We start from the raw sequence: 281,367 nt of genomic DNA, 5'->3' as shown, positions 1-281,367 counted from the left end.
TGTTAATTGGATTGGTCTTAAATCTCAACCACATCCACTAGTGATAGTGTGACACATAACCACTCTGTACCTTTTATCTTTTTCATAATATTTGTAATTAAAGAGCACATGCGAGTTAGTGGAGGAAAGCTCAAACAATTGCATTTGGTTTGGATGTGATATGTTTTGGATAAGTCTAATATAAAATGGTGGGGTTAACACCCTAATTTGTAATCATTGAGGTGTTAGTTGAGGTCTTTGGTGTGTTTTTAAGTGCTCCTTGGTTCAAGCTCCTATAATATATAGATTTTTATATTCTCGATTCTATAGTTGTGATTCATAATTTATGTGACGAATCTTTTTCCAATGGGAACCAACTTGGTTCTTGTGTTTTTCTTTATAAAAAACTTGTATTATTAATATATTTGTATGCGCATCCGGATTTGGATGATTATTTAACGCATGTGCTGGACTTTGTAGTAGTTGTTGAGGTTTGTGAAGCTCTTATAATCCGTTCGGAGATATGTGCTTTTGCAAGTGGTTGTTTTATATCACAATCCATCCATCTTTTGTAGTTAGAATGCTGATGATGATCTGTTTCTGACTTTGTGGGCACGCTTATAAGAAATTGAAAGTGCATGAGAAAATCATATTTGATTATAAAATTTTAATGATACGTCGTATGAATTTTGATGACAAGCATGTGATATGGTCCATCTTCTGTTATAATCTTTTTGTAAGGTAAAAATCAAAGCATGAAACGACAAGTCAGCATGAAAAAGCACACATAAATTGCAAAAAGAGACACAACAAACTTGCTCATGGCTCATATTAGGAGCATTGTTGTATACTATTGAATGAGCCAAATAATTTTTCAAAAGACAAATCTCTTATTGTTTCGGTCAAAAGAAAAACTGGGAAAAAAAAAATCATTTAACACTGCTCGTTGGAAGAAAAAATAGTAATAATTAAAAAAATATATATGGCATCTTATATAAGAGCATCACTAGTGGGAGGGTGTATTTTAGGGGGTGTCAAGCCACTTTTACATCGCCTTTACACCTCCGGGGGTGTAAATCCGTTTTTTGCTCTAATGGGAAACGATGTAAATCCAAAGATGCATATTCGATTTGTTTGTGATAATTCATTTTGTGTTTTAACTTTTTTAAATTAATTTTGTGTGTGTTAGATTTATTTTATTTTTCCAAATAAATGGACCTAAAAAAATTTAAATTTGGAGAACATATGATTTTACCTAAAAACTAACATAAAAATATCTATGTAGAAATTTATAATTTATTTTAAACATTTTAAGGTATTTTTTCTAATATTTCAGACCATTGGAAGTGCAATGCAAATTGCATGAAATCTAGGCCTTCCATTTTTAATTCCACTCCATCTCATCCATTCATCGTAGAGCTGTTGGGGATTGCAGCGCACCACTTGGTGTGTTGACATCAAGCGGGGCCCTCGACATAATTTTGTATGGCATCTGAAGAGGGATTCCAACCTTCTCTTTCCCTTTCTCCTGTGAGTCCCGCCTTATGTTAAAAAAGATGTACATGTGCATTTAGTGGTTGGGGATTGCAGCGCACCACTTGGTGTGTTGACATCAAGCGGGGCCCTCGACATAATTTTGTATGGCATCTGAAGAGGGATTCCAACCTTCTCTTTCCCTTTCTCCTGTGAGTCCCGCCTTATGTTAAAAAAGATGTACATGTGCATTTAATTTTGCATCTCCACAGCTGTGATGCATTTTTACAACCATTTACACCTGCCCATTGAAGGTGATTCCGGCAACAAAGAGTGTATAATTAGCATACACTTGGCTTTCCACCCCCCACCCCCAATTGGAGATGCTCTAACTGGTGAATGGAACGCCCGGTCTCATAATGTTTGTTATGTGATTAGTTACTGCAAGAATTAGATTAAATACATCCGTTGTATGCAAGAATTTGTAAGCCCCCGTTGGTTTTTCTGATAACTATTAACCACATCTAAGGTCATATGCCGATTCACTTGGGGCATGTTTACTAATCAAGAATCGGAGTAACACATGAATTAGAGTAATGAGAAATCGAGGTAAGCATAAATCGAGTTAACCAAGAATTAGAATCATAATAACCATGAATCAGTAGTGCCATGGGGTAAAAGACCCTTGTAAGTAATAACCACATCCAAGGCCATTACCGAATCACTTGCTTCAAGAAAAGAAACAATCGTAACATAATGCCTCGTTCCTTTTACCATAGATAATAAATAATAAATAACTGTTCAATTAAAATTCCGTGTGAAAACAGGATTGTCCACCTTTCATGAAGGAGTTTTAATTGACACTCAAAAAAAATGGAGGATGTTTAATACTAAGAATTACTTGGATAGATATATGAAAAGAGTCGCAAATGTTTCGTAGGAGACTAGAAAGAAAAGAAGAAAATCTGTCACTAAACGTAGCCTGGAAGAGAACCACTAGAAGCAAATTATAAAAGCAGGTTACAAATAGTCTTAAACAGATCAGATTTTAGAGAATAAACTTATAAGAGTATTTATCAAGCTACTGGGTGTTCAATTTTAATCAGGCCTAGCTCTCTTGTTGTTGCATGAAGGGCATTTGTACTGCTTAATCTGTTTTGCTCTTGCAGGGGTTATCTTCACGCACTTCATATGGAACCATGTCTCACAGAAGTCACAAAAAATCCAGGGTTCATCTAATGAGGATGGCCCGCCTCCACCACATGCCCCGCATGTCTCTTCACGTTCATCTTCCTCCTCTTCGTCCAAGCCCTCGTCTTCGTCCTTTGGCTGCACCACTTCTGAATGTCTTCCCTGAGATTCTGATCCTCGCTGCTTTTTTGTGACAAAAATAAGTAAATCAAATTGTTGCCATCAAATATTAGAATTGAACTCATTTAAAATCCAGGGTGACTGGTAACTCCACTGAGCCACAAACAGATTCAGATTTTAATGATGAAAAAATACCACCAAAAATTGAATCTTCACGTTTCAAATGCAGGACAATGCCTCTTTCATTTGAGGTGACATATCAATAGAACCCATTATGTGCAAATTCCATGTAATCTTTTGCATTGCCAAGATTTACCCATTTTATGTAATTTTCTTGAAACAAAAGTACGCATGGAAAGTAATTTTTACCGCTTTGGAGTTCGACTTGGATTTGTTGCTACCATGATTTGAAGATGACTTCTCTTTTACTTGTTTTTTTGCAGTACCAGTCACAACTTCAAATATTGTTGGAAGTTCATTAATCATATTAAAAAGTCGCTTCCTGCAACAAAAGAAAAACAACAATATATTTAACAGAAGCCCACAACCTCATGTTTACCAATGTGAACACAAAAAATGAACTTTACTGACAACCATGCAGCGTCTGATCAAGATAAACTCTACAGATTGGTTGCAACTTACCTGTCAGCCTTATCGAACCCAAATCTGGCACCAAAGTAGAAGGCAACAGAAACTAGCCATGCATCGCTATGAACAGCAACCAAAGATAGCCAGTCTTTTTCTTGCATACCATCTCTAGCAAAGTTGATACCAAGTGCAGGCTCTGGCAGTTCTGGAGGCACTTCTTCAGCAGGTAGGTTGACTTCCCATTGCTCACTAGGATATCCATATAAGGAAAGATTCTCCTTCTCTGTAAGAAGAAAATAGCTCATAAAGACTGCTTGAAACAGACAGCAAAAACATAGCCACAAATAGGAAGTGACACCAAAAAATGACAACTGACTGGGAAACCCTTTTTTTATTATTTTTTGGCCAGAACTGGGAGCCCCTATTAGATACAGCTTTAATTGTCAAACAGCTCTGAACATCAAAGTATCACAGAGCAAGCTTTGAAAAGATTTTATGAGGCCTTGAATTTATATGAAGGTTCAACCATTCAAAGAAAATAATTATCATTGATTCTGAGAAACCATTAAATTCATTAAAACAATAATGCACAAACATTATATCATAATAACAACAATGATCATCATTGTCATCTTGACTTCATAACAACCTTGTCCAGGATGCAACATCGCTAAACAAAAAATAGATTATTCTCCTTTGACTACAGCTCTAAAGAAAATTATATAATTCATAACACAACACAAGCAAACATGCAACATTGCATTTAGACAAACCTGGGACACACAGCATGCACAAAAGACAATTAGCTTTTCTTCTTGATTCTCAAAATCATATTACATAGCTGTTTCCCAGTATAGATTATTTCATCATTTAGAATGAACTCAATAACACCATGATTTAATCACAATTTTCAAAAACAAATAATCGACCAAAGAAATTCTTACTAAGCTATGGTCATTTTTAGCTTCTTGTTTTTTCTTTTTGTCTTTTGTCGATAAGTGACTTCACAAGCAGCTCCATTAACTTATTTGAACAGAGGCTCCTATATAGAACCTTGAACATGCTCATAACACAAGAGTGCAAACAGCTATTGTCGATGACCAATATATTAGATTCCTGAAAGAATGTAATGACAACCTAGTTGAACATGCTCATAACACAAGAGTGCAAACAGCTATTGTCGATGACCAATATATTAGATTCCTGAAAGAATGTAATGACAACCTAGTTAAGTTCCAAATTTGTTACAGACCTCTCATTTACAGCCCCAAAGGAATAATTTATACATAGCACACAAGCTATTCTAAAAGTGGAAGCCAAGTTTATGAAATAAACTTATAAAGCATACAGGACTTACCAGGATCGCACATCTGAAAGAACTTTTCAACATCTGCAACAAAAATCTAAAACATCAGCAACAACTAAAGCTCCAACAAACTTTTCAAAATCACCTCAAAAATAAAACTAGAGTGGCACGACAAAAAACTAAAACACATACAATTTACTTATGTCATGGCTCTCCATTCAACTGATCTCAATATGTTAATCTAGTACAACAGTATTCAAATCTAGGTCTTTACATTTATCTATTTTGTATCCCTAAGTTTTCTTCACATCAAAATAGAGGTTCTTTAAATCAAAAATAAAAAGAGTAAAGTGGACATATTCATTCATTCCTTGATTCATGAGAAAAAGAGTAACATATAATCAAACTCAAAATTCCCAATATTAAGTTCTTCTTTTTTAAAACAGCTAATGGCAAATTATCCTCCAAATAATTAAGGAACAAATATCAACTCCAGTTTAGAAACCTTCCATTTTCACACTAACTAAAAAGCACTGTCATTGAATTTTCTCAGTTTACAAAAAATGGGGCCAAAGCACTACGAAAATAAATCATTTCCCTTCTGCTCCTCAATCTGCTCTAAACAGAGATTGCATGAACAACAAAACAATTAAAGACAGGCCCCTTTTGCAGCTTTCTCGCAGAAGCTAAAGATTAATCAAATAAAACCACTTTTCCCCATTCCAAAACAAAGAAAAACATCTAATTGAGAAACATTTTCTTCGGTATACCTTCATTTACTCCCAAAACAAAGACATGAAAGAATTTCCAACGTAATAATGGAATTAAACACTAAATACATGGTAGTGAAACTAAATTAGTGAGAAAACAAAACATAAAACACGAACTCGTCAGAAATTTTCTTCCAAATCACAAACGAATATAACAACCCTACATGAAGTATCATTTTAGCTTCTCTTCTCATGTAATTCATCTGAAAACCAAACACCAAAGCTATAAAACAACTTAGAATTCCAAAATCAAAAGAATTTTTTATACAAACCTCAACGTGCTCAAAAACCAAAAACGCAGAATAAATATGAAAGCAAAGGGCATAATTCCATTCATAAATGAACTTTAAGCACTCAATTTACCAATTTTCTACCATTTCTCTTCTTTAGTTTTCTCAGAAACCAAACAGAAAAGAGAAATGAGCCGAACCCTATTCAGAAGGGGAACAAGGGTGAATTCCCTACCATTTCCTACTGGTAAACAAAACACATTATTCCGAACCCAAAACAACATTAACCGCTAATATTCATAATTTACTGTCCTTTTTCTTTCTAGATTTTCTCTGAATCCAAACCCAGAAGCTAAAACCAGTAAGGTACGTAAATATCCAATTCAAACTCAATTCAACAAAGAAACAAAGCGACGACCAAAACACAAGACCAATTTCCAAATCTCAAATCAATATAAGCCCACTAATCAGTGAAAAAACACCAAATTCCTTTCTGAGCTTCCTCAAAAACCAAAGTAACCTAAATTAGTAACAAATGAAGAAAAAAAAACAAAAAAGAAAAAGACAGAGAAAAAGACCAGAAGTGAGAGCCTTGATCATGCCAGCTCGGCGGCCCTTAAAATCTCTGAAAACCTCCTCGACTGTGCGAGGATTGTAGAGTGCGGCATCAGCTCCCTTCATTGCTCTCTCTCTCTCTCTGTGTCAGAGAAAACCAAGTCAAAAACTCAATGAGAGAGAGGGAGAGTATACGAAGGTGTTAAAAGAGGAATTACAATTTTGGTCCTGGGGTTCGTTTTAATTTTAATCTTTATTCCCTCTTGATATTTGCAGTTAGATCCTTATATAGTTCTATATTTACCTTTTATCTTTTTTTTCGAGAACTCATTCTGAAATTTGAATCTCCTAACAAAATAGAGACACTACCGAACCAGCTAATGACCAATGATCACTTAACAAAATAAAACTCTCTCTTAAACGGATTCGGATCAAAATCTGATCCATTAACAACTACTAATGAGTGTCCGAGTGACTATACTATCTTAGTATTCTATAATTTCTCCATTTACTGACCATATTACTAATCACTTCTCTCCGTCAGATATACACTAATAGGGCCCACCTCTATTAGAGAGGTGGTCAACAAGTTCAATAAATATAGTATAAATAATATTATTGATGAGTACCCATTATCTACCCCTACCTGGCAATTAGGTTATGGGGTTAATCCATGAACGACACCGTGACATGGTTTTCCTTGGCAAACAGAGATTTTTTTTAAAAGTAAAAACTTCTGTAATAACAATATTAAAATTTAAAAATAAGAGTGGGAGAAAATGGGAGTGGAAATAATTTAATTAAAGAAAAAGACTAACAGTTGTCATGAAGGTAATTGGTAGTTCATATGGAAAGAATGTGATTGACCACCTAGCAGTTATATGATACTGCTACTTGCAGCCTTGCAGGCAGGATGTAGTTGCATGCATGAACTGTGTTCTGCTAGAGCGCATCATCAAGGTTCATTTTAAAGCCATGAAGGAACCTTAAATAATTAATCAGATCAATTATTATTTTTAATTTCCTTTCTGGCATTATTTGCTTGGAAATCCGGAACTAGCACTTTTACTTTGAGCAATCAATAGAATTTTCAAAACCAAGGTTAGTTTTCTGCACAAACATAATTTTTCATCACTTACAGAAACTTTTAAATCCAAGGTCAATTGTCTGCACAAATACGCAGATTATTCATCACACCCAAGAGTAATTATGTTCTTGTCACCATGTATCAGTTAACCATAGTCCATCAGGAATGCTTGTGTTTGCCCAAAAACTAAATATAAAGGTTAACAACTAGAAAAAGGAAACTTCAACAGAGACGAGGATGACTTCCCGAAGGAATTCGAAACGTAACTGAGCCGAGGATGACTTCCCGAGGGAATTCAAAAGGAAACTTCAACAGAGCCAAGGATGACTTCCCGAAGGAACAATAGAAAGGAACTTTAACAGAGCCAAGGATGACTTCCCGAGGGAACATAGCAGTCGTATTCTCCAACTGAACACTGAACACTGACTGCTATGGTGATTGTTCACCGGAGGAGGGAAATATGGTGCTGGTTCCCACCACCACGCACATCAACAAAGGGAACTTGCATGGTCCCACCAATGTGAGAGGGGTAGCCAGAGAACCTGAAATCTTGCCGTGGAAAGATATTATCACTGTTGGAAGTGCTTGTGACTTCAGAGCAAGAAGTAGTGGAAGCGCCATCTCTATAGTTGTCAGGCTCATTAACTTCGGATTCGGACATATTTCTGGTCAAATGTAGCTGAGCTGAGCCTGAAACATCCACTCTATGGTTTGTGGTATTAGGCTTGGAATCTTGGACCTTCTTCATGTTGAGAAAGCGCCCACCAGATCCTCTAGCCCTCTTTAATGCATGAACATGCCGAGATTCGTGAAGATAGGGCTGCACATATTTCAGAATGGCCTTAGAGAAAATGCTTTTGTCAGTCAAAAAAAGTACAAGTCTCCTTAACATAAAGCCCTGCACAGAGACATTTACAAATCAATAAAAAAAACTTCACATACCTTACGAATTTTGATGAGTTTGTTCTGAGCTTCAAGCTTGGCACGATATTGTCTCCTCCTTAGGATTGCACGATACTGTTTTGCATTTACATAAATGGGTTCATCTTCTGTAAGATCAAGAGGCAAGGGAACCCTAGCAGGAGTAATCCCCATCACCTGGGGATGATGAATCTGGAGACATTTAAATGATGAATATCTCATAAAATGGAAACAGAAGAGGCACATTCTTATGCAAAAACCACCAGATGTGGTCTATTTTTATAAATCTTCAGGTCATGGTTCGATTAAAGGGCAAAAGAATCAGAATCTATATCAAACCCACTAAATTGTAGAATCCACAAGGTAGAACCACAGAAGAGATATAATATAATATCTTATAAAACTTTTGTATTTTGATCCCAACAATAATAGGTCTTCAAGATTCCTCACTCATTTTGCATCTATGCCTTGAAGGTTGAACTTCATAAAGAACTGGTCTAGGGTTAATAAATAGGCAAGAAGAAACTTTATTACTATAAATAATTATTAATAAAGGAGAATAGAAAAGAATAAGAGCAAAGGAGATGCAAAGCAAAATAGAATCAAAATTTATAAGATGGCAAAAAAACACATTAGCAAACCTACTTTAAGAATATCAAACTATCTGTTGTACATTGACTTTAAACAATTTGCAAGAAAAGATGCCTAGGAAGGTGCTACATGGCTAAAAAGATTTAGGGTCTAAACCTTGAAAATTCTTATGATGAGTTGATAATGAAGACAGGCATATAGCCTTAGCACTGTGAAAAGAGAATGAACAGTTTGAAGTGCAACATGCATGAACACTGTCCTACATAAGATTCCAAAATTTCCTTTATGCTCATTTTGACAGTATTGAGGTTGCAACTGTCATAATGAAGAAGATTTAATTAATGCATCCTCAAAGCTGGACCTAATGTTGTAGCATCTGCAGAATAATTGGAAAAAACAGCCATTTAAAACTTCCTCCAAGAATGATTTTCATGTTTTGCAAATCCTGCAAATTGAAAGAATCTATTATATGTGCTTTCTGGGTGAAGGCATGCCCTTCATGATTACTTCTATTAACAACATCAAAACATACTTTAATGCCAAAGGCACCATATATTGTTCAAGATTTTGCGCAATCACATTGAAGGAAATGACAAAGCCTCATTTTACTACTCAGAATTTTCAAGTTCTAATATAATTTGAACTCTATTGATATAATTTGAAGTGGAAAATATTGAAAAGCATAATTTTTAGGTTCCCAACATACTATGAAAGCAAGCTAACACAAATTAGAAAATAGGTTCTATTAGTATTCACTTTCAAGCACTCACCGTAGCTTGTGGCCCACAAGCAGCAGCAAGTACGCTACCAAAGTATGGTTCAGCATAGTGGAATGGAATGTGACCCTGAATGTAATCAGAAAAAGTATAAGATTCCCAGCTTTCGGCAAGACAAAACACAAGCAGATCTCAACTTACCATTGGGTGGCTAAAATCAAGTTGTGACGGGAAGACAAAGCCCTGACTTGCCATTGACGAGAGTGATTTCAGGTGACCACCAACAGGCTTCCCTTGTCTTTCATTATATCCTGCATGAACAAGACTAACCAAATTAGATATTGTTCATGCGTCATAACAAAGGAAATCAATGTGAAGATCCCATTACTTTATTGGGGGAAGTTCTCTGATAAGTACAGTAGTAAGCCAACTCAGACCACATTGATACAAGTTTTGGCAAATGGAATAAGGAGCATAATATTAATCTCCAGATCATTGTTGCTGAACATTACTCCAAGTGGTACATAAATGCAGAATCGATTATCTCTTTCACAATTATTCTGTTTCTTGTCAAACAAAAAAAAAAGCACTAATAACCCCATATATACAGAACATATCTACATATAAGGAACAAAAAATCCATAGAAGCATCAATGAGAAGCCAGTTTCCACAAGCATAGGTTTGAAGGGAGGTAAAAGGCAAAATAAGGGAACGAAAACATAGAGATAAACCAACCTGATTGTGCTGAAACTATGCCTTCCCCACATGGGTTGCCTTCTTTCATACTATCCACTTCAGAATGAGATTGACCAGTTGATTGAGTTGATGACGAATCTTGATCATGAAAGTGAATTCCAGACTGCTTTCTGTTATGACAATTTTGTAGAGGCACACCCATCTTGAAGATTAAACTTTTGGAGGTAGACTGTTGGACGTGTGTTTCAGTAGAATTCTCCCATGATGACGATCCAACAATGAATGGAAATGTCGAATGTGCAGAACCAATATCAGAGTTTTGCTTATACAAATTCTGCATTGTCTAAAACAATGATTCAGGTTGTCTACAAATTGTGGCGTTGAAACTTTATAGATCTTCAAATATGTTAAAAGAGAAAAAAACCTGAACTTTTACTTAAATTGTCCACTCATCAGCAACCAGGAATGCAAACTGCGACAATGCTACTACATTCAAGTCATAAAGAACGTTGGTAAATTAACTTTTCATATGCACTGCAAATTGCAATACCGAAATTAAGAAATCAATTTAAGAGGAAAGAACAATATAACATCACTTGAGTGAACTACGGTACTGATAGTAAACATAATGCATAACAGAAGATATATCACATCCACTGTACCCAAAAGGGCACACCAACAAGAGTTGATGCAGCAGATATACGAGTATACTATACGGCATGCCACATACACAGGATCCTAAGTGGTGGATATAAAACTCCAGTAAGAACCATAGGTGGAGGGAAAACTATCTAGGGGGTGATAAAAAGATATTCAAACATATCTGGGACCAAATAGGATTCAGATCAACTTATCCTCAGCATTGCATATCAGCAAGGCAGACCTCCATCCCTTCCATCAGTTAGAATTCGATACAAGGACCAAGCTATAATCTCGGTCACTGGGTGTAGTGATGATTTCTAATCCATATATAGTACTAATTTGGATATTGATAAAATGCAGAAACCCAAAACACATGCAAACAGCCTTCTTTCCCTCAATCCTAATATCAACAAAACATTGAAGTACTTAAAAGGCATGGAAGACAGCTCCAATCCAATCACTAGATATACACAGTGCTACTGTTTTCTATATCAAGGGGGAAAAGACAAGCATATATTATGCTCCACAACAAAAATACCAAATTAGGTAATCAACTATGAATTTTGTTAAATATCAGAATGTGTAAAGCAAATGAATATTAATTTAGTTTTTTTTTTTAACATATACTTCAATTATGAAATGAAAAAAAAAACACAAAAGAAGGAAAAGGCAGGGCTGAAAATGTTGAATAAACTCTCACACAAAAAAACTCCATACTTTATCAGAAAGCCCATTCTCAAATTGGAAACCATTTTAAACATGCAATACCAAGAATTAAAATCCCAAACAAGGAAAAAATAATGACAATTGAGCCCAAGAACAATAACTCCTCCCAAATCAGCAAAACATATGGCTCTGAAGTCTTACCCAAAATAATTATCAAAACCAAAAACAAAACAAAAGTCATACCCAAAATAAGAAACCCATCATCTCAAACCAAAAAAAAAAACACTAGAAAACCAACCTCACCATCTTAAGCTCCACATGCAAACAAACCACAGGCTCGCTACCAAGCAGAAAAATTTGAAAACAGAATTCACTTATTTTTTAAGAAAAAAGATATATTTACCAATGAAGTTCAGACAAACTAAAAGGAAAGAAAGAAAAATAAAACAAACCCAGGTCAAGAAAAAAAGGCATGAAATTTAAGCAAAAAGAGTGAGTGAGTAGTGAGAGAAGGGACACCTTTGGGATAATATGGTAAAGTGATTGGAATTAAGAAATGGGTTTTGTTGTAAGCTCTGAATTGTGCATGTCTTCTTCTTCCTTAAACCCACAAAGCAGACTCTCTCTCTCTCTATCTCTCTGTCTCTCTCTCTCAAAAACTTACTCTCATTTGGTTTGGCTTATTTGGTGCAAAGGCTCCATCTTTCATTTCCTTAAACGACAGATTTCCTTGCATTAAACGCACTCACAAAGTCACCATTCAATCTCTTCTCACCCCACCACCTCACCTCCCTCCTTTCACCACCTTCCCATCTTCCTCTCTCTCCTCTCTCTCTCTCTCATATAAACTAATATTGTTCTACGTGTCATTTAATTTAACTTGTGCTTATTTATTGCCAACATTTTCTTTGGATAAATTTTTCTCGTTTGGTACTTCGTCTCTTTCCTTCGCAGTTCGCTTTTTGTCGTCTTCTGCTCCTCAAAAAATAAATAAATACTCCGAATTTTCATTTTCATACAAAAAGAAATTCATTCATACCCAGAAAAACAAAAATTAAATTAAAAATAAAACCAAATAAATAAATAAAATACATAAATACGTACGAATTCACTACTTGGCCAGGTAGACGACTAGCCGCCCTTGAATCTTCAGCTGGTTCTGAACCACGCGCTACTGGTGCGCGTGGAAGCTAGGCCAGATTCTTAGTCAACGACGGGACTTCTTCGCATGTCCAAATGCTCCGGCTATCAAGGAACCGTTGGATCACGTAACGCCTGCTGTCCCCACCATCCAACGGTCATCTCTTCCTCATAATTCTCATGTGTTAGAGAATCCCATCGCCGTCCTTCTGGTAACATGTTTCCTACCATGCCTAGTGTTACCGTGCTGGGAACAGTTGCTTAATAGTCATATGCTTGGGTTAAAATTGTAGTAGTAAGTCATTGCAGAGTGATAGCATCGGTCGCCTTTGGTTATGTGGCATATTTCCAGCATTAAAGGTGTGTTTGGATGAGGGAAATAAACTTGGAATTTTTATAAAAGTCTGAATTTCTAAATTGAAATGAACCAATTCCTGTATTTGGATAAAAAAAAACATAGAAATTTAGAAATTCCGCGTGAACAAAAACATGGAATTTGGAGGTTATAAATCCCAATAGAAATTTCTATCTAAAGGTCGTCATTTTTCAAATTCCAAGAGAAATTGAGTTTTTTAGAAAGGTAACTTTACAAATAAAGGTTAAATTCCGTATTTTAAATTCGTCACCCAAGCAAGAAACTTTACAAAATCTAAAACATTAATTTTTGTCATTTTAAATTCCATTATTTATAAATTCCTTTGTATTTTAAATTTTCCTCATCCAAACGCACCATAAATGATTGCGATTTGATTCGCTTGTCAATTTAAAGTGGAAAATGTGTCGATCCGACAATATATTTGTGATTTTAAACAAACAAGAATCATATTAAGGAAGAACTCTCCAAGACGAAGAGGAGGGCTGGGGTCGGATCATAATCAACATCAACTCTTTTTTTTCCAAAGTTAGGAAAGTGGGAGGTGGTTTTTTCACACACTGTTCCAAGGTGTTATGGGGATTTGAACATGAGACCACATTAATTTGTAAGTCAAAGTCTTTTTCAACTGGATTAAATCTCGTTGGCCAAATTCAACATGTTAGACAGCATATATCCAATTGAAACTCTCGCTACCTAATTGTGATGAGTTTGAAAGAGATCTTCCTTTCCCTTAGGTAAATAATTTATCTTCCTTTTTCTTAGGTAAATAATTAATGTTCCATTTATACACGGATGCATCTCCGAGACTTCCAATTCATAATTGGACGGTATTCCTAAAGTTGGTCAAAAGAAAAAGAAAATGTCACACGGAGATTAATACGCGTTTGGAAAGAGAGTGGAGAAATGTTTTTGGGTTTTTCCATCACCTTTAAAAAAAGGCATTAAAAGCTAAAGCACTCGATCAAAGATAAGGCAGCTCCCAACACTTGCCCCTCCACATGGCATTTAATACATTAGTGCCATCTGCCATGGCTTCCATTGTTAAATAAACTAAAACCGGTGTCAATTTAGTTTAGTTTCCTAATTGAGGGTCGCAATTAAAAACAACTCACATAGCCTTCCAAAATCCCCAAGAGTTATTGTTTTAATATTTGGCTTGTAATGTTTGAATTAGAACCAAGCTTCAATTTTCAAGACACAAAAGTTTAGAGTTCTTTGCCTTGATATGACAAATTAAGTAACGATAATACTTCAAAATTCGCTAATTGATGTTTTGTAGTAACACAAAAAAACTCAATTAAAAATGATTATCCTACGTATGGTTTCTTCAACAATGCAATGTAGCACTTATAAATAAGTATACGTTTCTATTTCATGACTTTCTAGTCGAGACTATGAAACTTGAAATGACTAAATCTAGTATAAAAACTGAAACCTAGGATTTTTATTTAAATCCCTTGAATTGTGACAGTTTAGAAAATTTTAATCTAGTTACAAGTAGAGGCTGACAACATAATCTCCGACTTGTATTTCTCTTCCCCCTTCACTAATATTTAAATCTAACACTTCACTTACATGAAAACTACACTTTAATTAAACTTAAATCAAGATCAAAGAAATTGTATAGACTAGAGTGCAGTACTAATTGGTAGCCAGAGCATTAGAGCATTAGATTATATTATATTATATTAAACTTAATTATCACATGAGAAAATAAGAAGAAAAATAATGGAAGGGCAGAGATCAGCACCATTCTTTCGGGACCAAAATTCCCATCTTACAAGCGACAAACCCACCCAACCTAGGAACAAGGGCATTGTTGTCATTTAACGTATTAATTAGTTAATATACTTTTTTTTTCTGCCTTCATTGTAGGAAGATAATTGCATTTTATATAAGCTGAACATGGTCTTACCTTCCATTGATATATATTTATTTCCACTATAATGACAAGCATCATCTCCAAAAACATATTTAATTGAGGGTTATTCAAGTCAAAAGATTACTAATTTTAGTATTTTACACCTCATTTTTCCTTGTGGCACTCTGAGTCATATACCCAATAGAGAGAAAATCATAATAAAAAATTCTCCATCTGATGCATCAAGTAATTTTTAATTCTTATAAAACAAGTACTTATCAGTTAACGGGGTCTATCCTAGCAAAAAAGGATTTTAACTTGCAGACTAGTGATTTCATGTTCGAACCTCTATAGTACATTGGTAGTCCTTGTAGTTTAAACTATTATATGTATTCCGAAATAAAACGCTAATTAATCAGTTAAATTTTTATTTCAATAATGTTATTCAAATAAACAAAAGAGAGTTTATGAATAATAGAAAATTCATTAGTTTAATGATAAACGCCAGGGAATCTAACATAAACCAACCATTATAAAATATTGTCTGCCCCCAAAAAGAGAAGATAAAATACAGAGATTAATCAACTTCCTAAAACAGAAATTCATTTTAAATTAGGGCTTATGGGTTACGGCCATCCGTCATTTGGACAACTAATCAACACGTCGCATGTTGATTCTTTGTGAATATGAATTTTAGCAGTAATCAAATCATTTGATTATTGGAATATTATTGTTGTTCCTTATCATTTCCAATCGCTTTAGGTTGATAGGGGACCTCGTAAATATATAAATTATGTACGATGAAACCGGGCAAGTCAAAAGGAGCCGAGGTCTACTGAGGGGAAAGGCGGCAAAGGCCAAGAGAATGAGTAATTCCACCAATGATTGTGCAAAATTTTTGGAGCAAATTGCTTTTAACGGCACAATTAGAATTGAGAAAGACATGAAAAAAGATGTGGATGAGAAGGCAAGAGATGAAGCATTTGCAAAAGAAATGGAGTATGCACACAAACAAGACATAAACAAGAAGGATCGGGAAACCATGGCCATGAATACGAGCCATATGTCCCATGAAACAAAGTCATTTTGGAAGCTATAACAATTGGATGTTATGAGAAGAAGGTTTTTTCATGATGATGGACCTAACAACACCAATTGATTAAATGATGAAAACCATTAGGTTGTATTGAGAAGCGTTGGCATTTAGTAATTAGTTGTATTGCTTGTCTTTTATTTAAATATCGACACGTGGCAACCGAGAATATTATCTGAAATTTGAGATGTGAATTTTATAATAAATATTGACACGTGGCAACCGAAAATCTTATCCAAATTAATTGTTTAAGTAAAATCTTTATAAATAAAAAATGTAAATAGTATTTGTCCTTTGTCATGGCAATGGATGGAAACACAACAAGCCTTTTGCAATGACTGACACTATTCATGTGAATAGTAACAGCCCTTGCCTCCCCTTATTATTTGCCATGACAAATGGGTGGAATATATTTTGAGAGAAAGTGACAAAAATTATTAGCTATTGCCAAAAACCAAAAATAAAATAAAATAAAGTTATATCACATCGCGTTTGTTTTTTTGATTATGTGCTAATTGATTCCATCCAAGAAAAATTAGTATCTTAATCACATTTGATATTGCGAGTGAAAGATACAAGAATTGAGAATTTGGTAGTGATGGTGGCTTCCTGATTGGGTCTCAAATGACATGACAAAATTATCCCATAATTATATATATTTTTTAATTGATTCTTGTTAGTTTTTAGTAGACAGCTCAAGAAAGTAAGAAACATGGAGGGAGAAACTTCCTTGGCACTTGGAAGGAGGTGGATTGGTGGTGTTCTCCATAACCTATAAGGACCAAGAGTTAGTTTGTAAAAATGTTTTTATTTTATTTGTAGTTCGTTGATATGAATTAGAAAGCGATACGTAATTAGATTGATTAAGTATCTCCCAGTTGCATACAATTGGATGCCCTAATTTTTCTTTTACCAATTCCATTTGCATTGTTGTTTCTCTTTATGTTCATCCTCACGTAATTTATCACATGAAGAGAGATACAGAATGACAAAACAATACAATCAGAATAATTAACTCTCCATACGTATTAGAAGTTTCCATTACCTCTAAAGACATTGTGTAAGCATTGAAGATAGGATGTTTTCTTCCATATAATCGAAATTAAGTGATAAATTTATATATTCTCCAAAGATGCATCAAATATTTGAAAAATCCAAATTAATCTGGATTGGATTGAGCAAGAAACATAAATCTATATCTATCTTCAAAAATATCCATTAGCAAAACAATCAGTAGCGACAAGTCCAGTGACACAGGCTTGACCCCTTATATAGGCCAGGAGGATCCAATCCAGTTTCATTGTCCAATGAGATTTGCTCAACCCAGCACAAAGGCCTCCCAAATTCCAACCCAAAATAAAAATTCTCACCAAACTGTATATCACATTTTCTAATTGGGTAGGTGTGGTCCAATAATGCGTGGCCCATATAGTTTTTTTTGGTTCATTCATTAGGAAGGCACTAATTAAATCCACTTTCTTTCTTTTGGGCTGCTATATGCTTGTCACAAATTAATACAGAGCCCTGACAGACTGTTTTTTGGTTAATAAAATAAAATAAAAATACAAGGGTTTTTTATTATTATTTATTATTACTTAAATAGAAGTGATATTGGGGGAGGGGGAAATCGAATCCAGGACTTCGGATGGAGGCGAGTGCAAAGGTAAATGCTCTGAACCACTTGAACTACATGACCCTTACATCAAAATACAAGTTTTGTGAATGCAAAAAGCAAAAAGTTCACTTGTTGTTTGTGCTTTTTAGGACTGGTTTTGTGCTACCACTCTGCATTGTGTTTTATGATCTCACCTTCACACAATGCAAGAAAAGCATATATATGATCCTGCAATATTGTTTCCATTTAAATATACAAAGTGTTGCCCACAAAGCACAAACACATAAAGTTATTAGGCCTGCATAAAATACATATAAATATATCTATCTCCCACCACAAACAATCCAAAACTTGGGTTACAAGGGGACAGAAAGGCACTCTACAATAGGCTTAGTTGGAAAACTACTTTACCCTGCATCATATTATACTCCGAGTCTAGCCTCTTTTGTGAAGGAACAATAGGGACTTTCCACATCGGAAGAGGAACACGGTTGGTTTGTTGTCACCCTAAAGAAAAGCACAACACAATAATGGAGCTTTCTCTGCACTCAATGCCATAGGCTTCTAGACTTCAACTCCACAAATTTGCATGTTACGAATCATTTCATTTGGGGTGCATAAACTTATTGGTATGTATATAATAATATTATTCGGACTACATTTAGTAACTAATACACGAGATCTATTTTAACAAAAAAACAGTAATAAAATTGACGGCAATGACGAAAGTGAATTACAAGAAAAAGTTCGAGAAATATAGAGTTCAAAAAATCAATTAATGGATTAAAAGTAAGACTCATATAATAGTTCATGGATTGTTGATATAATTGCTCCATTTTTATTGTAAGTTTGAGTACATGTGCTTCTGGTTGCTAATTTGAGAATTTTAATCATTTTTTGGGTTGCGCATATTCTCTCCAGATCAATTCAGCTTGTTGTTGCGTTTGGTCATTGAAGAAGTTATATCCATATTCAGCACCTTAGTTTCTTTGTATTTGCTTTTATTTATCTTATCAATAAAATATTATCGTTCTTTTTATAATAATAAAAAAAAGACACAATTTCCCAAATGGAGCTTAGAATTTGTATGGTTGAATTGTATGCTTCTCGGAAATGAGAAGTCCTTTTTGGATGGCATGGTATGCATGTGGGAAATTTGTTCTTCAGTTATACTTGTTGAAGGTTAAAGTTATGAGAGCATGCATGATATCGTGAGCACACATAATTGAGATGTGAATCATTAAAGGGCAACAAGGGAACATGCATGTCGTTTTGGGGGGGCTCCTACACAACATCATAACGTCCCAGCATTGCTTCATCCTGCATGTGGCCTAATTAATGAAGACCATGAATGATTTTTGTTTATGTACACCACGTATGTCGGGATGAGTGACATACAAACATAACACGTGTTGCAAAATCTAAATTACGATAAAACATGTAATGCAGGTCATGTTAAACTGGACAATACACGTCACTCATCTTGTTACGTGACTAGAAAGTTTCTATCCAAAATTTTCTCCACCATATGAGGCTCGAGCAAGATGAGAAAATAAATTAAGAAAAAAGTTGGGTTTCATAAACTTTTTTTGTCTGAATTTTTCTTTTTAACGTTACGTCATATATTCGCCTTAATAGAGAAGAAAATTAAAAGAAGAATATTAAATTAGCTTAGGCCTTTTTTCTCAAAAAAAAAATCCAAATTAGCTTAAGCCTTAAGACAGGTAGACAGGACCAATGGGCTCCCCCCAACATGTGATAAGGTAAACTTGAACCTTTTCTTTTCTTTTCTTTTCTTTTCTTTTCTTTTCTTTTCTTTCTCTAAATAAATAAATAAAAATGGTTGATTAAGAAAGTGTTAGGCTCACGTGACATTGTGGTTGTAATTTGCGAGTTGTGAGACTGAATCTTGCAAAATTATAGCATGGATTCTCTATCCGTACTGCTTTTCTATAAGCGTGCTCACTATTGACCAACACAGATTCAAATTTGCTTGTCGTTGAACTTTGGTCGTTAAGCACTTCCTTTTGATCATCTGCTTTTTTCAAGAAGATACCAATTTTTGTTGGCAAGTAAAGAATTGATCTCTATGTACTAAACAATATCACTTTTGACATAAATTAGATTCTGAATTGACATCCTACTGTGTGTTTTGATGCCCTATTTAGAGATCGTATGTTTAAAAAAAATCAATCAAATTGAAAATTGTTTAGTCGTCAAAATGTTAGCAAAATGGGCAAACTAATCAAATAACGGTGTGCTTGATTATGGGTTTAACATCGATAAACTTAAAATCAACAATGTGTTCCAGTTTGGACCTTAACTCGAACCAAACCGCACCACACCCACCCACCCATACAATTCCTTTACATGGTCTAAAAATGAGTAATTGTTTCATTGCAAATCAATCCACTGTTGCAAAACATTCCATGCCATCCCATCTCATGTCATGGCTAAATTTATTCTTGTCATAATTGCTAGATATTTGCGAGTTATATGCTCACGAGCATTAACTTTTCAAATGAATGCTCTCACGTAAATTGCATACAAACCTCGCATACTCCAAGAATTGAAAAGGTCTAATAATAATGTCTCCCTCTATCAATAGGGTCTCGTTTAATAACCATTTCAATTTTAGTTTATAATTTTCATTTTTTATGCTATAGTATAGAGGAAAAAGAGGGAGAATGGAAGTGAGAATGGGAGTGGAGATGAGATTGAGAGGGAAAATGAGAGGAGATGATGGGAGGGAGGAGTAACAAAAACTAAAACTAAAAACGGAAATCTATTTCAAATTGTTTTCCCCTTCAAGATTTTGTTTTCACTTTTGTTACTCATCACTCTTATCATCTCGCTCAATCTCATTCTCACTCTCATTTTTCTCTAACTAAAATTGAAATGATTATTAAACGAGCCCTCAATTAACGATCTCATATTCAAGTTTATATGGCATTTTGACAGTGTGTATTAGACTATCATTTGTATTTATTAAAAAAAAAAAAAACAGTATCCCGAAAAAGATGAGTAGGAAATGTTGCAAAAGTGATAAAACTCGTGGACAAGGGTCAGAGCACTAGCGTCTGGTTTCTACCTTTTTCGCTCGTTTAGGGTGGCGCTGGGGGCGCACGCATGACGCAGACACACACAATGGCCCACGCCCACACTCACAGGGCCAGCCGGGCTACATTAATTACTATAATAATAATATTAATAATTTTCATTCTATTATTGTTATTATTATTTTTATTATTATTGTTATTATTGCAGCTTAAGCCCTCACCACCAGTTTTGCAATTTGCCATTGCCCAAATCTCAATGTACCCAAGACCCCCCCAGTATCAAGCAAACAGATACTCATTCTCTTTTTTGTATTTATTTATTTAATTTAATATTTGTTTTATAGCAACAAATCACAGTTTGCCAATTTTACCATTTTGGACATCATAGTTTCAATTTTATTATACATTTTAAAGTTCGAGTAATCTAGAAACATGTACAAATTCGGTCAAATTCAGTCCAATTTTTAGCATGAGATTTGACAGAACAACAAAATTACAAGGATTTTAACAAAGTTTTTAAAGCGTTCTTAAATTGTTCAAATTTAAACTTATATATAGATAAAATTTAGAAAATTAAAACTAGGGTGACTAAAGTGATGCATAGACGAAAATGACTTTTGCCTTTGTTTTACACGAAAAGACCCAAAAATGAAAGGGAATGGGGTTTTGTTTTGTAGGTAATAGGTATAAACTTTACAAGTCATTCGGACCCAAAAGAAAACACACCCTTGCAAATCGCCACTATCACACACACCCTTCCTTGGCCTCTCTCCTTCATTAACGGTCAGCTCCTCAACCTCTCTCTCTCTCTCTCTCTCTCTCTCTCTCTCTCTCTCTGTGTTCAGTGTACCAACCAGAGCCCATAAGCTATTGCCATTTTTCCATGTGGAGGTTCTCTGGGATTGAATTCACTGAAGAACGAGATCTTCAGCTTGTTGCTTATTGGGTTGGCTGTGATTGTTCAGTGGGGCTAGCTTGGCACTTGGCAGAGGCTCTCTGATCCAAATTCTTGTTCTATTTATTTATTTATCGATTGGGAATCGGAGATGCTTACTTGTATACCCTGCTCCAAGCAGCTCAATAATGGATCTCTCCACCGCCAACAAGACGAAGACGATGCCGTGGCTGGGACTCCTAGAACCAAGCAAGCCATCAAAGCTCTCACTGCTCAGGTAATCTCGTAACTCATAAGTTTTTAAAACTTCTGTTTGGTTTCACAGAAAATGTAGAGAGAAAAAAAAAAAGGATTTCAATATTGCTTTGTTGAGCCTAATTGACATTTGGGTGATGAGGTAATTTTTTCTCTAATTCTCCCTTCATTTTCTCAGGAACCAAACAGAGAGTAATGTTTGTGTTCTGTTCTCAATCTTTGTAAATAAAACAGTGGAAGTGTAAAAGATTTAATTCAGCTGAAACTTCACAGTTTTGTGAACAAAACAATGGAATAAATAAGAACCAGATTTTATTTTTCCTGCATTTTCTAAGAACTAGTTATCTTTTTCAGATCAAGGACATGGCATTGAAGGCCTCGGGAGCCTACAAAAACTGCAAGCCATGTTCACGGTCCTGCAATGACAACCGGAACCGGAACTATGCTGAATCCGATACCAACTCGGAGTCGGCGAGGTTCCACTACTCGTACCGGAGAACAATGGGGAGCTCGAATTCGACACCCAGGCTATGGGGGAAGGAGATGGACAATAGACTTAAAGCCCTATCCAGCGGGGAAGGGACGCCGGCGTCAGTGAGTGGACGGACGGAGTCTATTGTTTTAATGGAGGAAGATGAGCCTAAAGAATGGGTGGCACAAGTGGAGCCTGGTGTGATCATCACTTTTGTTTCTTTGCCCCAAGGAGGAAATGATCTCAAGCGTATTCGGTTCAGGTACTTTCTCTTGTTTGAAGTTTGATATGATGGTGAAGATTCTGATTTTGGTGGAGTGTGAATGTGAATGTGTGACCACATGCTTTTGCTATGGTGCTGCCGTCTGAACCACTGTATCTTTTTGTCCTTTGTGTTTTGATCTTTTTCTGTTTGTTCTTGATCTGGAAGTATAGCTTCTGATTCTTTGAATGTGACTACTTGTTTTTAGTATGGGAATGTTGATTGGGGTTGGTCTATCGTCACATTGTCCTTCGTAGTTGGACTTTTAACAATATAATGAGAGTGTGGGATTGTAGCAGGTAAGTTGCATGTGAACTGTCATTTCTCACACTCATTTGTGTGGTAGGTGGCCCTAGATTAAGAACCAGCTGATACTCTTCAAAGGCTTGAGCTGTCAAAGAGTTTTATTTTGTTTTTAGGATCTTAACATTCTACTATATTCCCAAGACCTGACGTCCTCATCATCGGCCCACCCTGTTGACACTTATCTGGTGGTACTCTCTCCTTTCATGGGTAGCTTTACTCATGGTGTATTCAATGACTTAACATCACGCCAAACATAATACCAGTGTATATTAATCCATTCTATGAGATCGTTCCGTGCTAACTCGAGTGTTGGATGTGGTGTCAAGGAGAGAAAGACTTCATTGATGAGACTTTAGAATTGTAACACACTTTGTATGGGTCTTAAATATGGGGGAGGCCTACATCTCTATAGCTTTGTTTAATTTCCATTAAGTTTTGCTAGGTGATTACAAAGTGGTTAAAAGCAACTCATATGAATATCTCGCCTTTATAAAGAAATAGACGTACAGTAGCTCCACGCTATGTGAACTTATGTCCTGTACAGATATACTATTAACTGTTTGTTAGGTCACAAGTAAGAGTTCTAAATCAGCAAAAGAGTAGTCCCAGTCTTGAATCAATGTCCTCTCATTATATGTTTTATGTTAGTCTTGTTCCGCAGTCATAATCAGCAGGATTTGGTGCTTATCCCAAAGTTCTGTTTGCTTGAGTGAACTCTTATTCACCCTGTGATATATGCCCTACTTGTTTATCTTGTTCTTGTTGATCATGTTGTGAATATACTAAATCTACTAATCACTGTCTTGTAAATTTGATCAGTCGTGAAATGTTTAACAAATGGCAAGCTCAAAGGTGGTGGGCAGAAAATTATGACAAGGTCATGGAACTGTACAATGTCCAAAGGTTCAATCACCAAGCAGTCCCACTTCCAACTCCACCTAGATCTGAAGACGAGGTTAGCTCATCCCCAATGTAATTATGCAAATATTTTCTTGTTGTTGGTAACCTAAGGGAAGTAAAGGTCAAATAAATTTTATTTATCAAGTATTCATTATTGATTCTAGAAGGATCAACCAGGGAACTTCATCTGTCGTAATTTGGGCATGAGGTTGAGACATTTTTTATCACCAGCCAAGGTTGTAATATGGAACATTTTGTTATCTGTTGTATTTCAGATCAATTTAGTTATAATATGTTGGCTACCTCCATCCCTTTGCTTCTCACTAAGTTACTTTGATTCATGAATTACTTTGCTAACTTAACAACATCAACTTTGGTGATCAATTTTGTATGATTGGAATCACATTCTAGCATTGATGATGTACATTTCTAATGTTTAAAAGTACTTTTTTTTCTTCCCCCTCTTCCAGAGCTCAAAGGTTGAATCTGCTAGGGACAGTCCTGTGACTCCCCCCTTGAGCAAAGAGTGCTTGCCGCGCAACTTCCACAGACCAATGGGAATGGGGCACTCTTCATCCGATTCACTTGACCACCATCCAATGCAATCCCGTCCTTACTGTGACACCAGTGGTCTAGCTTCAACACCTAAACTTTCCAGCATAAGTGGGGTGAATGAATCATCATCAATAGATGGTTCTGTAAGGACTAGTTCAGAGGCAGATCGCTCAGGAGAGCTTTCAGTTAGCAACGCTAGTGATATGGAGACTGAGTGGGTTGAACAGGATGAACCAGGAGTGTACATCACTATAAGAGCATTGCCAGGTGGCACTAGGGAGCTTAGACGTGTCCGGTTCAGGTAACTAGGTTTCTATATTGTGAATAGTTAAGTTTTGAGTTGATTATTGCCAAGTTTTATTTTGTACTCCCTTGCTTGTGGCATTAGTGATTGTTTTGTTCTCCACTGCTGTCTGAAATAGTGAGAACATAGACCGGGTCAGTACATTTGGTAGTTTTCTTTTTTACATTCCGGTGAAGTGTGGATTGTGACACCATTTCCTATGGATGGTATCACATGCAAACCAAAGCCTTCCTGTTCTTTTACTGTTTTTTTTTTTGTTTGACTTGCAAAGTTGGACCTTAATTCCACAATGAAGTGAGGCTTTTCAAGTGTACCAATTTATCTTTTGCACTGGTCAAATTGGCTTGAATATGAAACTTATTTTCTGTATCTTTTGCTTATGCAGCCGGGAAAAGTTTGGCGAAATGCATGCGAGATTGTGGTGGGAAGAGAATAGGGCAAGGATTCAAGAGCAGTACTTATGACTTGGAAGTTAGCACATCTTTCAGATGGTGGTGGCTCATGGAAATTGCATTTCCTCTTGAAAATTACATTAAACAGCTGTATGTTCTTAGGCTCAATCTCCTCAACAAAGCTTTCATTTATCGACTGTGCCCTGGTTATTAACTGAGGTGAAATATATCTCTGTGAATTCTAGAATTTCTTTTTTCAATTTCGGGTGGATAATGTTGTTGGTTTCATGGGAATTTGGTAAATGGGTGCATAAAATGGGGATAATGTGAAATGTTTACAAGAATGAAATTAGATCTATAATGGACATATACTTTTCATTTTACTCAAAATGTAGACTGCTCTCAGTTTCTTAATCTGAAATGCAATGTTCTTGGTTGGTAAAAAGTTTTCATATTTTGTGCTCCTATCAACAGGCTATTATATTTGCTTGAAATTAGTGTGTGGCTTTCTTGAAGAGTTGTCATTCACTTTCCCCCTCCTAAAAGCAAAATGAAGTTTCTTCCTTTATCACCCTCTAAGCATCATAAATTGATGGGTTTATAATTCCATAAACATGTAGATAAATAAATTGATTTTAGGCCAGATAAATAAATAAACATTAGTGCAAACAGAAAGGCCGAATGCTCATTTTAGTCCTGGGACTTTCACCTCCCAAGCGATGGATTTCATTCAATCAATAGGAAGGATAGCAACATAGCGTCGACATATAAACTGTGGCCTCGTTATAATCTTATAATCTTCCCGGAGAAAACCACATGGGACAAAACCGGGGTAGTCTTTAAAGTTCCTGGGAATTTCTCAAATTCTGTTTTAAAATTTGCCAAACATGTTACTCTGACCATATGGGACTTTCAAATTCCACATACCCCAAATCCCACCTAAAAGTCCCTCAAAAATTCTGGCAAAAAAAAAAAAAAACACGTGCGAGATGTGACGACCCTGGTCTAGCAATATACCAATCACACAGCGACAGATGTCCGTCTGTTCATATAAATTCATTCATTCTTTTCTTACTTGATTTCCCCTCCAGTCTGAAATTTCGAATTTCGTTGCTGCCATGGACCCAAACTAAGGCGGAGAGAAGAAACGGAAAAGAAAGAGAAATAGCCTGAAAGAAATGGCAGGGGCTCTGGCTGTGGTACCATGGGAGCAGTGGCGGAGTGCCATTAGAATTTAGAAAGAGAGAGAGAGAGAGCATTGGGAGGTCCACTTCCTCCTCTGGCTACCTCCACTCCACCACGTGTCCTGATCTCGTGCCTCTGGATCCAAGTACAAAAAGCGATGGCCATTTGAAAGATGTATCTCGATTCTCTTCCAACTCAGACGTTGTCCTCACCGTCTGTTTCACTGGCAAGATTCTGGTGAGTCTACGATGTCTATCTCAAGATTACCTTCTCATCTTGTTGATTTAATTTGCTCTTCGAAATTTTCTTTCAACTGTTTATTTGCGTTTGGTTGTTGTTGCTGAGAAAACCAAGGGAAAGCGAATCGAACTAGTAGTACTGTTGACGCTCAAAAATGGTTCAACACTTTTTAGCCCAACTTAGTGATGAGGTATGATGGATGATGGGTGAAGGTGATGACCTTCAGCATGTATGTGAAGATTTGGGCAAGCGATAAATATACAAAAGACAAGATATACGTGGTTCACCCTTAATGAATGAGCTATGTCCACGGAGAAGTATATTCTCATTATTATAACAATGTGTATTTACATTTGTACAAGGAGCTGCGCCCAAATATAAAGAGAGAAAAGGAGAAGCCCATGACTCAATATAAAGCCCAGCCTAGGGGGATCCATTCCTAAGTGAGGAGTGGTCTTCTTTTATAGGTGAGAGGGAATCTTCACTTCTTGCAATATTTCAATGTGGGACTCTTTGCCTTGCTTAGAATTGCTTCTAGTTGCTTGGTTAAATATGGTATAAACAGAAGCCCCCCAAGTTCTCGAGTAAGGAGGTACTTCTTGGTTGGGGACTTGTAATTTTCAGTGCATTGACCGAGCAACACCTTAGTCTTCTTCCAAGCCGTATAGTGTGGTGTGGATGGTGCTGAATGCATCGCTCGCGTCAAAATGATGATGACGGGGTGCCGAAGGCTTCGCTTCTGCCTAATGATGACAGGGTGTCGAAGGCTTTGCTTCTGCCTAATGATGACAGGGTGCCTGATCGGTGCATAATTACATATCATTTTGTATCCTTCCAACTTATGATTTGGTTATGTTTTTGAGTTAAACTTGTGCTTTTAATAAGTTTTGTGTTTGTTTCAGTGTAATAAGCTTGAGACTCATTAAATGCATTTTGGAGATAAGTTAGCTCATCGGTGTCTGCAGATCAGTCAACTTCACGAATTGGACTGTACTTGCTCAAGAAGAACCAGATGATGAGCCATACATCATTGGAAAGATGCGGAAGTCTAGTTTCTGGAGAATTTTACGGTTCATGATTCCAAGTCTTCTATAGAAAGTTATACAAGTTTTGGCAACTTAAGGTCAAATTCGGCAGCATCTGCGTTACTGGGCCGAATATCACATTTGAAGGGCTTTCTGATTTTGCCTTGAGCTGGGCTGCATATGCTTGGAAAGATAATTCAAAGGGTTTGAAGATCCAGATTTTTCCAAATTTTGTAGGAGGGAAGATCAAGCCCAAAACAAGCCCACAAGCTGACTGCAATGAAGTCAATTCCAGTCAATTTTCGGCAGTCAACTTGCAAGGCCCAAAACGTACACTTGTACTACTCATATGGGAATACATTCTTCATAAAAGTTGTTCCCATGGGTGTCTATTATGACATATCCAAATTTGAGCCCCATTGGATACATATTGAAACCTCAGGCCTTCCTACACCAAGCCTGGTTCAGAAGAATCATTTTTTCCAGCAACCAAAAGAAAACCCACATGAGTTGGCAGCAAAAGGCAGCCACAATTGAATACCTTTGAAAACCCATGTGAAGAAAGCTTCAAGAGCAGCAAAAGAAGTATGAGATGGAATTGATTCCAACCACACTAACATAGACAAGATGAAGTGAGAGTTATGAGTTGTATTAAAAGAGGAATGGTGGTGTTGGAATTCATCATGATGTTCCTCCCTCTTAGCCCTATAAATAGAGAAGTCTTCTAGCTTCAAAACAAACCCCAAGGGGGGGAGCTCTCAAACACTTCTCTAGAGATCCCCTCCCTTCTCTCCCTCAAATTCTCTTAGTTTCTCTTTTTAGTTTTCAATTGTTGTAATGAAATCTTTGTGCTGAAATTTTCCTTAAGTTTTTCTTAGTTCCACTTTACTTTTCATTGTTATGTAAATTCTTTCTTTAGTTTCAAGTTTGATTAGTTTCCAAGTTTCAATTATGGTTTTTGTTCTTATTCATTATGCTTATAAGTTAATATGCTAGTTTGAATGATTGATCACCATTTAGGCTTGCATGTTAGCTATCTTGGTTTGAATTAAGAGTAGACACCATGTTTTAATTCGATTTGAACTATGAATAGGAAGAGTATGTATGGACATTCGACAACAGGGATTAGATACATACTTGGTTGTTTAAAATGTTCTTCTATGCTTAATGGATTCCTAATGCTTAGTTTAGGTTAGACAACAGATGATCAAATTAGGGAATTAGGAATACAAGGTTAGGACCGGACACCATGGCTTAATCATACTTTAGCTAGAATCAATCCGTTAATCTAATTGAACTTGGGAACTTATCTGCTTGAGTTATTTTCTTTTCTTTCTTTTTTTTGTTTTATTTATATTCTTTCTTGTTTTTCTGTTTTGTGTAGGAAAACTGAATTGGATTATTCAATCACCAATCCCTGTGGAATCGACCTTGCACTTACACATGTTATACTACCGAACGGATCGTGCACTTGCGAGTATCATAAGTTGAGGATGCAGCTGAATCCATTTTGGTGCAGCTAAATCAACGCAACAATGCCGAAAGCTTCGCTCGTGTCAAAATGATGACTGGGTGTCGAAGGCATCGCTCGCGCCTAATGATGATGACTGGGTGCCGAAGGCATCGCTCATGCCTAATGATGATGACAGGGTGTCGAAGGCTTCGCTTCTGCCTAATGATGATAGGGTGCCGAAGGCATCGCTTCTGCCTAATGATGACAGGGTGCCGAAGGCTTCGCTCGTGTCAAAATGATGACGGGGTGTTGAAGGCATCGCTTGCGCCTAATGATGATGACGGGGTGCCGAAGGCTTAGCTTCCGCCTAATGATGATGACAGGGTGCCGAAGGCTTCGCTTCTGCCTAATAATGACAGGGTGCCGAAGGCATCGCTCGCGCCTAATGATGACAGGGTGCCGAAGGCTTCGCTCGTGTCAAAATGATGACGGGGTGCCGAAGGCATCGCTCGCGCCTAATGATGATGACAGGGTGCTGTTGTGTAGATACAGCTGCACCAAAATGGATTAAGCTGCATCCTCAACTTGTGATACTCGCAAGTGCACGAACCGTTGGTAGTTTAGAGTATGTAAGTGCGAGGTCGATTCCACAGGGATTGGTGATTGAATGATCCAATTTAGTTTCCCTACACAAAACAGAAATGAAAAAGAAAGGAAATAAATAAAACAAGGAAGAAAGAAAATAACTAACTCAAGTAGATAAGTTCCCAAGTTCAATTAGATTAACGGATTGATTCTAGCTAATGTATGATTAAGCCATGGTGTTTGGTCATAACCTTGTGTTCCTAATTCCCTAATTTGATCATTTGTTGTCTAACCTAAAATTAAGCATTAGGAACCCATTAAGCATAGAAGAACATTTTAAACAACCAAGCATGTATCTAATCCCTGTTGTCGAATGTCCATACATACTCTTCCTATTCATAGTTCAATTCGAATTAAAGCATGGTGTCTACTCTTAATTCAAACCAAGATAGCTAACATGCAAGCCTAAATGGTGATCAATCATTCAAACTAGCATATTAACTTATAAGCATAATGAATAAGAACAAAAATCATAATTGAAACTTGGAAACTAATCAAACTTGAAACTAAAGAAAAGAATTTACATAACAATAAAAATTAAGTAGAACTTGGAAAAACTTAAGGAGAATTTCAGCACAAAGATCTCATTATAACAATTGAAAACTAGAAAGAGAAACTAAGAGAATTTGAGGGAGAGAAGGGAAGGGAGCTCTAGAGAAGTGTTTGAGAGCTCCCCCCCTTGGGGTGTGTTTACAAGCTTGGGAAACCTCACTATATATAGGCCTAAGGAAGCTGAAAATCTGAATTAAGTATGGCTAATGCATACAACACTTTGTTTTATAAAATCTGAAATGGTTGATGCACTTCACTAATGCATACAACACTTCCATTATAAAATCTGAAATGGTTGATGCACTTCACTAATAAATCCCACCAGCAGCCCTAGCTCATCTTCATGTCACCATGACCAAGCTTCCAACCAGAAATAATAGCTCATCCTGAGGTCAGCATGACCAGCAACTTCAAGGGCTTACGAATTGGGCTTCCCTTAAGCAAATTAAGACTTTAAGCACTCAAACTTGAAGTTCAGAATGTCTTCTTTCCAGCCATATATCATTTGGGCCAATCCAAGGTCGGAGGAGGAAGTTAAGGCCAAAACAAATTGCTAACTCATTTTGCGCGCTGATAAAATCCATCCTGAGCATGGCTCTGTGTTTGCTAGGTAACAGACTCCACAATTATCCAATGGGGCTGAATTTCGGATATGTTATAGTATACACCCATTGGAACAACTTTCATGAAGAATGTGGCCTCATCCGAGCTATGTAGGTTGCTGAAACAAAGCTTGCAATATGACCTAAGAAACTGGGCTGGCAGGGGACTGTAGCCAAAATTGAGTTTGTCTTTAAGCTCTTCATCCATTCATCCAAATTAGGCCCTAACATGCATGGATTGCATCATTTACTATCCAAAGCCCTCATTATTACCTAAAGCTCAATGAACTGAAAGATAAACACAAAAAGGATTAAAAGCACAAGTTTAACTCAAAAACATAACCAAATCATAAGCTAGAAGGGTACAAAATGATATGTAAATATGCACCGATCAAATACCCCCAAACCTAGATTTTGCTAGTCCTCGAGCAAAACAAAAGGAAAACAAAGATAAAAATAAACAAGAAGTTAACTAGACCACTTTCGTAGGTAACTCGATTGCATTGAGCATATGCAACAAGCCTTTAAACCTCTAGGCATCCCTAGTAGGAGGAGTTGTGTCTCCTGAGGGTTTAACAGATACGATACCCACAAACGTTTTACTGACTCTGTAAAACAAGGTAATTAGAAAACTTAAAAGATTGTTAGTCCTTAAGCAAAATAAAAAACAAAAACAAAAAAATAATAATAATTACATTAACAAAAACAGAACAAAACAAAACAAAACCAAAAAAAAAAAAAAAAAAAATTACAAAAATAAAAAGAACTCAAAACAATCTTTCCGAACATTTTCTGAAGAGAAATGACTCATGCACATGACTCAAAAGTTTTAACAATAAAAGCTCAATTTTAAACATTATTCACAAAGCGGCAAAGTTCAAAACATAATATGCTCAAAGTGTGGTAGTGTGATAGCCAAATGCAACAAATTCCTCAATCTTAGTTTTCACACAATTTCAAAAATCATACAAAGCACAAGTTCAACTTCAAATCTCACCAAAGTTGTCCTCTCACAAATGAATCACTCGGAAGAGGGCTATAATGCAACACTCAGTTATAAACATGAGATTAGAGTTAAACCATAAAGACTTAACTCGAAATAGAAAGATGAAGAACTTGCATTAATATGATCTCAAGAAGGATGCCAAACACTTAAAAGTAGAAAAATGAATGCAATTCAACCACATGACATTTAAGATCAATTTAGGTCTTTAACATAGGTTGTAATGGGGCCAAGGGTGTAAGGTGAGTAAGAAATGAAAGGTATGGATAAAACAAAGTCCAAGGAACTCAAAATATAAGAGCATAAAACAATTGTTTACAAGACTTCGAATCATCACAATGAGAATTTATTTTTCTTTTACATGATCAAAACTCCTTATACCTTCATTTACATTGATTCACTCCTTTCCTGAACAACCACCAATTTATTTTGAAGGCCCAAAAATGAAACCCAAAAATGAAATTTCATTCAACCACCACTTAATCACAACTTTTCTCTTTTCTTTCACCAATTGTGTGATATATATATATATATATATATATATATATATATATATATATATATATATATATATATATTTCTTTCAAAATGTAACACCCATTCCCTATGAGTTCCTTAGAAAGGTAAATATTTGTTTTTCGGGCTAAGGCGAGGAAATATAATTGGTAAATGAAAGAAAAGGTTTACATGTAGGCTCAATATGGTTAACAATGGAAAATCATGCTTTAAGCATGCATAAGGTTAGCTTGAAAGGTACAAACGATCCAAAGAGGGCCTAATATCATTTCTTAAATGTCATGAAATCGAATTGCAAAAGAATGAATGACTTTTAAGTATTCAACCAAATCAATGAATAATGAGATCAAACAACAACTTTGATGACAAGAAAATAAGAGTATGTGTATAACACTCATGAAATGAAGCACAAGGCTCAAAAGCTCACATTTATGGTTATATAAGTCTAATTTATGCTTGATACAATTCTTTGGGTCATGCAAATCCTTTAATTGGAGAATTATGAAACAAATGGCAAGTGCAAAGAAGGTTTCGAACATATCATGCTAGAACGATGCCAAATTAATCAATTAATTAATTTTTTTTTACAATAAAAATTTACAAGGAAAAAAAATAAATAATAAATAAAATTCAATTTTCATTTAAGTCATGCAAACATTTATCACAATCTCATCAAATGTGTTCGGAAAGTGACTAAACAAAACAAGATTCAAAATAAGAAAGAAATTTAAAATTTATTATTAATTTTTTTTTTAATTTTAAGAAAAACCAAGTTTACTTGCTAAACTCCAATACCCCCAAACCTAGAAATGAGCATTGTCCTCAATGTTTAAAAATTAGCCACAAACAATGTCATAACAAGAAATGAAAGGTACTAAAGTAAATATAAATCACAAAACACACTTGAATTAAAATACACAAATAAAATAAAATAAAATAAATAAAAATAAAAATTACAAAACAAACAAACAAACAAATAAATAAATAACGAAACAGTAAAACACTCAAAACAGTAAGCCCTAAACAGACAGTCTTACGCAAACTAAAACCCAAACGATTGAAAGCCCAACCCAAAAGAAAGTTAACCCACCTTGAAACCTAACAACGGTGAAAACCTAACCCACAATGAAATCTGAAGCCCACACGTTTGTTATTATTATTATTATTATTTTTTTTAAAATAAAATGAAACTTGAATTGGGAGCGCAAATGCGGGATTTCTGAAAAGAAAGTGTGTGGTCCCTGATGCCTTGGTTCCTGGGAAGTCACGGGTGAAAGGGGTGAGGGACGTGTCGCCGCGCAGAAGCAGCTGTCACATCCCCCAAGCCAGAATTATTGGCTTCTTGGGTGAAGCGGGACGACTTTTTCACTAGAAGGTGGTGAAAGGTGAAAATGCAATTAAGGGGGGTTGGGAAACGGGTGCGGCGACATATAGAGAGAAGCCGTAAGGGCCGCACAGAACTCAGAACCGCAGCGGCTAGGGTTAGCAGACTAAGTCTATAAAAGGTAAAAAGAAAGGGTAAAAAAAAACACAAACTCAGAAACACACAAAAGAGAAAAGAAAGAAAGAAGAAAAGAGAGTGAGAAATCAAATGGCCTCTAACTACCCATTTTCGTTGGATCTCAACCTAGCTCCACCGACTCAGACACGAGGCCAAGCAGCGGCACCAGTATGGATGCCCTACTTTGCTTCCGCACGGGGGCCTGTGACAGTAACTGACTCAATACTCCTGGACAACGATGTTGCTATTGGAGTGGCTAGAAATTTAGTGACTCCTAAAGATATACGTGTTCTGGGGACAAGGGATGACAACCGGGTCGTGAGCGATGCCCTAGCACTGAGCGTGCAGAGTACGGCAACAGTCGCAAGTTTGGGTCATCGCCTACTTGCGAAGTCCCATGAGGTAGAGGTGCTGAAAGGTCAGTTGGCGGCGGAGCGAAGTATGGTTGAGGAGTGTCAGACTGCTATAAAAAGCTTGAAAAGGGAGAGGTCAAGGATAGTGGAGGTGAATCGACACCAGCTAGAAGTATTGCGGGACGAGAATAGAAACCTATCAAAGATGGTAGAGTTGTACTCTCGCGACATGCGAAAACAGCTGGAAGACCTAGACCGACCGGGTAAACGCAAACAAGCAGATCGCGAGAGTAGTTACGCTCAAGCTAAGATTGCGATCTTTGGGAACTCAAGTGATGAGCCCCAAGAAGCTGTGCGTGAAGCCCCGGAAGAGGACAGCCAGAGGGCCAAACTCAAAGCTCCAATGGTCGAGACACCAAGCACCGAGAAGAAATGATTTCCTACTGCATTATTGTTGTTTTTATTTTATTTTGTTGTTTTTGTATTTTCGTTATTTTGTTTCGGAAATAAAATAGTAAAGTTGCAGAAGAAAAAAAAAACGGAAAAGAAAGCACACTTCCCAAACTTAAATAAAATAAAGACGACAAACGGAAAAGAAAACACATTTCCCTAACTAAAATAAGATAAAGATGATAGCCGAAAGGGAAAAGCAAAAACACAAAGCTCTAGAAAATGAAAGTAACGGGCAAAAACATTAAACACCAGAAAACATGGAAAAAAGAAAAGTAAAGTAAAAGTAAAGGTGCTCCCCCTTGAAGCGATTAGGTCGAGCATGCTCGGGAAATCCGAAATGGTGTTGGCACCTTCATCAGCATATGTCTATTTAAAGCACGCCTCTACAAGCGGATGATACCCAGCATTTCTTCCTGCAAACTCAAGGAAAAACATCAAAAAATCCAGAAACAGAAAAAAAAAAATGGCATCCTCATGCACTCACCTTGATGATCTCAACCTTGAGCTCTCACTTGCACCACCGAATGCCCAGACAAGGGCTCCTTCAAACACTGTCTTTCCAAACTCTTCATATCATCATGGCACGGCCTCAAACTTTGCTGAGGCAATACCGAACTTTTCTGAGGCACTGTCGAACAGAGCAGTGCTGCTAGGAGGCATGATTAGCAGCAAGCTCACTCCGACAGATCATCTGCATGTGGCACAGAGGTCTGATAAGGCAGCGGTAGAGGAGTCCCACAATTTAACTGTGCTCCACGCGGTCTCTGCTACCAATTTGGGCATGCGATTACTGGCGAGGACAAGGGAGTGTGCCGCGATGAGCGAGGAAATAGCTTCCTTGAAGGCTATGGTGGCGGACTTGCAGAAGCGGCTCTATTGTGCCAATCAGCACGTGGAAGCACTGCAGAGAAAAAATGAGGACCATGTGGAGTTGCTGCAGATTCTGCAAGTAAGAGAAAACAGAGGCATGCCATGAAGATGAAGATGATGAAGAAGATGAAGAAGATGATGATGATGATGTTTTTTTTTTATTTATTGTTTTTTTTTTTGTTTTGTTTTGTTTTTTTTATGCAATGTTTGAAATAAAAATGTGTTTTAACACTCAGAAATAAACTAACTAACCATACCACGTAAATAAATAAATAAACTAACATAACAACACAAAAACAAAACCAAAACAAAAACAAAGACTCAACAAAAAAGAAAACAAAGAAAATAAAAAAAAACTTAATTTAAAAACACACAATATACAAGCAACTCACGGATGACCAGTTAAGGGCCTCAGAAAACACAGCCAGGGGATCCGGGAAGGTTGGAGGGGTCACAATGGTCCCGCTTAAAACCCAAACTTCTTAGACACCGAAGGTGTCGCCTATAGAACTCCTAGACACTGTATTGACGGAAGTGCTCACTGGAGTTACCATAAGTCAGCTCATATGAAAAATCTTTTTAAAATTTTTAAGATAAGAAACAAAAAAAAATTAAGATAAAATGGAACAACAAACCATAAATGAAAATGAACTAAGTACTCTAAACAAATTCAAACAAACAACATAAATTGTTGTACTAAAAGAAACAAACCAATAAACCAAAGAAAAACACAAACAGCACTTTCTATCACCCGTTTATCACCATTTGGACAGATTCGTTTCTCTATTTTTCAGCTTCGACCTGTGTTCAGTGTTTAGGCTATAACTTTCCAACCGTAAGTCCAAATTTCACGTTCTTTATATGGTTGGATTCAGCACAGAAAAACAAAGAACTCAACGCGGACCAAAAGGTAAAAACAATGACGGAAATAAACATAATTCAAAGAAGAGAAAGGATTGAAATGCTCCCCCTTGAAGCGATTAGGTCGAATGTGATGCACTTGGAGGTCGCGACTTCTCCCATTGCTCCACACTTCCCATTCTTATGATTGAGGTTGCCATCTCTCTCCATTTTTATTAAGCTATCATAAATTGCTAAAACAAACACACAAACTTGAAATGGAATTAAAAGGATTAGGAAATAAAAACTAAAATGAAAAGGAAAATCAACACACATCCAATTCCATGCTTCAAAGCAACAAGCACCAATGAGTTGTGTAAGCTGGGACTTAAACCCAGTTCTCTTGCTTGTTGGGCAATTGTCCTTTTCTGTTGGACTACAAACACAACTTGTCCATTAACGTCATTAACTTTAAAACTTGAAATTGTCTAGAAAAACATGAAAATGAAAAATAAAAATAAAACAAGTAGGGAAAAGAAATAGAACCAAACTATGTTGCCAATCCCCGGCAACGGCGCCAAAAACTTGTTGTGTAGATACAGCTGCACCAAAATGGATTAAGCTGCATCCTCAACTTGTGATACTCGCAAGTGCACGAACCGTTGGTAGTTTAGAGTATGTAAGTGCGAGGTCGATTCCACAGGGATTGGTGATTGAATGATCCAATTTAGTTTCCCTACACAAAACAGAAATGAAAAAGAAAGGAAATAAATAAAACAAGGAAGAAAGAAAATAACTAACTCAAGTAGATAAGTTCCCAAGTTCAATTAGATTAACGGATTGATTCTAGCTAATGTATGATTAAGCCATGGTGTTTGGTCATAACCTTGTGTTCCTAATTCCCTAATTTGATCATTTGTTGTCTAACCTAAAATTAAGCATTAGGAACCCATTAAGCATAGAAGAACATTTTAAACAACCAAGCATGTATCTAATCCCTGTTGTCGAATGTCCATACATACTCTTCCTATTCATAGTTCAATTCGAATTAAAGCATGGTGTCTACTCTTAATTCAAACCAAGATAGCTAACATGCAAGCCTAAATGGTGATCAATCATTCAAACTAGCATATTAACTTATAAGCATAATGAATAAGAACAAAAATCATAATTGAAACTTGGAAACTAATCAAACTTGAAACTAAAGAAAAGAATTTACATAACAATGAAAATTAAGTAGAACTTGGAAAAACTTAAGGAGAATTTCAGCACAAAGATCTCATTATAACAATTGAAAACTAGAAAGAGAAACTAAGAGAATTTGAGGGAGAGAAGGGAAGGGAGCTCTAGAGAAGTGTTTGAGAGCTCCCCCCCTTGGGGTGTGTTTACAAGCTTGGGAAACCTCACTATATATAGGCCTAAGGAAGCTGAAAATCTGAATTAAGTATGGCTAATGCATACAACACTTTGTTTTATAAAATCTGAAATGGTTGATGCACTTCACTAATGCATACAACACTTCCATTATAAAATCTGAAATGGTTGATGCACTTCACTAATAAATCCCACCAGCAGCCCTAGCTCATCTTCATGTCACCATGACCAAGCTTCCAACCAGAAATAATAGCTCATCCTGAGGTCAGCATGACCAGCAACTTCAAGGGCTTACGAATTGGGCTTCCCTTAAGCAAATTAAGACTTTAAGCACTCAAACTTGAAGTTCAGAATGTCTTCTTTCCAGCCATATATCATTTGGGCCAATCCAAGGTCGGAGGAGGAAGTTAAGGCCAAAACAAATTGCTAACTCATTTTGCGCGCTGATAAACTCCATCCTGAGCATGGCTCTGTGTTTGCTAGGTAACAGACTCCACAATTATCCAATGGGGCTGAATTTCGGATATGTTATAGTATACACCCATTGGAACAACTTTCATGAAGAATGTGGCCTCATCCGAGCTATGTAGGTTGCTGAAACAAAGCTTGCAATATGACCTAAGAAACTGGGCTGGCAGGGGACTGTAGCCAAAATTGAGTTTGTCTTTAAGCTCTTCATCCATTCATCCAAATTAGGCCCTAACATGCATGGATTGCATCATTTACTATCCAAAGCCCTCATTATTACCTAAAGCTCAATGAACTGAAAGATAAACACAAAAAGGATTAAAAGCACAAGTTTAACTCAAAAACATAACCAAATCATAAGCTAGAAGGGTACAAAATGATATGTAAATATGCACCGATCAGGTGCCGAAGGCTTCGCTTCTGCCTAATGATGACATGGTGCCGAAGGCTTCGCTCATGTCAAAATGATGACGGGGTGCCGAAGGCATCGCTCGCGCCTAATGATGATGATGGGGTGCCGAAGGCTTCGCTTCCACCTAATGATGATTACGGGGTGCCGAAGGCATCGCTCACGCCTAATGATGGCGGGGTGCCGATGACATCACATAGGGCAAATGATGAAGCTTGTAGAACAAGCTCAAGTTCTCGTATTTTTACTTTTCAAAGGGGTGCCGAACGGTAAGGGCTCATGATCTGAAGGTGGGTACCGTTCAGCACTCGCCATTATCTCTTTGGAATGAATTACGCAGTCTTTCCCTTGGACTTGAAATGGAGGTATTGTCCAACGACACTTTGAATTTTGTTGAGATGGTGGTTTCACACTTGGTCATCCAAGCCATGTAGGCCATGCAAAGTATAGCCACATTCTGGTGCTTTTCCTTGATCCTCCAATATTAAATAATGTAGAAGGTTATAAACATGCCACTTATCTCATGAAAGTGGGCCACGTGGGCTTCCCTTGAAATGTCATCTTCTGCAATTGTTGCTTGAGCATTCATGGTTGCTCCAATAAGGTATTGCCGAACGGCAACTTAGGTGATGTTGATTGTATGGGTGCCGAAGGGCACTGAAGAAGGGGAGAACGACAGAAGTCTTTTGTGTTGTTTCCCACAGACGGCGCGAAACTGTTGATGCTAAAAAATGATTCAGCACTTTTGAGCCCAACTTAGTGATGAGGTATGTTGGATGATGGGTGAAGGTGATGACCTTCAGCATGTGTGTGAAGATTTGGGCAAACGATAAATATACAGAAGACAAGATATACGTGGTTCACCCTTAATGAATGGGCTACGTCCACGGAGAAATATATTCTCATTATTATAACAATGTGTATTTACATTTGTACAAGGGCCTGGGCCCAAATATAAAGAGAGAAAAGGAGAAGCCCATGACTCAATATAAAGCCTAGCCTAGGGGGATCCCTTCCTAAGCGAGGAGTGGTCTCCTTTTATAGGTGAGAGGGAGTCTTCACTTCTTGCAATATTTCAATGTGGGACTTTTTGCCTTACTTAGAATTGCTTCTAGTTGCTTGGTCAAATATGGTATAAACAAGTACGATTGAAATTCTAGTATCTTTCATATCACGTCTCCCCCGTGACTAAATTCTAGAGCTGATAATTTTTCTGATTTTTTTTTTTGTGTGAAGAATTTATTTGAATTTGAATGGCGTGAGCAATGAATGATATAATGAAGAGAATTTGTTACTTGTGTCAAATGTTTCGATCCTTCTGGAAATATCCTTTGACTCAATTTTCTATATTAATTTATCACAAGATTTTACGATCGATTTCAGAAAAAAAAAAAAAAAAAAAAATGTACGGAGGGAGTTGTCTTTACATTTCCTGGTTATTGGAAGCATTGCATTATTTAACGATCTGACTGATAATCCCAATTTGTTATTGAAAAGGTAGAGTGAGGAATTTTGAGAATTGACAAGTACAATGATGAAGAAAATGATAACCTCAATTGACAAGTATTTACATCAGTAGCTTACAGTAACTCTTTTTTGGATGAAATTCTTAGATAGGTCTATAATTGTTTTTTTAGTACTTTTGGAAGTTATCTAATTGTTGGTGATTACAACAAGTAAAAAGAATTTAAATTTTTTTTATATTTACAAAAAGTGAAAGTGATTCGTTTACCCAAATATCTCAAACAGTAGTTTCTGTAACACATACACGATCGCTAATTGATACCAAATATAGTGTTTCTTATGTAGTTTAGTAGCTCCAGATGTGAAGTACATATATGCCACTCCTGGTTCCCCTGTGAAGGACATTTGTGGTGTTGTTGGCAGAGCTGGTGAAGGAGGAAATGGTAAGAGCGGTGCTAGTGTAACATCCCACATCGACCAACGAAGATGGGGTGATGTGCTTTATATGTACATGCCCACCTCCATTTAGCACGAGGCCTTTTGGGTGCTCACTGGCTTCGGATTCCATAAGAACTCCGAAGTTAAGCGAGTTTGGGCTAAAGCAATTCCTAAGATGGGTGACCCACTAGAAAGTTGCTCGTGAGTTCCCAGAAACAAAACCGAGAGGGCAAGAGGGGCTCAAAGTGGACAATATCATGCTACGGTGGAGTCGATTCGGGATGTGACAGCTAGCTGGTGGAGGTGTAGTTGGAGGACTCAAAGCCGGCATAGGCAAAGCTGGTGGACTCAAAGCCGGCATAGAGCAAAGAAGAATTTGATTAGTTTTGAGAAACGGTAAGTGATTGCTCCCTTTGTTATAAAAAAAAACCAATATCTAATCAGGAATTGGATTAACAATCCCATTTCAATAAGGAATCCGATTAGCAATCAGCCTTGTTTTTAAAGTTTCTTTGTCTGTTCTTTAGTGAAAACAACGATAATTTCTAAATTCTAAGTTCGCAAATATTTTATAATAAAAAAAATAGCAACACATTGTTTAAATAATTTCTTTTAACGAGTATTTTCTAAGAAATTAAAGTTTAATTCAACAAAAAATTATGCAAGCCACCTAACATAATACGATGGTGTACAAGTCTGTCTTGCCAAATACCAACCTAATTAAATTGAGATTGGAACTAATACTTACCTATTTTTGCTCACAATTTGGCTAGGAAATTGCTAATTTTTATGTGTTGCACTGGCAGTGACTAGTAGAACCCTTCTAGCTCAATAATATTGCAAGCATTATAACAAGGCTTAACTGCTACAGTGCCCCCTGGAACATTGGTCAATTCTCACTTTACCCCCTCAAAGTTAAAGTGACCAACTTTGCCCCATTGACCACGGTTTCATGTTTCACTTTACCACTTTCCGTCAACGCCATCCAAAATTCCGTTAAAATGCTGACGTGGCAGGGGTATATTGGTCAATTCAACTATTCATTTGTTGTAGAAAAAATTCACTTTGATGTTTCATCGTAATACTACCATATGGTGGTTACTAAATCAAATCTTATGACATGGGTGAGACCGGTTTATATTTTAGAACATATTTTTTAATAAAATATACATGTGTTATAATATAAATGAATTAATAATACAACGTGACAATGTTACGATCACCTGAAAATTTGTCTCGACGAGACCTCAAAACAAGTTGATTTCTTATCTCTTAAAAGAAACAATCTTTAGACCCATCCATGCATAACCTATGCCACTAAAAACTGCTCCAAGAAAATGGGTTTTCATGTTATTTGGTCGCGGACTGTTACATTGAGAAGTTTTTCTTATTCTAGTTCGTATTTTTTAAAAAGAAGTCATGATTCAATGAGAAATGAGAAACAATATGAAATATAATTTTGACTTTAAAAAAATAATAAAAATCTATAGGTTTGTTAAAGGATTACATGATTTTGTGTAGAATCAAATGATTGTCCAAAAAAGTACAGAAACATTCATATGTCTAGATTCTTGTTTGTCAAACAAAGTAGGGTAAATATTCAGTTATGCTAAGATACGCTCATATTCGCTCATATTATTATTCTTCTCCAATATGGAGGTATTTATACAAGTATAAAGATATGTTAACCCTAAATAAAATAGGAAATATATCTAAATTACAATAGGAAGTAAATCTCTATTACAATAGGACTAAATAATAATTGGTAAGTAACCAAAATTCTAATGAAATAAGGAACCAAAATCCTAACTAAGTAAGGACTCGCCAACACTCCCCCTCAAGTTGGGCAAAGATATTTCGCACGCCCAACTTGACAAGCGAGTCACAGAACACCATACTTGAGAAGCACCAATTGTAGAGAAGGTCTTTTCGTCAACCACGAGTGAAACAAGTGACAAACTAAAGCAAAGTTCGCAGCGGAAACACAAGAGCAAACCTTAAAAAATAGGGCACATAGCAGAACACAGAAACCCTGTGAGCACGGCAGCGGATAAGGCAGAACACAGAAGCCTTGTGAGCACGACAATAGATAAGGCAGAACACAGAAGCCCTGTGAGCACGGCAGAAGATAAGGCAGATAGCAGAACACAGAAACCCTGTGAGCACGACAGCAGATAAGGCAGAACACAGAAGCCCTGTGAGCACGGCAGAAGATAAGGCAGAAACCAAACCCTAAAAAAATAGGGTAAGGCAAGGCAAACACACCAGCAAAGGCATGAGCAACAATACTAGCACCATAACGGGCAGGAGCAACAAGGCAGAGACATAACATGCATCATCAACAGCAATACAAGGCATTGGCACCAACAACAGCAGAGACAACTTCTCTTCACTCCCCTTCTCCCCCTGAAGAGAAGGGGTCGATGGAGCCATATGATCAATGGTACTTGAGAAACATGCACTGACTAATACTGAGATGTAGCAGAATCAGCCATGGCAGATAGGTGGTTAAATTGCAGTAGAATAGATGAGCAGCGGTGTCACTCCCCCTCAAATCCGACGATGTATGAGAGTTGAGATTTGGAGAAAGTAACACCCAAATAAAGTTGCAACACTCCCCTTCAAATCCGACACTGGTAAAGGGTCGAGATTTGGAAGAAGAGAAATTGAAATAATAGTAAAGAGACTCAAACATGCCACGAGACTTGCAAGAGGGGAAGGTGGTAGCATACGGTTGTCCCATGAAAAAAACACTTTAGAAAAGGAGAATAGTAAGGGAGGAAACCCAACAAATCATGAACAGAGACAAAGACAAAGATAAGGTGCTCAAAACTGAGAAGCGGAAAGGCAACTCAAGAGAACAGTCGAAGAAGACAGAGACCGGCAGAACAGTCAAAGGAAAGGCTCGGCGAGCGGTGACGAGGCTCGCGGAGGAAAGCAATAGCTCAGTGAGCGGTGACGAGGCTCACGGAGGAAAGCAACGGCTCGGTGAGCGGTGATAAGGCTCACGGAGGAAAGCAACGGCTCGATGAGTGGTGACGAGGCTCACGGGGTAAAGAGACTTGTTATGAAGTTTCAAAGATAGAGAAGCTGAGACATCAAGAAAGACCATCTGGCATACAAAGATGAAAAAATAAAAATTTTGGAATAGTAGCAAAGAAGCATGTGAAGGCTAGGTGCGGTGAAAACACATATGAGAGGATGAACAAAAGATGGTGACTATACAAGATGAAGACCCATGATGGGTTAGGAATGACAAGTGCCAACGACTCTCAATTTGGCAGAGAGATAAAGTATAGGAAAGAGAAGCAGATCCCTTTTCACTCCCCCTCTACATTAATTTCAAGGAGAACGCAAGCACAGGTCACAAAAAAACCTGGCTCTTATACCTTGTCAAATAAAGTAGGGTAAATATTCAGTTATGCTAAGATACGCTCATATTCGCTCATATTATTATTCTTCTCCAATATGGAGGTATTTATACAAGTACAAAGATATGTTAACCCTAAATAAAATAGGAAATATATCTAAATTACAATAGGAAGTAAATCTCTATTACAATAGGACTAAATAATAATTGGTAAGTAACCAAAATTCTAATGAAATAAGGAACCAAAATCCTAACTAAGTAAGGACTTGCCAACATTGTTTTTCTGAATGGTATAAAAGTAATGTAGCAAACACCAAAACAAATCCCACCAACAAAATAATTTGCCACTTTACTAATCCCATCACTTTGTAGTTCCGCACTTTAAAATCTTATTTCCTCACTTTCATAATCTCATCACTTCAAAATCCTTTATCCTCACTTCTAAGTGAATTGGGCGAAATTTAGTGTTGTGTATGGATTTAGCATGAGGTCCAAAAAATAATTTCTATGCATTTTTTTCTTTCGTGGTGGTTCTATTGTTAATAAAATACGGTGTAATGCTAAAAACACAAAAATGCCATAATTTTGTTTCTTCTCAACATTGGAAATTAAGTTATTATGCGATAAAAAGAAAACTCATTGATTACAATAACAATATATTTATGCAAATAAACATAACTTTACTCATTCTTATATAAAATATTGAATATATCCTTATCACCTTAAACGCATTGAATAAAATAATTTGAAAAAGATAAAATAAGACTAGTACATAGTAATCATCACACATTGTTTTACTTCCAAATTGGTTCATAAATTCGATTCATCGCATGTACCTCAATTTATTTATTTTAATTCTAACTCTTATCAAGTTAAATGTACCTTAAAATATTTTTGTTAAAATAAAAAATATAACTCTCATCATGTATGTAATAATAAAGCCTTTTTTTGGGTTCATTCACTAGGAAGGGGGAGGGAGAGTATTATATTGGGTTGCCTTAAGAGCAGTTCCAATGAAAGGGCTTGCTCAAGCAAAAGGCCCCCTAGTTTCTCAAAACCCATACCAGCGGTGCGATCCAGCCCTGGTAGGAGCTAGGCCCTACCAAGCCTTGGCACACCCAAAGGCAAGATTTGTCTGGGCAAGTTGACGTCAGCGACCAATTGAAATAAATTTTTTTGAAAAAAAGGATAAAATAAAATAAAATTCAGATTTTTTTTCTTCTCTAAATATCTAGCCATGTTCTTCACTTTCCATACCAAAACTTCATACAATTCCTCTCATATTTGATGTGAATAATGGTTACCTTTGGGTTGCCATGACAATGGTTAGAATGCATCATAGGGCAGTTAATATTCACTTGAATAGTAACTCCCCTTGTCTTTTGGCATTTCAAACGGTGGAAGTGCTCTAAGATTGTCTCATAGGTGAATCAAACCCGGATACACTTGGGGAAGGGGGGAGGGGAGTGTTTGGCTCACTTTTCCAATGTGGTGCCACCCATGTGCATATGTAATAATAAAGCTTGTGTGTCAATATACCCCCCTGAAGTTAATCCAAAACCACATAAAGCTTGTGTGTCAATATACCCACCTGAAGTTAATCCAAAACAAGTCGTGGGCACTAAACATTTCTATAAGTGCTTCTAGCCAAAACATTTTTATTATAATAGAATTAAGAAATCCAAGTGCTAGTTGAAAAAAGCCAAAAACACTTGAGGTTCCTCTCAAGTGCTTCTTCAAAAAGTGCTTCTATGATCCATAAACACTTCTTTATTTGTTCGTCAAACACTATTGGAAGCACTTAACCCTTTCAGAAGCACTTCCAAACAGGCCTAGTTCGAAATATGTGAGTGTGGCACATGTAATTGTTAAATAACTATATAGATACAAGAGATATTGGGGGAAAGGAAAATCGAATATAAAACCTCGTGTGCATAAGTAAATGCTCTTAATAACTTGAGTTACAAGCACATTGCCCTGGTCAACTAACTCTGTCTGCCAAATTACTTTTTGGTGTAACCTATTTGGACGATTCAGACTTTTTTTACCGACTGCTAAATACAATGTGCAAATTTAAAACTACAGAGACAATACCTAAAATTATATAAACCAAATTTGTAATTTATTCTAACAATAATAGAGAATTAATTAATGCAAAATTTTAAATTAGTTAACACCACGACCCAGCCACTAGTGTAGTGGGAGAACTTAGAAGAAAATTGGGGTTTGAATTCCAAGCCGTACAGTGGGCTGTCCCGTAATTTAACCTAAACATCAAGGGCAACTCCTTCAATTCTCAAAATTTCAGGATTTTGCCCCTGAAGTCTTTGAGTGGTAAAAACGTTTTCAAAACCCTCTCTTTCACTCTCTCCCTTTTCTCATCGGATGCTCACAAAACCCTAGCCCTGGCTTCTCTCTCCCGCCCTCTGCTACATTAGGGTTTTGATTCCGTCCTATATATATTGCACTATATAACGTATATTTATCATATAATATTTGGGTTTTTCTATTTTTCCCTTTTTTTTTGAATTTTAATTTGGGACGAAGTAGAGTTTAGAGATGGTCTCTGGTTCGCGAATCGAAGGTGGGACTCAGATAATCTCTGCGGGAGTGAGAAAAACAATTCAATCCCTCAAAGAAATAGTGGGCAATCACTCCGATATTGATATTTATTGGGCTCTCAAAGAAACCGACATGGATCCTAATGAAACCGCCCAGAAATTGCTGAACCAAGGTATCTGCCTTTGACTCTGTGAAGCATAGTTTTGTAGCTCCGTGGTTTTTTTGCCATGTTTTGGGTATTGGGTATTGGGTTTTGTTTGTTTTCTGTTATTTTTTAGGTTGGTATTTTCCTTATTGAGAGGTTACTGTGGTGCTCACTGAGGCTTTTATTTTGCTTTCTACCGAGTTTAAATTGTCAACGGTTTGGGTTATTTTAGTTAAGTATTTTGTTTGTGAGTTGTTTTGTGGAATGTAGAACTAATGTTTGTGTTATTGAGGTTATGCCAGTCTAAAAATTTCATCTTGAGCTCAGTTTCATGAGCCTAATTATTGAACTGTTTAGTTTTCAGGCTGAATTTTAGTGACTGGGAGTGGTAAACCAATTACTTTTTGGAAAGAAGTAGTGGTTTTCAATCTCCTAGGCGTTTATTCCTTCATTATACTAGTATCTCTTTCAGTTGTGATTATTTTCTCACGGAGTTGGTACTTTGCTTTGCTGAAACCCATAGATAGGTCAACTAAGATTTTGATTGTTGGTGGCTTCTAATGTTGATTTTTGAGAATCTCCTCCCATTAAAAGTTTCTCTTTAGCTATATTTTCATATATGTACATATTTATATGCTTGCATTAAACTTTTGAGACTGTATTGGAAATTGTATTAGTTTTGCTTTATTTTCTTAGAACCTGTCAACACAAATTTTCATTGTTGATTGTGTTATACCTTTTTTGCTTGCAGTTTTCTTGTACTATATATTAATGCAGTTTTCTTACTATGATTATTCTCACCTGTTTTTTATCCAGACCCATTTCATTTGGTGAAGAGAAAAAGAGATAAAAGGAAGGAGGTATCCTCTAATGTAAGTTTTGGTTTGGCTTTGAATTATCGTTTATTTTCTTTGTGGATCATTCTTTTCCCACCTTTAGCTTTACGTGACATTATATCTTAACATCATACATGTGAACAACTGGACAGTAGTTTCTTGTTCTGTATGAAGATCTTAAGTCTTTTCAAAATAAGGGTGTAATGAGCTTTTTAGACTACCGAGACATGCATGGGTGGTTTTATACTTTTGGGGTTTTGGCTTCCTGCATAATACAAAGTCATCAGTCAATAGTGACAGAGACACACTACTGTACCGCTAATCTACTGGTTTTTATTTGACTTATTAAATTCACGGTCTTCTTGGCAAAATGATCCCCAGAAATTCAGTAACTAGCATATGCTCTTATCACGGAATTTATGTTTTGTGGAATCAATGGCTCACCATAAAAATGCAACCAATTAATCTATTGTGATATGATGAGCCTTGGTAATCAATTAATGAACTCTGGAGTAATTCAACATTGTGTGTTTCAATTCTTCAAGAAACTTCTTGGTGCTCCTAACTGAGCTTGTTGGTGGACTTCACTTGAATTTTAGCTAAATTGTAAATGCTTTTGAAAGATCACATTGTGCAAAAGTTATCATTATATGATTTCTCATTTGTAGTTTAATTATTTGGAGAGAGTCATAAAGTTGTAGGACTCACTAAGTTCTTATTTGCAATTAACATTATTGTAACTTTTTAAATGTTAAATCATTTTAAATTGTTGCAAGGGGAACTTATCGTAAAGCAAAAGTTTTACTGCTTTAGTGTATTTGTAGCTTCAGAGTATGGGGCACAAAGTTTCTGTGGAGCCAAGAAGACCATTTGAGAGTGCAGGTCAAGGACCGAAATCAAATACATCTTCTGATCGTAATGTTAGAAGAGGAGGTTATGCTCGCAGTGGTGTAACTGGTAATTCATTTATGTCTGAATTTATTTACAATTTTTTATATATTTCTCCTGCTATATTCTTTTTTACTAATATTTTTTAATTGGTTGCTTTGTTCAACCCTGCTATTTGAGTTCATGCGCCTAGTTGGTAAAGAAAGATAAATTCTTGAAATGGCTTTGACCAATACTTTATCGCGTTTGTTATCTGGTGTCAAGGGTTCATTACATAAAAAAAGAGTGTGCAGTCTTATGCCTCATTGGTCATCAAGAAACATTGTTTTTTTCCTTCTGGGAACTTAGTTACTGCTTTGTGGAATTTTGTTGTATTGGTTTCTTGAGTTGCTAATGTGCTCTATTTGGATGTTTTTGTTTAGTGCAACACCTTTTCACCTTTAATGTAAATTTAATTAAGCTATGAATAAGTTTTTTCTATATTTCCTATAAAAAGTAAGTATTGAAGAAGATGGATGCATGATGGATTGGTGGGCTATGTATTGCAACATTGTGTGATTTAACTAATGTAAAACAAGTGGCCCTTTACATGGCTGAAAGGAAATCTGTATCTAGATTTAGGAAGTTCAGGGTCTATTTTGCTAGGTTTTATGCTTCTTATATTCCCAAAGCTTAAGGGATTGGGGAACCACGAACTATACAGTGACTATGAAGCGCAGCATAAGGTTTTCATGTTGCAAGTGGATCAAGAATCGTTGAGAGTATATAGTAAGATTATTGAAATAAATGGATTGCGAAGTTTTTTGATAAATATAGTTTTAGGAACGGCTTAGGAGTTGATGGAAAGTTTGAGAGAAGCTGAAATAAGGATTAGAGAGCTTCAAGTTAATGACTTGAAACTGGAAAAGACTTGAATAAAAGAGCCTAGTATCTGGAAGTAGTGATGTTAGATACGTAATAGATACTATATCATATTTCCAAGAGGTAATGATGCACAGAAACATAAATGCTGTGAAATTAATGAATGCAATTCTGGCTGGGGAGCGTGATACATTTCAACAATGTCAGAGAAACATAATCAGAGATATGACTAGGAAAACTAGGTACAATACTATAAAAATGGATAACAAATTTGCTGTCTCTTATGCGATGGTAGTTGGTCACGCCTTGAACAGAGAGCATACAAAAGATTCCCGGTACGTTAAGGGCAGCGGGTCAGCTGAATCTTTCAAAGCTGGAGATAGTAGTGTTTGTGAAGAGTGACAGATGGGACTTTGCTGGTCTGTGAGAAGATGAAATGGCGTGGTTCATGGTACCAATTACAGTGGTCCCTTCGACATTACTGAATAAGAAGTTAATTCTATATTCCTTCCAAAAACAAGCATTATTATTTTGTAATAGCAAGCAGGAGGCAATGGGGATTGGCTACCGTGGTAGGTGCTTTCTTGACCTTCCCTTCTTGCAATTTCTCTCAATATGGAATCCAGTTACAAATGGGATGAATGCTGAGATGTCAGCTATGGAGGGTAATGAGGAGCCTGAACTGTTGATTCTGATAAGCCTTGCTGTATCCCAAGCAGTTGTTGCAGGAAAAGGTGTTTTGTCTTTTAGGGGAGCACTAGATTTCTAATGTTAAATGGGGTGCTTGGGGGATGGTGGGATGGACTCCGTAGGCCCAGAGGTTGAAAGGAAGTTAGAGAGTGAAGCTAGAACTAATTCTGGTTTCAGGTTGAGGACAAGGCCAAGTCACCTTTTTACTGTCAACCTGGTCCCTGTTTTGTCGACTTGTAATTCAAGGGTTTCTTTTGGGGTTCTGTGGCTTTTAAAAAGATTCTAAAGAAGCTTTAGTATAAATCCAGTGAACAAGTGTTTTGTTAATATCATATAAAAGCTACTGAAATTAAGCAGAAGCACTGTTTGAGTGTTTGGTAAATTCTATAGTTTCGTAAATTTTGTGATAGAACTGTTGTGGAATTAAACATTACCAAATGAACCGAGCAATCAGGAATGCATGTTGATTGTTTTGGTGTATTATAAAGGTGAGGGTAAATGTCTAATAAAAAACCAAAAGCATCAGTAGCTTTTGAACAGAATCTCCTGATATAATTTAAAAGCACCTATTACAAGTAGAAAGCACCTGGGCAAGAATTTAGTAAACACACGCTTATGTGCTTCCTTAAAAGCACAGGCTCCCTGTTTTTGAAAACAATCCCAAAACAACAGCTGATACTACTAATGGTAACTTTATATAGCCATGTTTACTGTGTTGATTTCATTTCGAAAACTTTTTGCATGATGTGTTTCCAAAGAACTTTGTTGCAGTGTTGCTGGCTATGTTACTCTCCTCTGTAATGTTCCTTTGAATTACTTGGTGATGACATAATCTTACTAGGTACAGGAATCAGCAGAGAGTTTCGTGTTGTGAGAGACAACAGAGTTAACCGAAATATCAATAGAGAAACCAAGCCTGCTTCACCACAATGTACAACATCCACCAATGAGCAAGTGTCAAATATTTCTGAAAAGGGGTATGTTCTGCTATGCTTGTGTCTATTATATGTATACCTATATTTTAGTCTTTGGGATGAATAATTACCACCATATTGTTGTATTTTAAAAAACTGTAGCAGCAGTTAGAGTTTTGTTTGATATAGAGATCTGTTGGGTGTATTGTCACACATTGAGAAATAGAAACTGAGATATCAAGAAAAGGAGAACTGGTAGCATTCGAAATAATGAAATCTTCTCACCTGATGAAGCTTGGCCATTTAGGATTTGATGTATGCGAAAATGATAAAGAAGATACAGACTTTAGGGATCTTATGGTGGGTTCTTTTTTTTGTTTTTTTTTGTTTTTGTTTTGTTTGTCTTCTTCTTGCTGGGGTGTAAAATGACCCACGGAAGTAAGGAGGGGTATTATTATTTCTTCTTATTGCGGGATAAAATGACATCAGTAAATATGGGTATTTATTACGCAAAGTAGCAACCCAGAGAAAACTGAGAAGGCCTTAAGTTTCAGCGGTTAGTTTGTATTAGTACTTCAGTTGTTTAAACAAGAATCTTTCCCGCGCTTAATTTTTTAATAGTTTTGAAAAATATGTGTTTGTTTTAGCCGTGTAATTAATGTGTTGATTTATGATGATTGTTTTGGTCTGCTGTCAGCCCAACAGGAAGTTCAAGTAATCAAAAGCCATCTAGCAGACAGAATTCATCTCAAGTATTGAATGGGCAAACTGATCCTCAAATTAGAACCAGTGATGCTAATGCAACTGGTTCGGTAAGAAAAGAGACATTGGTGGAGAAGCGAGTTACTCTTCCAACTGCAGCTCTGCGGGTGCAAGCAGTGAAGCCAAGCAATTCCCAACCACACTCTGCAGTGGTGGTGTCGAGCAATTCTGTTGTTGGGTTGTATTCTTCTTCCACAGATCCTGTTCATGTGCCATCTCCGGATTCCAGACCATCTGCTTCTGTTGGTGCTATTAAACGGGAAGTTGGTGTTCGGAGGCAATCTTCTGAAAACTCCAATCCATCTGCACCTAGTAGTTCTCTCTCAAATTCACTTTTGGGAAAAGAGGGTTCTACGGAGTCATTTCGACCTTTCACTGGCATCTCTAAAACTGATCAAGTCGGCCAAACCTCTGAATCTGTGATGCCTAGCATGTCGGTCAGCAGACCATTCTTAAGTAATCAGCACAATGCCAGGCTGCATCAACAACCCGTGGGTCATCAGAAAGGTATGTTTGCTTTAAGAATGGGATAAAAAATTAGTGAAGTTCCTTTTGAGTATAAATCTGTCTTCACACAATTACTTTTTTTTTTTTTTGGTCATATTCACACAATTACTTTAATAGCAGAAATATGTGAAACAAATTTATGTTCTTGTCAGAAAACATAAGAGTTATTTGGTTAAATTTTTTTGGAGGTGTGAAAATTAACCTGTTCTCTGCCAAATCTGAAACAATCTGGAAGATGTTGACAGCCAATGCATTGTTACTAGTCAACCAACAGTAGATAAAATTGTCATAAATAAAAAACCAACAGTAGATAAGGTGGAATTTGCATTGCTATTCTCGTGGGATGAGAGTGGTACATGCTCACATACTTTCTGTGTGCTGTCATATCTGTATGTGCCTTTTGAAAACCACTGACTTACCATTGAAGAAAATTTTGCTGTTTACCAAAACAATTTTTTTATTTAACATATTTTGCATTTTTGTTTGAGAAGATTTGTCTTCACTTTTGTCTAACTTAAAATTCTAAAAAGAGTTTTAATCATGTTTCTGGATGCAGCTTCCCAGCCTAATAAGGAATGGAAACCTAAGTCAAGCCAAAAGCCAAGCTCTAATAGCCCTGGAGTCATTGGAACACCAACAAAATCTGTTTCATCTCCTTCTGATAATTCCAAGGTCTCAGAGTCAGAAGCGGCTAAGTTGCAAGATAAGCTTTCGCGAGTAAATATATATGATAACACTAACGTCGTCATAGCACAGAATATTAGGGTTCCGGACAGTGATCGTTTTCGGCTAACATTTGGAAGCTTGGGAACGGAGCTTGATTCAACAGGGAATATGGTTAATGGATTTCAAGCAGGAGGTACAGAGGAGTCAAATGGGGAACCTGCAGGAAGGTAGGTGTTATCTTTAATTGTAGTAAGCAAGTGTTCAAATTTTGGTAAATCTAAAATATGAATATTCTTAAGATCCATTTTCTGAACTGTATCCAACTCTATGGACGGTAAAGTTTCTGAATCAATTCTGCTACAATGAAGGGGGTGCTGATGTAATTTTAAGAATTTATTTATTCATTTATTAATTTACCATCTCCTTGCTGTGTAGCTGTATTTACATTGCTATCTATCTATAAATTTTGTGTTTTTTTTCTTCTCGTTTTATTCACTTGCGAAGTGAAAAACATGTTTTAAGAAAGCAAAATAAGAGTGGTAAGATCTTTGGGTAATTCCCTTCGACTTATATATGCCTCTATTGTGCAGTTTGTCACTATCAGCTCCACAGTCCTGCAGTGATGAGGCTTCTGGCATCAAGCCAGTAGATTTGTTAGATCACCAAGTTAGAAATTCTGGATCTGATTCTCCAGCATCAGGTGCAGTGCCTGAGCGTCAATTGCCTGAGAAAAACGAGACCTCAAGTCCTCAAACTTTAGACAATTATGCGGATATTGGTTTGGTTCGAGACACCAGTCCATCCTATGCACCTTCAGATTCACAGCAGCAAGAACAACCAGAGTTAGAAGGTTTTTCGGTGAGTACATTGTTCATACTAGTGCCACCTTTTATATATAAATTTATTGTCACCTTTCAAATTTTACTTGCCAACCAATTTTCCTGATCTGATGAGTGTAAAGTGTGATTTTTTGTGTTTTCTAAAACTTCATTGTTTGCTATGCTGATAGAAGGCCTCAGTTTGAAAGACGTATATGTGCATTATAACATTCTCTTTTTTTTTTCTTCTTTTCTTTCAACATAACAATGCCTTCTTTTTACAACATCTTGTGAATGTCCATTCTGACGCTTTGTGTTTGAAGCAGGCATTTGATCCTCAGACTAGTTATAATATACCTTATTACAGACCGCATATGGATGAAAGTGTACGGGGACAGGGTCTGCCATCTCCACATGAGGTAGGTTTAAGTGGTTACTTTATTGTGATATGTACTACAGTTACTGCTACACATTTTAGACACGCCTTTGGATGCATTACAATTGCTGCTTGATACCTTTGTGATATTGATGAAAGCCCAGGGACAGGGTCTACCATTTCTATGTACATGCCCTACACACTGAACCCTGTTTAAAACACCTGTTTTCCATTTGACACACTAAAACTGCTACTTGATACCCATTTGTGTGCAAAATCTACTCATGTTTTGTAGGGGACCCTGTAATGAAATATTTGTTTTCCTGGCATTTTTGAAACAATAGTGAAGGGAATATTACCTTTTTCTTCTCCACAACTCATAGCACATCTTTGATAGATGCTATTTTCTATGATTACAGGCATTGAGTTCACATAATGTCAACAGCATCGCTGCATCAACAGTTGCCATGGTTCAACAGCAACCCCCCCCTGTGGCACAGATGTACCCACAAGTTCATGTTTCACATTATGCTAATCTTATGCCATACCGCCAATTTCTCTCACCAGTTTATGTTCCACCGATGGCCGTGCCTGGCTATTCCAGCAACCCTGCCTATCCTCACATGTCTAATGGCAACAGCTACTTGCTGATGCCTGGAGGTGGATCCCACCTAAATGCGAACAGCCTCAAGTATGGAGTTCAGCCGTTTAAGCCTGTCCCCGCTGGAAGTCCCACAGGGTACGGGAATTTTACTAATCCTAATGGGTATGCAATCAATGCCCCAAGTGTAGTTGGAGGTGCCTCAGGGCTCGAAGATTCATCTAGAATCAAGTACAAAGATGGCAATCTTTATGTCCCAAATCCACAGGTAAAATTAAACATTTGTTGTAGGGACACAATGAATGCCAAAATTAGAGTACTGTGCAATAAACTATTTGCGTTAAAAAAAATTGATTTTAATTGTTGAATATTATATTTAGCTGGGTTGGAATCAATGTTCCATCAATGCCGTACGGGAGAGCCGGAGAGGGTTTGATAATGTCTCATTTGTATTGATTATTGATCACATCAACACATCTGGTCTTAAATTATTTTCTTTACATTTGACCTGACAGGCTGAGACATCAGAGATATGGATTCAGAACCCAAGGGAGCACCCAGGCCTGCAATCCACTCCATACTACAACATGTCTGCTCAATCACCTCATGGTGCTTATATGCCATCTCACGCTGCTCATGCTTCCTTCAATGCAGCTGCAGCCCAATCTTCCCACATGCAATTCCCAGGTTTGTACCACCCTTCTCAGCCTGCTGCAATTCCCAATCCACACCATTTGGGTCCTGCTATGGGTGGTAACGTTGGAGTTGGGGTGGCAGCAGCTGCTCCTGGGGCACAGGTTGGTGCATATCAGCAACCCCAACTGAACCATATGAATTGGCAAACCAACTTCTGAACAAAGAAAGAACAAAAAAAGTAAAAGGAAAATGTGAATCTAACTCCTTGGTTGTAAGGGCTGAAGTAGAGGTATAGCAGGGTTTTTCTTTGTCAAATGAATATAACCCATAATCTTTTCGTATTTAATGAATCAATGCTTCATGTGGTGTTCCATTTTTCAATTTTCTTCGTGTGCCATACCTAAGGTCCTATTGATATCCATATTTTCTTGTCCTTAAAATAGTAAAACAATTTGGGGGCTGGAGAAGGTTGAGGAGTTGTGCTGTGTAAAACATCAAACAATTTGAGGGGTTATAGGTTGAGGAGTTGTGCTGTGTGTTCAGTTGTCTACTGAGTGCATAAGCCATTTCTGACTGAATGTATGTAAAGTGATTTTTGACCGTTGGTGCATGTGAGGCTCACGTACAATGGACGGTCAGAAATTGCCTCTCCTGAAAAAAAAAATGTATTCGAAAGAACAATCTAAAGGAAATCAACTGTAGCTCTCTACAGTAAAATAAAAGAAAAGAGAAAAAGGAGAAGGGTGCTTTATTTCCTCTAGAGACATGGTTATGACCTGGGCTTTTAGCAGAAGAAAGAAGGGGAAGAGGTTGGCTTTATTCTTCATTCTCCATTCTCCATTCTATTCTACTAATGAGAAAGGAGAGTGGCAGCTATCATTCATGCTTTGTGTCATTGCTCTCTTTAAGAGATCTTAGAAATGTTCTCATTACCTCGGGATTGCCAACACAAGTCTTCACTTTTTTTTTCTTTTTTTGGTTATGTCTTTCATGATTCTGCACACATGACACGACAAAGCTATCTACAACCCCACAAGGCTGAAGCTGAAGCTGAAGCCCCACGTTTATAAGTTAGCTAAGCAAATCCAGATGAGCTTTCAGTTTCCCAAGTTGCTGCATCCATTGGCTATGGCCTATGATATTGCTCATCCAGCCGTTGGGAATTCAGTTGTCTTGTCTACAAGCTTTCTGGCTCAGTTCTCTATAATCTGGTGGTGATATTATCATAATCATTCATAGGTTATCTTCTTCAAAAGCTGAATATTTGTATGGTTAACCCTATAATAATATTAAAAGTAATATTCCATCATCTGAATTGCGGGACTCATTTGATATTGTATTTTAACGGTATGAATCGTTCATTTTTCAAAATTTCATTCATAAATCATCTTTGGAAAAAATAATAATATTAAAATATTTATAAAAAAAACTTAATTGTGATGAAATAAATGGACGAAAACAATGTTTTCAAAGATATAATAACTAGCATTTAATCATAGGTTAAATTAGGTGTGATTGGATGATTTTTTACAGAAATACTCTATGAATTAGCACTTTCAAAATAAATCATTGAAATATAATATACGATGAACTTTACAAAGGTACCTTTAAGTTTATTTAAGGAATGCCTCAAGCTCTCTTCAAATTCATAAGTTGGTTAAACCCATCAACCATTGGTTGGTGAGATTTCAAAAATCAAATTTGTGGATGTGGTTAGTGTTTATTAGTATAATTAGTTTAGATTTGTAGGTTAGGTACTTTTCTTTAAAATTAAATGCCAACAGGTTTAGCCTAATGAAAAAGGGCCTTGACTTGCAGACCAATGGTCTCAGGTTCAAACCTCAATGACACCTTGGTAGTGTGTGTGAGAAACCCCCCTCTCCCTTGTAGTTTTAGATAAGGGGTGGGCATCTCATCTGAAAAATCTGCCTATCAACCATATTGAACTGACGGTTTGGTTTGGTAAAATTATTATTTTTTATTTTTAATTCTTCTTATTCGATTAATTGGTACCGAAAATTTTAGTTAAAAGATCAAGTAACAATATCCCTAACTCAATGAAAATCTGTACCGAACCGATATTTATAATTATGCTACTATTTAAATACTAATATACGTGTCAACTTATTAGTGGCTAAATATGAAGATTATTAAGCCTCTTTAATGTAGTTTTTGGCTCTTTGAAACTAATTTCATGGTGCTTTGAAACATTATTTGCTATTTTATTATGTATTTTTCATGTTCGTTTGTAACTTTAAAATTAATTTCTTTGATTTCGTACTTGGATGAATTAGACTATTGATTTATTGATTTATTTATTATCTTTTACATGGATAATTTGGAGTATTTGTTCAACAACTTATGTTATGTGAAATGATTATAAATTGTATTTTTATTACATAATTAGTATGTTTTTTTGTTAAATGGTGATATCGGCCTACCGAACCAACTTGAACTGAATATTCGGTTAACCGATCAGAACGGTTAAAGGTCCTAATATTCGGTAATGGAAGATAAATTGGCCCACTGAAAACTTTGGTATGGTTAACGAAAGAGCCCTCTACCGTTCCGAACTGACTCGTGCCTATACCTAGTTTAGACTGTCGCTTGCATTAAAAAAAATACTACATGATTTCGCCAACGGGGGGTGTGGCCTAGTGGAAAAATGCCTTGACTTGCAGACCAATGATTTCAGGTTTGAACCTCAATGACACCTGCAGTGTGTGTTTGAGAAAACCTCCCTCCCCAATCTTGCTTGAATTAAAACAAAAAACAAAAAAAAGCTACATGTTCTGGCTAGCCTTTTTTAGGTAATATTCAATCCGGTTTACAATTATAAAATTCTCTCTCGTTTTGTATTTCTCATCACTAAGAAGTGAACCAAAGCTGCAGTAACTTCTGCTGGTGGTGGTCGTCTCCTCTTTCATATATGCCTTCGCACGCATGCTCCCATAACCTACCCTTTTTATTTCATTCATGATTTTTTTTTCCTTTCTGGATATAATTGATTCCGAAATCCAAACTTATTAGGTTTCGAAGTTGAGATATTTTCTAACATTAGAAGAGAAAATAAATGAAAATAATTGATTCATACGTTAACTGTTTTAAATGAAAATAGAGTTGTGTACACATTTTGCATATCGATATTGTGTTTATATAGTCAAAATGATGTCATTCCACGATTTAAGATCTAGCGGTTATAAAATTAAATTGAGGGTTTGCAATGACAGTTTTGAGATCATGCACATTGAATATCAGTACATAACATAACACATAATTAACTAGGACCCATTTGTTAAAGAAAGATCAAACCCTAAGTATAGCTAAGGATTTGAATGATGAGCAATAGTGCAGGCGGGGCATTTTTATATAGTTGTGTGTTGTTTATGCAGTTGTGAGTTGTAAATATATGGTAGCCTTGGCTTTACAATATGATGATTGAGATGGGGGCAAAGCAATCTATGGTTTTAGTAGGAGCTACTCGCTATGAGTTGGGTGACCCATGCAAGGCTGAAAAGAAAGATTGAGAAGAATGATGGAAAAACATGGACCAAATTAATTTAAAATTTTCAACCATCCTTTCCAAGTACGCAGGATATTGGTGTAGTGTTGAGGTGTAGAGGGGGGTTTTTACACATACTGCAAAGTGTCATGGGGCTCGAATATGAGATCATTAGTATACAAGTCAAAGTCTTTTTTCACTGAGCTAGACTCCATTCATGAAAATTGAAGTTGATTGATGCGATGAATTTTTCACATCTGTTGTGGATCCACCGTAACCCCACTTGGGGGTACATAATAAGTTGGTGTTGCATGTATAAGACCAAAATATCAAATCAAGGAATATATGGTCCTATTTTGAGTGCGTATAAATATGTGTAGAACAAATTAATTGATGTGCTATCATACAAGAAACATAAGCATAAATGTTTAAATCCACCATATACAACGCTTTTGTGTTAATATGTCCCCAAACAAATTGAATCTTTTGCTTCCCAAATCCGAAAATTAGGTTTTCATTACGTACTTCTAGTATTTAGGGATCAGAAGGTGCTACTAGTTCATAAACCATTTTGATTAAGAAAAATTCTTTTTTTTATTATTATGAGAATTCATATTCAAAGTCTTGAGTGTGAGGATTAATGCTCTACCTCAATAGTTATATAAGTTTAGACGTAAAAATTCAGACAATCGTTTCGATTTGAAATATGAGTTTTCACTAATCATCCAACACTTAGTACCATATATGTCCTTGGACATGTCTAATTAATCGATTTAATTGGGTTAGATGGTAGTGGAAACTGAAATATACATCCACCAAGAGTATTGTCTTCGTACGTTCTTGAGTGGGGATGATGGGGTGGTGGGAATGTGCGGTACAGATTGAACTTTTTCTAGGTTAGGCCATGTCAATGTTACATTCAATTAGTTTTTGGGTCCCCAAAATGGTCATTCCATGACCTGAATGGAATCTTCTTGCTTCATACTTCTCACATCAACCCCATGCCCGTGACATGAAATGAAAGGAATCTCTCAATCCTTTTTCATAATAAGCCTAGCTACTCTGTATTATATACCTAGTAGTAGACCACAAGGGCATGTACCAACCATCTACATGCGATGAAGAATTTGGAAGCTCAAAGTTTTCTTAAAAAAAAAAAAAAAAAAAAAGCGATATTTTACTTTAATTTAATTTAATTTAAAACACCGGAGAAAGAGGATTCAACGCACTTTATATCTATAGATGCGCTAATTCAACACACTTTATAGCTACTCTGTATTGAGAGGTTCGATTTTTGCTTTCCTTATTGTTTTGAACCAATAAAAAACATATCAATATAGTCTCTAAATTAATATTTTACTTGTAATAAAGTACAAATCAAATACATTAATCCCATTGCATGAGTGTAACATAAGGTAAAACAACTAAACAATTTGATAGTCAGATTTCTATATATAGCTTATTAGAGTGTAAATCTTTACCCACCATTTTCTTTTTGTTCATGTGTATGTTTAAACTCGATAGCCACCCCCACCGCATTAGTTGATTAATATGTAAACTTTTGGCATATGAAATGGGATTTCATGGCTGCAAAGCATGATTAATATGGGCAAAGTAGTAGGGTTTTGTGGATTATAAATATACACGAAGTAGAGAATACAATGATGGGGAATTTTCTTGAGCTTGAAGACTTGAAGGGAATACATGTGGGAGGAAATGGGAGGGAAGGGAAGAAGAGCCAACGGCACACGCACATTGCTTTTGGGAGGACTTTTTGTTTGTTTAGTGTATTAGCTTAATCTTACTTTTTCTCTCTTTTTTCTATCTACACATTCTCTCTTTGTCCTAATCCTTTGATAGATTAATCAAATCACATCTAGCTAAGCTCACTTAGTTATTCGTTTTGGTGTCTTCTAATTAGATCTCTATCTCTAGCTCACCACTCTCTGGCCGAAAAGTTTAGAGCCACGAGTGCAATCATTGTACAAATAAGCACTACCCACTAAGAACATGCATCTCTCTCTCTCTCTCTCTCTCTCTCTCTCTCTCTCTCTTAAAAACACATTTTGGCTAATAATAAATCAAAATACTTAGAAGGGTTTTTTTGCCATGAGACTTTATATTGAATGCAGTTAGAGCATCTCCAGGAGAGTCTCCAAATTTTACTCAAATTCTAGCTAAAGTAGCTAGAAAGCTAAAATAGCTAACCACTAAAAAGGTGGTTCCTCCAGCAATGCTCTCTATTTTGGCTAACCATTTTATTATTTCTTAAAATTTAAACATCTAACAATTTGCAGAAAAGCAAATTAAAAAATATTTGCAGAGAATCACAATTTGCAGAAATTTTAGAAATTGTAGAAATTGCAGTAGAATTTGTAGACATTCAAGTACTTTCAAATACTTTCAACAGAACTTGTAGAAATACTTTCATATACAAACCCAAATACTGTCATATACAAACCCATATCAGAGCCGCTTAATTTCAAATTGTAGAAATTGCAAAGGAACTTGTTAATTTAAAGCACAAACCCAAACCCTTCCAAGCAAAAACCTAGAAACCCATATACAAATTTCAAACCCAGAAACCCACCTGGAAATACCACCTCAGAGTTCAAAGAGGGTAGAGAAATAGAAAAAATAGAGATGGCGATGGAGACTTTGACAGAGAGAATAGAGATGGCGATGGAGACTTTGACAGAGAGAATAGAGATGGCGATGGAGACTTTGACAAAGAGAATAGAGAGAAACAGAGAAACGATGGAGACTTTGAAGTTTTGGGTTTGAACGAGATGGCGAGCCTTGAATTTCTCTCTCCCCCTTGCTACATGTAGCGAGCCAAAATAGCGATCTCCAAAATGGCGAGAGAGGTAGCGAAGCTGCTGGAGGGTTGTTTTTCCTTCTTTTTTGCTAAAATAGCTAGGGATAAGGAAGTAGAGAGTCTCTTGGAGATGCTCTTACAATCGTTAAATCCGGCGAGTTCATTCTACTTTATCAGATGAATGGTATTATCATACGATATGAATTCATGTTGAACACCCAACTTCTAATCGGTACTTGGGGTTATAAAATTGTTCTGATCAATATATCATTTCAACTTTCAACATAACTAAAAGTTACATACATTCATGAATGTATTACACATGTATATATATAGTTATTCTTTTATCCGGATGTACGCACGTTATTATTGTGCGGATGCTGTTGTAAATAAACATGAAAGCAAAAAATGGTAATACAAAATACATGACGTCCACACGATAATAATATCCATATATCCGCATAGGATAATTTCTATATATCACATGTTTATTGGTACAACAAGGACATGTTGGGACCAATAATATACAGCAGGTAGTTGGTCTTGGTAATAATGGATTTGATTTGTTTACCAAAAAGTAGAGAAATTTGTCAACGGCAGCAATTAATTTGAACAAGTTGGTCGTTTTATTTATGTGCTTTGAGGTGATCGTCGTCATATAAGTCTTAGCCATGGCAGAAGTGAGGCCGCATTAGTTGACTGTCCAAGGCTGACTGAAGCATGCAAAAACAGCTAGGGCAAGGGCAATAATTCTCTATCTCTACTCTACTCGACTTCTTAATCATATAACTGTTCACGCCCAATTCCCACCTTCCAAACCCCATCATCATCTTCCTCCAGTGTTTTTAAAAAAAAATAAGAAAATCAAAAGTGTATAGAGAGAAGCCTCGAGGGCATCCAAAGGCAAGAGAATCTCAGCGCCCAGCAGAATCTGCACATAAGGGAGGATGTGAATGGGAATCCTGAATGGAATGACCAAAATCCGCAATCTTATGTTACAAAGTTAAAGAACTCCAAAGCCTTTTGATTTTTGTTGGAAAATTTTGAATATTGGTGTGAACTTGTTTGGTAAGTAGGAAAACCTCTACTTCCCATATCCCTTTATTTTTTTTATTATAGTTATTTGTAATTATAGTGAATTGACGAAAATGTCTTTAAATTTAATGGGATTAGACGTAGATGGTGGATAACAACAGTTTACAAAGCTCATGTGATTAGAAATAAAAATAAAAAGTTTAGGTACTAATGGTGTACTTGCCTAAAGGTTCAGGTGATATTTATGCAAATTTCCCTTTGTACAAATTGGAAAATTTAAAGAAATAAAAAAGGGAGCTTAATTAATGAATAAAAAGGTGTTTAGTAACGTTAGTATCAACATCTTGTGTTTATGTCCTACACTAGACATTAATCAATACTTAAAACCCCTTTATTTTTCTTTAAAGCTTTAAAGCAAATCTTGGGGTCACCTCAACTGAATATTTGAGAGCAGCGAGCGAGGCAAAGCAGAAGAAGAAGTAGAAGCCAATCCAATAATGGCAGAAATTATGAGAATCCCTTTTTAATTTAATTAATCAAATAAATAATATACCACGTCATCATTTCAAGGCTGGACCCCACTCCAGCTTGGACTCTGCATGCTCGCCCTTTCGCTCCCCTTCTCTTATAAGACCGTGTGAAAAAAGAGAACCCTCACTCTCTCTCTCTCTCTCCTCTCTCTCATCAGTCTACTTTGCTTTGTGCTCTCTGTTTTCTCTGTTCGAACAGGCGTGGCCTCTGGTTTTCATTACTCTCTCTCTTTCCCTCTCTCTCTCTCACTCTCTCTCTCTCTAAGCCATCAAAAACCCATCAAAGCCCATGCCTTCTTTTCTTTGTTTCTTTCTTCTTTAGCCTCACACACACAGACACAGTGATGAGAGAACAAAAGCAGAGCAAAGTTAGAGTCTCTGTCTTCAAAATGTCCTTCCCATAATCATCTTTGGCCTTACCATATTCTATTTCTCTCTCTCTCTCTCTCTCTCTCTCTATTTACAGCAGACAAAACAGAGAGACCTCCATAATTGAATATCATTGAAAACCCAGTACAACTGTTTCCCAATTTCGTACTTGTACCAGTATAAAACCAGGCAAAAATGGAGAAGTGGAATATCAAAACACTGCAAAAAAACCGAGAAGCTAGAAGCAACCGACACAGTAGAGAAAACCCATCTTTCTCCTCCACTCTCCTCGACACCATTTACCGTTCGATCGACGAACCCAACACCGGTGAAGGAGTTTCAAGAAGAGAAGAGCAACAACACCTTATCTTCTACAAAGAAACCACGAAGAAAAAACAGAGCACCACCGCTGCTGCTGCTACTACTACTACCAGTGGCCGCCATGGCCTCTTCAAAGAAGACCGGGAACACGAAATTATGAGCCTCCGAAGAGCCTGCTTGATCGAGAAGTGGATGGAGAAGAAAGTGACTGATAAGTCCTTACCTGTTCGACGAAATTCCATGGCGGATTTTGACACGAAAAAGTCGAGCTACAATCGTAATGAGTTCCTTTTGAATTCGAGCTCCAGCTCTTCGGACTCGAGCTGCGGTGGTGGGTTTTCTTCATCCGAGTCAGAGTCCATGTACGGATCAAAATCGAGGTCATCGTCGTCATGCTACAGCATGCACAGGCCTAAGCCAATTCGAACCAGCATTTCATCCGAGAAGGTTCAATTTGAGCAGAGAAATCACCATAATTCACAGAAGACAAAAAACGAGAACAGTTTCGTGAAGACGAAATCGAAAGCGCTGAAGATTTACGGCGATTTGAAGAAGGTGAGGCAGCCAATTTCGCCGGGTGGCCGGCTCGCGAGTTTTCTCAACTCTCTGTTTAATGCAGGGCATGTGAAGAAGTCCAAAATTGATGGTTTGGGTGTGGAGAGAAAACCATCATATGATTTGGGTGCGGAGAGAAAATCATCCTCAAAATCTGGACAACAGGGGTATTCAAACTCGAGCAGCACTTGTTCCTCAGCCTCTTCATTTTCGAGGTCTTGTCTGCGAAAAACGCCTCTTTCGAGAAGCGAGCTGAGTGGCATCGGCAGCAACAATGGAGATGTCGCAAAAAGGTCAGTGAGGTTCTGCCCTGTGAGTGTGATTGTGGACGAGGACTGTCGGCCATGCGGGCAGAAGAATCTGCATGAAGCAGAGCCGGGTTTAATGGCGAAGGAGAAAGCCGCGAAACCTCCAACAATTGAAGATATTAGGTTTGAGTGCTGTGTAATGGAGGTTGATGATGACGACGAACACCGTCGTAGAGTTGAGCAAGTTGCTAGAGATTACTTGTTGTTGAAGAATTATCAGAAGAAGAATGTTGAAGAAGATGAAGATGATGACGCAGAGAGTTATGCAAGCTCTGATCTGTTTGAGTTGGATACTGCTGGGGTTGAAGAAAGGTACCGTGAAGAATTGCCTGTGTATGAGACTACCTTTTTCGACAGAAATCGAGCCATTTCTAATCGTTTGATTTTGTAATTTCTAGTAGAAGAAGAAGAAGGAGAAAAAAAAAAAAAGAGTTGGCGAGAATTTTATTAGCTATTTTTTTTTTCTTTTTTTGAGTAAATGGTTTGGGGGTTTACATCAGAAAATAATATTAATTAATTTCTATTATCTCTTGGCTTTTTCTATTTTCCGATTTGCTGTATATCTAGTAAATGATGTTTGAGCACATTCGAGATACTGCATAAAGGCTTATAATTTTAGTGGTAGAGTATTTCATCTTTCTGATTGCTAAGGGTCTTGCACCAAGGTCAGGCAAGACAAGGCAAGGCAAGGCAAGTCACGCCAAACGTAGAAGGTGTGAAAATAAAAAGATGGCGTTGTGTTTCACAAGGGAAATGGAAAAAGAAATAAAGAGATGAAGATGAGGTGAGGTACTTAAAAGTGAAGGCAGATTTTCTACACATTCTCTCATCACCATGTGGGGACCTCCCTTACTTGAACATAACACTATCTTCATGCACCACATACATATATATATATCATATATGATACGATATATATGGAGGGATTAATAGTCAAAAAGCTGGATCTTGTTAATCCACTTTTTTGTTTTTAATTATACTTTGTTTCTACAAATAAAAAATTATTATTCGGTTAAAATTTCGATTAAAGTTATCCACTGGCGGCATGGATTTACCGGCAGTAAAAATGAGGTGAATGATGAGTTGAAGGGAAAGAAAAGAGTGAGATAATGTATGGTCTCCAAAGCTGTGGACAAAAGGATCTAATCTTTGATCTGGTCGATCTACAAGCCTTCATGTCAAATTCGGTTGGCTTCTAATTCTAATCTAAGAGATTGGCTCAAAAAGCATTTTAAAGATATTTTCAAGTATATATATCTTATCCGGATGTTCGCAAACACATTATTATCGTGCGGATGCTATTGTAAACAAACAAGAAAATAAGGAGGGGTAGGACAAAATACATAGCGTACATACAATAGTATATATATCTAAAACACTGCCTGTAAACTTCATTTTCAAAACCACCATGCAATATCAGTGTAAAGCAATGTATATTTTGTGGTATCTCTCAACTTTTTCCTGCTTTTAGTTTTTACTCCTACGTGTCCAGCGCAAATTAATACATATAATAATGGAAGGCAAGGATATCCCAACCTCTCTCGTGATAGCCGGAGCTCGTAACTAATGACTAAGAATATTTATCCCTACAATTGAGGTTTCAAGTTCGAATCTTCATTCTAATATTGTTTGATTAAAACAAAAGTAAACCCATCCCATATAAAAACTTATGAGAGTCATACAATGTCATTAGGGTAGTGAGTTTAACTATTCACAAGGCTTCATGCATATTACAAAATATGATTTGTTTTGGTTTTAACTCCATTGCATGTATTGGAATTGAAGAATTTTATTTTTATTTTAATACATAATATTCGATGAATTGTTGCTCAGTATGATGACGTGGTACAACTTGCATACGCAATTTATTTATTACCTGCTTTCAAAATTTGCAGAGCACATTCGATGACTGTTTTATTTTAAATAGTAATGACAAAAATGATGTTTTTTTATGTAATTTACTAAGAAAAAGGAAAACCAGATAGACATATATCTTAATTAGCCATGTCTGGTTCTTTTTCTTTTTTTTTTGTGCGTGTCGGTTTTATTGTTGGCTTGGTCTCCATGATTGGTGCTGAGAAGCGCGGCAAGTGCCTCAGATCAAAATGCAAAATGTCAAAAGACAGAAGCTTTAACAGTTGTGTTTCGAACCAATTAGACTTAAAAATATATCTTCTGCTACTTCACTTGAACATAAGGTGGTTTGAGGGAAAAGTTAGGAGAGAGAGAGAGAGAGAGAGGGACACAACTTTATAGGGAGGCACAAACTTTCTTTGAATTTAATATGCAAACACATGGGAAATTTTTTGGACGATGTGAAGAATTTGGTTGCTGGAGAATTTTTGGGAAGAAATTAACAATTAACCAGAAAAATAATAATTTAAGTTTGTTATCTTTTCTTAGTAGAAGCGATAGTTTAAATCAGAGAGAGAGAGAGATTTTTCACACACGGAAAATTGAGATGCTATGGGGGTTTAAACTTGAGACCCTCTAATCTACAAGTCAAGACCTTTTTTAACTTGACTCGTTAACAAGCTTGTTATCTTTTATGATCTCTAAAGTATACTACGGAACAAGTCAGGCAAGAGACTTTGTGAGGACCACAAGATCATAACAGTTTGATATGCTAATAATAAATTATCAAAACATCATTCTTAACTAAATTATTTTAAGGACGCAATATTATAAAAGCTAGCTTGGACTGTAGGAAAAGAAAAGGCTATATATATGCCCTATGGTCAAAAGTGGTATAGGGCTGTAATGGCTATAGATTGAAAAACTGGCCGGGATTGGGAATGTAACTTGGTATAATTGATATAAGTATTATGATTTTGTTAGTGCTTTGATCTCGTTGATTAATATTCATCCATAACGATTCCACACTTATTAAGATTCTAAAAATAAAGTAACCATTAGGCCTTTTGAGCAAGGAAAATATCCATTTGGATCCCAAAATCATTGGCATCAAAATTTCAATGTAATTACAAGTTAAGATTTTTTTTTTTTTTTTAGTATAAGTGATAATCTAAACTACAAGGAGAGGAGGGTTTTTCACACACATACTACCAAGGTGTCATGAGGGTTCAAATCTGAGACCACTGATCTACAAATCAAGGTCATTATTTTGTAATGGACTAGACCCCGTTGTCACGAGTTAAAACATTAGATTTGATTTCTCCTGGTTGGAAGAAGGAGAAGATGAGAGTTGGGTTTTGATTGTATATGTGAGAATATGGTAGGTGAAGTAGGAGAAGTTGTTCTCAATGGAATGATTGTAGGTTATGAGACCACCTACCCACCCATGCGTTGACCAATTTTTTATTGGATATTAACCCTAAATCAGGATCTTAAAACGCTCAGCCCCTAATTAATTACAAAACTTGTCCTGTCTGACTATTAACAAGCCTACACAAAGGTAAGCTTTTGGCTAGAAACAATTTTGAGTTCGCTTGCACATAAAGTGCCCGCAGAACATGCACAGTATGCAATTTGGTTATGGCCGCCATGTATTTTGCAGGCATAGAATCGATCGTTAATAATCAAGCTATAATTCTTTGAAGGTTGTTTGTTCCTAATAAACTCATATAGCTTTTAACGAGAAATAAACATGTAGGGAATTAGGAGAGTGTGTTGCTTAAGAAAAGGAAGAAAGGTGGAAATAAAATTAACCGATTAATATAAAGTAAGTCGAAGGTATGTACCGATAAGTACTCTCCCACTAGAGTTATAAACCCTCGTCCTACTTCTTAAAAGTGTTTTTATACACAATTTGAGGGGATGCCCTAATTGTATAATTTTGATCTTTCAATTTTGATATCCCAAGAACTCTAAATCCCTTCCATTGTAACCACCCAATTGCTCAAACTTCAAAAGAAAGCTAGCTATGAATTGAAACTTATTGTCGTTTCTCCAACAAAAATAATAGGATATGGATGGCCGAGTTGGTTGGCAGCATCCATTAGGAAACATCGATGTTCTAATAAGAACGACTTGTTGCCATCATGAAGCACTAGGGTCAAGCCTTTGGATAGTCATGTCACTTACCAACCCTGCACAAGTCACTGGCACAATTAAAACTAATTAATTAATTAATTACTAAGAAATTAAATGGGATCAATAATCTATTTTGTATGTGGCTCTTCCCACTTCTGGCTAGGATCCAACCTAAGTATAAACCACAAACGACTTGATCACTGGGGTTGGCCATGTCCATGCACAAGGGTGCATGTTGGGTCACACAAATTAGACCAATAATCTGTGTTTGTATTTTGCAATAATATATTGGCTGTCAATAATTTGAGATGTACTCTTTTAGAGGGAAAGCCAATAAAGAAATATAGGTCATAAAATCTGTTGTGTCGTGATTCTTTGTGGTCTTTAAGTTTGTTCTTTTGTTCATGGATTATTCAAATAATATTTGCTTGAATTCTGTCCATTACATTCCTTAGGCCTTGCAAGATGGTAATTGATCGGTTAACGTTGTCTTGAAAAAACAAAAAATAATGCAGACGTGGGTTAGGCCAGTTGACCAATACTAATAAATCTCTTTGCATTCAAATTCGTTGTTAAAGTACCAATAATGTGGTGAAAAAAGAAAAAGGTTTATAGACTTTTGAAGTGGGAAGATGGTACACAAAACTACATTTACTTTGCTGCATATAATATTTTTATGAGTAGACTTAGTAGACCATGAATTTGTAACAAACTGAACTTGCAAGAATTTAGGTGAAGGAAAAAAGATCTAGCATAATATAAGTCTTGAGCAGAAAAAATATCAAAATAATTCAGTATGACTAGTATCAAATGGTTTGCAACAAATTTACATGTGTATTTTCTTAACATAGAAGATCAACACTTCTTCTAAGTCTTACAAAACAATTCACAGTAAAAATCCAAATTCAACTCCTTCATTTCAAACCAATATATCCAATGCAAGCAAAGATTTTTCCTTTTTTGGAGTCCAAAAGAAATAGCATTTTCTTTTTAAAAGAAAAAAACCTTCCTCCAACCCTTCTCTTTTGCTCATCATATTCACACTCTCAAATTCAAATTTAAGCATTAATTTCTCATTTGTGGGAAAAACCTTGTCAAGTTCTTATAAGGAGTTGGGCTATTCCAATGTAAGACTTTTTACCTTCACATTCTCACACGCCTCCTCACGTGTGGTGAATTTTCAAGTCTAACACGTGAACAACACATTTTGGGTAACGTAGGGCATGTGTGGCCATTGGACTTTCACATGTGGACAACCCGCTCTGATATCATGAAGGAAGTTGAGGTTCCACCCCTATAACAAAACCCCAGATTTTCAGCCGTTTTACCTTCTGAATTATGACCCTTGTAGAAATTAACCCCCTAAACTAAAAAATCAGTCAATTTAGTCCCCAAATTAATTAAAATCACCAATTTAGTCATTGCCGTTAATTTTTTTCGAATTTCATCCATTTTTCGGTCAAAAAAGTCAAATGACTTACTAGTTGATTTTTTATTATTATTACTATAAAAACTAAAATAGTTAGAAAATAGAAAAATGAAAAAAAACCGATTCTCTCTCCCCGTCTCTCTCTCTCTCTCTCCTCGTCTCTTTCTCTCCTCTGTTTCTTCCCAAGCAAAACACCCTCGAAACCCATATTACCCAGTCCCTCCAAAACCCAAATTTTCCTGCGACACACAGATTACGCAGTCCCACCCACAACCTCCTCCCTCCAAAACCCAGCCGGCATCATTCATGAAAAAGGCAATGCTTGAAAATCTTGAACGACTTGTTGAATGTGGGCCATTGATTTTCCGGCAAAGCAAAAAGAATTTCATAAATGAACGAGGTGGGTAAAGGCTTGGGAAGATGAATGTTTTGGCTAGATTTCTTGTAGCAAATCGACTGTGAGGTGGGGTTGATTTTTCATTTATTATACATTATTATTTAGTTTTTATTTTTCTTTTAGTTTTATGTATTTGATTTTATCTTCATACGTAACAAAAAAATTGGATGAAAATTCAAAAAACATAACAGCAAGGGCTAAATTGGCCATTTTAATTCATTGATTGACTTTTTAATTGGAGAGATTAAGTTCAATTAGGGTCATAGTTCGAGAGGATCTACGCCTATTTACTCAGAATAAAAACTCTGTGGACCCGTTAGAATTTTTTATGTGAGCCCACAGAAAGCATTGGAATCCAAGCGTGGTAGAGCATAAGCAAATTGGATTTGGTAATTGGCAGGCAGGCAGGCAGGCAAGGCAGTCTACAGTGACTTTTATAAAAGACTTTTTCACCGCACGTGGTGGGCTGGGCCAACATGTCGGGCGTTCACACGAGTGCAAGCTCGTCCTCGGTCCTCACAGATCCCAATGAGATCCGCTGTCACACGCCACCACATACTAAATAAATAAATTATAATATCAACTCATCTGCCCCCTACTGCCTAGCAGTAAAATCAACACCACTCATGATCTGACACCTGTACTGCTTTGCTACGTGTGGCTCTGTCAGCTTTGGTGGATGAGAGTACGATATTGACCTTGGAAGTAGTATGGGGTGTCTTCTTTTGAGATGGTTAGTTTTGGGATGGGGGAGTTTTGGAGGGAGAGGAAAAAAAGAGGGGGTTGGGAGACAAGACAAGGCAGCTTTAGTAAAAGAGAAAAGAAGGTGGTGAGGTGATTCATGGTGTTTGTTTCTGTGTGAGGGAGTAAAAAAGAGAAAGTGGAGAGAATTTTGGTGATCCCAAGAAGATTGTGAAATGGAAAAACAGACTCTGAGATGATGCAGCCTTTTCTTTTCCCTTTATTTTGAGAGATTCACTTATTTATGTTCCATATGAACAACGCTTTAGTTATTTATTCATGTAAAACAAAAAGAATTTAGCTACTGTAAAACTGATCGAACTTGAGTGAACTTGGTTAATTGGTCTAATTCACCGTGCAACTGCTTTGATTAACTGATCTGATTCACATATGCAATAAAATTTTAATATAGAAGTTGAATTATGGATTATATAAGAGTTTGGCATATCTTTGTAAAAGCCCTTTCAATTTTCAAAATGCCCTGGTCCTCATCACCTGGCCTATAACAGAACTCTTTTTCTACTTTGAATTGGTTCATTTTAGGGCAACATCATTTGCTCTTGACTAACTAGAATTGAACCAGTGCCTACTGTAGGAACTCTCTCAGTCTCTTTCTTCCTTCTATTTCGGAACACAAAGCTCAACATAGTTTCTGGCAAGAATTAAACTGCTGCATAATCATTCAATGATGACAAAAACTGCAGTGAAAACTATGTGGGATTTGCTGAGCTACAAGGACAAGTTACACTTAATTTGTGCCATAATTTTTTGCAAAAGGGTGGCGTGGAAATTGAATTAAAGCAACGACTATGATGTTCTGGTGAAAGCAACAGGCCTTAGAGAGGTTGCTTGGATACTGAGAAAAAAGCCACCGAGAAAGAAAAAAAACTGTGGCCAGCCACCACTCCTCCAAGATTCTTTCTTTGAATCGTAAGTTTCAGGATAATGTTGACAGATGAGATGATAAGCCCTAGTGTTGTGTGTGTGTGGACAGTGCAATTCCCACTATACACACCTTTTTAACATTGCGCTAATTTTAGCGTTACAGTCTCACTCTAAGCACCATTTCTGGTCTGCCTTGAAAAATTATATACACACACATGGAAATGTCATTATCAATTCACACATTCCTCTATAAAGCAGTAGCTATACATACTTTGAATTTTCAAAGCATTCAAAATAAACATTTATTTCTTCCCCATTAACCTAAAACCCAAAACCAATTGAGGATATAGGTCAAGTCCTGGACCATTTACACTAGTAGGCAATATGCTTTGAGATCCCGACGTGGGATATGCATACTCTTAACAAGTGGACAACCCATATTAGGTGACATGGTCTCAACATGTGGATAAGATGCTCTGATACCGAGTGATGTGAGCATCCAACCCAAAATCAATTGGCAATGAGTAGAGAACCCCGAGATCATTTAAACTATTAAGTAAAACTTTAATTCTTCGGTACAAGATTCACACTCTCCACGTTTTAAACGTAATAGTTAGTAAACAACAGAAGAAAGAAAAAAACTTGTGTACCAACAATTTTCCACATTAAGAAATCTTCTTGGACTCACTTTCATCTACAGAAATGAAACTTAGAGAATGGTACAGTGATTACTAGCCGAGTAGTTGCAATCTAAACCAAACCCTAGTGTCCTGCAAATCCAATCAGATCGGTATAAAGATACACATACACTACCAAAGAAAGAAATGAAAGCAATTGATTTGTTTAAACATCAACTCAGAAGTCATTTTGATTGAGACTAGAACTAGGTTTAGCAGAACACAGTTGAGAACTGTCCTAACTCAAATTGTGCAACGACATGTGAATGCAATGCAATGCGAAGCATCTTTGTCAATTACCAATTTACCCTTAGTGGGTTCAAAATCATGTCCCTGTTTACATGAATGGAAGCTCCAAAGTGCCAATATATGATGAGAAGGAATTTAGGCAGGTGTCTTTGTTGCTTGGATTTGAAGCTTTGAAGAAGACTAGCTGCTGCTATTTGCATTTTCAGGGTGGCTGGCTGCAGCATGCAAGGAGGAGACTACGCCCATACCTAATTATTGTTGTCAGTTTAAGACTTTTTCCCTCAGAATGAGAATGAAGTGGGATGGGATTCGTTGACCCAAACAGTTGACCTGGCCGCCCTCAATTTCTACAATATGATGTGGCACATAGCTTCGACTAGATGCAGCAAAATCATCACGAGTTAAGAACACAAAACAAAAACAAAACGACTAGATTGCAATGTGTGAAATATTCTGGTTTCAAGAACCGCATGTCGTTTGTTCATGGGCTTGTCACTCTGGGCCCATGTTCTTTTGGAATTGGGCTAAAATATTAGTATGGCTTGGCCTAAATTATTTGGTCATATAAATTTTTTTGAACTCAAGATCTCTCTTCCTTTTTCTTCCACTTCCACGCATGTGGGTGGAGGTTCGAAACCCCTAGACACCAAATAAATATTTGTGTAAATCCCCTTCCCTAATCGATCACTTGTACTAAAAAAACGAAACAATAATGAAATTTTGGATATAAGTAGAGAATCTGGGCTGTGCATTATTCATCACTTGATGATGAGGTCATGTTGTAAATAAGCCTTTGAAAAAAATAATAATAACAAGGACATCCTTACTGGATAAAGACTCATTAACATCTTCCTTGTTAATGCAGAAACTTAGGAATGAAGCTTTCATTTCATTATGAACTTTTCCAACAAAAAAAGAAGAAGCAAGAAGGCCATATAATCTCTAGATGATTGAGATAGATAACATTGAAATTCTGATATTGTCTACTACTGGTGTCACCTCCTGGGAATTCTTCTCTTGATCAGGAGGTGTAGCCAATGCCACGTCATCATCAGAAGGGAGCCGGTCAATGAGAGTACGGCAGAAGGGGCAGCCATAATGAGAGTGAATCCACGTGTCAATACAAGGTGCGTGGAAGGTGTGCTTGCATTTTGGCAGCTGCCTCACGAGTTGCTCTTTTTCCAAACCTCTCAAGCACACCACACATTGAACACCCCGAGTTTCATCACAATTTGAACCTTCTTCTTTATGATCAGTTTGATCATCATCACTCTTATAATTGAAAGTGATTAAATCCAGCTTCAACCTCCTATCGACGGTGCATTCGATCTTCTGAACCGGTTCGTTGCCTGTCGGAGTATACGATAGTATACGGTTACGATATACGTACCATCCAACTATAGAAAGAATCAACACTAGAACTGAAATGGTCAGCAGACCAATTACCACAATGCCTGATGAGAGTGATGACCGCATGGGGTTTTTAGGTTTAGCAGACCAGTAATGTTATAATTCTTAGGGGGCAGTAGAGGCTCAGAGGATATAAATATATATTTATAATAACTAATTAATCCAAAAGTGCCATTTATCCGATTTGCACAAGGAGAGATAGTAATGATATGAGAACTTGATTGCTTTCTTGTCGATGCCGACTTACAAGGGGGTGTGAACGTGACAGGGCTCAGAATATTTATTGAGGCTCCAAGGTGCATGGGATGATGAGGTTTACAATACGACATGGAAATTTCCAACTCACTATTTTGTGGGTTCTTAAGCCAAATTTAGTTTTTTTTTTTTTTAACTCCTCCAAACCAAACTGCATGGACCAGAAAGGTGATGGAAAAGGATATGAATCTTAGTAATACTAGTGTCTAGATTCAGGGACGGATCCAGGATTTCAAAATGACGTGGGCTAAATTTACCTTATGTACCTATTGAAAACTCAACGACACGAGTAAATTTCATTGATAACAAAACAAATACAAAGGGGGACATAGTGAGCCCTAAAATTTCATTGATACTTCATAAACCCTAAATAATCCCCAAAATTTCAAAAGAGAAGAAGATGAAGAATGGAAGATTACCTTAGTTTGCTTTAATTAAGTATGAGGACATGCCTAATTTTCCTTTTTGTCGAAGAGCAGGAGTTAGCCGCTAGCGGATGGTCTGCTACTGCGCAAGAGCTAGAGGGATTTTTTTTTTTTTTTTTTGGGGGGTAAAGGAGAGAGGGAATGTCTCTACCTAGTATAGTGATTTTGGAATAGACAAGCACAGTAGCGGGATAAGGTAATAACTGTGGGGTTTAGTTCTTTTTATTTATTTGTTGGTCAGCCTGGTCCTTAGTGGGATTAGTTAATAATATTTTATTTGGGTGATTAGCCTAATCCTAGTAGGATTAGTTAATAATATTTTATTTGAATGACCTAGGCTAGAGTATTAATTTAGTCTTCAAAAAAACAAGTTGCCTGGGCTTTAGCCCAGGTTAGCATGCTAGTGGGTACGTCCCTGTCTAGATTCATTCCTCCGCTCTAGATCTGTAATTAGTTTAATCACTTAGGTTTAGGACTGTATTTAAGCTGTGTATTTTGGTTCTTAGTCAGTCTACATTTTACAATATGTTGAGCAAACACATTGAAAACTATTATGCAATTTTTTCTCTCAGTACCCTTCTATTGGAGGACACCCTTTACAAGCCTATTATTATTTTTTTTTTTCCAATGATCCAAACCGTTTATTTTTCAAGTGTTCATTCATAGATCCTCCTTGCAAAAAAAAAAAAAAAATCGTGCAAATTGAAAATCATTAAAACATCTAATTGTGACAAACAAAATAAACAAACACGGTGCTTGAAGAAAAGACTATAATAACAACTGCTAAAGTATGAATATGGTTTGAATACTTTAGGTTAATTGTATTCTTCTCCATATATAAGGAAGTATGTAAAAGAGTTTACAAGGAAATAGATACAGTAATTAATTAGGAGAATATATCATAATTATACAAGGATGTGTCAATTATATAAAGCAAGGAAGTAAATCACCTAATTAACTTAAGAAATCCTTGATTTAGTAGGTTAACTCACGTCAACAACAACCAGTGGCGGATCCAGGATTCAAAAGCCAAGTAGGCAAAATTTACCTTAAAAACTCGACGGTACGAGTGAATTTTATTCATAAAAATAAAAAGATACACCTAGTAAGAGGGGACGTAATGAGCCTTACCCTCAAATATGCATATCTATACATAAATAAAAGCTTAACAAAAGCATTGTACTAGATGATGACCCATCATTCTTTTTCTTAAAAAAAGAGAACAAATTCTTTGTTTTCTTAGGGTTCCGATTGTGATCCGACATAATAAAAGATAACCTATTTAATCAAACATCACAACCAAAAATCAAACAAATTCTCAATATGTGATCCAAAGAAAACTGAGATTACGAAACAAATCTTGAAAACTTCAACGACTAAGCGCATATGCCTCTGAATATATTTTGGAGGTTTGATCCTCTCAATATGTGTAAATTATCATCAAATTATAACATTACAAGATTTCTATCTAATAAATTATTGGAGAATGAAAAGGAATAAATATTTTTAATTTAAATTATAATTATTTTGTCAGATCATGTTCCTCTCGTTGCTTGGCACAGTTTCCTGCTGGAAACATGGGGAATGTGAATGGCCAGATCGTGTTGCACAATTACTAAAGTCTTAAAATGAAACTGGAGCTGCTCTGTAGTTTATGTTTTTGTTTCAGCATAACAAAAGCTAACTCCAAGGATCAAATATATTGAAAAACTTAAGCTGATTCTGATTTGTTATTTTTCTTATTAATAAACAAAAACGTGTACCTGAGTTATGATAATCTTCTAGTTTTGAAATTCAGTCAAGCATTTTTTACTCTTTTTGTTTTTTTGAAGTATAATATAAGTGGGCATGGCCCATGGGGTTGGAGTGGAGAATGTCGGCTGGGCTGGAGCATTTGAGTTGATATTGCTTTTATTGTTTTTGTTAAATGAGAAAGTTTGAGTGGCTGGGCTATTGTTTTTGTTAGAGGAAAACACTTGAGTGGGTTGGGGTTGAGTAGGCAGAAGATATATAATTGCATTAAGTATTGGGTAATTTTTGGTTTGGCTAAAAATGGAGTAGGCGGCTGCCTACCTTGCCCTTAGGGTAGGACCGCCCCTGACAACAACTATCTAATTGAGTGGTCAAATGATTTTGGATTCAAGTGATTTTTTGCAGAGATGATCTTTGAGGTAATATCTAAAAACTAGACAGTTCGGATCATTGAAATACATTGTGTAGTGGGCTCTATAAAAGTGTCCCTCAAATAAATTTATTTGAAAAATCCCTCAACTAGAGCTCTATCTATAATATCAATTCTAAATATCTCGCGTGTTATGTCATTCAATACTTACAAGTATGCTAGTGAATAATAATCCAGACATCGACACCATACGTATATGCTACCAACCATGGGTTTGTTGTCCTCAATTTGATCGGATGGTCCCATCGTATTGGAATCAACATCGATCCAACCAAGATTTGCTACAAGTCCCATCATATATGCTGCTTAGTGCTTGGTGTGCTGGGGCCTACATGATTGCTGGACTCTATCTTGTCGATCCTAACATTTGTTCTTTTACATAAAGAAACAAAACTTGGGGTCTTGCATGTTTAATAATTTAAAATCATAAGATAAGTTAGAAAAATGGCCTGCACAAAATTGTAAAGAGGTTGTCAATTAACAAAGTCAAACAAAAAAAAAAAAAGGGTTTCCTTTTGGTTTGAATTCACTAAACTACTTTGGGTTGTGATGGCATCTCTTTGGACCACCAGGAATCTCACCATGGCTGATGCCCCAAATCCATTTCAAATCCCCAATATTACCAAGGTTTGATTTCAGTACTAGTTATATTGAACTATAGCTAAGTTGGAAACCTTTCATGTCCAACGTTTGAACTATAGCTAAATGTTTCCCATTTTAAATGTGTTCTTGATCATAAAAATTGCTCTTTGCTAGTTTCATAGTAGGAAATACATGCAAATTTATGTTAATTAGAACTGTTTTTGTTATGAAACAGTTTAAGATTGCTCTCTGTCAGTTGTCAGTTACTTCAGACAAGAACCAGAATCTTGATCGTGCCTCTCGTTCGATAAGATTTTCTGTCGAGCAAGGCGCAAAGCTGATTGTTTTACCAGTGAGTTAGCTACCCATGTGGTTGTAGCCAAGTTGTTTGAATAAATGTTTGTTAGAAGTTCCTCAGGACCTTTAATTCATGTTGGTTTGGTTTGCGTTTTCTGTAAAAGGAAATGTGGAACTGTCCTTATTCAAGTGATTATTTTGCAAAATATGCTGAGGATTTTGACAATAGAGATGCCTCGCCGACATTGTCCATGTTATCTGAAGCTGCTTGTTGCCATGGGATCACAATCATAGGAGGATCTTTGCCTGAATGGGATCATGGTCGGTTGTACAATACTTGCTGCATATTTGGACCAGATGGAAAGCTGAAAGCTAAGCACAGGAAAGTAAGCACGTCGAATTCGATATCGTTTGGCTGTAAATTAGGAGGATAAAGTAAGATAAAACTCTTGAAAGGTTGATGATGGTCTTGCTTTGCAGATACATCTGTTTGACATTGACATTCCAGGAGAGATTTCATTCAAGGAATCTGACACCTTCACTGCAGGGGATCAACCTACCATTGTGGACACAGGTAAGCATCTGAAGTTGTCCTAAACTTTTTTTGAGGGAACGTAAGATGTTAAACTTTCACCTCTCCTATGTCTCTGAGTTAAGCAACTGATTAGCAATTTGCATATATGCAGAAGTTGGTCGAATCGGAATAGGAATTTGTCATGATATACGATTTCCTGAACTTGCTGCATTATACAGGAAAAGAGGTATTGGGTTTGGTTAAATTGTGGTTTTTAGCATCTTAAATCCATATTTCAAATTTCAAAATGGTTGTGGTAAATGCAAGGGGTTGACATCATATGCTATCCTGGGGCATTCAACATGAGCACTGGTGAATTGTTGTGGGAGCTGGTACAGAGAGCTAGGTAAGATTGATTATATGCCTTGTAGACAGGATTCTGTGTATGAACGCCAAAAGATTGATTCTTTTTCCTCGAGGTTTTCTCAGCCTTATATGACACGATGCACATGATCCAGTTGCATTTCACAAAAGCAAAGACATTGCATAGATATTGATAGAAACAGATTATTACTGCCATTCCATAATGCTTGACTTACTTCAGGCCAGACTTTATCACACACATACTTCTAGCATCTCTGCTTATCAATGCTTTCTGGACAACTAAAAACTTCAAAGTTGCAAATGTGGGTTAGGCCAGTGGGCTAGTGCAGTGTGCCCATATCCTTGCACCGAGTTCAATCCCGTCTCCACAGATTAGAGTAGTTTAGACACTTAGAAGTTGATTTGTGTTTTTCTTGTTCTTAACATAAGGAAAACTCACTCTTCCCTTCTGTCCTTGCTGCCAACATTAAACATATTCTGAGCTTATTTCCTACAACTACAATACTTCCTCTGCGCTAATTACAAATCCTTCCCTTTCTTCAGGGCCGTCGATAACCAGGTGCTTAAAGACCGACTCTGTCTCCATAAATTTTCTATTGTTCTGACAGCTCAAAAGTTCTTCTAACACGACCATCCATGTTTTTAGTTATTTGTGGCAACTTGCTCACCCTCTCGAAACTCTACCGGTTCTTATACAACTTGGGGCCATTCCACACTAGTTGGACCGGTACTATAAATTCTAAAAATGGTCAATTGTTTCCTATATGCATGAACAAAAGCTTTAGCGGGTTGTTCCTTCTTTTTTTTTTGTGAATTGGCAGTCTGGAGAGATAATTGTTACCTCAGGGCATGAGGAAACTACTGTCATTGCGGAGATTGATTACTCTAATATTCAGCTCCAAAGGTGAATTGAAATTTGTAGTTAATGTATTATGTTGTGTTCATCTTTTCTGATAGATGTTGTATGGAATTATGCAGAAAGAGTCTCCCACTTGATGATCAAAAGCGAGAAGACATCTACAAGGTTATCGATGTACATGAATTAAATCCTTGAAGGATGGAAACTCATCATAACATTAGCTTCGCCACAAGAACTGCAAAACTCAAGAATAACTCTGTTTTGTGTAGTAAATTGTTCGGTGGCATCTATCACTTGAGTTAGAAACGTAGGTTTAAAATATGTTCCCCACATGTTATATTATGTGAACTGTCAAGTTGGACCAGAGGTCCATATATGCACACATGTAAGTTAAACTGGCAATCTAGTATTATAAAATGTCAAACTTTTTGTTTTCGGTTTTTATAAATAGCATAGCCGGACGGCTATACTCGGGTTTTTTTAAAAGGGTATAGCCCGGCGGCTATACTACTGTTTTTATGATAAAAAATAGTATAGCCAAGCGGCTAACATGTTTTTACACGTGGCGAAGCGGGCGCAAGCCGCTAGGCGTGTCCATTTTTAAAAATAAATAAATAGTATAGCCGCTCGGCTATACTACGGAATTTTATTATTAAAAACTGTATAGCCGGGCGGCTATACTATTTTTGACATGTATCAGGCGCGATAAATCAGGCGGGTGGTTTTTTTAAATTATAAACTGTCTGCCCGCTATACTCGGGGTCTTTTTTTAATAAAAAGCATATAGCCGCGCGGCGATACTAATTTTGATACTTAACAACCCAAGCGCTAGGTGCCGACGGTGGTCTTTTTTAATTATAAATCATATAGCCGGGCGGCTATAAGGTTTTTATTAAAAAAAAAACGGGTATAGAGAGTATAGACTAAGGTTTTTATTAAAAAAAACTGGCTATACGCGGTAGTTACCCATCACCATTCATTTGATCTCATATTCCTGAATTCGTCGATTCATAACCTTTGTAAAATAAAGGTCCAGACTAAATAAGCTAGGGCAAAAAAATCCAGTGTCTTAATTCTCAGAAACTCCTATGACAGAAGGATATGAGTGAAAATTCATGACTAACAAGTTCATTCCCTCCTTCATGGTGTCCCTACTTGGTACAAACCAACCCTTTTATAATCTTGTCACCCACTACCTGTACGTCAGCAATACCCTAAACCAACTTAAACAAATCCACACTCTCCTACTCAAATCCCCAACTAAACCCAACCACCGCTACCATATCTTGGTTCAGTTGCTCAAGCGGCTACTACAACTCCCTGGCGACAACCTTCGTTATGCCCATTACCTGTTCGACCAAATACCCAAGTGTAGGAACCAGTTTCTTTGGACCTCCCTCATACATTCCCATGTGCTTCATGATCATTTTGGTCAATCCATCACTTTATATGCTAAAATGCACCGGGTTGGCGTATCGCCATCTGGGTTCACCTTCTCTTCAGTTCTCAATGCATGTGCTCGTGTTCCGGCACTTTTTGAAGGGAAACAAGTCCACGCAAGGGTTGTGCAGTATGGTTTCTTGGGAAACAAGATAGTGCAAACTGCACTTCTTCATATGTATGCAAAATGTGGGCTTATACTGGATGCAAGGGACATCTTTGATAGGATGGATGATAAAGACTTGGTTGCTTGGACGGCCATGGTGTGTGGGTATTCAAAGATGGGATTGATGGGCGAGGCACGGTGGTTGTTTGATAACATGGAGCAACGCAATGCAGTTTCTTGGACTACAATGGTGGCTGGGTACGCAAACAATGGTGATATGGAAACGGCAAAGGAATTGTATGAAAGAATGGTGGAGAAAGATTCAGTGGCATGGGTGGCTATGATAGCAGGTTATGGGAAGTATGGTAATGTTTTGGAAGCCAAGATAGTTTTCGAAGAGATACAGATGGCAGATGCATCATGTTGGGCAGCAATGGTGGCTTGTTATGCTCAGAATGGCTATGCAAAGGAAGCCATTGAGATGTATAAGAAAATGAGGGAAGAAAAAGTGACAGTCAATGAGGTGGCAATGGTTGGAGCTATTTCAGCTTGTACACAACTTGGGGATAATGAAGTTGCAGCCACATTAGCAAAGCACGTGGAGGAAGGATGCTGTGGTGAGTTTTGATTGAATCAATTCTATAAATAATGGCGTGCTTTCTTTTCTATCGATGTCATGTTCTTCCCTTTTGTATTGCTGATGTTTCCTCATTTATCAAACACTTTCAGAGAGGACACTCTTTGTATCCAATGCATTGATCCATATGCATTCCAAATGTGGGGACATAGAACAGGCATGGAGAGAATTTAACAGAATGAGTATCAGAGATGTCATATCTTATAGCGCATTGATCGCCGCTCTTGCCGACCATGGAAAGGCCGAGGATGCCATGAATCTCTTCTCAAAGATGCAAAAAGAAGGAATAAGACCGAACCAGGTAACATTCGTCGGTCTCCTCAATGCATGTAGCCATGTCGGACTAATTGAGGAAGGGTGCCAATATTTTGAGCTCATGACTCGGGTCTTCGGGATCGAGCCACTTAAGGAGCACTATGCTTGCATGGTTGACCTTCTTGGAAGGGCTGGGCAGCTTGAAAGGGCATACAATCTTATAATATACAACATTGGTGCTGCCGATGCAAAGATCTGGGGCTCTTTTTTAGGAGCTTGCAAGGTTCATGGTAATACCAAATTGAGTGAGATCGCAGCAATGCATCTCTTCAAAATAGAGCCTCATGATGCCGGAAATTATGTGCTTTTAGCAAATACTTATGCAGAAATAAATAAATGGGATGATGCTGAGAGGGTGAGAAAGATGATGAGTGAAAGAGGAATGATAAAATCTCCTGGGTGTAGCTGGTTTGAGATGTTGGGATAAATAATAAATTCTTAATGTTCTCATGGGTAATATTTCTCTTTCTACAAAAATCTGCACCCAACTTTTACCTCGAAATACATTTATAAAGCTAGATAGGCTCTGAACTTTTCGTTCGCGCGACAGCAAGATAAAGCTGAAGAGAGCCTTTTAGGAATATATTAATCACCATCTCCAGAAACACAGATCATGGTACAGTATATCTTCAAAATTCCAAGAAGTTATAAATTAAACCCTAAAGATACAACACATGGACCAAAAAAATCTACCTTTTTTGATAAGCATGACATTCTAACACCAATTCTTCATTTTAGACTAATTTTTCAATGGAGCAAATGATATGATTATGTCATACTTCATAGGCATCTCGACTCTGGACGTACTCATTCACAGATCATTCTTCTGTGCCAGTTCATTTAAGAAACTCAGGTCTCCGTGAATGATATTACTGCTTCAGGGGAGCCTTCTTCTCTCTGTCAGATATACGAGCGGGGGCTGTTGAATGTGACTTGAACCGACCCCTCCCTTCCCCTTCCTTATCCTGGAGAATGCAAATCCCAAAAAAAATTAGGTTTTCATGGAAAACACATTTCTTTCCCCATCTTGTTGCATGGAGAACAAAAAAACAAACACTGAAATCTAACAAGCATCTGGAGTTAAAATAATCATAAGACCCCAGAACTCTTTTCCTCTATTCAGAAAATCAATGGGTATATCTAAAAGCAAAAGGATAGAAGTTGTACAACCCTGGTGAAAGTATATTAATACAGCAGAATGACAGGTTTACTTCTAATGAACAACATAAAGACAGGTTTACCTTTTTCTTTACAATCTGAACCACATCTTCATCGTTCAAAACTTGACCGAGGCCACAATGCTGTGGGTAGTGCCTTGCACTTGTACCCCACACTAGCACGTATTTTACTTCCTTCATCAAACTCCTGTGTATGTGGTTACAAAAGTCTCCAACGGAGCAGCCCCCTCTATCCTACAAATACATGCAAAGAGAATAAGAGAAAACGAACAAAGCCAGAAGGCTCATAAGAATGGAGTAATAACTGATCATAAGGAAGTAACAGAAAAAAAAAAAGATTTGCAACTTACAGCAGAAAGAACTACAGGGTCACCGAAATCAGGTTGCTGGCCCTGTGGCTTTGTATAAACTCTAACAAGTCCCATCTCCTCCCACATCTTTGCAAGTAGTCTGTCAAAGTTCAGCTGTTGAGCAACATGAAGAATCAAAGTTAATGTTCCTGAAACCATTTCATATGGGAAATTCATTTCTTCGCTAACTTGTTGATAAATGGTAATGTAATTTTTACATGTGTTGCACATTAGGATCCAACAAAAAAACATACATTTCATGGAAAGAACCATAGTAGACAATGCCTTTTGAGTTCTGACCAAAAGTTGTGCAACTGTGACAGACTGCTCAAGGTTTTTTATTCATAGCACAGTTGCACGCCCCTGTATCTCATTCAAATTTAGTCAAAATAAAAAGTGTAGAACTTGCCTTGAGATTGCAGCTAATGACAACAGAATTAGGTTGGCGGGCTAATTTGTCCACATCGTCGATACCAATAACATCTATTTTGTTGTATACATATACACACTTCATGTATTTCCGGTTTCCCTCAATGACATCAATAAGATCATCCACTGTGGCATCCTCACGAAAGAGCAACTGCATAACATTTATCATACATAAGCATTCTTTCGCATGGGATGGCTAAGGCAAAGAAAGTATCAACCATATCCAAGAGTGTACATCATGGACTTAAAGAAAATTGGGTACCACTAGTGTGTATGCCCAATAAAAGAATCACCATTAGCTGTGACAAAGGACAATCTTGACTAATCCAAAGTAAAGTACCTCAGCATTGTGAATTTTGTATTCATGTAGAATTTGATAACAAAGCTTCTCATCCACATGAGTCAAAGTAAGAGTGCTGTTGAAAGAAATTCCCCCAGTCTTTTTCTTTTTGAAGTATATCTGCCCAGGAAACAAAATAAAAAATTCAGCTAAAATCCCTAGAAGCCTAGCAAAGCAAACATAAAAAATAACATAGGGAAACAGCTAAACAATTGACGGAAACTAAGACCCAATTCAGTCAGTTCTGCAAATTATAAAGTCAATATTTTGAAGATAAAACTTACTTGAGGCGGTCTCTTGTTTAAACGTAAACCAACAGCTTCCAGCTCCTTTGTCAAAATTTGCCGATGACCCTCACTCTGAAATATAAAAATATAAAAATATAAAAATAAAAAACAATATATAGTACAATGTGAGGGTTAGACTAAAGTAACTCACAGAAACCATACACAAAAAAAGGGAAGCCAACATAAAGTATCAAATCAACAGGTCAGGAACCAAAAGGTCAAGATGGTTGCCAACAATGAAAATAATGGTCTGTAAGCAGACGAGTAGTAAACTTATTTATCAGCTACTAAAATAGCAAAATAGTTACAAATGCATGTTACTACAGAATAGGCACTTACTTTTGAGGCATCAAGGACCATCAACACAATATCTGAAGACTTGGCAACAGCAATAACCTGCAAGAGACAGTCATGTCAAATTCTAGCCATTTCCATGATACCTGGAAATACTGAGCTTTATATATTGATTTTCCAAGGGACATGTTACAAGTTATCTCTTCTCTATAATGAGGCATTTATTAAGTATCATTTTCTAAAGTTCTTATAATATTTTATTGGTAAGATAAAAGAATGATGGCATGTTATCATATCACATGAGAAGAAGCTTAAGGATTTCACCTGCCTCCCACGACCTTTGCCTTCAGAAGCACCTTCAATAATTCCAGGAAGATCAAGCAGCTGAATTTTTGTATCATTGTAATGGATAATTCCAGGAATGCAGGTAAGTGTTGTGAACTCATAAGATGCAGCTTCGGAGTGTGTGCCCGTCAACATTGTCAAAAGTGTTGACTTCCCCACACTACAAACAACAGGAAACAGTCGTAAGGATCGGTCATTTCTTAATGTTTTTGAAGTTACGACATTTCACAATACAATTTGATGTCATATAAATATGGCAAACCTTGGAAACCCAATGAGCGCAACACGTCCGTGGCCAAATTTTGTAACTTCAAAACCCTCTCCACCTCCACTAGACCCCTGAATTGCGGTTTTAGATCATAAAAAAAGAAGTAAACCTTAAACAAATGAAAGAAGTTGCTTTGCACCAATTGAATTAACGTAAGCATCTAAGAAGAAGCTCATGACCATAAAAACTCCTAACACTAACACAGGAAAATTCTACATTCGCATCAAATTACATTCATATGTATATGTATGCAGATGGATGAGTTGCATACCTTTGGAGGCTCCAGGAGCTGAGTTCTTAGCTTGGCAATCTTTGCCTTGAGCTGGCCAAGATGATACTCTGCATTTTTCAGCATTGCAATAAAAAATTAAGATATAACCAAATTCTTAAAAGACCTTAACAGATTCAACTACAAAAATAAAAATACAAGTTTTAAACAGGGAAAGAACCTGTGGCTTTGTTTTTCTGAGTCCGCGCCATTTCGGCCTCAATTTCTTTGATCCTTTCTATGATCCCCATTGTTGCTGGATTTTTTCAGCTGCTACCACTAAAAGGCAACAACAAGAAAAATAAATTGCAGAGAAAAATAAGCTAATTATTATTTTGAAAGATAATGAAAGCTCTTCTTCGTTGATGAGAAATCGTTGATTGAACTGCGATGCCTCGGAAACGAAAAGAAGAGTGAATTACAGTGGAGAGAGGGAAAGTTGAATTATTGTAAGGAAGGTTGAATTCTTGAAGGAAGTAATGCTAATTCTACGAATTGGATGAAGTAGAATGGTGAATTGCTTCGGTGGATGACTCACCGTGACTCAGTTGCCGACGATGTCTCTGGAGCTGGTAGAGAGAGAAAGAGAGAAAGAGAGAGAGGGGAGTGATAGAGTTAGGGCTGAGACGAAGAAGAGAGGAAGTGTGGGCTTAAACTTAAGGGCCTACTTTCCAAACAGCTCGACAGTTCTTTCTTCGAAAGGTATCGTGGATTTGTAATAATATGCATCTTGGGCCTCTTTTGTTGGATACCAAATTTTTTTTTTTGCTTAGGTAACTAGGAGGTTTTTTTAAATACAAGCGATAAATTATTCTAATCTATGACATGTTTACTAATCCGATTAAGAGGAATTGAATTGATGAAGAGTTGGATTGAGGAGTCACAATCTGGATTCCCATTGAAGTTGTTTACTAAACTATCTGAAATCAGAGTAGAATAAGAGTAGAAATGATATTGATGCTTTAAGTTGTTTACTAAATTCTCATAAATCAACTCCAGTTTGATTACTAAGATACCCTTGTTGTTGGGTTAAAGCGGTGACAAATTTACAAATATCAAATGTACAGAATTCAACCCCTAAGCTGAAAAACAAAAGAGCACATCTAATTACAACAAGGCCTTTGTAATATTTCGTTACACATCCCGACATCCATGTTACACGACGCTTCCAGTGAAATTATGCTTCATTTCTAGAGCATCCCCTCCCTTTACCAACCACGACTTTTATCAGAAAATCCAAAACATTCAGAAACGAAAAAGTGTTGCAACGGAATCGCAATTGTCGGGATAAGGGTCATGTAATTTTCAGTCATCTTGAGACTTGATTCTAAGACCTTTCATTGCATTATAATTTAATATGGCCATAAAACCTACAATGATGATAAGTTGAAAAGCAAATGTCAGAGTCGAGAGAAAATGTATGAAACACTTGTTAAAGCCTACATCCCGCAATATCCATCTGCAGCACATCATCAACTATGTTAACAAGTGAATGGTGAGCAGATCAAACTCGTTACAGTTCAGTACCTTTATTTGGGATTCGCACAACTAACATGTTTTTTATATACAATGTTACAAGTAGCCTGATCTCGTTTGATGCACGCTTCGACTAACGCTGGGCAGCTTGCCCGGCCCTAGATTTGGCGGTACCTGAGCGTGCATCTCGGCAAGCTCTCTCACTTTTAACAAAATTGCTGCCGGGATGGGCACTGAAGCATGTTTCCGAGAGTTTATCTGCATAATTGCCAACAGAGAAACCAAGTTAACCCTGAAATTAACAAGACATAATATTAAAAAAACACATCAATGATATAGGGTAGCAGAAATTGCACTAGGCAAAGACAAATTCAATACAAGTGCAGAATTTACTGCCAGTCAAAATTGTAGAAAATTATAAAGATATAATCAAAGTTTGGAAATTTTATTTGCAGAATATTGACACTTCTGGGAGATATATTTGAATCCAGAATTTGTAGTTAAAGGCTGACGAAAGAGTTCAAAGCAAGCTTGCATTCAAACCCATAAAAAGTTGAACACTTCCCATCTCACTAAACCATAAAAGAGAGGGAAGGGAAATGTCATTTATACTCACTCCATCATCAGGAGGTGTTTGGGCAAAGCTTGCTTTCAACAGGTTCCTCCATTTGTCCTACAAAACAATGTGTTTTCTCAGTCTAAAGAATTTCAATACCCTTTTTTTTAGCTTTTTTTTTTTCAGCATATTTGGATGCTACATGAACGTGGTATTTTGACAATACAAAATGTGAAGCAAAATATACCTTGAGATCAACAGAAGTGCGATAAGAATATGATGCAAAAGAAAGCCTTTTTATTTCAGACCACCTCCCAGTGCCACACTTAGAGACACCCTCAACTAATTTTATAACCTCAACAAGAGTCCAAGCTCGATGGTGTTTCCTTCTCATTCCACCTTTTGCTGTGGGAACCGTTGCAATACCATCATCTGAATTGTCCTCGGATGAATCTGTCTGTTTCAAGCCCAAGTTCTTCCCCAGTTCAATTGTACTCATTACCGAGCGACGCTTGTCCTTCTCTGGTTCAGCAGCAAACTACATAGGAAATAAATTACCATAACAAAAGAATTAGTATCCAATCAATTTACAGATATGACATATAGCACTGAGAACAAACGCAACCATGATATAAACAAAGCAGTCATATATGCTCAATGGTTCTGTAGTATTGATCGCCGGGGCACAGCCTTTTGATAGCCACATCTCTCGTCTAAAGAGGACCCAAGTTCAAATCCCCCGCCAAAAAATGTCTTAACTGATCCAAACATATAGAAAAATAAAGATGATTCCTTACTCATGGAAGACTAATCTTAAGGCATTTTGCATGACTGAATTGGTTTGTATAACCATCCATGGATACTCAAACATAACATTAATGCCATATCTTGCCTTCTTAAACACAAGAGAAGGTTGACCGCAGTCTAGCCTATTAATCTAACAAATATAAATGCAGAGAAGCAAAACAACCGAAATAAACAATGCTTTCATCATAAACTTTAGTCCTTAAGAAGACAAAATACCAGTCTACAACTAATTTAAGGAGAACAATTACAAAGAAACAAGGCAGAGACTATCATCAGCTACATAGGCATTATTGTCACATTATTAAATTCAGCCAAATATGCCCATAACCCAATGTCAATTGCCAAGTACGAAAAATTGAATCCAATTGAGCAAAATTTATCTTACCAGTGGTTGAATCTGTTCAGAAGCAGATCTCACTTTCAAGACTTTATCCGCATGCTCACTCTCTGGTGGAGAACTACGCACACTAAGTGCCTCTTGTACCAGTTTAGCTGCCACACCCATTCCACTTGAATCGAATTTCTACCAATCGAAATCCAAAATCACTTCAATTATTGTGTCATTCAGAAGTTTTGTAGTGCTATAATATATTCTTGATTAAATTTAAACAGATGAATCATGAAACTACTGGTTTTGCTTCCGGCTGGAAGAAAAGGGAAAAATGACAACCTAGATCTTTTAGATAAGAAACTCCCATGCTTGAGGAAAAAAAAGCCAAACATAAAGCATAACATGACTCATTGCCCCATTACAAAATGGTTTTACCTACCATAAGAGCCATAATATTTTTTCTTGGACGGCTTCTTCGAACTCGAGAAACAAAAGGAACCTGAACGCCAGATCCACCGAGAGAGTCCAACCTGGTGACAATAGTTCTCTCATTTAAAGGGGCATTTCCAGGAGGTTGTATACAATATTTTGGAGATGTTTGTCCGTGTCCTGTATTTTTTGCTGAACTAATCACTTTTGGGGTATAATCTCTTGATTCAACTTCTGAAAGTTCTTCAATATATCTCTTAGTGGGCTTTCTAACTCTTTTGGCACCTCTATGTTCCACTTGAAGATCATCACTTCCACAATCAAGTTCTACACTAAGGTTTCCCAATCTCTTGCCCAACACAATTTGATGATTTTCCATTTGGCTACTGTGGCTAGTTGGTGAAGTTTCATACCCAAGATTCTTCGCTTCACCATCAGACCCTTCAGTGAGCATACCATCTGCATTCTGAAAGCTATTATCTGTACCCTTGTTCACCAATTTGTTATCTAGAATAGTGAAAGTTGTGGTTGAAACATCACAAGAATTAGTCAACCCCATTGCAATCCTACGCTTAAGCCACAACTTGTCCTTAACAGTAGTTTCTCGCCCAAAAGTTGCTCGAAACAATCCATGAAGTTCCCTAATTGATAGGTTGTCCAAGCATATCTCCCCCTTTAATGTATAAAAATCAGGCTTCGAACTATTGCAGATGACAGAAGCTGGTGATCCACTTTCAATTGGTCCATCTGGAGGTTTTGAGCACTCCCCAATTCTCGCAGATTCATTAATATGGCTGTCATCTAAACTCAGGTCTGAAGAAGGAACAATTTCCTGCAAAGGAATTTCAAATTGCAGCTTCTTATCAATAGCAGGCAATTTATCATGCTGATCAGAACACTGGATGTCTACATTCATAAAAGCAGAAGAATGATCAGGAGATCCACATGCTAAGCGGAGCTTCTCTTCCTGTTTGACCTTTTGCAACATCTCCTCGATGTACTACAAGAGATTTTAGCGGTCGAGAAGGATCCAAGAAGATTAATAACTAGATATGCTTAAATTATACATATGCAGATACACAAGAAAATAACAAATTGAAATAAACTATCAATAAGTTCAAAGAAGTGAGCAATCAAACTAGTTGAAGAAGAAATATGCCACAGTACATAATACAGAAAAATAAATTCAAAGATCAAGAAATTCTTTTCTAGAAGATTAAAATGTACAGCATTTAGAAAATGCAGCTGTTGTACAAGGGCAGACGTAACATGTCCAAGCACTTGAATAAATTTGTTAATTTGATGTAAACATCAGATTGTACAAACGAAATATGCTATAACATGCAACTCTAAATGTTTTTTTTATCCATCTTATTCTAGAACAGAAGAAGAAATTATATCAAAAGAAATCAAGTCAATACCTCAAGCCGTGCACTTAATTTTGCATCAGGTTCTGTGTTCTCTGAATGTGACAGACCTGGAAATGTGATTCTCAATCAGACATGAAAACTATGACAGAACACGACCCCTACCCTCGGGTTAGTAGGGGCCCCCTACCCTCGGGTTAGTAGGGACCCCCAACCACAAAGGTTGGGTAGCAAACCTCAGCATGAAAACTATGACAGAACCAACACCATAAAATATAAAACAGAATGTGCAAATGATTTAATAAACCAAGTTCCATGGGATCTAGTTTCTCAAAAAAACCATATATCATCAAATCAATACTTCACTAAAGTAAGAGAAATAATAGGTATACAAAACAGAAAATGAATATAACTAAAAAGTACCAAATAAATTGGTCACTTTAGCCAAGAATGCAAATGAACCCCCAAACCCATTAAGGAAAAAACAAATTGGAATAAGATTTCTCAATATAAATCCAATACAGAATTGGGATACCATCTAAGACTCAATCTAAAAATCTGAAAAGATAAAAATCAGACCTAGAATGTCCTCTGCTCAATTAGAAACATAAATTCTAGTTGAAGCTTCCAAATTCCCATTGCATGATCTTAAAGTTATACTCAAAATGACCATAACGATAAAGATGGAAGTGAAATAATTAGTTACAAAAATAACTCAAATAGACCTTCTGAGCTTTCTTTATGAGACTTCCCAGAGGAAGACTCTTCATTGGAAATGCACTCAACATTTCCAGCGTCTGTAACAACAGGTAATTCAATCTTCTCATCCACAAGAAATTCCTCAACCTCCATTACTTCATCATCTGTTGCTGGCACTAATCTCCCATCACCTTCAACCTGGCATCAGATAAAACATCATTGAAGGATAACACAACAAATGGCAATGACAATATCAACATTGATCTAACGATGTCCATATATGCAAGTGCAATGTGATTTTAACCTTTTTCCCCTTCAACACATTATAGAGAGCCTCACCTCGCCAAACAAGAAATGTTCTCATTTAATTGAAGTATAAACCTGAAGTTTACAGTTAAAGACTCGACAGATACCTCAACTCCCAAGGGGGCATAAACTAAATCCCCAAAATCAAGCTTCTGAGAAGAAATGCAATGTTCTAGATTCAGTATGTTTCTATTATGATTTTCTTAAATCTGATTCTCCCGGCTCAGATTCCAACAGCACTAACTGATTGGATTAATTGATTGACTGACTTCTAACTGTAATTTATGAATGAAATAACTGTTAAAAACACTTGGTAGACAGTCCTTTTTATCGACTCTAAAGTTACAATTAACACACATTACTAAGCTAATCGTGTTTTTCCAAATTGAAAAGTTGAATCACTCATAACAAATGAAATACAGTTACTGCATCTTGAGCAGCACCAGACTTATACCTCCAAGAAAGAGCAAAAAGAAGCAATTCACCTTTCAATTTTATGCGCATAAAACTACTACCACCAACAGAATAGTTAAACTTTTAGTTTAAATGAAAACATACCCGAACGAGCTTGTATACAACAGGATCGGTAATCTGCTTCGGTGAAGACAAAGAAGAGCTACTTTTCTCAACCCCACTCTCCTCACACTTCCCTTCATCACTCCCCTCAACACCAACCACTGTTTCCATGGAAAATCCACCACATGCAACTCAAATACACAAACTGAAACCCCAAAAGAAATACAAAACAAAACAAAGTAAATAAATAAAGTTAACTTTTATAGTTTCCAAAATAAAATAAAATAAAACTTTATCCACCAAAAAATATAAATGCGCCTAAACCTATCTACTAGAAATAAAAACACATGCAAAATTATTTCCAAATCAAATATTCAAAGCTACCATTCAAAACTTAAAATTTCCCAAAGCAAACCGGCAAAGGAAGAAAATTTATATGTAAAACTATATTGCTACAAACACTGCAAATTTCCAAGCCTAGATACATAAAGTACATTTCTTTTAAGAAAAAAGTACCATTTCAGGCTAAATTGTAAAGTAAACGAAACGAAACTACACTTAAAGCTAGAATTCGTATGCAAAAACTACCAAAAGACTAGAAATTGGTAAAAAAATTCGCATTGGAAGCCAAATTGAATATGAAATGAAGCGAAATTAAGTAAGATGGGGCTCACCATAGGGGTGTGCGAGTGGCGAGCGAGTTGATTCAGTGTTTGCAAGTGGAAAATTCAAAGAAAAGCGACCGATTCGAAGCGCCGGAGACTGAGTTGGGAAGACGAGTCGTTTTCTAAGGAAAGCTTGTGAGAGAAGCTTGAAAATTGTAAAAACAAAAAAATTAAACGAAGGGGAAAACAATCGGATTGGTTTGCTTGCTTGCTTGCTTGCACCCGTGTGTGTGCGCCTCTGTGTTTTTGGCTCGCTTTTTTAGTACGCTGTGCTTACTATCATACAGTTCCGGACTCCAAATTCTCCTTCCAATACAGTTCACAAATGAGACTTGGGGTCCGGTTAGCTTCGCCTTCTCTTTTTCTATTTTTCCTATTTTCTTTTCTTTTCTTTTTAGCTTCTGAAGTTTTTCTTTTTTTTTCTTTTTGTTATTTTTTAAATGAACTGGCTAGCACTAGCAACTTTTGACCCAATACTAGTACAACAACACGACTCTAGAGTGACACAATATTATATTTTCCCCTTTTTTCATTATTTTGTAGCTGCTGAATTTTTCTTTTTTCGTTTTTTTGTTCTTTTTTAAATGAACTGGCTAGCACTGGAAACTTTTGAACCAATACAACAACACAACTCTAGAGTAACACAAAATTAGTGAGTTTGGTTGATCATATGAACACGAATATTACATGACCCGCTAAACATAATAATAGATGTATATGATTAGTGTCACACTTAATAACCCGTTTTTAACATGATAAACATGTTTAACTAGTACTAGCCTCTCTGCATGCGCTTCCGCGCCTGCGAGAGGCTTTTTAAAAGAAAAAATTAAATTTATTTTAGAATTAAAAAAGATAATGGGTAGTTGTGTTCTATAAAAAAAGGATCCATTATCTGATTTTTCTTTTAATTTTAATTTTTTTTAATATGAAAAAGTGTAAATTTACCATATTATCCTCACTTAATTAATAATTTCAATTCTTAATGTTTGTATTAACTAAGGGTATTTTCTGGTATTTTGAATGTTTCACCATTCTCTACCTTTTGCTTTATATATATAGATTATATGAAGAAAATAAATCCAAATTTGTATTTTATCAATATGTATGATATGATAGGTTGTGTAATTGTAGCACTTGGTCTTTTTTTAAGGAAATCATTAGGAGTTTGTGTAAATGAGATACTATTATTCTATAAATAATATACGAGTATTTTTTTTTTTTTTTTTAAAGATTTCAAGTTTCTTATAGAAATATTCATAAAGGGGAATAAAATTAAATAAAGTCAGATTAAGGTCAACGACCCACCACCCCTACTTGAACCTTATGATCGTTTGGTTGATAAAAGGGAATCAAAAGGAATTATTGCCTCGTCAAAAATAATAAAATTACAATTTTATCCATCACTTATCTAATTCTTTGACAAAGGACCTTTGTCAACTAAAATTATATTCAGACATATTCCTATAAATAGATCATTAGACAAAACCTTGGTCGAAGTTATTCAACTCGTACTTTTGTTTGTTAAAATTTGAAGAAGGCCACGCCCTTTCTTTGGGCCTGAAAAGTGCAACAATAGAAAAACTCAAAAGGAAGCAAAAAGGCCACACAGAAGATGCAGCCCAAATGCCATTCAATAGTGAGGAGTCGTTGAGGGAATTATTTAAGACCCTTCTTTCTCTTAACCGTTGGATCAAACTAACCGATTTGATCCAACAACTAACCAATTTGATCCAACAATTAAGAAATAGGGCACCTCACCATAGAATTCTACAAGAATGGGAAATGATATGTTTAGAATCCAAGGCATTTTGCCCTACTTCAGTTGAGTCCCATAAGATGAAGATTCCAAAACCCCAATTCCGGTGGACAAGTTCATATCAAGGGGGTAGCATGAGGAACAAAAAGCAAATAAATTCCTTTTGACTTTCAATTTCATTTTGTGAAAATGAAAATCCTATCCATCTAAACAGATAGCAACACAGAAAGACAAAATCCCATATTCTAATAGGGGTACTAAGTCGAAGGGGTATCTGATAATATTTTGGACTCTGGACCCTAACAGTGCCAAACCTAATGCTCCAATTGCACGAACGAAGAATTCTAAGCAGCAAGGACTGGTATTTCAGCTGCTGCCACAACTGGGGGCCTGATGTAGTCCCCTTCCTCTTTGGGTTGGTGGATGGTGACCAGATCCGGTAGGGGTGTTGTGGGGCCTTGCTTACCCTTGGGATCCCAATCAAGCATGATTTTGACCTTAATCCCAACACCCTGAAAAATCATAAAGGTTTAAGAAATGTAGATCACAGATGAGTACAACACTCAGGCACACTGCCTACAAAAAATCTCAACCAGTGGCAGAATGATTGAGCTAACCTGTCTAAGAAGCACATGGCGCACAGCAGAGTCAATGTATTCATTAACAGGCTGGCCAGAGGATATCATGTATCCGTCCTTGAACTTCATAGACTTGGCACGCTGAGCCCTGAGTTTACCACTGACAATGACCTGCATGTTGTAAAGTAGAAATTCATTTTACTATGTTGGCGCAAACTAATAAGGTCAAGTGAAAAGAACAGCTTTTGTTCGTACCTCACATCCCTTTGCTCCACTCTCCATGACAAATCTAAGAACACCATAGCATGCCCTAACAAAAGAAGGTAAAAGGGATGTAATACTAAAGCATAATGGTTACACAATAAAGGAGTTGTTCAAACAAATGTAGGAGTTCCCGAACTCCAAGAACCATTAACAGTTCAAACAGACTAACAAAACTCCAAACATGTGATGTAAGCATTCTTGAGGATCCTCTTAACCCATTATGGTGAGTAAAGGGCGATAAAACCGAATGCTAATGCTAATAAAATTGATATATATTAGACATGTAATGCATTTCCTTTGTCAAAGATTAACCTACATGAAGAATCTCCAAATCAACAATCATACAGCATTGCAAAGACAATAAACTTCCACTACTAAGTCCTATCAAAATAGTGGGATAATCTTCTTTAGATAGAAAGTATCTAGGTAACGTGGATGTACTTATCGTAAAATAGTTTTACTTCATTTAATTTCTTCACTCACACTGACATTCACCGATTAGCATATTAGGTTTGGATAACACAGAAATGTTCTGAAATGTAGGAGTTCCCGAACTCCAAGAACTATTAACAGTTCAAACAGACTAACAAAACTCCAGCAATCAATGTAAGCATTCTTGAGGATCCTCTTAACCCATTATTGTGAGTAAAGGGATTTATAAGTCATTACTGAATGCTATTGCTGATAAAACTGATTTCTGAGTGAGTGCATTTGAGTGTGTGCAGGTGCACATGATTGCACACGCTTAAGATATAATGAGATGCTGGAGACCACAAACCCTATCATCCCAAAAGGACCAGTACAATGTCACAATCAATCATGAATGAAATTTAATTAGTCAAATCCTTTTACTTAATTTCATTCCTCAATCACACTAACGTTCAGTGACTAGATTGCTATATTTGGATAACTCATGAATGTTATGAAATGTAGGAGTTCCCGAACTCCAAGAACTATTTGTTGAAGAATATAAGTCCCACATCGGAAACTTGACTAAACAAAATACAATAATAATGAATGGTTCCACTACTAATATAACCAAGGCCTTTTGTGATAAAACCTCACACCTACTGGGCTTTGTAGGTGGTTAAGTTGGGGACAATATCGGTGTTGCTAGTAGTGGGCCACTGACCCATCTCTCTGAAATGTAGGAGTTCCCGAACTCCAAGAACTATTAACAGTTCAAACAGACTAACAAAACTCCAACAATCAATGTAAGCATTCTTGAGGATCCTCTTAACCCATTATTGTGGGTAAAGGAGATATAAGTTATTACTGAATGCTATTGCTGATAAAACTGGTTTATGTGTGAGTGTGTATTTGAGTGTGCATGTGTGCAGGTGTGCATGAGTGTTAGTTGGTGGTTAAGTTGGGGACAATATCGGTGTTGCTAGTAGTGGGCCACTGACCCGTCTCTCTGAAATGTAGGAGTTCCCGAACTCCAAGAACTATTAACAGTTCAAACAGACTAACAAAACTCCAACAATCAATGTAAGCATTCTTGAGGATCCTCTTAACCCATTATTGTGAGTAAAGGAGATATAAGTTATTACTGAATGCCATTGCTGATAAAACTGGTTTATGTGTGAGTGTGTATTTGAGTGTGCATGTGTGCAGGTGCGCATGAGTGTTAGTTGGTGTGTGTATGCATGTGTAGGCACAAGATATAATGAGATGCTGGAGACCGCAAACCCTATCATCCCAAAAGGACCAGCAAATGTCACACTCAATCATGATTTAAATTTAATAAGTCAAATCTTTTTACTTAATTTTATTCCCTCAATCACACTGACCTTCAGTGACTAGTTTGCTATATTTGGATAACACAGGAATGTTATGAAATGTAGGAGTTCCCGAACTCCAAGAACTATTAATAGTTCAAACAGACTAACAAAACTCCAACGCAATTTAAGCATTCTTGAGGATCCCGTTAACCATTAGTGTGAGTAAAGGGAGATAAAACCGAATGCTATTGATATTTACTAGAAACAGGATTGGACAAACTATTGCATTTCCTTTAACAAAGACTAACCTATACAAAGCATCTCAAGACCATTAGTCATACATCATTGTAAAGAAAACAACTTTCATTACTAAGTGCTATCAAAACAGTTGGATCATTCTCTTTAGAAAGTGTTAGGACAATGCATAACATATAATGAGATGTTGCAGACCACAACTCCAAACTCCAAGAACCAAATATTGAATCAAAGAGAATGATCCATTGAGAATCCTCTTAACTCACAATCAAAAAGAAAAGAGATCTAGTCAGTTTTCAGCATACCTCCGAACAGCAAGCCCTCCTAGAAGTTTGTAACGCAAAGACTCTGCTTGAGCAATGGCACAAAGCCCTCGGTTGTTGACTTTCTCTGCATAAAGCTCAACACTGTTCTCCGGAAACTTAAAACGCTTCTGAACAACAGATGTCAGTTCTCTAATTCTTCTTCCCTTCTCACCTAAACCCATCAATAAAAAAGTGTAATCAGGCAATGCGAATTTAACGACACAAGTTATAAAATTCATCTCAAGTTACAAGCTAAGCAAGTATCCCTTTTCTCCAAATTTCTCTGAAAATATAAGAATGTCAATTTCCATGTATAAATTGAATATATTATATTATTAAAGTAAACATCTTTCTTTCTGAATCACGTAATTAACAAACAAACTAGTAAAGGACAATGATTTAATTTCAATGTTTTCTCAAAGTCACATCTTCAACTGAACCAAGCATTGAACAGAGACAAACACTAGAATCAAAATCAAAGTTACTAACTTTAAGCTACTTATGTGCTGTAAATCCACAATGTAAGCTCAAAACACATAAATCAACCTAAAATACAATCCCAAATACTACCCATCAACCAAACAGGGTCTAAGAAGTTACCGAGGACGTTTTGAGTCCGGGTGGCTCTAATAATGATCTCGGTCCGCACTGGCGTAACCCTAACTTCAACGCCAGAGTACCCATCTTCTGCGAGCTCTCTGGTCAACACCTCGTTCAGCTCCGCAAAGAACACTCCGTCACAAACTGTAATAATATACAAAATGAATTAATTGCCAAGATATATTCTGTCAAACAAGTTGAAAACGTCAGAAATTTACATTAGGGCGTGTTTGATCGGTGGCAAGACCTTTCGCTTTTTGCTCATTTGAGTAGCCATGGTGGGCGCCGCTTCGATTGGAGTTCAACGGGCTCTGCAGTTTTTTTCTATTTTTGGTATTTGGTTTAGGAAACCCTAGATAGAAAGTTGAAAGATATAGGACGGGAGAGGGCGTTAAAACGACATGTCGTTGTCACTTAAATTTTAGGTTAATTGCAATGTGCCACCTGAAAAAATAAAATTTAAGCAATGGGCCATCTCAGTTAAAGTTTGTTGCAAATTGCAATGTTCCATGTACGACTTGACTTTATCTATTTTTTCGTCCAAAACGTTGTATTTGCTTTGCATGATCCTTCAAAAGGAGTGTATAAGATTTCGAGCATCAAACTATTCTTCAAAAGGGTCACATGTAAATTACGTGCAAATTTTTGAACGAAAAAATAGATGAAATTAGAGTATAGGTGACATTGTAATAAAATTTTAATTGGTGTGACAAAGTAATGCAACGAGGTCTATGGTTAAAGTGGGATTGGGCTAATTTTCCCATACAGAAAGGGGGTTGTTGTGTATGGAAGCATTTAATCTTATCTTCTACAGGCTATAGCATTAGTGGCAACTGAAAAAAACGGTTGGATGAGAGAAACATAACAACGTACGGACAACCAATGGCGGGTGTACTTCCTTCTTCATCAACTCTCTCTCTACTGGCTTCACTCAATTTACCTTATCAGAAGCCATCGTATTCTAGCTGTTTCATCTTAAGCACCCGAAAGCATCCTCTTGTTCAATGCAAGGCCAAGAAGAAAGTTAGCTTCACAGACCAAATTCTTGATTATATTGAAGGTAATAATCTTTATTTTCATCTCTATCTTGTTCTAACATACTGGGTTTTTCTTCTTCTTTTGGACCCAATTCTTTATTAGTTGGCTGCTTTGTTTGCATTGTGTCTAAGTTATCAGTGTGTTCTATTTATGTGAAGGGGGTCCCAAGTTAAGGAAATGGTATGGGGCACCTGAGCTTCTGCCTAAAGATGGAACAAATGTTGAAGAAGATGATGAATTCCCAGGTGATGTGATGGCATATATAGCAATTTTATGCATGTTTATGGTCATGCTTTATTGGGCTTTTTTTATAAAAGGGTTGTGATATATTCTTGTGCAGAAGGAGAAGAAACCAGGGATGCTGTTTTGGTAACTGATGGAGATAGTGAGATGGGTCAGGTGCTTTTCCAGCATTGTTTATTTTTTCTGATGTATATTACTTGTGATTAATCTCCCATGTTGCAATTGAAAACTTGATTAAATCTACCTAAATTTTGAGAAAAGAAATGATGTGGTAGATGAAATTCAAACTGTCACAACACAAAGATCACTTTAAGTGACACTGTTGCTTGCAAATATATCTGAGGAAAAGATGCCAGTTCCACAGAACAATTCATCTTCGGTGCAAGAGCGCTCGATCAGAGATCTATTACGCACTCTGATAACATTTCTTAACATGGTCCTTAATATTTAATCAAGCTGCTTCTTGCGGTTAAGTACTGTTTATATTGCTCTTGATTGGCTTTCTGGTATATGGATTCTGAGCCTTGTGCTATCTAGCCTATGTAGATGGTAATATTGTCATTGATTGTCAAAAGAGCTCGAATAAAAGCACTGGTGAAGGATAAGCGGGCTGCGCTTGAAGCATTTGGGACTTATGTTGAGGTGGGTGGTAATTAGTTCCTGTACTGGCATTTGCTGTTCTCATACTTCTTTTCATTTTTGTGCTAGAAATATTGACTGCATGGTTGTGATTGTGTTGTGGTTTTGTATGCAAAGTCAATGGCTGGAGATTCAAGGGACAAGCCATTCCTAAGGAGAGCTCTAAGAGGAGTTTGCACAGTAATATGCCCAAATGTATGCATATATAATATCTAGACCTCCCACTTGCTGGTTTTTGTGAAATTTGAGCTTCTCAGTAGCGTTATAAACCATTTTGAAAATGAACTGAACAAAATCAAACTTACACTGAAATCGAAATCTGTTCAGCACCTTATATCTGCTAGAAGAGATTGTAGACCTTCCACAATAGTTACAGTGAAATCAGCATTTCACATATATGTAACTTACATCTGGTGCAATGGACTGAAAAAATGGGAAATTGCACCTGAGAAATTTATGTTCGAACATGTGACGTGAACTCTAATCCACCAGAGCAAAGATAGGTGCCTTCGTGTTTTCGACATGATGCCTCTTTAGAAACTCAAACATTAAAGATGTCTTTTAAATGTTTTCTCTTTTGTCAGGAAGGCTTCTTATCTACTGTTGGGAGCTTGAAAGGGGTCAAACATGTAATTCTCTTATCTCAGGTACCTCTCTCTTTGTGTGTTTGTGTGGAGAAACATTAGGAAAAAGGAAATGTTTGTTATTGTGACTTAATAATAAGGTTGCAGTTGTCTGTTTACAAAGGTGCCAATGGCATTCAAGCTCTCCTGAAAAGCAATGCAAGAAAATTGGCTGAGCAAGATGAATCAACACTGGTAGCCTCAGGAATCCCTTACACCATGATCCGGGCTGGCTCGTTACAAAATTCTCCTGGTGGAACTCAAGGTTTTAGCTTTGAACAGGTACTATTCAATGCCAAATTGTTTTACCTTTCTGGTTTAGTTTTAGGAGTAAAATCCAAAAAAGAAAAACTCATGTCGAAAGTATGCTTGATCTGTTCATATCATTTGGGAAAAAATTCATGTCTCATTTTGATGTTGTTGTTTATAGGGTAGTTCAGCAAAAAGAACTCTTAGCAAGGAGGATGCTGCCTTTATTTGTGTGGAAGCAGTTGATGCAGTCCCCGAGAAAGGCTTCGTATTTGAGGTATATAAAAAATGAAGACATTTTGCAGTGGAAAAAAGATGTAATATTGTAAATTTGGAGTGATCCCTTGTTGATTTATTTTGATCTTTCCTTTTTCCCTTCTTGATAAGAGAGTAATGAATCTTCATGGCATTGTGTGATAATAGGTGGTCAATGGAGATGAGAAGGTTTCAGATTGGAAAGAATGCTTGAACAGATTGATGGAGAAATCAGAACAGCAACTTCAATAATCAATTTGTCTATTTTCATTTTTCTTATTCACAAATGTTTTACATGGGTGCGCTCCTATGTTTAAATAACAAAGTGGTAGAAGATTTGTCCGTTCATATAAGAAGACCTGCACACCATGGCAAATACATCATCTTCATGCGCGGGTCGATGTGTAAGTGTTGAGCTGTGATACCATTTGAAACAACTCAATGCCTCATCCAAAAGTGCTAGTTGAATGTGACTTTTGGATTCTCAAGTGTTGCTTATACACCATGGATCTTTTCAATGCATTTCCAATAGCATTTTCAGCCATTTTACCCCTTCAATTATTACCCTAATCGAACTTAACCCCTTAAACTAACTTTTCAGTCAATTTAACACATGAACTTATATAAAATAGCCAATGTAACCCTTACCGTCAACTTTTTCAAATTTCATTCACTATTCTATTTTAAAAGTCACATGCTTGGCACATGACTTACTATTTTATTTTTGAAAATAAGTTGTTAAAAAGTAAATATTTAAATAATTTTAAAAAATTCAAAAGAAACAACTGAAAACCCTTACCCAAAGTATAGCCGCGCGGCTTTACTCTATAGAAAATTTTAAAAAACTATAGCCGCGCGGCTATACACTATAAATAGAATATTTTAAAACATACCACGCTCCTAGTCACCACTCCTACCCGGATCCATCATCGCCATCACCATCTTCTTCGTCCTCGTCCTCATCTCTCTCGCTCTCTCTCTCTCTCAATTTCTAAACACACGCAGACCGTTTAGTCTCTCTCTACAGAGAGATAGATATAATAAAATCCACTCCCAACTAGCATTCATGCACAGATCCATCAAGCCCACCACCACCAAAACAAAAAATCCAGCTATCATTATTTTGATTTTTGTTCGAAACCTTTAGAAATTTCATTGAAAAAACCAGGTCTGCAAAAAATACAACAGGGGTGGAAAATTTGGGTTCATTTTAATTTTCATTTGGACGGTGTGGGGAGGCAGCCAAGGTATATGGTACAGACAAAACTTCAATCTAGCTTCTTGCTGGATGGGGCTGGTTTTTCTTTTATTTATTTATTTAAATGTTATTCTAGTTTTCTTATTAATTATTAATTATTTATTTTACTCGAAATTACAAGTTTACTCTTGTAGGTAACGTAAAATTGGATGAAATTCACACGGCTCAATAGCAAGGTCTAAATTTGCCATTTTAATTAATTCAGTTGTTAAATTGGCTGACTTTTTGATTGAGATCCTAATTCGAGGGTGTATATGGCAATTTATATGAGATTTAGGTATCATGTCAGTCGTGGTCACTTGAGAGAACACATTAACATTTTATAATCGTTGGTGTATATGAGTCTCATAATGAGACCCGCATGCATCTACAATCAAAGAGATTATATGACTTCTTTAATAAAACATTTAAAACTTATATTCAAAAACCTTTTTCAATATATATGAATAAGATTACTTTAAACGAGTTGGTGAACATTGTTCTGACTCATAGCTCTCCATGTTGATGACTTCTTTAATAAAACATTTCAAACTTATATTCAAAAACCTTTTTCCATATATATGAACAAGATTACTTTAAACGAGTTGGTGAACATTGTTCTGACTCATAGCTCTCCATGTTGGGGCACAATCTTACATTTCCAAAAGTCCTTGCTATTCCCTAATTTGGGTTTTGTTTTTGGCTCAAAGATCAATCTTTGGTTTGAAAATCAACTGTACCTTTTCCATTTGATGGGTACAATTTTATTTTAGGAGATATTATTGGAGAGAGACTGGAACTTGAATCTCAACCGCATGTTTACTACAAATTGAACTCTCTCCTTTTCTAGTAACCACTTTTATTTGTCAAACCTTCAAAATTCAAGCTCTGATTATAGCAATCAATTGTCTCAACCACATGGGGTCTTTTGTGCTGGCCTTGATTTGATTGTAAATGAGAACTGACAAATTTAAGTGAGGGTCCTTAACCACCATTAAACTTTTATCTGGGCCACTGAGCTCAGACTAAAATCATTTACCATCCATTAGGAGGAACATCATACATGAACCAACCCCAACCCCACATGTATCTTCCTCAACAATGCTTTGGGAAAATCAGATATTTGCATCACTTCATTGTAAGCTTATATCAATGAATGGATTGTTACCAAAGCCAAAAAGTGTTCAGAAACTATGCCAAAACCTACATAGCAATCATCTACCGCATGAGAGAGAGAGAGAGAGAGAGAGAGAAATTAAAAGGGAAGATACAAAGTGAAAACTTTAAAAAGGATAAGAGAATAACCTAAGCAAAGGATAGCCTGAGTTTCAACCAGTTCCATTCCACCTAAAAAAAGAATGAACAGCTGGGCCCTACTCTTTCTTACTGTTTGATCAACTTTCTGTCCCTTTAAGTGCTTTCTTGTAAAACTAAGCAACAAGACAAAGTTCAAAACAACAATCATTTATACTACACGAGATCTGCATTGGTGGTGTTAGTTCTAAAACCAAAATCATTTCCCTTTTTTCATATCTAGTTATTATTATTTTTAATCCAGAGCTGCTTTCTCCAATTTTAATAAAGCATCTTAAACCCAAAAGCCCCCTATGTCAAGGTCATTGGAGAAGTAAGATCAACAAGCACAGGAGCTTCTAAACATACAAAACTTGGCTATATGGGCAGCAAACAGTATATACCAATCCTCCACTGTAATCCTGATCTAGGGAGGGGAGGGGCACCATAAGAATATCTTTTTGACAAAAATGGGAAAAGAATAAAGTGGGTAGCTAAAGTTCCCATCAGAAGCAGATAATATATCAGAAAAATGATTATGAAAACCAATGAGAAAAGATAAAAAAACCAAATCAAATTTCAGCTTTTAGGGAGTCTACAAGTAGAAAGCTGTGATCTCTGAACAGAAATTTCAAACTGATAGCATTTAAGCTTGGGTAGATTAATGAATATCACCACTGCACTTGTAAACACTTGAAAGTCACTCATGGACAGGTTAAATACATGAAAAAAGTGATACATCCAACACTTTCTTTTCCTTTTATTTTCTTATTCTTCTCCTTCCTAAAAATAATTGATGAATGCATCCACCACTTGCCAACCAAAATCTAAATGATCTTTATAGGATTAACTATGAAATCCTAAACAGAAAAGCATGCACAATTGAATCTAGCAGATCCAGTGTTGAAACTGAAAGCTACAGCGCTAAATTTTTATAGAGATATTTCATGAAAGTTTGTGGCAGTGAATCTGTTGCACAGAGCCTCAAATAGATATAATTGATACAGAAGAGAAACACAAGCTCATCAAGTTCTTCCCTCTGGTGGTACAAACTTTTTCTTATTCAGTAATGAAGAGTGCAGAATCTATAACTATAACAAAGCCAATTTTTGAACAATTACCCGGATCTAATTCTCTTCTCGCTAGATTTTCCATCAGATTTCAAAGTCCCACCTGATTCAGCTTCTGATGAAGCTTCCATTGACCTGGAAAAAGAGCTGGAGAGATCAGCATAGAGATCTACGACCCTTCTAATGTTGCTGTTAAGCTCTCTAATTAAGCCAACATTCCGGCTGAGGTTATCAGGGATCTTGGACTCATGGTTTTGGTTAATCTCATTGATTAGCAATCTGTTCTGATCCAAAATATCTTGCACTTGCACAAAGCTCTTCTGAAATGTCTGCACAACCTTGGTATCTAGTTGGGTTCCATTTCCTATGCCTGTAAATATACTACCTTCCATTCTAATTTGACTTCAGCCAAGAACAGTTCTTGTCCTGCATCAGAAACAGCATGTATGAGGAAAATGAAATGGAACAAACCAAGCAACAAACTTTACAGAAGATGAAATCTAATGGGTACCCATTTGTTTAATGTAACTTCAAATACTTTTTACATATTAAAAAAAAAAAACAATGAACGGCCATGACTGAATTAGCAGGAAATTGTAGGGTAAAGCAGAAAGTAAAGTTTCAAACCTTGTTTGCCAGAATCTGGAACCAACGTATAGGTAAGCCACAATTCAACTGTTGCCAATCAACAATTGAATTACCTTTTAGTTTTAGCAAGATAGAGGTGAATTTTCCTATTCTTTTATTTTCCTCTGTATTCTTTGGAACCAAACACAAGAATGAGGATATGTCTGCACCACAGACAACTTACCAAGTAGAAAAAAAAATCGGACATGGGTTTTTAATGACCTAAAAGCAAATACCCCTTTTACCTAGAAAAGGAACCTTTCCCTTCTGTGTTTTCTGAACCAACCTATTCAAAGTTTTGATTTTTAATTTTTAAGTGGAAAAGAATCTCAACAATAAAAGACCCCAGAAACCCAGTCAATGCCAAAGAATAGTCAGTCTTTCAGAAGAAAAACAGCAGAGGCACAAAAAAGGAAAAAACAAAAACAAAAACAAAATTAGTCAATAAAAACCAGATGAACAAACTTTACTTGCAGAGAACAACTTTGTATTGATTCTAAACTTTGCAGAAAACAATAAAATCAAGGACTCCCCATACCCTAAAATAGCAATATCCAAGTTGGTAACAAGGCAGTGTTTTCTGATAAACATATGTTGAAAGTGAGGATTTTCCATAATTAACATACAGACGGAGTCACCCAGAGAGAAACAAAGAAGCATAACTAAAATGAACAAGGATTAAAACATACCCATTAACCCAGACAACCCAGAAAAGTCTACAAGGTGCAAAAGGAAATGAAACTCTAAAATGGAACATATTGGGGAAGAAAGAGAGAGAGAGCCAATATTCTGGAGAAAAAAAAAACAAAACGGCAAGAAATTTTATGGAGAAAGTAATATAAAGGAACAGAATTTACTTATTTACGAAAGTGCTGCTGTGCCGGCAGGCCAGAAATCATGAGAGAAACATGGAGCAGATCTTCTGTACATGAGATTTGATTGACAGCCAAGCCAGAGAACCAGAGCCAGAGTTGCTCTCTCTCTCTCTTCTCTCTCGATTGTCGCCTCCTCGTTTTACTTCACGCAACTTTTTACTTCATTGAATTCGTTGTTGATTGTCCTGTGGGCTGTGAGAAAATACAGTGTGTGAGTGTGTGTAGATGACGCACTCTGTATCACAAGGACAAATAGTACCCGCCCCCACAAGAAGATAACATGAAGAGAGAAATCAAATCAAGCCCATCACAAAATGAGTGGATCATTAAGGTTCATAATCATAATTACTTAAAATAAACTCGAAAGTGACCCGATTGGAACAATTAATAAACAATTCAGATTTTGATTCAACGCTAATAAAACAAATTGAATTAGTATTCAATGCTAATAAGTTTGGTTTAAGATTTTAAATGAATTGCTAAAGTATGATAAAGATCACCGTCTTATTAAGGAATTATAAGACAATCTTTTTTCAGCATTTTTTTATAACAAAATTTGTACAATCCTCAACCACATGTTTCCTGGGTTTTCGACGTTTCAAGAGCTTATAAAGAGATATTGTCTTAAGCCGTTTGAACCATTATATTTAGATATGGACGTTAATTCGACTAAACCAACTAAATTAATTGATTTGAATTGCAATGGATAGTTTAAATTTGGTTTTGGCCAATAAAAAGTTAAACGGTCTAAAAACAAATCATACCGTAATGGATCAATTCAATTGCGGTTTTGAACTTTTACAAACCGAACTGTCCTTTTGTCTATTTATTTTACTTTTTATTTTGTTTACTTGTGTAATTTTCTTATTGGATAATAACTATATAGATGTTTATTTTAAAATTTGATGGTTCTTTAAAGTTATAGGTCTTTGAATTGTAGCCTTAATAATATTTTACAATGGTTTGATGTGCTAGAAAATAAAAAAATAGGTAGCAAATTATGAAATATTTTGTTGCATTTAGGCTAACAAAGTTGAGAAAATGCAAAAAAAGGGCTTAGGCCCAAATTGCACAAACCAAACTAAATCGAAATTGAACCAAAATCAAATAGTTTAGGCTAACAAAGTTGGTTTGGTTCGTCAATAATTTTTTTTTATCAAAATCAAATCGAACTAAATTGATCTATAATAATTAATTCGGGGGTAGTTTTAGAATGAAAGGGAACCAATTTGAACCACACCCACTCTAATCATATTAATTAATGTGTCACTTAGGGCTCATTTATGATTGCTTCTTTAGAAAGCACTTCTAACAAAAGTGTTTTTATTATGTAGTTGTTGAAAATTTCATAAAAAATCAAAGTGCTTCCTGAAAAAGCACTTAAGAGTGCTTCATGAAGAAGCACATGATAGGTGTTTCTCTAGAAAGTGCTTATATGGCCTAGAAGCACTTCTAAACTTTTATGCTAAACGCTGTCAGAAGCGTTTTCGGTTGGCAGAAAACGCTTTTAGCCCTTCCAGAAGCACTCCCAAACGAGCCCTTAATCAATCAAGCTCACACTCACCCCTAGAACCGATAAAGTCGGAGCATGTCCAGAATCGGGTTGGCCCGACCCGGAATATTTTACAGCTTGGCGGGTCAACAAGCTTCGTTTGGTGGTACCCGCCTGAAATTACCTCGCTTCTTCTTCTTCTTCGTCTTTCATTCCGGAACCGAACCGAAGATTTTCCCTCTAAACAAACACTGACCAGAAAAAAAGAAAAAAAAAATCCACAGATGCTTTCTCCATGGACTCAATTCTAAACTCAGCCTTAGCAGAAATCTGCTCGGAGCTCCAAAACGGTCTCTCTCTCCAGGCCCTCTGGCCCAGACTCGACCTTTCTCTCTCCTCCTCCAACCTCGACCTCTCTCCTCACCTCAAGCAAGCCCTATGGGACGCCCTTCGCTCTGTCCCAACTCTCATGTTCGACGCCAAAAACGCACCGTATGGTCCGGCAGACCCTTCCATTTTGTCCTTCGAAGACGCCGAGAAGCTCAACCTGAAGCTCGTGGCGGACGAGGGTCTCAGGGACAACTTCATGGGCCTCTACAATGTCCGCTCCGCCAATGCCAGCTTGTCTAAGATTCAGCGGATGGCTCTCGAACGCCTCGTGACGGCTAGGTTCTATCTTTTGTTCAAAATCTGGTTTTGTGTTCATTCTCATTCTTTTATAATGGTTTTTGTATATAAGTATGTCGGAATACGTATGCGTAAAATTGGTGATTCGATTGTGTATATGTGATTGTTTTGGCGGTTTTGATTTATTGTGTAGATGTATGTATGTATGTATGTGAGCTATCAACTGCGTCGTCATGGCTAGGTTCTCTTTGTTCAGAATCTAATTTTGCATGCATTCGCAGTTTTCTATTGCTTTTAAATATAAGCATGCCAGATATGCATGTGTAAAATTGGGAATGTGATAGTGTATGTATGTTTTTATATGGCGGTTTTGGTCAATTGTGTAACTTGTGTATATATGTATCTATATGGGAGTGCTAAGTTGTTAATTTGTTTGTGTTTTCTCAGTTTCAATTTTCGGTGTTGGATTGGTTTAGTGAGCCATGAATGGAGTTGGTTTAAATTTTTAATCTTTAATGTACACTTTAGTTCATTGTATTGTGGGTCGAGAACTGTTAATAATCCAGCTAGAAATTTTTTATATATACATGAGAGGAATATGTTAGACTAAGATGGAAGGTCAAATGATGGTATAAAGGCGGAAGCAGTGGTTATGTGGTTTTGGGGGTTCCTCCCTCTCTCTTGTAGAAAAATGTTGAGTGATTGCAAGTAAACTTTGGGAGTAATGGGGAGAGAAGAGTTTTGTCGGTTCATTTGGTGAGTAATGGCTCATTAACAAATTGGGTTATCACAGGACAAATGGAATTACACAAAGTCAGCTTGCTAAGGAACTTGGCATTGAAGGGAGAAACTTTCATTATGCAGTGAAGAGCCTTGAATGCCAAGGGTTAATTGTGAAGCAATCTGCACTATTAAAGACAAAAGAAGCTGGTGACAGTCCATTTGTGACTACCAATATGTTATACTTGTATCGTCATGGGAAGCATTTAGGCTCTCAACAGAAGATTGAGATCACCAAGGAAGAACAGACTAAGGAGAGTTTTGGAAATGGAAATGAAAGTCCTGCAAGTGGAGATGGGTTTGCTGGAAAATTTGTTAAAGAGGATGTGCTTGTAAAGGACTATCTGCCAGAAATGAAGGCAGTCTGTGATAAACTTGAAGAAGCCAATGGAAAGGTCACATAACTGAAGTTTCTTAGAAGTTTTGATGGATCTATTTAGTTCAATTGAATTTTTGTTTCCTTCACTTACTAAATTTGTTTCATGTTATTTTGTTTTTAAAGGTTCTTGTTGTTTCGGATATTAAGAAAGATCTTGGTTACAGTGGAACTCCTGGAGGGCATAAAGCTTGGAGAAAAGTAAAAATTTAATTACTATCTATTTGCTCTTACATCTCTGAATCAGCAATTTTCGAAGTTATGCTGATTGTTTTTCATTGCATTTTTCCCTACATACTGTGCTAGGTTTGTCGCAGGTTGAAAGCTGCTGGTATCGTGGAGTTGTTTGACGCTAAAGTGAATGAGAAGGTTTCTTATTATTATTATTATTTTTTTGTTTTACAAAATTGTTTTTCTTGACTGTGTTTTCCAATATTGCGTTTCCTTTATATCCAAATTCTCCTGCTTTACTGATTCACTATGTTCTTCTTCTTCTTTTTTAAATTATCTTAGAAATTAGTTTCCAGTCCTTTTTTTCTAGTTAAATTATCTAAGGTACAAGTTTGTAGTCATATTTCTTCTAATATGATGTTCTTTTCTTGCTTTAGAATTAGATGTTTATGTTCACTTTTGTTTTTGTTTGCAATATTTGTGTTTAATAGAAAACCTAATAAGTTCATTTTTTATATATATTACCTTCCTTATTAAAATCCTGATAAATTATGATCAGAGTTCTTTTCATTGTTATGTTCTTAAATTTTGTTGCTGTTTTTTTGGGTAATAAATAATAATTAAGTTCAATCTGTTCAAGGGCAAGGACCTATCATGTTAGTTCGTTGGTCCTGACTTGATATCCCCTTTTCACTTTGGACAGGTTGAGTGCTGCCTGCGTTTTCCAGAAAATTCTACTCAAATGAGTTTTGAGCCAAAAAGTCTTTCACATGTAGATGATCATTGTAATGAAGAACAGCAGGTGAAATACGGAAAGAGAAAGAAATATCAAATCACTGATCAGCTTGTAGAACTTCCAATTGAGCAACAAATTTATGAATTGATAGATTCCACAGGATCAGAAGGTTTGACTAGGAATGAGGTGTGTGCATTAATTTCTTGATCAGCTATATTTTCTTTAAAGCATTTCAGTTTAATACAAACTCATTATTATTGATGTTAGCAATGGAATCCGTTGTTATTATTTTAGCATGGGAAAGCCGAGGGTCTTTTTTAATAAAGACTGGTGTGAGGTACAATTGCCTTGCTCCTGTCTAAGCTGGCTGCTCATGCAGTCATGTTGGAAGTGCCTAGAAAGAATATAATTAATATACCTAGTTAAAAAGGGGCATGAGCATTTCTAAATAGTTATTGTCTATCTAAGTTTCAGATACCATAAATTTGTCATGGTTTACTTTCTGATGTCATTGTTTACTTCCATGGTTTACTTTCATACTTTCATAAAAGTTTGTGTTTCAATTATAATTCTCAGAATTTTCATATTTTCTACAAACAGGTTCTGGAGAGGCTTGGAATTAACAACAAAAAAAATTGTAACCGGCTTGCTGGTATGTGGTCTAGGTTTGGGATGAATATACAACCAGAAATGCACCAAAAAGCCAAGACATATCGATTTTGGACATCTGTGGAACACAATTCTGAGTCGGCTAATCCTTTTCTTAATAAATCAGAAAATGCCAATGAAAATAAAATTACTGACCTATACATTGGCAGCTCAGATGCTCTTGACAGGTCAGGTCAAAGTCAAACTCGTTCACCCTATGATTGTTCAACTTTGAAAGGTGATACTGCTGGTCCCAGAAACATGAAAAATAGATACATTAATACTGAGCCTTCTGGTGGATCTCCTCGGTATAGTGAATCTAGCCATATGCTTCTTTGTCCTGGAAATCCCCAACCGTTGTTTCTTGAGCCAAAAGATACTACTTGTGACAGTAAACTTAGTTTACTGAGCACAGTGGAAATAAATGGTGCCTCACCAGAAACACCACCTGCTGCGTTAAAGCCACTTGGTTCTGGATCAGATCCGAGGTATCCATGTCTGTCTTTGACCGAGGATAGCACTAGAAGGGAAAAGAGGATACTTGAGCGGCTACAGGTTCTTGTCATCATCCATGACCTTGAGGACTTCTCTTGGTCTTCTTTTTTATCTACTTGTTGTATATTGACAACTAAATCTATTATTTTCGTTCTCTTGTCTAGGACGAGAAGTTTATTTTAAGAGCTGAGCTGTATAGGTGGCTTGTGAGTCTGGAGAAGGACAAGTGCACAACAACAGACAGGAAAACTATTGACCGAATTTTAAAGAAACTTCAGGAACTAGGGCACTGCAAGTGCATACATATTAACGTCCCTGTTGTCACAAATTGTGGTCGTAGCCGTACCACTCTAGTTGTTCTGCACCCATCTGTTCAGAGTTTAACTCCTGAACTAGTTTCTGAAATTCATGATACATGGAGGTCTTTTGAGATTCAAAGTCGTGGCCAGTGCTCATCTCGATGGAAGAAAAGTGGATCAGTACCTGTACTGAAAGATGTTCAGAGGACTCAGAACCATGTTGGTACAGATATCCGAGCCATGAGATCAGAAGCCATGCGCGCTAATGGATTTATTCTGGCAAAAATGATTCGTGCAAAGCTGCTACATAGTTTCCTGTGGGATTTCCTCTCTAGTTCAACAGGATCTGATGATGCTTTAGCATCTGGAAAAGATGTCGTTGAGCTAAAAAATCCTCACAGCAGAAGCAAATTGTTTTCACTAGAGGCAGCAATCAAGGCTATTCCAGTTGAGCTGTTTCTACAAGTTGTGGGCTGCACTAAAAAATTTGATGATATGCTTGAGAAGTGTAAGAGGGGTTTGTGTCTTTCTGACCTTTCAGCTGACGAGTGCAAGTCTCTGATGGATACCCATGCAACTGGAAGGCTATCATTGGTCATTGAAATTTTACGGCGATTGAAGGTATGATTGTTTGGTTGCATTCAAAATTGGTTCGTTATATGTGTATAATCAGCCATTCAGAATGTCTGCCACATTGAAACCCATAAATCAGCCCTGAATGTTTGGCATTTCAAAGGTCATGCACTGGAATTGACGGATTGGTGGTAGAACTTAAATTTGTTGGGGTTTTGTGTCCCTAAAATAATTAAAGCAGCTCACTAATGTCATTGTCCAGAACATGTTATTTATCTTTTATGCAATCGTCCACTATAGAAATCTGATTTGGACGCCAGTGTGCTGAAAATACTACCAGAAATTATGATACTTGTGATTTTCACGTTGAAAAGGTGACTCAGCCAAAAGCTTTGGATGAGATTACCCAATCAGAGCGTACAATAATCAGATTGCTTATTTTTGAGTTGTTATATTGTTCTGCATCTCTTATTGCGGTTCTTGTGCAACAGATCCTCATATCTTGTTCAAATTTGATTAAATATCTGGAAATCTGTATTTAACTCTCATCATTCATAAACCCTATTCTTTGATTCCTCACTTCTGTTCATTGTTTTGGAGAGTGGAACCCTTTATGTCCACCTTGTGGGTTTGCATTGCGACATGTTGAACAGGCTTGTTTGCTTGCACATTGTAGATTTACGTTAGCATGTTAATAACTAATTTTTGTTGTTGTTGCAGTTGATTCGAATGGTTAGTGATGAACATTTGAAAGATGCAATTAAAGTTCCTCATGCCATTTCTACGCATGCATTGGAGTTTAAGCCTTACATAGAGGAACCACTTTCAAAAGATGCAATATCTTTGAGTTTTAGATCTGTTGATCTTCGCCCACGAATCAGACATGATTTTGTCCTCTCAAATAGAGAAGCTGTTGATGAGTATTGGCAAACTTTAGAATATTGTTATGCTGCTGCTGACCCAAGAGCTGCTTTACATGCATTTCCTGGATCTGCTGTACATGAGGTATGTGCACTATAAGAATTTTTTTCTTCTTTAAATTTGTAGTTAATTTATTTTTGCTTGTAGAGGGTTCTTATAAACTTTTTGCCCACCATAAATTTGATAGTATGCTGTTTCTTTTATTTTTTTCAAGGTTTTTCCCTTTTCAGTTTTTGAATTATATATATTGAACTGGATTATTGCCTGTAACTCTAGGCTCTCTTGCACACACCCCAGGAGATTGAGTTCGACCTTTTAACTTTTCAAGAAATATATTTCAGTTCAGATAGTACAATTATTTTTTGCTAAAATTCTACATGAATACCTTTACCAGTTATTGGTGGTTGTATCCTTTATTGGGTGGAGTCCACATGAATTTGTATTTCTTAGGATTGCCTTGATATTGGAGTACAAATACTGCCTTGAATTTGTATTTCTTTCCACAGGTGTCCCTGTACAGGTCATGGACCAAAATTCGAGTTATGACAGCTGCTCAGCGTGATGAGCTCTTAAAGCGAGTAGAGAAGGATGATCCAAGTGAAAAGCTCTCATTTAAAGAGTGTGGGAAGATTGCAAAGGATCTCAATTTGACCTTGGAGCAGGTTATATTCTGCTACGATTTGCTTACGTCTCTTTCTTATCCCTTTCTTACTGTATCAATAATAACCTGTTATGCAAAAATCAACATTTCGATCTGAATCAATATTTTCTTTATCATTTATGTTTGCTTGTCCCTGTAATGTCACTTGCAGGTGCTTCGTGTGTATTATGATAAGCGCCATCAACGTCTTCATGGATTGCAAAATAAAAGGGATGAAGTTCAACCTAAAAAAGGTAGACGTGTTTCACGAAAAAGGAAGAGATCTTCTGAACAAGAGTCGGTAAAGTTCACAGAAACTGATGAGGTAACTGCACAGTTGGAAGAGCAGGGGAATGCCACATTATCTGACACTGTAAAACAATTCATTGAAGAAAAAAGTCTCTTGGTCACCTCTTCAGATAAGCATGACACACATTTGGAACAATTGGCTGATCATTTAGAAACTGGGCAGGAACCTGAACCAAACGAAGATGGTGATGGGTGCCATTCAATTATTAGCAAATGTAGTTTTTCAAACTTGAAGTCAACACGTACTTACAAAAAAGAAAAGTTGCAGTCAACACGTCAACGAAGGTTTTCGTGGACAGAGGAGGCTGATAGGTAAGGGAAGAAGATGTAGATGATGCATGTCAGCTACTTTCATTTTTATACCTTTTCCATTTTTCCTGTGTCATGTTGCTCCACATGCATTTAAAACTAAGACTTCAATTTTTTATTTTTTTTAAAAACATAATTATCTTTGTTTCCAGATTTTTCCTTTATAACTCTTCCCCAGTAACAACACACCAAAAACTCTTGCTCCCTAAACCCCCAACAGGACAACCGACACAGGTCCTAGTCAACACATATCCATTGACGTTCCATTCGTTTACATATGTTACAGATAAAAGCTGATAAAAGCTAGCACTGTACTCAATAAGAAAGCAGATATGTACACATTTTCTGATCATAAGAACAATCTGTTAAAGCTAGAAATGCATTCAATCGTATATTAAAAGCATGGTGGAATTATGCTTTTATTATGAATTAGAAGCTAGCAGTCGATCATATATTAAAAGTGTCAGTCAATGTCCTAGACCCAACAATAAAAGCTAGCAGTGTGGTCAATCGTGATTAAAGGCATGGTTGGATCTTTCAACTATGGGTCCCTGCATATGATTCTCTATTATTGTTGGCCTAGGAGATTGATCGATGTTTGCACATAAAATTATTTTGGTCGAAAGATGAAACAGAGCACAATTTTTTAAGACTGAAGGGGGGATTTCAATATCTTCTCCTCCATTTAATACATGTAAGCTGTATACTCTATTGGCGTTGGTGATTTCTTTGTGGTCTTGATAGATTGTTAAGTAATTTTTGTCTGACATCCAAACAGCTTAAGCTTTTAGGTATAGTGGTAAACTAACAAAGTTTATCATGGTTTTAACCTTCCAATATTGGTTGAATCCCACATATTTGTCTGTAGTGATGTAGAAAAGCCCACTTGTGAGTGGAATGTCAGACTGTAAATAATTGTTGGCTCATTTCCTAACAACTTCATTTGGGAATAGTGGTATTTCAACAAACTTTATCAGGTTTATCTGATCATGAAGAAGAAAAGAATATGATTCCTTTTGTTCTTTGCATTTGAGTATTAATTACCTATTTGCATTTCACTTATATTGGTATCATCTTTTCAGGCAATTGATTATCCAATATGTAAGACATCGTGCAACTCTTGGGCCAAAATATCACAGGATAGATTGGACTTCACTTCCTGACCTTCCAGCACCTCCTAGTACCTGCCAAAAACGAATGGCATTACTCAAAAGTAACAAAAGATTTAGAATAGCTGTAATGAGGCTGTGTAACGTGATCGGTGAACGATATGCAAAGTTCCTGGAAAAGACTCAGAACAGCTCACTAACCAAAGATGATTGTAGGCTGCTTTTGCGAGGTTCGACGGGGGAAGATAATGACAGAAATCTTCCTAATCTCAGTAATCATAATCAAGGGACAGGTGTTCAGGAAGAACCATGGGATGATTTTGATGACAATAACATTAAAAGAGCCCTTGAGGAGGTACTTCACTACAAGAGGATGGCTAAATTGGATGCCTCAAAACGAGTTGGATCTACCTGTCAGGACTGGTCAGATCTTAACACAAATGCTGAAGAATATGTAATTATCGAATCCCAACACCTTAGATTTTATAAATCTTAACGTTGCCTTGTCATATCTGAAATAGATTTTAGTGGAGCGTGATTAGGTTGCTGAATGAGCCATGTGTTTGACTAATTCTCTCTCTCTCTCTCTCTCTCTCTCTCTCTCTCTCTCTCTCTCTCTCTCTCTCTCTCTCTCTCTCTCTTTATGTATATATATATATAAATTATTTGTGTTCGTGTGCTTTGATATCCACTTGCAATGGTATTGTATCTTATTTGATCGGTTTCTCTTCCTTGTTTTCCTTCTTAGTATCCAAATATCTGTATATCATCTGCAACTTTATTGTCACTTGGAAGCAGGTCTAGTTCACTGAATACCATTTACCTACCTTCAGGATCCGCAGGAATCTGAATTATTTGCATCAACTACTCCATATGAGGATGTTCAGAACCATAGTGGAAGAGGATTGAAAATTTCTGCACGAAGGTCATGCTGTCAACACCTTAATGAGAAGTTTTTTAAGCTTTTGCACGGAGTCAATGTTAGTACACAAGTCTACAAATCTTTGGCTGTTTCTAATGCTGTAGAGCTGTTTAAGCTTGTCTTCTTGAGTATCTCAACAGCACCAGAGGTGCCGAATCTGCTCGCAGAAATTCTACGGCGTTACTCAGAGTGTGATCTATTTGCAGCTTTCAACTATCTTAGAGATAGAAAAATCATGGTAAATCCTTGAGTTTTGTTAATTTTACATGCTTATGTTAGTCTTGTAGTAATAGGGAAGTGAACATGAAGATCTAAAAAATTTCCTTTCTATTTTCCATAATAGTTTCATTCCTATTGTTTTATATCAAACTATCAAACTGTCTCTATGTTTGTATATTCCTGTTTTTCTAATTTATGAGTTGTATACGTTTCATTCCTGATGAAATTTCATTTGGCAGGTAGGGGGAAATGACAGTCAACACTTTTCTCTCTCACAACAGTTCTTGCATAATATTTCCATGTCACCATTTCCTACTAATTCTGGGAAGAGAGCTACTAAATTCGCTCATTGGCTCCGTGAAAGAGATAAAGATCTTATGGAAGGGGGGATTGATCTCTCTGCAGATTTACAGTGTGGGGACATATTCCATTTGTTTGCTCTAGTTTCTTCAGGTGAACTGTCAATTTCCCCATGCTTGCCAGATGAAGGCATGGGAGAGGCTGAAGATTTGAGAAGCTCAAAACGTAAAATTGACAGCAATGAATTTTTAGATGGTGATAAGACTAAAAAGCTAAAATCATTTGTGGCAGCAGAAGGTGAAATTATTTCCCGTCGAGAAAAAGGTTTCCCAGGTATCAAGGTATCTGTATATCGTGCATCATTTTCTACAGCCGACGCTGTAGATTTGTTCACGAACAATACTCCTTGTGAAAAAAAAATTGGTGGGAGTTATCAGTTCGATAGTACTTGTGGTCAGAATATTTTATCTCATTATCACCATATGAAAGAAATCCTTGATTCAAGCAGCAATGTCTATGTATTAGAGAATTGTAGCAACTCGCCTTGGGAAGGTATGGTGTGGTATGCTGAACATTTGCTGCCATCATGTTCTTTTCAAAATCAATCAAGTCCCATCCATCCCGAGGTCTTTCGGTCCATTTACAGTGCTATTCAGACGGCTGGAGACCAAGGACTGAGCATAGAAGATGTTTCCCGAATAACAAATATCCCAGGTTTGGATTTTATGACTTTTTTATGTGTGCATGTTAATTTGTATCTGTAGTGTGTGCGCACTCTCATGCATGCATTAGTATTGATTATCTCTTGATGTTCCTTTTAGGAGAAAAGATGACTGAGTTTATCATTGACGTGCTTCAAACATTTGAACGAGTCTTAAAGGTTAGTTTCCTAATGATTTAGCAATCTGAGAATAATTTCTCATTGATAAAGTTTGTTGGTTTTTCACCATGTGTGCATGTTGATTTGTATGTGTATTGTATGTTCTGACAATCCCCCTCACATGTGGGCCTCTTTCTACTACTCCTGCTCTGATACCATGATAAATTCATTTGATTTGCCACCATTTCTAAAAGTTTAGGTTGTTAGGATGTGGGACAACAACTATTTTATATTCCAATTTCTAACTTTGTGTTGTCCTCAGCTTCAATAACCTTAAAGTTGTGTGCCAAATTAAAGTACAATTAGGAATTCTTTGATTTAGGATTTGATTAACAGTGGAGAGATGGTTTTCTTTTTGTTGAGGTATCAACCTGAAGGCAGTTGTCACTTTTTAAGCGGAGGTGCCAGACATTAAAAGAACTGTTTCAAAATGACTTAGCAGAGTTTTGGCTTTAGAAATTAGGATTAGCATTATTTTGCTTAAATTTGGATCTCAAGAAGTTAAAGCGTGTGATTTCAATACTTCAATCAAATCTGATGATTACAGCTAAACATTGCTGCTTTATACACAGGTCAATGCTTATGACTCCATTCGTGTTGTTGATTCTTTGTATCGTGGCAAGTATTTTATGACTTCAGTGCCAGGGATTTGTCAAAAACTTGAACAACCTTCTGGGAGAAAACCACAAAGAGGCAATGGTGGCGATTTGATCCTCCATCCAAAAAATTGTGATAGTGGTTGTGGTAATTTACAGGGGGATATAAATATGAATGTTGATGATGTTCATAAAGTGACATTTCTTAATTTCCCTGAAGAGGTTTGTGAGCTCTCATATGAAAAACAGACTAGCAGTGTGCTGGAAGGCTGTATGGAAGGCATAGAAGTTTCACCTAGAGGGGATGGTGAGGGTGAATCTTCTAAATCCTCTTCGGGTAAACTATGTGTGCCAATATTACCATGGATAAATGGTGATGGGACCATTAACAAGATTATCTACAAGGGACTCAGGCGACGTGTTCTTGGAATTGTGATGCAAAATCCAGGGATATTAGAGGTACTTTGCATCCTTTGGGTTTATATAATTCTATTCATGGCCAGCAAAACATTTCTTTTGCTACCTTATGTCACCTTTGCCTCCCATAAATCAAATGTTGCGGAAGCTTCAAATCTGAAGTAACTAGCAATGTCAATATAGATATTTCAATCTTACGATTATCTTGCTGAAACTTTTCTACTTGCACATTGCTTTAATTTTCGTACTCACCAGGCATTGCTAGTGAGCCCTGGATGCAGCAGTAAGGTTCCCTTTGCTTCCTTTACTGTTAATATTATTTTTACTTACAAGATAAACACATTGGTTATAAAATTGTTGTTGAGGCTGCTTTCCTCTTGATTATCTCAACATTCGTGTTGGTCTGCTTATTGATTTACCTATGAGTTTCATTGTTCTGCTCAGTCAGCCAGCAAAATATGCTAATTAGGGTTATTCATAGTTATAGCAAAAGATGATTCCTTCTCATTAAAGTTTTGCCATTATGTTTGTTTTTCTCGTTATGGATGATTGTCATTCTGCATCTGTATACAAATGGAACATCAATGGATATGTGTTGACTAGACCTGCCACAGTTGGTTGTACTGTAGGGGATTTAGGGAGCTTTTTGGGTCAGATTGGGCATATCAGGCGTGAACAAATAGCTTTAATTGGAAAGGCTTTACACAGATAATGTAGTTTATTCTCACTTCTTCTGTCTTTGTTTTCTGTGTTAGGATGAAATTATCCGTCGGATGGATGTACTGAACCCCCAGGTATTCCAACCCACATTTTGTTGTATGAACTAGTTTCTCTACCAATATATTATTATATTGTCTGCCTTTTCTTGTTATGGTAGAAATTATGTCTGACTTTTTCTATTTCAATGTTAATGCTAACTTCTAAATTTCTTACAGAGCTGTAGAAAGTTGTTGGAGTTGTTGATTTTGGATAAACACATTTCTGTGAGGAAGATACATCAAACTACATCCAATGGGCTACCACCAATACTAAGGACTCTCTTTGGAAGCAGCTTCACTGAACCAAAGCTGGTTTTCCGTGAGCATTTCTTTGCAAACCCTACGAGCACGTCCTTGCTGTAGACATTTTAGCTTCTTGTTCTAAATCTATTTTGGAGCTATACTTGTTGTTCGACGTGCTTTGTGGGTTAAAGTTCCTTGTACAGGATGTGATTAAGATATATGCATTCACTGATTTGGCAATTTCTGTATAGCTCTGCAATGTATGAGGTTCAGAAAAATCAGTCTTATGAAAACGTGAAAATGATTTCCCATTCCCAAGCCCTTTTCTCACGGAAAAAAAAAGCTACTCACTGTAATTTTTGTTTCCAATAGTGGTGCCCGATTGTACTTGTACCTCTACCTATGCTTTAGCAAAGAGAAAATAAAATTCTTGTGCTTTAGCTGATGATGGACTGATTTTATTTTCACCTTCCTACTGCCAACTTGTTGATGCTGACTGATGTGGCCTTCTCTTGTTATATATAAGTTCCATAGCCTAATGGAAAAGGGCATTGACTTGCATACTAGTGGTTTCAGGTTCGAATCTCTATGGCACCTTGATAGCATGTGTGTGTGTGAGAAACCTCCCTCCCCCGTCTAGATTAGGTTATTGCTTGTATTAAAATAAATAAAAAAGAAATTCCATAGCGGTTTCAAAATGAACAATTGAAATACTGTCATCTAAAACAATGAAATAGAAGTCTGTTTTTTGTAAGGATGAAATAGGAGTTGATGAAATAGAAGTTTGTTTTTTTATGTCATATAAAATTACCGGGTTTTATAATTCGAGTGGTATTGTGTATTTATCTTCACATCCAAAATTAGAAGCATAACAAAAACTAAGCAGATATCATGCAATTTCAACCAAGTACAAAACAAATACAGATGTCGATCAAGCAAAATGGACCCGTAAGAAAATTGCATGACTTATAGTCCAGTCTTTGAATCAATTCGCTATGAAAATCAAAAGTCAATGACAAATTAAAAGGGGAAAATTAGCTTCATAGACAGCTAAACCACTTCAATTTGTAGCGCAAACATCACAGGGATCGTTCTTATGGTAAAAATGACTATCTCTTACTCTTTATACAAGTAAAATTCTGAAATGTGACGTCATAATTACGTTATATAGGAATGTTGGAGCAGAAATTCTTATAATAAAAATGTCTTCCGCAGGTTCTCGACTTTACTCCGCATGCAGAATAAATAAATCTTCAAGCAACACTCCTTCAAAATCAAATGAGAGAGGGTTGGGTACCTGCAAAATATACTCTGACGCTCAAGTCAATTTTTGTATGTATTTGAGTGCACCAATTAATTTGAAATTGCATATCCTCATCTGGTTGTGAAACTGCACCTTTATACCTTATGACAGCCTTGGGATGCAAGCTCCACTTTATACGTCTTATGTCCACTTTTGCCACTTCCGGTTAATGAGAGTTGTGCTTTATCAACTCCCAACCGTGTTCATGTTGTCCATAGATTCATGCGAATTGGGGAGTGCGAGCGTTTGAATATATCCACGAACTCACGTCAAAACCGCTTGTGCATGAGTCAATATGGGGTATTGCGTGTGTGAACCTACATTGAGTGGTGCATATCCGAACCCGTGTTGGGCGGTGCACATCCGAACTCGCATTGGGTTCACGCGTATGCGAACCCGTATTGGGCTAATTCCCATTCGAACTTACATTAGGCTTATGCGTATACGAACCCATATTGAACCAACGCCAATCCGAGCTCGTGTTAGGCTTACGCACATGCGAACCCACATTGGGCCAATGCCCATCCAAACCCATGTTAAGTTGTGCCTAAATCAATCCCGTGACATGATGAATCGATAGGAAATTATTTTGCTCCCACAAGGAATATCATTAAATTCAAACAACAGAAAAAGAATGAAAAGACAAACTTTTGACTGGTAAACAACTTTTAATGAATGTCAATAAATATTTGATCATATAGTATGTTGCAAAATCAAATATTTTGAGCCGTCTATACGAGGTATCAATAAATAATCGCCAACTGTTGATTGATAATTTATACCTTAATGGCGTAAGACCAAACATATAACATGCACATGCAAATTTTACTTTATAAGTAAACTCATGTTCTCAACTCTTCTTTTTTCGTAGATTTAACTAAAGTACATCTACTAATTACAACCTCTGTGACTATCTTAACACTAAAATTGCGACCAATTTGGGTTTTGTGAATTGAGAAAGTCTCAATTACAAAAAGTATATTCACAAATTATTAATGGCGTTTCAAAATTTATGTCTCAATAACGTAAAATTAAAAAATATCAGGCACATGTACATGCAATCGTCAAATAATTATTCCTAATGACATTTCAAAATAGTAATCGTGTACTCATTTTTTATCTTTCTAACTTTTTAATCTCATTTGCATAAGAGTGTGATGGAAATTGCATCGATAAAATGAGATTTAAAAAGAAAGAAAAAAATAAAAAAAGAAAGAGAAAAAGAAAAAAAGAAAGGATCATATGTTGATTTAAAGTGACAATAACAACCAGGTCTCCATGTGTCACCTGCAGATAATAAACGGTCTAGATTTTCACGTGTATGATTTGTTGACTCCAAGGTCCAAAGTTTCTTATGCAACCAAGTCACACGTGTGGCCCACCCCTTGGTTGCCCGTCTGCTGACGTGTATGCACCAGATTCGACCTCCTCTCCCTCTCCCTCTCTCTCTCCAAAGCTCTCCTTCTTCTTCAACCCCTCCCTCGCTCGCTCTCTGAAACTTTTGGTTTCCAGTATCAGAAACCAAGAAAATAAATTTCCAGAATGAATTAGCGTCTTTTTCATCAAGAACAACGAAACCCATCAACCCAATTGTTCAAAGAAAAGCAAACGAATTTTGAAACATGGCTGAAAGTGGCCCATCTTCATCCCCAAAACCCCTGCAACCCTCAAACCCCAACAGCATTGACCCAACTGCAGCATCAACAGCAGCAGCCACAAACATTATAATTAACCAAAACCCATCAAACTCTTCCTCAAACCCACCAATTCCATCCCCTTCAGCTCTCGCCCAATCTCCTCAAATCTCATCCCCTCCCCTCCCTCCTTTGTCCAACATCTCTCTCCCTCAAAACCAACATATTACACCCACTGTTGGATTAGATTACACACAAAAATTGAACCAACAGCCGCAGCAACATCAATCTCAGTCATTGGTGCAACAATCCCAGAATGTGAATGTGAATTCCATGTCCAATTACCAGCTCCAGCAGACCCTGCAGAGGTCTCCTTCGATGTCCCGAGTGAACCAACTTCAGCAACAGACTCAGAACCAGCAGCAGCAGCATTTTGGTATGATGAGGCAGCAGGGGGGTTCGTATCCACAGGTGAATTTTGGTGGCTCCGGTGCTATTCAACAGCAGAATCAGCTGCAACAGCAAAACCAGTCACAGCAGTCGCAGCAACAAATTGGTGGCGGAAACTTGTCGCGATCTGCTTTGATGGGGCAGAGTGGCCACTTACCCATGTTGTCTAGCGCTGCTGCTGTGGCAGCTGCACAATTCACTCTGCAGCCGCAGATGTTGGCCTCGGTATGAGTTTAATTTTCCTCATGAAATTTGCTGTTATCTTTTGATATGGACAGGTGAATGTGGTGTAATTAGTGTGCGTTTACAGAGTACTTGTTGAAGGAAGTGGAAATGCATTAGTTGTAGTGTTTTTTGTAACAACAGAAATTTTTTGATGTGTTTTTCTTTGAATGTTATGTTGGGATAGCCGGTTGCTTCAATAAGGGCAAAACCATGCTACACTTCCTGACTTATGTTATTCATATCCTAAATGGTGTAGTAAAGTACATCATTGCCATAAAAAATCAAATGCAAACAAATTTTAAATTGTAGAAAACAATAATATTTTTATGGTATATCAGTGCCCTTTTCAATTCCGAATTGAATATTAATGCATCAGGGTTGTTGGAGTGATAGACATGTTGCATAATATATATAGCCAGTCAAGTAAGCAAACCAGTGAACTTAATGCTTTCCTAATATTGGAAATGTTCTTGTTTAACAATACCAGTAATTTCTTTATGCAGCCGAGACAAAAAGGTGGGCTCGTCCAAGGTTCCCAGTTTCATGCAGGTAATTCTCCTGCGCAATCTTTACAAGGGACACAAGCAATGGGGATGATGGGATCCATCAATTTAGGTTCTCAACTAAGAGCTAATGGGCTCGCTTCTTATGCTCAACAGAGAATGAACCCTGGCCAACTTAGGCAACAATTGGCCCGACAAAGTTCTCTCACCTCTGCACAGGTATAATATTGCATACTTTACTCTTGCTTGATCTGGTGATTTGGACATCTTCTACTTTATTCCACCAACTACTACATTTATCTGTTTTTCAGTTTCTTATATGCATATGCAAATTATTATATGAAGTTGGGAATACGGAGAACTCACTTTAGCTGATCATGTATGGCATGTAATGAGTCTTTCTACAGTTTGAATTTCTCCCAATTGATTTGTCTTATGTGTTGGTGTTGGACCCTGCAAAATGGGCCAATGCAGTGAGGTCGACTTGCTTTTGGCTCTGCATTTGTAGTCTGACCTGTTTCAGGTGAATGGAGGTTTTTTGTTCTTGGGTTTGAGAGGAGAAATTCAAACTGTAAAATTCCAGTTTCTGGTTCTAAGATGGTTTTGGATATAAGAGAGTGGAGAACCCATTACCCTAATATTCACCTTTTTCTTGGTGAATTTTCCTCTAGTCTTGTTTAAAGACATAAGCCAAAGGTCAGACCATGTATGATGTATCATGTTGCCCTATTGTTTTGCCTTTCCTCGGTTGATTTATATTTCAAACCTTCATTTAAGATCTGCATGTAACAAATGAATCAGGATCATCTAACTACAATGGCACTCCTGCTTTTGTAGCCAACTATAAAATTGCCAAAATACCTGTTTGATTTTACATGTGGGATATCACTTTTGAGGTATGTGCATGCTTTATATCCCTCTTAAATCTTAGAAAGTGTATAAATTTATAATATACTATATTGTGGAAACAATGATGTCAAGATGCTGGATTGGTTTCTTGGTATCATGTGCAAGCCTCACCCTAGTACCCAATGAGGTCCTAGGTTTGTACCTAGCAGCAACTGAGAACTCAATTAGGTCCGCCCAGTAAATATATTTTTCTTTCTCTTTTGGTTGTTGTTGTCATTTACTTGTAGCATCCAACATTAGCCTATTCCATATCAGGTCTAACTGTATGAAGGATCATTTTTCATTTCTTCTTTTGTTTGGAAATGGAGTCAATCATTATGCAATGACCCACTTTGTTTTGTATAGGCCCCCCTTAATGGATAATTGTGTAGAATTCGTGTAATTTTAACATTGTTGCTACAGTATTATCATCTTTCTTCCATGGAAAGATAGAGATGTATTTATGAAGTTTGACGATCTTTGGCAATGCTGTTACTCTATGCATGTCTTTAATGTATATATTAATTCATGGTTGAGACATTTAATCTGAGTTTATAAAGTACAGGTTCAGAGCTTGCCAAGAACGTCTCCACTTGCATTTATGAACCCTCAGCCATCTGGGTTGACTCAGAATGGACAGCCAGCGATGTTGCAGAATTCTTTATCACCACAGTGGTTGAAGCAAATGCCAACAATTTCTGGCCCTGGCTCACCTTCACTCCGTCTTCAACAGCAGAGGCAGCAACAGGTTCTCTATCAGCAGCAGTTGGCTTCGCAAAAGTCTATGCCCTTGAACCAGCAACAGTTTTCCCAGCTTGTACAGCAGCAGCAACAACTGAGCCATCCACAGCTTCAACAGCAACAGCAGCTGCAGCAGCTGCAGCAGCATCAACAACAGCAGCAGCAAATACAGCAACAATCACAGCAACAGCCCTTGAATCAGCAGCAGCAGAACTCCCCGAGAATGGCTGTACCTGCAGGCCAGAAATCTCTTAGTTTAACAGGATCACAGCCTGATGCTACTGCATCTGGTACAACTACACCAGGAGGGAGTTCAAGCCAAGGAACAGAAGCAACTAACCAACTTCTTGGGAAGAGAAAGATACAAGATTTAGTCTCTCAGGTCTTTCCTTCTTATTTACTCTTATTTTTTCTTTCACTTTTTGGCGTGTATATGGGGTTGGGGTATGTGCTAATAAATTTCTCATTGAGAACCTTTTCTTCCTCCCCAGGTTGATTCACAGGGAAGGCTGGATCCTGAAGTTGAAGATCTTCTCTTGGAGATTGCTGATGACTTCATTGATTCTGTGAGGCTCGGTGACATGCTAACATTTTATACTATATATAATGACGTCCAGTTGCATTTCATCTGTAGATCACATTTGGACAACTGAGATACATCTCAACTTGTCATCTGTAGTTTCAAAGTTGATATACAAGTCCTCTTAATCATGTTTGTATGGCCCAAATCAATTTTTATATTGCTAAAATGTACTTTTCTCTTTCCAAGTTCTGCCTCGTCAAGCTATTTATGACATGTTGCATGGACATTACGTACTTATCCTATACCTATTTCAGGTGACAACATATGCATGCAATTTGGCAAAGCATAGAAAATCTTCAAATTTAGAGTCCAAGGATGTGTTGCTACACCTAGGTTTGTGCTGTACCACATCTCATCTCCATATTTCTTGTGATTATTGGTGAATTTTTTATGTTATAGAAGTTGCATAACTAGTTTACTGTTCTCCCAGTTTGATGATTAGAGAAAGATCTTATATGAGTTGAAATATGATGCAAAAAGAGAGGTTGATGAATATGCATACTAAAGAAATCATTGAATTTAACTGATCTGTCTAATTGTTAAAAAATCTGTGTTCATATACTTAATCTGATTTGTGTCTGAATCAGATCAATGTACTTCTGGCTGTGTATTTATTTTTCTTTGGATTTGTTGTTGGCCCCATGTTGTGCCCTATCGTTGTGCTTATCTTTCCCTGTATTTTTCTTCTTGATTTTACTTATTAGGTTTTGAGTTTTCCAAGTATCATCGGAGTTTCTTGATTATCGGAAAAAATAATAATAATAAGGCTCTTGGGTTGGATAGTATCGTTCTTTTTTAGTAAGTTATGAGTTTTGAAGTTCATTAAGGTCAATTTTAGGCTCATGGGATGAATCTGAGGTTTGCGGAGATATCTACAATAATAGCATGGAAGCTATGGTAGCATTTAACAAAATATTGGACACACTTATCCTTTATATAAATCATAGTTGGCGCACGTGTACCAAATTTAATGCATTAAACTAATTTTGCAGAGAAAAATTGGAATTTGACAATTCCTGGATTTTCAAGTGAAGAGAGGAAGTACCAAAACAAATCTGTAAGCATCTTCGACATCTTGGAATAAACATTGGTGCATCTGTTTCAAATATGATAAGTACTTTTTAAGTTGAATATGCTATGTTTGTTTGGTTGAATTTGTAATCAACTATTGAAACCACAAAAATCTCTCTCTCTCTCTCTGGGTGAAACATTGCCATGATCTCATCAATCCCATATATGCCCTTTTTAGTGCAATTCTTTATTTTATTATTATTATTATCAAGTCGATCGAAGAGATTTATTGGATATCTTGCTTATAAGTTATAACATGCAGTTGTCAAGTGATCTACACAAGAAGCGTTTAGATATGGTAAGCTGCAATTTTATGTGTATATGTGTTTCCTTTCAATATTCCTTTTGTTTTTAAGCAAAAATAAAAGCTGGTCTACAATTAACCATTTGGTCAGATACGGACGCTGATGGAATCATCGCACCTGGAAACGAATACCAATAATCCTAAAGAGATGATGAGAGGGTTTGGCAATCCAGTTGGTGCCAACCACTTAAGACCTTCACTTGGTGCAGAACAGTTGGTTTCACAATCAACTGGTTCTCAAATGCTGCAGCAAATGACGCGATTCTAAGACATCAGTTATCAGTGTTTATTGGGTCTCCTTGTGGATTTAAGTTCTTAGATATGTTGGTAAGCTTCCTCATTCACTAGTTTTATGATTCCCTTTCATCCTTCTAGGCTAGAAACTACAATAGAAGTACAGCAAAACATGATCTTCTCCGAGGAATCTAGTATTTCATTTTGAATTGGCCCCTAGATTCCCTACTTAGGAGTCGTCTAACCTAAGAGCCATTTGACTTGGCCCCTATTTGTCCAAGCTCTCTAGTTCAGTTTGCATCTTATCTTAGGTCATGGGATTCCCCAAGCTTCAGATTGGTTCCAGTGCTTACCAGACTTTAGTTCATTGACATTGCTTGTAAATCTGGGTTCGTTGTTTGTCGCTTAATCTGTTAACTGTTTTGTACCACAGGTTTTGGCTAGCAAAAGCAGGAGCAGTATTTGGATTGATAGAAGCACAAATCTGTAATTACTTGCTAAGAAAAAGATAATTAGGTGGGTTAAGGTCAGTGTAGTAAGCTACAGCATTGTCTTTTGAATTTGTTGATCATTTGGGTTGGACTGGCATTTTTACATTTCATAGGCTCATAAGGCCAACTCTCTGCCTACTAAAGTTTGTTGGGTTGGGCTTTGTAATCTAATTTGTTATCTGTAGTTTTTTTATATAAATATTTTATTGAAAGCTTTTTGGCTTGGATCTTATTTGTATGGTAATCATTTAAAAAGAAGAATTGGTTGGACACCTTTGTATATTACATTTTTGTTTTGGGGTGAATTTTTATACTAATTTTGCTTGCACCCCAAGTGATCATGTATGGATTAGAAAAAGTGGCAAACTAGATATTTACAAAATCATTGTGCAGCTTTGTTTTGTGATTTTGAGCTTTGTGATGTGACCCAAAAGCATAATATATATATATATATATATACACACTAGATTTGAATGGTGGGTGTGCAGAAGACACTAACGTTTCATCTCTAAGCTAACAGTCAACTCCAGTTTAGCTCTGATGAAAAATACAAAAGAAAGAAGCTCAAATCACTGTGTATATATGTGACAGATATCATTTGCGTGATTCTTCGTAGCTAGCCTTTTCAGGAATGAAGTATAGAAGGGAGAGTATTTCTTTTTTAGCCTAAATGAGGTTAGACAAGTCAAGGATAAGAATAATTTTGTTAATATGACAAGAGATTGCCAGCAATGAATTATTGGTAGATAGATATAGTAGCCTAACTAGTTTATGCATTTTCTAATACAAATCCCTGTACGATTATTGACTAGTATATGATCTAATACAATTATGATATCACCTAATTCGTTAGTTGAAATGCCTGAATCTTGATACATGCACTTGATTGTCCTTTATTATTATTATTATTATTCTGCTTAATTATGCAACGTGTTATAACTTCTTTCTTTTCGTCTCATTTGTCCAAAAAAAAGACTTGCTTTTCTTTTCCTTCCTCATCTTAAACCGTATATATGTGGAGGCTTTACAAGCATGTCCAGCTTCCATAATATTAGTTTCTAATTCTCAAACTTCTCTCTCTCTCTCTCTCTCTCTCTCTCCCTCTCTCTCATATATTACATATGAACGGTTTAAAATTGAAAACAAGAAACTAGTTGAATTCAATAGTTGTAAATTAAGCATCGACACATCTATCTGTCTAATATCATAGGATTTGCACAAATTGATCACACGAATCTGATACCAACGATGGATTAATACAAACGATATTAGGAGAGGGGATTCAAACCCATAACCTTGGGTGCATAGTTGCTACTCATGGCCTAAGTATTTTCCGTGGGAAATCATAGAGCTAAGTAATTTTGGTGAGAAATCAGAATGCTCTTGAACGTCAGTTGGATGAAAAAAATAGCGGAAACTTTTGAATTTCCACACGTTAATCATGAAAGTTGTCTATATATGCCTAAATGGTATGGTAGTGTGAAACCAATCCAATCGCGTGAGGTGCCGTTTTGGGCAAAAAAATCTTTGCATTTGATGTGGTCACACTTGAGTTCTTAGTCACACTCAGAGCCAATGACTGTCTGATATGCTAACTTATTGTTGTGGTGCTTACCTTCTGGAATCCATGCGTAATCGGCACTATCCAAAGGACAATCCTACTCCAAGACCTTGGGAGGATAATGTTTCTAGAGCCCTCTCTCTTAAAGTTAGGGTGGGCATGGTATGTTTTTTATTTTGGTTTAGGTTTCCAAACATCACACTTGAATTTAAAAAGTTTTACGATTCAGATTAGTTCTGTTTAAATCTCAAATTTATAGTTTATGTGTATATAAAAGGAAATCGTTCAAATATAATTAGTTTTTGACAATAAATAAAAGGAAATTGTTCAAATTTTCTCGTAAATTGCGTGCATTTCAAAGATTGATTGTGATTAATTAGTTCGACAATATAATTAGCACTTAATATTGAAAATGATCAGGGTCCTAAAGTAAGCAGGTTGACGGCCCCTACATGCACATAAGTAAGTGATGTCAGTGATCTGCTGTTTGTGGGGATGGGCGAGAAAGAACACACACACAAAGCCCTTGAGAAAAGTTTAAAGTTAGTGACCACTACATTTGTATGCTATTGATTGATCGTCCTCTCTCATGTTGAATGGTAGCAGCAGCCGCCCGCCTCCATGGATGACAAGTAAGTTGGTGGTTCACATTCTTGAATCATATCATGGTTTCGTTTATGCTCCATCATCGTGCGCATAAGGTCCACCTTAATCATTTAGTAATATGTAGGTTTTAGGGCTTAATCTTATATAAGTTATAATTATAGCTGTTAAAAACACTGCGCTTTGGTATCCTCTCCGAAACTAGGGTTCATCATCATGTGTTATGGGTAGTGTGGATTGGTAATTTTAAGGTTAAGGCAATAACTTATGGGAAGGACAGCGTGATACACATTTTGGATCGAGAGCTCCATTGGATTCCTAATCATTAGTGGTTTTTGACAAGGGGAAAATTATACTTGAGTGGAAATTATATTGTGGGGGTTACTAAAAGCTTTAGTCATTAAAAAAAGCAAAAAATGTGACTAAAAGCCGTTTTAGTCACCAAATAATGGTGACTGTTGCCACTTTTTGTACTATTGATCACAAATGCCAAAATGAATTGTTGCAATATCCATACTATCTCGATTCGCCTTAACCACGAGGAACACATTTTTTCCATACTATACTAAAACTTGTATTTACTTTGTTATTTTGTCCCAGTTTAGTTGAGAATTGCTAAGTAGGGACTAGAACCACTACAAAATTGTTGGATTAGGACCAAAAAGTTGGGTGACTAACTACAATTGGATTAAACCCACAGGCATAATTCAATTGAAGACAACAAAGCATTACTCAAATCACTTGAACTTTTAAATGGGTAATACTATCTTGTTAGAGAGTGACGATTTATATTAACAGATTGCAAATTTTTATCATACATTCAAGTAAATACTCATCATTATTGTCAATCTGAACCACACGTCACTTCTCATCGAGCATCACATGGCCATTAACCAAATGTGTTGTGGTCCAAATGGTGTGGTTGAGTGTGGGCAGATGGCCTCTCCCCAGTGGAAACAGCCAATGCTTGCTTCCCTGTTCAAACACCACAAATTTTCCGTACATTTTGGATTGGAGGCAAAATATAAGATATTCGGACGTAAATTTGTTTCTTTTTCAACCAACTTTCAAGGCCGTGTGAGAAAGTTAGCTAGCACAAAGCAGCAGCCCATGAGAGACATAATAATAACCTCAGTCTAATTTATATATAGTTTTAATTAATTAATTTTTAGCTTTGAGGTAGAGGTACGTATCATCATCACCACCCCCCCACCCCCACCCCCACCCTGGTTTTTTTTTTAAGTGCAAAGCATGCATTATAATTGAACCTATGCACAATTTAATTTAATTTATTGGTAATTAGTGTTATACTATTTAATTTGTTCCCTGAATACTAGAAAAACTGTTAGGCAAAAAGAAGGTTTCCTAAATCACATGCAACCTCAACACTTCTGTGGCCTTTCGACCCCAAAAAAAAAACACTTCTGTGGCCCCCTTTTTCTCTTTATTTTTTAGGTATAATACTAATTTAGTGAACCCAGTTGCAGTGGGGTACTTAATGATTCATGCCCATCATTGTACCAATATATATACAGATCTTCCACTCTCTCTTCATCTGCCCACGACTTATTAGTATTTCCATTTGAAGAGAGAGAGAGAGAGAGAGAGAGGATTTTGAGGTTCCTTAGTTCTATAGGGTGACTCTATAGATGGGAAGAAGTCCTTGTTGTTCAAAAGATGAGGGCTTAAATAGAGGAGCTTGGACAGCTATGGAAGACAAAATACTGACAGAGTATATAACAGTTCATGGTGAGGGGAAATGGAGAAACCTTCCCAAAAGAGCAGGTGAGATAGCTTTTACTCTTACACAACTGAAATACTTGTGGAAATAAAAAAAAACTTCTCTTTTTCTTCATATATTTCGAAGGAAAATGCATAGGGCATATCATTGATGGAATGGATGGGTTTTGCAGGGCTTAAGAGATGTGGGAAAAGTTGCAGGCTCCGATGGTTGAACTATCTAAGACCGGATATCAAGAGAGGAAACATCACTCGTGACGAAGAAGAGCTCATCATCAGGCTCCACAAGCTCCTTGGAAACAGGTATATTATTTTTGGGTAATAATATAATATAAATTATATAATGTCTTGCGTCTCACCACGTATTGAAGTTGAATACTTTAATTCTATAAAATAAATACGCATTTTTCTTTTTTCTTTGAGTTAAGTAAATAAGTTGCATAGGGCTCATAGCTCAAATGATTACGAGCATTTACCCTAAGTTCGATTCCCATGAGTTTTAATATTGTGTTATTGGTGCAGATGGTCTTTGATAGCTGGAAGGCTCCCAGGCCGAACAGACAATGAAATCAAGAATTACTGGAACACTACGATTGGAAAGAAAATTCAAGGACACCCATTTTCCGATGGAAATCGTAAACCACCAAAGCAAACCCAAGAAAACCCAAAACCCACACAGCCCCCTAAAGTCGATACAAATTCATGCACCAAAGTGGTCAGAACAAAGGCATCAAGGTGCACCAAAGTGTTCATACCCCAAGAGGCACAAAATCCTGATGACCATCTTGGGGACGACAATGATCACGTGTCCAATAATGCTCCACTTGTGTCCGTTGACCAGGTCAACGATCAAGTTGCGGGGATTGAGGAACCGTTGTCACCTATATTTCTTTTGGATGATGAAAACAGCTCGTGTGAGTTCATGGTGGACTTTAAGGTGGATGAGAATTTTCTGTCGGATTTTCTTAACGTGGATTTTTCTGAGCTCTATAATAATGGAAATGATGAGGGAGGTGAAGTTGCTTCTGCTACTGCATGTGACAAAGTCCCAGATTTCCGATCTTCCTCCATGGTTCCTGTCATTGACTATGAATTGGACTGGCTCATAGATAATACAGCTCATTAATAAAATAAAAATTAGCTAGCCCCAAAAACTTTAGCTTATACGTAATTAGCTTCCTAATAAGAAAATGCTTCTGGTTGATTTTGTGTGTGTGGGTGTACAAAATATGACGTGAGTACGTTTCTGCACTTGCAGTCGGTGATTTCATTAATTGTATTGGGTAGTCAATGACTGCAAGTGTCTGGGTGATCGAAGTCTACTCTATTATGGTCATCCACAGTGCTAGAAGATGTTATGTCATTTACAAAATAATTCCTCATGCTTCTCAATCTCTGGAATATGTACTTGTTTTCGCAACAAAATCAAGTTGCCAGTCTTGAATTCCTTTTTTTGGTGTCATATCTTTTTTCTCCTTTCATTTCATTTCATTGACGGATATAAATTGGAATATTCCAAGTACTGACATCATCACGGTTTTGATCATAATATAAACAGTGTGGATTATGTTCAAATGAGTGATTAATATTATATAATTATTTTAAATTATATTAAAACTCGTTAACGGTAAAAATTGTAACAATAAAAAATAATGAACTTATTAGAAATCATAATCCAACAGGTTCAACTAGAAGTTAACCTTTCATTAAAAAATAATGAAGAAAAGGAAAACAAGGTTTAGCTTAGTGGAAATGACTTCAACTTGCACACTTTTGTGTGTGAGAAAACCCATCTCTTAATATTACTTGTATTCAAACAAAAGTTATAATTATAACGAAGAAAAGTAGACTTGATGATAAGATTGTCTAAAACAAGTGTGAATGAAAAAATAACAAACCCATTTGGTGTAAGAACTTTGTTTATCACAAAGTGTAATGTCACATAATCTCATGATTACGTCCGTACTATTTTCCACAAAAAAGAGGAAAAACCCAATCTTTATTGTTGTTGGATGCATGTTAAAGATCTATTATATGCCAATTACATCCTTGATTATTAATTTTGGTGTTGATTAAAGAATAAAATATATTATCTTAATGTTAGAGGCTCAGCTTCCAATGGATTCTCTATCAACCAACCTACTCTCCTTTTCTACATCCAAATGTCACGACTTTCTCTTCTTAATATATATATATATATATATATTATTTTTTTATTTTTTCATACAAGCGATAATCTAAAGACTACAAGGGGAGAGATATCTCTGACACACACATTATCAAGTTGTAGTGGCGGACCCGCAGAGGCGCAAGGAGATGCACATGTACCTCCCCTCGTCGGAAAACACTTTGAAAGTGGTGGAATCTACGCCTCTGCTCTACCATGGAAGTGTCCACAAGTTGCTCGAAGAAATGCCTCAACAAAACTCCTTTTGTTTGCTATGTTGCAGGGCTGCTGCGTGCAGCACAGCGCGCATATTTTTTATTTTTTTAAAATTTCTGGCCAAAATGACGTCGTTCCACGAAACTTGCTGCCAGAGTGCCTTCAAATTTGCACTTCATCATAATCAGTATTATATACTATTATTAATAATTTAATACAAAACATCCAAATTCCAATCGCAAAAGCCAGCGACCCAAATTCCAATCGCAAAAGCCAGCGACCCAAATTCCAATCGCAAGGTCTTCTTTTTATTATTTTTTGGGAGAGAACTCCATCCAAGTCTTTACAAAACATCTTAGCCAAATAAATAAAAAGTCTTTATAAAACATCATATTCATATCCTTTTTTTTTATGTCCACACACACCAAGTCTTTTTTTTGTTGTTGAGAGAATTCCAAGTTTTTATAAAAATTTATTCATCAATTAAGTCTTTATGCCTTTAAAAATTGTACCTCTGCCGAAAAATTCATGTGTCTACCAATGCCAAGATGCTATGGGTATTTGAATTGCAAGTCAATGCCCGTTTCACTAATCTAGACCATGGCCTCATTGTATTTGTAGTATCACAATTATGAAATGATTAAGAAAAACAAAATTAAAACAAAATGGACCGGGCCAAGTCGACAGTGAGCTACTGATCCAATAGGCCCACTGTATTCGGTTGAAACCCAATTTTCCCAATTTCCACACATAACAGGATCGAATTAAAATTCCAATTCCATATCAGCCTTGTTATTTGAAACCCCTGATTCTTGTGTCCAAGTTCAAATGTTTGTAAGTTGAGGCGTTCGAATCAGAGATCGATAGCAATGTCGACCGTGGAGTCTCCGAGCGCTGTTAGAAAAGGTGAGCCTTTCAGACTTATTATGAAAAACCCATTATTTCTCAATGTTCAGTTGAGGGTTTTTAAATTTTCTAAGCTGTTTGATCGGTTTTAGAGTTTGGGTTTTTGGAGTTTTGTTTGATGGTGTGTTTTGGGGTTTTCAATTTGGTCCAGTGGTTGTTCATCTGAGAGCTACTGGTGATGCCCCTATACTGAAGCAAGCCAAATTCAAGGTCTGCCCTTTTTCGTTACAGTAGTGTTTTTGAATGTTAAAAACTGTTTTCGACTCGATCATGGTTTATGATGAAGGTTGTGTGTCTCAAGAACAATGTTTGGAATTCTCTAGGTTGGTTTTGGGTCTTGTATTTGGTTTGATGATTTATATGACTTTCTACATTTTGGTTCATCAAACAAGATTATACTTTTGGTGTCTGCTCTTAATGGCCTTTTGCTCTTCAATTGCTATATTACAAATCCTTAGTTCGTTCTTTGAACTTGAAGTGAGGCATATGTTAGAATTTCCAACCAACTCGTAGGTCACCATCCATACTTAATAGCCATGGGGCATTTGACTGTGAGATAAAAGAAAAAAAGTTATAGCCTCATTGGGTGGTTACAATGACTAGAAAGGAATAATTTTTGCTAATTGTAGTGAAGGAAATTTCATAGTATAATGAAAAGAATATTGAACGATGCTTTATGATTGGAGTTGAAGCTTTTTCTTCTGTCTTGAATCATTTCTACAATGAATTTTAAGAAATAATAGATATCATGATGGAGCATCTTGATTCAGTAAGCTGCTTTTATTTTCCCAGAAATTATTTTGTGCCACTTGAAACTTTCTCTCTCTACGATTAGTTTTTCTATGGGAATATTAAAGTTAATTCTCCTCGAAGGACAGATTCTTGGAACTGACAAGTTTGCGAAAGTGATTGAGTTTCTAAGAAGGCAACTTCACCGGGATACCTTGGTAAATCATCTCGTCATTTATGTCTTAGATGGTTTACAATCGATAAGTTTTGGTGAACTAATCTCATCTTCCTTGTTTTTGTAGTTTGTGTATGTCAACAGTGCTTTCTCACCAAACCCAGATGAATTGGTGATTGATCTCTATAATGTAAGTTCGTATAACTAAGAAATATTAATATGACTTGCATCATCTGTGAAGGGGAAAGATTCTGCCAGTTCTTATTACCTTTTGCTTTTTTCCATATCCAAAGTGTGGTTGAGATTCTAGTGACCTCTGCAGATATTTATCTTGAAACAGTTTTGGATAAATCTGGGAGTCTATTCACTTATATTTATCAACATTGCAGAATTTTGGTTTTGATGGTAAACTGGTGGTCAATTATGCTTGCTCTATGGCATGGGGCTGACACTCATGTTTCGGCTTACAGTACCTTATTGATAGTGTAAGTAACCGATTACAATTTATGCATGCGTTCTGAATTAGAATTTGCTATTTTTATTTAATGAGTATTTATATTATTACGCTATCGAATACGGAGGGATATACAGTACCATTTTAGCCCAAACAATTCACATTATCACAAGTCTCACTTCTTTTCATCCCCCAAAAGAAAATGATATTTTTGTTCTTTGATCACTGACTTCTACAAGCACTGCATGTTCAGGTGAACACGAAATTATTCCTTCCGCACAAGCAAAGGGAGCATGAGTTGCTGTCCATTGAAAAGAAATCCGGACCAGGGAGAGATGAAGATATTTCAGTACTTTTTTTCTTCTCATTGTACATATGCTATGATTACTCTTGGTTGGGATGTAACTGTCTACTTTTGTTACTTTTTCCATAAATCTAGATGTAAAGGCAAAATATTGATATATACTGGTTCAAACAATTTACCTATATTCCCTATTTGAATGACAGTGATTATGTCGCCCTAATGCTTTCCCATCTGTCCAAAAGTCCAAAAGAAGAAGAAAATTCCGATGATAGAAGGGATTGACAAATCCAGCCTGATATCGAGACATGTCAGGTTTGGGATATAGCACGGGCTTCATCTTCATGGCAGTGGCAAATAACTCAGTGGAGAGTGGGATGTTCTAAGAAATTGACTGGAAGTTTTGTAGTTTTCCTTTGGTTAGGGATATAGGCGAGAATTATTCAGAGCCTAAATGTGACACCATTGTCTCTAGCTAAGTGGGATAGTGGGCATTAAGAACCGCTGCTTCTCTGTCAGGTGTTGGACTTTAATATCCAATAATGACAATCAATCCTATCAGCTGTGAACAAAAAAAATCTATGTGCGCAGGAATTGTCGACTAGTTTTTACTCTAGTAGTATTGGATGAGGTTGAAGAGGTCTTCAGTTCAAATTCATCGTTCCCTCATTGATAAAAAGAAAGCTTCCATTTGTTAGACTGCTTGTGTACTCAATTTCAACAGATTTCCCAGAACTGCATCAGAAAAATGAAGGAAGCTCTGCCGTCAGAAATTTCAAGTTTTCTAATGTGCTTGGAACTAAGTTATTACTTTGCACATCCATTCTTAGAAAGACTTAATATGTGACAGACAGGATGCAGTTTTATAGTAGAATATGAGAAGAATCTTGAATAATGCTTAGGCTCTGTTTGGTATCATACTTAAAAAAGTAAATTAAAAAACTATGATTCTTTTTTAAAACATGAGTTTTCAAATAGTGATTTTAATATCTAAAAACCTGTTTGGTATTGAACTCCAAATTATTTTTAAAATCTTAAAAAATTGAAATTAAAATCAAAAAATTATAAACCCTAGATTCCCAAATTGAAATTAACAAAAAGAAAAGGAGAGAGAGAGAGAGAGCATGTGGAGAGAGGGAGGAGAGAGAACAAAAAATTATTAACCCTTACTGTTTTTGTTTTTAATAATGGGGTGTTTTTTAATTTTTCTTGGGTTTGAGTTTTTAAAAATAGGCCTACTAAACGGGTTTTTGTGGTTTTGGACTTAAAATCTGTTTTTGAGTTTATAAATTTACATCCAAGTAGGATACCAAACACGCCCTTAGTGATGGAAGATGAAGTTTTTCCTTCTCCTGTTTTGATTTTCGTTTTTTCTCTACAATAATGGTTTTAATAAATAATACTTTTTCTTCCATAAATTATTTTGTGCCACTTGAAGCTTTCTTTCTGTTATGGTACATTTTGAAGGACAGATTGGTGAAGTGTAAAGTTAATTTCATAATTTGTGAGTGGGAAAAGGTTCATGCTACTTGGTTCTTGTGTCCCTTGATTTTGTTCCCATGTGAAGGAAGCATGGTTGATAGTGTGGTACCTGAGTACATTCATGAATGCATTCTCTTTATAGCATCATCTATATCTAGTATGTCCTTGCAATGGGAGAAATATACAGTACTTTTATTAGTTCAACCAAGTCACTTTCTCCCCATATCCCTCACTTTTCAACGCCCCCCCCAACCTCCCCAAAAAAGAAAACAGTTCTTCCGCACATGCAAAGGCAACATCAGTTGCTGGTAGAACGAAAATTCTGACCCGGAAAAAGGGCATATGGTAGATAAGAAGTCATTTCGATCAAGGGGGGCGAGGGGAGTCGAACTTGGTGGAATTTCTTTTAACATGAGAAAAAAAAAATATCACTAGACCAAAAACTAGTTGGACATACAAAATCTACTTATATATCGACCTAGGTATTTGTACATGTGTGGAGAAATGAACGTGATATTGAGTACTTGTATAGCAGGCTTCATGGCAATGTAAACTGAAAAGAATTCTGAGAAATTAACTGGAAGCTTTGTATTTAGCTTTGGGATAGGGTTCAATGATTCAAAGTTTCAATTTGAACTATTGTCAATGATTAAGTGGTAAATAATTTTCTTTTCTTCTGGTTATAATAGACGGGAATCAAACTTTTAATTTTACGTAATCCTAAGTCATTTTTCACCAGATCACTACTCGGGGTAATCAAGGGCTTGCAAATTAAGAAAGGTTAGCTTCTGTGTTAGGTGTGGGACTTTAAATGTTTAGGTATGTACATTAAAATCTTAACGCCCCATTTGTTAGAATATGCTTGTATTAAATTCCAATACATATAATAAGTATACTGTCAGCTCAGCTGGATAGAGTTTTTGAGTTGTCTTAAGGTACTTGCAAAGAGATTATCACTTTGTATATAGAAAGAATTAATCTGATCAACGTGTGACAGAATAGACAAGTCGAATTTATAGGAACTGAAATTAATATGAACTAAATTCTGCCTAACCCGAGGTTTGGACCTATTCTCATGCAACATGAACAATTATTTAGGCAGGCCTAGGGAGGACGAGGACCACATCTCTTTACTTTTCAGCTTTTCAGGGGGTCCTCAAAGCTGCAGTTGATGCATGAATTGATATTTTGATTGTATGGTGTCCAGGCTTCAGATTGAGGAGAAAAATATGACACATGTTTTACCTCTCTCTCTCTCTCTCTTTAGTCTCGAATGTCGATGCAATGGATCCCACAATACATCAACAGCTCATAATAACGTACTCATGCATGAGTGACTGATGCTATCATAACCCGTATTTGTAAATTAGACTCTTAGTTGACCAAAGAAGACTAGAGGCTTAAAAGTTTCCAAAATATACGTACTCGTATGAATCACAAATAGTTCTGTCGGTGACTTGTTTCAACTCAAACGAGATAAGAGTAAAACACAATTTGTTCTCATGCCAAAATCATCGAAATTCTGTGCTGTATAAAAAGAAGAATTTGGGGAAGATCTGGCAAAGGCAAATGGTAAACTTATGAAAAGCTCTGAGCCCCATGTAGCCCTTTGTCTCATCATAACACATCTATGCTCCAACTATTGTCCACAATAATACGGACAACTTTCTTTCTCTTTTATTATTACTCTTGGCTATCTTTACTTCAAATCCTCCACTACAAAAGAATCTCTATAACCAACTGGGAACTAAATGACAAATATTCCTGCAGTGTTAAATGCTTCTGTTCATCATCTTTCAAAGACCTTAAAAGTTGCTATCCATGAGCATTGTTATTATTATTATTATTATTATTTGTTCGTATTATATTTAGCCTGCATGTTCATTGTTTTTAGGGAGTTTCACTAAAATACCCAAAATGGGGGCTGAAATTATAAAAATACCCAATACCCAAAACACTTTATAAACATACCCAAAACTCATCATTACACACACTCAAAACACATTTATAAATATACCCAAAACCCATTTTGGGTATGTTTCTATGTTTAAATAGTGTTTGGGTATTTTTATAAATACATGTCTAGGATTGGGTATTTTTATAAATATCTATTGTTGGTAATCAGTTGATTTGTAGTGGTGGTGGTAGCCTAGATGACGATCAATATTGTAAGTTTGATATACATCGTTGTCCACTCTTTGATAGCTTAATCTTTTGGGGTTAGTGGTTATTTAATATAGTATCAGAGTCTTTTTTTACAAGTGGAGGTCCTCAAAGGCATGCACGTGAGGCAACAACGTTGATATACACTGTTAGCTCATTCTCTAAGCTTTTAAGACTAGTGATTGTCTAACAAATATGTTGGCCAAAAAATAGCGATCGGATCACACTCGATCACATATATACACCGGCTAATTGTACTTTTTAAATTTGCAATATCTCTAGAGTTTCTTTTATACTGGAGCATTTTCTAAATGTGATTTATCATAATACAAACAAATTAACTTTTGAGGTCGCGCTTTAAGAATTCAAATTAAAATGTGATTATGACATACATAACATGATTATCATAATTTGAATCAGTCTATTTTTTTAGGTACTCTCTCGAAGATCCTCTTTCTAAAAAATCAACAAAATGAAAAATTATTTGAACGTCAACATCACAATCGTTCTAATATTTTATTGAAATAATTGTGTTCGTCTATATATATATGTATATATACGTGTAGGTATGTATGTATAGAAGAGAAGGCAGAACTCGATTCGCAAATATGATTAGGAGCGTCGAAAAGCCTTAGTGATTTACAGTTTCAGCGCACCGACATAAACTCTACCAGATTCCTCAACTAATATTTTAACCCAGTAAGAAAGAAAATAAAAAAAGTTGTCCAGATGGTGAAATATAACATACAACTCTCTGATTATCATGAACTGCACAATCCACGAAGAGTAACCAAACGAAGCAGACAAAAAAATGGGATCAGTTAATAAGCCATCTGCCATCATCGAAGTCCAGGAATTTACTCACCCACTCCAAATTCAAAGGCCCCTCGTTGGAGAAATCAAAGAAGTCATCGACATCAATATTGTTCATGTTTTTGTTCGTCTCTTTGGATGCAAAGCTAGCACCTTCTTCTGATGACGAGTCTTCTTTCATTTCTATGTGGACCTTCTGGTGATGTTCTGCTAGGCTTAGTTTCTGCTCTGTGGAGACCATTTGTCTTGTTGGGTTGGCTCCACTTTGCTTCTCCTTCTGGATTATTCTCTTGCTCAAATGAGAGTTCCAGTAGTTTTTTATTTCATTATCTGTTCGACCCGGCAATCTTCCAGCAATCAAAGACCACCTAAGAAGTTAAAACACACAGAGAAAAGGGATCAGTTTTTATAAATAATCATGCAAACCAACTTGATCCTAATTTGATTTTTGTACCTGTTTCCTAGAAGTTTGTGTAGCCTAAGGATCAAGTCCTCTTCTTGGTCGGATATATTTCCTCTCTTGATGTTGGGTCTTAAATAGTTCAACCATCTTAGCCTGCAACTCTTGCCGCACCGATTGAGGCCTGCATCAATTGAATTAAGACACTTTCAGCTCTTTGATCATGCTTAGATGTAATGTGATGAATGATTTTTGTTTCATCTTATTAATTTGTAGTCTGTAAAAATTATGATATATACCTGCTTTGGAGGCAATTGTCTTCCATCTTTTTGCACCATGTACTTCAATAACCTCTGCTAGTTTGTGATCTTCCTCTGCTGTCCATGCTCCCTTGTTGACTTCCTTTTTTGAGCTTTTCATGGCTTCCCCTGCCTTCACTTTTCTTTTAATGGACTCTTCTGTCATAGGAGCCATTGGGTCGCTTTGTGTAAGTGTGTTTGAGAGTGAGACAGAGAGAGACAGAGAGAGATTTTGTGAGGCTTTTTGGGAAACTAAGTTATGCAGAGAGGCAGCTCTGTCATCTAACCTTCTTGATGGGAGAGAAGAAACAAAACCCCAACTACTACACATAAATATACAAGGGCTCTGGCGCAGGTGCAAGAAAGGAGACTTGAATTTTGATCATAGTGTTGATGATTGAGCATAGAGAGTGCTGTAAAGGTTGTCAATGCTTACATTTTACTACAAAGGGGCTGCTAAAGAAAAAAGTGTTGGATATTAGAATTTAATTTACTTAGTGCGCAAAAAGGTGGCCAAAGCATTGTGGTGAAAAGGGTAACATAAATGATGCATATCAGATCAGACGGCTGTGGTAAAGTTGATCAGATCCCCATGTTGGAAGAGATTGTCATGTTAGTGGATATATGTGATTATTTTGTTAAGCTGCACAGTTTCTTTTTGCATGTGCAAAGATATAGTAAATAAAAAGGCATGCAGTCTTTTTAGTAAAAATAGTTTTTGTGTCAAAAGGGAAGAAAGAATAGTAGGGTTTAGGTAGACAAGGATAGATCAATACAATATTAAGGTTAATAAGTAGCAGTTTTGTCTTGAAAAGAATATGCTATGCTCTTCAGTAAATTCTGAGCCTTAGAATAAAATAAAAACAGAAAAAAATCTTATAGAATTTAAGGTTGTTATCTTATATTTTCAGTACAATCAAAGTGATAGTCTAAACTAAAGGTGAGAGCGATTTCTCTCACACACACAACTAAGATGTCAGGGGGATTCAAACCTGAAACCCTTAATCTGCAAGTCAAGATCTTTTTTCATTGTACTAGACTATGTTGGCAAGCTTGTTATCTTTTATTATCTCTAAAGTATAGTGAGTGCATGTAGTTCTAATATGATTGGTTGAAGTGCTTATATTTTCTGAGTGAGGCCTCGAACACTGGTCTGTTTTGTCACTGCACGTGACCCTCACGTGATTAATAGTAATTTATCTGCTTAATTATAATTAGTAGTTAATACCTTTCTGTAATAGTTTGCATCCAATGCAAAAGTGAACAGCTTTGACCACAATAATGATGACTTTTTGGGATTGACCAATTGTCTAAATGTTGGTCTTTTTGCATAATAGACAGGGGTCCTTAGTTAGAAAATGAATGTCTGGATCGGTTGAACTTGCTTTTAGGTGTGTAAAAGCCAATATAATAACTTTGTTTTGCTCAAATATAAACATGTGTTCGTTTCCTAATGAAATCAGCAATACAAGAAGAATTATTAACAAAAGGGGAATTAGGTTTGGGGGATTTCTTAATTTAAGGATTAGGTGGTGCATACAGCAGCAGCTGCGGACCAAGGACAATCAATGCAGACAGACAGACAGACAAATATTTGTTGATATTCATCTATATGATACCTTGATTTGCATCTGATCTCTTGGGTTATGTTCTTGCAGTTTGGAATTTCATGGCATGCTGCAATCTTTTGAGTCTTAGAGAATTAAATTCCACACATCTCTATGTATCTACCATAAAAAATGTGCATCTCCATGTTGTGCCAGATGTTGAACCAAAGAGAGGAAATCATTTTCTAATTGAATTGGATTAGTTCGGTGTGACAAAAATTTTAGCCTAATAAGGCCAAACAGTTAAAGCCCCTAATTAAATATAAGAATTTTTCCAAGATTTTGTGCAGAAACCGTTGAGCTTTGAATTCATTGTATTAGCATTCCAATGAAACCTTTTGGTTCATTGCATTATCATCCTCAAACTAAAATGATTGTGTTCATCAAGATGGATTTTTGGTTCTTGGTTTTTTATTATTATTTCCAAACAATAATATTTTTTGTAAGTTAACAGTGTGTTACATTGGAGTTAAGTCAATGAACACATGAGTCAAACAAATAAGGGACATGGAGGGACACCAAATTTGGGAACCGCAGATCCCCTCCCATCTTATTCACCTCGTTCAGGTATTGAAATTAGCAACTAAATACACAACCTCTAGCTAATTAAGATGATTAAATAATGAAGCATTTACTAGTTGAATGATAATCATTTCACTTAAATGGAACTAGTCAAATTCGAAAATGAGATATTTGGTAGATGGTGCTCTGAACAATAAGAAAGTCAATGTCAGCAGAGAAAAAGGAAAATTGAAAGCTAAAAAGGATCCAAATTTTCTAGTGATTTGAAACAAAGGGTGGATGACCTAGAAGGTGGTTGATGGCTTCGATGTTCTTTAAAATATATTTGAATTTCAATAATACATAGATTTGTAGGATTATCATGCTAGAAGAAAAGGAAGCTAACCGTGCCCATTATCATTTGCACTTTACCCATTTGTAGAAAAAGCTGTAGCCGCTTAGATTTCAAATGGCCTACCTATAAGTGGAGAATCTGAAAACTAGGGTTCTTATAATATGTGAATCTCATTATTATACCAAATCTAAATAATCAAGTGTAGGGTTATTTATTTATTTATTTTGGGAAATTCATATAAACAAACTTTAGTGTGACGGGGTGGGGGGCATGTGGGCTTGTGTGAAGCCTGTGATGCCAAACACAGCAAGTTGGGATGAAAAAATTATAAAGAAAAAAAATGGCGTGCATCAGAGTTGGGTACTGTACAGGAGAAGAAGGTAGAGTCACATTGTCAGTGCCAGAAGTTTTATGTAAGACTCAGAGATTAGGAGTTAATTATTCATTAAACTAATGTATTTGGATGTCCTACAATTATTAAGTGTGAGGTACGTCCAAATTTGACCACAACAATGAGTTAGGTATCATATAAGATATACAACAGATCATAGAGATGCATATTATTTCGGTTTTCGTAGAAAAATATATCGATATCAGTAGCCTGATTAGGATGTTTAAGACAACATGTTCAACTTAATTGACTAGGATCTGATTTCTGTAATCTACAAAAGGTTGCAAAGAGAAATAAAACTCTTTAAACTTATGTTTTGGTACTTGAAAATTACAAAACTTTCTCTTCTACTTAGAGCTGGGAAAGATTCACAAAACAACAACAAGTGTATAGCCTTGGCTTGTAGGGCTCTTTGGACATGCTAACTAAATCAAACCCACACTAAGGACTAAACCCAGGGAGATAGGAGGATCAAGCCCAAAGCAATCCTTTGTTCTGGGTCTTGGCAGGCCTTTATCTGCCGTTTCTGCAACTAGAGCTCTGCACTGCTGCATTAGCAACAAAAGTTGGAGAACACACGACTTCTAAAACAGTTGCCCAAACCCAAAGGCTTGAATTAAAGAAGTAAATTGTTAGAATGATAGTAATGGAAGTTATATTAAGTTCCAAACCCAATCTAATTCCCATATCTCCGAATTTCTCATTAACGTGCGTTCATGTTGATCTCGCTATGAGTACATTTTTTCTTTTTTGGGCCCAAAGTTAGGAGGGAGAGAGGAAAAACTCACATATGCGGGTAAAATTGAATGCCTTGCATACGATGGGCTAAGATTGCCAAAAAAATAAAAAATTTCAAACTATTTGTACATAACATTAGCCCTAAAAGACAAACCACCAAAAAATATGTCTCATGAGGAACCCAATAAACAAGTTTAGGCCCAAATGGCCCAGTTAGGATGCCAAGAAAAGTGGGTAGGTACTCGGTAGCCATATATCATTGGAGAGTGTTAGGAATTTAAAAGAAGCAAATTTCTGAGTCAACTAGCAAAATCTTTTGAGACAATTTTACCCCTCTAAAAACAACTCAAATCCAGCATCATTCGTGCACAAATTTAATTGCTCTTAATTAACAAAGTTTAATCAATTGAAGCCTCACTAATTACTACATGGAGTGCATGAATACTGATCCATTTGGTACATTATACATTACACGAATGGGAAGCAAAAGGTTGCAAGCCATGCGGCAATCAATTTCCCTACGTCAAACTTGTTCATTCACTATAACTAGGTAGAAATTCATGAATGAAGAAATGAAAAGCCTAGGAAAGTTAAGAGCTACATAAAATCATCACACCTCTCTATCTCTTCCATAGAGCAAATAGACCCACAAGGACAGAGATTAATTTAAAAAGATGAAGATCTAAGTGTGTGCTGATTTTGATTTGATGTTCAATCCTTTGAAAGTATTTTCGTACTTCCCTTTTTATCAAGTAAGTAGAAACTCGTACATTCCTGTCCGTAGCAGTGTGATATGCATGCATAAGTCTTTTTTTATTTATTTTAATGAATTATTTTTCCATATGTGTCAAAGTGTGATTTGTAAAAATGAGGAGTATCTATTTAATAATATCATTTCTTAATTCATTTTGAATTCATATATCAAAAAATAATAATAATAAATAATAAAATTGAATTTTATGTTTGTCTACAACATTATGTCTATGTCTCATGGCCACCACTGCAGGAATATGACAAAGAGATGAAAGAAGGGAGGGAGGTGGGGCACAGAGCCCGAGAATTTCAATACAAAACAGAAGCAGAGGTAAGGCGACAATATAAAGAGGAGGGGTGAGTTTTTGTAGTTTTTCACAAATCTGGTTTTTAGGTTTGCATGTCCATAGAGCAAAGCAAAAAGACCCACAAGGACAAATGAGCCCCTCCTTTCCTTCCCATCATCATATGACTCACAAGTAAATCTATGAAACAAAAAGACATTTATGTATATGCAATCAACTCTCTTCCCCTGTTCCCCAAAACCACACAACCATTACCACCTTTGAAAACTTCCCAAAAACCCAAAGGTTAGAACTTTAGACAGAGAAATTAAAACACCAAATTCTTAGATTTTTGGGTTGTTTTCTACTTTCAATATGAGTAACTGGTTGGGGTTTTCTCTCACTCCACACTTGAGGATCCATGAAGGCTTTGGTGGGGGAGAAGATCAACAAGACCATGGAGGAGGAGGAGGCTTCACTTCTCAAATGACCATCATGCCCTTGCGCTCTGATGGGTCTCTTTGTGTTCCTGCTGATCCTTTCAGGCGACCCAATGGTTCTGAAGGTATTGCATGTCACTGTTAGGACATGGTTTCTTTGATCTCTTGGTGGGTTTTTTTTTTTTATGTGCAGGTTTTGACTTTTGATAATCACTTTGAGTGTTTTTCTTGGCATGGTGATTTTGGAAGATTGGAGATATGAAAATCACATGGGTGCGACAAGTGTCACAGACCCAAATGATGAAAGGGGTCCAAAGCTTGAAGATTTTTTGGGCAGCTGCTACTCAAGCTCTCCCACTCCAAGTGAAACCAAAGTCTACAATTGCCAAAGTACCCAACAAGACCAAAACCCAGAAACCATCTCTCAGATCAATGTTAATGAGGCCCCAAACTTCAACACCACCACCAACAATAGAGAAGACAACAACAACAACAACCTAATTCAACCGTACAGCCATTATTGTACCCTAAACCCACCAAGCCTCATCCCAAGTAATGGCATGTACAAATCTTGGTTGGGCCAAACGGTGCCGTTTTCTGATGAAAAATCATCACCATGTGGTGATCACCACCAGGCAAATGGCAACAGCTTTCATCAGTCATCTCTCTCACTCACTATGAGCCCAAGCTTACAACAAAATGGTAATAATATGGGCGCAATCTCTCAACTGCAAATAGTGGAAAGCAAGAAAAGGCCTGTTGGGAAATCTGCAGCTAGAGAACCAGTTCCTAGAAAATCTATTGACACTTTTGGTCAGCGAACTTCTCAGTTCCGTGGTGTCACCAGGTAATATAACACTACCAACTATTTTCTTTTCCTTTAAAAAAAAAAAAAACTGAGTTCTCAAAAAGAAAACACTGAAAAATACTTTGTGGGATGAAACTATTGTTATAGGCATAGGTGGACTGGGAGATATGAGGCCCATCTGTGGGATAATAGTTGCAGAAAAGAAGGGCAAACAAGGAAAGGAAGGCAAGGTGAGAGGTGTTTTTTTTTTTTTTTTTTCCAGATTGTTTTTTGGTGATGGAAGAAAGATTGTTTCCTTAGTTTCTTTTTTTGGGTACTTTTGTTTGTTAAGGGAATATACTAACGGTCTGGTATTTTGTTTCATGCAATTTTGCTTCTGGGTTGGTGATCTTTCTTCACATCTTCAACACTAATGCAACTGCAGTTTATCTGGGTAAGTGAATCTAGTAGCTCTGATGCTCTGATACGCATTGCATGCTGTTTCTTTATTGATCTTGTGGACGTACTTTTTCTCTTTGAATTTTGTAATTAATTATATATTTAAAAGTAAGTATATATATATATATATATATGGTGCATTGGAAGGTGTGATATATGATTTAATAACCTTCATATTCCCTTCCTGCAAAACGATCATCAGGTGGTTATGATAAGGAGGAAAAAGCAGCAAGGGCATATGATTTAGCTGCACTCAAGTATTGGGGTTCAACCACCCACATTAATTTTCCTGTGAGTTTTGGTATTTACCTCAAGAAATTCAGAAAAAACTATCTTGTAACAGGGATAACTTAACACTTTTTGCTACCTATCCCCCTTGCATGAAAGTTTTCTCAAAGAAATTAAGTAAAAGCCATGTTTCACTTTTTGTAACAATATTTAAAACCATTATGCACTTCTATATGCTTTTGATATTGTTGTTGCTCAGCTAAGTACTTATGAGAAAGAGCTGGAAGAGATGAAGAACATGACAAGACAAGAATTTGTAGCCAATTTGAGAAGGTATATACCCTTTATCATCAGCACTTTTTTCAACTTGATACCTATTGGACCAGACTTTTCTGTTCCTTTTTTTTTCTCTTTTCTTTATATGCTTTGATTTTTATTTATTTTAAAGTCTGAATGGCATCTTTTGATGTTGTGTAGGAAAAGCAGTGGGTTTTCAAGAGGAGCTTCTGTGTACAGAGGAGTGACAAGGTATGGCAGAAATCCAACTTTAATAATAGAGTTGCCATTATTTTCTGCATTTGCAGCCTTTTTTTCAATTATCATAGGCAATAATAGGCAAACATTATTAGAAAAATGTCCATATGATATCAAAACATATGTAAACTTTAGTACCTTATTCAAGCCCTCCCCATCCAATTTCCTATCCTTTTTCCTCTTATCTGTCAAAACCTTGTTTTCTTTGTCTTGGCAGACACCATCAGCATGGAAGGTGGCAAGCTAGAATTGGCAGGGTGGCTGGAAACAAAGACTTGTACTTGGGAACATTTAGTAAGTGTTTTTTTACCTTCTTGCTACGAAATGACCAATTGATCTGTTCATTTAAGAATAAACTGATAATTAACAACTTCTGATCAATTTTGATAAACTGTTATATCCAATTTCTAAATATGATATAGGCACACAAGAAGAAGCAGCTGAGGCTTATGACATTGCTGCAATCAAGTTTAGGGGTACAAGTGCTGTGACCAACTTTGATATGAGTAGGTATGATGTGAAGAGAATTTGCTCAAGCTCCACCCTAATTGCCAGTGAGCTGGCCAAGCGTTCGCCAAAAGACTCTACGCCGGCGGCAATCGAAGACTTCAATTCTTGTGGATCATCTACTTCTGCACAACCCCTATTGGCCATAGCAAGTGGTGAACCGTGTGATGACATGGCTGAAATGGTGTGGAATAATAATAATGCAGAGGATCATTCCCATTCACATAATGAGAATTCAAACACCACCACCAACAATGCAGCATTGGGTGCTTCAAGCAGCAGGAACTCTTCAAGCCCACAAAGCCCCAAGTGCTCATTTGGGCACACTAGTGAGTTTGGCCTTGGTGGAGACTATTCCCATGCGTATTTCTCAATGCAGGGTGCTAAGTATGAAGATGGCAATGGTGGTGGGAATGATCATTCAAGGCTTGGAAATCTTGGTTTGGTTCCACAAGTGCCTATGTTTGCACTGTGGAATGACTGATTAGTGGAAAAGATCGACTGTTTTAATTTTTAAGCATAATTAAGGAACACAAATTAGTCTAGGGAGAATTGGTTAATTTGTGGTGGAAGAAATGAAGCAAGCTAGGTATACATGGAAATGTGGGTTGAGTTGTTCTAAAAGCCCTAACAGTTAATGTTTTGGTGTTGCATCTTTATTAACCGAGACTGATATTATTATCCAAAAAGAACAAACAGAAATTAATTAGTGGTGAAAGTTAATTTGTTGTCACTGTCAGAATGGAAAAGGCTGCATTTTGCTGTGTAATCAGCTGACCAAATCTAGCAGCTGATTTCAGCCCCATTAATTGTGATGAATGACACTTTGAAAAAGGAAGACAAATTATAAACAATAAATACTGATCAATTACTTATTGTTTTAGTTTAGTTTTGGTACAGTAGTTCACCTACCAATAATATTTTCTGTCACCCGAAGTTAAACTCCTTTAATATATACGATTTAATATGTATTGGACATTGCTTACCTCCTTATCTCACAAAAGGTATTTTTACTTTTAACAAATCAAAGTTTGATGACTATACAAAAATAATTCATTAAAAACACTTGCCGTAAGTTTAACTCCTTTAATATGTATGTTTTAATATATATTTAGACATTGACCAAAATATGATTTATACTTTTCTTGTTTTTTTCGCTTCTAATTTTCTATGTAGTGTGTGGTGGATTGTGGGGAGAAACTCTCATGTAACGGGAATAGTATTTTTTGCTATTTTCGGTCAATAATACAATGATATGTAAGATAACATTTTCATGTATTATTATGTTATTTGTCGAGGATAGTAAAACATTGTTATTCCGTAATTTCCGTTACATGTAAGTTTTTTTTATTGTGTGATGGTACCTCTGAAGATTGAAATGGACAATTCGAAGTACGATTTATATAGCAGTTTGAGTTAATTATGAAAACGATGGAACCTATGAGATGAGAGCATTTTCTCTTTCTTGTTGAGGTCTGAAAATATATGAGAGCAACTTGTCAAAATTAAGTATTAAATTTTCTTGGGAAGATAAAAGAACAGAAAAATGAACATCTTCATTTGTAAGAAAAAGAAACAAGGAAAGGAAAATCGTACACACCAAATTCATCTCCTCACAAAAACAGTGGAAAATCTCAATTAACCAACACTCTTATATTATTCACATTTCAAAATAGAGCACATATATTCAGCACTTTGTATTACTCTAGATTAATTTAATTTACAGAAATGAAAATTCAAATTTAACCGTAAAAAGACGGATTTATGATCGTGACCAACTTATGATTGTGAGATAAACTAACCTAACCCTACATACAATCACTTTTAGTTGTTGCACAAGTAATGCTATTATACAAACACTTTATTTGGTGAACAAGTAACTCACAGACAAGCTGTTTATTTCTAAATTTTCTTCTATTCAAGTTAGAATTTACCATCTCAAACTCATAAGCAATTAGCAACTAGAGAGCGAGAGTATGAAGTCCCAATGAGGCGCGGCTACAGCTGATCACCACAGACTCACTCACTCACAGTGCAGTACTCAGCAAAGCGGTGAGTGCATGGTGGTTTGCTAAAATGCGCAGGTGAAGTAATGTTTTTTAGGGGAGAAAAAGTCAAAGAAGTGGGGACAAGCCCCCTTTGACTCGTGGAGAAAAAAGAATCCAACCCCTTAAATTGCGTGCCCTTATTTGGCCTCTTCTGTGATGACGTGTGCAGTGGAGCAGTGGGCCTCTCTCTCTCTCTGTCTCTGTCTCTGTGTAAAATTTTGTGTTTTTTCTTTGCAGGCATGCAGCCAACCAAGCCATCAGTCTAAATCTAACCCAAGACAAGTCAACAAGTACAAAATAGAAGTGTCTTCGCTTTTAACACCTAAATAAGAAGGTTTGAATTAACATTTTAGATCAAATCAAGTTTTCTTTCTATATCTGATGGGTAAAAGAGTCAGTTGAGATTCTTTGTTATGAAATTGAGTGATTGGGTTACATTTGCTGCTTACACTCACTTCATTGATTAACACTGGATTAGGGTTCACCTTACGTATTAATTAGAGTATTAATTAGAGCCCAAATCTGAGGTATATTTGGTCATTTTAGGGTTCGATTTTGGATCACATTGATTGATTAGGGCTTCGAATTTGGAAGTATTGAATTTGCCTGCTTTCTTCAACTATGGAGTGTGTTAACACCATATGTGTAGACCTCACTTACCCCCTTAAGCAAATCCCACCAATTAAGGGATAACCCTGGCTTGTTATACCTCATATCCCACTAAATAAGGAGTAGCTAGTCATGCTCCCTCTCATGCCTTCTCACCCCAAATTCAGTGGTGGATCCAGGAATTTTCTTTCCGGGGGTCAATCTTTTCCTAGTCCTCGAGCAAACAAAAAATTAAAACAAGACTCAAAACAATCTTTCCGAACATTTTTCATATTAAAAAAGAGAGGAAACAAGGGACTACATTAACTTTATATTTTTTTAAAAAAAAATACAACATCATGGCGCGCTTCCTGACTCCACAATAGGCTAAGTATGAAAAATGGTTTTTCGGCATAATAATTTTCTGAAGGTAATTTTTGGTGGCTTTTATTCCTTACACATCAAATAAGAAAACTTGATTTTGTGGGATTTTATTATGACGTATATATTGACTTAATGAGCCATCATTTTTAGCCTAAATCGTATTTTGTATTAAAACCGATTTTTCATATTTTGATTTGGTGAGAATTTGATTTTCTAGTATTTTTATTTGAATCCAAATGGGGGGTACTTCCTTATTTACATTGTAAACTTAAGTAAATGGAGTAATATTAAAATAAATGAAAGTAAAAGGACAAAGAAATTTACTTAAATGCTGAAAATGAAAATAAGGAAATTTGCATTGTTTCATAACTTTCTATATACAAATTACAAACTAACATAACTCTGAGTTGGTTTGGGGAGGGAATTGTCGAGCAGGCAGTGACTGCTGCATTTTTAAAAAGAAACAAAAAAAACCTTTGCCAAAACGACGTCGTTTTGGCCAGGTTTAAAAAAAAAACAATCAATGCAACGATGTCGTTTTGATGTCAAGCGAAAAAAAAAAGATGAGGGCGCACGCGCTGGGTGTTGCGTGCAAAGGCTGGAGCTGCACACAAGTTGCCCCTTTGGGGCATTTCGTCGAACACCTTGCGAGGGTCAAGTTTGGCTACTCTAATGGAGGATTTCAGAGGTTGCAAGGGTCAATTGACCACCCTTGCTCCTCTGTGGATCCGTTCCTGCCCAAATCAAGGGGAGACCATGTAGAATCCTCAAATCAAGGAGAGCCATGCATTTTCTACCACTACTTGGACTACAAAAGGGAGCTCACCACCTCCAAGCAAAGGAGAGCAGCTGCCACTTCTCCAAGAGCTGCCCAAAGATCTCCCAAGCTCTCTATTTCTCTTCTACTAGAGCTCTTAAGTCTCTCTCCCCATATCTCTTTCATGTACAATGTAATCTCCATATTCAAATACAAATACAAAGTTATAAACTATAGTGGATGTAGTCCTATTATGGGTGAACCACTCAAACACTTGTGTTATGTGTGTGATTATGTCTTAATCTGTTATGTACAAATTCACTCGTTAACATTTGGTGCCGTATGTGGGAACCGACACAAATCTATGTCGTTCTCATTCCTCTCCTTCACAGTGAAACTCCCTCTCCATTGTGAGGCTCATTTCTACCAATAGTTCTATGCTAAAATCTGAAGCAAAACCTGCGTAGAGCACCCACGGTGCTCCCTTCTTATTTTCCTCTCTCACGAGTTATAATCCTCATTTATTTCTCAATCCAAGTCAACAGCCATATTGGTAGGGAGGAAAACTTGGTTGGTCAACCATCAGAAACCATCTTGCATGGTCATCTACAACGTCAGACTACCAACCCTACCACCTTGCATGGTCATCTACAACGTCGAATGACCGACCTGACCACCTTGCATGGTCATCTACAACTTTGAATGACTGACCCGACCACCTTGCATGGTCATGTACCACATCGAATGACCGACACGACCACCTTGCATGGTCATCCATCACGTCGAAACTACCGACCCGACCATTTTGCATAGTCATCTACAACGTCGAACGACCCACCTGGCCACCTTGCATGGTCATCTATCACGTCGAAAGACCAACCCGACCACCTTGACCATCTCGCATGCTTGATCTCTACGTTGTATTACTCGCATGGATGGCTTGAGCACTTTGTATGGTCATTGACCACTTTGCCACCTAGCATGGCTGACTACCATGTTGCATGACTAACCACCTTGCATGGTTGATTCTCCAAGGAACAAAAGCTCTCCCACCAAGGCACAGGTTGATCAGCTCGACCAAACAATGGTTTTACTTTAAGGTTCCCAGTCGATAGCAAGTTCTTAACTAAGAACTTGAGGGCTCGGGGGACACTACGTATATCGGCCACACCATCTCCAATATGTCCCGCCATGCTTAAAGAAAAGGAAAATTCTCCATATACATGCTTGCCTCGGCTCGGGTGATGACAATCTCAACGCAAGTAAAGGATTACACATACCTATTTTTATCTAAATTACCAACTAATGTGCATTATCATCGCACCATCATGTCATAACATATATACATCTACATTACATTGCCACCATGACATGACATACAAATCCATTACATCGCCATCATTATATGGCATACATCGCCGTCATTTCATGGCATACTATTGAAGATATGGAAAGATTACAAAATATATTGTACATTATTTGTTACCTTGTATAGGAATAGTCAACTTCTCTATTAAGGCTTGTACAAATTAGTGCCTTTAACTTAGGATTTAAATTACCTTCCTTAGGTAGTCTTATTGGCTTTATATATTGGCCTTCTTCTGTATTTCAAATACATAAAATATACGAGATATTATTTTACATGGTATCAGAGCCTATCTCGATCCATTAAAATTTTCCATTCTTCCTACGTTTTTTTTTCCAACCATGTCTGACATTGCCTCCACTGCTTCTCCCAAATCTGATGGGAAGAAATCAGTTAATAAGGACACGCCGCTGTCCATAGAATATGCGGCTTCTTCTCCCCTTTATTTACATCATTCTGATAACCCTGGTGTGATTCTTGTTACACAGCCGCTGCTTGGTGACAATTATCCTACATGGTCTCGCGCCATGAGGATGGCGCTTGACGCCAAAAACAAACTTGGGTTCATTGACGGAAGTATCGCCAAACCTGAGGATGTTGCAACCAAATTTCATCAATGGACCAGGTGTAATAGTATGGTTCTATCTTGGATTGTTAACGCTCTCTCTCCCGAGATATCCAATAGTGTTATCTATACCGCTACAGCACGTGAAGTTTGGGACGATCTCCGTGAATGTTTTTCTCAAAAGAATGCTCCTAGGATATTTGAGATTTGTCGCACCATTGCCAATCATACACAAGGTAACTCATCCATAGCCTCTTATTATACTGTTTTGAAAGGTTATTGGGATGAGTTATCTTCGTATATTTCGTTAACCTCTTGCACTTGTGGAGCTTCTCAAACTAGCATGAATCACATTCAAGAAGAGCATCTCATGCAATTTTTGGCTGGGCTGAACGAATCTTATTTTGGGGTTCGTAGTAACATGCTTCTTCAGGATCCTTTGCCGACTGTCAATCGTGCCTACTCCTTGCTCTTACAAGATGAACGCCAATGTTCTCTTCAACCTGTAATCACAACGTCTCTTGATCAATCTGCCATGGCAGCCAATCGATCGCAATCTCAGAAGCCATTTTATCATTGCAAATTTTGTGATGCCGACGATCACTCAGAATCTCGTTGTCGCAAAAATCTTGCCAGCAAAAATTATATGTTTTGCAAATTTTGTGATACTGCGGGGCATACAGAGTCTCATTGCAAAAAGAAGAATGGTACTGCCAAGACCAATTCTCCTTCCTCACGTACTCCCTCTATTGGTTCTTTTGTCGCAGCAACCACTAGCACTCCAGCTGCACCAACTCTAACTCACGAACAATACACTCAATTGATTGCCATGTTGCCATCCAGTAAAAATAATTCAATGGCTAATGTCGCAGGTAATCCATTATGTTTTCATTCTTCATTCAATCTCAATTCTTGGATAATCGATTCCGGGGCCACCGATCACATGGTTTCTAGTTCTACTATGTTAGACAACATGACCACTCTTAATACTGCTCCTATTAAATTACCAACTGGACAAACATCTAATATTACTCATATTGGCTCTTCCAAACCCTTACCATCTTTCCCTTTACATAATGTCTTATTGGTACCTGATTTTCGTTTCAATCTTCTATCTGTTAGCAAGCTCACTAAGCTACTTAATTGTTTTATTACCTTTTATTCTGATCATTGTGTTTTGCAGGACCTAAGTTCGAAGATGGAGATTGGTAAGGGATTGGAACGTGGTGGTCTTTATTATTTGGCTCCTGACGTACCATCCATTGCTAATTCCGCTGTTGCTTCCCCGAGTTTCAATCTATGGCACTGGCGCTTAGGTCATCCATCTAAATTTATTCTTCCCCACCTACAAAATTTTCATTCTGAAATTTCTATTCCTAATAATCATGTTTGCACCATTTGCCCTTTGGCTAAACATTGTAGACTTTCTTTTCCCTCCAGTACTATTTCAACGAATGCTTGTTTCAATTTAATTCATTGTGATGTGTGGGGTCCTTATTCTATTCCTGCTCTTTCTAGTGCTAAATATTTTTTAACCATAGTTGATGATTATTCTCGTAGTACTTGGCTTTATTTAATGCAACATAAATCTGAAGTCAATACCTATCTACCTCGTTTTTTTGCTATGATTAAAACACAGTTTAATCTTCCTATTCGCCAAGTTCGTACTGATAATGGAACTGAATTTTTTAATCACACCATCAAACAATTTTTTTCACTTGGTGTCATTCATCAACATAGTTGTGTGGGAACACCGCAACAAAATGGCGTTGTCGAGCGCAAACATCGCCATCTTTTAAACATTGCTCGATCTCTTCGTTTCCAATCGAACTTACCTTTATCTTTTTGGGGAGATTGTGTTCCTACTGCTACATATTTAATTAATCGTTTGCCCACAAAAATTTTACACGGAAAAACCCCTTATGATGTTCTGTTTGGCAAGTCACCATCTTATGCACATTTACGTATATTTGGTTGCCTTTGTTATGGGCATAATCCTTCCCCTCACTCAAAGTTTGATAAACGAGCCACACCAGGCATTTTTATTGGTTATCCACCTTCTCAAAAGGCTTACAAAATTTATGATCTTCACACTAAAAAGGTTTATACTTCACGTGATGTCACTTTCTATGAAACTGTATTTCCTTACAATTTATCCCACACAAATACCATGCCTAGCGTCTTACCTCTTCCTGTACCAGAATTTGAGCCTTCTGACCTTGCTCCCGCTTCCGCACCTACACAATCCCTTAACCCCATTATAGAGACCACACCTTCTCCATCTCAAGTTCCCACCCATTCCTCCCCAATATCACATACTTCTTCTCTGCCTCCTATTCCGTCATCTTCTCCTCCATCTTTATCAACACCGTCTAACTCTACTCCACTTCCTCCTCGCCATCGAAAGCCACCAGGTTATCTTAGTGACTACCACTGCTACCAATCTCAAGTTGATCTTCCCTCTTCAACTCCGGTTCAGCATGGCACCAGGTACCCTTTATCCCATTATTTATCTTATGACAAATTCTCTATTAAACATCAAAGTTTTCTTGCTTCTATTACTACCATTGTTGAGCCTAACAGTTTTGATGAAGCCACTAAATATCCTGAATGGCGTAAAGCTATGCAAAGTGAACTTGCTGCCTTGGAAGCTAATCATACATGGACCATCATGGCCTTGCCTGCTCATAAAAAAGCCATTGGCTGCAAGTGGGTCTATAAAATAAAACGGCATTCTAATGGCACTATTGAAAGATGCAAAGCTCGCCTCGTCGCCAAGGGATATACACAAATGGAAGGGATTGATTATCATGAAACTTTTTCTCCTGTTGCCAAGCTTACCACTGTTCGTGTTTTATTATCTTTGGCCGCTGCCAAGGGTTGGTGTCTTCAACAATTAGACGTCAACAATGCATTTCTTCATGGTGATTTACATGAAGAGGTCTACATGTAGCTCCTTCAAGGTTATCACGGTAAAGGGGGAAATATGGTGTGCCGTCTTAACAAATCACTTTATGGATTAAAGCAAGCTTCTCGGTGTTGGTTTGCAAAATTTTCCAAAGCTTTGCTGGGTGTGGGGTTTTCTCAATCTAAAGCAGATTACTCCCTTTTCTATCGTCACAAAGGTAAGTCATCAATTTTCTTGCTTGTATATGTTGATGATATTATTATTACAGGTACCGATGCTGCTACTATATCAATTATCAAGAATTTGTTGCACCAACGTTTTCATTTAAAAGACCTTGGTGATTTAAAATACTTCCTTGGGATAGAAGTGTCTCGTTCTTCAAAGGGATTGTATTTGAGCCAACGGAAGTATGCACTTGACATTTTGAAAGACTCAGGTCTTATAGGTGAACGTCCTACTTTCTTCCCCATGGAACAAAATCTCAAGTTAAACAATGAAGATGGAGAACTATTACATAATCCAGAAACCTATAGAAGATTGGTGGGTCGCTTGATATATCTCACCATCACCAGGCCAGACATTGTTCATACAGTTCATATTTTGAGCCAATTCATGCAAAGCCCCCGTACAACTCATAAAGATGCTGCATATCGATTATTACATTATTTGAAAGGGACTCCATGCCAAGGGATTTTGTTATCATCTTCAAATAATTTTCAATTGAGAGCTTACTGTGATTCTAATTGGGCTAGTTGTCCAATGACAAGGAGGTTGACTACAGGTTACTTTGTACTTCTTGGAGAAAGTCCTATCTCATGGAAAACAAAGAAGCAAGATACTGTATCACGCTCATCAGCCGAAGCAGAATATAGAGCGATGGCTATGGCAACTTGTGAACTCCAATGGTTACGATACTTACTTTATGATCTTGGTCTGTCACACACCACACCAAGCTTACTTTATTGTGACAACCAAGCTGCTTTATACATAGCAGCTAATCCAGTATATCACGAGCGCACCAAGCATATTGAGATCGATTGTCATGTTGTTCGAGAGAAGATTCAAAATGGTTCTTTACGTACTGCCTATATTCCTTCAAAGGAGCAACTCGCATATGGCTTTACCAAGTCTTTAGGTAAAGATCAATTCCAACGACTCAAAAACAAGCTGGGTATTCTTGATCTCCATACTCCAGCTTGAGGGGGAATATTGAAGATATGGAAAGATTACAAAATATATTGTACATTATTTGTTACCTTGTATAGGAATAGTCAACTTCTCTGTTAAGGCTTGTACAAATTAGTGCCTTTAACTTAGGATTTAAATTACCTTCCTTAGGTAGTCTTATTGGCTTTATATATTGGCCTTCTTCTGTATTGCAAATACATAAAATATACGAGATATTATTTTACACATACTTTAAACCATGACACGACATACATCGCCATTATGACATGGCATACATCATCATACAACACTATCATCACAAAATCATGTGATATGTGCTCGGCTTAACCTTACTATCTCTATATGTGTGCTCGGCTCGACCTTACTATCTTTATATATGAGCTCGGCTCGGACATACTATCTCCAAGATGCCTCGCCATGCTTAAAAAGAAAGAAAATTATCTCCAATATATGTGCTTGGCTCGGCCTTACTATCTTTATGTATGAGCTCGGCTCAGCCACACTATCTCCAATATGTCTTGCCATACTTAAAGAGAAGGAAAATTATCTCTAATATATGTGCTCGACTCGAACTTACTATCTTTATATATAAGCTCGACTAAGCCACACTATCTCCAATATGTTTTGCTATGCTTAAAGAGAATGAAAATGATCTCCATATATGTGCTCGGCTCGGCCTCATCACCTTAATAGATATGTGCTTGGCTCGACCTCACCACCTCTAACAGATATGTGCTTGGCTCGGTCAGACACTAGTCTTACTTGAAAGTCCCCAGCCAAGAAGCTATTCTCGACTGTGGACTTGGGGGCTTCTGTTGACACCATATGTGTTGACCTCACATCCCCCCTTAAGCAAATCCCACCAATCCCACCAAACAAGAAGTAGCTCGCTATGCCCCCTCCCATGCCTTCTCAATGCCCAAGGAACCCAAATCAAGGGAAGACCATGTAGAATCCCCAAATCAAGGAGAGCCATGCATTCTCTACCACTACTTGGACTACAAAAGAGAGCTCACCACTTCTAAGAAAATGAGAGCAGCTGCCACTTCTCTAAGAGCTGCCCAAAGATCTCCTAAGCTCTCTATCTCTCTTCTACTAGAGCTCTCAAGCCTCTCTCCCCATATCTCTTTCATGTACAACGCAATCTCCATATTCAAATACAAATACAAATACAAAGTTATAAACTATAGTGGATGTAGCCCTATTATGGGTGAACCACTCAAATACTTGTGTTATGTGTGTGATTATGTCTTAATATATTATGTACAAATTCACCCGTTAACAAAGTGCGAGCAATGACTAATATATAATGTGAGACAGAGTTTGAGAACTAGGAAATTTAATAACTTAGTTTATAGACGCAAAATGCAAATTATATCATAATTTGTTGTAATAAAGTTTTCATATTTTAGAACATAAAGGCAATATTTTAGTGAAAGAATTGGAATGATTTGGTTCCTTCAGGTTTTCCTTTTATTTCACATATATATATATATATATATATATATATATATATATATATATATATATATATATCTTTATAGTCCCCAGATTATACTTCTTCCACAAAGCTTGGGGAAGGATCCCTCACAAAACCTTGCTTAGAATTATCATAAGATCCCTTATTACAACTTTATGTTTTCACTTTTTTGTAGCTTGTTACTTTGTTGAAAAATGAAATAACATTACTGGAAATTTTCACTTATCAAATTATTCTATTAATAACATTGTTGAATTATTAATATGAATGATTGATTATAAATAATCATAATTTATAATGTACGGTAGTGATGCATATAGCGAGTCAACGAGAGATTCTTCAATAAGTATTTAAGTTAAGGATTAGTTATATATTTTTAATCTTAATCATTGGATTACATCTAAGAGACTACTAGCACATTTAATAAATGCAATACAATGGTCAAGATTAGAAGTATGTAACCAATTCTTAACATAAAATACTTATTACAGAATCTCCCGTGAATCAACATACACACATTTTAGGTACAACAATATCAATATAATATATCACTCATGAAATTAATCATTATTCATATATTCTTTCGAATATCCAACATTCCAACTATATATTATTCAACTCAGTTTCGATGCTTTATGTTAGAGAATATGTACGGACTGAGAGTGTTGCAGGGAGAAAATTTAGAGATAGATTTGGGGCAGGAGGGGGGGATCCACAGAAAAATCTAACAACAAAACCTGGCACGCAGGAAAGAACCGTATAGGTCTCACACACAAAGAGACAATATCCACAGGACAAGATACCTCAAGCAGCGACATTTCTCCATCATAACTATCCTAGGCTGCCCTACTGGCCACACCCTCTTTGCTTTTACATCAATGTATATAATCTATGTAAGATTTTTTTAGAGCTAGGGCTCAGAATTAGGGTTAGATTTTTGCAGTGCTTAGGTCTGTAGGGCTCAGTTCGCGTCTGGCTCCTGGAACCATTTAATTAAGCTATTTTAATTACCAGCTTTAGGTATTACTTGCTCTGTGCTTTTAGCTTCTGTGTTTGGTGAAAAGGATTTTGGATATTTCAAGAACCTATATATATATATATATGCTCTTGCTTCTTGAGATCAATTGTCAAAAACACAAATAAATGACAAAATTACTAAACAAAAGAAAATTGATATTTTTCTTGTAAACATGTGTTATGTTGTTAGTATATACGAATTTTTGTTATGGGGTGTTCAAATTGACCACCTAAACGTACACTAATTAACAAGATTCCCCTATTACTACATATTATTGTTTTCATCGAATGATTGACAGTCGTTGATTAGTATTAACTATGTAAATAATCGGCATTCTTGACTAGTATAAACCGTGTAAATATTCGGCATCCTTGATAAGTATGAACAGTTTAATTATAATTATATGAACAGTTTGGATGATGGATGATGAATCTTGCTTTCCGTGGTCGCATCGCGTGCCTGGAGCCAGGTGCTGAGTTTCAACATCTAACACACTAAAATAAAAGAAACAAAAGCATCAATTTCCAAGACACATCAAATAATGCAGCAATCTACATCTATATCTATGTGTAAAAGCCTTCACAGTTATGTGGCCTTTGGCCCATCCCTGCCCCATTTATTGAATTTATTCTTTCCATCTGTCTCTGCAATTCCAACATCTCTCTCCCTCTCTAAAGTGAACTTGGGTAGGGTTTTGAATGACCAATTTGCCACTAGCTAGGATCAGCATTCAGCAGTGGAGTGAATGGGTCACTTTCGTTCTCTTTGTTAGGGTTTTTCTTTTAAAAAAAAAAAATTAGGAAGAAGAACCTTTTGGAATTTTGATGGGACAAGAGCTTCCAGCTAGGGTTTTGGGTGAGATCCATTTGCTTTGCTTGGCTAGAGTACAGTTTGGCTGACATTGTTTTTGAGACACTGTAAAAAAAGAAAGAGAGACTGCGATGCTGCTGCTGCCGCTGGTAAAAGACTTATTAGATCCGGCCAAACATGCTTCTTGCTCTCTCTCCCATGTGACCTTGCTCCCTTCACACCAAGGTTACTTTTGTCATTTTGGGGACAACAACATGTCAAATAAACTCGCATAGCATTGCATATTAGCATATGTCATGCCATGCATGCCATTTTGCAAGTGTACTCGTATTTGCATTCACTGTCTTGTTTATCTCTGTCCCAAAATATCATACCGTAGACAATATAGACTGTCTCCTTTTATCTTTATTTATTTTCTCAATTATTTATTTTAAGTTTAATTAAAAGTACATTGTTCAGGGGGGACGGTGTGAATTTTTTTTGAAAGGATATTTCCTATTGAGATGAGCGATAATATATTAAACTCACACACACTACACGGATGCTAGGACTCAAACCCAAAAACTTACATGGAGGAGTAATTGTTCTAAACCACTACACTAGTGGGTCCTTATGGGTGTGTATTTCTATTTGCTTTGCAAGACATTTTAGAGATTTTTTGGACCAATAGGTTTGATTAGTGTGTAAGTTAATTTTGAATACCCAAAATCAAAGGATAATGATATTATGAATGAGACTTCTCTATCCAACCAATTTAACCTTCTTTTTTAAAAACTTGCAATTGGGGCCAAAGGCCCAAAACAAACAAAACAAACTAGAAACAAGCCCAAAATAAAAAGCAAATTAGCCAAAGAATTCTATAGTGAGGGCCTTATCCCTTATATGAGGCCTTATTTTTTAACCGTTAGATTGAAATTAGTTAGACACTAGATAATTTGATCCAAAAGTTAACATAACGCCCTCACTATAGAATGACTACAGTTTAGCCTGAGCTATGAACCACCATTGATCATCCTAGGATGGATGGATGGATATCCTTATGACACTCCATTAAAACGTATGTGATATGAAAATCATTTTGGATTATTGATCCCATTCAAATGAAAGGAATTTCATCCAAAAATAGAGAATGATTAAAATATTCTAAAGTCCCAACCAAAATTATAATTAAAATTCTATTTTTCACTACTATTGGTATCGATTTTAAGAGAAGTATTGCACCAAATCATGAAACAAATAAAAAAGACAGAACATATAAATTTTATTTGGCTGTATTGTTTTGAATGTAAAGCCCAATATATGACAAACATGTCAGTTGGTCAAATATTCAGCTTTAACTACGTTGGAGCAAAGTCCCGAATTCAAATCTCATGCTTGACATTAAAAGATATTCGAGCACAGTGGAAAAGGGCCTTGACTTGCAGATTAGAGATCTCTGGTTCGAACCCTCATGACATCATAATTGTGTGTGTGTGTGTGTGTGAGAAATTCCCTTCCCTTTTAATTTAGACTATCCTTTATACTCAAGGAAAAAAAAGATAAATGAAAAGACGCATTAGAATTCCGGCAACATAAAATATTTCATGATTTTTGTTCAAGTAAATTTATTTCTTGTATGCAATGCCTTAAATTGATATAAGGTTTACAAAGTTCTTATGCCCCCTTTTGTAAAGTATACAAATGTTCCTGGATCCAGCTGAAAGTCTCAAAAATGATCTTTCAGTTGTCAATTTTTCTTTTATAAATTCACTTCACAATACAATATTTTTAATTGGCATTAATCCAATTATTTAATATTTTTAATTGGCATTAATCCAATTATTTAATTTGTATAAGATTTTTATAAAGATCCCTCAAGCAGATAAACTTGTGGGTTCCATGATGAGGGAGCTTTGCTAGACTGTCTTTTAAGCCAGGCCACCAGATTGCCAGACAGACCTTTGGATTCCAGAGACTTTCTAGCTCTCCTGGACAAGTTAATAATCAATTTAAATATAAGTTTAAAAAAAAAATATTGAGGGTGATGTGAACATGATTAAGAAATGGAGAATTGTAAAGATAATTAAATAATGTGCTTGATTATTTTAATGTAAAAATTAATACAAATTGGTCACAATTATTTTATTTTATTTTATTTTAATTTTTAAAGATCCAGATCATGAGAATAGATCACTTGAAAGAATTGACCTAGTTTGTGATAACCGTTCATCTAGCTGAGAGAGTTTTCTTTAAAAAAAAAAGAAAAAAAAATTGAGTAGAAAAGAAAATGGAAAAAATGGAAATATGAAAAAAGGAGTTTTAAGAGTTGTGGGTCGATCCAGCTTATCACCCATTTGAAACGGGCCACTCAAAGTTTTGTTAAAAGAGGGATTTTATGGACACCCAAGCATCATCTCTGGACACCCATGACTTAAGAGATTTCTATTCTACCATAATCAAATGAACGAGGCATCCTCAACAACGCGGTCCGGTTCCTCGACACCGCCATTGAAAATCCGGTCAACCCATGGCAGGAGCTAAGCTAAAATACGACCCGAACCCGACCATCCCATTGAACGGGCTGAGCCGTACTAGAGCCGGACAAACTGATGGACCACGGACGTAAACCTTACCTTCTACCTAATTTCAGGGTCCAACCAAATCTTTGAGACGAGCCCAATGGGCCCTTCCACCATTAATTCACACTGAAAAAGCGAAAACCATGATATACCTACTAACTAGGTCCACATGGTCCCAAGACTGGTTTTCCTTTATAAGATATTTTTTGTTTTGCATTCTATTGGTTTCTTTTTTTAGTGTTGTTGCTTTGGAGTCTTGGACTGCAAACTCTCGTTAAATTTGAGAAGGGTAAAGAAAGAGTCTTGATTTACATATTTGATGAGAGAGATTGAGGACATTTTCAATTGGGTAAAGCCAATTGACACCAGTGCATAGACTTGTGAATATTTTTTTGTCACCAACTTCATGATAACCATTTGACAAGTCACAAAGCTACACGAACACTCTCTTTCTCTCTCTACACATTTTCCCTTCCCCCTCTGTCTTTCTCTCTCATTGAAAAACAGCTTAAAGATTCTTCCTATGCAATCATTCACCCAAATTAGCCCAACCGTTGAATCCCGCGTAGACTCTCTCCCTCTCTCTCTGTATCTATCTACCTCCTTCGCTGTCTCTCTCTCTCTCTCTCTCTCTCTAGTTTCTCTGTTTCTGCGAAGGTGGCGAAGATCACAGAGAAGCTCCCTCCTCCCATTATACCTTCCAATTAATGTTTTCCCCAACTACCCATTTGACTCATTTCTGTAATTCTTTTCCACAGGGACAAGAAAGCCCCAAAGACCCACTTTCAATCCAATTCCTTTTGTCAAAAAGCTAACCCTTGTGTGACGAATTTGAATATGGAATCAAAGCCTTTCTGACCATTTGACCGATTGGTTTGATTCTGCTGAACGATAAATCAGAACGACCTAGATTGGAAGATCAAGCGAGCTCATGCCCAAACCCTAGACCTCTGGGACTATATCTGTAAGAGGAACCGAGCTTTCTGAGGCAGGCCCCGAGAGGACGAAATCGAGCATTTGGGCCTGAACCCATCTGACCCTTTTGGTTGCAGTTTCAGAGGAAGAGGAAATCAGAGAGGCCTGATTGGAAAACGGCTCAGATTCAGAAACCCTAGTTCTTGGGTGTAATCAATCTGAAGAGGCAAGGTATTCCCTCTTTCTCTTCCTTTCGATTCAAAGCTGATGAAAAGGAAAGTAAGAATTTTGGGTTAGACTCAGATGCGAGAGTGCTCCAGAAACCCTAGCCCTAATTTGCCTTGAGAGTGCAAGTCCTGTGGTTGTTGTTTTCATGGAATCCCCATTTTCAAGCTTAGTTTTTGTGGTTTTGGGGTTTGCTATTAGCTTATATGCTCTTCTTGTCGAGTCTCAATCTCAAGTTGGAGTGAATAATCTCGTCTCGGCACCTTCCCCCCCACCACCTCCACCATCTCCACCACCTCCATCGCCACCGCCTCCATCGCCACCGCCACCGCCACCGCCACTGCCACCGCCTCCACAATCTCCGACCCCGCCACCTCCGGAATCTCGGACCCCGCCATCTCCACCAGAATCTCCTGGCCCGCCATCACCTGATCGCCCCGCAAATCAGCTCAATTCCAAGAATGATCGTAATAGACTGCCACCTCCCCCACATAGTGGGCCAAGACGGCCCAATACTCACCGTTGGCATCCTCCACCGCCCCATCCTGGCCACAAGTACAATGCAGGGAAGAAGATTGGGCTGTTGTTTGTTGGTATTGCTGCCATTCTTCAGATTGGTGTGATTGGGTTCTTGGTTTTCAAGAGAAGGCAGCTGCTAAGAGTGAAGGATAGATATGAGACTTGTTCTTGAATATTTTAGTTGCAGGCTTCTTACAAATTCTTTTGTTTCGCTGAGAGCTATGTAGTTGGGGCTATGAGTGGATTGGATATTATTCAATGAGCATATCATAGTGGGGCTTTTAGGGAATTATGATTCTTTGGTGAGCGGCAGGCAGTATATGAATCACGAACAGATCGATATGTTGTGAATGGATCCGAGGATTGGTGGCTGCTCTGTTTGGCCCCCTTGCGGTTGCTCTGTAAATGGGTTATTGTTGCTTGGAATTTTCTTCATGTTTCTTCAATCTTCTGTTGATTTTTTTGTTCTTTATCTTTGTTTACACGGCTTATAATTTAAAGCAGAAGAAACCACCTTAGGATTTGTGTTTTGACCTGATTACTTTTTCTCATTTCCTGCTAACTTTAACCCTCTGACTGTATAACAATGTTAGAAATCATGGAAGAATTACAATGACAGTATCTAGTTTTCTCTCTTTCTATGAGCGTGATGACAATATCAAATTTGTGGGTTGCATATACAATATATTGACATTGACTGCTGAAATACACATTATGGTATTGGCATCAATGATTTTGTGGGTTCATATTGTGATCTAGTCTAGTTTGTGTTCTATATATCAATACTCTGACTTTCACTGCTGAAATACACATTATAGTTTTGTCTGGAAACACATCCAAATGTTGTTTTGCTGCCCTGATTTCATTTTGGTACATTTATCAGTGGTGTGTGCTGACTTTTTGCATGACCATGTTGGAGAGTAGGAGGAATTGCCTGGCATTCTGGTTTTTGTTATATCTTAGCTCTTTGTGCTGATTGTAGAATATGAATCATACCAATACTATTTTTCCTTGGTCTTCTGAAAGTGTTTTTTAAAAATAGGGAAAATTTTTCCCTTTCAATTAGCTTTTAGATGCTAGCTGCATCTGCTGAATGCCCTACTAAGAAGTTTCTGGTGAAAGATACTTAGAAGAACATTCACCAGTGAAGCAGTATCTGTTAAATAACTTGCTGCTGGATCTTGTTCTTTAATGTAACCAACGGCAATAGACTAAACTAGCAAATATTAGGAAACTTAGACACACAAGAATTATACTGGTTCGGCAGAACTTTTGCCTACGACCAGTTGTGATTTCTCTACCTAGAGAAATCACCGCTCCTTTGATTAATAATAGAGATTACAGAACTTTTGCAAACCCTAGAACTAATCTCAAAACTCTTGGCTGTCTCTGGCTATTTTTCCTCTCTCTCAAAATAAGCCTTGCCACACCCTATTTATAGATATAGAGTTGGCTTACATGTCCTAAGGCTGATTGAATTCCTATTCCTAAGTGGATTAGGAAATTACACTTATCCAAAACCAAATAGGCTTCTAGAAATCCAAACCTGAATTGAATAAGGAAAACTGAAATTCTTTCCTAATCCCTCTAGGACAAGAATACCTCTAATTTTCCTAAAGCAATCCTAAACCAACTAGGACATATTTGACGAGCCAAAATCCTAACAGTATCACTGACATCAAGCTGTTCAGAGCATTAAAAGAAAGATAGCGTGTCCCTCTGGATAGGTGTGGTAGGAAGTGTAGTAGCAAAGTATACTGTCAGAAATTTTGAGATTTATAGCCTGGGATTAAAAATGGAGCAATATGAATGTGTAGGAAAGTAGTTGTTTTTCAGTTTGAGTGGCATCTGTTGTAAGATCGTGAGCCTCAGTATTTCAATCATGTTTCTACTGCAGCAACTGTGTTAATTTAAATTAGATTGACATGTTCACCAAAATATGGTTGAGAATGGAGCCTTATTCAAATGTTACCATGTTTGTTTCCCAGTTCATGATAGTTTGATCCATTCTGCTATATTGGAGAAAGATACGCAATGGTTGTTTGATGATAATGACACTTCCCTTATTTGATCATCATACTTTCCCTACATTTTGATGATAATGATACAGATTTTTGCCTGGAATCAGAAGTTTTAATGTATTTTTACAGTTGATGAGACTTGTTCTTATAAGCATTTCCTTTGTGCTCGGATTGTGGGAGGAATACTGCCTCCTCCCCCTTTTGGGAGGGTCACATAAGTTATCTCTTTTATTTTTTGTGGTAAAGTTTATGCGTAAAGTTTGTCTTTTATCTTCTTCGTTCTGTTTTTGGTAAAGTTTATGTACAAAGGTCATCTACTATCATCTTTCTTTGCTTGTTTGGTTCCATATATTGAAAATAAGGGATTCTCTCAACTTGTAAATGCTATATTATGAGCTATGACTTTGATTCTATTTGCTTATCATAGGGCTGAGAAACAGCAGCTATCGAGTCTCCTTGCAATAGCTGCAAACTGAGGCCAATCTCAGGAAGTTGACTTCCCTCTGAGTTAGAGTTACGCAAAGACAAAGAGAGCATAATTTGGCCAATGCGTACAGAATATAATTTGTTTGACTATGACAGTTTCCTTTGTTGTAACTTGGAATTGATGGACAAAGTTTGGCCTATTTTTTCTACCAAAAAAATAGAACAACAGTTTGGCTTTTGTGTCATAATATAAAATCAAAAGCAAGATGTCATGTTATGCGATTTTTCAAGACAAATGATCAAATCAGATGGAGTATTAGACCAATTAAATGGTGTATTATTAAACTAATCAATTTGATTTAACGGCTAACCAATTTGATCCAACGGTTAAGAGATAGGGTCTCATTTAAAGACCTTAGATAAGGCCTTCACTATAGATATCAGAACATTGAAGTGGTGTTTATGATCAATCCAATATGATATTTTTCAAGTGCTTGTTATGTTAGACTTGATATTATGAATGAAAAGTATCAAATGCAAAATTGCAAATGTTCTCGTTTTGTACTTTTGATTTCAACTTTTCCGTCTAAAAGATACTTCAAAGAAGCCTAAAGGTAAATAGCTCAAAGGGAAGGCTAAGCCCAACAAACAAAAAGCAAACACTCGGAAGAGCAGCCCAAACACATGAATAACAAAGAAGAGAACCAACATACGCAACTCCGCCAACGGGTCCAGTCCAGTTGAAAAAAGCCTGACTAACAGATCAGTCTCAAATTCGAACCTCCAAGATACATTAACAGTGTGGTATGCATGAGGAAAACCCCTCCCCATTTCTAACGTTGGCCAAAAATAAAAACAAAAAAGAAAGGTACTCCTAGGAGACAAGATACATGATGCTGGTATATTTCATCACTACTTAATTTTTGTCAAATGGATGTTTTGGAGCAATATTTAAACTTGTATAATAAAGAAAAAATAACTTAAGCCAGATTTAATTTTATTTTATGGGGAAAGCGCATCTATGTGGCAATGTCAAGTTCAATGAAAAACCCACTCACTCACATGAACCCTTTGGAAAACACACAAAAAGTCCACATAGGTAAAAGGGTAAATGAGCCAATTCATTGCAGATGTTCCCCATGTTGGGTCCATAAATATGAAACTTGTGTAACCAAATTCCATATGATAAAAGTAGTTGCTACCCATTACATTACAGGCCCCATATCATTTCAATATGCTTCATTTCAACATGCTTCCAGTCAAACAAGCAAGTCTATAAATACCAGACATGAAACATGTTTCTTAGAGAGGGGTAGAGAGAAGAAGAAGCAAATAAATATCAAGAAAAAGCAAAAGACAGAAATCCTTGTGTGTGGCCCCTACATTATTCACTCACTCACTCACTCACTCACAAGCCTTTCAGCAAAATAAAGCTCCCTAGCCACCAGTTCGAGTTAGAAAAGGCAATGCCCCACCAGAGAGTACTCTTTTGGCCTTTGTTCAAACTCCCCATAATTGAGATTTGAGACTTCAGCCATCTGCACCACGAAGGAAACGTTTCAAATTAAACAACTGACAACAAAGAGGTCAGAGGCTCAGAGCCAAATGAGAACATTGACAGTTAAAACCTAATTACCATTAGGAACTCCAGAGTTGGATGAAAGATCAAGCCAGGTGTCTGTGCTCTTTGGTGGCTGCCAGTCTCCAAAGAAGTGGTGCAGTGACTTTTGGGTTTCAGCTGCTTCTTTCTCTGTTTTGATTGCTCTGCTTGATTTGAAATCAGTGCCCCAAACAAAGCAATGCTGCTCCTCCTCCTGTGATTGTTGAGAAACTTCTGGATTATGATGATCTGTGAGGCTTTGGAACTGTGGTTGAGAGTAGCCTCTGTAGGAACTCATCGGTGGCTGACATGATGATGAGCCCCCAGTCAATATGCTTCTTCCATTTGCTGAAGACTCTGGAAAGAAAGCTAGCTCATCCACACTTCCCTTTGTTCCATGAAGATACCTATTGGCAAAAGAAAGAACAGAACTTTATGGGGAAAATACAAAAATAAAAAAAGACTAAAATAAATCATGGGTGAATCTGATTTTTGTAAACACAAACCTGTAATCTTTTTCAGCTTGATTGTTATAAGATCCAGAGTTCAAAAAAAGGTGAGGGGTAGCAGAAGAGCTGTTGTTCTGAGGTGAGAAAACAGAACCAGGAAGAGGCCTAGAACTTGTGGAGGAAGACTGAGGGTAATTAAGGAAGGGATAAGGAGATGAATTAGATTGGTGAGGGTGATGTTGGGTTTGTGTTTCAGTGGATATGGATGAGGAAAGTGGGGAGAGAGAGTAGGAAGAGGTTTTGGAGAGATTTTTGTTGTTGGGTGATGAGAGGGCTGAAGAAGAAGAAGATGAAGGGTGCTCTGTTGCAGCAGTTGTTGGAGGAGTTGTAGTTGATGAAGAAACTTCCACAGGCTTTCTTGAACGGTTTCTGCCTCTGTGCATATGCCTCTCACAGTACTTTGACTCTGGGTAAGCTTCCTTTGAGCACCTCCATTTTTTACCATCTGTTCTTCTGCACCTCCCTGGCTCTGGGTCTACCTTTCTGCCAAAACCCATCTCATAACAGCCCCATCCCACTGCACCCACACAAGTACCAAAGATACCCAAATTATTACAAAACAAATATATCAATACCTTTTTTTTAATCTCAAAAAATTAAAATAACATAGAAACTTTATTAAAAAAAAACAAAACAAAACCATGAACAAAACATGTGCTTACTGGGAGGATGGGGGAAGAGTCTTGAAGAAATTGAATTGTCCAACCTTCTCTTTAAAGAATAGACAAGATCAGTTGGAATAGGTATCCCTGAGGCCATGTACTTGAAGATGAGAGCTTGGTGTTCAAGCTCTTGCCACTGATTTGGTGTGAAAGGGTACCTATTTCTTGCAGTATTTGGATTTCCACTCAACATTTTTTTTTCCTTCTGATTTTTCAAGCAGAACAAATTTATATAAAAAAAAAGAAGAAGAAAACAAAACAAAGAATTAATAATCCTTCAAAATACCAAGGTGATGAAAAACAAGAAGAAGAAGGATTCAGGAAGAACAGCTTTGGAGATTTAAGAGACAAAGAGAAAGGAAGGTTTGTTTTTTGTTGAGCTGATTGTTTAGTGGGTTGCAGGCTTCTTTTATTTTATGCATGGGTGAAACTAATGGCTCTTGAGAGGCTCTGAAGACACTCTCTCTCCTCTCTCCAGTATTTCTCTCTCTTCTCTGTGCACTCTGTCTGTCTGACAGAGTCTGCTCTTATTATGACTGCAACTCTGCTCCTGCTCTGCAGCTGCCCCTGCGCAATACTCACATGAGTGTGGGCCCACGTGTGACCTCTGCATGGTCCCACGTGTGTAGGCCTGACGGAAATGTCCCACTGGCACAGGATAGCTGCTCCTTGTTGCCGCTCCTGTCTCTCAATCTCTACACGACAGAAATCCATAAAACCGAAAAAATAAAAAAATGAAGTGTTATTAAGGAAAAATGCACCTTTCTTCTTTGGTTTGCTGTCTCCACATCACATATATAGTCTCCTTGAGAAGCGTGCCTTGTTTTTATGTGAGGCTGCAAAATTTAATAGCAAAGCAAATCTCTTTTGTAATGTGAAATGTGAAGCTTTTTGTTAAGGGCAAGGTGTGAGAGAGGTTTTTATTTTTTATTTTTTATTTTTATATATGACACCCTCCCTCTCGTGTAGGAGAAAAGACTTCAATAAACATGGATAATACTATGTTGCTATTCCCTATCAATAACTTTATGATATGGGTGATCACACTTTCACATGATATATTATTATTGATTGGAAATAGCAAAATAATATTATCTCCGTTTCAATTAAATTTTTCTCCTTAGTAGAGGTGAAAAAAACTTACATATAACTGGAATGACACTGTTTTACTATCCTAGGCCAATAACGCAACACAATGACACGTTAAAAAGTTATCTTATGTGTTATTGCGTTATTGATCAAAAATAAAGAGGGCATACTCTAGCTTAGGCCTGCCTTGTGGTACGGACAAGTGCTTTTTACTCTTCTACTTTTCTTTTCTTTTTTACCCACATCCCCACCACATTTACTTCATTTGACTTTCAAATGTGAAAATTTGGGAGAGAAAAGTAATGATTTTTCTTTTTTTCTTTTCTGGGTTATGAAGTAGTGTTTTTTTTATATAAAAAAAAATCCCATGATCGTTTACATTATGTTTTTTTTTTTAATATCCCTGAGTTTTAACTTTTTTCTCTTTAAACTCCCTTTTTTTTTTCTTTCTTTGAGGTGACTTGGTAGGCCATCTCATCCATTATTGAGCAGAAAGCTTTTGGGGGAAGCAGATCGTGCATCTGTGTGTGATAATTTGTTTTCAGATTGATACATCTAGATTGTGGGAGATTTTTGTTACTCATGAATGTAAATAGTGAATGCACCAAATGGTTGAAGAGTGAGAAATGGAGAGTGAAGTTGAAGAGTTTGAAAAGAGAAAGAAGGATAAAATCTCAAGAAGTTAAAAAGGTCATCAAAAGATTACTCTGATTCATTGCAGAAACAAGTATGACCATGGAAAAAAGAAATTGATGATCTTGGCCTAGTTGACCATGTTGGTAGTATCTGAATTATCAAGATTGGTGTGAATTTCAGAAGTTATTTCCATCTTGGGTTTGGAAAATCTTGCAGCTGGTGCAGAAACTGAACTGAACAGGGAATGACAAAGGGTTAATTCAACAAGCATGAAACACAAATCAAAGGAATGAGACAAATGCTGAGAAAAAAAAAAACACAATTCTTGCCCCTATTCCTTGTGTTTCTAATTCATTCTTTTCTTTCACACAAATCATATATGCATGATCATAGTTCATACTTTTTTATGAAATATCATAGGACACCCATTTTTGATAAATAAAAAATAAAAAATCCTTGGACACCCATTTCTCATCATCAAGATCACAAAATGAGAATTCTGTCACATCTATTCGTGCATGTCTACAGCAAGAAAGAAAAATGACAACATATCTTCTGTGCTTGTGAGTGTTGACACCTGTTACTCTCTGAGCCAAAACACATGCACCCGGTGTTCTTCATTGTTGTGGCTCAACTAAGTCAGGTTTGGTCAGTGAACCCAATATTCCCCTTAAGGTGCAATCTCTTTGAAACACCTCTTTCCATATTAGTCACATAGACTGATGCTGTTTTACATTGCAGGTATCAAGACTAAAATAAAGCTCACCTGGGAAGGATGCGTTTTTGACTGCATCATAGACTTTGTGGGTCCCTCACAAACTTGCATGACAACCTTAGCTGTGCAACAACGTAAAAGTTAAAAAAATAACTTAAATATCTCGATGGATTTTTAAAATTTGAAATTTGTCTGGAGAATCATGTGTTGTTTTTTTTTCATCGTAGTTGATCAACCTTCTTCATTTTTTTTCATAAATAATGTATCACGTTTCTTTTCTTCAGCACCTGTTTCCTCCACCGCCTTCTTTAATGCCTTTCTAATTGAATTTCAAGTTGTTGCTGCTGCTACAAAATTGCAATGTTGGAAGTTGGAACAACCAGTGGACCAAACTTTGGATTATTTATGTTTATCCACTCCAATTTATTGTGGGATTAACAACCCAAATAAAGAAACACAAAGGATTGGATCGGAGACCATAACTTCTTTCTCCTTTTGGGGAGAGAATCGAGAGAAAAAAGAGGTAGGGTTAGTTGAAGAAGTTATATCAGGTACATAGGTTTAAATATATATATATATATATATATATATATTTTTTTTTTTCTTCACTGGTGGTGGATTGGTCATCTTAATATCTTATCATTAAGATTAAAATATCTGAGCCCCTTGTCTCAAATTGTTGTTTGGAGTTAATTTGCTGAAGAGAAATGGGTTTGGTTTAGGAGAAAGGGGTTGCGTACTGATATGATATGACTGATGGACTGATCTTTCTGCATTGGTTTGCTCTGAGTAAGTATGGTGTGGCCTGACATATTCCACTGCAGCCCTGCATTTAAAAGGAAATTCCCATAATTTCTAAGCCAATAAATCCAAAGACCCTTTCAGGCTTGCTTTTTTCTCTTTTCTTTTTTCCATTCAGAAAGGTTCTGATTTAGAAAACAAATTAAGGTAAAGGTATCAAAATAATGCAACTTCTCAGAGCTTCCCACAGCCTTTCCTAAAAGTCTCCTGCCAGCCATAAACGAATTGATATACGATTCTTTGATGACTTTTTCAAAACTCACACACACTGTATATATGAATGCTACAGCATTTTTCATGAAAGAGCAATTGCTCTAAACTACTATACTAATAAGTTCTTTACTAAAATTTTCTGTGTTGAATTTGAAGTTATATGTTAAAATAACGTGAATTTGGTTTTAAGCAAGTATTTATTATTATTATTATTATTATTATTATTGTTATTTTGTAGTTTTATGATTTGAGATTTAGATATTATATTGGAAGAATAAAAGTTGAAAAACACGTAGCTTTAGAGCATCTCCACCCACAATGGCTAAGTCTAAGGCAATGGCAAGCAAGGGCTGCCACTATTCACTTGAATAGTGTCAGCCTTTGCATTTGTGGTTCCACCCACAAGCCCTAAGTCTAGGGCAAGTCTAAGGCAAGAAAGGAAAAAAATATTATGCAACAAAATATAAACAATTTAGAAAGTGAATAAAATTGTTATGTATTTATAGGGAAAACATCTATAATTTTTTGGTATTTAAAAAAAAAAATTTGAAAATTTTTTGGATATTTTTTGAATTTTTTTAAATATTTTTTTGCTCGCTGACATCAGCGTGACGTCACAAAACTCGGTTTGAAGCCCAGGCAAAACCTGCCCTTGGGCTTGCCCGGGCTGGTGGGACCCATGCCAAACCGGGCTGCAGGCTGCAGCGCTGGAGCTGCTTGGGCTTGCGAGGGGGGCCTTTTGCCCGGTTCTTCTCCTGCGCTGGAGATGCTCTTAGATAGAGCACAAAATCAACACCAAATAAAATGGCAGATGTTTTGCTGAAGTCTGATAGCATCCAAGTAACTTTATACAAAGTTCATCTAAAAAAGTAACTTTATACAAAGTGAGATAAAGTCCTCATGTTAACAAAAATATACATCTCATTATTCAACACTTAATGTACATATACAAATATCTATTGCTTCCAATTATATTTATTGTTGTTGAGGTCATAAAAATTTGCTCCAAGTCTATTTTTCTTTTTAATAAACAAAAGTTTAGGAGAGGGAGAGGCTACTCCCACATCTAGGGCCGTGAAAAACCTGGGGACCTAAAGCCGGTTGAACTGACGCAAGGGAAGGGACTATTATCTCTCCTACCCCCAATATGGAATTATACAGAACATTTTCTAAATTACCCACCAACATGGGACTGCTGGTAGCAGATATATTGTTTGTTCTTATCAGTCAAAAGGAAAGGGAGGAGAAAAATTCATACAGGAGTTCTATTTGCTTCTGTTTTGGTCCTGGTTTAATTGTATTTTTGGGCTTTGTTTCTTTGGAATATTGGGCTGTAGTTTGGGATGGTCTTCGACCAAATATTTGCATTAATTTTCAATCAATATCAAGTAATTCAATATGGCAACACTATGCTATTTACACAGTGGTCTTATCTTCGAATCCTAGTTGTGAAAAATTTCCCTTTCTCTTGTAATTTAGATTAATCGCTTGTATTAAAAACTAAAATTGCTCCTTAATTTCTATGTACGTTCCCACTATTTTGTCCACGTTCCATGTTAAACTCCTCTGATTTTCCTAGAAGTTTTCCACTTTTTCATTTTGACCTTGTGGATTTCTCAGATTCATGCTTGTCAGCTTTAGCTATTCCATGAAATCTTAGCTAGATGGAATGACTATAGTCCACACATGAAATCGATTGTTGGAATTTGAATGACACACCCAAGAAAGAATTGTAGTGTAGGTACACCCTTGAAGGTTATAGCTGTCAGACTGGCTGCTTATGCACTTTCCTTCTCACTTCCCATGTGCTATTGGAATTGGAAATTTGGACCACAGACAGCTAAGTTCCTCACCACCATCTTCCACGCTACTAGTAAATACTAATGCATTATGCATGCTTAATTTAGTTTAGCCCACTGAAATTTCCTCAACTAAACCTTCAAATTGATAATGAAATCTTTGTTTCATTTTGGCTGTTGGTACGTGAATGTGATCAATCAAGGAATTTTGGTCTGATAATTATACATTATGCAATCTTTTGTTTGTGAATGGATATGAATGTAGGTTGCTTTCATTGTTAGTTTTGTAGCATTGTCAAACAAATCTTTTTGTTATAGATATCCAATGCCCTATTGTCCGTTGTTTGGTTGTGCATGCAAGTTGTTTGACAGGGTGGAAGATTGAATGCTTGCTTTATAAGTCACTTTACCACTACTAACTACCAAAAGTGACATCCTGTTTTATGTCCAATTTAGCTTCAGCCCAGCAAAGATATGGCTCTGTTTTGTCCATGGGTCAATTGTGTCCTGCATGGCATGTTGTCTACTTGTACCAATCAGTTCATCTACAATTTTGTATATAAACCCTAACCATGCCATCCAAGATGCCTCACACTCACTTTTGCCCACAACCCATTTGTGAAAATGCCTCAGTACTACATTCTCTTCCTCTTCTCTCTCATTTTCTTCTCCTCCTCTTCTCATGCTTCTGTCCAAGACTTTTGTGTGGCAGACTTGAAAGGCCCAGATGGCCCTGCAGGCTACCCTTGCAAGAGCCCTGCTAATGTCACTGTCAGTGACTTTGTGTTCTCTAGCCTAGCCAAAGGTGGAAACACCACCAACATAATCCAAGCTGCTGTGACCCCTGCATTTGTGGCTCAGTTTCCTGGTGTCAATGGGCTTGGCCTCTCTCTGGCAAGGCTAGACTTGGCGCCAGGTGGAGTCATCCCATTCCACACACACCCTGGTGCTTCAGAAATTCTGGTTGTGACAAGAGGCCACATCACAGCAGGCTTTGTTTCCTCAGCCAACACTGTGTACTTGGAGACTCTTAAGAAGGGAGATGTCATGGTTTTCCCTCAAGGGTTGCTGCATTTTCAAGTGAATGCTGCTAAAATACACTCCAGTGCCTTTGTTAGCTTCAGCAGTGCAAGCCCTGGTCTCCAAATCCTTGACTTTGCCCTCTTTGCTAACAACTTGCCTTCTGCATTGGTGGGGCAGACCACTTTCCTTGACCTTGCTCAGATCAAGAAGCTTAAGGGTGTTCTTGGTGGCACTGGCTAAGCCTTGCTGATTTGTTAATTGAAGTTTTTCTTCCTTGTAAGATTGTAAGATCATACTTTTGCTCTGCATCTATAATTAAGCATTTATTTAGTTCAATTTGTATTTTTGGTCTTGTATCCATTCATAAAGTTTTCATGCGATAACTTAACCCAAAAAAAAAGAAAAAAAACGCAACAAAAGTAATACTAGTGTTCTATTTCCATCGCCAAATTAAAATCATGGCAAACAAATCTGAACTGGTTCTTTGTATATATGTTATATTTAGCTCTGCATGGTTATTAAACTACAATTGTCTATCTCCATGCAAGAATGATTCATTTTCAAACTCATAATTCATTACAACAAAAAAAACCCCCTAAAACTAGGGTCGGACTCGGAAGCAGGCAAGCAGCCTTACTTTATTTCCACCTCTGTTGAGCTTCACACAAAATTTTAGTTTATACACAACATCATTTTACTTTATTGTCGAAAAATACACATGTATACATGTCAATATCTTACTTGTTAAAAGTAAATCAAGTTAAGAGATCATATTTGAATATATTAACATGGTGTCACATCATTTAGTGAACAAAATTTTTGCCAGTCATGGAATTTCGGGATCCAAAGTTGTACAAGAAGTAAAATATATTCATGAAGTTAAAACAAATAGTGTTCAACACGTTCCAGATATACAAAATGAAAGGGATCTTGGGTTTCAGTCTATCTCACTTGATTGGCTTAAAAGCAGAGAGGTCATTTGGATTTTGCTCCTAGAAATACAATCATTCATCTGCCATGTATTTTAAGTTATCATGAAATGGGTTTTCCTGGATCTCAGAGGTCCTGCAATATGTAACATTTATCATCTAAAGAAAAGAGATACATGCAACGTCTATGTGTGGACTTTTCAAATTGAGTAAGATGCAGCCATAATGGGTTTAGGTATGGAGTCAAAATTACATATGAGACCACAACATTTGAAACCAATCATTGGAATGAGAAAATGCACCTCCTCCTTTGGGAATGCAAAATCCCTATTTTCTGAGATCTAGTTTAGACATCCGTGGTAATGAGAAACCCACCATTCCTTTCTCATGTTTGCACCCAAATGGACACATGAGCTAAAATAATAATTTAACCATTTTTGTTTCTTTACTTTTCTTTTTCTTCCTTTTCTAGAGTATTCTCATTGCCCAAATGGAAATGGGCCATATTGGTAGGACATTGACTGACCACGACTTTTCAATTATGTTGGATGACTTTGGATTAACTGGTTTGGCTGTATGTTATCTTCACTCTTACTTTTGGAAAATAAGAAAAACACAAAGCAGAGGAAAGCATCCTCCACCTCCCCTGCATCATTACAAAATTTAAGTACACTGCCTTTCAAATCTTGTAAAAACAGATTAATCATGTTCCTCACAGGTAGATCATGTTACTTTTATACATACAATGAATGCGTTAAGCAAACCTATTCTGATACAATCTGATGTTTTGTAAAAATATTTCTTTCTAGTTGTCAGCAGTTTGATCTTCACAGACAAGAGGATGGCAATGCAGATTTTCCCGGAAAGTGTGAGAAAAATCTGGAACGAGTGGGAGCTTCGGGCTATGGTTTTGATCAGCCTCAGCTTGCAGGCCATCCTCATCCTCATTGGCAGCTGGAGAAAGCACTCAACCAGTAACATACTCAGAATTGTTCTGTGGCTTGCTTACTTGTCAGCAGACTCAGTTGCAACAGTCTCACTTGGCATACTCTCCAACAACCAAGAAGACTCTCCAGGTGATTCTGTCAATCCAGACTATATAATAACAGCATTTTGGGCACCCTTTCTTCTCTTGCATCTTGGTGGCCCAGATACAATTACTGCTTACTCCTTAGAAGACAACGAATTGTGGTTGAGGCACTTGCTTGGGGTAGCTGTCCAGGTGCTTGTAGCTTTCTATGTCTTCTTAAGAGCATGGTCCAATAAAGTGCTGAATTTTTTGGCAATACCAATGTTCATAGTTGGGATTATAAAGTTTGGGGAGAGGACTTGGGTTCTAAGGTCTGCAAGTAGTGAGCATTTTAGAGAGTCCATGCTTCCTCATCCTGACCCTGGTCCCAATTATGCTAGATACATGGAAGAGTACAGCTCTAAGAAAGCTGAGGGATTCAAGGTTGAACTAGGACCACCCATTGAAGCTCCAAAAGCTGAGAATAATTCCAACGATGCCGGAAGAGTACCTGATGACAGTATCCAAAAAGCTGTAATTTTAAACAAAGCCTACAGTTTCTTTGAAACTTTCAAGCGGCTATGTGCTGATCTCATCCTCAGCTTCCAAAATATAGAGAAAAGCCAAACATTCTTCCAAAATAGAAACTCAGAGCAAGCTTTCGAAGTCATTGAGATTGAGCTAGGATTCATGTATGATGTGTTTTATACTAGAGCTGTCCTAGTTCATTCTCGTCTCGGTGGTATTCTCCGTTGTATCAGCCTTTCTCTCACAGTTTCGGTATTCCTGGCCTTCTTGTTCAAAGAGAAGCATTCATACACGGGAGTGGATGTAGCTATCACATATGTATTGTTGGTAGGAGCTATCATCCTGGAAATGTATGCTGTGGTCATGCTACTTTCCTCAGACTGGACAACGCTACAGCTGAATAAGCACAAAAATGGGGTGTTGAAGCCCTTCCATAAAGCCGTTTCATCAATCCCATTGGTTAAAAACAATAGGTGGTCTAATAAATTGGGACAATACAACCTAATAACATTTTGTCTCAAAAAGAGGCCAGCCAAGTGCATTTTTATTAAGGAGGACTTATTCATAAATAAGTTGTTAGAGAAGTATCGATACCAAGACTCCGAGGATGTTTCCACAGAGTTGACGAATTTGATATTTATGCAGCTCAAAGAGAAATCGAAGAGTGCTTCGAATTTCGACGCTTGCAAGCAGTTATGTGCTAATAGGGGTGCCCAGGCGCTTCATGATGCAAAGTGTGCAAATGAACTTGGCTGGGCCATTGATAGGGTTGAATTTGAACAAAGCATCCTTCTCTGGCATATTGCAACAGATCTTTGTTATAATGCTGACGTGAAGGGAAACAGTGACTCCGACGCTGTACCTAACCAAAATTGTAAAAACAGCAAGCAGTTGTCGAACTACATGTTGTACCTTTTAGTCATGTGCTCCTTCATGCTGCCAAATGGGATTGGACAGATAAGGTTTCAAGACACATGTGCTGAGGCTGAGGATTTTTTCACAGAAAGAAAATCCATAACCGACGAGGAAAAGGCTTGTGCAATGCTACTCAAAGTGAGCACAGACATCTCTCCATCTGAAGTGAAAGGAGATCGAAGCAAGTCGGTTCTATTTGATGCATGCAGGCTTGCTAAAGCTTTGCAGTCCATGGAGGTTGAGGGACATTGGGGGACTAATGAGAAAAAGTGGGAGTTGGTAAGTCAAGTGTGGGTGGAAATGCTCTCTTACGCAGCCAATCGGTGTCGATGGAGTGATCATGCTCAACAGCTCAGGCGAGGAGGCGAGCTGCTCACTCATGTTTGGCTGCTTATGGCACATCTTGGTTTGACTGAACAGTTCCAAATTTCAGAGGGCCATAAAAGGGCAAAGCTGGTTGTGCAGTAAACAAATGATGCACACAAGTTTTAATATTTTATTTAGGAGAGTGTGGTCTGTATTTATCTTTTATTATTTCTTGTTTTGGACTGAACTGCATTATTATGATCTTTAGGAATTCTGATTCTCTGCATTTAACTAGGTCCATCGTGATAGTTTTGTTGATCACATTGCATGAAGTTACTCTTCATGGTGCTGATATAAAAGGAACCCCACGAACTACTTATCTCACATGAACTCATGATATCTCTCTTTTTAAGGATTTCAAAGGCGGAAGAGAAGTATAGCAGGACCTGTGGCTTGTGCATGTTAAAGTTTCAAGCACGGCGGCAGTGCTAACGGAGAGTCAGATGAAACTTATTTCTCAAACTAAACGAACTTGTACTCTGCTTGCTAGGTGCCCAGAAACAGAGTAAAAAGGGTAAAAGAACTAAACAAAATATCAGAGCGCACCCAAAATCTTGTAATAATGCATTGGAAAAAATCTTGTAATAATGCAGTGGAAAAGAACAAAAGTGTAATAATGCAGTGGGGTTGTAGGGCTCAATCTTTTCTTTTCCTTGTGTCTTTGTCAAAGAGCAACAAAGTAATGGCGATAAGAACACTATTCAAATTGGTAGGTATGGTAGGTAGTAATGGGACTGTGAATATACACTGGGAGTCAGTCAACCAGCAAAATTACAAACCGTACTGCAGTTAATCGTAACGTAATCAGGATGTACATATGAAATACATATTGTATGTATACATATCTGTGGGAGCAAATTTCCTCCCACGAGAATATTCCGTTGAAAGATTCCCCTTTCTTCTTCGCCGCCTCCTTCTCCCTGCAAAATAAATTGGATAAGAGGACCACACACGGGGGGTGTTGGCCAAAGGCCCTCCGATGCCTAAGTTAGTTCAATTGATTTAGGTAAAAATCAATAGCTAAATAGGGTACGGAGATATATATGTGTGGTGAAAACCGGGCGGCCGGAGCCTTATGTAAAAAAGAGAGAGAGAGAGAGAGAGAGAGAGAGAGAGAGAGAGAGAGAGAGAGAGGAGGTGGCTAGGATTTGTGAATGGAAGAGCTCTCTAGAGTTTTAGTAGAAATTCTGACGTACCTCATTCCTTGTGCGTGGCCAAGTATTTATAGGGGGCCTTGACGAGGTTGGTGTGGTTGGTGAGGTAGGTGAGGTTGGTGAGGTTGGTACATTTAGGGATTTGATTAATTAGGGAATCAATCAAATCCCTAATTGTGGTAGGTGAGGTTAGTGGGGTTGGTGTATTTAGGGATTTGATTAATTAGGTATTTCTCAATTTAATTGGATAACCCCCAATTAAATTGAATAACCCCCAATTAGGTTTAGTAATTCCCAATTAGGTCAAATAATCCCCAAAAGGAAGGAATTACTTGACCTAGGGTTCTGATTTAATTTGGTTCCCACAAATGCCCCCCAGCTTCTGCATGGCGCGTGGTGGCATGTAGGAGATGTAAATCATCTGTTGGGCTGTCCAGCTGTAATTGGGCTTTCTTCTTGGATTTGGGCTCCTGAGTGGAGGAAGTTGGTGGTCTACCCCTAGCCTAGGATGTTGAGAGATGGGAGTAGAATCGTCCATACTCTGATGATCTGCTAGTTGGGCAGGAGAAGTGTTCTGCCAGTCTCCCCTCCTGGGTGTAGACAACAAGAAGGTTGGCGCTATGCGAGACACTCGGGACGTTCTGCTCAAGCCTCCTGCTAACAAGCTCGGAAACCGTGATCTGCTCCATGAATTAGTCCGCTCGCGAACTAGTTCGCCTGCCGAGAAGCAAAGAGATGATATTCCTCTCCGAAGTTCGAGTTGCCTGCACCAGTTAAAGGATGGAGATCGAAGCGGGAGGTCTGCTCATGGCTCGGTTGTTGAGACGCGGGCAGTCAAGAGTGGAGTTGATTCTGCCTCATGGACTTCTTTGGAGGCGAGTTTGGCAGAGGCTAAGAAGATGAGAGAGTCATCTGCCCGAGCGAACGGTTCTTCTGCAACGTCAGCTGTTGGTCCCAAGGTTGACAAGCCCAACCCCACAGGAGGTGCATGCGTGTCTGATCTGCTCAAGACGAACTTTCTGTCAAGCCCATCCACTTGTGCTGAATTGGTTAACCACGTCCGCCAGGCCGGCGAACTTGGCACCCTCTCGAGTCTTTCCTTGGAAAAAAAAAGGGAAGCGACACTCCATTTGCTTAAAAAAGGATTAGTTTTTGCTGCTGAAATTATCTGAAACTCGTCTGTTGTTGCCCCCTCTTCTTCTGGTGACTTGGTTAGTCGAAAAGATGCCTACTTTCGTCTTGAGTGCAAGAATGCTGACGTCTCATTTGGTTATGACAAGCTTCTTGCTAAGTTTGGCTCCTATAACAAGTCTGCATTAGAGATGGAGACATTGAGGTGCTCTGTTCCGACTTGCTCCATGTGCAAAGTGAGCAGGTTAATGCTGTGAACATGGCAGGAGCTGAAGAGCAGGCAGCCGAAGAGGCAGTAGCTGAAGATGATGAAGCAGAGGAGGATGCAGCAGATGAGGTAGTGGCAGACGTCGCGTATCAAGCAGGTGGAGCTGCTGAGAACGTGGCTAATCAAGCGAATGCCGAAGAGGCTGTAGATCAGAGATCTCCTGCTGGCGTCTCAGAGTAAATGAAGACTCCTTTATTTCTTTTCACCTTGTAGTCTGCTTTCTTGTTTAGAATAATTGGTCTTATTCGACCATCTTCCTTTTGTTGAACTTGACCAGTTGGTCAGCTTGCTATGGAAATTTCATTTATTTTTTCAACTTCAATTGGCATATTGACTTGTGGACTATTTGAGTAACCAGCCTGCATTTTGATTGCGCATCTTCTTTTGGAGATTTACGATTGCCAGGGTCCCCCTTAAGGGACTCCGTGCGTGTTCTGCGCATCCCGTAAGATGTTTTTCCCTTAGGAAATTGGCGAGGGCCAGGGTCCCCCTTAAGGGACTCCGGGCGTGTTCTGCCTATGTCCAAAGACATGTCGATGAGAGTGGCCCGTTTAGTGTACGTCTGGAGACGTGTCGAGGAGAGTGGCTCGTTTGGCCTACGTTTGGAGACGTGTCGATGAGAGTGGCCCGTTTGGCCTACGTCCGGAGACGTGTCGATGAGTGGCCCGTTCGGCCTACGTTCGGAGACGTGTCGATGAGTGGCCCGTTCGGCCTACGTCCGGAGACGTGTCGATGAGTGTGGCCCGTTCGGCCTACGTCCGGAGACGTGTCGATGAGTGGCCCGTTCGGCCTACGTCCGGAGACGTGTCGATGAGTGTGGCCCGTTCGGCCTACGTCCGGAGATGTGTCGATGAGTGTCCCGTTCGGCCTATGTCCAGAGACGTGTCGATGAGTGTGGCCCGTTCGGCCTACGTCCGGAGACGTGTCGATGAGTGGCCCGTTCGGCCTACGTCCGGAGACGTGTCGATGAGTGTGGCCTGTTCGGCCTACGTCCGGAGACGTGTCGATGAGTGGCCCGTTCGGCCTACGTCCGGAGATGTGTCGATGAGTGTGGCCCGTTCGGCCTACGTCCGGAGACGTGTCGATGAGTGTCCCGTTCGGCCTACGTCCGGAGACGTGTCGATGAGTGGCCCGTTCGGCCTACGTCCGAAGACGTGTCGATGAGTGGCCCGTTCGGCCTACGTCCGGAGACGTGTCGATGAGAGTGGCCCGTTCGGCCTACGTCCGGAGACGTGTCGATGAGTGGCCCGTTCGGCCTACGTCCGGAGACGTGTCGATGAGTGGCCCGTTCGGCCTACGTCCGGAGACGTGTCGATGAGTGTGGCCCGTTCGACCTACGTCCGGAGACGTGTCGATGAGTGGCCCGTTCGGCCTACGTCCGGAGACGTGTCGATGAGTGTGGCCCGTTCGGCTTACGTCCGAAGACGTGTCGATGAGTGGCCCGTTCGGCCTACGTCCGGAGACGTGTCGATGAGTGTGGCCCGTTTGGCCTACGTCCGGAGACGTGTCGATGGCATTTGTGAATACTCCATTAGAAAGAAAAGTTTGAACTTGTATTGATGTCTATTTGACTACATTGCTTTATTGAACAAAAGAGATGAGTCGTAGGGGTAACATCAAAAGTAACTTGTCTTCAATGGAGGTGAGGGAGGCTTGGCCGCCTACTTGGAGCCGAGCTGATAGGTGAGGAGCTTCATGGATAGTACCCCCGGAGGAAAAGTCGCTTGCTTGATCTTTCTCTGCTGCTCCTCGGTGGTCAGCTCAGGCTCTTAGAGTCAGCTAGGATCGTACTGATCCGCATGACTTTTTTTTTCGTAGAGGCTCATTGGCAACTGCGTCACGTTCCTCGATTTGCTGGATAGCTCCCCTTGCAATGAATTCCGTGCAATGGCCGTCTTCGACCAGCTCTTCGAGGTGCTTTTTCCAGGCGAAGCAGTCCTTTGTGTAATGACCGTGCCCTTCATGGAATTCGCAGTATCTACTGGTATCCTTCTTGGCTGGGTTTCCCTTCAAAGGCGATGGTTTCTTCAACCAAGGAGCGTTCTTTACTTGGGCCAGGATCTGGTGTATCGAGATAGTGAACTTGGTATAGCTCTCGGCTGCTGGGGCACCTCCCTGAGGCTGTAATCTGTGCTTGCCTCCATCTTTGTCATTTATCCTGCCGTTCCTTTGGCTTGCCTGCTCAACCGGTTGATCAGCTTGCTTGGCAGCCTTCCTTGCGGCGATCCGGTCATCGTCCCAAAGTGCGTAGCGCTCTGCTGTCACGAAGACTTCTTCCAGTGTTTGGCAGGGAGAGATGGTCAGCTCGCGATACAGCTCACACTCAGTTGGCAAGCCTCTCTTGAAGGCAAAGGACGCGATCCGGTCGTCACATCCTACAATGTTGGCCTTTTCTGCTTTGAATCCCTTGATGTAGTCTCGAAGGGATTCGTCGGACTTCTTACGTAGGTTGAACAGGTGGTCAGGGTTCTTCTTGATCATCCGGTAAGAGGTGTATTCTTTGGTGAAGGCGTAAGCTAGCTCCTTGAAGTTGCTGATCGACCCGGATGGCAAGGTGTGAAACTAGTCTTGGGCTGCTCCTCGCAAGGTCATTACAAACACCTTGCACATCAATGCGTCGTCGGTCTTGTGAAGGATCATGACACTTTTGAAGTATTTTAGGTGGCTTTCGGGATCGGAGTCTCCTTTGAAGTGGGTAAACGAAGGCGTCGAGAATCGCTTCGGGGGAGCAGCCTGCTCAATTTCGACAGTGAAAGGTGTGGAGTTAGCTTGATCCATCTCCTTGCGTAGGGCATCTTCGAAGTTCCCGCCGGCTTTCAGGTCTCGTAGTTGGTCATTCACAAGCTTCTTGATGTCCTCTGCACGCATTGCTGGTTGGACACGTTGGCGACCCTCGCGATTTGGACGACGCTGATTGACCTCCTCATTGATTCGCAAGGTTCGAGCTTCTCGGCTGCATTGCCTAGGCGGCGTGTTGGTGGACTGCGCTTGCGAGTGATTCTCCTCAGCTTGTCGACGAGAATCGGTCTTTCGAGAGTGAGCAACGGAGCGCCTTTCCTCGCGGTTCTCACCGTGAAGGTTGTCAGGTTGCTCTCCTTGGGAGCCTAGCCTTTGAAGACTGTTCCTCGACGAGTGAACAGCAGAGCGCCTTTCTTCACGATCCTCATTGCGATGGTCGTCAGGCTGATCTCTCTGGGAGCCTAGCCCTTGAGGAGCATTCCTCTGCGGGCCTAGGCGGTCGCGGACGTGGAGTCGTGGGCCCTGCCTTCCTCGCACGTTGCTCTGAGTGTGGCTTGAGGATGCTTGTGACATGTTGGCAAACTGATCACGTTGTTGTCCTTCTCCTCTCCTGCTAGACCTGCTTGGTACCCATCGAGCTGCCTATCGGCGCGTTCGTCCATCCTTCTCTCTTCGCCCAGTGGTCCAAGGCCAAGGTTTTGAGCTAAGCTTATATGGTTGATGAGCTGGTCAACTTTCTGAGCTAGCTGGTCGACTCTTTGATTAAGGTCTGCTTGACTTCGTGGATCGGGAGGAGAGAAGTGTGTGGAGCCCAACTGCATACAGGCTAGGGTTTCATGGGAGGTGTGCGCAGGAGCGTGTGTCGAGCGTGGAGGCAATGGAGGGAATGCTTGAAGTTGTTCCAAGATTGGGCCTAAGTCGGCGGTGGTAATGAGCCCACCTTGATGGGAGGTTCCACCATGCTCGGCGGTGGTGCCATGAGGGTGGCTAGATCCGGCCACGGGGCCTTGGATGACGGCGGTGGCCGGCGCGGTGGTGAGAGGTGGTGGTGCCACCATGTCGATCGCGGGATCATAGGTGGAGTGGCTATGAGCCGTCGCGGATTTTGCCATCGCGGCGGTTTTGCCTCTCGTCTTCTTGCTTCCAACCATGGTAGTTTGGAAGGCTTCGGTGGATTGGAAAACTGTGGAAAATGGATTTAGAGCACGCTTTGAGTATAACTCGTGCTCTCAATGAAAGCACCAATTTGTGGGAGCAAATTTCCTCCCACGAGAATATTCCGTTGAAAGATTCCCCTTTCTTCTTCGCCGCCTCCTTCTCCCTGCAAAATAAATTGGATAAGAGGACCACACACGGGGGGTGTTGGCCAAAGGCCCTCCGATGCCTAAGTTAGTTCAATTGATTTAGGTAAAAATCAATAGCTAAATAGGGTACGGAGATATATATGTGTGGTGAAAACCGGGCGGCCGGAGCCTTATGTAAAAGAGAGAGAGAGAGAGAGAGAGAGAGAGAGAGGAGGTGGCTAGGATTTGTGAATGGAAGAGCTCTCTAGAGTTTTAGTAGAAATTCTGACGTACCTCATTCCTTGTGCGTGGCCAAGTATTTATAGGGGGCCTTGACGAGGTTGGTGTGGTTGGTGAGGTAGGTGAGGTTGGTGAGGTTGGTACATTTAGGGATTTGATTAATTAGGGAATCAATCAAATCCCTAATTGTGGTAGGTGAGGTTAGTGGGGTTGGTGTATTTAGGGATTTGATTAATTAGGTATTTCTCAATTTAATTGGATAACCCCCAATTAAATTGAATAACCCCCAATTAGGTTTAGTAATTCCCAATTAGGTCAAATAATCCCCAAAAGGAAGGAATTACTTGACATAGGGTTCTGATTTAATTTGGTTCCCACAATATCCATATACATATACAATATAGGAGTTCCTACTGCCATTGGTAGGAATGCAGGAGTTCCTACTTATAGGGGAAGTTTTCCTAATATAAATGTAATGCTTTTGACCTGACCCAAGGATGACATGAATGGACAATCCACCAGAGTCATCTTTAAACCAAGAGCTAGGGACAAGATGAATGGGGGGGACCCCAAGAAAAGCCACCATTGTAAAGATTAGACATGAAAAGAAACAAGAAACAAGAAAAACTGTGCAGATGAAATGGACTGATGCATGTATGGAACCCCATCTGGAGTCCACCATATTTGATTTTAGTTTTGCCAGAGGTCCAGAGCGATAACATGCACTTGTTCTTCAACTTCAATTGATAATGCTCAATGTTGAACCGACTGTAAATTGGGGAACTTGTTTCTGATACATCAAAGCTGCTCAGCCATGGAAACGATCACAGAATGGTTCATTGCAGGAATACCTGGTGCTCAGCCATTGGGATCCTCAACAACGGAGACGGATTGGAAAGCTATGGGACATTATATAGAGATAGATGATGCTGATCAGGAGTGGACGGCTTCCAACGCTGAAGAACTGGAAAAATATAGTCTTTATTGTTATCATTTTGATAGAAGTCTGGATAATTTGCCCAACCAGAAGGAGGTAACAACAACCAAGCTGGCAGTCCTTGATTCCATTCTCCATGATGCTCATGTTTATATCTTAGTTGTTGTAGACCTTATACTCCTTTATGTAAACCATACGTCACTGTATCGGGTGCTACTGATTTCGACGCTTGCAAACAATTATGTGCTCGTATGGGTGCCCTTGTGTGCCTCTCTAATCACCCTATTGTTCCTCTACTTGTATATCAACCACTTTCCGTTTCTGTTCTTGGAGGAAGACATCAAATGGATTCGAAAAGAGTCACGGTTACTAAGTGCTATTTCGGAGGATGCAGAAGAAGTTAAGCGTTTATGCTTTAAGATAGACGCCAGGGCACATCAAATCTGGGACTCTATTTTCCCTAGTAAAGGAACCGTTCCTGGACTAGAGGAAACTGAGGTACAACTGGAGGACAAAACCGTAACCGTGGCTGGACTAGATGAAATTGAGGCAAAATGGGTGGACAAAATTGCATCCATTGTAAAAACATCACAAGGTTTAGTTAAAACGTTTGAGGAAAAGAGACGAGACTCCCATAGACTTGGAATATTTTTTGGGATGACTACAAAGAATTTCGAGCAGACAGATAAGCTTTTCAGTAAAACTAAGCAGGTAAAGGAGGAAATAAACAGCAGTATAGTGATGAAGAAGGAAAGTGGGATTAACATATGTGAATCCCTGGAGAGATTAAAGTCTAATGCTAGAAGGCTGCTGGAAAGACCTTTTGATGAACATGAAAAAAGATGGGTAAACTCCGGAGAACGAGTTGAATCTGCAGCTGCATCAGCTTTCTCTACTGTGGGGAAAATAAATAGTCTAATCATTCAAAACCCAGAGTTAATGCCAGACAGGAGTAGAACTGGAGAGCAACTACAGTCAACAAATCTGCAATTGCAGCTGCTACATCCTTTTCTGAAAGATATACAAGGAATTAATGAATTTGAGAGCGCAATTGAGAAGGCCTGGGTGGAGGAAGTGGAAGAGATCATTGATGAAGCACATCCTGCCATTGAAAACTTCTTACAGACACCATCCAATAGATTTAGGTGGCTATCATATATCAGCAGTTGGAGGGCAAGGAGAAAGCTCGAGGGGGACCTAAGGTGCATCAACGTTGGGTTCACACAAGCTTTAGAAAGGAAGAACAGGTACGGCTTCAAATTTATAAGAAGAATTTCAAATTCATCAAAGATTGTCTATCAATCCCCAGATCAGACCGCAGATGAGAATAGTGTTTCATCTGTAATAGACAGGATGCGCAACTACCTCAAAGAGAAGCCAAATGTATTCCGTGAAGTATTTTTTGATGTCAAATTGCTTTGCAATGAACTGGAAATCATGCATAAACTTGTAGGCGGTGCAGGAATGATTGGAAGGAGATATAATTCCAGAGTCACTTGGTTGGAGCAAGTGAGGAAAATTGTTCAAAGTGCAGATGAATATGTGGTAACCTTTATGAAGATGAATTCAGGTTTAGAAGAAGACAAAGATGAGGAAAAGCTTAAGAATTCTGGAAGAAAGCTTTCCCTTGAAATCAACCAGATTAATCAGACTATCAATCTTTTCTTGAGATGCATAAAAGCATTCAGCATTGAATCAAGGGAAGACTTAAGCTCAGTGGTCGGTTTGGAAGAAGACATAGATGCAGTGGTGTCAAGACTGAGAACCAACAATGAACACTGCTCTTTTGTTTCCATAGTGGGGATTGAGGGCATAGGCAAGACAACACTGGCAAAGAAAATTTATAACCACGGAGTCATTGTGGACCATTTTCCTTGTCGTGCATGGGTTTCTCTACCTCACGACTACTCCTACAACAATAAACTGCCACTCTTGAAATACGTTGCAAAGCAGGTCTTGAGCTCTCTTAAGTCAGAAGGGCACCAAGAGATTAATCCTGATGCATCCAACAGGATTGACGAGGCACATGATATTTTAAAAAAGAGTCGGTACCTTTTAGTTCTTGACAACATCTCCACAAGGTACGAGTGGAGTACTCTGAAAGCAGCATTTCCATTAAGTACATCAAGTGGAAGCAGAATTCTGCTCACTACACGTAACCCCGAAGTGGCTTCACAAGTGGATAGCGACAGCCCTCCCCACCAACTTCGACGGCTAACCAAAGAAGAGAGCTGGCAGTTGTTTAGCCAGGTGGTGCACATCCCTCCGAAAGGGAAAATGCTAGCAAAAGAAATTTTGAGTAAATGTGAGGGTTTACCACTAGCCATGGTACGTCTAATGTCAGGGAAAGATGAGACTACTGCTCAGGAGTTGAAAAAGGTGATTCAATACATCAAACAGGATGATGATACATCGTCATTCTGTACCTACACCAAAGAGTGCATAAATAAGTTTCCTGTTCATCTTACCGATTGCCTTTCTTGCTTCAAACTCTTCCCAAAGGACTATAAAATTCCGGTGAGGAGATTATTCGCTTTGTGGATTGCTGAAGAGTTGGTAGAAGTAAGTGAACACAAGACAGACAATCATGAATCTGACCCAAAGAAAAAGGCTGAAACTTATGAAGAAGCAGCGGATGAGCATCTATCCGCGTTGATCGATCGTGAAATCGTTCATGTAGTTGAAAGAAAGCTTAATGGGAAAGTCAAGACATGTTGCTTGAACAAAGATTTACAAGAAGCAATCAGGTCACAAGCTATGAGGTTAGATCATAGGCGCCTTGCTGATCACGTAAACTGTAATGATCCAAGTTTTGATCTTATTCATGGTGAAGGCTCCAATTTTTCAAGATCTTACACAGATCTCATTTCCATTCTATCCTTTGATTCCCAAGAAGGATATAAACCTGGAGAAGACATAGGCAACTTCCTACGAAGGGGCATTGCAGGTGGTTATTTCCTTCAGCTAAAGTTTCTTGATCTTGAACGTGTATTCAGACCTGAATTGCCCAACACCATAGTAAAATTAAGCAATTTGAGGTATCTAGGCTTGAGGTGGACTTCCCTTGAATCAATCCCAGATTCCATTGGTTAATTGGTGAACCTCCAAACCTTGGATGTGAAGCACACATATGTTCGCACTCTCCCCCGTTCAATATGGAAACTGCTCAAACTTCGCCACCTATACTTAAGTCAAAGGTACCGAAGTAAATTTATGCGTCACCAAGTTCTCAATTCTCTCAAGAATCTCCGGACATTATGGGGTGTATTTGTGGATAAGCATAGTCCCTTAAAGGATGGTTTGGACAAGTTTATAAACCTCAGAAAATTGGGATTGGCATTCCAGTTAGAGAAGGAAGAGCAAAAAGTATTAGCAGAAAGGATCGTAAAGCTGAGCTACCTCAAGTCCTTAAGAATGAGATCAATTGATGAAATGGGTGAACCCTGTCCTCTGGTGTTGGAGTCTTTGTCAGGCCTTGAGAATCTCTCCAGCTTAAATTTGTTTGGGATGCTAGAAAATCCTTCCATCATAGCTGGATTTCCTAAAAACCTCATTGATCTTACTTTGTCAGCCTCTTCATTTTCAGAAGATCCAATGCCCAAGTTAGAGAAGCTTTCCAACCTTCAATCACTATGTTTCTACTCCAACTCTTATACCGGTACGAAGATGGTTTGCTCCACCTGGGGATTCCAAAAGCTTGTAGTGTTAAAGTTGTGGAAGCTAGAACGGCTAGAAGATTGGGATGTGGAGGAAAAGGCAATGCAAAACATCAGGGAGTTGGAGATCAGATCCTGCAATAAGCTGAAGGTCCCAACTGGCTTAAGGCACTTGAAGACTCTCATTGAATTGAAGCTAATTAATATGCCAAAAGAATTTTCTGCAACCATTGAAAAAACTAATGTGGACATTTGGGGCGACAATGCCCACTCCCCAACAATCATTACTGATAGCTGGTAGTTCCTGCAGAATTAATCACAGGCAACAATCATCACTCATGCAATGGTATGATTTTATTTTTCATAAATTTACTGTTTTTCCTTTTGGAAATAAGGTTTTAAGTTTGTGTTAGTACATTTTTCATCCCCATGCGTACATTATGTATAAGAATTTTGCAATGAGGCTTGTTTTCTTACCTGAAACATGTTCTGGTTCGAGTAATATTAATTTATTAGTGGTTTATTGTGATTTCAGGTAACATTGATGCACTTGAGGCACAGAGAACCTGACAATTTGTTGAGTTGCAACGCCGTAGCCGTAGGGTGACAGGGGATTAAGAATGTCTTCATTCAAATTTACTTCAAAGCAAAATTGGGTTTGTGATGCAGATTTGCTTTAGCACTTTATTATTAAGTCTGCCAAGTTTTGTAAGGTTATTTAAGATTAGGATTTGATCATGTAAGGATCTGCTTTCAAAGTTGAATTGAATAACAATAGATTTTCATGACAACTTGGTCCTTCAAAAGCAACATTTTCCATAATCCTGCAAAGTTTTGAAGTCTAATTGTTTCTCTGTATCAGTCTCATACAGAACGTTCAGTGGTTAGGCCTGATTAAAGTGCACCCAATTGTTAATGGCACCCATTCCCACATTTTACTTTTTTCTTTTAAAAAAGGGAACGGGAGTTTTTTTTTAAATTTTATTTTTAATACAAAAATAGTCTAAACTTAAGGGAGAGGGGATTTTTTACATACACTATCATGGTGTTATGAGATTCGAACTTGAAACCATTAGTCTGTAAATTTCACCCTTTTTCACTTGGTTAAATCCCGTTGGCTTGGGGAGCAAATTTTTAATTTTTTGGTTAAAAACAAAGGGAGTATTGAATTTACGCACTTCACCTAAAAATATATCAAAACTCTGAGGGCAAAATAAAATTAACTTTTGACAAAAAATATATAAAAGTGAAAAGAAAAACCACAAGTTGAAGAGAGAGAACCTGAGAAACTCGGTGGGAGGCCCAAAGAAAAAGTTGAAGCCGACGGCGGCAGTCTTTTGAATCACAGGCAGTGGTGGCTGCGTGTTTGATTATGCATTTCGACTTATAATTAAGAGATTGCGTTGCATTGCATGGCTGGATAATTACCAGAAAGCATTGTTTAGTTGGGGACTGGGTAATTAATTAATTAATTAGTTAATTTTTTTAAAAGGGAATTTATGTAAATTAGTGCTTTTAATCTCAATATTAGTACCCTCCAAAAAGAGGGTGACGGGGGAAAATAAGAACAAAAGTTGGGCCATTTGTTGATTTTATTTATATATTTTTGGTGAATTGGGGGTGGAAGCCCAAAAGAGATTGGGCCATATATTCAGTGCGGCCCCCTAGAGTTTTATTTATTTATTTTAAATTTAAATTTCTAAATAAGCATATTTTGTTCTTTTGTTGATGAGGAATGCTATATGTATTGCATTTCTTAACCACATTGTTGATGAAAGTTGTTTGTCCTAGTAATCTTATGATTAATTGGATCGTGTTTCAAAAGTCACAAGAAATATGGTGATGAATAAAATGTTCCATTTACCGTTTGCTCTTAAAAGAAAACATTGGAAGATGTCTCCAATTTGAATTCCCCCTCTCACTCGCAACTTAAAAGAAAACATCTTTTGTTGTAAATTTGTATTGTAATCATCGAGTAGGTGTATCAAAATTCCTTTATAAGAATTGATGCCAACTATTGGGTCAAGCAGTATGTTATTAAAACTAAGTTGACTTTAAAGTTTAATCCAGTCTTAGATGTGTGAACTGTTATTTTTGAGTGGTGAGTTTTCTTGGTTTTTTTGGGTCAATGAGAATGGATCATGGCTGAGTATGCTTTGCTGAATAACTCAGAAATAGGATCCTAATATCATAAGTGGCTGATTGTTGTTAAATATGAAGTTGGAGACATAAATGTGTTGGATATCATATTACAAAATTGAAGTTTGATCTAGTCTCAGTCAGATGTGTGAACTTCAACTCTGAGATGCTGTATTTTTATTTGGAAACATTTACTTGATAAATTTAATTCCAAGTCATAGTTTAGTATTAGATCGTTTACTTCCCTTAAATCTCCATCATTTTTCTTCTTTTGGGGCTTTTAGTTGCACTACATCATTTAACTGTGCATGTTATCAAAGAATTCTATATATTATTAAAAGACCAACTAACTAACTATTAGTTTTTTTTTTTTTGCTTTTTCCTTCTCTTTTGATCATTGAGGAGGGGAGGGAGGGAGAGTCGAACTTGGAGCTCTTCCAATCCTGGAAAAGAAATATTACTAGACTAAGAACTAGTTGATAACTAACTATTATTTTAATGACATTTCTCTTCGCAATGTTAGATGTTGTAGCTTCTACGTTTGAATCCCCTCTCTTAGAAGAAAAAGGCTGAGCAGGGTCAGCTCTGCCCATGCCTAAGCCGCTTAGCTATATTTCCTTAGCCAGGATTTTTCATCTTAGCCTAAATCGTATTTTGCACTAAAACCGATTTTTCATATTTTGATTTGGTGGGAATTTGATTTTCTAGTATTTTTATTTGAATCCAAATGGGGGTACTTCCTTATTTACATTGTAAACTTAAGTAAATTGAGTAATATAAAAATAAATAAAAGTAAAAGGACAAAGACATTTACTTAAATGTTGAAAATGAAAATAAGGTAATATGTACACCTTAATAGGTCCGCCTCTGCCTACGTGTATGAGGATCGGATATTTTTTCATATTTTTATTGCCAAAATATTGTCTGCCGTTGGATTGGAGGGAAAATACCATCGGAGCGCCCAGGTTTTGACACATGACACATTACAGTTGGCGCGTGTTGACGTCAGCCTTGCCCTCGTTTTGGACCTAGGGCTAGCCTTGCCCGAGGGCCAGCCCAGTTCGGTAGGCCCCACTGCTTGCCCGGGCCAAAGTTTGTTGCTGGAAACACGATTTTGGGCTTGGCCCCCCCCCCCCCCAACCCTCCCCTTGGCTGCACTGCTGGAAATGCTCTAACAGGGCCTGTGGCTTGTGCTTGTTAAAGTTTCAAGCACGGCGGCAGTGATAACGGAGAGTCAAATGAAGCTTTCTCAAAATAAATGAATTCGTACCCTGCGTTGGAAAAAATCTTGTAATAATGCAGTGGAAAAGAACAAAAGTGTATTCATTGTTGGAAAAAAATGCAGTGGGGTTGTAGGGCTCAATCTTTTCCTTGTGTCTTTTTCAAAGAGCAACAAAGTAATGGCGAAAAGAACACCACTCAAATTGGTAGGTATGTAGGTTGTAATCGGACTGTGAATATTCAATGTACATATGGGGAGTCAGTCAACGAGAAAAATTAGTCAGTTTCAGATATGAGAATTATATTCTTCAATATGCTCCTTTATGTGGAATTTTGGGAAGTTTTCGATTGTGAGACTTATATTTTTCAACATGTCCTCTCATGTGTGGCCCACTAAGTCTAACACATGAATACCACATATTGAGTAAGGAGTAAGGGTAAATATTCAAGCCCAACATGTGAACACTATATATTGGATAAGTGTAAAGACCCAATTTAGGCCCATACAACTAGCAACACCCACAGGGCTTTTGTGAAAAAAACTCAACACTTACTGGGCTTTGTAGGTGGTTAGTTAAACTGAGATCACTAGTTTGTAAGTCAAGACTCTTTTTCACTAAGATAGACCCGTTGTCAATATCAAGTAATTCAATATGGAAACACTATGTATTTACACTAAATTTTGCTCCTTCAGTTCTATATGTACGTTCCCACTATTTCATCCACGTTCCTTGTAAAACTCCTCCGATTTTCCTTAGAAGTTTTCCCCTTTTCATTATTTTTTTTGGATAAATACCATGGGGTGTCCGATCCGCTTGCGTGCACCTCGACTAATCCATTTTTCATTTTGACCTTGTGGATTTCTCAGCTTTTAACTTTCAGATTTATACTATGTTATAGCTATTCCATGAAATCATAGCTAGAGGGAATGACTATAGTCCACACATGAAATCCATGGTTGCAAATTGAAGGACACATCCAAGAAAGAATTGTAGTGTAGGTTTTAGAATTATAGTCCCCTTGAAGGTTTTAGCTGTCAGACAAGGATGGAACTGTGTATGGGTTGGAGTGGGCTCCAGCCTTGAGCAAGATTTGTCAAATACTAAATTTAGTGCAAATTGTATAAGCTGTTCCTACCCCCACAAATATTATCCCAACCATTGTTGATGTCTCTATTATAATAAACCAATAAAAAACATCATGAGATATTTAATAATATATCATCTTCATTCCTGCTGTCTTATTTATCATCTTAATAGCATTTTTTTTTACAGATTGCTATTACAATTTACATCTAAATAACAATAGTATTGTCGAATTCGTTTCACTGTAGGAAGTAAATTTACTTTTTTGCAATGCACTATTTGTTTGATTTTTTGTTGTTGACAATATGTGTTTGATTTGGTGTTTATTTAAACATTATTTTTTATAAAATAGATATGATTCAGAAAGTAAAATATTTTTTCTTGTACATTAAAATAGATTACGAAATTAAAGTTTGATCTAGTCACAGAGACCTAGCTACATGTGTGTGAACAATAAAACTAAAATAAGAGCTGGCTTAAATGTTTTAATTATGGAGTAAACGAGATAGAATTTTATGGCAGCTCTTAGTTATATAATGCTGCAATAACTCAGTGTACAATTATTGTGAACCTTCGTATTAGCCATTAGCCATTAGAAGCCTTTTCCTCAGTGTTTTCATACTCCTTGACCCGTTCATTAGAGCTTCAACTCCAAAATTCTGAAAACTAGAGCCACTCACTCATTCAGTCCCCCATCTTTGAGCGACTCTCTCTGTATAGGGGTGTCTCCCATGGCCGATGCAATATTTATTATCGAGCTCATCTGCACTTGTTGCATTGTTTGCTCTTTTCTGATTGGCCTAAGTGAAATGGTGGCCGGACACTTGAATGCCAAGTACATGGAGATTAGAAAAGAATGGAGGTTGCTGGATGCTCTATTGGAAGATCATGCTGAAGTTTTGCACTCGGTGGATCAAATAAAACAGAACGCCGAACGACTTTTTGATTCCGAACTCATCCAGGCCGGATGGACAGTACAACTGAATGCAATGCAGCAATGGATAAACGATGCAAAGAAGTTGGATGAAAAAATTAAAAGCTTTCAAGGTTTGAAGAACAAAAGAAAATCACCACTGTGGTTGGTTTCCTTTTTCATTTATCTGCCAGAGATGTATTTTGTTCTCGATATGGTGAAGTGGCACAATAAAGCCCTCCAGAAGAAACCGTATGCCGACATCTATGCATCACTGGAGCAGTCAAGGTCCAAGGTTATGAGCCTGCAGGACAGATCATCAATTGTTGTCGAACCCAGACCACCACCTGTTGGCTTAAGTTCAGATGATCATCAGTTGATTTCCTCTTTAAAGAAGCCAGATTGGGACATGAGCGGCTCGGAAGAAAAACAAATAAAGAAATTCATAACGGATTTATGGCTACTGAATGCGTTCATGAAAGATATAGAACAGCTCAAAGAACTGGAAACTAATATGGAGAAGTTCTGGGTGGAAGAAGCAAAGAAGACCATTCACAAAGCAAAGGATGCCATTGCCACCATAAGTAAGCCAACAAGGGCAAACCGGAAAAGTTGGCAGAAGCTTAAGAAGGACATGACACACTTCGACGCCAGGATCTCTAAGCTCCTGGAATCAAAGGAAAAATCTGATTTTAAATTCATCAGACGAGAGTCATCAAAATCAGCTGCCCACCCATCTGATCAGCCTGAGGAGTACACATTTCATCATGAGTATCAGCAGATTACAGGTGATATGGATTTTTTGTCTGCTTTAAGCAACATCCAGAACTGGCTCAACCAACTGCCAAAAACAAGCGGAAAATTGTCATCTGCTGTCAGCTCACTGAGAAAGGAGTTGGAGAGCACGCAACAGCTTTTCAAAGATAAAAAGACAACTGAGCATGCTAGCAATGCAAGACATGCTTGCTTGGAGCAACTGAAAAAGCTGGCTCCTGAAGCAGAGCAGTATTCCAAAACCCACATGGAAGACTCAGAACAGTGTCCCTCTGATTTTATTAAGCAACTCGAGACGACTATCATTACTCTTCAAAGACGAATGAAGGTATACTCCATTGAGGTAACAAAGGAGTGCTGCTCAGTAATTGGTTTGGAAGAAGACATACATGAACTGGTCCGGCGACTGACCACAAATAGTGAGAGTGAACAGAACTCTGTAATTTCCATTTTGGGAATGAAAGGTATAGGTAAGACAACTCTGGCGAAGGAAGTTTATCGCCACAAAACCATTACAAACCATTTTGAAGTCCACTGTTGGGTAAGTGTACCTGCAAGGTCGAATGAAATTGATCTTTTGAACACTGTTGGAAGCAAGGTACTACCAGACTGGAACCAAGTGGAACAGAGAGGAAAGAAGTACTGGACCAAGACAATGTGTAAATTGTTGAAGGAGAAGAGATGCCTTCTAGTTTTTGACAATGTCTTGTCAAGGGAAACCTTGGATGCTCTCAAAATAGCATTCCCTGTTGCAGAAATGACAAATGGCAGCAGGATTTTGCTCACCACAGGCATCAAGGCCTTCGCTGATTATTCAAATGCTCATGATGACCCAAATAATTGCATTCAATGTTACCCTCTTCGGCTTCGAACCCAAGAAGAGAGCTGGGAGTTTTTCACCCAGATGGTGCACATTTCTTCTTCCAAGAAAGAGCTAATTGCCAACGCAAAGAAAGTGGTGGGAAAAACCGGAGGCTTACCACTTGTGATCTTTCGTCTTGGGTATCTACTGGCCCGCAACACATTAGTAACACCTGCTGAACTCTCAAGGTCTCGTGAGCGAATCAGTTATGGAAGGAACCAATCACCGTGGTTAGATACCAAGGAAATGAATAAAGAAGAGCTGCAAAAAGGTTACTTTGAACTCTTCCCTGGCGGGGACTTTGAAATCCCTGCAAGGAGATTAGTTGCTTTGTGGGTTGCAAAAGAATTAGTAAAACTAAAGGAAGATGAGAAAAGAACTCAAGAAGAAGTTGCTTATGAGTATCTATCAAAGTTAGTTGACCGTAACATGATTCAGGTGGTTCAAAGAAAGCCTAATGGGGACATCAAGACATGTTGCTTGCCTTCTGCCCTTCGGGAACTTTTGTTGCGAGATAAAGGCACTAACAGCACAACCCGCTCGTGGTCCCAAAGTACAAGTTCTGACCAGCAGCATGTTGCCTATCATTTTGATGATAATGATGCCAGTTTCAGCCGCATCAATGGTCTCAACACAAATTCGGCAAATGTGCTGCATGGTAGTTATCCCCGCTCCATTCTTTTCTTTGATACTCGAGAAGGAAATAAACCCGGAGAGGAAATAGGTGAGTTTCTTCGCAGGGGAATTGCATGTGGTTTCTTTGCAAAGTTGGAGGTTCTTGACCTTGAACGGGTATTCAAACCAAAAGTGCCGGAGACCATTGGAAAGTTGAAGAAGTTGAAATATCTCGGGTTAAGGTGGACTTACATAGAGATCATCCCAGAAACTATAGGCAAGTTTTTTTTTTTTTTTTTTTTTTTTTGAATAGAAACTTATATATTCAAAATAGAGACAGTAACCACAGAAAAGAGAAAACACAGGTGGATAAGGAATCCACGGGGAAACAAAAACAGGGAGCCTCAGCTCCCACAAGGAACCAAGCCTGGAAAGGAGAAACAAAACAGCCAAGAAAATACAAACACCATAACACGAAACAGGGAAACAAGAAGGCCATCACTTCACAGCCGCACACAAGTCGCGACTAATAACAGAGGCATTCAAATCCTTAAAAGCATTGGTGACGGAAGCCCATAAAGCAGCCCAAAACTTCACTCTATCCCAGAGTTCATCCACCCCCGCCCCCTTATAGTCCTCGAAAATCCTTTTATTCCGTTCAAACCACAAATTCCAGAAAAGAGCCTGTAAAAGGCAACCCCAAAGGACTTTAGCCTTTCTCCCTTTGCCCAGCGCAACAAAATTGGAGGAAAATAACTGAAAACAACCTTTAGGAGTAACCCAGACAGCTCCAACTTCCTTCAGCAGTAACCACCATATCTGAATCGAATAAGGACAATGAATGAACAAATGATCCACACACTCCCCATCAGAATAACATAACACACACCAATGGGGGGATAAGCACATAAAAGGACGATGTCTCTGCAAGAGATCGCAGGAATTAACTTTTCCAATAACAGCTTGCCAAACGAGAACCTTAACCTTTGGAGGAGTTTTACTTTTCCAAATCAGATTGTATGGGGGAAAACTCTCCACAGACCCGTTATCTTGAATGAAGGAATAGAAAGAGTGGCAAGAGAACAACCCTGATTGATCTAACTTCCATCTTCTATAATCCCTCCTAGAGGGGTTAATCCTAACTTCATCAAGGATAACCAGCAGCCTAGTCACCTCGTCAAATTCCCCCACCGAGAGATTTCTTCTAAAACCAAGATCCCAACTGTGAGGAAACACACCGTGACTCACAAATGCAGAAATGTTGGCATTCTGTTTGCTGGACAGATTGAAAAGTCTGGGAAAAACCTCTTTGAGGACACCCCCCTGCTCCAATCATCCTCCCAAAATCTCACCTTGTCCCCGTTACCCACCACAAGGTCACAGCCAAGAAGAAACACTGGGTAACTGTTGCATTCCTAAAAGGACACAAATTAATGTGCAAACAACCAATTAAAAATACCCGCAAGTGCACGAATCTAATGAAGTATAGATTATGTAAGTACGGGGTCGATCCCACGAAGAACTTGTCGGTTTCCTATAAGTTCTAATTTGAGTACGTAAAGAACACTAATTTTACACAACACACAAACACAATACAAATTGGAAACTAAAAATGAAGTAAGGAAGATAAAAGAAATGAAACAACACAAGAAAATAAAGAAAAACACAAACAGCACTTTCTATCACCCGTTTATCACCATTTGGACAGATTCGTTTCTCTGTTTTTCAGTTTCGACCTCTGTCCAGTTTTTGACCTATAACTTTCCAACCGTTTATCCAAAATTCACGTTCTTTATACGGTTGGAATCAGCACAGAAAATGCAAGAACACAACGCGGACCAAAAGTCCAAAACAATTACGAAACAAACAAAATTCAGTGACAAAGACACAAAACGTGTCAAACACGCAACTCACACACACATTGGGGGGGTTTTTTGATTTGGTTCAAGTGACCTATTTCTATTGCATGAAAGTAAATGGACTTTGAATTTAAATGTGAATGGCAGAGATGAATTATCAAAATGTGAAATTAAAATGTAACAAACACTAGGGTTTCGGAATCCACCCTAAACAATTCTACCCATGTTCATGGATACTCAAGTGATGAACTCTAAATGTATTGATGAAGATGTTCGCAATCAAGACCATGGGTCGTGGCTCAAGACGCATTGATTCTCTCTAATATACGTAAAGTGCATGGTTCGTGCTACAATACTTGTGCCCTCCTCATAACCGAACCTAGGTATGGTTCGTACTTCGATTCGATTGCAAGGAAAACCCATTAAGTTCAAAGAGAATATGAACATCACAAGAACCCTAATAGCATGGTGTTTACATTAGGTATTCAAGAAACCAATTCACATGGATGGTTCTTACTCCATCCATCTATTGCTTAGGAAAACATGAAGATACACATAATCCCAACAACCTCAAGAAGCATGCTTTCAAAGGTAATCAATCAAGGAAAACACACATCAAGGATAGATTAATTTGGTGAATTGGAATTCATCAATTGTTGTCAAGAAACCAATTCACATGATGCTCACTTAAACAAGTTCAATCATTTGTTGCTAATTAGAAATTGTGTTCTTGGTTATCTTACACAACTTCTCAACTTTAGCTACATGCATACAACCTAAGGTGATTAAGCAAAGGAAGCAAACACATATCATAAAATTCAATTAGTGAATGGGGTTCATCAACAACATCTAGAAATTCATACACTCAAGCATCAAAACAATAAGGTAATCATGTTTAGGGCTTCAACCTAAGCCCTAGCTATGGAGTTTAGTTGCTCATACTTATTCCAAATACAAACTCGAAATATAACTAGAAGGAGTTTACAGATTTGGAAATGATGAAAGCTTGAAGTCTTCAATGGTGGAAGTCTTCTCCTTTCTTCCTTGGCTGCACCTCCTTCTCCTTCCTTGCTCTTAGCTCCCCCAAAAGCTGCTCTCAAGTTGTGTAGAATGTGGAATAGCCTCTCTCCCGTTGCAAAAACTCCCCCAAATCTGATTGCAATCCCTTTTGACTTCTCTCTCTCCTCCTTTCCAGCTTTTCTTTTAGTATAAAACTTATTCTTTCTCTAAAGCTATTGCCCATTGTCCCCTTGCAAATGATGAAACCTTGTTTTAAGGTATAATCCAAGGCTCCAATTGACTCAGGAAATGCCACTCAAATGCAATCCATTGTTACCAAAAGGTGTGGTAACAAGTAGAAATAAAATGCTATTAAGTGGGGGTGAAAACTGGGCCAAAACAAACATCCAGAGCCAGCGTCAATTGTCCGATCAGCTGGATAGGCTACACTTGCCCAATGGAGCTCAAATTTGGATATGTTGTAGTTAACATCCATTGAAACAAGTCTTATGAAGATCATCACCTCATCCAAGGACCGGAACATGCTGATCCAAGGCCACGAAGTTGACCTACGAAAATGAACAAAAACAGAATTTATATCAAATAATGCACTTTTAGCTCATTTTCATACAAACCAAGGTAAAACCTATTAAAACACAAAAAAGAAGTAAAAAGCTATAAAATGTCAAGAACTAACTCAAAATAGTGGGTGAATAACATGAAAAATCATGTGTAAAAATGAACCGAACAAACTTCCCAAACTTATCTTTTGCTAGTCCTCGAGCAAAACAGAAATTAAAACAAGACTCGAAACAAAACTTTTCGAACACTTTCCAAAGAGAGAGTGACTTATGCAAATGACTCAAAAATTTTCACAAGAAAAACTTAGTTTAGACATTAGTCACAAGGCGGCAAAGTTCAGAACACAACATGCTCAAGTGTAGTAGTGTGATGGCCAAATGAAACTCATTCTCCAATTTCAGTTTTCACACAACTTCAAAAAATCATACCAAGCACAAATGTAACTTCAAATCTCACCAAAGTTGTCCTCTCACAAATGAATCACTCGGGAGAGGGTTACAATGCATCACTCAATAATAGACATGAGAATAGAGTTAAACCATAAGGGACTTAACTCAAAATTAGCAAGCTGAAAAACATGCATGAATATGATCTCAAGAAGGATGCTAAACACTCAAAAGCTGAAAAATGTGTGCAAATCAACCACATGACATTTAGGATCAATTTAGGTCTTTATTATAGGTTGTAATGGGGCTAAGGGTGCAAGGTGAGTAAGAAATGAAGGATATGGATACAACAAAGTCCAAGGAACTCACAATGTAAGAGCATATAATCGTTGACTAAAAGACTTTGAAACATCACGCTTAAGATTTTCAATTTTTTTTTTTTTTTTTTTTTTTTTTTTTTTTTTAAGGGTGATCAAATAGACCACAAAGCCTTGTACCTCCACTAATTATGATTCACACTCCTTCCTTCCATTCGAACAACCAAGAAACATGGAATTGGATTTGAAACCATTGCCACTTAACCACAACTTTTCTCTTTTCTTTCACCCTTTGAGTGAAGTACTCTTTTTTTTTGTTTTTTTTTTTTTTTTGTTTTTTTTTTTTGAAATGTAATAACCCTTCCCAAACTTAGCATGAAAAACATATCTAAATTAAAGCTTATGAGTTCCTTAGAAAGGTATATTCTTGTTTTTCAGGTTAAGGCTAGAAGTAAAAATTGGTTACTTGAAAGAAAAGGCTTACATACATATAGGCTCAAGGTGGTTAACAATGGAAAATCATGCTTAAGCATGCATACGGTTAGCTTGAAAGGCACAAACGGTCCAAAGAGGGCCTCAATATCATTTCTCAAATGTCATGTAATCAAATTGCACAAGAATGAATGACTTTTAAGTGCTCAACCAAATCAATGAATAATGAGATCAAACAACTCGGATGACAAGAAAATAAGAATATGTGTATAACACTCATGAATTGAAGCAAAAGGCTCAAAGCTCACATTATATGGTTATACAAGTCTAATTCATGCTTGATACAATTCTTTGGATCATGCAAATCCCTCAACTGGAGAATTATGAAACAAATGGCAAGTGCATAGAGGGTTTCAAACATATCATGCTAGAACGATGCCATTTAGTGAATAACAAATTTTTTTTTTTTTTTTTAGCATTTTCAATCAAGTCATGTAAACATTCATCACAATCTCATCGTATATGTCCGGAAAGTGACTTGAAAACAAAAAGACTCAAAACAGAAAAGAAAACAAAATAAAAGAAAGCAAGAGTTTAAGTGAAACGAAAAAGACTTGCTATCCCTTCCCAAACTTAAAAATAAACATTGTCCTCAATGTTAAAGAACTTAGGCATCAACAATGTTATAATAAGAAATAAAGGGAATAAAGCAAGTAAAAACAAGAACAAACAAGAAATACAACTACAACACGGCTGCAAAACAAAACGAAACAAAACAAAACAAAACCAAACTGAACCAAACAAAACAAAACAAAACAAGCAGAACAGTAAGCCCTAACAACAGTCCTACGCACGCAGAAATCCAACCCAAAGAAACGCACAAACCAAAATGAAAGCCCAACCCAAAGGAAAGCCCAAAAGCGAAGGAAGTATATAAAACAAAGAAACTGAGTCAGAAACACAAAGAGCGAGGACTCAGAAAAATAAAAAAAAAAGTGGGCCCTGATGTCTCGGCTCCTGTGAGTCACGGGATACAAAGTGAGAGACGTGCCGACAAGCAGAGGTCTCTCTCACGGTCCCAAGCCAGAATTATTGCCTTCATAGGAAGGCGTGACGACTTTCGTTTCTTGAAAGCGCTGAAAGGCGGAAATGCAATTAAAGGGGTTGGGGGACAGGTGAGGCGATAGAGGGGGATAGGCCGCAAGGGCCGCGCCAAACCAGAAGCGCAGTGGCTAGGGTTACGTAGAAACTAACTCTATAAAAGAAGAAGAGAAAGAGTTGGGGCAAAACACACAAAACTCAGAAACACACAAAAGAGAAAAGCAAGAACAAAAGAAAAGAAAGTTCAAATGGCCTCTTCCTACCCATTCTCGCTGGATCTCAACCTAGCTCAACCAACTCAGACTCAGGGCCAAGCAGTGGCACCAGTGTGGATGCCCTACTTTGCCTCAGCACGGGGGCACGTGACAGTGAATGACTCGATACTGCTGGACAACGATGTTGCCCTTGGAGTTGCTAGAAATCTAGTGACTCCCAAGGATATACGGGTGCTGGGATCAAGGGATGACAACCGGGTCGTGAGCGATGCTCTGGCACTAAGCGTGCAAAGCACAGCAACAGTCGCAAGTGTGGGTCATCGCCTAATTGCGAAGTCCCATGAGGTGGAGGTGCTAAGAGGTCAGTTGGCGGCAGAGCGAAGTATGGTTGAAGAGTGCCAGAGTATTATTAAAAGTTTAAAAACAGAAAGGGCAAGGATACTAGAGGTGAATCGACACCAGCTGGAGGCGTTGCGGGAAGAGAATAAAAATCTCTCAAAGATGGTAAGTGTTTACGCCCATGACATGAGAAAACAGCTAGAGGACATAGACCGACCGGGAAAACGCAAGAAAACAGACCGCGAGAGTGGTTACGCTCAAGCTAAGAATGCAATCTTTGGGAGCTCGAGTGATGAGCCCCAAGAGGCTGTGCGTGAAGCCCCGGAAGTGGATAGCCAAAGGGCTAAACTCAAGGGTCCTATGGTCGAGACACCGAGCACTGGAAAAAAATGATTCTAGTGTATTATTGGTGTGCCTGTTTGTCTTTGCCTTTAGGTGAAATATTTTTTTTTTTTTTTTTTTTTTCAATTTCTCGTTTTCGGAAATAAAAGAAAAGAAAGTTGCAAAAGACAAAGAAGAAAAACAAAACGCACTTCCCAAACTTGAATAAAGGGAATGCGACAAACTAAAAAGAAACAAAGCACACTTCCCCAACGGAAATAAAACAAAGACGACAAACTAAAAAGAAATCAAAACACAATGCACCAGAAAACAGGGAGGGAAAGAAAGTAAAGTGAAAGCAGAAATGCTTCCCTGTTTAACTTGACTCATCCGCAAATTGCTCCGGAAATACAAAGTGGTGTCGGCTCCCCTATGAGAATAAGTCTATTTAAACCACTTCTCGGTTGAAAGAAGGAGCATCCTGCATTTCAACCTGCAAACTCAAGAAAAACCATCAAAAAGCCCAGACAGAAAAATCAATGGCATCCCCAGATATGCTTGTTGATGACCTTAACCTTGAGTTGTCGCTTGCACCACCAAATGCCCAGATACGGGCTCCTCCAAACCCTATCTTCCCAAACTCCTCATACCATCATGGCTCGGCCTCAAACTTCTCTGAGGTGGTGCCGCGAAGGGCAGTAATGCCGGAGGGCATGACTGTCAGCAGACTTACAGTTGCAGATCATCTGCATGTGGCGCAGAGGTCTGACCAGATGGCAGTGGACGAGTCCCACAATCTAACCGTGCTCAACGCGGTCTCGGCCACAAATTTGGGCATGCGCCTACTGGCGAGAACACGAGAGTGCGGGGCACTGAGTGAGGAGGTGGCGGCCCTGAAAGCTCTGGTGGCGGACCTGCAGAAGCGGCTCTACAGTGCCAGCCAGCATGTAGAGATGCTGCAAAAGAGGAATGAAGATCATGTAGAGCTGTTGCAGGTTCTACAAGCAAGAACAGACAGAGGCAATTAGCAGAAGCCTCAGGTGGTGCAAAATGCAACAATGAACATGTGATTGAGAAATTTATGTTTTTTTTTTTTTTTTTTTTTTTTTTTTTTTTTCAAGTTTGTGTTTGGAATCACATGTATGGAATGAAATAAGCATTTGAGCCAAAGTTCAGTGTGTGCAATCATGAAGCAATCTACTTCCCAAACTTAACAACAAAATAGAAACACAAACAAGTAAAGGAAAGTAAAAGTAAGAAAAACAAAGAGAAACAACAAGAAAATCGAAATTACCTTGGTTGGAGATTGAAATCCTAACTCAAAAGGAAAATACATAAATAAAGTAAAATAAAAGTAAGTTTGAGTCTAGAGAAACTCCACTTTGAAGCGATTAGGACGACAACAAACTTCTTCTATTCACCTTGGGTTGCCTCCCAAGAAGCGCTAAGTTTAAAGTCTTTTGCCGGACTTCCAACATACTTGGGTCACTTGGGGGGTTTTGGCTCAATCGCCTCCTTGTGCCGAACATGAAGTTTCTTCAAATCCCTTTGCCATCTAATCAACCAATTTCGTATTCTTTTCTTTTTATGCACATGAGTAGGTTTCAAAAGCAATTTTAAGCGCTCTTCAATACGTGGATTAGATGGAGGAGGCACATATTTAGGGTCGGGTGGCCTTCTCATTTGAGTAGAAGGAGTGACATTGAACATATGATTGGTGCTTGGAACATGGATGTTCAGCTTGTCTTCCTTTAGTACTTCAAAAACAGAATATGGCATTAGATTAATTGAAGCACCGAAATCAATTAAAGGTTCCTCAAACAATTTATCACCAACTATACAAGGAATTGTGAAACTTCCTGGATCTTGCAAATTGGGAGGAAGCTTCCTTTGCAAAACAGCAGAAACCTCTTCCGTTAATGCAACAGTTTCGCATTCCTTGAGCTTGTTTGCATCCAAGGAAGGAATATTGACTTGCACTTGCTTGAAAGTTTCCAATATGTCCTTGGCATGTTGATTTTTCCTAGAACTCATCAACCTGTGAGGAAAAGGAGCATGTAAGATATCTTCATCAGTAGGTTCACGACTTACCTTCTCCTTTCTTGCCCTTCTTGCAAGTTCATGCTTTGGGATCCACTCAGGTGAAGATGCTGCTTGTTTATCTTCCCCCATGTTGATTTCATCCTTTTCCTTAGGCCCAATCACTTGCTCAACCTACATTTCATCAACATTGTGAATCAAATTTTTAGAACCATCAATTTCACCAATTACCTTACCAGTTCTCAAGGTAACTGCTTGAACATGCTCACGCCCATTTTGTATCACTGTTTGGCTAGACATTATCCTAGCTTCCCTTTGACTCAAAGATGTGACAATTTGCCCCACTTGATTTTCTAGATTGGCAATGGCCTTAACCATTTTCTGCATGTGGGTATCATTCCTCTGCATATGGGTGTCATTCCTCTGCATGATGAAACTATCTGTGTGTCTAACCATTGAAGCAACAATTTCTTCCAAAGTTGGTCCTTGAGGTGGTTGGTGAGATTGACTAAGTGGTGGTGGATTATAATATTGGGGTTGACCATAAGGTGGACAAGTATTATGTTGGCCTTGATATGGTTGATATGACCCTTGTTGAAAATTTGGATTGTCGGTCCACCAGAAGTTTGAATTATTTCTCCACTCCGAATTGTATGTTTGTCGGAAATATTCATTCATAGGCAATTCATTATGAAATGAGCCAAAAACATTTGCTTCTTCCATCACAAATTTATTGGAGTATTCTTACATAGTAAGTTCCACAATTTCAGTTGCGGCTGCCATTGGAGATGGTGGAGGTGACTCCTCGGATGTTCCTGTAAGAAAAAGAAACAAAAACAAATCAAGATAAAATGAAACAACAATCAATAAACAAAAATAAAACTAAGTACTCTAAACATACTCAAACAAAACAAATAAGCAACCGTGCCAGTTCCCCGGCAACGGCGCCAAAAATTGTTGCATTCCTAAAAGGACACAAATTAATGTGCAAACAACCAATTAAAAATACCCGCAAGTGCACGAATCTAATGAAGTATAGATTATGTAAGTACGGGGTCGATCCCACGAAGAACTTGTCGGTTTCCTATAAGTTCTAATTTGAGTACGTAAAGAACACTAATTTTACACAACACACAAACACAATACAAATTGGAAACTAAAAATGAAGTAAGGAAGATAAAAGAAATGAAACAACACAAGAAAATAAAGAAAAACACAAACAGCACTTTCTATCACCCGTTTATCACCATTTGGACAGATTCGTTTCTCTGTTTTTCAGTTTCGACCTCTGTCCAGTTTTTGACCTATAACTTTCCAACCGTTTATCCAAAATTCACGTTCTTTATACGGTTGGAATCAGCACAGAAAATGCAAGAACACACCGCGGACCAAAAGTCCAAAACAATTACGAAACAAACAAAATTCAGTGACAAAGACACAAAACGTGTCAAACACGCAACTCACACACACATTGGGGGGGTTTTTTGATTTGGTTCAAGTGACCTATTTCTATTGCATGAAAGTAAATGGACTTTGAATTTAAATGTGAATGGCAGAGATGAATTATCAAAATGTGAAATTAAAATGTAACAAACACTAGGGTTTCGGAATCCACCCTAAACAATTCTACCCATGTTCATGGATACTCAAGTGATGAACTCTAAATGTATTGATGAAGATGTTCGCAATCAAGACCATGGGTCGTGGCTCAAGACGCATTGATTCTCTCTAATATACGTAAAGTGCATGGTTCGTGCTACAATACTTGTGCCCTCCTCATAACCGAACCTAGGTATGGTTCGTACTTCGATTCGATTGCAAGGAAAACCCATTAAGTTCAAAGAGAATATGAACATCACAAGAACCCTAATAGCATGGTGTTTACATTAGGTATTCAAGAAACCAATTCACATGGATGGTTCTTACTCCATCCATCTATTGCTTAGGAAAACATGAAGATACACATAATCCCAACAACCTCAAGAAGCATGCTTTCAAAGGTAATCAATCAAGGAAAACACACATCAAGGATAGATTAATTTGGTGAATTGGAATTCATCAATTGTTGTCAAGAAACCAATTCACATGATGCTCACTTAAACAAGTTCAATCATTTGTTGCTAATTAGAAATTGTGTTCTTGGTTATCTTACACAACTTCTCAACTTTAGCTACATGCATACAACCTAAGGTGATTAAGCAAAGGAAGCAAACACATATCATAAAATTCAATTAGTGAATGGGGTTCATCAACAACATCTAGAAATTCATACACTCAAGCATCAAAACAATAAGGTAATCATGTTTAGGGCTTCAACCTAAGCCCTAGCTATGGAGTTTAGTTGCTCATACTTATTCCAAATACAAACTCGAAATATAACTAGAAGGAGTTTACAGATTTGGAAATGATGAAAGCTTGAAGTCTTCAATGGTGGAAGTCTTCTCCTTTCTTCCTTGGCTGCACCTCCTTCTCCTTCCTTGCTCTTAGCTCCCCCAAAAGCTGCTCTCAAGTTGTGTAGAATGTGGAATAGCCTCTCTCCCGTTGCAAAAACTCCCCCAAATCTGATTGCAATCCCTTTTGACTTCTCTCTCTCCTCCTTTCCAGCTTTTCTTTTAGTATAAAACTTATTCTTTCTCTAAAGCTATTGCCCATTGTCCCCTTGCAAATGATGAAACCTTGTTTTAAGGTATAATCCAAGGCTCCAATTGACTCAGGAAATGCCACTCAAATGCAATCCATTGTTACCAAAAGGTGTGGTAACAAGTAGAAATAAAATGCTATTAAGTGGGGGTGAAAACTGGGCCAAAACAAACATCCAGAGCCAGCGTCAATTGTCCGATCAGCTGGATAGGCTACACTTGCCCAATGGAGCTCAAATTTGGATATGTTGTAGTTAACATCCATTGAAACAAGTCTTATGAAGATCATCACCTCATCCAAGGACCGGAACATGCTGATCCAAGGCCACGAAGTTGACCTACGAAAATGAACAAAAACAGAATTTATATCAAATAATGCACTTTTAGCTCATTTTCATACAAACCAAGGTAAAACCTATTAAAACACAAAAAAGAAGTAAAAAGCTATAAAATGTCAAGAACTAACTCAAAATAGTGGGTGAATAACATGAAAAATCATGTGTAAAAATGAACCGAACAGTAACCACGAGAAATATTATTCCACGGACTACGACAAGAACTACGCAACGGAATGCTAACGTTCCAACCATTGGCACTCTCCCCATAGATGCTACTAATCACCTTGTGCCAAAGTGACTCAGGTTCTTTGGGAAACCGCCACAGCCATTTGGCACACAACACCTTGTTTCTTGAGTTTAAAGACCCCACCCCTAGGCCACCTTTGCATTTTGGTTTTCCAACAATCTCCCACTTAACCAAGTGAGAGGACTTCCCATCGTCCAAACCCTCCCACAAGAAATCTCTCATCAGCTTCTCAACAATCTTCACAATACGACTTGGCATTTTGAAAAGCGACAAGTAATAAATGGGGATGTTGCTTAAGACGGCCTGAATCAAAGTTAGCCTGCCGCCTTTGGATAAACAAGCCTTTTTCCATTTTTGCAGCCTTTTATCAACCCTCTCCACAACTGGGTTCCAGAAACTAAGGGCTCTGGGGTTCCCACCAAGGGGGAGACCCAGGTACAAGGTAGGCCAGATTCCCAGCTCGCAGCCCCAAACCTCAGCCAACCCAGAAACAACCTCCTCATTATGATTGATGCATACTAAAGAACATTTCTCCTTATTAATCCTCATACCTGAGATGAAACAGAACAGGTCAAGTATCTCCAGTAGATTATACCAATACTCCAGCTTGTCCCCGAGAAAAAACATTGTGTCGTCGGCAAACTGGAGGTGAGAAACTTCCACCATGTCATGGCCAACAACAAGGCCGTGAAACACATCCAAATCCTGAGCTTTCTCAAGAATGCGGCTAAGAACATCAATCACCAGAATGAAAAGAAAGGGAGAAAGAGGGTCACCTTGTCTCAATCCTCTAGAGGCCTTAAACTTACCTCTAGGTCTGCCGTTGATCATAACAGAAAAATTTGCCGAGTCAAGACAACCTCTAATCCAACTTCTCCACCTTTCCCCGAACCCTTTTCTAAGCATTACATCATCTACAAAATGCCACTCCACATGATCATAAGCCTTTTCGAAATCGATTTTGAAAGCCAAGCCAACTTTCTTACGTTTCCTGCTCTCCTCCACTAACTCATTAGCAATCAAAGCAGCGTCCAAAATTTGCCTATCTCTCACAAAGGCTCCCTGGGAAGAGGAGATGGTGCTCCCCATCACCTCCCTCAATCTCGAGGCTAAAACTTTAGAAATCACCTTATACAAACTTGTCACAAGACTAATAGGCCGAAAATCACTCACTTTTACAGACTCTTTTTTCTTAGGGATAAGGCAAATAAACGTTTCGTTTGTGACCGCGTTGATAATGCCGTTGTGGTAGAACTCCTCCAGAGTCTTTAAGAGATCCAATTTCACAGTATCCCAACAAGATTGGAAGAGAGACATGGAGAAACCATCAGGCCCTGGAGATTTATCTCTCCCACAATCAAAGACAGCCCTTTTGACCTCCTCTTCTTCAAAAGGTCTCTCAAGCCTTGCAGCCTCAACAAGACTAATACGATTCCAGTTAAGACCCTCCAAGCCCCAACCAGCCTCTTCATTACTCCTGTAAAGAGTTTTGAAGAAAGTAATAACTTCAGCCTCAATCTCGTCTTCATTGACAATCGTCCCTAATCCCTCCACCTCCAGCCTCTCAATGAGATTCCTCTTTCGCCTACCATTGGCTACACGGTGGAAAAACTTTGTGTTCCCATCCCCATCTCTAGCCCACTCCACTTTACCCCTTTGTCTCCATTTTATCTCTTCTTTAAGGACCAAATCACCAATCAAGAGAATAAGATCAGCCCTTTCCTTTATTTTGTCACTATCCAGCCCGTGCAAGCCTTCAAGCCTATCAATTTCAACAATACGAGCTTCTGCCAATTTCTTGGTAGCAGCCACATCGCCGAACACCTCTTTGCTCCAGACTCTCAGTTTCCCCTTTACGGCTTTCAACCTCCTCATGAAATTAAAACCCGGCCACCCAATCAGATGCTCTTCCGCCCACCAATCCTTAAAGTTCCTGTTAAAGTCCGGATGTTCCAGCCACATGTTTTCGAATCGGAAAGGGCCCGGACCCCATTTCAGCTTTGAGGTATCCAACTCAATAGGACAATGATCAGAAGTGACCCGGACCAACGCCTTCTGTCTAAAATTTGGAAAACAGTCTTCCCAACCTCCGGTGAATAGAAAGCGATCAAGTCTTCTACACACCACGTTTTCTCTACCGTTAGACCAGGTAAACGAAGCATTAAGGAGATGGGGATCCCGCAGGTTTGTGTCATTAATGAAGTTATTGAAGGTCCTCATGCTGCTAGTCACCCCGCCCCCATTAGACTTATCAGAAACAAACCTGACTACATTAAAGTCCCCTCCAATGCACCAGTTTTCACCACACAACCCATAGAGAGCAGCAAGCTCTACCCAAAAACGACCTCTGTCCCTTTGGCGGCAAGGACCGTAAATACCAGAAAGCCACCAATCTGCCCCCGAGGTACCTCTAATTTTAATGGACACCGAAAATTCTGCGATTTCAGAATCGATTACCGAGACGAACTGCGTATTCCAGATAATCACAATACCCCCAGACCTGCCAGTCGAAGGAACAAACACCCAATCCCTGAATCTAGAGCACCACACGCTGGCCACTAGTCTCCTGTCAATTTCTTGTTTCTTAGTTTCTTGTAATATTACAATGTCCGGCCTAAGACGAGTCAACTGCTCCTTCAAGACCAGCCTCTTTATTTTGCTTCCCAGACCTCTTATATTCCAAGAGATAATCTTCATTGATTAAACTGATCAGCCCTTTGTACTACTGTTTGCTCCAAGTTGTCCACTGCCAAACCTGTAGGATGAGAATGCCCATCCCCCTTTTTGCCATTATCACAGCTCGAACTTGCTTTACCTTGTAAGACTAAGTTCTTCCTAATAGGAACAAGAGACAAATTCAATAAAGATAAGACTCTAGCATGTTTGCCTTTAACTTGCCTGCTACCTTTGCCCGTGCCCTTTTTCTTTTTCTTTTTCGTTCTATAATGCTTTAGAACCAGACTCTGCTCAGAATTAGCGTCACTAACGGTGACCCCGTCCCCTTCCTCTGCAATCCTCATCTCATTTGTGATATGGACAGAAGGAGCCGTGCAGTAATCCTTGGACTTGAAAATACTTACCCCCGCTCCACCTTTGGTCCTTTCCCCCAAGTCGGTTTCTCCAGCAGGGTTTAGGACTGGATGGTAATTAATGGTTGCTCCAGCAGACTCAGTTGTAACGTTTGTCGTGCCCCGATCTTCAAGAAGAGTAGCAATAGAACCGTCATCGCATTCGATGACATCGACCCCTTCCTCTGCCTCAGAATTAAGATCTCCCTCCAGCAACTCCTCTGAAGAAATAGATACCCCCTCGAAAGAGTCGTAAGGTTCCCCTTCTGCAGCCTCCTTCGAATTCTGGGCATCCCCTGCTTTAACGGCTCCTTCCTTTCTTTGAAGAACATGTCCCATTCCTTCAGGTTTTCCAAATTTTGAATAAAAATTTGAATGAGAAAATTCAGACTCAGCATCGGCCTTTTGAGGTTGAGAGCGTGACTTGGCCTTCCTGTTGCTGTCTGAAGGAAAAATAGTTTCCGAGGATAATAGTCTGTTGTCCCTAGTAGAAATAAAACCCTTCGAGGCCCCATCAAAAGGAGAACCCCTTCCAAAGTCCTCAGAAGGTAGTGAATTATTGCCGTGCCAGCCTCCAATAAAATAATCCTTCTGTCTCTTAAAGGGGATATTACTTTTCCCTTTCTCTTTATAATTAAATAAAGAACCACTTGCGTTCTTTAATTCTTGAGAAGAGGAAAAGCCATTTCCTCCAGCCTGTTCTCCCTTGTTGGCAAGCTCGCTACAGACCACTAAATTTCCACCCACATTCCTTCTGCTCCTTGGCCCACCTTTGCTGACTTGCACGTTACAGACATCATAATTACCTTCCACATTCCTTCTGCTTCTTTGCCCACCTTCACCACGTGTTTGTGGTCCAGGATCTGAACCGCTGCTTCTGTTTACCTTCTCCCACAAATTACTCGTCGGCAAAACATTCCGACCACCACTCAAAGAAGCAGAAGCCATGAAACTTCCCATTTTTGGCGGCTGAAACTGGTCAATCCGACCATTTGAATTCGCTTTGAAGAATTCTTGGTGGTTCACCAACGAGTTCTTTCCTGATTGAGTAGGCCTTATCGCAGGTGATAACGGTCTTAACTGCACCTGATAAGTTTCATTTCCTTCTGACAAAACAACCAGCTCCGGTAGAAAACCAACTGAGTTTGATCTTACTTTGATTTTGGCTTCAAAGAGAAAACTGAACTTTTTTGTCCTCTCTGCAATTTCGATCAGTCCCCCACAAGCATCTCCAACGCGTTCAAAATGTTTCTTAGACCACCAGTGCAAAGGAAGACCCGTGACTACAATCCAACCGCCGTAACTAACAATCTTGTTTGCATTGTTTTTCAATGCTCTTTCCCAACCGAGCAAGAGTACGTCTGGTTGCTCCTCAATCTTCAAAGTGCCTAATCTGTCCAAACTCATTGCCTCCATTTTGCTGTTGCAGACCAAGAAAGCTCTGTTACATTTGAAAGGAAATAACTCGCACTCTCTTTCGAGCTTGCAGTTCAAAGCCTTTCGAACGTCGTTCCAAGATTGATGCACTATTTGCCTTTCACAGACCACCACCATACTCCAATTTGATTCGACCACATCTGTCGACCGCTCATTTTCCTTGATTCCCGAGGATTGAACCGCCTCCTTGTAAGTCTTGTCGTGAGGCCAAATATTTGCGCTGAACCCTGCGCGTTCAGGTCTGCATGAGTAATCTCTACCAGGCCCTTCGTTTTCACCGTTCAAGATTGCCAGCAGATTTTTCTGGAGCAACATCCACCCCTCATCAGCTCTTCCTTGTGGAACCATCACAGATTTCAACACACCATGTACATTCTTTGTCAAGACTAAGAAACTCCCAATGTTGTTGCTGGACTTCTTCACCCAAAGTTGATACGAGTCTCCCCTAAACCTTCGAAGGAAACCCTGCTCTGCGTTTTCCAAAAGCTCTTTTAGTTGTTCTATCAGCCATCTCACGCACGCCAGTTCGAGAGAAACGTCGAAACCCTAGATTTGAAGCATACTGATGTTCGAACTCTCCCTAGTTCAATTTGGAAACTGAAGAACCTTCGGCACCTATACTTGAACCAGAATTGTCTAATCAAATTTCCGCATCTACCATCTGCCATTTTTATGAAGAATCTGCAGACATTATCAGGTGTATTTATGGATAAGGCGAATCTTGTGAAGTATCGGCTTGACAAGTTGGTTTTCCTTCGAAAATTGGTATTGGCATTCCAGCTAGGAGTTCCAGAGCAAAAGGTATTGGCAAAATGGATTGAGAAGCTGACCCAGTTACAGTCGTTGACATTAACATCAATTGGTGAAAAGGGTGCACCACAGCCTCTGAAATTGAAACCTCTGTCAAAACTTGAGCAACTGTCGAGCCTACATTTTCTGGGAAGGCTTGAAAAGTCTGACCGCGTCATCAATGAACTGCCCAAAAGCCTCACTCATATTACCTTCTCAGCCACAGAAATCGAAGAAGTTTCAATGCCAACGTTAGGGAAGCTTCCAAAGCTTAAATCACTTTCTTTGATTTCTGGTTCTTATCAAGGAACAGACATCATTTGCTCCAAGGATGACTTTCCCCAGCTTTTTATTCTGAAGCTTTGGAACCTCAATTCTCTGAAAAAACTCGATGTGGAAAAAGGAGCAATGCGAAATCTCAGGGAGTTAGAGATTAGATCCTGCAGCAACTTGGAAACCACCACGGGATTGACACATTTAAAGATCCTCCAGGAAATAAAGTTGACCAATATGCCCAAGAAATGCACGGATGATATTGTTAATAACTTCGCAGCAGCTGTGGCACAATCCGCTGGAAAAATTCACTCTCCTGCAATCAAGATAGAGTATTCGAAGTCATGCCAAATGAAACTCTGAACTCTGGCTTTGACCACACATCTAGGTATGTCTTACTCCTTTTTGTTCTCCTCAGTATTTAGCCCTTGATTTGCTTTCCTTCTAGACAATTGTAAGATTTAACGTGCCACAATTGGCAACGGATTACTATCTCATTTCACAGCCTTCAATCCACTTGATGTGGCGTTTTGGACAATAACCACAGGAAGTGTTTGCGATGGACGTGTGATTCTACAATTGCATCTCCATGCTTAGACTTTCTTGTTTTATGTGTTGCTTCTTATTTGGTTTGTAATGTACGTTCCCTCCATCAATGTTATACTGATTCTATGAGAAAGATGAGATAAAAATCAGTTGTGATTTTTATGTTCTATAAGTTATTTTCTGAGCTTTTACAGTTCATTTTTGGTCACTCCCCTTGACCCTATGTGTAGCACTTCCCACCCTTTCTAAGGTTGTCATGTTTTATGTAAAGTAATCATGAACAGCGATGAAAACCCGTAATATGAAAAGAGGGAAAGACGTAACCTGCATTATAAACGCAACTTGGGGGCAAAGGAAACAACGCCGTCACAGTTGTTGTAATGAAGCCAATACTTCTTCTGTCTAGCAGCCTGCTCCAAGTTCCACTGACTGAGCCAGCTCGTCCTCAGTGATAAAGCCATGGCCCATGGCAATACAAGCAGTTTATGTTTTTTAATATGAGTGCTGTTAAAGGAATATATGAGTGCTGTTAAAGGAATATATGTTTTTTAATACAAGCAGTACTAATTTATCCTAATATAAAATTACCAAAAAGAATATATATAGAATTGTGAAATAAATATAATTTTATTAAGTACACCTTACTCATCATATTTAACCCTAATCAAGAGATTGCTTAAGTTTCCTCTTTTTTGTCATTAATTCTTACCAAAACATTCTATGTAGTTTGTGTTGCCATACCTCGTAATTTCAGCACTTTGCAATATGGTGCTTTTGATTGATGTTCACAAATTTTATTAAAATTGGAATTAATATGAGCATATTGCAAGTAATATATATATTTCGGACGAAAGCATATTGCGAGTAATATGGCCCTGAGTGTTCTACTACTTTTCAGCTTGGTCTAATCTCTATCTTCTGCAGGAACAATATTCTGAACTTGAAATGCATTGTAAGCGTCACGCAGAAAGTAGAAGTCAGAAGAGTAAATTGTGCCGAATTTCCCATTTGTCCTTTCGTGTTTTTAACGACACAGGTAGTGATTCAAGAACTTGGTGACTATACCCAATAGTCTCATAATTATAAGACTCGTATATCAATGAAAAATAAAAACAAAAATCATGAATTTGTGACAACTCAGATTACAAAAACACAAATTTATGAAGTAAAAGCTTTGCAAACACAGAGTAGAAGCACAAATCCATATGAAAAGTCAAAGATTTATAAACACTACTAAAATAGTCAAGCTGAGACTCAATTGTAAAGTAATGCTACAAGTATTAGAGTACCTCCACCACAAAGGGCAAGGGCAAGGCAAAGGCAAGGCAAGGTTTGTCACTATTTACGTGAATAGTGGCAGCCTTGCCTTTTTCGTTTCCACCCCATAGGGCAAGGGTGAGGGCAATTACTATTCACTTTAATTTATTTTCTATTTTTTATACTTAAACCATTAATTTTGATAAGATTTTTGAATAAAATTTTCGGTTGCCACGTGTCACTATTTATTATAAAATTCTCATCTCAAATTTCAGATAAAATTTTCGTATAAGATTTTCCGATTAAATTTTAGGATTAAATTTTCGAATAAGATTTTCGGTTGCCATGTGTCCATATTTATTATAAAATTCACATCTCACTCATCATTAATACCTACTCACTCATCATACAATTGAAATACTCCCCGTCCTTACAATCCGACACAATCCAGTACAAGGACGACTCAATCATTGGCGGAGGCAGTTCCATCGGATCACGACGTGGGGGAGTATTTTTTCCTTTGGAGGACGTGCCATTATTTATGACACGGAACGCACCACTGGAATCGACTGTGGGCATTGTTCACTTAAGGAGCCATGTGTAATGGTTTTCTTCCTTTTTGTTTTTCCATGAATAATCTATTAAAAAAATGAAATTGGAAATGCAAGAAATATAAAAAAATGACATTAAATTGAATAAAACGGCAATTAATTTTTTATTTTATTTTTACCTCGTAACCAAGATTTTGACCACTTCGAACGTTTGTCCACGACCCTTTGGCTTCGATGGAAGAGGCCATTTGTATTTTTGCACAAATGGAATTTTGTAGTAGAAAATTTGGTGTGGAAAGTGAATAATATTGGTAGGTTTTTATAGAAAAAAATTCCAAAATTTTTGGATATTTTTTACAATTTTTTAAAGCCAAAAATTGGACAGCCGTTGGATTTTATAAGATTTTTGGATCAGAGGCTCCAGGAGAAGCCACGTGGCTTGTAGCCGTTGGTTTCTGGCAACTGTGGGTCAGCGCTTACGGCAGCAGCCTTCGAGCTACAGCCCATTTGATTCTTGCCTGTGGGCTTGCTCGGGCTGGTGGGTCCCACCCCTTGTTGGTGCTGGATCTTGCGCGCTGGAGGGGGGTTTGGGGTCTGAGGCTGCCTTTTGCCCTGACCAGACCCTTGCGTTGGAGGTGGCCTTAGGGTGTTGTGTGATAGAGTGTATTAGGGTGTACTAGGGGTATTTTTGGTAGTTCAAATAGGGTGTACTTAGTTAATTTTACATTTTGATTAAAATATTAGAGTGTATTTAGATCATAGGGTATACCCAATTAATTTTAGAGTTCGTTTAACAGCAATCTTTAATGTTTTTGGTGCGGGGCAAAGGAAATAAAAGCAAAGCGTTGGTTGAAAAATTGAGTTAAATACTCAAAATTAATTTTTTATTGCCTCTTTATTGAGATATGAAACGTTGTTAAATTGTTACACTGAAAAGTCACATTGAAAATTAGTTTTATTTTTATTTTTATACAAGCGATATTCTAGGGAGCACATCCGTTTTAGCCAACTTAATTAAGCCTATGTCTACCAATTAGTATTTTAAAGCTAAAAAAACAAGTAGGTGTTTAGCCAAATAATTTTGGGCTTGAAAACAATGAAAAGGAATTAGGGTGAAATTTCCTTGGTCTTGTGTGAGACAGTGTGACTATGAGTGGAGTTCCCTTATGACGGACAACCTTTATGCTTGAATTATTACACTCGACTAGATATGCTTTTGCCAAATTATTACCACATAATTGGTTCAGTTTACAAATTAAGCTCTAAACTGAATCAAACCAAAGGGTGCCCTCCCCTTAGCCTATATAAGAAAATAAACTTAAGAAGTTAAGATATAAAATTTGTTTTTTTTTTCCAGTGAATTTTAGGCAAAATGGCTAGCCTTCTTTCGCCCTAGAAATTCAGAAAATGGTTTGTTGAAAAATCGAAGTTACATTCATTTGTGGAGGGAAATAGCTCTTCATATGCTTCTAACAGTTGACTTTCAACAACTAAAGCTCCAATTTTCCTGACCAACTTTCACTAGATGTTACCAAATCATATGCAGAGTGATGATACTTTAATTACTAATCTGTTACCAAAAGGCTTGAACTTGTATGATATTATTGTCAAACAAAATATTTCATATTCTATTAAGAAAAGAAGGGTTTGCAGACAATACAACTTTATTAATGTAGTAATCACATCTATAAGCTACCGTCGATCTCCAAGTGGATTTGACGACTGGTGGAAGGCTAATGGTACACCCGGTAAAAGGGTTTAAGAGGGTAACTACCAGATTCTCATCCACAAAGGCCAACCAACCGTGGGAAGAACCGCAGAGCCTTTTATTGTAAGGCACATGCAACTCAAAGCTGCAAGTCTTACCTTGTGTCACACTATACAAGCCACGCCTTTCGCTGCTATCGTCTATGGTGGGAATTATGAGCATAGTAATCTGCTTGTGACATGATTTGATGCGCTACTTCTTGCGTTGTAAAGCGACTGATTGCCAATGCTTGCAAACGCACTAAATCGGATATAGTCAGAGATTGGGATCAACTTTTCTAGAATCAAATCCAGAATGTTACTCAAAATGGCCCAGTTTCATCCCTTGACTGAGGTTTGGTGACCCACTGTGACCCACTTTACCCCATGTCATCAACTCCATTAAGTCTGTTAACTTTGATGACATGACATGTGGGTTTTTGTAATTTCGTACACATGGGCCATTATCCAGCAATCTTGGTGATGTGGCAAGGTGGAACCCTACCCCAGTCGCTCCAATCCTCCCACCCACACCCATCCCCCTTCCCCATCCACAACAGTAGGGGTTGCGAGGGCTTCTTCTTGTTAGACCTTTCTATTTCATCTCTTCCTGTTTGAGGCGTTGGTAGGCTTGGATTTGGGATTGGGATATGAATTGGGGTTGGGGTTGTTGGTTTAGAGGAGGTGGGGGGGCCTTGGTGCGAGAGCGAGTGGAGGTAGATGACTTCATCTCTGAGTCTCTATTCAAAGTAAGGAACCATTGCGCTGGGTAGGGTTGATTATTGGTTGTTGCCTTGGTGGTGTTTGTGAAAATGCAACAATTGAATTCAAAATGAACAAACTCTCAAAGTCTCAACGTCTCCAAAAAAACACTCTTCTTTGTCTTCTTCATTAGTCGTTTGATTGCTTCTTCCAATTCCATCTATGATCTAACACGGCTATTTTTTTTCTTTTTTAATTTTCTTGTTATGTATTTTTTTGGTTATTTTTCTTTTATTATTTACAAGATTGTACCTTTAGTTCTATAAGGCAGATTTGGGAGAGTGGGTTGGTGGTGGAGGATTGTATTAGTTCTCTGCCATGGCGATGCAATCTCAGTTCTGGCACAAAACCTCTTTTTCCATGATTTTTGGTCCACATCATTTACAAATTGAAGGCATGAAGCCTATATTCTTTATTGTTTAAAGATTGATTGTTGATTGGTTGGCACGAAGTCTCTACAAATTGTCTTTGCCTATAGTGGCCGTAATGATGAGGTTGTGAATATGGCATAAATCTCAATGACCCAGTTGGAAAATTGCATGGAATTATCAGCTCTTTCTTACCTATCATTTATGGGCAAAGATTTTCATTTTTAATCTTGGGGTTTTTGAGATGGGAATGTTGGAAAAAGTATCGGGTTTCTTTTTATGGGTTTATTTCAATGTCTCTGCGTCGGGGATAGTAGGAGGGAACGTCAGGGCTGGGTGCAATGGCGGATCCGTGAATTTTAATGGAGGTGGGCAAATTTTTTTTTTTTTGGGCAATATCTATTATAATGGTGGTTATGTTTTTTACCCATATAACAGTGGTTATGGGTAACCATCATCATATAAGCCAAGCTTTAGGAAGCAAAAGTAACTTAAAAGAACCAGAAATTCAAAAAGGAACACAGAAGAATTTCAAAGAAATTGAAAAGTTCAGAAATTTAGTAAAGGCTTCGTGCCTAAATTCAGAATGAAGCTTCAGAAAGTAGAAATTAAAGAAAGATATGAGAAATTATAGAAGTATCGGGATGAGCTCTGATACCATCATAACAATATGGATTGAGCAGAAGAAAGATTATAGCATAAAAAGAATTATAGAGAAAAAACCAGAACCTCATGCTTATATTTGTATCTTTAATCTTCAGCAAACAATTTAAAGGTTTTCATGAAAGAAAAAACAATTTATAGGAAAACAATGAGTTGCAATAGACAAAATGGAGCAGGACAAAGAGGAAATTATCATTTACCTTTATAATAAACAATCCATTATATTACCTTTATGGAGTACATGGAGCCTTGCTTTGGGATGTTGTGAGGCCAACATAAGCACATATCAACAATATTTATTATATAAAAAAGTATTTATATTTATTATAAAAATGCATCACACGGGCTCCAAAGTTGCATCACATAGATTACAATCAATCCAACGGCTGGGATTATACAGAGGTGGGCTTATTTCTACACAGAGGTGTAGGCTAATATTTGATTTACCTAGTTTGGGCTTGGACAACTTAGCCTAAGTTGTATATTCTAAAAATTCATGGAGCCCACTCCAGCCCATACGTAGATCCACCTGTAGCTGAGTGGTAGGGGAGACGGAGTAGAGGGATGGTTGCAGGGTTTTTTATTTTATATAAAATTTTATTTTTAAGTTTTAATTAATTTTATTTTTACAATGTGTATTAAAGTATTTAAAATATATTTGTAATAAAAAAGCCTTAATCTTAGAATATTTAATTATGTTTTTATCTATGTGGAGGTGGGTTCCACCTTGCCACATCACCAAGATTGCTGGATAATGACCCATGTATATGAAATGACAAAAATGCCCCTATCACATCATCAAAGTTAACAGACCTTTGGACGGAGTTAATGGCATGGGGCAAATTGGGTCAACAAACCTCGGTCAAGGGATGAAAGTGGCTCATTTTGAGTTTGGGGGAGCAAAGTGGGATTTGACCAAAGTTTCATGGGGCATTAGTGTAATTAAGCCAAAAATTTATACTTGACATTGATAATTGCAGACATTGATAAATATATTAAAACTAGAAGACCAGAAAACCAACAATAAGAGTTTTTTTCTTCTTCCAAGCTTTGTACGATCTCTGTCAATCAGGGAGGATTGAAACTAACTTAAACTCCAAGTCTGCCTCAGCTGAGCCATCCCGAAATCTTGAAGTGGGTACTAGAAAGCTTCCATGTCAATTACAAGTAAGATTACCAATTAATGCACATCTAACTTGCCTTTATTTCAGTTTCTGGGAATCTGTTGTTTATAGTTCACATAGCATAATGGACAAACCAAACTTAATAATGACAATTTCATTTTTCAGTTGTTAGCAGTTTTATCTTTGCAAAGAAGAGGAAGCTGGTGCAGATATTCCCAGACAGTCTGAGAATAGCATGGAACTTGTGGGAAATCCGCGCCACGGTGCTACTTAGCCTCATCTTACAAGCTGGTCTAATCAGATTAGGCAACAGGAGAAAGCATTCAACTAGCAACTGGCTCAGATTCGTTCTGTGGCTCGCCTACTTGTCTGCAGACTGGCTTGCAACACTCTCCCTCAGTATACTTTCCAGCAGTTCAACACAAGAAGATGGAAATTCTAAAGAACTAGACCACATCATTAAAGCATTTTGGGCTCCCTTTCTTCTCCTCCACCTTGGTGGACCGGACACCATCACCGCGTCCTCTTTGGAAGACAACGAGTTATGGTGGAGGCACTTTCTTGTGCTACTTGTCCAGGTGGGAGTGGCTATCTATATCTTTTTTAGTTCCTTGGGTGGTCATGTGCTTAACTTGCTAGCTATTCCAATGTTTGTGGCTGGGATTATCAAGTTTGGAGAAAGGACTTGGGTTCTGAGGTCTGCAAGCAGTGATAATTTTAGAGAATCTATGTTTCCTCCTCCTGACCCCGGCCCCAATTACGCAAGATATATGAACGAATTCCGCTCCAAGCAAGTTCAAGGGTACAAGGTTGAGTTGGGGAGTGTCATTGAAACTCCCAAAGTGGGTTACCATTCAAATACATCACAAGAAGGCATCTTTGATGGTGCAGCCAATCTGCAAGAAGCCCATGTTTTCTTCAGCATTTTCAAGGCCCTATTCGCTGATCTCATCCTCAGCATCCATGACATTGAGAACAGCAAATCCTTCTTCAAGAGCAGATCTTATGGTGAAGCTTTCGAAGTGATTGAGATTGAGCTTGGGTTTATGTATGATGTATTTTATACAAAGGCAGTCCTGGTTTATTCTGTCAAGGGCGCCATTCTTCGTTTCATCAGTTTCGTTTGCATAATTTTTGTTTCTGTGATCTTCTTTGTCATTGAGAAGCAAGCTTACTCGGAAGAAAATATAATTATCACTTACATATTGCTTGCTGGAGCTATCACCCTAGAGATCCAAGCTGTAGTTTCACTACTGTGCTCAGATTGGACAAGGCTATGGCTGAGTAAGAACAAGAAAGCAGCAAAATTGCTGCATCCAGTCATTTTGTCCATTTCCTCAGCTGAGACCAAGAAGAAGTGGTCTAATTCCATGAAACAATACAACTTAATCAGATTTTGCCTTGAAGATGAGCCTGTCCAGTGCAGTTTTCTCCACAACGTCCCGATGTATAAAAAGGGGAAGATATATAAGAAATTCAAGAAGCATCTCTACATGGACTTGGAGAAAGTTTGTCCAGAGTTGAAAGAAATGATATTTCAACAGCTTCTAGAGAAATCAGAGAGGGCCAAAACACTTGAGGATTACAAGAGATTATGTGCTCATAAGGGTGACTGGGTTCTTAAAAACAAGAATCGTATTAATGAATTTGGCTGGAGTATTGGAGAAGAAATTGATAAAAGCATTCTTATTTGGCATATTGCAACAGACCTCTGTTACTATTCTGATGATATGGAAGACCAAAATTCTGTCAAGCATCAGAATTGTATAAACAGCAAGTTGCTATCAGAATATATGTTGTACCTTCTAGTAATGTGTCCCTTCATGCTACCCAATGGGATTGGACAAATCAGGTTTCAAGACACATGCGCCGAAGCCATGGTATTCTTCAAAGAAACAAAATTCAAAGGAGCTAAAGAGGCTAGCAAAGAGGCTAGAGAAGAGTTGCTTGATGTGAGCACTGACATTCTTCCAGCAAAAATAAAAGGAGATCGAAGCAAGTCGGTGCTATTCGATGCATGCAGGCTTGCTAAAGATTTGCAAAGGCTGGAAACAGAGGAGGAATGGGACAATCAAAAGAAGTGGAAGTTGATAAGTCATGTGTGGGTGGAAATGTTATCTTATGCTGCAAGTCAATGTCCACGGAGTCAGCATGCTCAGCAACTCAGGCATGGTGGAGAGCTGCTCACTCATGTCTGGTTTCTTATGGCACATCTTGGTATAACAGAACAGTTTCAAATTTCACAGGGCCAAGCTAGAGCTAAGTGGATTGTGCAGTGAAAAGGATCTGCAATGCCTGCTTCTTCTCTTAGCAGTTAGCAGGGATCTTTGTGACTCACGGGAATTAAATTTGCTTATCCACATAGATTGGTTGTATTATGCAGTGCTTGTATTATTATTTTTCATCTGTGATTTAGTAGCCTTATATTATAAGTTGGTTCCTCAAATTTTAATCCAGTATTAAATTTGTGTGATGTGTGTGAACTGTAACATTGAACACTGCAGCTATTGGCTGCAGTTGGCATAATGCATGTGGAAGGGACTATTAGCCCTCACTAGCTAATTAGTCTCATAATTTAATATTCTGACCCAACAAAAAAGTTCTCATAATTTAATAATTACTTTCTTGCTATCGCATGAGAACGATGTTGTATGTCAATGCATTTCAATTATCAAAACCGTCTATATTCGAGGTCTCCCTTCAAGAGTCATCCGTTGTTAATTGAAATGCATTGACATAAAACATCCTTATGTATCACATACTCACATTCGTGCTAATCTTTAGGAGAAAGGGAAGAGAGAAAATAATCGAAGAAAAAGAATCCCACTGGTTTTCGGATTGGAAGAAATCTCAGTGATGAGGCATTCGGTGCTCAAAAGGGTGTCATGTGAGATTTTCTATTTTTGAACTTTTCAAATAAGAGGGGTGTAGGTAGTTAATTTATGAGATTAGCAGCTATTAAAATCATTCTGTTTCTTCTCCATTTGTTTTTTTTCCTTATCTGAACTCTGTTTCTTCTTTGGTTCTTGCAAAGGAATACACATCGTTTGCTCCAAACTATACTATATTTTCCATGTCTGCATTCACCACAAGCCACAACTAACCAAAACCAAGAAATTTCAAGTTTTCAACACCACTATGAAGCATGCATGAAATGGAAGTCTTTAAACCTCCCAGTCCAACACCACTTTCCAGCAGCTCAATACCTGAAAGATCGAGTGTCAAATTTTCATAAATCCATTAATTAGCGGGCGCAGTACCTGGACTCTTTTCAAAACCATTAGCCTGTCGTGTCCAAGGCATAGCCAAGACCAATTGCACACAATGAGAACCAAGTTGTGTGTGGCAATGGCAACTTGGAACTTGGAACCAAGTCTTTGATTTATTTCCTAGTTATGGCTAACAAATGATTCTTCTTGAGTGTTGAGCAGAAATCAAGCAAAGTGAATCTTATGTGAAAAAGAAAGTCTAAGCTATTGGGGCAAGTTGTGTGATATTAATTTTAATTTTTTTGGTCAAAATATCAATTATAAGTTGGGCTCAAAGTTTAACCCAGCCTATGAATATTGCAGCTATTGGCTGCAATTGGCCCATAATGCATGTGGAGGATATTATATATTACGAAATTAAAGTTAATCTAGTCATAAACTGGATACAAAAAGGGGATAGAAATACCAAATTTTTCCACTTGACTACTGTAATCCGAAGAAGGAGGAATCGAATTGAAAGACTAAAGAAAAATGACGGTACGTGGGTTGAGGAGGCCGAGGGCATCAAAGCCATGGCTGTTGAGCATTTCCTAGACCTCTTTACTGCAACTCCCAATCATGCTACCAACAGCTCCATACCTACGCTTTTCCCTGGTATACCTACTGAAGGAATGAACTCTCTTGTTAAAGCTATTGATTTGGAGGAAGTTAAGGTGAGTCTTTTCAATATTGGCAGCTTGAAAGCCCCTGGAATTGATGGATTTCCTGCTTGTTTCTACCAAAACCAGTGGAAGACTTGTGACACTGATATCTTTAACTTAGTGGTGAATACCTTCCACAGCTGCCGAGTGCCAGATAACCTCAACAAGACCTTGATTACACTTGTGCCTAAAGTGGACAATCCTCAAAGCATGGTACAATTTAGACCAATTAGCCTTTGCTCTACTTTGTACAAAGTTATATCCAAAATTATTGTTGCAAGACTGAGGCCTATCCTGCCCAACTTGATCAGCCCTAACCAAGTCAGCTTTGTTCCTGGACGACACATAACTGACAACATCCTCATTGCTCAAGAACTTATGCACAAATTCAAAGTTTCTAAAGGAAAGAAAGGTTTCATCGCTTGGAAAATTGATCTCTCAAAGGCTTACGATAGGCTGAGTTGGGATTTTATTCAGCGTGTGCTTATTGAACTGGGGCTGCCTGATACGCTCGCCCAACTTATTATGAGCTGTGTTACTTCTGTCAACTACCAAATATGCATCAATGGGGAGTTAACTGATAATTTTGTTCCAAAGAATGGCATAAGACAAGGGGACCCGCTCTCTCCTTACTTATTTGTATTGTGCATTGAAAAATTATCCCACATAATTTTTGATGCTGTCCACAGAGGCTCATGGAAACCGGTTAAATCCTCTCAATCTGGGCCAACTGTGTCACACCTTTTCTTTGCTGATGATCTTATCTTCTTTGCTGAAGCCAATTCTAAACAAGCTAAGGTAATGAAAAAGTGCTTGGAGACTTTCTGCCAAATCTCAGGTGAATCTGTTAATTTTGATAAATCTGTCATTTTCTGCTCTCCAAACACTCCCCAGGGCATAGCTAATGAAATCAGTGCCATATGTGGGTCTCCTTTGACTAATAATCTTGGCAAGTATCTGGGCATGCCCTTACTACATTCTAGGCCAATTAAGGCTACCTTTGATGGTCTTATTGCACGAGTTCATGCAAGACTTGCTTCTTGGAAAGGAAAACTCCTATCCCTTGCTGGAAGAGCAACCTTGATTAAAGCTGTCACTGCCTCTATCCCAGTCTACTCCATGCAAACGGTGAAACTTCCTGCAAGTGTGTGTGAGCACCTTGACAAGCTTAACCGCAATTTCTTTTGGGGAGCTAGTGAGAAGAAACGTAAAATCCATCTTTGCCAATGGGACTTAGCATGCATTCCCAAAAGCAAAGGAGGGATGGGATTTAAGAAGACCACCCATATGAATCAGAGTTTATTAGCTAAAATTGGGTGGAGGATTCAAAATAAAGATGAAGGCTTGTGGGCTAAAATTTATGAGGCTAAATACCTAAAGGGAAGATCAATTATGGATCCTACTATGGTGCCTAAACCTGAGTCTTCCTCCAGTTGGAAAGGTATTCTATATGGTGCTGATCTACTGGCAAAAGGTATGAGTTGGAGAATTGGTAAGGGGGACCAAGTGAAGTTTTGGAAAGATAAATGGATTACTGATGAGGCCTTAATTCATTACACTGGAGATTCTCCAGTAACTGAGCTACACTGCCCTGTTTCTAGTTTCTCCAAGGAGGGTTGGTGGGACATTGTTAAACTTCGCTGGGGAGGAAATTGTACAAAAGATCATTAATACTCCTGTTGATTTCATAGGCAATACTCCAGATATACAAATATGGAAGCCTACTGCTAATGGGATTTTCTCTGTGAAGTCAGCCTATAATTTGCTGTTCCATCCATCTGAGTGGCCTGATGACAGATGGAAGTTCATATAGGGGCTCAAAATTCCTCCAAAAATGCAGTTCTTTGTTTGGCTTATGTCTAGAGATAAAATACTATCCAATGAGCAACGTGCAAGAAGAAGATTAACGACTGACCCTTCCTGTAGTATTTGTGGATGGCATAATGAATCTACTTTACATATGTTGCGTGACTGTACCAAGGCCAAAAGTGTGTGGAATTTAATCCTCAATCGAAACCAAGCTCTCCATTTCTTTCAGATGGACTTTCAGCCATGGTTGAGAATTAGTTTAACAACTAATTCAAAGTGGCAGGATGAGACCCCGTGGAATGTTGCCTTTGCCTATACTTGTTGGTACATTTGGAAATGGCGAAATATAAGAGTGTTTGGCAAAGAGGAGGACCTGCCCTTTGACTCCAGGGCAGTGATTCTTAAAGCAACCCAAGAATGGTCTACAGCTAGCTCAGCCAATACAAAAACTACTAGCAACTACCAAGTTACTCTTGCTTGGGAACCCCCTCCCCCTGGCTACCTCAAGCTTAATGTTGACGGCTCGTATAAATGTGCTTCTGGCTCCATTGGTGCTGGAGGAGTGATAAGAGATGAACTTGGCAACTGGACTGGGGGGTTTGCAATCAACCTTGGGAAAGGTCAGATACTAGAAGCTGAGATCTGGGGACTGTTCTTTGGCCTAAAACTCGCTGTGCAAAAGGAAATCAACAACTTGATTGTTGAAATGGATTCTGCTACAGCAGTCCTACTATTTCAGAATTCCAATATACTTGGTCTACACCCACTAGCTACTTTGCTAACCAGCCGCTGGGAGCTTATAAATCAAATTGATAATTGTGTGGTGAAGCATGTTTACAGAGAGAAGAACATGGTTGCAGACTGCTTGGCTAAGGGGAGCTTCAACTTTGATCTGGGATTTGTTTACTTTGCTGACATTCCTAGATGGATAGGGACTCACCTAGAGGAGGACCTGATGGGAGTCCATAGAACCCGCATTATTGCTGTTGTGTAGTTTTCTTGGGGCTTTTCCCCCCCATCTCACCAAAAAAAAAAAAAAGTTAATCTAGTCACAGAGACCTAGATGTATTTTAATAAAACTAAAACAAGAGCTGGCTTAAAATTAAAATTTTTAATTATCAAGTAAACGAGATAAATTTTTTAATTCAGTGTAAAATTATTGTGAACCTTCTCATCAACACACGTGATGAGAAGCATTGTATCCAAAAAACAAAAAAAAACAATAGCAGAAGTAAGAACTGAACAAAATACTAAACAAAGACTTTGAAAAATCAAAATAAAGTCGTCTTCATATGGGACTTCAGATCCATGCCTAAAAAATAAAGTCGTATTCACAATTTCTTAACCTGTTATGGGGTTTTTTTTTGGTCAACCATGTAGTATCACCATTTGAAAAGGAACAAACACAAATGAGGGTAACATGACATGGCATAAACATTTCTAAGAAATCTAAATCAACGCGATAGAATTAGGACGATAAGAAAATGAGACAATTTAGGGTTCGTTTAGCAACACTGAAAAAAAAGCTTAATTTTGGAAATTGGGTTGAGTGTATTGAGTAAATGGTACACTCTTCAAATTTATGTATGGGTGTTGTGAGTAATTGAACTCTGATAAAATTCTTGGGTTTGCAAGCGTCCCCCTAGAGTATTTTGTTTTTTTGTTTTAATTTCTAAATAACAATATATTATGTTAATTCTTTTGTTGATGAGCAATGCTGATGTATTACATAGATACTGTGATTTTTTTTTTATAATTGTTTTTCCCCCATTTTTATTTATCGATAAGAGTAGTTTAGAGCATAATCCATTACTATTAGTCCATTACCCGAGTCTCTATTGTTCCCTTTTGAGTTTTTACTTTTCCAGAGTTATTACTCGTATAAAGAATTTAGCATTTTCACATTTAATACTTGTATTGTACACGTACGTACATATTTTTCATGTTTAGTACACTTGTTTTTTTACAAAATTTTCAATAATACACACAAAATTCATGTACGTACGTATTTTTTATTTTTAATAAATAGTATAGATGCGCGGCTATCCTTTTTTGTTTATATAATTATTTTTCCCTTATTTTCGTTTATCTATAAGAGTAGGTTAGAGCATTATCCTTTACTATTAGGCCATTGCCCGAGTCTTTATTGTCCATTTTTTTTTTCCAAAGTAATTACATGTATAAAGAATTTAGCATTTTCACATTTAATACTCCCATATATATTTTTCAATAATACTTCCGTTTTTCGTATATGTCTTAAAGACTGGGTAAAAAGTAAAATGCAAGTTTTTTTTTTATAAAGCAAATATATAATACACGTATTGTACACGAACATACCTATTTTTCGTGTTTAATACATGTATTTTTTACAAATTTTCAATAATACACCCAAATTATTTTCGTGTTTAATGGGTATCGCCGCGTGGCTATACTAAAAAAAATTATATTTACAAAGTATAGCCGCGCGGCTATACCTTTGGAATATTCTATTTATAGGGTATAGCCGCGCGGCTATACTATTTTCACAAAAACTTGCATTATAAAAAAAGAGTATAGCTGGACGGGTCTTTCTCTCTGTTTTGTTTTAATAAATAGTATAGCCGGGCGGCTATACGCTGGATTTTTTATTATAAAAAAAGAGTATAGCCGGTGGCTTTACGGGGGTCCTTTTTTTAATTCTTTTTTATAAATAGTATCGCCGAACGGCAATACTCGAGATTTTTTATTATAAAAAAGGAGTATAACCGCTCGGCTTGACTGGCTTCATTTGTTTAATTCTTTTATATAAATAGTATCGCCGCGCGGCTATACTCTGCATTTTTAATATAAAAAAGGGTATAGCCGTTCGGCTTTACTGGGGTGGTTATTTTTTATTTTTTTTATTTATAAATAGTATAGTCGGGTGACTATACTCTTTACATAGATACTGTGATATTTTTTTTATAATTGTTTTTCCCTAATTTTTTTTTTTCGAGAAGAGTAGTTTAGAGCATTATCCATTACTATTAGTCCATTACCCGAGTCTCTATTATACCCTTTTGAGTTTTTACTTTTCCAGAGTTATTACCCGTATAAAGAATTTAGCATTTTTGTGTTTAATACTCGTATTGTACATGTACATACGTATTTTTCCTATTTAATAAACTTGTTTTTTTACAAACTTGTCAATAATACACACAAAATTCATGTATTATTCACAAAATACTCACATATTATTGAACAAAAATAAAATATATGAAAATATTTAAATACTAATTAATCATTAAGTATATAATAATTAAAACATAACTAGTAATTAAAGTAATTTAAAAACTTCAGATTTTGCTATTCAATGGGTATAGCTGCGCGGCTATACGTTTTAAAAAAAATTATATTTGCAGAATATAGACTGTTGAAGTATTCTATTTATAGAGTATAGCCGCCCGGCTATACTACTTTCACAAAACACTGTAACATCCCGACCCAAAATAAAAGGAATAGTAAATTAATTAATTTCAATAATTATGAATTTCCAATTTTGCCCTCGGAATAGGGGTAGTTTAGTCATTTTTATCCGGGAGGATTTCGGGGCAGTGGCTGATACCTTTACATAGGTCGTACTGAAACGAATCCGTAGACATGCGGTAAGCTTGAATCGGAGTTGTAACGAGAGAGATACGATCTAAAAACTCTCAGTGGCACAATCATAATTATTTCGAAGTTTATTTTTAATAAAATCTCAGAATTTCTCTCTCTCTCTCTCTCTCTCTCTCTCTCCCCGCGCGCAGCTCCCCCCTCCCTTCGTTTTTTCAGAACAGCCGGTGGCTTTGCAAGCCACCACCGTCGCCACGCCGGACCACCGGCCATGAGACCGGTACCATTCGAACCGCCACCTCCCCCTCTCTCTTCCCCGGCCAGCACAGCCCTTGGAGCCGACGAAACCCGCCGGAAAAACGCAGAAAATTTGCTGGTTTTTGACAGATTTTCCAATCGCTCGTTCTCCCTCAATTCTCCACCAAATCGGACGAATGAGATATGGATTTTCGACTAATTTTCATGATCTAGCTGCTGGTTGGGTAGGACTGCATCAATTTTGAGCGTAGGTAGTTCGGTTTTCGACTTTAGGTTTGGCCGGACTTCGGATTGAATTTTCGGCCACTTCCGGCAACTTTTTGGGTTATGTCCAAGAACAAAAGTGACTCCAAATTAGGTGTATTACCTAGGGTAGGAGTCTTGGCCTGAGATTTTGAGATTTTCCAGCGATGCGATATTGCTTTGGGCACCCACGGGCTGCCAGCGAGTGTGACGGCGCGTGGGCATGGTATCAAAGGGGAATTTTGTCCCAATGCGATTCCCTGGTTGTCACGAGCGCGTAGGATTTTACGGATCTCAGTTCGGATAACGTTTGAACTCCGAACGGATTTTACATATTGTGTGAATTCCGGGTTCGATATGTTAGAACCATTGGATCGCTTTCAAATTAATATATGTTGATTTTGGTATTCCTAGGATCGTGTAGGATTTCACGGAACGTGAATCAGAGTCCCGGATGTTCCGATTCAATAACTTAAAGTTTGTGTTTTACGATAACCGTCCGATCGTGCGATCGTGAGCGATCCGACCGTCCGATCTGAACCAAATTTATAGGACATGTTTCCTAAACCTTGAGGAATCCATAGGAATGTTTGGATTGTAAAACGGAGATGGTGGGCCCCGCGGCCCGGTTGACCAAGTTTGGGCAGTTTGACCTTCGGTTGACCGTGAGTCTTCCGAGGTAGGTTCACTCTTCAAGGAGTACTAGAACGACCCTTTTGGACGAGTCTTGACCGTCATTTGATTTATGTGGGTTTATGAGATTATTTTTATGGTTTTGTGATGGAAATCTTATGCTCTTGAATTTAATAGTTTATTTAATTTCGGTTTATATTTAATCGTTGCATTCTTTATTTTTGTAAAGTAGTTGCAATATTTGTGTGTTTGATATATTCGAGTGTCTTGAGTTTATATATAATATTTGAGAAAGTACTATCCTTGTTGTGTTAATTTGAGTGTTGTTAGCACTACCTTAGGTACCTCCCCGGTTATGGGTTTTATGTTTGAGAGTTTATTTTGTCTAGGCCCGGCGGAGTTTGCCCAGGCCCTTCGGAGATTTATTTTGCCCAGGCCCTTCGGATGTCTTCTTAATACGATGCCTTGGGAAAAATTGGATTAAGGAATGGAATATTACTTTATAATATTTATATAAGGATTACGAATTCCACCATCATACGTACCTCCCCCCTTGGATGATGATACTTGGAAACAGTGGTTATGGACACTGGGATACATGGAAATGGATATGGATTTGATATAGTCTGGATATGATAGAACCCGGGGCATCCTTGACGGGATGTCGCTGTAGACCCTTGATTGGGTAGTCTGCGCGCGTAGGACGGTTCCAGGCGTATAGGTCTTGATTCTTCGTCCGTACGTGCTGGGTTAGAGTGTCAGTCCCCCAGTTGGACGACTCATCCCTAGCCACATGGACGTTTGAGGTCGGATAAGTGTGAGCTAGTCAACAATCCCCTGTTGGATTGTTTCCCCCAGTACATGATGTGCATCATCATATGTACCTCCCCTTGGATATTGATATATGAAAATGTGGATATGGTCTGGATATGACGGAACCCGGGGCATCCTTGACGGGATGTTGCTGTAGACCCTTGATTGGGTAGTCTGCGCGCGTAGGACGGTTCCAGGCGTACGGGTCTTGATTCTTCGTCCGTACGTGCTGGGTTAGAGTGTCAGTCCTCCAGTTGGACGACTCATCCCTAGCCACATGGACGTTTGAGGCCGGATAAGTGTGAGCTAGTCAACAATCCCCTGTTGGATTGTTTCCCCTGGTACATGATGATGGTGGGAGGTGGGTGTTATTATATTACACATATGTATATGTGGTTTTGATTCTAGTTTGAGATTTATGAGCTTGTACATGTATGAATGCTTGAGCCCTGGATTGGGAAGTGTTGTACGGCAACATACGCCTTAGATAGGGTATGGTTGCGGGATTGAATTGATATAAAGGGAAGAAATTGATGATATGTTCATGATGCTTTGTCCGGTTTGGAGTGGTGATAAATCGGAAGTGTATCGTTGATTCTACTTTAAATAGTTGTGGTTTGTTGATGAGAACTACGTGTGGCTTGATCCCTTGTTCAAGGGTACGTAGGCAGCCTGGGGTCGCACCAGGTGCAGCCGCGAAATATTATTGTGTTTAAAAGGTTTGATCGATTCTGTGTGTGTGATTGTTGGTTCTGTTTCGAATTATCTGAAGGCCGGAGGCCTATTATGTGATTGCATGATATTAACTTGAGCATGCTGCCAGTTGGTGTTTTAAACTGTGTTTTGTTTGCAGGTTGAAATTTTGGGGAAAACCAAATTTTAGGGGAGACTCTGCCGAAATTTCGGTAGAAAGTCTCGGTTCTTAGTATGTGGGCCCGGCATCGGTGTGATGTCGAAAAATTCCCACAGGATTCGTCTCGGGTTCCAAGGAATTCGGGGCGGGTCCTGTCAAACACCCTCTTGGCGCTAGGCGCTAGGGGGTCTTTTTTTAGTTTTATTTTATATAAATCGTATAGCCGCGCGGCTATACTTCGGATTTTTTATTATAAAAATGAGTGTAGCTGTGCAGATTCACGAGGTTCGTTTTTTAAAATTCTTTTTTATAAATAGTATAGCCGTGCAACTATACGCTTTAGATAGATATTATGATCTTTTTTTAGAATTGTTTTTCCCTGATTTTTGTTTATCAATAAGCGTAGTTTAGAGCATTATCCATTACTATTAGTCTATTACCCGAGTCTGTATTGTCTTCTTTTGAGTTTTTACTTTTCTAGAGTTATTACCCGTATAAAGAATTTAGCAATTTCACGTTTAATAATCGTATTGTACACATATGTATGTATTTTTTCATGTTTAGTACACTTGTTTTTTTACAAAATTTTCAAAAATACACACAAAATTCACGTACGTATGTATTTTTCATTTTTAATAAATAGTATAGCCCCGTGGCTATCCTTTTTTGTTTATATAATTATTTTTCCCTGATTTTCGTTTATCGATAAAAGTAGTTTAGAGCATTATCCTTTACTAATAAGCCATTGCTCGAGTCTCTATTGTCCTTTTTAAAAAAAAAAAAATACTTTTTCAGAGTTATTATACGTGTAATGAATTTAGCATTTCCCGTTTAATACTCGTATTATACACATATGTATGTATTTTTTAATAATACTTCTATTTTTCGTATATGTCTTAAAGACTGAGTAAAAAGTAAAATGCAAGTTTTTTTTTAAAAGCAAATGTATAATATACGTATTGTACATGGACATGCGTATTTTTTAATGTTTAATACCCTTGTTTTATTCAAAATTTTCAATAATACACACGAAATTCACGTATTATACACAAAATACTCACATATTATTGAATATAAAGAAAGATATTTAAATATTTGAATACCAATTATTCACTAAGTAAATAATAATTAAAACATAACTACTAATTAAAGTAATTAAAAATGAGAAATTGAGATTGTGCTATTCAATGGGTATAGCAGCGCATCTATACTGTTCAAATATTCTATTTATAGAGTATCACCGTGCGGCTATACTCTTTTCACAAAAACAATACTCTTTAAGTATTATGTTTAAACAGTGTAGCCGCTGGCTATACTGGGGTCCTTTTTAAATTTTGTTTTAATAAATACTATAGCCGCACTGCTATACCCTTTAAATATCTACTCCAATTTTATTTTTTTTAAATATAATTTTTTTTCCCTAATTTTTGTTTATCGATAAGAGTAATTTAGACAATTATCCATTACTATTAGGCCATTACCCGAGTCTCTATTGTCCATGTTTTATTTTTTACGTTTCAATTCTCCGTTTGGAGGAAAGGAATTCTCCCCTATATTTGAGGGGGGAGGGAGGGAGGGGAAGAGGGGGTGGGTTGTGGGGAGGAGAGGATGGGGTGCTGGGGGCTGGGAGGTGGGAGAGTGAGATAGGTTTTTTTTTTTTTTTTGGGGGATTTTTAGTTTTTAATTTAGTTACTATTTTATTTAACTGGACTATTTGACAACAAAAAAATGAACTGAAATAAAATTAGGTTGTGTTTGGATGAGGCATTTTGAAGTGATGGGACTTCAAAATGATGGGATTTTGAAATGAACCGAAATAATTCATAAAAGCACCACCAAAAAATTTCTCTACGCACATGTCAAACTATGATTGCCTGAAAAGTAGGAATTGATTGGAGCATATATAATGTTTGGTTTCAAATTACAAATAGATAATTTAAATATAGATCCAAAAAAGTATAATATTTCTTGTAGATAAATCCCAAATGCTATTAATCTTGTCACATGCCGAGTTTGTAAACAAATGTTTAACATTATTGTATGGTAATTAAATAATTATTATTTTTCGCCGTGGGGTTTTTTTTTTGTTGGATTCGTCGTGGGTTGAACGAGTTAGCTAGTCAATGCTGCGTAGTCGTCCTTCACACCAAGTTTTTTTATTCTTTTTGTCAACAACCCCCGAAGTCGCTCTCATCTTTTTTCTACTTTCAACTAATCCAAGCCTTAGCCTATTGATGAGGTTGAATATTGAATATCCAAAATGCTCCCCATTTAGAGGAAGGGATTGAATAACATATTGGAATCATAATAGATATTATAAGAGCATCTCCGAGGGAGATGTCAAATACCAAACATCAAATTTAAATTTGATGGCTGATGTGGCAATTTGACATCTTATACAGCTTTACACTCCACCCGATATAATAAAATATTCATTTGACATCTTGCTTTTGGGATGTCAAAAATAACATCTCAATCTTCAGCCTTCATTCCACATCAGCTTTGACACATCGGTTGGAGTGTGTGAGATGTTATTTCTAGCTGTTAAATGTCTATATGACACTTTTGACATCGGTTGAAGATGCTCTAAGCGAACTTCAAAGTTAAATCCAGTATTAGATCTGTGTGATGTGTGAACTTCAACCTTGAATATTGCAGCCATTGGCTGCAATTGACATGTAATGCATGTGCAGGATATTATATTACGAAATTAAAGTGCGATCCAGTCATAGAGACCTCTAGATTAAAGTGTGAATTCTATTTGTTTTCATTCAAGTTTGAGTCTCGTTAAATTGATAAATTTTGTAAACCAGGTCTTAGTTTAGTATTTCGACCAAAAAGGTCTTAGTTTAGTATTAATTTTGTAAGCCAGGACTTTTGAGGAAATTTCCATTTAGATATACTTCAAACTCTTCCCCATAAACCTGCTCCATATTCACAAAACTTATACTACAAAACTTGGACGACAAAGAAGTAGATAATTACTAAAATAAGACTTGGTAGTTTTTTCATTGTTAAAAAAAGATCGCCGTAGTGTCGTTGTGATTGCATTTGCATTGGGTATTAATTTTTCAGTACGTGCAATAAAAAATAAAATGTATAGTTGATCTTGTTGAGTCACAAACACTTGTTAATACTGAATGATTCAGATGACAATGAAAATAATGAACCCCATGGGAAGCTTTTCTCCCATGTTCGACACTTAGGCTCCGTTTGGTTCATGAAAATGGAGATCTGGGGATGGGAAATCAATTGCTTTTCCATGTTTGGTAAGTCCTGGTATGAGAAATTGTTGCCTTGCACATAGGAAAGTAGGGGGGAAAGTGAAGCCCTCCTCCCTCCTTGGGTTTTGTTTTCCTCCTCATAGGAAAGTTTGGGAAAATGAACCAACATTAAATACACATTTTTTATGACCATATTGTCCCCATTTTTTTATATTTGATTTCATATGGGTATAATTGGAAAATTAAACAAACGTGTACACAAACCAAACATGTGAAAGTAAATAAAGTGGTATTTCTTGATTACTTTCCCAGGATTACCAAACATGGGAAATGACATGGGAAGTGATTTCCCCTCAAATCCGTTCCGTGAGCCAAACGGAGCCTTAAGTTGCTTATACGTCATGCACCAACGGTAAAAACAATAACTTTTGTCCGTTGACGTCATCGCCCACGAGTAGGAGCTTAGGCTCATTTTGCCTTGGGCCTTGCCCAGGTTGGTGGACCCCATCTCTTGTCAAGGCAAGAATTGAACCCATAAACCACTTTTGAAGGCCTAGAGGGGCTTTTATCTCGGCTAGGCTCCTGTGGTGGAACTGCTCTAAGTTAGCATTCGAAAACAAGAAGGGGTTAGGGCATTTCCACCGCACCCCCCCCCCCCCCCCCAGCCCAGGCAAGACCCAAGAAGCAGTTTCCAACGGTAAAAAATAGCCCAGGCAAGGCGTGGGCTCCACAAGCCCTGGCAGGCCCGAAGGCAAGAACAGCCCGAGCTGTTGCCTGAGGGCTGTGACGTCAACGATGACGTCAGCAATGAAAAAAACTTAAAAAATAAAAAATAAAAAAAACCAAAAAATTTAGAATTATTTTATTTTATTTTTATAAATAGCTTACCATATTCTTCACTTCCCACACCAAAACTCTATACAAATTCCTCCCCTCATATCTCATGTGAATAGTGGTTGCCCTTGGGTTGCCATGTCAATAGGTGGAAAACCAACAAAAAAATTGTGAGGACAGACAATATTCATGTGAATAGTACCAACCCTTGCCTCCCCTTACCTTTTGCCGTGACAAATGAGTAGAAATGCTCTTATTAGTTAGTTTCGCAACACATGCCATCGAAAATGGTTAACATTTATTATTTATTTATTTAGAAAAAACAATACTATAATCAGTAAAAAATTTAAGTCCTCAATAAGAATATCCTAAACCAAATTAGAAGGCTTTGTAAACCCAACGAATGACAACTTTATAAGAGATAACAAAACGAGCCATACCGTAGCATTTTCTTGCAATTTGATATTAACAATGACTTTGCATGAAAACTTGTGATGTAAGCTACTCAAAATTCAATAAATTAATGTTATGACTAGATCAAACTTCCACATAGCCAATTGCAGCAAATAATATACCTCTTATGATTTCCTTGTATATTTATTATCCATAAGACCACATTCTTCTACATGATTCATTTTTTTGTCATTGGGGTATAGTTGGTTGAGATCTTCCACCTTCATTCATGTGGACAGAGGTTCGAAACCCCTAGTTACACAATGCTAGGAAAATGCTATATGTCATCAAGTTTTTGTAAAGAAAATGCTAAACTCACCATATTTTTATACCACATTGTGTACCTCCTCTTTGTCATCAAGTTTTTGTAGAAAATAAATTTTAGATTTTGATTCAAATGAGACACATATCCAATTGTTTGTTGCAAACTTTTCCATCCATTTTGTCCTTGGTTTTTACACTTTAGTCTTTGTTTTTTTGTTTTTCTTGAAAATGTTATTTAAAATTGCCAACGTGTAGCTTGGTTGATCCAATTAAACAAAAGACAGAACTCACATCAAAATTATTTTAATCGAGTCTTAGCTGTGCAATGTGTGAACTATAACCTTGAAAATGGCATCTATTGGAAGCGCCCAATTGTCATTACTATAATGTGGAAGATATTATCTTACGAAATCAAGTTTGCATGATATAGTCATTATGAATAATAAAAAGTTTGATCTAGTCATTATGTCTCAACTCTCAAGCACGTTAATCTATTAAAATTAATTCATGTGTTCACTTGATAAAAGATTAGGCAATTGCACACCTACTTTGTGAAATTTATTAATGTATATATATATATATATGTCACATTAATGTAACACGATGATACAAAACAACTATATATTCAGTATCCATATAAAATCAAAGAATAGAGTTTTTATTTATCAAATTTAGCTAAAATTTAGCCCCCAAATTTATAAATGTAAAAAAAAAATTAAAAAAAAAAAATAGCCAAAAACTCACTTAAATTAAATCTCAAAACCCAAAACAGTAGGAGCACTAAAACAAACTTGGGTCAACTCAGTCATGCCTATGAATCCTGTCATAAATTCATAAAAAAAATAAAAATAAAGAAGGTTAAAGGCAATTTTTTGACATAATAATTATTAATTGAAAATTCGTATCATAAATGAATAAATACTGTTGCTCCGCATCTGATGTGGGGATTAAACTTTCTTGCAAACCAGCATATGTGCTTCTGCCTTCCTTGAGCACAAGCTCCAGAAAAATTGCAAGCCAGACTATCTTCCCACACCACAAACTTGCCTATATTAACTTTGCTTTCCCTTATACCTTTATCAAACAAAAATAATAAGAAAATGAAATGAACAAAAAGAGAGTAAAAAAACAAAAATAAATCTATAGTGAGGGTGCATATAAAACATGATATTTTTTATAATTGTTTTCCATGAAATGTACGTATCCAAACCCTAAAAAACTGCTGCAATAAAGCAAATCCATTAAGCGCCGGTGTCCTTGTGTTTGAGGGTAGGGTGGGGGAGAGTGAGGCTTAGCCCACTTAAGGGCAGTGTCCTTGTGCTCACTACTCTGCCAACAGCTTGGAAGAGCATGGCGATTAGCACTTTTTGTTTGGTTTTTAATTTAGAGGGCATTTGGGACAATTTAAGTGAGTTTTTAGTAAACGGGTGTCCTTGTGTTTGAGACTAGATGGTCTTATAATATGGACAATTCTTTCCTACGTCTCCTTGGTTGTTTTTCAGCTGCTGAAGAAAAAAACACAGCAATACGACCATGACATGTAGGTATGAACGCACGAACATGACAAATTTATCTTGGTCGCACCAACATTAGTACAATTTATAATTGAAATTAAAAGTCAACAAGAGAGAAATATAACAATAAATAAATAGTGTACTTCTATAATGTTTCAATATAGTTCTATATCATACATAAATTACTAGTGTTGAACTAAGTTATTTTAATTCATTGATGAATAGAAAGAAACCTATTAGAAGAGATATTGTTTTTTTTTTTGGTCAGAAGAATAGTTAATGTTATTTATAAGAAGAATAAAAAAAAAAGGCTGTTTTTCTTTTTAAATTTGAATATTTTTTTTTAATCAACGGGGAGGGGAAATTCAAATGTGGGGACTTGAGATAGTTAACTTGTTTTCCGTAATGGAAATACAAATAAACTCTCTCTTAGAAAAGAAAAAGAAAAAAATGCATCTATATTCGGTTGACTAGTAGCTCTTTGTGGCTGAATTATGAATACAATTTTCTCTTATTAATTTAAAAAATATGCAAATTTGTTGAGTGTTAGTATTTTTTACTATTGACTTCTCTAAAATTCTTTAGCAAACTGTTGGAATTGTGGGCATATCCTTGTAAGTTATGTCTAGAGCTATCAATGGAGACCTTTTTCTTGAACTCCAAAGTTTAGTCAAAGCCACTCATTGTCGTTCATCAATATTCAATCCTCTCCTTACTGTTTGAGGAGTAACAATTTTGTTTATCCACCACATTGACCACCGGCAAATTGAAATACCCAGTGTCTTCTCCATCATGGCGAAGCTTTGAGAATCTCTGAGCAACTTCATCTGTTTGAAGTTGCAGCTACATTTTGACAACCTCAAAGGAGAAGAGCATCGGCCAAAGAAGAGGAGAGCAGAGCAACCCATGGCCATTGTAGTTGTCACCTCTTGCGTCCTGTTGGTTTTTTACCTTCTCTGCAGCGTCGCAAGGGCAATTGCTTTTGCATACTCAAACGCAAAACATAAGTGGATTGAAAGAGAATCGAGGTTGTTGGAAGCACTTTTAAAAGATTATGATGAAGTTTTGAGGTCAGAGGATCAAATTACACGGAAAGCCAGTCAGTTTTTGGATTCTGATCAACTCATCCAGGCTGGAATTACTCTACGACTGAATGAAACGGAGCAGAGCTGGATAACGAATGCAAGAAAAGTGGTTTCGGAGGCAACCTGGTGCCTTCAGAGCTTCGAAGAACTGAGAGAGCGAAGCAACTCTTCCAAGTGGTTTGTTTTTTTGTTAATAACTGATCATCTGCTGCCCATGCTTGATGTTGCCCGTGGGATGAGGCGGATCAAGGAAATGATTAATAACAACCTTGGGATGAGCCGGAGGAGGAGAAGCAAAGGGAAGAAGGAAGTAAGCGCAAGGGACATCCGTGCAACATTGGAGCAGTCAAGGTCCAAGGTTAGAAGCTTGCTTGCCAGATCCATTGTTGATGAGATTGATGAATATCAATCTGTTCAGACACCAGCGCTGTGTGTTAGCTCAGGAGCTGCTAAGTTGGTGTCATCCCTAATGGAGCTGATCATTGGAAACTCAAAATTGATGGATGGCATGGTGGAGCAAGTGATATCCATCAGGATGCATGTAGAGCTGCTGCCTTCTTTCATGGAAGATTTACAATTGCTACAGCTAGAAAGTGAGATGGAAAAGTCATGGTTGGTCGAAGCAAGCAAGATGATTGAGGAAGCAACAAATGACATTGCCAACATCAATATAGCAGCAAATCGACAGAGACGGTGGTGGGTATATTTCAGCCGTAATTGGAGGGCTAGGAGGAAGCTCAAGGGGGGAATAATGTCCGTTGGCACTAGGATCTCCACACTCCTGGAAACAAAGGAAAGATATGGTTTTAAATTTATCACAGGACGCTCTCCAAATTTTGCCCGCAAATCTCCTCGACAGCAAACCCTTGAGTATCAGACTCCAGACAGGCATTTGTCATCAGCTGTAGACAACATTCGTGACAGGCTCGTTCAATTGCGGCAAACAAGCAAAGAGTTATCTTTGTGTGTCAGCGCAATGAGCAAGGAGTTGGAGCACATGCATAAACTTTTCAAAGATACCAAACCCACTGAAGACTTCGACCAAAAAAAAAAAAACCCACTGAAGCCTATGCCCCTAATTTTAGAAGTGCTTACTTGGAGCAATTGAAGAAACTGACTCGTGAAGCAGAGGAGTACTCAAAGGCCTCCGGCATCCAAGGCTCAGAGCTTGTAACCACCATCTCGGAGATTAAGGGAATCACGCACGCAGTAAATCTTCTTCAGAGATGCATAAAAGTATATTCGATTGAGGTAAGGGCGGATTCTTGCTCGGTAGTTGGTCTGGAAGAAAACGTATATGAACTGGTCTCGCAACTGACTTCTAACAGAAAAGAGCGCTCTGTGATTTCCATTGTGGGGATGAAGGGAATTGGTAAGACAACTCTGGCCAAGGAAGTCTATAACCACCCTACCATTCAGCGCCTTTTTCGAGTCCGTCGTTGGGTCTCTGTACCTCAAGTGTTTGACAAAAGTGAATTATTGGAAGCTGTTGGAAACCAGGTCCTGAAGACGCAAGAGAAACAGGACAGGGAAGACTACTGGATTGAGAAAGTGAGGGATTTCTTGAAGGAGGAGAGATACCTTCTAGTTTTAGACAATGTCTCGTTAACAGAAACCTGGGATGCTCTTAAAGTAGCATTTCCAGAAATGGCAAACAAGAGAAGGATTGTCCTCACCACATGCAAGAAGGCCATCGCGTCACATGCTGACCAAAATAGCATTAACCACCACCATCTTCGGTTACGAACCAAACAAGAGAGCTGGGATCTTTTTTCCCAGATAGTGCATCACTGTCCTGATGAACTGCAAACTGATGCAAAGGAAGTTTTAGGGAGAGGGGGAGGCTTACCACTTGCCGTAAATCGTGTTGGGTATCTACTGTCGTGGAAGGAAGTGTCGACACCAGAGGAATATTTGAAGGAGCTTGAGCGTATCACTCAAGGACAGAACCGAACACCGTGGTTGGATACTGTGCAAGTGAATAATGCAGACTTGCAATTCGACGAAATTCTGAGTAAATGTTTGTCTTACTTCCAACTTTTCTCTAGGGACTTTGAAATCCCTGCAAGGAGAATTGTCGCTTCGTGGGTTGCACAGGGATTAGCACAAGTAAGCGGAGATGAGAAAACAAAAATTCCTGAAAATGTTGCATACGAGTATCTATCAGAGTTGATTGGGCGTAATGTGGTTCAAGTGGTTCAAAGAAAGCCTAATGGGAAGGTCAAGACATGTCGCTTGCCTAGTGCTGTGCGACATCTCTTGTTGCAAGGTGGCAACGACAATAATAGCAGCGAAACAGGTTCAGGGTCATCTCTAACTTCTCCTACAAGTAATGTGGACGGAAACCATAACCTTCATGATTCTGAAGATGGTAATACATACGATACCAGTTCCCGTCAAATTCATGGTCTCAACACAAATTGGCGAAATGTTTTGCTGAAGGAAAGCTTTCCCCGATCAATTCTCTTCTTTGATGCCCGAGCAAAAATCAAACCTGGAGAGGAAGTAGGTGAAATTATTAGTAGGGGCATTGCTGGTGGTCTCTTCGGAAAACTACTAACTCTTGACCTTGAACGTGTGTTCAGACCAAAGTTGCCCGAGACCATTGGAAAATTAAAGCAGCTGACATATCTGGGATTAAGGCGAACTTACCTATTGACGATCCCTGAATCTATTGGGGACTTGGTGAAACTCATAACTCTAGATTTGAAGCATACCCATGTTAGAACACTCCCTAGTTCAATATGGAAGCTGAAGAAAATCCGGCATCTCTACTTGAACGAGAACTGTCAAATACATCGACCAATTTTCATGATATCGATGAAAAATCTGCTGATATTATCAGGCCTATTTGTGGAGAAGGGCCATCCTCTGAAGGATCGTCTGGACAAGTTGACGAAACTTCGAAAATTGGCTTTGGTATTCAATCTTGCACTGACAGAGCAAATGCTAGTGGCGAAATGGATTGAGAAGCTGACTGACCTAGAATCTTTGAGGCTGAGATCAATAGATGAGAAGAGGGCACCTCAGCATCTGAAACTAGAGACCATCTCTCACCTTACGAATCTGTCCAGCCTACATTTGTTTGGGACGCTTGAAAATCAGTTCATCATATATCAACTCCCGCAAAGCCTCACCCAGCTTACCTTATCGGCCACTAGAATTGAAGATGATCCAATGCCAATGCTAGGCCAGCTTCCGAAATTTAGATCCCTTTCTTTCCACTCTGATTCTTATCTAGGAACACAGATGGTTTGCTGCACAGGTGGATTTCCCCTTCTTTTATTTTTGAAGCTTTGGAATTTAGATACCCTGGAAATCATGGAAGTGCAAAACGGAGCAATGCAAAATCTTCGCGACATAGATACTAGATCCTGCCACAACTTGACCATCACTACTTACTTTGATATGTTCTATCCATCGTGAGAAAGATGAGAATAAATCATTGAGATTATTGTTTCTTTGTTTCTTATCTGTTTCTTGCCCCTAGAAGGTTAACAATGAGCAGGTTTGGGTAATTAATAAGATACCTTTACATGATTTATGAACGTAATCACAAGAAATGCATCAAGTTTTGTCTAGCATATATAAATTGTAGCGTCACACATCCTCATGCTAGGAGCCTGAATATGATCAACATGGTCACATTACAACACCCAATCTACCGGTGTTCAAGATTCAATTCAATCCAACCAAGCCAATCGATCAAATCTAATCTAATCCTATTTGATCACGAGGTTGATGATTTTGGTAGATTGACTTGGATCTCTAAGTTCAAAAACCAACATGATTCGATCAAATGAGGGATTTTCTTGTGACAATCCAATCCAGTTTAGTAGGTTTGATGCGTCTTTGTCTTTGGTTTTGAACTAAATAAGTTTAGGGTTTAATGGATTTGGTACATTAATAACCAAAATACATAATTTTCTTGAGCATTCAATCTTCATTCTACCTTTGAGTTATATAAAAAAGCATTATAAGATTTTTTTTTTTCATTGCAAGAGATTTCTAGCTCAAGTGATCAAAAGAATTTACCTTGCACTCAACTTTCTGTGTTCAATTTTACCTTTCTGAGTATCGGTTATTTTCGAACAAAATATATATTGTTTCGTCATTAAAAAATTGATAATCGAAATCTTCTGAAAGGGAAATGTGGAAAATAAGCGATTGGGATTGTTGAATACCCAATTGGGCCCTAACATTGTGTCCCACATAAACTCTATTTAAAGGATGCCTCAATGAGTGCTGACCGAGTAGTCCTTGACCCAAAAACTACTGCTGAGAGTTACTTATTGTTGAGAGTTATATCGGAAATACAAGCTTTGCCTTTAATGATATAAACAATCTTAAGCATCTCCACCTAATTTTGAGTTTTATATATACTTTAAGGCAATGTGTACGTTGACAATTAGTTTCTCCTTTCTTTCCATGTAATTTGTATAAAGACACCTTTTATGTTCATGAGTATTTAAATTAGCAGTTCAATTTGCATCCATACAAAGAAGAGGAAGGTGATGACGGAGATTTTCCCAGAAAGTCTGAGCAAACTATGGAGCTTGTGTGTGGGAAATCCGTGTAATGGTGGTATTGAGCCTCATCTTACAAGGCATTCTCATAGTTTTTGGCAACAAGAGGAAGTACTCAACCAGCAAATGGCTCCGATTGCTGTGGCTTGCCTACTTGTCCGCAGACTGGGTTGCAACAGTCTCACTCAGCCTCCTTTCCAAAAATTTATCATCAACAAACCACAATATGAATTCCGCAAATGCAGACGACCAAGACCAGATCCTGACAGCATTTTGGGCGCCGTTTCTTCTGCTTCACCTTGGCGGCCCGGACACCATCACTGCATACTCTTTGGAAGACAATGAGTTGTGGTGGAGGCACTTGCTTGTGCTCCTTGTCCAGGTGTCCCTGGCTGTCTATGTCTTTCTTACAGCCTGGGCTGGTCAGGCGCTTAACCTTCTTGCAATTCCAGTGTTTGTTGCAGGGATCATCAAGTTTGCGGAGCGGACTTGGGTTTTGAGGTCTGCAAGCAGTAAGCATTTCAGAGATTCTATGTTTCGTCGTCCTGACCCAAGGGCCCAACTATGCTAGATACACGGAAGAACTGCGCTCGAAGAAGCGTGAAGGGTTCAAGGTTGACATAGAGAGAGTGGATGAGGCTCCCACCATTGGTGATTTTTCCTTTACAGCTCCAAGCATCTTTCCAAATACAGCCAATTTGCAACATGCCGATGTCTTCTTCAACATTTTCAAGAGGCTATTTGCAGATCTCATCCTCAGCATCCATGATATCTTGAAAAGCAAATCCTTCTTCCAGAACAGATCCTACTATGAAGCTTTCAAAGTGATTGAGATTGAGCTTGGGTTCATGTATGATTTGTTTTATACAAAGGCTGTCCTTTATAGTCTCAACGGCGCAATTCTTCGTTTTACCAGTTTTGTTTCCATCATTTCCGTCTCTGTCACCTTCCTGGTCATGATCGAGAAGCAAGATTATTCAGCACCAAGTCTAATTATCACTTATGTGTTGCTGGCTGGTGCTATCATCCTCGAGCTCTATGCTGTGATTTTATTTCTACGCTCAGATTGGGCAGTGCTATGGTTTTGTAAGCACAAGATAGCAGCACATTTGTTGTATCCAGTGATTTCACATATGCCGTTAGCTGAAAACAAAAGGTGGTCTAATGTAATTACACAATACAACTTAATTTCAATCTGCTGTGAAGATAAGCGGGCCAAGTACAGGTTCCTCGAAAAGGTCTCCGGGATATGCAGAAAATCGAAGAAACTAGTGGAAGTCCCTAGAGAGTTGAAGGAACTGATATTTCTGCAGCTGTTAAAGAAATCAACATGTGCCCCAAACGCTGAAGGTTACAAGAAGTTAAGGGATCGTAGGATGGATTGGGTTCTTCAAAATGAGAATTGTATCGAAAAACTTGGCTGGAGCATTGGAGAAGAATTTGATCTCAGCATTCTTCTTTGGCATATTGCAACACAACTCTGTTATTACTCTGATCAGGAAACATACCCAAACTCTTTCCCCGATCCGAATTGTGAAGCCAGCAAGTTGTTGTCCGAGTATATTTTGTATCTCCTAGTCAAGCGTCCCTTCATGCTGCCCAATGGGATCGGACAAATCAGGTTCAAGGACACATGCGCCGAAGCCACGGAATTCTTCAAACAAAGAAGATGCCAAAGATCAGAATATGACCTGGCTTGCAAAAAACTACGTGAGGTGAACAGTGATGAGATCCTTCCAGCTGAAGTAAAAGGAGATGAAAGCAAGTCAGTGCTATTTGATGCATGCAAGCTTGCTAAAGATTTGGAATCCCTGGAAACAAAGGAAAATTGGGAGAATCAGAAGAAGTGGGAGTTGATCAGCCACGTCTGGGTGGAAATGCTATCTTCAGCTGCCAGCCATTGTCGATGGAATCATCACGCTGCGCAACTCAGGCATGGGGGAGAGCTGCTCACTCATGTCTGGCTTCTTATGGCACATCTTGGTTTAACTGAACAACTTCAAACTTTCGAACTTCAAAAGGCCATAGTATTGAATGTGCGGTGAAAATGATATAAGCAACAAGATATTCTCCAAACTCAAATTGGATAGCAGAAACATGATATTATCTAGTAAAAGACATGTCTCATTCTTCTCTTTGGCAGTAACCCTCGTGATCCATACGCTCTGATTATAGTTGTATTCTCTTTTTCTATATTTGCTTTTAAGTAAGTAGCCTTATGTTTTGCTTGAATTTATAAAATGTTCAGTCCATGGCCGATCAAGAATCCACCGGTCAATTTCATCGCTTGTAATGAGAGGATGTCCGGCTACAAAAATCGAGACATCCTCTAACTGAAATATGTCAATTTCAGATTAGGCAGGCAGACAATTTCATGCCAAATGAATTTTCACAACTTGGACATGAATACGATTGTTCCTATACTGAACACAATTATGTTATAACTTGTATCCTTTATGAGCAGTGTCCATAAACTAATTCTATGATTCTGAAAGCTAGAACATCGGATGTGAATGAACAGACAACAAATCAAAGTTTGAAAGCGCATGTTGAGTCTTTTTTGTCCTTTGAAGGGTAAACGTTCATTAGCTAAATTATTATTAGTGGATGCAGCTATATCATTTAATAAGAAAAATAATGATGAGTCCTTTTGTTGCCCGAGAAAATATTATTTGGGGAAAATAGTATGCATCTACATACTATAATCTGATTAAAGCTCGATCTATTCTTACATGCTGGAACATGTACTATAATTTGAATGCTAAGTTGTTAACTTTTCTTTAATGGATGTTGAGTTGTTTACTTCGTCAATTGTCTTAAGTAAGGATGGCAAAAATCCCCGCGGGGACAGGTCCCCGTCGGGTCCCCGACCCTAACGGGGGGAGATTTCGGGGCCAAACGGGTATCGGGTACGGGGATCCCCGAACTTGAAAAACCCCCGACGGGTATGGGGAGGGGATGGTATTGGCGTCCCCATCCCCGAACCCGACCCGAAAATATATATGTTTATATTTCAATAAATAAATATATAATTATAATATTTATGTTTAACCCTAAGTTAACCTCCCTCTCCTAATTCTTCCTAATCTTCTCTGGATTTTCATATTGATGTGATTTTGAATAGTTGAGTTGAACTTTATAGTTAATTTGAATGTGGTGAATGATAATTTAATATGAAACTTAATGTTAAAATGTATGATAATATTTTTTATGCAAAAAAATCGGGGATTCGGGCCGGGTATGGGGGATAGTCCCCCGACGGGGACGGGGACGAGGATTCCCCGAAACCTATTAAACGGGGATTGGTTCGGGGATGGGGGCGGGGATGGGGATGGTATTGCCATACCCGGCCCCTACCCGGCCTGTTGCCATCCCTAGTTGCCATCCCTAGTCTTAAGTCAATGTATTAAATTGTCATTCAGTTGTTTAAACTAATATCTTTCTATTAACTATTGGTTTAGTGAGTTTCCCCACACCCCAACCCATCCCCTCCCTCCCCAATTTTCTAGGAATGATAACGTGGTCCAGCTTGAATTGGTTACATCTCCAAACCAAATTAAATGGAGCCAACCATTCAAAATAAATCCTAGATTTATAAAATGAAGAGATAGAGAGAGTGATGAGATCTGACAAAAATGGACTTAAATAGTTGTTGATCTAAAGAAAAAAAAAAAGGAGAAATAAGTGATTTTAAAGAAAGAAAAAGAAAATGGAGAGAGAGAGAGAGTTTCAAGGAGGAGATAGAAGAGACAGGGAGAGGGAGAGAGACATGAGAAGAAAAAAAAGGATAGAGCGAGAGATGTGAGATAGAAAGTCATTGTCACTTGAGCTTTTGTGAAAAGTTTTACTATATTTAAAAAAAAGGATAGAGCGAGCGAGAGATACTTATATTTATAAATAATTAAAAAAAAAAGAGTTTTACTAGCTAACTTGAAAAGTTGTCAATCGCCTAATAGTAATTGATTATATTTTCTTTTAATTTTAAAGTAAAAATAACTATGTGATCATTCATCACCACCCTTGAAAGTGATTAAATTTAAAGGCCACAAAATGATATATTAAATTATTATTATAAAGATTAAAGAGTACGAGGAAGCCAGTTGGGTATAGCTTTGAGTTCTTTCACCTCAAATCATGTGGGCATAGATTTGAAACCTCTAGACACTCAATTAATATTTGTGTAAACCCACCACCCCCAATTACTTGTACTAAAAATAAAAAATAAAAAACAGACATAGGTAGAGTGGATGTGCTCCTCACTCTACACCCAAGTTCGAATTCCCCTCTCCGCAGTTTAAATTAGATTAAAGTAGAGTATCACTTGTATAAAAAAATAAAATACAAGGAAGCTTGATCTATATTTTCTAAATGACTTTTTTCTGCCTATAGTTTGACTAATATTGCATTTTTTTATAATCCCTATAATAATTTCAATTTTGACAATTTAATATATGGAGTTTGATGGTAATTAATATGCAATCACCATGTAAGAACATTTTTGTCTTTCCAACAAGTTTGCAATCAACCATGTGATCATTGACTTTAAACTTTTTGCCTATTCTTTTAACAATATAGATTCATAGTACTTAATTGCTAATTAAACATAACTTGAAGACTAAAATTGTTAAAATTGAATTAATAATGACAAAAGTAGGAAATTGATCAAATTACAGGAACCAAAAATGGGTTTTGCCTGCAAAAGACCCACTAGTGTAGTGATTTGGAGCAATTTTTCCCTCATGAAAGGCGATGGGTATGAATCCTAGCATCCGTGTAGCATATGTGAGTTTAGTATAATATTGCTCTTCTCAATAGGAAATTTCCTTTAAAAAGGGTTTTGCCCTGAAATTATGTTTATATACTACTTTTATCTAGAGGTAGCATGGGAAGACTTCAAAGTTCTTACTGAATTGCAATTTCTCCATGGCCTTACCCTCCTCCTCCTCCTCCTCCTCCTCGTGGGTTCTACTTGACTTGTTCATTAGAGCTTCAAATTCCAACTTTTGTTTATTATAGTCTCAGGTTCCCCTTTTGTTTATATACATACTACTTTTTCTTCCACATTAGGACCCCTGTAAAGTTGCAAAAGTTAATGTCTTCAGTTTCCATCATGGAAAAGCTTAATGAAATCAGGGATAGATGGTGGATGTGACAGGGCCTGCTCATCTTCATTTCTGGTTATGAACAAGAGCAACTAAGTCTGTATTTGGTTGAAATGGCCGTTGCATACATCACCTGTTGGATCCTGTTTGCTTTTTACGTGGTTGCAATTGCTGCATCTGAAATTACTTTCAGATACTTGAACGCCAAGTACAAGTGGATTAGAAGAGAATCCAGACTATTAGCTGCTCTTCTCGAAGACTTTGACTATGTCTCGCGATCGCGGAATGAAATAATACAGAAAGCCAATGATAAGCTTTTGGATCCCCAACTCATCCAAGCTGGGATGACTGCACGAGTATTGAATGAATGGGAGGAAGGGTGGATGAACAAAGCAAGAGAAGTGGCCTCCGAGGCAACCCGGTGTGTTCGAATATTGGAAAACAGAAGAACCTCTCCCAAGTGGTTTGTTTTAATCTTAACTGATCTGGTACCGATGCTTCAGCTTGCCCTTCGGATGAAGGGCCTCAATCATTTCCTTGGCAAGAAGAAACTCGACGTTGACCCCAGTATAAACCCGCTCAATAGTCTCCTCTGGAAGAAGAAAATAGGTGCCAGCGACATCTACAGATCACTGGAGCAGTCCAGGTCCTGGGTTAGTAGCCTGCAGGACAGATCTGTGGTTGGTGAGACATTGGAGCAGTCCACGCCAGGCCCCGGTCCGCCTGTTAGCTTAAGAGCTGAGGAATTAATCTCCTCTATAAAGAACCTGATCGCTGAAAACCCAAAATTCGTCAACTCTAGTACCACAATGCATTTAGAGCTGCTGCATGCTTTCATGAAAGATTTGCAACCCCTCAGACTGGAAACTGAAATGGAGAAGTCCTGGGTGGTGGAAGCAAACGAGACCATCGAGGAAGCAAATCAGGCCATTGACAGCATAAACATTACAGAAGCAGATCAGAGAAGTTGGTGGCTTTCAGTTGTCAGTAACCGGAGGGATAGGCGGAAGCTTAAGGAGGTCATCCTGGACGTCGGCACTTGGATCTCCGACCTCCTGGAAACAAAGGAAAGATATGGGTTTAAATTTGTCAGACGACAATCCTCAAAATTATCTGCGAACCGGTTTACTCAACAAGGAAGCTTCAAGTATCAGGCTACAGATGATATGGATTTGTCGTCTGCGGTGCACAACATTCGTAACTGGCTGAATCAAGTGGCAAACACAAGCGACGAATTAGTATCTAACGTCATCGCACTGAGCGAGGAGTTGGAGCAGATGCATACATTTCTCAAAGGTACAAAAGGAACTGAAGATTATGCTATTCATTTAAGAAATGCTTGCTTGGAGCAATTGAAGAAACTGGTTCCTGAAGCAGATCAGCAGTCCTCAAACACCCCCAATAATGAAGGTTCAGGGTCCAAGCTTCTCTCAGAAATTACCCGAATCAATTACACTGTCAATGTTCTTCAAAGATGCGTACAAGCTTATTCCATTGAGGCAAGGCAGGAGCTATGCTCAGTTGTTGGTTTGGAGGAAGACATACATGAACTGGTCATGAGACTGGCTGATAACGGTGAACAGTGTCGTCCTATCATATCCATTGTGGGGATGAAGGGTATAGGTAAGACTACTCTGGCGAAGAAAGTTTATTACCATAGTACTATTTCAAACCGTTTTGAAATCCGTCGTTGGGTGACCATGCCTGATGCTGATCAAGATTCTGATGAATATGCACTTTTGGCAAGTGTTGGAAGGCAGGTCTTGGAGACCCAAGAGAAAGGGGATGGAAAAGAACACTGGATCAATAAATTGCATGGTTTCTTGGAGCCGAAGCGATACCTTGTAATTCTGGATGGAGTCTTGTCAATCCAAGCCATGTATGCTCTCAAAGCAGCATTCCCAAAAGTGGCAAACGGGAGCAGAATTTTGCTCACCACGAGGGAAAAGGCCATCGCTTCAGCTGCTGACCAAAATAGCATTCCCCACCAGCTTCGTCTGCGAACCAAAGAAGAGAGCTGGGAGCTCTTCACCCAGATGGTGCGTTGTCCTCCGGAACATGAAGCTCTTGCAAAGAAAGTTGTAGGAAGAGGTGGAGGCTTACCACTTGTCATATTACGCATTGGTTATCCACTGTCCGGGAAGAAAGTGACATCTGAGGAATTAGAGGTGCTCAAGGGCATCACTCAGCAGGAACAGAACCAGAAACCGTGGAAAGAGAACCTGGAAGTGAATAAAGTGGATTTGCAATCACACCAAATTCTTGGTAAATGTTTTTCTTACTTCCAACTCTTTTCTGGGGATTTCGAAATCCCTGTGAGGAGAATAGTCGCTTCGTGGGTTGCACAAGGACTGGCAGAAGTAAGCAAAGGTGGGAAAACCTCAAATACTCACGAAAATGTTGTATATGAGTATCTATTGCAGTTGATTGGTCGTAATGTGATTCAAGTAGTTCAAAAAAATCTCGACGGGAAGGTGAAGACATGTTGCTTGCCTACTGCCCTGCGAGATCTCATGTTGCAAGGGAAAGGCAATAGCAGCAAACCTACCAGTTTAAGCGGCCAACTTGCCTTTCATTTTGATGATAAGGATGCCCGTTTCCATGAGATCAATGGTCTCAACGCAAATTCCCCAATGGTTATGCAAAATGAAAGCCAATCCATTCTCCTCTTTGATAGTCAAGAAGGAAATAAGCCCCGGGAGGAAATAGGCGAGATTCTTCGCAGTGGCATTACTGGTGGTTTCTTCGGACAACTACAGGTTCTTGACCTTGAACGTGTATGCATGCCTGAAATTCCTAGGGCCATCGGAAAATTAAGGCAGTTAGCATATCTGGGCTTAAGGTGGACATACCTATCGACGATCCCAGAATCGATAGGCAATTTGGTTAACCTCCTAACACTAGATTTGAAGCATACTTATGTTCGAACTCTCCCTAGTTCAGTTCGGAAATTGAAGAAACTTCGGCATCTCTACTTGAATCAGAATATTCAAATGTCTGCACCAACTTCCCTTCCCTTGAGCAATTTGCAGACATTGTCAGGTGTATTTGTAGGTAAGGACAATCTTGTGAAAGACCGGCGGGACAAGTTGATCAACCTTCGAAAACTGGGGTTGACAATCCAGTTGGCACCACCAGAGCAAAAGGTGTTGGCAAAATGGATTATGCAGCTGACCAATTTGCAGTCTTTGAAGTTGGTATCGGTTAATGAGAAGAGTGCTCCTCAGCTTCTGAAATTAAAACCTCTGTCAAAACTTGAGAAACTCTCCAGCCTATATTTGTTGGGAAGGCTTGAAAACCCTGCATCCATCATAGGTGAACTCCCAGCAAGCCTCACTCATCTTACCTTATCGGCCTCCGGGATCCAAGAAGACCCGATGCCAATGTTAGGGAAGCTTCCAAACCTTAAATCGCTGAATTTGAACTCTGGTTCTTATGAAGGACCAAACTTGGTTTGCTCCATGAATGACTTTCCCCTGCTTTTGGTTCTGAAGCTTCGGAATCTAGATACTCTGAAAAAATTGGATGTGCAAGAAGGAGCAATGCTAAACCTTAGGGAGTTAGAGATTAAATCCTGCAGGAACTTGACAATCACTACTGGATTGACACATTTAAAGATCCTACAGAAATTTGAAGTTAACTGATGCCTACGAAATAGGCATGTGATATTTCCCAAACGGCTTTGCAGCAGCTGTGGCACAATTATTCACTCTCCTGCAGTGGAAATGGATGCTTGGTCTTTGACTGCTATTTTAGGTATGTCCTTTGTTTTGTTTATTTTTTTCGTTGGAGCAAATTGTAGACATTTAACACAGCACAAATGACAACAGACGACTGATGTTCATGTTTATGATGATGAACTTGTGATTCTACATTTTGATCCAATCATTTCTTCTCTTTTTGGTAAAAAAGTTGCAGACTAGTAAGTTCCAAAATTGTACCCGATCATCTGGAAAGAATTTCTCTAAGTGAAATGTTATATCAAAGAGAAATTGGAGTCATAAGAAGTTGATGTTTGACCCCAAAAAAAAAAAAACATAAGAATTGATGGCAGCGATTGGCGCAAGTAGATATTATTTAGAAATTAACTTCAAAGTTTAATCCAGTCGTACATATGCGTGTGATGTATGAACTTTGCAGCCTGCAATTGGCATGATGCATGTGGAGGATATTATATGAAGAAATTAAAGTTTGATCTAGTCGAATAGAGACACAAAATACTAAACAACGACTTGAAAAGTCAATATAATTAAACTCTTCTTCTTCATATGGTACACAATTTTAAGATTCTAACAATATACACAAATTATCCATTTAAATATACTTTCAATTTCCCATAAACCTGCTCCGTATCCACAATTTCTTAAGGGGTTTTTTTTTATAGATATTTATAAAAATAACCAATCCTAGACATGTATTTATAAAAATACCCAAGCACTATTTAAACATAAAAACATACCCAAAATGGGTTTTTGGTATGTGTGTAATGATGGGTTTTGAGTATGTTTATAAATGGGTTTTGAGTGTGTGTAATGTGTAATGAAGAGTTTTGGGTATGTTTATAAAGTGTTTTGGGTGTTGGGTATTTTTATAATTTCAGCCCCCATTTTGGGTATTTTAGTGAAACTCCCTTTTTTTTTTCAGCAATGCCCCGTGAACTATAAATATTGTTTTACTTTGTTCTCTGAACTTTCAATTTGGTTTGGAGCTTCCTTAATCTTTCAAAACGTGTCAATGTTCCCTTTCCGTTAAGTTTATTAATTCCTCTTGTCAATTTCAGGGGCATTTATGTCCATTCAAGTTAGGATTTGGTTTGACCCACTTAAATCCTAATTGACTCAGCCCATTCGTCCCTTCATAACCCATTTTTGCCCATCGAAGCCTAATTTTCATCCTTTTCCATTTTCTTTTTTGTCCAGTAAGAGCATCCATAATGAACTCCCTAAATCATCTCTTTAGACAAATTTTAGGTAGGAATTGGAAAAAATATAACTCCAACCAAGCTCCCTATCCACCTCCTAAAAGAAGGAGACCTCATGAGCTCCTAAATCTAAGGAGAGAGAGAAGACTCCTATTGGCTCTCTATAATTTAGTAATGCTTTGTTTTATGCATAGTTTAAACTTTTAATTAATGTTAACTATTTAATATCTATGACTCCCTAAAGTAGGGAGTATGATTGGAGTTCAAATTTTAAAGAAGCTCCTAAAATAACTTTTGTGTGTTTTTAGCTAAATTTTAACTAAAAAATAGGGAGCATGATTGTAGATGCTCTAAAATTAGGATTTACAGGAAAGAATGAGTTAAGTCAATTAGGGTTTAAGTGGGTCAAACCATATTCTAACTTGAATGGATATAAATGTCCCTGAATTTGACTAAGGAATTAACAAACTTGACGGAAAATGGAACATTACACATTTTTGAAAGATTAAGAGGGCTCAAAACCAAATATAAAGTTTAGAGTGCAAAGTGAAACAAGGTCTATAGTTGAAGTTTAGATAATTTTTCCACCTAGCTGGCTTGTGGTTTGGTGGTATCCTTCTTGGCTTTGCTTCTGTCTGTTGTTTGCCCAGGGTGTTTTCCCCCTGTTCTTGAATGAAGATGCATTTCGACCCAAAAAAAAAGAAGAAAAAGAGGCATTGCTAAAATTTTCTCAATTTCTCAATTTCTTAAGACCCAAAAAGAAAGTTGACTTGTCCACTATAAATGGTTTTCAAGTTAATGGGGAATTTTACTCTACCATCACAGGAACCAAATCGAAACGGTTTAACAGCTCCAACAACAACAATTGGGGTGGAGGGCCTAATTGATGGGTCATGAGTAACATAAACCTTTAGGCCGAGCTCTCCTCTTACAGAGGACCATGAGAGACAACGCTTTTTATTCAAAGGGTAATGCGTAACAGCAGCATCAGAATAAGAGCAAAATAAATTCCCAGTTAGGCTAATCTTTCCAAGAAACGATCTTGAGGAGGTAGGTAGCTGTGGCACTACTGTAGACACATGCATCGAGAGTAAGGTTGTGACAATTCGAAGGATCGAAAATGTTGAAGCAGAAGCTTTCATTCCAATCTGGATTAAGATTCTTTTCTATAATGGTGGTAAGGAGCCTCTGACCATCAAAGTTAATGAGCCTTGCCCATCTGTAGGCAAAAGATCATAGGCGCTGACGACATCTACCCGCAGCTTAGAGTTGCTCATAGTGACATATATGTGTGTATACTGGAGAAATGGAAAGTAACTACAGGCACCTGCAAAGGAGGGAATAACTAAAATGAGACACTGACATATGCGTTTCAGCTCATTGATATCTGTTAAAAAGTAATACACATTTGTACTAGAATAATATAGAAAAATCAAGAAAGATTGAGAGAAAGTAGAAGTTAGAAATATCTATTAACTATAACTAGAGAAATCTAGAATCATGTGAAAAATTATGGCTAAAGACAAATATCAATGGAGGAATTCTCTAGAGCAAGACTACATTAACTAGATATTATATTAGAATAATATAGTTAAGTCTAGAAAGTTATATAATCTAGTGGCTGTAAATGTACAAGCCAAGTCGGTGGAACTTGTGCTATGTCGGTTGTAATCTCCTATATATAGGCTTGATGCCTATACAAAATTGTAATCAAGTGAAAACTGAAGCTACAGCTTGTCTAACTCCCAGCCAACTCTTGTATCCAATTCTAAAGCCTTGTACCCTTCTTAATAAAATAAAATTATCTTGTTACCCTTTCAAAAGCTTTCTATTCCACATAAACAATATTGTCCTAAATAGTAAACTAACTATTCTCTAAGCCTCTCTTCTCCCTTCAACTAACAGTGGTATCAGAGCTTGTTCCGATCAACCTTGGGCGTTGGTTCACTCTAGTCCTCCATCATGTCTACCACTAGCCAAAACTCTGACCCTCTTCCTATTTTCTCAGGAGAAAACTATGACTTTTGGAGTATTAAAATGAAGACCTATTTTATGTCTCAGGACTTATGGGACATAGTTGATAGTGGCTTCAATAATCCAGAAAATCCAACGGTGGAGCAGTTGAGGCAACTGAAGAAGGATCAACAAAAAGATGCAAAGGCCTTATATGCCCTGCAACAAGCCTTGCATGATACGATTTTTCCAAGGATCATGGGAGCCACAACTGTAAGGGAAGCATGGAATACCTTAAAGGAGGAATTTCAAGGCAATGCCAAGGTACGTGCTGTTAAACTACAAACTTTGAGAAGAGAGTTTGCAAACATTAAAATGAAGGATTCTGAGACCACACAAGACTATTATGCTAAAATAAAAATAATAATCAATCAATTGAGAGCCTATGGAGAAAATATTAATGATTCAATAATTGTAGAAAAAATACTTATAAGTCTTCCTGATAAGTATGATCCGATAGTTACTACCATTGAACAGACAAAAGATTTAACTAGTCTGTCAGTGACAGAACTAATGGGCTCTCTTGAAGCTTATGAGAAAAGACTGAGTAGGCGAAATGAAAATTCAGTTGAAAGTGCCTTTCAGTCAAAACTAAATTTAAGGTCTCAGAAAACTAAAGAAGGGGAAAGGAAATTTGGAGAAAGTTCTAGAAGAGAAAATTATAAATCCAATAAGAATTGGGAAAATAAAAATGAAATAAAGGAAAGAAAAATCTATCCTCCCTGCGGGGTGTGTAAAAACACAAACCATCTAGAAAAATATTGTTGGTTCCGTGGCAAGCCCAAATGTCGAAATTGTAAAAAATTTGGGCACATAGAAAAAGACTGTCGGATCAAGAACTATCAAGCCAATTACTCAGAGAATAGTGAGAAGAATGAGCATGTGTTTTATGCTCATCAAGCCACACCAGAAGGAACCAACAAGAAATGGTATATTGACAGCGGCTGTAGTAACCACATGATTGGAGATGAAAGCATCTTCTCCAACATAGACAAATACTTCATCAACGCATGCTTCAGAAGGAGCAAAAGCAAGCCCACTCTCTACACCAAAACTCAAGGTAAGTCCGATATCTTAATCGTCTCTCTATATGTGGATGACCTCATCTACACAGGAAACAATGAAGAAATAATTCAAGAGTTCAAAAAAGATATGATGAAAACATTTGAGATGAGTGACCTTGGGTTGATGCACTATTTTTTGGGCATCGAAATAAACCAAGAAGATGGAATCTTCATATGCCAGAAAAAGTACACTGAGAATCTTTTGAAAAAGTTCAAAATGTACGGGTGCAAGACTGTAGCTACTCCACTTATTACCAATGAGAAATTAAGAAAAGAAGATGGATCAAGAAAAGCTAATGAATCAGTTTACAGAAGTCTCATTGGGAGCTTACTATACTTAATGTTGAGGCCCAAAAAATCCACGGTTCGGCCCAAATAAATTCTCGGCCCAATGCAATACCTTACCGAGGAGAAGCCCAATTAGGGCACGCGAAAGTTCGTCATACACGCTTGCACACATGCCACGCCAAGCAAATAAGCAACACGTCGCGCTACAAGCTTAAGTGGGCCCAAGCCATTCAAATGCCCGGGGCTTGCTTGAGTGGGTTGTGGTATGGATGGTAATAAATCAACATGAGGCCCATTGATGGGCCGAGAAATGGAAGCCCCGAGTCGCTTGAGAGCCTCGGGACTCAAGCCCATTTCTTAGGCCCAAACATGTGGGTGAGCACAAGAGGAAGAAATAGCCCAGTCAAAATAGCCTATGAACCTTACCAAAAGCCCAAACGTTTAATGAAAATAGCCCAATCAAAAAGTAGCCTATTGACTCAACCAAAAAGCCCACTTACTTAATGAGCCATCTTGGCCCATACAATTACCCCAGCTGGCTGGGAGAACAAAAGCCACGAAGGGGGAGGTCTGAAGGTTTATTGAATAAAGCTGCTAGAGGTTCCAGCATATGGGGGAGCAAGTTCCAAGCAAAAATCCTTCAAGGAACCAAGGGATATTAGCACGCAAGGAGGGATGCCATCCCTTGAACCAGCATACAAACCCATTTTCTTTCCTTCATCAAATTTGGCCATGGAAAAAGGAAGAAAGAAGAGAAAGAAGATGGGTGAAAAAAGAGGCTCTCCTCTGAAGCAGCCAAGGGAGGAAGCCTTGAGCCCCCAAAAGTCTCTGATTTTGTGGGATTGGGCAGAGCTAATTGTTGCCACCATAAGGTAAGTCAAGAGGGAGGAGAAGAAAGAAGGAGGAAAGCTTAGCTAGATTGGGAGGAAACCATTAGGGTTTCTTGGAGAAGAGCAAATCCCAGCAGCTATAAATAGGACCCCTCTCTACCCAACACAACACACACTAGGGAGAGCAAGCTTCCTCTCCTACCTGCAAGCTCACTAATTTTTGTGCTTTGCTGGTCTATCACCTTTATTCCCCTCATTTTTTCCTCTTCTGGCAGGCTGCTCAGAGTCACCGACGAGCTGCCGGAAGTGATACTCAAGTCACCCATTTCTCTCTTTCCCTCAATCTCAACCAAACCTCTCTGCAAAACCCTTTCATCTCCTACCTTAATACCCCATCTTTCCCCTAGAAACACTTAATTTTCCCTCAGTGCTAAACTCATGTTGATTTTGCTTCCATGCCAAGCCCAAGATTTTATCTGTAAGCATGAAGAAATTATCTGTAAGTTGCTGTTGTTTTGGTTGGTGAAGGTAACCAAAATACTTCCTAAGGCCCTGCTGCCCTTTCGAAGCATTTTAGGGCTTAATTTTCGAACTCAGACAAAGGGGACAATTTCATCAGCTAAGCCCACCTGCCGCCAGAAGAAAAAAAGCCCCTACACTTAACAACAACAAGACCTGACATCATGTACGCAACAAGCCTACTATCAAGATTTATGCAAAATCCAAGTCAAATACACTATGGAGCAGCAAAAAGAATATTAAGATACTTGCAAGGCACAATTGACTATGGCTTATGGTATAAGCCTACTACAAATCCAAGACTATTTGGCTACACAGACAGTGATTGGGCTGGATCAGTGGATGACATGAAAAGCACATCAGGCTATGCATTTACAATTGGATCAGGAATATTTTCATGGTCATCAAAGAAAGAAGAGACTGTGGCTCAATCATCAGCAGAAGCCGAGTACGTAGCAGCAGCAAGTTCAGCATGCCAAGCTATTTGGCTCAGAAGAATATTTAAAGATATGGGAGAGTGCCAAACAAAAGCTACTGAAATACTTTGCGACAACAAGTCTGCTATAGCAATGGCGAAGAATCCAGTATTCCACAGCAAGACAAAGCATATCGCCATCAAGCATCACTTCTTACGAGAAGTCTCAGCAAACAAAGAAGTTGAGCTCAAGTACTGCAAGACAGAGGAGCAAATTGCAGACATCTTCACTAAGTCACTTCCAAGACCAAAATTCGAACTGCTACGAAGCATGCTCGGAGTAACACAAATGTGCATTAAGGAGGAGTGTTAAAAAGTAATACACATTTGTACTAGAATAATATAGAAAAATCAAGAAAGATTGAGAGAAAGTAGAAGTTAGAAATATCTATTAACTATAACTAGAGAAATCTAGAATCATGTGAAAAATTATGGCTAAAGACAAATATCAATGGAGGAATTCTCTAGAGCAAGACTACATTAACTAGATATTATATTAGAATAATATAGTTAAGTCTAGAAAGTTATATAATCTAGTGACTGTAAATGTACAAGCCAAGTCGGTGGAACTTGTGCTATGTCGGTTGTAATCTCCTATATATAGGCTTGATGCCTATACAAAATTGTAATCAAGTGAAAACTGAAGCTATAGCTTGTCTAACTCCCAGCCAACTCTTGTATCCAATTCTAAAGTCTTGTACCCTTCTTAATAAAATAAAATTATTTTGTTACCCTTTCAAAAGCTTTCTATTCTACATAAACAATATTGTCCTAAATAGTAAACTAACTATTCTCTAAGCCTCTCTTCTCCCTTCAACTAACAATATGTAACAGAGAGATGATCAATTCGATAGAATCAAGGGATCAATAGTTCAAGAATATGTTTTAATAAGTATCAATGTAAACCAATCAGTAGGCCAGGGGGTGAACTGCAACAATTTCGATATCCAGATGCATAAGATTTCAAAACCTTTATCTTAATGCATGTTCAAAATGAGGAATCTTTAAAAAATAACATAACATAAAAAGTAAGCCCAAAATAATAAGCAACTAAAACAGCATATTTAGTTAAAAGTAATCTCCTAACAAGAGAAACCCATCAAGTAGAAGAAGCCATTTTATTTTGAAAGAGAGGGAGAGAGGAGAGAGAAGGAAAAGGGACATGTGCTGGCCAATGGCTTTTGTATCTTTATGGTTCTTTGACGGCAAATGATGTAGAACACCATTCACATCCAGCAGGAAATGCCGAAGTTATTAACAAACTGAACAAAATTCTGAGTGAACAACACGAAACAACAATCATACCAAAAACAAAGAGAGAAAAAACTGAACAAATTCTGAGTAAAATGTGAGAAACTTTACCTCCTACTTTAAAGCTAAAAGAAGCATCAAGTTTTCTCCCTCTTCATTTTCAAGAGCTAGCCTTGGCCGCCAGCAGAACTTAACATTTTTTAGTATTTGGTTGATTGCTCTAACTAATGCATTTGGCCTAATGTTGGGGAGATGATTAAAATTTTATACTAATGTTTGATCTAGTCTCGGATGTCGCAAATTCTGACATTTTATTGACTCTGGACTCGTTTACTTGATAAACTTTGATGCCTAGATCATTTTTTATTATTACATCGTTTACTTCCCTCATGGTTATGTACTAGACAATTCTTTATTAATTTTATTTGGGGAAAGTTATAGTTTTGGTGAGCACAGCTTGGTCATTTTCTATTGTAATCTCACTAATTTTAGGCTTTATGCAGCAAATGTGTTTAACGAGTCTGCTGGCTTTATACAGCAAATGTGTATTAGCTAAGCATGTTGGCGACGATGTTTGGTTTAACCTAGTCTGTTGGTTTTATGCAGCAAATCTGTCTTAACCTTTATGACTATGGTTGGATATTTTCTTGATGATGTATTGACCCTTTTGCGTCTACATTATGACAATATCACTTGATATAAAAAATTTAAATAAATAAAAAACTACAATACAACGTATACATTTGAGCTCTTCTCCAATTTGAAATTGACCAAAAGCTCTCTCAGTTGAGACATTGAAGCTAAAGACGGATTTGAATGGGTGATATAGTTTGATTTTGTGTTATAATTTCTTCACATCTGTATTTTGATCCTTCAAAAACACCGTTCAAGCATGTATTTTGATCCCTCATATCTTTATTTTTTCACATCTGTATCAAATAGTTCAAGCATGTATTAACACATCAATCATGTATTAATAACGGGTAGTAGCAGTTTATTCAAAGCAGGAATATGAACCAAATTATTGAATTTCTGTTCCACACATCTTTATCAAGTTCTCCAATTATAGACATTAATTAAAATTATCATTGAGTTGAGATTTAGTTGTGGTTTCTGAGTCGTTAAGATTTGGTTGTTTGTTTTTTTGGTTTTTGGTTACTTTTGGAGGAAAGAAACTCTAGGGTTTCGATCTAGGTGCCAAGCAGGGAGGAAGGGGGAGGGACACAACCACTGTGGTAACCACACTCGACTGATTGTTTGTTTTTTATCAGTGATTTGCAGGACTAAAAAGAAGACAAAGTGGTTTTGAAGCCCAAATCCAGTGCATAATATGGGAAATAGACAATTTAAAGCCCAAACCTAAGTATACCTGCAAACTTAACAAACCCAAGTGAAGAAACCTACAAGTAATTTTATTTGAATGAAGGGAGGAAAGGTACAAAGCTTTAGATATGGAACTTAGATTTAGATATAGGAGCTGATAGTTTTTCAGCTTGATTACATATGGGGGCTGTATGCATATTTATAGAGGTGCTAAACCGACTATCTAAGTCGGCAAATTATTAGACAAGTCGGTTGTGTAAAATAACCAACTATCTATAAAGTATTTCAGCCACTAGTTGTCCTATAATTCTAGAATTATCCAGTTACAATTACATTAGATAATTATTAGTAGTTAGTACCAGTTTTTCTTTACAAATCAGAGGAAGCTGGAGCAGATTTTCCCTGAAAGTTAGCCTCAATGCCATTCAACAGACCATGATGACAATTCCAATGAACATGCATGTGAATGTGTTCCTTAGAACAATGGAAGAAATTCTAATAGAAATCCCACTCAACTCAAGTTGAAGCATGGATATCATAAAACGCCTAAACTTGCTGGACACAAATTGGCATTGATATTTCCCAAGTGACGAGCTTTTTATTTTGTCAATTTGATATTGATATGCACCTCTTGCTTAGTCAAATGAAATACTTTGGCTAATTTAATTTATCGTCAATTAGGTGGTGGAGTTCAGGAAAATTAACAACATTATCTTGTGACATATGGTGAGGAAAATTAACACTACATATATTGACGAGTATGGAAAGAGAGGGATTCGAACTCTCGGTAAGCAAAAGTCTAACAGTTCCAATTTTACGCCTTGAACCACTCGACCTTAGATTATTTGTTATTCTGCCAATAATAGATTTAGATTCAGGATGAGGAATTACAAGTATTCTCTCATTCACTGAGAAAAAGAGGTGTAAATTCATTGTTGGGTTGGGAGAGAGAAGTAAGGTATAGCTACTCAAATTCTCTAATTGGTCCTCTTGTGCCTAAGAAAATCATACCACACTGGTCATTGCTATAAAAAAAAAAAATTGTTAAAACATATATTTAACAACACAAAAAAAGTCTACCTGGTCCCAGGAGGACAAAACCAAACATATTTAGAGTCTCTCCAAGAGCACGAAGCAGTAACAAACAAAAACTCTATAGTTTTTTTATTTTTAATTTCTTGAAGCAGAATCTGCCGTCCGCAGACTATTCAAATTCAACCCATCACAGTTTGAAACAAGTTCATCTCTCTCTCTCTCTCTCTCTCTCTCTCTCTCTCTAATCGTAATTTGTGGATCTCTCCACTAGCATGACATACCAAAGGATAAGTTAACCACCCAAGACACACAAGAGATATTAGAGTTAAAAATCCATAATCAAACATCACATCCAACAAATTAACAGCACACCCAACATTAGAAAATGCCTTCCTTTGTCTCTTTCAATCACCACCATTGCCCTAATCCATTAATTTAACACATTTCAGAGAAAACCAATTCTAAACCTTTGCTCTCTCTCTCTCTCTCTCCTTTTTTGGTCAATGATCAAACTTAGTCACCCCCCACAAACCATATTAATCTCTCTCTCTCATCTTCCTCCTCTTCCTCCTCTTCCTCTCTTTCTCTCATCAAACACATCATCACATCTTGTCTCAACAGCCCACCATCACAATGACCACTCAAGAACCAGAACCAAACTCAACTTCAGATCACATCCTGGACTGGCTTGAAGATTCAGTTACTTTCTTCCCAACTTTCTTGGATGATCCTTACCATTCAAATGACATCAATGGCCTTCCATGGTGGGATGAGAGCCATGATCTGATTCATTCCAACACCACTTCTACTTCTCTCAACAACCCTAGTAGCATTGCTTTCCCTACCACCACAAGGCCCCCAAATCCCACAAATTTGAATCATCAGTCGCCATCTGATTCGTCCAAGAAACGAAAAGTCTCCGATGACCAACACATTGATCAGAAGAATCATGTCCGTCCGATCAGTCATGCGGGCCAGGGGGACCAATTAGTTGAAGAAGTAGTGGTGCCAGTTAAGAGAACAAATGGGAACAAAAAAGGCACAGCTAAGACTACAGGGAATAACTGTAATAACGGTAATAGCAAGGAGGGGAGGTGGGCAGAGCAGTTGCTAAACCCTTGTGCTTTAGCCATCACAGGTGGGAATCTGACACGTGTCCAACACCTTCTGTATGTTCTGCATGAACTTGCCTCTCTTACAGGCGACGCCAACCACCGCCTGGCGGCTCATGGCCTCCGAGCACTGAATCAGCATCTGTCCTCCTCTGCCCCCAATGGCTCTGCCTCAGCACCACCTGTTACTTTTGCTTCCACAGAGCCAAGATTTTTCCAAAAGTCTCTGCTCAAATTCTATGAGGTTAGTCCATGGTTTGCTTTCCCAAATAACATTGCAAACTCTTCAATTCTTCAACTTATTGCTGAAGAATCTGATCGAACCCGAAACCTTCACATTGTTGATGTTGGTGTGTCTCATGGTATGCAATGGCCTACTCTGCTTGAGGCCTTGACTCGGAGGCCGGGTGGTCCTCCCCCATTGGTGAAGATCACAGTTGTTTCTGCTGCTGCCAACACTGAAAATAACCAAAACAGAGAGAACAGAGAGACCCCATTTTCAATGGGTCCTCCTGGTGACAATTTCTCCTTTAGGCTTCTTAGTTTTGCCAAGTCCATGAATATCAATTTACAGATCAACCGCCTCGACATTCAACCATTACAAAGTCTAAATGCTCAAGTGATTGACACCTCCAACGACGAAATGTTGATTGTCTGTGTGCAATTTAGACTCCACAACTTGAACCACAACACCCCGGATGAAAGAACTGAGTTCTTGAAAGCACTGAGAAACATGGAGCCAAAGGGGGTGATCCTAAGTGAGAACAACATGGAGTGTAGCTGCAACAATTGTGGGGACTTCACCACGGGGTTTTCGCGGCAAGTGGAGTACTTGTGGAGGTTCTTAGACTCAACTAGCTCGGCGTTCAAAGGGCGAGAGAGCGATGAGAGGAGAGTGATGGAAGGAGAGGCAGCAAAGGCTTTGACAAACCGTGGAGAGATGAATGAAGGGAAGGAGAAATGGTGTGAGAGAATGAGGGGGGTAGGGTTTGTAGGGCAGGTGTTTACAGAGGATGCCATAGATGGAGGAAGAGCCTTGCTGAGGAAGTATGACAGCAACTGGGAGATGAGAGTGGATGAGAAAGATGGGTGTGCAGGGTTGTGGTGGAAAGGGCAGCCTGTTTCTTTTTGTTCATTGTGGAAGACTGATGTGAAAGTAATTAACAGTTAAAAAAACACACACACACACACAAAACATTTGTTAGTAGCAGTGAGTGTTTCTCTCTCTCTTCTCATGTCTTGAATTTCGAAGGGTATAAGAGTTTGTATATGTAAATGCTGGTTTTGCAATTTAGTTTTCCAGCTATATCTCCTTGATTTCATTTCATTGCTCTTCCCAACCCTATATACAGTGGTCAACAAATTGTGATACTTTTTTGCCTTATCATCACTACCAAGAAGTCAGTTCCTTTAAACCACACCATACACAGACATTGAGAACTAAACCAGTAAAATCAAGAAAATAAAAAGGACACCACTGGATCGTAAGCCCCGTTCGGTTAGTCCAATGGACCTAGCGAATAACTGTACAATCGGCCAAAGTCATACTCCGGGCTTGAAGCCCAAAGGCTCCACACGTGTCTCAGCCCATCGCACAAGGTAAAAGAGACTCCAAGCGCTCGGAGGTTACCTGTTTCCAGGCCTGCATCTCTGCAGTTGGGGGGCCGGGGACTTTCCTGAGCCTGATTACTTTTACAGAACCACGGTACATTCGCTTCGCCCAGAGATATCACTCTGTATAGAATCCACGCTTGTTTATAAACAACTTCAAAAGCTCTTGTGCAGCCGATGTGGGATTCTGAACACAGGAATAATTACACGCAGTGCAAGAGACAAGGAACCAAACAAAAGACAAACACGTATTGTTTTGATGCAAACCTGCGAGCGGTGCTAAAATTCAAATGAGCTTACTCCATCTAAGCCGAAATGGTTATGCTTTTTACTCAAGCTGGAAGAGAAATTACCAAAACCTTGTAGAACATCTGCACATGATTCACATAAAGCTTCAAGTATATACACAAAACATCCATATTTACTTCATGGGGTTACAAAATTACTACATGTCAAACCAAGTATGTTTTGCCACTATGCAAATCCCCTATTAGCTTCCTAATACTAGCAAACTCATGTTAAGAATCATATATCCGGACTGAAGTGCGTATTTGCTGGCGACAAACAGGGCACTTTGGTGCTACATCCCGTTCGATTGATATGCTGCAGAGTTGGCAACAAACTAGATGCCCGCAAGGAATGAATGCTGATCGCCTTCTCCTCATCAGACATATGACACACAATTGTCCATCTGGGACATCTCCTGCATCCTCTTCTTCTTCTTCCTCTTGACTTTGGGCTTCAGCATTGCTGGCACGGATTGATCGCTGTAACTCCCTTTGCTGCCTCCACACTTTCCATCTATTCCAATTCCTGAAACAATATTTGTAAATCAATTTATTGAAACTCATTTCTGATCACTGTGATCATCAGTGTTTAACAAGTTCCTTTTCCTCTCTTGAATTCTAATGGGTGAGATGAGATCCCATACCAGAGTGAGATAATTGTGTAATAATTACGGAAGTTGTAGTATCAGACCAAAAGTAAAACAGAATTTGTAATACATCATACATTTCTGTATGTTTATTTTACTGAATTACGTATCTTTGAAGAAATTATTTCTGGATCACTTTAGGCCAGGTAAAACAAAAGGGAGAATAGTGGAGAGAAGAAAGGATGCTTTTATGTTCATAGGTTTGGAAAGATGGAGAAAATCAGTAGTTTTTCATTTTCCATGAGCCAACTTTCTCTCAGCTCTCACCTATTTTGTAGAGTAGTTGAGAAGGAAATCTAGAGTTATTCAATCTCCTCTTCTTCTTTTTTCTCTTTAGATATAAGGACAACATAATGGAAATTTATTATGTAAAAAATTTCTCATCCACCACTCCTAGACAAGGACAAGTTAGGTTAAGGAAAATCGAAAGACGGACAGCTCTATTCATGCAAGACATGAAAGAGAAAGGTTAAAAGAAACTGAAATCAGGAATTCAACATGATTGAATGAATCCCATGGAAGGAAACTACACACACATTACAGAACTTCAGCATTATACAAAGTTGTCCTTAACACCAGCCTACAGACATTTAATAGTTTTCGAGATAGAACAGGAATTCGGAAGCAGAGTGGAGTAAAAAAATTTAACATTTCAAGGGAAATTTGTACCTGGAAACAGCATAGGCAAGGACTCCAATTGACACTGAACCAAGAAAAATCCCACTCCAGAATAGTACTTTTGTGCGTGATGTAAGATCTACAACCATCTGATCCTTAGACATCTCAGAGCTGCAAAAGATACAAAATCAGTTTAGGGCAGTCAAGCAACAAATAAATTGACCTTCCTACAGCCACATATTATCAATCAGGGAGGGTGAAGGAATAAAGGAAAGAATTGGAATCTTCAAAAATAAAAATTAAAAAAGGTAAAGCTGTATATAATATTTCTATCCTCTGGATGACCGGACTGAATCTTAAATTGGGATGCTAGTTTTTAACCACTGAATAATCCAATAGATGAGAGCACTGCTGCACCAGTACATTATAATAGAAGAAACTATAAGTTATACTGTTTGATAACAATTAAGATGGAAGGGTACAAGAACTGAAGTCGCTCAATCCAACCGAAATCCTACCAATATTTTCATTAGGATTTTTAGTTTTTCCAGATTTCAGAAGGATTTCTAAGTTTCCTATTTTACTTGGACTAGGATTTCTTTCCTAGAATAAGTTTAATTTTCCTTTTCACTCTAGGGTTAGAATATTATAAATACCCCGTCTATGTAATTCATTATGGGGTTGAGTTGTTGAGATATAAAGAAAAGCTCATTTTCCAGAGATTGGAGACTACTTGGTGTGAAGCCAAACCCCTGGAGTGATTCCAGACCTATCCCTTTTGTTCTATTTTCTGTTTTCCATTGTTTTCGCTTCCGCTAAACTACCTAAATACTCAATTCACCCATATCCTACATCAAAAAGCCTGTCCTAGACATAGCAGAAAATATAGAGAACACATCTGCCAGAGTAAGAATAGCCACTTTTCCATATCCAACTGCAATACTGAAGATTCAAGAGAACATGCTCAAGAACAAGCCCACTTACAGAAAATAGGGAAAGTCTTTGCAAGACTTGATTTCCAGTACTCCGTCTTTAACACTGCAGAGACCAACAGCACTAATTTCCTTTCCTAATGGAAGAATCTTCTCTTCATCTAGCAAACCAACCTTAGAAACCAGAAACAAAAAATGACATTACAAGATTTGTAATAAAATGAGAAGCTAAATAACACTAAAACTCAGATACTAACAAGCAAAATGAGAGCCAAAATGCAGAACTTACCGGGTACCGATGGCCAAAAAGTGCCTCCAGGAATGTGTACGGAGAAGGATTAACAGGATGCAGATGATGATAAACTGTGGTAAGAGGTAGGGGATGCCTCGATCCATCCATATCCACAGCAACAAACTCCGAAATCGGCCTTCGGCCACCTTCAGCAAGAATGAACGGAACCGTTCTGAAAACCTTCGATTCTCGCTCCCTCCAAGACCGAGAGAATATAGCTCTCAAATCCGACGGCCATCCCACGAAACCTTTCCACTCATTATAAACGCACTACAAGAATTCAATTTACAATTCAGTTTTCATCGAAATACACAACAATAATAACAAAGATTCAATTTTCTCAGCAACGAAAGAAAAGAAAACGCACCGTTTGAGTTCTCTGAAGAACCACGGCTCTTTCCTTTGTACCCTGGGAGACGAGCACGCCGGAGTTGAGGATGTTCCAGTTGCCGTCGATGGCGGATTTGGCTTCAACGGTGCCGCGTACAACGACGAGCTTTGCATCGGACGGCTGCGATTCGTCGGAGTGATCGAGGGAGAGGATTGAGCGGAGATCGGAGACTTGGACAGAGGGAGCGTTATGGAGTTTTCGAAGGGCCGAGGAGACCGAGTTGAGCTTGAGGACGGTGCGCACGGCGGCGTACGCTAGGGCTACGCCCAAAATGGCGCCGTCGAAGGAGAGGGCGAGTTGGGAAACCAGGGAGATTAGGGCTTGCTCGTGCGATGACATTGCTGTGTTTGTCGTCTGGTTTCTACGTTCGGTAGGGGGGGAAAGTGATGAGAGAGAACATGGTGATATGGCGGTGACTGGCGGGTGGCGGGCTGGAGAGAGAGAGAGAGAGAGAGAGAGAGGTCGGGTAATGGTGTTTTTAGTAGATTTAATCAAAGACCATGGGTGATTTAGTAATTGACAGACTTCGGCTGTTGAGTTTATTCGAGAGCGGTTTCATTTGGGCCTTGTCCTTGTGGCATGATACTGCAAGAGCTTCTATGTGAGGAGACTATGTGAGGAGGTTATTTGAGAAGGCCCATCTTATCATTAAAAGGGGTGTGGACCCCCCAATGTACCTCCCCATGTCATTTGTTTTTAGTTGTTGATGGTGAGATTTCACTTCCTCAAATAACCTCCTCACTCAACCTCCTCATTCTAGCCTTTCCGTGATACTGCTCCCTAAATAATTGTTCAGGATTCAATCCAACCCAATTCAATTTATTTTAATAAAAATATGAACAGTTGAAACAGTTTATAGAAGTATGTCTAGTATACTTTAAAAGTAAAATACTTCTCTTTAGAATTTAATTTTTTATTTCACATTTAACCTCTATTTAATTTTAAATGTTTGATTTGGAGAAAAGTGGACAAAACGAAGGATGTTGTAAGCAGTAGTTGGGACCACCAACTAGCCTTTGATCTAGTGATATTTTGTCTAATGTTCTACTCACATAAATAGCAAGGACGATCCTTGATTGTAGTGTAGCTTTGTTATGGGTGTAATGGGTCCTTAAATGCGTATAAGTAGAGAATGTTTTTCAAAAGAAAGAAAATTGAGACTACTTGAGTTACCTGAGTTAGAATGGGAAGGCTTGAGTATGCTCCTTTGGCCATTACAAAGTTATAAATTTGGCTTATTATCACAAAACGTCCCTAGGGTTTACGAAACTATTAGATTGCATCCTTAATGTTTTTTTTTTTTTTTTTGTGTTATTCGTGGTCATCAAGGTTAGTATGTGTGATCACAAATGGTTCTTACCGTTAGGTTCCGTCAAAAACTCCGTTATTTGTTGATGTGGTATATATGTATATAGATATATATATATATATATATATCTATATATATAAAGCAAAAGGCATAGAATGGTGAAACATTCAAAATACCAGAAAATGCCCTTGGTTAATGCAAACATTAAAAATTAAAATTATTAATTAAATGATGATAATATGGTAAATTCACACTTTTTCATATTTAAAAAAATTAAAATTAAAAGAAAATTCAGATAATGGATCCTATTTTTATGGAACACAACACAACTACCCATTATTTTTTTAATTCTAAAATACTAAAATAAATTTTTTGTTTATTTTTAAAAAGCCTCTCGCATGCGCGGAAGCGCGTGCGGAGAGGCAAGTATATATATATATGTATATATCACAAAACATCCCTGAGGTTCATGCACCTATCACAAATGGTCCCTGTGAAATTTTTTAATTTAAAATTCATAAAACTATGGTTTTCTTTTTAAAATTTTATGAATTTTAAATTATTTAAAAATGTAAATTATATTTTAAATACATGTGACACTGTATTATTATAGATGTGGGCTCCGTATATATGCCACATCAACAAACTAATGGAGTTTTTTAAAAATAATTTAAAATTCATAAAATTTAAAAATGAAAAATCTAAGGGTTTATGGTTCATAAATGGTCCTCAAGATTAAAATCCTTTAATAAATGGTTTTTTCATTTATAAATAATTTAAAAAAGAAAACCAGAATTTTATGAATTTTAAATTAAAAAATTAAAAAAATTCGTAGGGACCATTTGTGATAGGTGTGTGAACCTCATGGATATTTTGTGATATATATACCACGTCAGCAAACTAACGGAGTTTTTGACGGAACCTAACGGCAGGGATCATTTGTGATCGCACATACTAATCTTGAGGACCACGAGTGACAAAAAAAAAAAATAAGAATGCAATCTGATAGTTTCGTAAACCTTAGGGACGTTTTGTGATAATAAGCCTATAAATTTTGATGTTTCACGAGTGCCAGAACCATCTGAAAAGCGTTGGAAATTTATTCAAATTATGGAGAGAAAAAAAGTGTTGGAACATGTATTTGTCCATAATCTTTGTAATGCTCCTGCTTAACCTCATCCATTGCAATTATAATCTGTCTTAAATTGTATCATTTGCGTAGTTAATCTTCTATTTTATCTATGACTTTTTATGGTTTTTTTTTTTCTTTGAGTAAAAGTAGCATGGTCTTGGTCGATTAAACAGAAGCGCAGTTTATTTATCAACTTAGGAGATATCCTGAGTGGTCAAATGGGGAAGGAAAAATTAGTGTGGAGTAGAATTATATGAATTCCCTATTGGGTCATTAGACGAACAGGGCGCTTTCAATGCACAATTAGAAATTGGGAAGTGATGAATCAAAAGGGCAGCTGTTTCTAAAGTAGTTTTGGTTTTGATTAAGTAAAAGGGTTAAACGATGGGGACCTGTGTTTATGCCATTGGCATTGTTATGAAAGCATAGCGGATAAGTGGGAGAATCAAATTTAAGTTTTTCATATTTTTTTTAGTGCTAACCTATATTTGCAACACATATGTTTTTGCGGGATGATTCTCAATTTCTGACAGCTTATAGTGATCAAACTGTAAGTTATTCTTAAAAACAATTGTCTGTACATGCAAACAACTACGGATACGGAAGACATAACACTTGAAATAAATGTAATAGTTGCAATAAAACGCTTTCGACAGAAAAACTAGGTGCATTTGTAACACACTTCTGTGCCCCTCTCCTATAAACAATGATAACAAAACTCACATTGATAAGCTTGCGGAGGACAAAGTCAGGAACCCACTTACTTATACACACATCGATTCTGAAGAACATTAAATCCCAGTTTGTCTTCAACAAAACAGAGGGATGCAGTTATGGCATGCAAAGAGCCCGAATGCAAGCTATTTATTGAGGCAGCGAGAGCCTATAGCTTTTAGGATATGCAGGACCAACTTTCTAGATACTTCTACTGTATGCAATTAAAATGGCAACATGGGGAAATAGTGAGACAGAAACAACCCGTTTCCGAGACCTCTGTCAAATGTTACAGTTGGTAGCACAAGGAGCAGACAAAGACATCATTACTAAAGAAATGAGTGCTTAATAGTAAAATAAACGAATCAGAAAACAAAAACACTGTATCACTCACCGGAAACCCTTTGGCCATTCTTAACTTGAATGGTAGAAACAAGCAATAACAACAGGCGGCTTAAAAGTTCAACAGTGTCTGAACCTGCAGCATTGAGAGAGAGAGAGAGAGAGAGAGAGAGAGTCAGAGACAAACAAAATCAATAGAACTCCCAGAAATATTACTTACTGCAATAAGATCAATCATTAATATTTCATTTAACAAATCGATGCATTCTACATCAAATACAAATTAAAGAGATAACAATACAGTCAATAAACTGAGCACCTTTGGATTCACTTAACAGTAGAGAATCCAGAAAAATCCAAATTATCAACTACTAGAGGAGGATCATGCATCTCACCACAAAATCTAATACAATTTGTGGACTCCTAAAATGCATGGTTGCAATTATTTGACAAATAAACAAACGAAAAGGTAAACACGAACATACATATAATTTAGAATTACTACCAATTTTCTCTTAAACCAACCAATCGTTCTTTCATAACCTATAGTTTGTATTTGCACAAGCCAAAATCACAAACATATTCAACTACTCTTTGATAAGTATCGGATGAACCTTAAATGATAGTATACAATTTTCACGTATGAGCCTTATGAATACTCTTTTTAACATGATGTAATTATAGGTAAAAGCACAGTCAACAAGCTTTCCACTGAATAAGCTTACCTTGGCTGAATTTTCACCAATACCAAGTATATATCAAGTCATCCATCAATAAATGCAACATTTGCTCGGCTTTAGAATATATGGAACCTTGATGAGGTCCCTCGCATGACAAAATATAGTAAAGCACTGACTCCAAATTTTCTGACAGGTATTGATTTCTTCACAACTTCAAACATGACCTTTTTGACACCTGCAGCAATTCAATGATGAGGAAAATTTATCAATTCCTGTGAAAGAAAATTAATTCAACATAACACACATATGGCCAACAATTTATTGTTATCTAAACTAAAACTATATCTTCAGCTACAAGTGATTGGATTAAAATATTTTAATAAAGACATAAAGAAGGTCAGTCTTCCATCAGATGTAGTGCATATCAAATTAGAAACTACACATTATTATCCATCATTGACAGAATACATGGGGAAAAAACAAACAAGCATCTAGATGATAATTGTTGCCACGTTAAGCATGAGATGAAGAGTCAGTTAAAAAACAAAAGAAAACTGCATCATTTTGAATCCATGAAACAAAAAGTCCTAAACACATTCAAAATAAGGCATGCTTCAAGGGGAATCGTATAGAGATAATCTATGTTTCCCCCTAGTCAACAAATTCAGACGGCGAAAACTGAAAATATAAAATATGGCAAGGTATACCTTCTTTAAGCTGCTCAAAAGGTGCATTTCTCAGCAAGAATGGCATCCCCTCTGCCATAAATTCTTGGATGTAATCTTTTGGATAATATCTCAATTTTACATTAACCCTATGTTGAGGCCCAAAAAATCATAGGATAGGCCCATGCATATTTTAAAGCCCAATCGCTATCATGCTATAAAAAAAATGGCCTAGCTGATGCACACATGCCATGCCAAGCAAGACTACAATTTGGCATGTGGGGAGGCAGTGATGTGAGTTTACCACTTTCACATGCAAACTTGTAAGAATTACAAGATTTCATAGGCCCAAGCCCACTTAGCCCACTGCAAAGCATTATCTAACGCAAAGCCTGAGCCACTGCAATACGACATAGCCCGAGCCACTGCAATACGATATAGCCCAAGCACAAGCACACGATAACGTGCAATGCCAAGCAACTCCCTATTGTGTCAAATCTCGCAACAAGCCTAAGTGGGCCCAAGCCACTTAATTATACGCGCATGGGGCTTGCTGATTGGTTTGTGGTGTGGATGGTTACAAGTTACACAAGGCCATTGATGGCTCAAAAATGGAGGCTTTGGGCTGGGCACCAAAGCCAAGCCCATTTTCTTGAGTCATTAAATAGGTAAGCAGAGAGAGAGAAAAAGCCCAACACCATCACGTTCTGGGCGACCGGTCTCCAGTAATGGCGACCGGTCGCTTTTGCGCAGAATCGAAATTCCAAAACAGCACTAGAGCGACCGGTCGCTTGCACCTAGCGACCGGTCGCCGGTCGCTTTCCTGCGGCAAAACAAAGACCCAGCAGCAAAACAGAGATCCAGCAGCAAAAACAGAGGTCCAGCGGACCCAGCAGCAAAACAAAGCCCAGCGGCAAAGCAGAGACCCAGCAGCAAAACAGAGGTCCAGCAGCAAAACAAACATACGGCAGCAAAACCAACTACCCGGCACCTAGAATAACTCATTGGCACCTACATAGAACGAAGAGGTCATGTCATCTCAGCTGGGAGGCAAAACGACCAAAAGGAAACGACCACCTCGAAGCCGGAGAGCAGGTCGGACCACCTCGAAGCCGGAGAGCAAGCCGGACCACCTTGATACCGGAGTGCATGCATGTGGGGAAGCAAACTCGCAAGGTGTATAAAATGGCAAGGAA

The 281,367-nt window shown here is 37.8% G+C and overlaps 29 protein-coding genes, 2 non-coding genes and 1 pseudogene across 55 annotated transcripts; 22 read left to right on the top strand and 10 right to left on the bottom strand.

Moving 5' to 3' along the window:
* Positions 1 to 2,335: 2,335 nt before the first annotated feature.
* On the bottom strand, positions 2,336 to 6,432 carry LOC110759447 (PHD finger protein ALFIN-LIKE 4). Of its 2 annotated transcripts, none has more exons than XM_021961494.2 (5): positions 6,236 to 6,432; positions 4,709 to 4,741; positions 3,406 to 3,634; positions 3,133 to 3,265; positions 2,336 to 2,826 (listed from the first exon to the last, which is right to left on the bottom strand). In XM_021961494.2, exons 1-5 carry the CDS (start codon positions 6,336 to 6,338, stop codon positions 2,551 to 2,553), a joined length of 774 nt encoding a protein of 257 aa, XP_021817186.1. In that variant the 5' UTR covers positions 6,339 to 6,432; the 3' UTR covers positions 2,336 to 2,550. The 2 variants fall into 2 exon arrangements, with proteins under 2 accessions (XP_021817186.1, XP_021817187.1); XM_021961495.2 differs by having other exon boundaries at positions 2,336 to 2,823; positions 6,236 to 6,429.
* Positions 6,433 to 7,299: 867 nt separating this feature from the next.
* Positions 7,300 to 12,361, bottom strand: NF-YA6 (nuclear factor Y, subunit A6). 8 transcript variants are annotated; one of them, XM_088251054.1, is made up of 7 exons: positions 12,052 to 12,361; positions 10,649 to 10,710; positions 10,264 to 10,567; positions 9,729 to 9,838; positions 9,582 to 9,656; positions 8,242 to 8,397; positions 7,300 to 8,140 (listed from the first exon to the last, which is right to left on the bottom strand). In XM_088251054.1, the coding sequence occupies exons 3-7, from the start codon at positions 10,562 to 10,564 to the stop codon at positions 7,742 to 7,744; spliced, it is 1,041 nt and encodes a 346-aa protein (XP_088107180.1). In that variant the 5' UTR covers positions 10,565 to 10,567; positions 10,649 to 10,710; positions 12,052 to 12,361; the 3' UTR covers positions 7,300 to 7,741. The 8 variants fall into 8 exon arrangements, with proteins under 8 accessions (XP_088107180.1, XP_088107179.1, XP_088107183.1 ...); XM_088251053.1 differs by having other exon boundaries at positions 8,242 to 8,412; positions 10,649 to 10,758; positions 12,052 to 12,358; XM_088251057.1 differs by having other exon boundaries at positions 8,242 to 8,412; positions 10,264 to 10,558; positions 10,649 to 10,758; positions 12,052 to 12,358.
* Positions 12,362 to 21,383: 9,022 nt separating this feature from the next.
* Positions 21,384 to 25,400, top strand: ATBRXL2 (DZC (Disease resistance/zinc finger/chromosome condensation-like region) domain containing protein). Its single transcript, XM_088251152.1, has 5 exons — positions 21,384 to 21,848; positions 22,181 to 22,560; positions 23,686 to 23,821; positions 24,237 to 24,622; positions 25,011 to 25,400. The coding sequence occupies exons 1-5, from the start codon at positions 21,723 to 21,725 to the stop codon at positions 25,087 to 25,089; spliced, it is 1,107 nt and encodes a 368-aa protein (XP_088107278.1). The 5' UTR covers positions 21,384 to 21,722; the 3' UTR covers positions 25,090 to 25,400.
* A 20,697-nt stretch (positions 25,401 to 46,097) lies between these two features.
* Positions 46,098 to 55,421, top strand: LOC110744860 (dentin sialophosphoprotein, putative (DUF1296)). Of its 6 annotated transcripts, none has more exons than XM_088250380.1 (10): positions 46,098 to 46,512; positions 47,302 to 47,357; positions 48,152 to 48,278; positions 50,608 to 50,737; positions 51,372 to 51,943; positions 52,500 to 52,836; positions 53,200 to 53,467; positions 53,751 to 53,846; positions 54,223 to 54,672; positions 54,920 to 55,421. In XM_088250380.1, exons 1-10 carry the CDS (start codon positions 46,338 to 46,340, stop codon positions 55,256 to 55,258), a joined length of 2,550 nt encoding a protein of 849 aa, XP_088106506.1. In that variant the 5' UTR covers positions 46,098 to 46,337; the 3' UTR covers positions 55,259 to 55,421. The 6 variants fall into 6 exon arrangements, with proteins under 6 accessions (XP_088106506.1, XP_021800581.1, XP_021800580.1 ...); XM_021944889.2 differs by having other exon boundaries at positions 50,602 to 50,737; XM_021944888.2 differs by having other exon boundaries at positions 48,146 to 48,278.
* Positions 55,422 to 63,043: 7,622 nt separating this feature from the next.
* On the top strand, positions 63,044 to 65,004 carry LOC110744850 (protein BIG GRAIN 1-like B). The gene has a single exon (XM_021944876.2). It carries the CDS (start codon positions 63,490 to 63,492, stop codon positions 64,867 to 64,869), a length of 1,380 nt encoding a protein of 459 aa, XP_021800568.1. The 5' UTR covers positions 63,044 to 63,489; the 3' UTR covers positions 64,870 to 65,004.
* Positions 65,005 to 77,548: 12,544 nt separating this feature from the next.
* LOC110744877 (omega-amidase, chloroplastic) lies at positions 77,549 to 80,205 on the top strand. 2 transcript variants are annotated; one of them, XM_021944910.2, is made up of 10 exons: positions 77,549 to 77,748; positions 77,939 to 78,055; positions 78,165 to 78,386; positions 78,481 to 78,574; positions 78,690 to 78,761; positions 78,842 to 78,920; positions 79,442 to 79,457; positions 79,545 to 79,625; positions 79,720 to 79,802; positions 79,877 to 80,205. In XM_021944910.2, the coding sequence occupies exons 1-10, from the start codon at positions 77,671 to 77,673 to the stop codon at positions 79,950 to 79,952; spliced, it is 918 nt and encodes a 305-aa protein (XP_021800602.1). In that variant the 5' UTR covers positions 77,549 to 77,670; the 3' UTR covers positions 79,953 to 80,205. The 2 variants fall into 2 exon arrangements, with proteins under 2 accessions (XP_021800602.1, XP_021800603.1); XM_021944911.2 differs by having other exon boundaries at positions 77,552 to 77,748; positions 78,687 to 78,761.
* Positions 80,206 to 80,681: 476 nt separating this feature from the next.
* Positions 80,682 to 82,710, top strand: LOC110744869 (putative pentatricopeptide repeat-containing protein At5g37570). The gene is made up of 2 exons (XM_021944902.2): positions 80,682 to 81,920; positions 82,033 to 82,710. Exons 1-2 carry the CDS (start codon positions 80,873 to 80,875, stop codon positions 82,680 to 82,682), a joined length of 1,698 nt encoding a protein of 565 aa, XP_021800594.1. The 5' UTR covers positions 80,682 to 80,872; the 3' UTR covers positions 82,683 to 82,710.
* A 100-nt stretch (positions 82,711 to 82,810) lies between these two features.
* On the bottom strand, positions 82,811 to 86,712 carry LOC110744870 (developmentally-regulated G protein 2). The gene is made up of 12 exons (XM_021944903.2): positions 86,553 to 86,712; positions 86,196 to 86,293; positions 86,018 to 86,085; positions 85,741 to 85,817; positions 85,458 to 85,638; positions 85,179 to 85,235; positions 84,837 to 84,911; positions 84,553 to 84,672; positions 84,193 to 84,363; positions 83,784 to 83,897; positions 83,497 to 83,667; positions 82,811 to 83,220 (listed from the first exon to the last, which is right to left on the bottom strand). Exons 2-12 carry the CDS (start codon positions 86,263 to 86,265, stop codon positions 83,125 to 83,127), a joined length of 1,200 nt encoding a protein of 399 aa, XP_021800595.1. The 5' UTR covers positions 86,266 to 86,293; positions 86,553 to 86,712; the 3' UTR covers positions 82,811 to 83,124.
* Positions 86,713 to 87,335: 623 nt separating this feature from the next.
* Positions 87,336 to 93,437, bottom strand: TRFL6 (TRF-like 6). Of its 6 annotated transcripts, none has more exons than XM_088250729.1 (10): positions 93,176 to 93,434; positions 92,544 to 92,706; positions 91,706 to 91,877; positions 91,035 to 91,090; positions 89,624 to 90,613; positions 89,239 to 89,376; positions 88,294 to 88,584; positions 88,107 to 88,163; positions 87,542 to 87,748; positions 87,336 to 87,473 (listed from the first exon to the last, which is right to left on the bottom strand). In XM_088250729.1, exons 2-9 carry the CDS (start codon positions 92,670 to 92,672, stop codon positions 87,587 to 87,589), a joined length of 1,995 nt encoding a protein of 664 aa, XP_088106855.1. In that variant the 5' UTR covers positions 92,673 to 92,706; positions 93,176 to 93,434; the 3' UTR covers positions 87,336 to 87,473; positions 87,542 to 87,586. The 6 variants fall into 6 exon arrangements, with proteins under 6 accessions (XP_088106855.1, XP_021800584.1, XP_088106854.1 ...); XM_021944892.2 differs by having other exon boundaries at positions 87,336 to 87,384; positions 93,176 to 93,433; XM_088250728.1 differs by having other exon boundaries at positions 87,336 to 87,748; positions 93,176 to 93,433.
* A 1,508-nt stretch (positions 93,438 to 94,945) lies between these two features.
* On the bottom strand, positions 94,946 to 99,126 carry LOC110744853 (small ribosomal subunit protein uS3x-like). Its single transcript, XM_021944878.2, has 7 exons — positions 99,096 to 99,126; positions 98,899 to 99,003; positions 98,652 to 98,795; positions 98,052 to 98,223; positions 95,759 to 95,813; positions 95,543 to 95,674; positions 94,946 to 95,437 (listed from the first exon to the last, which is right to left on the bottom strand). The coding sequence occupies exons 1-7, from the start codon at positions 99,124 to 99,126 to the stop codon at positions 95,270 to 95,272; spliced, it is 807 nt and encodes a 268-aa protein (XP_021800570.1). The 3' UTR covers positions 94,946 to 95,269.
* Positions 99,127 to 99,448: 322 nt separating this feature from the next.
* Positions 99,449 to 102,186, top strand: LOC110744871 (NAD(P)-binding Rossmann-fold superfamily protein). Of its 4 annotated transcripts, none has more exons than XM_088249800.1 (9): positions 99,449 to 99,711; positions 99,848 to 99,934; positions 100,030 to 100,088; positions 100,479 to 100,574; positions 100,689 to 100,766; positions 101,156 to 101,200; positions 101,303 to 101,476; positions 101,625 to 101,720; positions 101,867 to 102,186. In XM_088249800.1, the coding sequence occupies exons 1-9, from the start codon at positions 99,534 to 99,536 to the stop codon at positions 101,948 to 101,950; spliced, it is 897 nt and encodes a 298-aa protein (XP_088105926.1). In that variant the 5' UTR covers positions 99,449 to 99,533; the 3' UTR covers positions 101,951 to 102,186. The 4 variants fall into 4 exon arrangements, with proteins under 4 accessions (XP_088105926.1, XP_088105929.1, XP_021800596.1 ...); XM_021944904.2 differs by having other exon boundaries at positions 99,450 to 99,711; positions 101,156 to 101,218; XM_088249803.1 differs by lacking the exon at positions 100,689 to 100,766.
* A 2,945-nt stretch (positions 102,187 to 105,131) lies between these two features.
* ELF4-L4 (ELF4-like 4) lies at positions 105,132 to 107,117 on the bottom strand. Of its 2 annotated transcripts, none has more exons than XM_088249804.1 (2): positions 106,783 to 107,117; positions 105,132 to 105,724 (listed from the first exon to the last, which is right to left on the bottom strand). In XM_088249804.1, exon 2 carries the CDS (start codon positions 105,688 to 105,690, stop codon positions 105,346 to 105,348), a length of 345 nt encoding a protein of 114 aa, XP_088105930.1. In that variant the 5' UTR covers positions 105,691 to 105,724; positions 106,783 to 107,117; the 3' UTR covers positions 105,132 to 105,345. The 2 variants fall into 2 exon arrangements, with proteins under 2 accessions (XP_088105930.1, XP_021800598.1); XM_021944906.2 differs by lacking the exon at positions 106,783 to 107,117 and adding an exon at positions 105,926 to 106,718.
* Positions 107,118 to 108,474: 1,357 nt separating this feature from the next.
* Positions 108,475 to 121,181, top strand: LOC110744864 (B-block binding subunit of TFIIIC). The gene is made up of 17 exons (XM_021944898.2): positions 108,475 to 108,961; positions 109,713 to 110,094; positions 110,202 to 110,276; positions 110,382 to 110,444; positions 110,950 to 111,168; positions 111,583 to 112,185; positions 112,290 to 113,045; positions 113,718 to 114,002; positions 114,425 to 114,580; positions 114,731 to 115,179; positions 116,259 to 116,739; positions 117,119 to 117,445; positions 117,666 to 118,440; positions 118,548 to 118,606; positions 119,179 to 119,661; positions 120,375 to 120,413; positions 120,555 to 121,181. Exons 1-17 carry the CDS (start codon positions 108,588 to 108,590, stop codon positions 120,738 to 120,740), a joined length of 5,712 nt encoding a protein of 1,903 aa, XP_021800590.1. The 5' UTR covers positions 108,475 to 108,587; the 3' UTR covers positions 120,741 to 121,181.
* A 2,184-nt stretch (positions 121,182 to 123,365) lies between these two features.
* Positions 123,366 to 129,319, top strand: EER4 (Transcription initiation factor TFIID subunit A). Its single transcript, XM_021944899.2, has 9 exons — positions 123,366 to 124,232; positions 124,736 to 124,954; positions 126,189 to 126,746; positions 126,856 to 126,930; positions 127,202 to 127,280; positions 127,940 to 128,004; positions 128,281 to 128,316; positions 128,414 to 128,649; positions 128,990 to 129,319. Exons 1-8 carry the CDS (start codon positions 123,546 to 123,548, stop codon positions 128,588 to 128,590), a joined length of 1,896 nt encoding a protein of 631 aa, XP_021800591.1. The 5' UTR covers positions 123,366 to 123,545; the 3' UTR covers positions 128,591 to 128,649; positions 128,990 to 129,319.
* A 3,434-nt stretch (positions 129,320 to 132,753) lies between these two features.
* On the top strand, positions 132,754 to 134,302 carry LOC110744866 (transcription factor MYB1). The gene is made up of 3 exons (XM_021944900.2): positions 132,754 to 132,996; positions 133,125 to 133,254; positions 133,474 to 134,302. The coding sequence occupies exons 1-3, from the start codon at positions 132,861 to 132,863 to the stop codon at positions 134,075 to 134,077; spliced, it is 870 nt and encodes a 289-aa protein (XP_021800592.1). The 5' UTR covers positions 132,754 to 132,860; the 3' UTR covers positions 134,078 to 134,302.
* A 1,778-nt stretch (positions 134,303 to 136,080) lies between these two features.
* On the top strand, positions 136,081 to 138,104 carry LOC110744856 (ubiquitin-like protein ATG12). Its single transcript, XM_021944882.2, has 6 exons — positions 136,081 to 136,240; positions 136,392 to 136,450; positions 137,119 to 137,187; positions 137,272 to 137,334; positions 137,534 to 137,629; positions 137,852 to 138,104. Exons 1-5 carry the CDS (start codon positions 136,204 to 136,206, stop codon positions 137,591 to 137,593), a joined length of 288 nt encoding a protein of 95 aa, XP_021800574.1. The 5' UTR covers positions 136,081 to 136,203; the 3' UTR covers positions 137,594 to 137,629; positions 137,852 to 138,104.
* Positions 138,105 to 142,135: 4,031 nt separating this feature from the next.
* Positions 142,136 to 143,532, bottom strand: LOC110744875 (transcription repressor MYB6-like). The gene is made up of 3 exons (XM_021944908.2): positions 143,057 to 143,532; positions 142,812 to 142,941; positions 142,136 to 142,725 (listed from the first exon to the last, which is right to left on the bottom strand). Exons 1-3 carry the CDS (start codon positions 143,385 to 143,387, stop codon positions 142,362 to 142,364), a joined length of 825 nt encoding a protein of 274 aa, XP_021800600.1. The 5' UTR covers positions 143,388 to 143,532; the 3' UTR covers positions 142,136 to 142,361.
* Positions 143,533 to 147,766: 4,234 nt separating this feature from the next.
* Positions 147,767 to 151,363, top strand: LOC110744874 (Integrase-type DNA-binding superfamily protein). The gene is made up of 9 exons (XM_021944907.2): positions 147,767 to 148,250; positions 148,375 to 148,972; positions 149,081 to 149,163; positions 149,358 to 149,366; positions 149,574 to 149,662; positions 149,859 to 149,932; positions 150,077 to 150,127; positions 150,351 to 150,427; positions 150,556 to 151,363. The coding sequence occupies exons 1-9, from the start codon at positions 148,061 to 148,063 to the stop codon at positions 151,122 to 151,124; spliced, it is 1,740 nt and encodes a 579-aa protein (XP_021800599.1). The 5' UTR covers positions 147,767 to 148,060; the 3' UTR covers positions 151,125 to 151,363.
* Positions 151,364 to 166,706: 15,343 nt separating this feature from the next.
* On the top strand, positions 166,707 to 168,507 carry LOC110744867 (uncharacterized). Its single transcript, XM_021944901.2, has one exon. It carries the CDS (start codon positions 167,599 to 167,601, stop codon positions 168,139 to 168,141), a length of 543 nt encoding a protein of 180 aa, XP_021800593.1. The 5' UTR covers positions 166,707 to 167,598; the 3' UTR covers positions 168,142 to 168,507.
* A 3,114-nt stretch (positions 168,508 to 171,621) lies between these two features.
* LOC110744857 (growth-regulating factor 4-like) lies at positions 171,622 to 173,691 on the bottom strand. Of its 2 annotated transcripts, none has more exons than XM_088249984.1 (4): positions 173,188 to 173,691; positions 172,523 to 173,042; positions 172,053 to 172,447; positions 171,622 to 171,954 (listed from the first exon to the last, which is right to left on the bottom strand). In XM_088249984.1, exons 1-4 carry the CDS (start codon positions 173,378 to 173,380, stop codon positions 171,947 to 171,949), a joined length of 1,116 nt encoding a protein of 371 aa, XP_088106110.1. In that variant the 5' UTR covers positions 173,381 to 173,691; the 3' UTR covers positions 171,622 to 171,946. The 2 variants fall into 2 exon arrangements, with proteins under 2 accessions (XP_088106110.1, XP_021800575.1); XM_021944883.2 differs by having other exon boundaries at positions 172,053 to 172,423; positions 173,188 to 173,689.
* A 5,231-nt stretch (positions 173,692 to 178,922) lies between these two features.
* LOC110744858 (auxin-binding protein ABP19a) lies at positions 178,923 to 179,799 on the top strand. The gene has a single exon (XM_021944884.2). The coding sequence runs from the start codon at positions 179,065 to 179,067 to the stop codon at positions 179,701 to 179,703; it is 639 nt and encodes a 212-aa protein (XP_021800576.1). The 5' UTR covers positions 178,923 to 179,064; the 3' UTR covers positions 179,704 to 179,799.
* A 1,158-nt stretch (positions 179,800 to 180,957) lies between these two features.
* Positions 180,958 to 183,534, top strand: LOC110744859 (uncharacterized). The gene is made up of 2 exons (XM_021944885.2): positions 180,958 to 181,110; positions 181,202 to 183,534. The coding sequence occupies exons 1-2, from the start codon at positions 180,969 to 180,971 to the stop codon at positions 183,310 to 183,312; spliced, it is 2,253 nt and encodes a 750-aa protein (XP_021800577.1). The 5' UTR covers positions 180,958 to 180,968; the 3' UTR covers positions 183,313 to 183,534.
* Positions 183,535 to 190,839: 7,305 nt separating this feature from the next.
* On the top strand, positions 190,840 to 194,055 carry LOC148295454 (putative disease resistance protein RXW24L). Its single transcript, XM_088250178.1, has one exon. The coding sequence runs from the start codon at positions 190,840 to 190,842 to the stop codon at positions 194,053 to 194,055; it is 3,216 nt and encodes a 1,071-aa protein (XP_088106304.1).
* Positions 194,056 to 194,777: 722 nt separating this feature from the next.
* Positions 194,778 to 195,409, top strand: LOC110744876 (uncharacterized). Its single transcript, XR_015834690.1, has 2 exons — positions 194,778 to 194,964; positions 195,154 to 195,409. It is a non-coding gene; the product is annotated as an uncharacterized LOC110744876 (transcript).
* Positions 195,410 to 199,872: 4,463 nt separating this feature from the next.
* Positions 199,873 to 203,631, top strand: LOC110744855 (uncharacterized). Its single transcript, XM_088250176.1, has 2 exons — positions 199,873 to 202,508; positions 203,355 to 203,631. The coding sequence occupies exons 1-2, from the start codon at positions 199,873 to 199,875 to the stop codon at positions 203,629 to 203,631; spliced, it is 2,913 nt and encodes a 970-aa protein (XP_088106302.1).
* Positions 203,632 to 226,518: 22,887 nt separating this feature from the next.
* LOC110768875 (uncharacterized) lies at positions 226,519 to 229,170 on the top strand. Its single transcript, XM_021972739.2, has 2 exons — positions 226,519 to 226,669; positions 226,792 to 229,170. The coding sequence occupies exons 1-2, from the start codon at positions 226,657 to 226,659 to the stop codon at positions 228,903 to 228,905; spliced, it is 2,127 nt and encodes a 708-aa protein (XP_021828431.1). The 5' UTR covers positions 226,519 to 226,656; the 3' UTR covers positions 228,906 to 229,170.
* Positions 229,171 to 245,913: 16,743 nt separating this feature from the next.
* On the top strand, positions 245,914 to 249,518 carry LOC110768907 (putative inactive disease susceptibility protein LOV1). The gene is made up of 2 exons (XM_021972775.1): positions 245,914 to 247,059; positions 247,203 to 249,518. The coding sequence occupies exons 1-2, from the start codon at positions 245,914 to 245,916 to the stop codon at positions 249,516 to 249,518; spliced, it is 3,462 nt and encodes a 1,153-aa protein (XP_021828467.1).
* A 1,088-nt stretch (positions 249,519 to 250,606) lies between these two features.
* Positions 250,607 to 252,702, top strand: LOC110768906 (uncharacterized; annotated as a pseudogene).
* Positions 252,703 to 255,833: 3,131 nt separating this feature from the next.
* On the top strand, positions 255,834 to 259,364 carry LOC110768904 (putative inactive disease susceptibility protein LOV1). Its single transcript, XM_021972773.1, has one exon. The coding sequence runs from the start codon at positions 255,834 to 255,836 to the stop codon at positions 259,362 to 259,364; it is 3,531 nt and encodes a 1,176-aa protein (XP_021828465.1).
* Positions 259,365 to 269,858: 10,494 nt separating this feature from the next.
* On the top strand, positions 269,859 to 271,992 carry LOC110768898 (GRAS family transcription factor). Its single transcript, XM_021972767.2, has one exon. It carries the CDS (start codon positions 270,073 to 270,075, stop codon positions 271,720 to 271,722), a length of 1,650 nt encoding a protein of 549 aa, XP_021828459.2. The 5' UTR covers positions 269,859 to 270,072; the 3' UTR covers positions 271,723 to 271,992.
* Positions 271,993 to 272,023: 31 nt separating this feature from the next.
* LOC148295453 (RNase MRP) lies at positions 272,024 to 272,281 on the bottom strand. Its single transcript, XR_015834891.1, has one exon.
* Positions 272,282 to 272,511: 230 nt separating this feature from the next.
* Positions 272,512 to 275,880, bottom strand: SPL2 (E3 Ubiquitin ligase family protein). The gene is made up of 5 exons (XM_021972768.2): positions 275,306 to 275,880; positions 274,936 to 275,208; positions 274,699 to 274,820; positions 273,766 to 273,885; positions 272,512 to 272,975 (listed from the first exon to the last, which is right to left on the bottom strand). Exons 1-5 carry the CDS (start codon positions 275,666 to 275,668, stop codon positions 272,681 to 272,683), a joined length of 1,173 nt encoding a protein of 390 aa, XP_021828460.1. The 5' UTR covers positions 275,669 to 275,880; the 3' UTR covers positions 272,512 to 272,680.
* Positions 275,881 to 281,367: the final 5,487 nt, after the last annotated feature.

This window comes from Prunus avium, chromosome 3, assembly GCF_965620075.1.
Source record: "Prunus avium chromosome 3, drPruAviu1.hap1.1, whole genome shotgun sequence".
Taxonomy (NCBI): Eukaryota; Viridiplantae; Streptophyta; class Magnoliopsida; order Rosales; family Rosaceae; genus Prunus; species Prunus avium.
Note: the sequence above shows the minus strand (reverse complement) of the source record. Positions and strands in the feature narration are given on the sequence as shown.

Coding starts and splice junctions, on each gene's coding strand:
- NF-YA6 (XM_088251053.1), bottom strand. CDS start 10,564: ATGCAGAATTTGTATAAGCAAAACTCTGATATTGGTTCTGCACATTCG. Junction 9,839..10,263: donor CATAGTTTCAGCACAATCAG/GTTGGTTTATCT, acceptor TTGTTCATGCAG/GATATAATGAAAGACAAGGG. Junction 8,141..8,241: donor AACTCATCAAAATTCGTAAG/GTATGTGAAGTT, acceptor ATTTTCTCTAAG/GCCATTCTGAAATATGTGCA.
- LOC110768904 (XM_021972773.1), top strand. CDS start 255,834: ATGGCCGTTGCATACATCACCTGTTGGATCCTGTTTGCTTTTTACGTG.
- LOC110759447 (XM_021961494.2), bottom strand. CDS start 6,338: ATGAAGGGAGCTGATGCCGCACTCTACAATCCTCGCACAGTCGAGGAG. Junction 3,635..4,708: donor CTTTCAGATGTGCGATCCTG/GTAAGTCCTGTA, acceptor TTCTTCTTACAG/AGAAGGAGAATCTTTCCTTA. Junction 3,266..3,405: donor GGGTTCGATAAGGCTGACAG/GTAAGTTGCAAC, acceptor CTTTTGTTGCAG/GAAGCGACTTTTTAATATGA.
- LOC110744867 (XM_021944901.2), top strand. CDS start 167,599: ATGGAATCCCCATTTTCAAGCTTAGTTTTTGTGGTTTTGGGGTTTGCT.
- LOC110744856 (XM_021944882.2), top strand. CDS start 136,204: ATGTCGACCGTGGAGTCTCCGAGCGCTGTTAGAAAAG. Junction 136,241..136,391: donor TCCGAGCGCTGTTAGAAAAG/GTGAGCCTTTCA, acceptor AATTTGGTCCAG/TGGTTGTTCATCTGAGAGCT. Junction 137,335..137,533: donor TGGTGATTGATCTCTATAAT/GTAAGTTCGTAT, acceptor TCAACATTGCAG/AATTTTGGTTTTGATGGTAA.
- LOC110744859 (XM_021944885.2), top strand. CDS start 180,969: ATGTTATCTTCACTCTTACTTTTGGAAAATAAGAAAAACACAAAGCAG. Junction 181,111..181,201: donor ATTAATCATGTTCCTCACAG/GTAGATCATGTT, acceptor ATTTCTTTCTAG/TTGTCAGCAGTTTGATCTTC.
- LOC110744855 (XM_088250176.1), top strand. CDS start 199,873: ATGGTGGCCGGACACTTGAATGCCAAGTACATGGAGATTAGAAAAGAA. Junction 202,509..203,354: donor ATCCCAGAAACTATAGGCAA/GTTTTTTTTTTT, acceptor AATCCCTCCTAG/AGGGGTTAATCCTAACTTCA.
- LOC110768907 (XM_021972775.1), top strand. CDS start 245,914: ATGGCCATTGTAGTTGTCACCTCTTGCGTCCTGTTGGTTTTTTACCTT. Junction 247,060..247,202: donor GCAAAGAGTTATCTTTGTGT/GTCAGCGCAATG, acceptor GAGCAATTGAAG/AAACTGACTCGTGAAGCAGA.
- LOC110744870 (XM_021944903.2), bottom strand. CDS start 86,265: ATGGGGATCATAGAAAGGATCAAAGAAATTGAGGCCGAAATGGCGCGG. Junction 84,912..85,178: donor TGGTCCTTGATGCCTCAAAA/GTAAGTGCCTAT, acceptor TTTATATTTCAG/AGTGAGGGTCATCGGCAAAT. Junction 83,668..83,783: donor ACCCTGTAGTTCTTTCTGCT/GTAAGTTGCAAA, acceptor ATGTATTTGTAG/GATAGAGGGGGCTGCTCCGT.
- LOC110744869 (XM_021944902.2), top strand. CDS start 80,873: ATGACTAACAAGTTCATTCCCTCCTTCATGGTGTCCCTACTTGGTACA. Junction 81,921..82,032: donor CGTGGAGGAAGGATGCTGTG/GTGAGTTTTGAT, acceptor AAACACTTTCAG/AGAGGACACTCTTTGTATCC.
- LOC110744874 (XM_021944907.2), top strand. CDS start 148,061: ATGAGTAACTGGTTGGGGTTTTCTCTCACTCCACACTTGAGGATCCAT. Junction 149,663..149,858: donor CCACCCACATTAATTTTCCT/GTGAGTTTTGGT, acceptor GTTGTTGCTCAG/CTAAGTACTTATGAGAAAGA. Junction 150,128..150,350: donor GTGTACAGAGGAGTGACAAG/GTATGGCAGAAA, acceptor TTGTCTTGGCAG/ACACCATCAGCATGGAAGGT.
- LOC110744853 (XM_021944878.2), bottom strand. CDS start 99,126: ATGGCCCATTGCTTAAATTTTATTTTTTCAG. Junction 98,224..98,651: donor CCGGACTCAAAACGTCCTCG/GTAACTTCTTAG, acceptor TGATGGGTTTAG/GTGAGAAGGGAAGAAGAATT. Junction 95,814..98,051: donor GGAGGGCTTGCTGTTCGGAG/GTATGCTGAAAA, acceptor TTCTTTTGTTAG/GGCATGCTATGGTGTTCTTA.
- LOC110768898 (XM_021972767.2), top strand. CDS start 270,073: ATGACCACTCAAGAACCAGAACCAAACTCAACTTCAGATCACATCCTG.
- LOC110744871 (XM_021944904.2), top strand. CDS start 99,534: ATGGCGGGTGTACTTCCTTCTTCATCAACTCTCTCTCTACTGGCTTCA. Junction 99,935..100,029: donor AGAAGATGATGAATTCCCAG/GTGATGTGATGG, acceptor ATTCTTGTGCAG/AAGGAGAAGAAACCAGGGAT. Junction 100,767..101,155: donor GCACAGTAATATGCCCAAAT/GTATGCATATAT, acceptor CTCTTTTGTCAG/GAAGGCTTCTTATCTACTGT.
- TRFL6 (XM_088250729.1), bottom strand. CDS start 92,672: ATGGAAACAGTGGTTGGTGTTGAGGGGAGTGATGAAGGGAAGTGTGAG. Junction 91,878..92,543: donor TTGTATACAAGCTCGTTCGG/GTATGTTTTCAT, acceptor ATCTGATGCCAG/GTTGAAGGTGATGGGAGATT. Junction 87,749..88,106: donor AAACACCTCCTGATGATGGA/GTGAGTATAAAT, acceptor GCAATTATGCAG/ATAAACTCTCGGAAACATGC.
- ELF4-L4 (XM_088249804.1), bottom strand. CDS start 105,690: ATGGAAGGTAGTATATTTACAGGCATAGGAAATGGAACCCAACTAGAT.
- LOC110744864 (XM_021944898.2), top strand. CDS start 108,588: ATGGACTCAATTCTAAACTCAGCCTTAGCAGAAATCTGCTCGGAGCTC. Junction 110,095..110,201: donor TTGAAGAAGCCAATGGAAAG/GTCACATAACTG, acceptor TTGTTTTTAAAG/GTTCTTGTTGTTTCGGATAT. Junction 113,046..113,717: donor AAATTTTACGGCGATTGAAG/GTATGATTGTTT, acceptor TTGTTGTTGCAG/TTGATTCGAATGGTTAGTGA.
- LOC110744860 (XM_021944886.2), top strand. CDS start 46,338: ATGGTCTCTGGTTCGCGAATCGAAGGTGGGACTCAGATAATCTCTGCG. Junction 48,279..50,601: donor TGCTCGCAGTGGTGTAACTG/GTAATTCATTTA, acceptor TAATCTTACTAG/GTACAGGAATCAGCAGAGAG. Junction 50,738..51,371: donor TCAAATATTTCTGAAAAGGG/GTATGTTCTGCT, acceptor GTCTGCTGTCAG/CCCAACAGGAAGTTCAAGTA.
- LOC110744857 (XM_088249984.1), bottom strand. CDS start 173,380: ATGTTGAGTGGAAATCCAAATACTGCAAGAAATAGGTACCCTTTCACA. Junction 173,043..173,187: donor ACTCTTCCCCCATCCTCCCA/GTAAGCACATGT, acceptor GTGTGGGTGCAG/TGGGATGGGGCTGTTATGAG. Junction 172,448..172,522: donor CAAGCTGAAAAAGATTACAG/GTTTGTGTTTAC, acceptor TTCCCCATAAAG/TTCTGTTCTTTCTTTTGCCA.
- LOC110744850 (XM_021944876.2), top strand. CDS start 63,490: ATGGAGAAGTGGAATATCAAAACACTGCAAAAAAACCGAGAAGCTAGA.
- ATBRXL2 (XM_088251152.1), top strand. CDS start 21,723: ATGCTTACTTGTATACCCTGCTCCAAGCAGCTCAATAATGGATCTCTC. Junction 21,849..22,180: donor TCAAAGCTCTCACTGCTCAG/GTAATCTCGTAA, acceptor TATCTTTTTCAG/ATCAAGGACATGGCATTGAA. Junction 24,623..25,010: donor CTTAGACGTGTCCGGTTCAG/GTAACTAGGTTT, acceptor TTGCTTATGCAG/CCGGGAAAAGTTTGGCGAAA.
- LOC148295454 (XM_088250178.1), top strand. CDS start 190,840: ATGGAAACGATCACAGAATGGTTCATTGCAGGAATACCTGGTGCTCAG.
- LOC110744858 (XM_021944884.2), top strand. CDS start 179,065: ATGCCTCAGTACTACATTCTCTTCCTCTTCTCTCTCATTTTCTTCTCC.
- EER4 (XM_021944899.2), top strand. CDS start 123,546: ATGGCTGAAAGTGGCCCATCTTCATCCCCAAAACCCCTGCAACCCTCA. Junction 124,233..124,735: donor AGCCGCAGATGTTGGCCTCG/GTATGAGTTTAA, acceptor TTCTTTATGCAG/CCGAGACAAAAAGGTGGGCT. Junction 126,931..127,201: donor CTGATGACTTCATTGATTCT/GTGAGGCTCGGT, acceptor TACCTATTTCAG/GTGACAACATATGCATGCAA.
- SPL2 (XM_021972768.2), bottom strand. CDS start 275,668: ATGTCATCGCACGAGCAAGCCCTAATCTCCCTGGTTTCCCAACTCGCC. Junction 275,209..275,305: donor TTCTTCAGAGAACTCAAACG/GTGCGTTTTCTT, acceptor GAATTCTTGTAG/TGCGTTTATAATGAGTGGAA. Junction 274,821..274,935: donor TTTTTGGCCATCGGTACCCG/GTAAGTTCTGCA, acceptor CTGGTTTCTAAG/GTTGGTTTGCTAGATGAAGA.
- LOC110744866 (XM_021944900.2), top strand. CDS start 132,861: ATGGGAAGAAGTCCTTGTTGTTCAAAAGATGAGGGCTTAAATAGAGGA. Junction 132,997..133,124: donor AAACCTTCCCAAAAGAGCAG/GTGAGATAGCTT, acceptor TGGGTTTTGCAG/GGCTTAAGAGATGTGGGAAA. Junction 133,255..133,473: donor CACAAGCTCCTTGGAAACAG/GTATATTATTTT, acceptor TTATTGGTGCAG/ATGGTCTTTGATAGCTGGAA.
- LOC110744875 (XM_021944908.2), bottom strand. CDS start 143,387: ATGTGTAGTAGTTGGGGTTTTGTTTCTTCTCTCCCATCAAGAAGGTTA. Junction 142,942..143,056: donor GACAATTGCCTCCAAAGCAG/GTATATATCATA, acceptor CAATTGATGCAG/GCCTCAATCGGTGCGGCAAG. Junction 142,726..142,811: donor CACAAACTTCTAGGAAACAG/GTACAAAAATCA, acceptor TTAACTTCTTAG/GTGGTCTTTGATTGCTGGAA.
- LOC110744877 (XM_021944911.2), top strand. CDS start 77,671: ATGGCATCTCTTTGGACCACCAGGAATCTCACCATGGCTGATGCCCCA. Junction 78,575..78,686: donor ACCTACCATTGTGGACACAG/GTAAGCATCTGA, acceptor GCATATATGCAG/AAGTTGGTCGAATCGGAATA. Junction 79,803..79,876: donor TCTAATATTCAGCTCCAAAG/GTGAATTGAAAT, acceptor GGAATTATGCAG/AAAGAGTCTCCCACTTGATG.